The 288358-nt window shown below is 41.7% G+C and overlaps 5 protein-coding genes and 1 pseudogene across 6 annotated transcripts; 2 read left to right on the top strand and 4 right to left on the bottom strand.

Annotated features, from left to right (window-relative positions):
- Window positions 1–3637: 3637 nt before the first annotated feature.
- Window positions 3638–24408, bottom strand: ND-MLRQ (NADH dehydrogenase (ubiquinone) MLRQ subunit). The gene is made up of 3 exons (XM_080275354.1): window positions 24292–24408; window positions 10364–10510; window positions 3638–4367 (listed from the first exon to the last, which is right to left on the bottom strand). The coding sequence occupies exons 1-3, from the start codon at window positions 24331–24333 to the stop codon at window positions 4308–4310; spliced, it is 249 nt and encodes an 82-aa protein (XP_080131480.1). The 5' UTR covers window positions 24334–24408; the 3' UTR covers window positions 3638–4307.
- Window positions 24409–24917: 509 nt separating this feature from the next.
- Vps16A (vacuolar protein sorting 16) lies at window positions 24918–128564 on the top strand. Its single transcript, XM_080275208.1, has 20 exons — window positions 24918–24982; window positions 30016–30205; window positions 33350–33478; window positions 40092–40236; window positions 43855–43970; window positions 51342–51517; window positions 54981–55143; window positions 55609–55692; window positions 58697–58822; window positions 78529–78634; window positions 82410–82576; window positions 87326–87463; window positions 97140–97301; window positions 101023–101172; window positions 101414–101533; window positions 102045–102178; window positions 110421–110517; window positions 116970–117073; window positions 126819–127019; window positions 128520–128564. Exons 1-19 carry the CDS (start codon window positions 24933–24935, stop codon window positions 126961–126963), a joined length of 2502 nt encoding a protein of 833 aa, XP_080131334.1. The 5' UTR covers window positions 24918–24932; the 3' UTR covers window positions 126964–127019; window positions 128520–128564.
- Window positions 70474–70592, bottom strand: LOC145403835 (5S ribosomal RNA; annotated as a pseudogene).
- Window positions 128565–141381: 12817 nt separating the features above from the next.
- Window positions 141382–148923, bottom strand: LOC145403538 (uncharacterized). The gene is made up of 7 exons (XM_080275209.1): window positions 148824–148923; window positions 147101–147396; window positions 146903–146962; window positions 146146–146242; window positions 144905–145010; window positions 143063–143188; window positions 141382–142336 (listed from the first exon to the last, which is right to left on the bottom strand). Exons 1-7 carry the CDS (start codon window positions 148921–148923, stop codon window positions 141493–141495), a joined length of 1629 nt encoding a protein of 542 aa, XP_080131335.1. The 3' UTR covers window positions 141382–141492.
- On the top strand, window positions 148739–228130 carry LOC145403539 (proteasome assembly chaperone 1-like). Of its 2 annotated transcripts, none has more exons than XM_080275211.1 (5): window positions 148739–148806; window positions 211199–211287; window positions 216396–216607; window positions 224119–224314; window positions 227791–228130. In XM_080275211.1, coding segments are annotated over exons 1-5 (708 nt in total). In that variant the 5' UTR covers window positions 148739–148804; the 3' UTR covers window positions 228000–228130. The 2 variants fall into 2 exon arrangements, with proteins under 2 accessions (XP_080131337.1, XP_080131336.1); XM_080275210.1 differs by lacking the exon at window positions 148739–148806 and adding an exon at window positions 199702–199829.
- Window positions 176153–199214, bottom strand: LOC145403664 (uncharacterized). Its single transcript, XM_080275355.1, has 7 exons — window positions 199034–199214; window positions 191518–191684; window positions 189170–189274; window positions 186976–187102; window positions 180528–180608; window positions 179979–180067; window positions 176153–176752 (listed from the first exon to the last, which is right to left on the bottom strand). The coding sequence occupies exons 2-7, from the start codon at window positions 191674–191676 to the stop codon at window positions 176189–176191; spliced, it is 1125 nt and encodes a 374-aa protein (XP_080131481.1). The 5' UTR covers window positions 191677–191684; window positions 199034–199214; the 3' UTR covers window positions 176153–176188.
- Window positions 228131–288358: the final 60228 nt, after the last annotated feature.

The following is a 288358-nucleotide window of genomic DNA, read 5'->3' on the forward strand; positions in this document are numbered from 1 at the left end:
ACTTCATTAAACCCCACAAAGTCAAAATCTTCAGGCAATTCCCCAGTGTCATCAGTGTTTTCATCTACTTCAACCCCTCTCTGTTGTTCTTTCTCGGCTGGCCAGCATTGTGAAAGAAAGTGATGAGTGACTGACAACAGGCATTCACTCAGTCGTGATACTGTTATTGGTGTTTTCTTGAAATTTTATTTACATGTCCAACCATTAGTCATAAATTCTGATGGACACTCTGTCTCAGCAGAATCGAGTTGTGGCAGGAGTGCAGACCAGGCATGTTTAACGGTTGCCTGTATAGTATTATTCCAGGCATGGACAAAGAAATTTACGGCTTGTCAAACATTATATTTTTTCCATATTGCAGGAACAGTCATTATGATGGGGGTTGCAGGTATGCCAGGTGGAGTAGGTGAGTCAGGTGGGGCTGTGGAGGTAGAGGGGGAGGCAGCTTTTTAGTCAGGTGGGGCAGTGGAGGTGGAGGGGATGGCGGCGAGTGAGTTGGGAGGTGGCGAGGGGAGGATCCTCCATCTCCTCCTCGCTACTGCTCACATTTTCGGCAGTTTCCTTCATCCCTTCTTGTTTCTCAGTTTCATTCCTCATCTTGTTATGGACATATTGTAGTATAACAACTTGGCATTCATGAAACAACTGTTATTCAGATGAATCTAAACATTATTATAGAAACTGGGTATCCATAACTTACAGTTATTGCCGAAAACATTACTGTTGAAGTTGTTATTGGAAAGATCCTGCTGTACTCCATTTGCAGAAGTTGGGGAAAAGGACAAAACAGAAAGATGCTGATAAGAAGGATGCTGTGGAGTAATGAAGTGGAGGGTGGGTATGCAGTCTTGGGGTTTGAGAGTACCGTAATTGGGGGTTAGACTATTATAAGGTGGGCAGGCTCACTGGCTAAGGGTGGTCAGTGACCCTGTGCTACTTGCAAGAAACTTTGTATGTGGAGTTGGTACATAAATGTAGTGGTGTGTCAGGTAGTCTTACTGCCATGCAAAGTGCTGTACTCTGTCATGGCAGTGAGAACTGGCCTACAATAGAAGTGGATGCATGCAGCATGGAATGCAGGGAAATGAAAATGTTAATTGTTGAGTAAGGTCTCACTGAGCAACAGAATTGAGAATGGTGAGGTGGAAGAGAGATTTGGCATAAAATCCATCAGAGGTAAGGCAAACTTTATCAGAAACCCAATTTTGATGCAACAGTACACCAAAAACTCAATTTCTTCATATTTCAAGCTGCCAAATCTTCCACAGGAATATCGTTTCATATACAGCTCAATCCTTCATGTCATCTTGGAGTTTCATTCTCTTGGGCTTTTGTCATGGAAAGGTCATATTACCTTTCATGCAAGATCTACTCCCAAGAGGTTGGATGTGCTAAGCTGATTATGTTCTTTTCATCCCCAGTACATTTGTTTACTTTGTTCAGGGTCTTTATTCACCCATGTGGAGTACACCTCTTGTGAGGGGCCTCCCCCCCCCTCCCCCTCCCACACCACACAAACACTTCAAAACAGAGGCAGGTCTAAGGCTGTTTTCCACTTTTCCCCTACAACTCCACTGCTACCTCTGTCGTTATTTCTGCTTCTTAGACACTGCAGTTCTGAACTGTCTGCTTGTATCCCTCCTCCCCCATTATGGCAGGCTTGTAACACCTGTATGGAAGGGCACAGCCACCTTTTTTCTGTCCATATCTCTAATGCAAGTGTTAACCAATACTCTGTCCTGCATGTATGCAAAAGGTCAACCCTGGAATCATTTTGACTCTGTATTTTGCTCTGCTTGTGCCTTCCAACATTTTAACACATTGTCTATTATATTTTGAAATGAACAGACCTTGAAGCTGGCTCTCTTTTCTTTAGTTTTTCTTGGAAAGAGCAAGTTTGTGAGCTTCTGGCCTTTACTTCTTTCTTATTTGGATTAAAAATTAAGGTGAGATGGTTTGGACATACTGAAAGATGACTAGCAGAGGAGGGTCACAAGTTTTGAGTGTGGAAGGGTGTGTATTCAGAGGCAGAGCAAGGAAGATGTAGAGTGGTGAAGGGTCTCTTAAGATGTTAACATAAACTTGTGTGCTGTATGCATAAAAGAACATGTAATTTAGCCAAGGTTGAAGAAGTGATACAGACACTGTGGCTGTCAAGTATAAGTTTTGGTGCTGATGGGATAATATTAGGATGGTGGGAGGTGTAATCACAAAAGCTAACTCAGTTGCAAATGTCCAAAGTAGTTGGAAGAGGTTTAGTGAGCTGTTGTCCCTACTGACAGTGTTTCATTTGTGTTAAGTGTGATGCTGTATGGCTGTGAAATACATCAGGCAAAGGAATGGATCTTCCTAGACTTGAAGGCAAAGAAACTGGAATGGTGAAATGGATGTATAATGTTACACAGACAGAATAGTACACTGTACATTATACAGATTGATGAGAATGCTTGGACACTGAATGTATTGAGGTAATGTGCCTAGGTAGGCTGTGTTGTACATGTGGAGAATGTGTAACTGAGTGAAGTGCACTGTGTACTATAGCCTGAATATGGGATGGTCCCTGTGGGCAGAGGGAAAGCATGGGATGAGATTCTAAAAGAACTGCAGGATGCTGCAGAAGACCATGCAGCCTGGAAAAGGAGGAATAAAATGCCGACTCATGCAAGTATGGAAAACTGCCTTTGTACTGTGTGTATGTAACATTACAAGTGGTGGAGAGGGACACAGTGATGACAGTAACAGTCAGGCAGCTTACTGCCATGTCCCTCATCCACTAACTTATTCCCTGAAAGAAGTACAGTTGAATGTAGGGGAAGGCTAGTTTCAGACTGATCCACTAGGTTCACTTTTCAGATGAACAAGGGGATACGACTACTATTACTATACATGCGACATTTATTCCCAGTGGTGGGAGAAAGAAAACTATATACTGTAGAGTACTGTAATACTGCACAGCCATCTGGTTAATACTACACTGAACATTGTTCATTTTTTTTTATCTACTAGACAGTAATGAGTGTAAAAAAACATGAACATAATCAGCAAGTGTGAGCTGTACAAAGAGGATCAGTGCTAGAAATGGAGTTCAAAACAGTATCACTTCCATCCATACTGTGTAACAACCCTCCTCCTCCAAGCATTTCCTTTGTCCTAGATGCTTCCAATTTTTCCTTCCACAATCAGATCTCTTATTATGGCTCAGTTCTACTTAGTTACTTCTGCACCGTCCATTCTAACTTCTGCCTTGTACCCAAATGTAAAGTTAGTATAACTGATCCAGGCCATACACTTTTGAAATTTCATGGTTTGCACAAGTTCACCTGATATACTCTACATCAGCAGTTCTTCACATTGTCTTCAGCTGTTCATTACCATGTCATTAATTCCTTAAAAACACGCACAGACGCGTGCATGTGTGCATGCACACACGCACGCACATGCGCACACAGGCGCGCACACACACACAGGCGCGCGCGCACACACACACACACACACACACACACACACACACTCTCTCTCTCTCTCTCAACTTAGGCTGATGTCTGACGAAAGTATTAAGTAGATCTCTCTGACTGGAAGTTTCTGAGTTCTTAAAATCCTGCAGTGTTATGACTAAGCACAGAGAAACAAATAAGGATTAATTAAATAATGAAATTTTATTCCACATCCCTTTATAACTGTACAAAGACAATGCTGAAGTCTGCCAGCTTATTTAGAAAATCTCAACTGGCACACTTCAGACATCACTTTAGAGGATGGGACAAAGTTACATGATGTACTGTAGTAGGACAACTCTGCCACAAGCACCTCTTCTAATGGCAGTCAACTATGCCATAAACACAAATTTCACTTAAATGGTAATTATTGTCTGTTCACTTAGCAGCAATAAATACATTTATTGGCTCCCTTATCACAGCAGTACTTTCCTAATAATGGAAACTTCTCTTCGGTAATTTTAAGTTAATACATTTATGTAACATACAGTTGGTTCAATTTTGCATCTAGAAATTCATTTTTTTAAATAACAGCAATCTCCAACCCAAGATATGCGCAACTGTCGACTTAAAACCTCGACTATATTCAGGGTCTACATTTAATTTCTTGGTTATGAATATAATCTACTCCAGTCTTAGTACAATATTTGATTATGTCTTGCCAAATGATTTACATCAAAGACTGCTACTCTGTTTCCCCCTATCTTTAAAATAAATGGCCCATGGCTTCAGCATTAAGTGACAACATACACACACACATTATTATATATATATATATGAATAAAGTAGCCCACAATCAGAACTAAGAAAAGATTATTCCTCATATTTGGGTGCAGGTGAATTGTAGGCATTCTCACCACGCAGATTGAGGAACTGAAATGACAAAAAAAGTATCATAAACCTCAAACCTCTCAAAAAAAAAAAAAAAAAAAAGTCACCATAGCATTTACTGGTAATGGCTACATTACAAGCTACCATTGCAACTATTTTACACCCATAAACAAAGTGGGCTGATCCTAAAAATAGTACAGGTACAAAGGTGGAAGAATATTATCTGTGATCAATGAAATAGCATTTACAGGTAATTACTACATTAGCAGTCATCATTGTAACCTTATATACCACTGATAAACAGAGTGGGCTTGATCTAAAAAACAGAAGAAATGCACAGGTACAAACGTGGCAGAATTATTATGTGATCGCTGAAACTGACCAAACATTCATCCGACATTCAAACTTCCAAGATTCTAAGTTCTAACCACCAGCTTTAAGTACTGTAGCTACTATCTGATAAAATTTACACAAAACAAGAGCTTACCTAAAAACTTGGTATTAAATGAAAAATGTTGGTCATAACAGCATGAATAAATATATAAAGGCTCATGTAACCTCACCTACAGGAGGCACTCATTTTTTTCTGTCAAACATAAACATTCCAACATGCTCAGTTTTAGTGAAAAGAACACATACAGGTATCAGTAAGAACAAAAAGAAGTTTGTTAAAAATTTAAGAGTTCAGTGCACAGCATACATTCACATCATCAACCACAATACTGAATTACAGTAAACTCTTCACAAGTTGAACTATATGGGGCTCTACCCTGGTTCGAATTACCGAATTTTCCGTCTTATCGCATTTTCACCCACGAAAAATGCTGAGACAATACTTATTACTTTGCCTTTCAACACTAAATTAAAGGAGTATACATAAATAAATAAGTTATGACAAAAAAAACATTCAGTGCATTTAATATACCCTTAATTGGTAGAAAATCATTCATAGAGGCAGTACAAACATGTCGGCAGCATGTGTTGGAGATGATTTTCACCCCCCAAATTGCAAAGACAATACTTATTACTTGTCTTTTCAACAATGAAGGAGCATATACAGTGTATATATATATATATATATATATATATATATATATATATATATAAAAAAAAAAAAAAACTAATTTACCTTTCATCAGAGGTAACCTAGTATAGACCCGTCAGGAGCTTGTGTTGGAGATAGAGGTGGTGGAGTTCACAATTTAATTTAACAATCTAAACAGTACCCAGGATTTATTTCAATGAATATTAAGAATTAAACTTAAATAATAGACTGCAATGTAACACTTGCAGTAATACTACTAAAATACTGAACTTTAATCATGATCACTTAACAAGAAGTCACACACACATTTTTTTCATTAAGTCAAATTACAGTTTTCATAAACACACACAGACACTATTCGGTGTCTGTGCTAACACTACTTGAAGTGCCGGCTATCTGAAGAGCTGTAGAAGCAGAAGCACTGATGGAATCAGGAGGAGGGATAGGCCGATGTCTTGGCATAGACTTATAGAAGTCATGAATCTTCACCTGCTTTTGCTGCAAATTCTGGCGATGAATAACCAAGCCTCGCAACTCCCTTACATGCGAATAAAAATTTTGTGCTTCTGCATCATCAACATACAGTAATCCAGCCAAGATATGACAATATCCACTGCTTCACAAACTTGGGATACTGTAATTTGTATGGATTCTTGCATCCAACATCACTGTTCTCTTCCTCATCATCACCACCTCCTTCATCTTTCTTCCCACCCACAGACTTAGCTATTTCTTCTATTTGATGATGATACCCAGGATCATCTGCATCCACTTCAAGCCACTGGATGACATCTTCATTAATATTTTTCTCACCGACGTTTTGCATAACTTCAAGATAATCTGAGACTTCAAAGCCAGTGAAATCAGGCAAGCAGCATACTGGTGGCCACATGTCCGCCTGGCGTCACCTTTGTCCCCCTACCTCCGCAGCTCTGCCTACTTACACATGTGGTCTTGGCCTGAGTATGACTTACAGAAGACTCTGTCTTCTAAAAGTTCGACATATGAAGGGTTTACTGTATATGACTAACAGGGTTAATGAACATGTTCCAGAGATTACTATCTATCTATTGTCAGATGCCTTAATCCCATAAGGGGTGGCCACAAACAAACTGCCTTCTTGTCGCCCTGTTCCCTGCCATTTCACTGCCCTCCCCCCCAGCTCACACACCCCCTCTCTCATATACCTCTCCACTCCAACCCTCCATCTCATCATCAGCCTCCCCCTCCCTCTCCCTCTCCTCCCCCCTACCTCACTCACATACTCTCCTCGTTAGACAGACACTCCATCCTCTCCACACGGACAAACCACCTCAACATATTTCTCCCAACGCTTTCTACCACATCCACATCACAACAATCCTCCACTTCCTCATTAGTCAGTCTGTCTCTCCATGTAACTTCACATGCTCCTCAAATAACTCATTTCCACTGCTCTCACTCTTGACTTGTGTCTTTCCAACAATATCCAAGTTTCACTTCCATTCGCTCGAGCTAGTATCACAATATGATCATGCAGCGACTTTTTTACTTACATGCTCACTTCCCTATTTCTTATCACTGATTTCACAGAACCAGCAACACTTCTTCCTTGTTGTATATACCTTTTCAAGCACTTCATCCTCCAAACTTCCATCCTTACTCATCACACTACCCAAGTACTTCAGTGCACTCACATTTTCCATTTCCTCATCCTCCAATCTCACTGCATGTTCAGTGGCTTCACTTCTTTCAAAGACCATAACTTTATATTCACCTTTAGATTCCATTTCTTACACACTCTCGCAAACTCATTAACCATGCCTTGCAGTTCTCCTTTGTTTCACGTAACAATACAGTATCACCTGCAAACAACTTTACAGGAAGTTTCCAAATGCAGCCCTCTTCATTAGGGCTGCTCCAACATCCACTGCCCTAACTTGTACAGTATCTCTTTTATAACCCCATCCATATACAGACTGAACAACCATGGAGACAAGACACAACCCTGTTTAAATCCAACACTCAGACAGAAAAATTCACTTGGGTCACTATCCACATGCACTGCAGCCTTAGCACCCTCATACATACTCTTCACAGCATTCAACAACTTCTCATTTACTCCATACATTCTTAATATTCTCCACATTCCTTGTCTATCCATTCTGTCATATGCTTTCTCCAAACCCAAGATGGTTGCATACAATTTCTTTCCCTTCTCTATAAACTTTTCCACTAAAGACCTAAGGATAAATATCTGATCTACCCAACCTTTTCACTTTGTGAGATCTCCCTATTCTTCTCCAACTAATTCCTCTGTTATTTTCCTAACTCTGTCAATAAGTACCGGTACCCTACCATATACTTTTCCCATGACACTCAGAAGACAAATGCCCCTATGATTACCTCACACTTCTTTTACCTCTTTTCCTTTGTCCATTCATATATCAATCATCCAATCCAATGTTTTACCCCATGAGGAGCATACAAGCCTGGGGCCAGGAAAGTTGGTCCTGACATTTAAGATGAGTGACAAGCCTCACTCATCCCTGAGTGGCATTACAAGAGCAATAAACCCCAAACACCCCTTGGATATAAGCCTACACAGGCTCAATCCAACCGGAGTGCCTTAATTACCCAATAAACCACCAGGCACCATAATTTGGTTATATGGTTACCATCCAGTGTAGCAAATGGTATCATGGTGTACAGGAAACCATTTGGCTTGTCGCTCAGTGTAGAGTCACCCATAGGCAGAAGGAAGAAGAAAGAATGAAGGAAAGACAAATGAGGAAGTGCAAAGTCACCCGTAGGCAGAAGGAAAAGCCAAGAAGGAAAGAAAGACAGAAGAGGAAGGAAGGAAAAGAGTAAACAGCAGACATCAAAAGCAGCACTACATCGAATGAGTGGATGGTAAGCACCCCCACCTACGGGGGAATAATTACACCTGACTTCCAATACTCTGGGACTCGACCTTCCTCCCAGGCCAATCTGCACACCTTCCATATCCATTCTAATACTCTCTCTCTTCCCAGTGTTTCATCATTTCACCACACACTCCGTCAATTCCTGGGACTTTCCCCATTCTGACTTCAATGCCTCCACCACTTCTACCCTATTTATCTCTTCCTCCCTTCTCACCTCCCTCCTTCCCCCAGCCATTCCCCAGCCACTTATACTCGAATTACTTTCATTCTCTATGTTTACCAGTTCCTGAAAGTGTTCTCTCCATCTTCTCACTTTTTCTCCCTTCTCCACTAGCAATCTACCATTTTTAAATTTCACTCCCCAACTAACTTCTTTATCACTGTGTCTTACTCTCTCTACCTCTTTCCAGAACATTTTCTTACATTCTCTCCACTGTACACTCAAATTCCTTCCAAATTCCTCATCCACTCTCTTCTTACTCTCTCTTACTAAGCTTTTCATCTCTCTCTTCCTCCCTACATATAACTCTTCCATCTCCCAACTTCCTCCATGCCTCTGCTTCCCATCCACTCACTATATGCTTTCTTCTTCTGCATTGCAGCTTTTCTCACCTCTTCATTCCACCATGCTGTTCCTTGCACCCCTTTTGTCTTCTCTTCACCCAACACACCACCTCACATGCTGCACAGACTTCTTCTGTGAATATCTTGCACACCCCTTCCATCTGCTCCAAATCATAGTTACTCGGTCATTCCTCTACTTCTTTCTTATATTCTGCCTTTTTTCCATCCTTTTGAAATCATTCCACCCTCCTTGTATAGACTACTACTTCCTGTCCTTCCCTCCTTCTATTCCTCCATTGCATTTGAACCTTGACTTTCACCACCTTTCATGGTGGTTAGAGTCCACTCCCCCAGCCTCTGTATGCTCTTGCATCCATTACACACCTTCTCATTCTGTCATCCACACACACATACTCAATCATTGCCTTCTGTTCATTCAGTTCAACACCCATGCTTCTCATCACTCGCCACATATACCTGTGGATCATTTTATGTCTAAAGAGGGTATCAGCTATCACCAACCCCCTCCTCACCCAAATGTCCACTAGAGCACTGCCATTATCATCCACTTCTGCAGGCACACCTCACTTACCAACTACTGTACTCCATCCACCTTCACATTTCCTACTTTTCCATTCAAATCCCCGATCAAAAATACTCTCATTCCTTGCGAACTTTTCCATGCACGCATCCACATTTACCCAGAACTCTTCTTTCACTCTACTTGCATGATCTTGCGTTGGCGTGCACACACACAATTGCCTACATTAGTAGTCCTGCTTTCAATCATACCCACAAAATCCTTGAGCCAACTGATCCATGCTCTCTTATATTCTCCTTCCACCTCTTGCACACAATAATAAATACTCCTTCTTTTGCCCTCTCATTCTCAACTACAAAATTCAATTCCCCAAACATGGCAACTGATCAGTTGAATGCACTACCAAATGAACAGTGTATACCAAAACTATTCATAAAGTTAAGGGTATGTATGATAAAAATGGTTCAAAACACAGGACTGTATGAGCTTGACTCATTCCTGTAAAGATACAGCTAGGTAAGAAAACACACACACACACACACACACACACACACACACACACACACACACACACACACACACACACACACTATCTATCTATCTATTGCCAGATGCCTCAATCCCGTTTGGGGTGGCCACAAACAAATCGCCTCCAAGTCGCCCTGTCCCCCACCATTTCACTGCCCTGCTCCCAACTCACACCCCCCTCTCTCATATACCTCTCCACCCCATCCCTCCATCTCATCCTCGGCCTCCCCCTCCCTCTTCCCCCCTCCACCTCACTCACATACACTCTCTTCATCAGTCTTTCACCCTCCATCCTCTCCACACACACACACACACACACACACACACACACACACACTAAAATAGATGATATTAACATCCTATGGTGAAATGCCCTTTGCTGAAATAAACTTGTAAGGATGAGGTGGAAAAGGAACCTTCTTAACTCCCCCCCCCCCCAAAAAAAAAAAATCACCTTGTACTGCTTGTTGGTATAGTCCTTCTGAGGCTCTGGGTTGGTCACACGGTTCCAGGTAACATCAGGGTTCTTGACAGCCAGTCGTATGGTGTAAAGGAAGGACATGCCTACACCAACACCCAAGCACACATACAGTGGGATCAGCTGAAATGAACATCACAATGTATCAACTTGTTTAAAATATAAGAAGAGAAATGCATTCTGCACACCTTGGTTAGCTACTACAATAACACTGTTCTGATACTATAACAGTACTGTACACACGTATGTGCAGGCCTCGCTGTATGTTTGTTCGACATGATACATTGCTAGAATAATGATCTAAAAGTTATAACCAGATTTGCTATAATGATGGCAAAATGATAGTGAATTTTCTAGGATGATAATTCCGGTGACTGCGTACAACATTCACGTGGGTACATGGTGCCTTCCACACAAGCCAAGTCAGCTATTTGAGCCAAGATGGCCACCCAATGTTTACAGTCATTGTGACAGTCTCCCTGTTGCTCCATTTTGTGCTTGAAGGCCACTGAAACACCAATGCTATCACCAAAGAACAGTGCACGTGCGTAACAAATACTGTAATGCAGTGTGCGATATTGAGTGAAGTGATAACTGTGCATGAAATACTGAAACTTACGACTTGAAAATCATGTCTCACAAAGATGTTACCCCTAGTGGAAAGCGTGGTGCTACTAAAGGTGCTGAGGGCAAGCCTAAAAGGATGTTATTTTTTAGATTTTAGGCTGCGAGGTCCTTGGCCTCCTCCCTTGCCCCACTGAACCCAAGTTATGTTAACCTTGCTAAATGATATATTATGTGGCATTTTCATGAAAATCTCACTGTACTGTATAGTGAGGTGTAACTAATATAACCCCCTAATTACAAAAACACCATGTTAATCTACAAAAAATAAACAGTCCTATCAACACTTCATTCCAATACGAAATTTGGAAATACAGTATAACGTTATTGTCCTCGTATTTTAATGGGCTATTTTCTTAAAGTTACCAGGTACTGTAACTATTACTACGGTAGGTAAGCTCTGTATACGACTAGGCGAGTTTGAGTGGAACACTATATCCATACCACCCAGTATATAGCTACTGAAGGTTTGGGGAAAAGCCTGCAAGAAACAAATGAGACTAGCGAATAACATGTGTAATTACTACAGAAACAATGCAAACATACCAAGAAACAAGGCACTTCTGGTTATGACTCGGCAGCTTTGCCGGTTTGCCAACCACAACACTTCTACAGACGGTTCCCTTTAATATTTTACCACGCCAGGGCAGGTCTGTCATATTTCCTATTCAATAGGTTTTTTCATAGGTTGATTAGGATAGGTTAGGTTAGAAGTTCTGTTCTGATAGGACCTGGGGCTTCAAACATTAGGTTTAGTTACAATCTATCTATCTATAGCCAGATGCCTTAATCCCGTAAAGGGAGGTGACAAACAAATTGCCTCCATGTTGCCCTGTTCCCTGCCGTTACACTGCCCTCCCCCTAGCTTACACCCCCCCCTCTCTCATATACCTCTCAACTCTATCCCTCCATCTCATCTTCGATCTCCCCCCCTCCACCTCACTCTACTATACAGTACTCGTTTTTCTTCCAGCTGATGATCCACTTTCGTGAATATGGCACCTGCGCACTCCTGCTGTGTGATTGGTTGGTTTCAATTTCATACCTGAAGTATCATATTTACAAAAAACAATTGTACCTTATATTCCAGTTCTCATAAATGGTGTTATGCATTGTCACTGTACTATACAAACACATGAAACGAGTATGTATCTGTGTTTCACCCAAACAGACAATGAATCTAAGCAAGTTGAATTTGAATTGAAATATTTATTGCTGTAAAAGGTAAATAATTGTTGCACCTCCCTATATTTTTTTAAAAATAAACGCATTTGGCTGGGTAAGCGCAAATAAAAGATATCTTTACATTAGACAATAGTACCATTCAGATTTGTGGTTTTGTCAGTGGTAAAGAGGTGGAAGTGAAGAGGCGAATGGAACAGTCACTACAGATGAGGGGGTGGACAAGAGAGACGGCCGGGTGGGAAAAACGAGTCTCGTCTAGCAAGATGTTAGACTTTATTATGGATCACACCTACTCCATTGCTTTGATACCTTTGCCCATATTATCCATAAGTATATATATCCATAAGTATATACAAGTATATTTAATTATTAATTTATTAAGAGATGCAACAACTTTGTACCTTTTACAAATATTTCAATTCAAATTCAACTTCCTTAGATTCACTGTCCATTTGGGTGAAACACAGATACATACTCATTTCATGTCTGTTTGTACAGTACAATGACAACACAAAACAATATTTGTGAAAATTGGAATATAAGGTACAACTGTTTCTTGCAAATATGATCCTTCAGGTATGAAACTGAAATCAACCAATCACGCTGCAGGAATGCACAGGTGCCACATTCACGAAAGTGGATCATCAGCTGGAAAAATATCGAGTATAGTTAGTGTCTCTCTCCATCCTTTCGACATGGCTAAACCACCTCAATGTATTTCTCCTAAGACTTTATCACATCTGCACCACAATGATCCTTTACTTCCTCATTTGACAGTCTCTCTTTCCTTGTAACTCCACATGCTCCTTCAAAAAACTCATTTCCACTGCTCTCACTTTTAACCTGTGTCCTTCCAACAAGTCCAAGCTTTGCTTCTAGATGTTAATGTGTCGATCACAATACTATCATGCAGCGACTTCTTTACTTCCATGTTCACTTCCCTACAGTATTTATCGCTGCTTTCACTGAACCAGCAATCTTTCTTCCCTGCATTACCCTTTCAAGCACTTCATCCTCTTATGTCCATCCTTACTCATCACACTACCCAGGTTCATAAATGCACTCTCATTTTCTATTTCCTTAGTGCCAATCACAGGTGGTTAGAAGCATTGGGGGTCTGGAGAGCAAAGCCTCCAGTTCGGTTAGGTTGGCAAGATCACCAGTAAACAAGCTGTCGTGAGTGTGCAGGCAGCTTCCTTAAATGCCCTAAAATAGTTAAAACTTGGGATAATGTTTACAAAACCACAACACCAGAAACTTAAGAAATAATAATGGTAATCAATATGTTCCAGTTTTAAGTCAGCTTTCTTCTGTGGTATGTCTTCTGCAAATAAAATTAACCGAGATATTGTGGGGTCTGTTGTTTTCCTGTGCTAGTGGAATGTTTGTTTCTCCCATGAAATGCGGTGCATTTGCTTCTCGTTGGTGCATTGTGGTCACGGGCGGTATGTTTTTGCTTTTGCTAGTGCATCATGGTCCTGATTCTGCCAATCACAGGGGCAGAATTGTCTCATGTGGTATAATTATCGTTTCGAACAAATCCTTATTTTTAGTTTCTTTTTTCTGGAACCTTACAAATTTAGTGTTTTCTGTAAGATTTCGACTGTCAATTTTATCGCAAATTATCCTATGCGTTTTTGAGTTTTTGCCCCCCCCCCCTTACACAGGCAATATGCGATAACTTTGATACTAAAAATTGTACAGAAATCACTAAAATAATATGGTTCTAGAAAGGACAATAAATCTGAGTAGCTTCTAATTTTTATTGGAAATTACCACGGCCATGCGGTAAATTGGCCGTGCTCTATTTGACCTAACCTAACCAACTTAACCTAACCTTGTAAGGCCATGATCTCTTAAAAACTGAACAGAAGCCTGGTCCTTTTTGAAAAAAGGAACACCCAGTTCGTAAAACCCAAGTCACAAGTCTGACAGGTGCACTCCACAGTGGCCATGGCCAGACTAAATTCAAATTTATCAAAGGGACCTCTAGGGATGTTCTGCCCAAAGACCAAACCTACCATACGATACAGTTCAAATTATCAAATACTCTACTGTATAACCAGGTAAATTTTTCTTGAAATCAATGCTTAAAAAACTGCTTAATGTTTACTTCTATTTCTACTCTACATGCAGTGAATATATATATATATATATATATATATATATATATACAGTACCCTCGCGTCCAACACGCGTTAGTCCAGCACGATTCAGGTCCAGCACGGAGAGCAAATAATTAGTATTCCTTAATACGATTTAATTACTGCAACACGAGTGTGTTAGCATAACACGCACAGAGCTCCGAGAAGTGGGCGAAATCCGCAGAGTTCAACTCTAGCACGATCACTCCCGGTCCAACACGGTCATACTGGACATTCCCATGATGATGATAGCCAAGGAAAACTTCTGATCAAGTAGCCTTCCCCGCCCGCTATCATGACGTGATCATGATGCCGCCCAATTAAAAATGCTTCTGGTGTCACCTGATGTTTTGTTTAAATTTCTCCCGCCACAGCACCACTCAGTCGCATAATCGCATTGGAAGGTACTTTATTCTTGCTGCATTTTCTGCCCTTGTTACTGCATTTTACCCTGTTCACGATGCCTAGGAAGCCTTCTGAGAACCCCAAGAAGCGTTGGCACCTCCCTCAGGCCACCAAGCTAGAAAGCATCGAGAGGAAGAAGAAAGGGGAGAGGAAAGTTGACATTGCCAAGGCCTACGACATGAATGAAGCCAACATGAGGGCTATAATAAAAAACCAAGACAAGATCCTGGCAGCCGAAGGCTATCACACGGCACTTCATACCAGGTTTGCCGAGGATACAATGGTAAATCAGAACAGTAACGTGGTAAAATTGCCGACGATACCACAGGCATTTGGAATTCATCTGGATGGATTCCTGCCGAGGATACGACGGGCAAAACAGCGTGACCAAAACCCAGGCGACTCGACAGAGAATGTATCGTACTACAGCACTGAACATTTAGCCTGACACTGAATATATTAATATTTTAGAATAAATATCAATCGTTTTGAAACCCTTCTCATCGGCGTGTGTACCAGTTTATAAACAAAGTTGCTTCTCTTTATTCTCTACCGAGTCAGCGACAGTGATCACTTTCCACAGTCACGAGACAGGGCTCTGGCAACAGTGTGAGAAGCATGCCGTTTACCGAGGATTACAGAGTGCTAGGACAGGCAGAAGTAGGACCTTCCATGGCTGTGGACAAAGATAGTGATTCCGAGTGTGATTTCGAAGGATTTATGAGGGAGGTTGAGGTGGAGCAACAGCCATTACCCGCTAGTGACGCCAGCAGCCATCCTCCGGGGACCCAGTAGGACTACCTACAGCCTTGGATACCACCTTCCATTCCCAGCAAGCCCACTAACACTATCCTAAAAGGTTAGTTATCATTCATAGCACAGTACCATTTATTATAATTACAATAGTACCAATATATGTATAGGTATATGGTAGGTATTTAGGGTGACTTTTCCTAGGGTTGCTGACATAATTCATTTTTCCCCATAAGCTCTGTTGTTAGTTCAACAAGTTTTTGGTCCAACATGTGACCCATGCATGACAATATTACCGTGTTGGATGCGAGGGTACTGTATATATATATATATATATATATATATATATATATATATATATATATATATAAAATATATATATATATATATATAAAATATATATACAGTAACCCCTCCAATATCCGGATCAATAGAGCCATAGGCAGGTCCGGATAGTGGTCCTGTCCGGATATTGGGCCCCAGCTTATGGACTAGTACTTATGGACCCTAACTCTGAAAAACACCTATACAACTCCCTCTGGACATGCATAGCACCTATTTAAGACCCAAATCACACCAATAAGGGACATAAAAGACTGAAATAAATGCAAAAGAACCATAAAATGAGGTTTTAGAGGTGAGTTTATACAATATTAAACATTCTGGGTACTTACAAGTCCCTTGGTCTTGGACTGGTTTGAACCGCCAGTTTGCAGTCCACAGTTAATCCTCTGCACTCTAAATTCTAATTTCTTAACACTGCACAACACTGTAAATTCCTGTGTGTTCTAGTGGCAAGGTATTGCAGTTTATTCACTGTTTATTCACAAAAAACAAGCACCTGTGGCTTGCACTGTTATGAGTATCTGCTCTCCATCGGAGTTAAGCTGTGACTGTTGATGTTGGTGGGGTAACAGAGTTGCCAGATCGCAACAGCCACATTACCAATCTCCTCAACTTTCATTGTCAAATATAACTTTTCATTACCAAATTCGTAAAGCTAGCATATATTCTTCACTAATTATATATACAAGTGGAAATACATGTAATCACTCTCCTTATAACTAACACCATGTTGATTATTTTCACACTATGTAGGGTAGCAGATTAATCAGAGAGAGCAAACAATCCACCATCTCCATCCTGTGTATCCTCATACATGTGAAAAATCCATTTGGTAATGCATTATTCTAATGCATTACCAAACGAATTTTTCATTACCAAATTGGCCCACACTTGGTAATGAAAAATACCAAATGGCAACCTGACAGGGGAGGGGGAGGAAGGAAGGGGTGAAGGGACCATGGTGTAACAGCTGTTTGGCGCCAGGCGGGAATTTCAAATTATGGGAGGGAAAAAAGTCAGATTTTTTTCGAATTTTTTGCAGTTTTTGGCCCATTTTGGGAATATTGGATCCCAGGAGGATTATGTCCGGTTAGTGGGGATGTTCGGATATTGGGCGTTCGGATATTAGAGGGATTACTGTATGTATATATATATATATATATATATAAAATATATATATATATATAAAATATAAATATATATATATATATATAAATATATATATATCTATATATATATATATATATATATATATATATATATATATATACACAGTAAACCCTCATTATACAATGCCTCATTGTACGATATTTCGCTTATACAACGTCAAAATTTTAGTACCCTATGCCCACTATACAATGGGAACGATTTGCAACAACGATGGATCATCCACAGCTCAGTGAACAGCGAATGTGCAAACGCAACAAAAACGTCCTCACACTGTCGGCATTAGACCACACACACTTGTCCACCGGTCCAGCCTCATTAGCTAGCCCTGTCCAGCCAGCTAGCCCAGTCTTATCGATTGGTCCAGCCCCATCAGCCAGCGCCACCCAGCCAGCTAGCCCAGTCTCATCCGCCAGTCCAGACTCATCAGCCAGCCCCGTGCAGCCAGCCAGTCCTGCCCAGTCAGCCAGTTCTGCCAGTGATGAGTGAGGGCTGTGAGGCCCTAACTGTCCCTTAGCCTAGGAGGGGACATCAACAATCCTATTTACTTAAGTAATAGTAAGAACTACTGTATACTGTTATTTTCATGTTTTTCCCCTCTTTATTCATTACAGTATTAATGCGTTACTTTACATGTTTAAACATAAGGATATTTCATGTATGTGAGTGTTAAGGTGTGTGAATGTGCGAGTTTAGGCAGGTCTGGGAACGTATCCCCATTGACTACATGTTATAACTGGTTCACTATACAATGGATTGCTATACGATGGGGTTTTCAGGAACGGAACCCCATCGTATAATGAGGGTTTACTGTATATATATATATATATATATATATATATATATATATATATATATACACACACACACACACACACATACAGTGCACCCTCACACAGTGTGAGTTTATGGGCGACAGAAAAGTAAGCAGATGGAGAGAACTTTAACCCGCCCCGTCCCGACCGATTTTCCACCACTGACTCCCCCCCAATCACGACCAATTTTGGAAAAAAATTTTTTTGGCTCAAACCTCCACTTTTGGTGAGAAACATCAAAAATTCATTGAGAAATCACTCACCTGAGGTTTAAAATACTGAATACAGGTAGAAGTACCCCCTACCTTACTGGGTTTTCTATCAGGCTGGCTCCAAAGAAAACGAGTTCTATGGGAGGGTAACTATTCCACACCACTCATAAACGGTATTTATTTATTTATGCATTGATTTGGTACGAATTTATATGTAGTATTCTCATGTACTATCCAGACGCCGACTTTCTGGATATCCCCACTTACCGGATATTTTGGTCCCGGGATCCAATATTCCCAAAATGGGCCAAAAATTGCAAAACATTTAAAAAATCCAACTTTTTTCCCTCCGTAGTTTGAATTCGGCGCGCACAGCACAGACCAGCTGTGTTTTGGTGCGTATTTCTGCCACCGTCCACTAGAGTGCCCCTGCATCCTCCCCACTTACCGCCCGTCTCTTGTTGTGAGTGCACGCTTGTGGCCATGGCCACCCACATGCTTGCTTTTGTGGTGTATAATGTTAAGAAAATGGATTTATGAGTGCAAAGACTTAAGTGCAGAGTGCAACACTTATTTCATTAAGGTGAATTGGAGCACAAGTAAGACCAGAGTGCGCAGTGTTAAGAGAATGGAATTCTGAGTGCAAATGACTAAGTTCCGTGCAAGACTTCACATACAGTGTACTGCAGATGCTTCAGGTACTCCTTTTTACTGTCAGATGCTGAGAGGAGACGGGTTATTCATCGAGATGGCCAGGGACTTGTTGTAAGTACCCAGAATGTTTCATATTGTACTGTATTTTCCATACTTACCTCTAAAACCTCATTTCACTCTTTTATGTCCCTTATTGGTGTGAATAGGGTCTTAGGTACCATACTATGCATGTGTAGTAGGGAGGTGTTTTTCTGAGTTAGGCTAGGTTAGGGTCCATAAGTACCAGTCCAGGAGCCAGGGACTTCTTGTAAGTACCGTACCCAGAATGTTTAATATTGTATAAACTCACCTCTAAAACTTCATTCTCTAGTTCTTTGGCATTTATTTCAGTCTTTTATGTCCCTTATTGGTGTGATTTGGGTCTTAAATACATGCTATGCATGTCCAGAGGGAGTTGTATAGGTGTTTTTCTGAGTTAGGGTCCATAAGTACAAGTCCAGGAGGCTGGGGCCCACTATCCGGATGGGACCACTTTCCGGACATGCCTTTGGCTCTATTACATCGGATAGTGGAGGGATTACTGTATACTGGTTTTCACACAGTAATATAAGCACTGTTTCACTCACCAAACATCCACATACCTGACCTTTTTTTTGGCGACATTACTTCATCATTTCTGACTGTTTCTTTCTCTAATGCTACGTAAACTTTGTCTTCCACATTGACATCGATTGGAGAAACACTCTGGCCTTGAATTTCATACTGTGGCACGACATGTCTTTACTGGCCAGGTCACTGGTAACAGGTGAATTACCAAGACAATGGTGTGCAGGAGGGGGGAGGTCATGTGGGGTAAGGCATTGTCCCTACCTGGCATCTTGCAGAGGAAGGTGTCCCGTGTATACGTACCAAAAATCACGCGGGAAATTTGAAAAATGTGCAAATGACAGACCTTGCAATTGCGGCGCGTTTCTATGTCAACGGGAGTCACAGTGACAAACGTTAAAACGTATATATACGTCAACGGGAGTCACAGTGACAAACGTTAAAACGTATATATACGTCAACGGGAGTCACAGTGACAAAATGGTTGAACGTATATACATGTCAACGGGACGCGGCGGGTTAAGGAATTGTTGAACACTGAGAATGAAAGAAATGCAAGTGTAAGTGGCTGGGGAATGGCTGGGAGAAGGAGGGATGTGAGAAGAGAGGAAGAAATCAGTACAGTAGGATGGAAGTTGTGGCGGCAATGAGGAAAGTTAAAATGGGGAAAGCCCAAGGAATAAATGGAGTGTGTGGCGAAATGCTGAAGCATGGGGGAGAGATAGTAGTAGAATGGATGTTGAAGATGTGCAGATTGGCCAGGGAGGAACATAAGAGTCTTGGAGGATTGGTAGTCAGTATAATTATTCCCCTGAACAAAGGAAAAGGGTAAAAAGAAGTGTGTGGTAATCACAGGGGCATTTGTCTTCTTAGTGTAACAGGAAAAGTATATGGTAAGATACTTATTGACAGAGTTAGGGAAATAACAGAGGAATTAGTTGGAGAAGAACAGGGAGGTTTTAGGAAGGGAAGAGGTTGTGTAGATCAGATATTCATTCTTAGATCTTTAGTGGAAAAGTTTCTAGAGAAGGGAAAGAAGTTGTATACGGCCTTTATGGATATGGAAAACACATATAACAGGGTGGATAGACAACTATCATGGAAAGTATTAAGAAGATTTGGAGTAAATGGGAAGTTGTTGAAGGCTGTGAACAGTATGTATGAGGGTGCAAAGGCTGCAACGCTGTGGATAGTGAACTGAGTGAATTTTTCTATTTGAAGGTTGGATTGAAACAAGGATGTGTCATGTCTCCATGGCTGTTCAATCTGTATATGGATGGGGTAATAATAGAGATACAAGGTAGGGCAGTGGATGTTGAAGCCGCCCTAATGAGAGAGGGCAGTGTTTGGAAACTCCCTGTACTGTTGTTGCAGATAATACCATGTTGTTAAGTGAAGATGAAGGAGAGCTGCAAGGCTTGGTGGATGAGTTTGAGAATGTGTGTAAGAAACGAAATCTAAAGGTGAACGTAGAGAAGAGTAGTGTTATGGTCTTCGAGAAAAGTGAAGTCAGTGAATGTACAGTGAGGAGGAAATGGAAAATGTGAGTGCATTTAAGTAATTGGGTAGTATGATGACTAAGGATGAGTGTTTAGAGGGTGAAGTGCTTGAAAGGGTACAACATGGAAGTGAAAAAGCTACTACATGACAGTATTGTGATACCAACTCTAACATAAGCGAAGCTTGAACCTTGTTGGAGGGACAGAAGCCAAGAGTAAAAGCAGTGGAAATGAGTTATCTGAGAGGAGCATGTGGAGTCACATGGAGGGAGAGACTGACAAATGAAGTGGAGTGCACCCTCACACAGTTCCAGTTTATGGGCCGCAGAAAGCCTCACATTCTACGGTTTCGCATTGTGTGAACCAAACAACTGATGGGAAAAATGGTACAATATATGGTGAACAGCCCACCCAGGACTTGGTCTTTGGGTCCCCTTCCAGCCTACTCTACCCTGCTAATACTTTGTCTAATAGTACTTCTAGCTGGAATAACCAATAAAACAACAGATAAAACACTATGTACCCTTATTTTCGTAACTTCTGGGCTTGTTACTTCAACTCTAATGTGATCCTCTTCCTCTTAGAATTCTTTGGTGGGGTCATGATGAAGAGGTTGGTACTGTTATGATGGTAAAACAGACCACAGGATGCAAGGTACAACACATGTTCTCGCAGCAATAAGGAGAAGTGTCTGTTTACCCAGGAAAGTCGGTAGATGGCATACAGATAGCTGGCCAGCCGCCTGCCATTTTGAATCTGGCTCGTTGCCAGCCACCTGCATTCATGTGACTGACTTGCATTGTCCAGCCCGACACTCGTAGTAATGGCATGAAGTCCATTTTTGCCTTGGAATCACACAGCCAATTCGCATATTGGGAAGTTCGATTAAAAGAGTTTGCACTTGATAAAAGTTTGCATTTTCCGGGTTGACATCACATTATCACACCATGTGAGTTTGCACTGTGTGGGGGTACACTGTATATACAGTATACTGTTTATATATATATATATATATATATACACACACACACGTATACCTCAATGTACAATACCCCGGCTTAGCGATGGGGATAGAAATACCACCATATCCCACCTAACAATGGCCAAACCCCAGTTTAACGATGGGTTTTTATTTATTTATTTATTTTCGATTTTGATGTCTAAAAACAACCGAATGACCTCAGAACACTGCCAAAATTAGGAGAGGGTACTGTACATACTGGAAGGGTTTTGCATATTGTTTTTTATTTTTTGTTGTTTTATGCATTGTTTTTTTAAGAGTTTAGGTGGTGGCAACCATCATCCACTCACTTGATGTAGTGCTGCCTACTTCTTCCTTAGCCTTTATCATTCTTTTTCTGTGCCTGCCCTCCTCTCTTCCTATTTCTCCCATCTTTCCTGTCACTTCTTACTGCTTTTCTTTCCATTACAGGTGGCTTTACATTGAGTGACAAGCCAAATGATTTCCCGTAAGCCAAGAAACCATTTATAACGCTAGGTGGTAACCATATAACCAAACTATGCGTGCTCCCTACGTGTCAACAAGTGAGTTGGTGGAGGGTTAGTGCCCCTCCCCGTAAAACAAATAACTCAAAGTGGCCACCCCTTACGGGATTATGGTGTCTGGCTAATAGATAGATAGATAGATAGGATAATATTGCATATGCCAACATGTGCTTTGATGTCTAAAAACACCCAAAAGACCACAGAATGCTGCCAAAATTAGGAGGGGTACGGTGCATCTTTTTTGTTGTTGTTTATGCAGTTTTCTTAGTTTAGGATTATATTGCATATTGCAATGTGTGTTTTGGTGTCTAAAAACAGCTGAAAGACCTCAGAACACTGCCAAAATTTGGAGATGCATTGTAATTAATCCTGCATCATCCTTGAACATGCTTGGGGTTTCATTTACTTGGGACTTATCTTGGAAAGATCATATTACATCTCTTGTAAAATCTGCTTCCAAGAGATTAGGTGTGCTAAGCCGACTCTGTTCCTTCTTTATCCCTGCACAATTGTTGACTCTATACAGGGGTTTTATCCACCCCTGAGTGGAGTACAACTCTCATGTGTGGGGAGGCTACCCACATACAGCTCTTCTCAATGGGGTGGAGTCAAAGGATTTTCGTCTCATTAACTCTCCTCCTCTTACTGACTCCCTTCAACCTCTGTCTCTTCGCCGCACTGTTGCCTCTTTATCTCTTTTCTATTGTTACTTCAATGGTCACTGTTCCTCTGAACAGTGTGTATGCATTCCTCTACCTCTATGACGGGCGCGTAGCACCTGTCTAGCAACAAACTTTCATCCCTTTTCTGTCCAACTCTCAAAATGCAAGAGTTAACCATTACTCCCAGTCCTTCATTTATGCAACAGGTCAACTCTGGAACTGTCTCCCTCTGTTTGAATTTCCAGCTTCCTATGATCTCCAGTCTTTCAAACGCAATGTGTCCAGGCATCTCGAAATGATCGGATCTTGAATTTGGCTCTCTTGTATTTTATTTTTCTCTTAGAAGAAACAATGATTGCAGGCCTGCGGCCTTTGGTTCCTTCTTCCTCGCATAAAAAATAAATAAAAAATAATGGTAGGGTTTTTCATGTTACTTTGTTTTTCTGTCTATGCATTGTTTTCTTAGTGTTTTAGATTTTATTGCATACTGCAATGTGTGTTTTGATGTCTAACAACAGCCGAAAGACCGCAGAACACTGTCAAAATTAGGAAGGGTACTGTACATATAGGTTGGATATGGGTATAGTTGAGGATATTGTTCCCTATCCGTACATTGCCCGTATCTGATTATGCCTTTGGCTTTATTATGAAGGATAATCAAGGGATGCGATTTGAGACATTTTCGCCTTCATTTTCCGTTGAAAATGCTTAATTTCACCTACTCATCCAGTCAGTGTACATGATTGGCAAAGAGGCAAAATGAAGCATTTCCGACAAAAATGAAGGTCAAAATCACTCAAATCTCATAAAAAACTACCAGAAAAATGTACTGCACAACCTGCGGGGGGGGTGTTGGCAACTTGTAAAAATTTATCGGACCCATCAATATCTCACTTGTATTGGAAGAAATATCACAAAGTTAGAGCTGCAACACATACCGAGGCCCATTAATATTTCATAGCAATGAGGTTATGGCTTTGTAAATATTTACCAAAATTTTTTTGCTTTATACAATTTATCTTGTCTAATAACAACTGGCTATGCTGCAAGGTGATTATGGCGTGCTGCCAGTGCACCGTATAGAGTAATTGCTCGAAACTGAAATGTTACATAAGAAATCTCCCTGGAAATCAATAAGTTTATGAGGCTGTTAATCTCTTCCACTTGCTGCAGTCCAGCGAGTTAAAGATAAACGAAATCTTCAGTGATGCCTTCCTGGTGGCCCAATCATTGCCTCCAAAGTATTTATCTTATCTAATTAGATAAGTTCTGTCGATCACGATTTCTTAAATGCGAAGATATCAGCAGTAAATACTAATGGACTTACAGCTGGGTGCTTTTTCAAGCTGGAGAGGTTGCTGCCTTGCATTTTTGATAAATCTTTCGATCCTTCCACACAGCCAACCGGGGAAAATATGGCGGAGATCGGTCAGCTGTTCCTAACATGGCCAAAGTGCTCGATGACATTATTGTTGTAAAAGGTACAGAGCACTGCACCTGATTAACACACACACACACACACACACACATATATTAGTACACATGTATCGTATACTTGAACTTTTGCCAATGACCTACTTAACAGTTTAGCAAGATAGTCCCATTAAAAATCAACCACCTCCCTTTGTTGCATAAGTACTCTGTAACTTTCTCAGCAATTAATATTATTATTTAATCAGTCAATCAAATTTCTTGAGTACAGTGATGCTGTAGATAAATTTTGTGCGAATTACTTTTGCCATCTCAAAAAACAAACAAAATGTTACTAAGTGTAATCTAGGTTTAGGAACTCCTATTTATCTTGAAATTTTTCTGAAAAGTTCAGCCACAAGCTTTCTTTAACAACAAAATGAAAAATAAAATGTTCTTTTTATATAGCTTTAGCTCATGATTGGAAGCTGAATATTTTCACTTTTTTGTTATTAGGTAATCCCTTTTTCAAGGCAGACTATTGAGAGAAGAGTCGCCATGGCGTTTATATCGGACTGGACACAACTCGGAAACGATGTATTTTACAGGTATTACGACTTTTCGGTGGCTTAAAAATGGGCTTAGACTGACTTTTGAAGTTTTCTCTGGTACTGCGGAGGTGATATATGGAAAATATATTGCTATTGATTATTATTTTATGATGAATTTTTGAAGATCCAGAATCCGCCCACTGATACAGGCCAATTCTTTATTTAGGCCTATTGAATTTTAGAAGTAATGTCTATACAGTAATATTTACGGTAGTGGGAAATAAAATGTTAACTTCTGTTAGTGTCCCATCTCCTAGACTTATTTACCTACGGTAATATGCCTACCATATTACTTCCAAGTGGCTGTTGTGTGTGCTGTTACCACACTATGTGGGAGTCCATTTGGCCAAACTTAACCCAACATACCTAACCTATCCTAGGGGAGTATGTAACGTAACCTCACCAAACAGACTAAACCTAACCAAACCTAACCCAACATACCATATCAAACCTATCCTAGGGGAACGCTTACCCTAGAGATACGATGGTCCAGGACGAGGGTCGTCTGGGTAGTTGTCTTCCAGGGGTAGGCCTAGTGGAATAGTGGCAGCAGCACCAGGTCGTTCACGTGGCCGATTTGACTGTGGCGGGTATAGTGCGGCTGCAGCAATAAGGAAGTGGTGTAACGTCTGCTCAGTGTTCGCATGAAGAAACAGATACCTAGAGAAGTCCATCCATCCATTGCCAGACGCCATGTATCCAAATGGGGTGACCCAGTACTATTCAAAATATTGAGTCCGTAGTCTAGAATGCTTAGACCACTCCTTTATGTCACGCACAGTCTTTCAGTGGTCTGCGTATTGATGGTAGGGTAGTCTGGGTCCACAAATGCCTCCTTGTGGTGTATCACATGATGTGTGTACCCCTTGTCTGCCAACCGTCGATAGGCAGCCCAGCCGTCACTGTTAATGATGCTACCTGGCCGAATGAATTTTTTTATAGTGGGTACAAGGGTTGCAGCACTCCTGTCAAGTACATGATCCCCTTTCACTAAAGGCACCAAGAAAAGCTTTTTTCCGACCCATTCAATTCCTCCAAAAAGCCACACGTTCCTTAGAGTTCTCCCACGATCATATTTTGCCCTCACAAAAAATGTCTCGTCAATCTCGATGACAATGCCAGGTCTCCCGATGGGTGGCTGGTTCTGTAGCCACGAAAGGGTCACTTCTGAGCAAAAGCTTCGCCAGTCCACACTTGTCTTTGTCGACCACTTCCAACACGTGATAATAATGTCTTGGTTCCAGAACTTTTGAATCCAGTGGTTTATGAACAATATAATTTGCCAGGCAGGAATGTGTGTGTTGTCCAAAAAACATCCTTTGTAGTCAGACACACAAAAACTACACTGGACCCATTTCTTACTTTTTGTACTGACCACAGTACCACTAATGTTTGTCTTTTCTAAATTTACACGGTTCCTGACAATCTGGGCAATTAACTCCGGAAGGTAATACCGTACAACGTATCTTCTAAAAAACTCAATAGCCTCCTCAGGTTCTGAGTGGAAACTCTTAATCGCCTGTAAATAATCAATATCACACCTGGGACACATAGTACGTCTTTCTTCTTCAGAGGCCGTAGCGAGAAGGATTTGAATTATCCATCCGGAATGAATCAAAGACCGTGCTTCAAATTCATTGGTAGAATACCATCACGTGAACTAAAGTACAGTAGGCCTATGAGTGGGTGATACAGACCTACGAGACGCATGCGCAGTCGAAGGGAAGAGAAACACACGTACGAACACATGCATTTTTTTCCCGGAGTGGCCGAGTGAAGATCCAAGGTAGGTTTTTTTGGAATTTTAAATTAGATTCTTTATCTCTGAAAATATCAATTTCCAAATGGGGTTATAGGGGTTCATTATGATCGTTAGGGACTATACTATACGTTAATGGTGCTCAGATTCCTAAGCTGCGTATTGTCCATTTGTAAAATAATACTGAGGCGAGGTAGGCCAAGTAGAAGGTGGAGAGATATGGTGGATGAGTGGATGAGAAGAGTGGTATGGAAGTTGGTGAGGCTAAGGGACTGACAAAGAGACCAAGCTGGCTGGATGAATTTTGTGTGGAGAAGTGCATAACCAGGGATTTGGCACCCCTGTTTAATGCAATAAGGTAGCGTTTGGATTGACTATATCAGATAGGTATACCGGTATGTGAAGCTACAGAACGTGGTGAAGTTATTTTGGTCTGCCATATCTGATGGAGCCAGGATTCCGTGGGCTTGAATGATGAGTGAATGGAGGCATGGCCCATTGAACTGGGCAAACATAGGCTGTCTGGACATTGCCATTCCTCACACTGCCCTAGGGTGGGAAGGGAGGCCTGAATAGTGATGATGGTGAAAAGTTTCAGTGCTGGAAATAAGTTTCTAGACATTTATGACAGGATATTTTTGGCATTAACCTACCCAGACCCCACTCACCCTAACCTAGACCTTCGCAGTCAAATGGGAGACCTATGCTATGCATGGGCCGAATCCTAACTGATGGGCATAGCCCCCCAGACCCCTCCAATGCTTTGAATTCAACTCACACAGTACTATGCATGTGGTACTGTCAAAGCAGAGGGAGTATGGCCACATTTGAGTTTGCCACAAGGATGTGGGAAGTAACTCCATCTTGTGCAGTGGTTGTGAAAAATGAGTGCATAAGGAATATACCACAGTGGTATTAGAGATTGGCTGTGAAATACTGAAATTATATTTATTGTTTATTTGTAAGTAACAACAGAGGAAGAAAAAACAAAAATGAATGAAAAAAAATAATAATAATCCATACACGAGATTACTGGTGTCCTCCATTCATAAATCTGTGACTGTTGGACTTGAACAGCTGTGGATTGAAGTTTAAGGAGAAACAATCATGGGGAAGCAAGTTCCAAAGAGATACAGTTCAAGGAAGAAAAGATTTCTGATAACTGGAAGGTCTGCAGTATGGCAGTTTGACATTCCGGTCATGAGCGCTGCCAGATGCCCGTGTAGCACAGGGGAAGGCATGGAGAGGTGGTACAGTGGACGCAACTTCATCTGAGCATTTGCCGTAAAGGATCTGTAAAATAATGCAAGGGAAGCAACATTCCTTCTTACTTGTAGGGGAGGTTGTTTATTTGTAATAGCAGGGTTATTAATAATTCTAACAACTTTGTTCTAATGCTGATTTCACGTGTACAGTGAGTCAGAGAGAGGATGTAGAGATTGAGAGGTTTGAAAGGATCAGTCTTGCTGGAGATTCTTTTGAGTGTGTGGAGGAATTTTCTTAATTGGGAAACATGTTATGTGCCATAGGTTGACTGGAGCTAGCTTTGTGGCTAGAGTAAGGAGTGGTTGGAGGAAGTTCATGGAGCTGCAGCCTCTTGTAATGTTGACAGGTCTCTCCTTCCATGCTAAGGTGTCCTTGTATGCAGCATGTGTTGGGAGTGTAATGCCATATGGTAGTGAGACATGGGCGGCAAAGGAAGAGGTTATTCTGTCTATCTATAGCCTGATGCCCTAACCCCACAAAGGGTGACCATAGACAAAACACCTCCAAGTCGTTCCATCACCCACCTTTTTGACTACCCTCCCCCCAACTCAATCCCCCCTCCCTCATGTAGTGTACCTCTCAACTCCATCCCTCTACCTCATCCTTGGTCTTCCCCTCCCTCTCCCTCCCTCCACCTCACCTACATAAACTCTCTTAGTCAGTCTTTCATTCTCCATTCTCTCCACATGTCCAAACCACCTCAGTGTATTTCTCCTAATCTTCTCAACCACATCCACATCCACCCCACAATGTTCCTTCACTTCTTCGTTCATCAACCTGTCCCTCCATGTCACTCCACATGCTCCTCTCAAGTAACTCATTTCCACTGCACTCACTCTTGACTTGTTCCCCTCTAGCAAGGTCCATGCATCGCTTCCGTACCTCAAGGTAGGGATCACAATACTGTCATGGAGTGACTTCTTAACTTCCATACTCACCTCCCTATTTCTCATCATTGCTTTCAGTGAACCAACAACCTTCCTTCCCCGCTGTATCATTTCAAGCGCTTCATCCCCAAAGTTCCATCCTTACTCATCACACTACCCAAGTACTTGAATGCATTCACATTCTCCATATCCTCACCATCTAACCTAACTATGTATTCTGTGACTTCATTCCTCTCAAACACCATAACTGTACTCTTGTTTACATTAACTTTCAGATTCCTCTTCCCACACACTGTCCCAAATTCATTCACCAAACCTTGCAACTCCCATCCATCTTCACTCAACAATATTGTATCATCAGCAAACAGTAACACCGGAATCTTCCACATCTCACCCTCATTCATTAGACTTACATGTACAGAAATCACAGTGTTTAGATGAATGTGTAGTGCATCCTTGAATGCAAGGCCCTGGGGGAGGGGCTACAGTGGAGTAGTTGAGGGGAAGGATGGGACTTGGATATACTGTATTGATGTTGTGATGAGGAGGGACAGATTGAGATGGTTTGGGCATGGTGAGAGGATGGGAGATGACACCTCGGTGCAGAAGGTGAGAGTTGTGAATAGTGAGGAATGGTTTGTGAGAGGCAGACCAAAAAAAGACCTGGGACGAGGTTGTTGAGTGTGACCTCAGGGATAAGGAATTGAATAGGGTGGCACCCAGAGATCAAGCAGCATGGAGAGCTGTCGTTAAGTGACCAAGATCGATATGTGCAAGGACATTGGAGCCTTTATAAAATGATATGATACAGTGTATATTCCTGTTTACAGTAAATGGAATTTTATATTTGTATACGCAGTATGTACTGTATTTTGTACAGTACCGTACATTATTTGTTCAAACTTTCATGTATACTATATTGTATTACAAAGTTGACAGTCATTATGGAAAATATACTGGTGGATTGTAGGATAAGTAGGAGGAATTGACCAGAGTCATAAAGAGAATGAGGGGCATATTTTTATATGTCCATCATGAATGAATTTGATGATTGAGTGTGTGGCAGTATACAGGTATGTAGGCTTGATGTGCTGAACTGAACATGGATTTCTTTTCAGGAAGCATGAGTTATACGCCATGGATTGGGGTGGTGGGATCAACCTGGGAGACTTCATGGTGGCAGCAGCTCCTTATGGTGGTCCCCTAGCACTTACCCGAGATGAAACAAAGTTTTCTAAGACACAGCATACTGGCAAACCTCTTATATTTATCTTCAGCTCTTCTGGCAGAAAAATATCTTCATTTAAGGTATATGGAGCCTAAATTCACTTCATCTATCTCTTTGGCCACCTCCATGTCTACCTGTATTCAGTATCCAACAATCTGGTGCTAGAGAATTCATGCCATGATGTGATGGTATCTGTGTATTTGCTCAGTTTTGCAGCTGGTTATACATACATCCCTCAGCTCATTCCCTGTGCCCAGAAAAGAGGATGGTGAATTGCAGGAGAATGGCATTTTCAGCCTGCAGTCCAGCAGGTTCATGACCAAATGAGCTTGAGGTCATAACAACAATAATAGCAGCATATCACAAAAGCCATACTTGTCCCCAGACTATTCCCCAAGTGATGGCCATAACCAAAGACATCAGCCTGCTCTGTCTGTACTTACCTTTGTTGCCCATTCAATCATTCTTCTTGTCTTGCCAAAGTTTTCACATGTATAAATTGCTCTACTGTACAGTACTTTGTTTTTCCCACATAAAAGTACCAGTAGATCTTTCCATTGTAGCAACTTTATATTTTGTCCACATTAGCATGGGGATTACTTGTAACATATTACAGCTTATTTCCCATAGATCAGTAGCAGATTTAGACAAGATTATGACCTCTGCCTCCCTTTCAGAACACTTTTAACTCACCGCATCACGGCAAATTTTTCACCAATGACCCCCCCAATCCCGGCAGATTTTCGAAGTTTTTTTTTTTTTTTTTTTTTTAAATACTAAAACCTCCGCTTTTTATGAGAAACATCGAAAATTCAGAGAGAAAGTGCACAGTTAAGTTTAGAAATACGGTACAGCTAACAGTACCTTCACCTAGGTACCGTGTTCTGTCAGGCTAGGCTCTAGAGAAAACGTTTTCTATGGGAGGGGTAACTATTCCAAACCATTCATAGTTGGTTAGATATTTAATTATATGGTATGAATTTATATGTAGTACAAGAGTATATTGATTTTCAGACAATAATGTAGACGATATAAGTGTTGTTCACTCACCAAACACATCAACATATGGCACCTTCTTTTACGACATTACCGCCTCATCACTTCTACTTCTTTCTTCCTTTGGCTTGTTTCTTCCTTTGTCCTCCACCTCAGGAGTCATTTTCACCTTGAATTTCATCATTGGAGAGACTGTGGTGCAACATGTCTTTACTAGCCAGGTCACTGCTAACGTGAATTGACGAGAAATTGGCGTGTGGGGGGGAGGGGGGTCAGGTGAGGCCAGGCATTATCCCTGCCTGGCGTTGGGTAGAGGTAGGTCTCCCACATATGCCTACCAAAAATCACCCGTGAAACTTGAAAAATGTGCAAATGATGGACCTCGCAATTGCAAAATATATGGATTCGTTGTTGGGTGTCACTGTGACAAAACGTGGCAATGTATTCATACATTCTCGGGACACCTCGGTTTAATGACTAACACCATACTCCAGAGTTAGTCTCTTATTACAGTTCATCAATCAGGATGTGGCAGATTTGGGCAAATTAAAGTGGATGTAGTCTATCTATCTGTCTCTCTATTGCCTGACGCCTTACTCCCGTAAGGAATGGCCACAAACAAATCACCTCCAAGTCGCCCTGTCCCCTGCCATTTCACTGCCCTGCTCCCAGCTGACATCCCCTTCTCTTATATACCTTTTCATTCCATCCCTCCATCTCATCCTTGGCCTCCCCCTCCCTCTCCCCCCCTCCACCTCACTCACATACACTCTCCTCATTAGTCTCTCACTCTCCATCCTCTCCACATGGCCAAACCACCTCAGTGTGTTTCTCCTAACACTTCCTAACACATCGACATCCACACCACAACGATCCTGGATACACTGCATTTAAAATACTGGAGGTTACAGTCAAAAGGAACTCAGAGTACTTTCACATTAACTGATTTTTGCCATGACCATGGCCAGCCTTAGGCACCAGATGTGTCACAGCTCCCTCATGTGAAGGCAGCGGGTCGTACTGTGCTTAGACACAATTGAGTCTACTCTAGTTCTGTGTGTGCCCAGCAGTGGAAGGCGATGGATTGCACGTAGCTTGTGAAGGCAGTCAGCAGTATGAATTAAGGATGTGTTCCAAAATGGCACAATCTTATTTGTGAAATTGGAACCTGTAGAGTAAATTGTGGGAAACTGGCAAATCACCATTGGTTATAATAATTTTATTAGCTATTTTTTGTCATTTGTATTTAAAAAAAAAAAAAAAAAATAATGAGGACATAACAAAGTAATCTAATGGTTATTGCACATTGGTACTGTACCAAACATGGCGTTTGATAATGAAATTGCGTGATAAAGAAAGCACAAAACATATGGGATTTATCCTATTTGGTACCAGGCTGCCCAGTGCAAACCCCAGTTTTCCCTTTTTTGACAATTGAGACCCTTTAATTACATGCATATGGTATCAGAAACACACATGAGCATGGTTAGGTTAATACAAAGTGATGAAAAAGACAATGTGGAAGAAACACATACCATAAAAGAGGCCTGAGATGGTGTGAGATAAAGGTTTCTGAGGATAGGGGGTAGAGAATTGGTGGGATTAACTTCTCCAGTCAGGTCTCATTTTTGAAACCTCAAAGCCATCAAAAACCATAGATACTGCACCATCATTGACAGCAGTAACTAGTTCAGGTGTGCAATACCCATGTTTTTTTTTAGCAAACAATGCTCAGTAATGGCAGGAATGCAGATTTCTGTCTGGCAGCGATAACAACAGCCACTATAACCAAGTGTGTGATAACCAAGGGATTACTGTATATTGTTATATGTTGCATCTGACAGTGATTTTGTAGATCAGTGGGCTACTCAGTTCTTTCTTGTGGCATCAGTTTTTAAAATGGTCAAGGATGCAATGTACAGATTTTTTTTTTTTTAATGCGTTATTATGGTCATTTATGGTTTGTAGTAATGCTAATAAAAAGAGCGAATCACCATAAATGTCCTTTGACATAAACAGAATAAATTAACTTCCTGTCCTGGAGGAAGGTAGCTGTACAGTATAAAACTGGAATAAGTAATGTGAGGGAATAGAGTCCATTAAGGTAAATAACATATCATTGACACAGGAATGCTATATATGGTGTGGTATTATTTTGAGCCCAGGCTTTTTATGAGACAGGAAGTCACTTTTATTTTTTATTTATTTTTTATTTTTTTCCTCCTTAGTGGACAAATGGGTTCCTACTACACATAGGGTGGTCCCGAGGAGAAGACCTGGTGTGTGTGCAGGAGGATGGTGCCATCTCACTCTATGACATGTTTGGAGGCTACAAACATACTTTTAACATGGGCCAGGTGAGACTATAATTAGTTAAGTGTGTAGTGTGCAGACTGCCTGGAAAGGGTTTGTGACCTTTCATCAGGATAAATACAGTAATCCCCCATTTATCTGATGTAATAGAGCCAAAGGCATGTCTGGAAAATGGATCCATCCTGAAAATGGATTTCACCCCTGGTCCCCCTTCGTACATAACCTAACTTTGAAAGCCATTGTAAAAGGCTACTCAGTGTTCAACACTTGTTCCTGTTGTCATACACTACAGTACTCTATGTGGTCAAGCAGGCCTATAAACCACAGCCAAGCAATTACCATGGTCAAGCTGACCCATCGAAGATTCAGCATCGGCATGCTGGGGGAAGCCCATAGCCTTCTGTTTGGCATTTTGTCTGTCTGATTCGTGCCCGGGCTTCTAAAAGGAAGTGAAGTGAGATGCTTGGGGCTTGGTGGGAGGGGGAGGGAGGGAGAGAATAAGGGAGAGTGAGAGGAGGGACCATTCTCTCTCTCTCTCTCTCTCTCTCACAAATACATGAAACACTCATTTGTACACATACATAGACATTCCTTCACTCATAAATACCCATACATACGTACATACATGCATACGTGTACACATACTGGGAATGGCCGAGGGGGTTTCTAGCAGATGCTGGGTGAACTACCACGCCAGACAAGTCGGCACCACCGGGCTATTCCCTCCCAGGCAGGTGAAAATGTTTGCGCAGTCATAATTTCCACCCAGACGCAAGCATTTTTTCCGGATATGATGGAAAAATGTACTTATAATAATTTAATACAGCCAGATCACAACATCCACATTATGGATTGTACAGATAATGGACATCCGGATAAATGAGGGATTACTGTATAAAGTGCTCTTGTATATTTCTTGTGTAACAGATACCCCTAAATCCATATCAAATGCAAATTCATGAGATGTTATCGGCATACCAGTAACATCAGAAAAAGTATGGTAATTGGTGCTGGATAGTAAAAAATGTTCCATTTTTCCACATGTAGCTCTCCATTATTGGCGTGAATATATATATGGAGTTACTGTATGGGGTAAAGTTTGTTCACCTTAATGTAGTAGAGATTTTGTCATTTTTCATTCTGTGTTCTGTAACTCCGTGGCAGGGTAAGATGATATTATTGTTGTAGATATTCTCATTACCAGTTCTTCATGATTAACATCATATTCTAGTCTTAATCTCTCATTGCAAATGAGCATTAAAGATGGAGAGATGGCAGTTTTAACCTAAGGTAAAATGAGCATGATTTATTCAATCACACATTCCCAGTTACATAAAAAATTTCATCAGTATTTCAAAGTTTAAATGCGTAATGATGAAGGTTGTTGGTAAAATAATCATTTCTCCCAAGTTCATCCTTCATGTGTACAGCATGCCCTTGTTTTACAGTGATGTGTTTGAAAAAATCCTTCGCATAACAGTTTATCTTATATCATGTCATCTATAATGTGGGTTCAGTTGGGAAACGTTTTTGGCCAAGGGTCACCCACCAAACGAAGTCTAAAAATAAGTTTCCAAGTCTCCTTAGCTGGTAGTTATTTCACTTCACTGTACTTCATTTGCTGCTTACCACCAAAATTATGTCTAAAATTTAGTTTCCAACTCACATAATCTGTCAGTCTGTAGTCAGATGCCATAATCCTGTAAGAGGTGGCTGTTTGTCTTTGAGTTAGTTGTTTTTTTGGAAAGGGCACTAACCCTCTACAAACGCACTTGTTGACATGTAAGGAACACATATGGGTTGGTTATGTGGTTACTACCCAGCACTGTAAATTATTTCCTAGCTTACAGTAATGCGACCTGAAAAGGAATGAAGTGTAATAAAATGTGACAGGAAAGATGGAAGCAATAGGAAGAGAGGAGGGCAGACACAGAAAAATGAATGATAAAGGTGAAAGAAGAAGTAAGCAGCACTACATCAAGTGAGTGGATGATGGTTGCCATAGCTTGGCATTTATTTCACATCACTGCACTTCACATCTCCTGGAAGTCCAACACCACACTATTCCATCACTGACACCAACACACCTGATTGTAACTAAGGTGAAAGGCTATCTTGGAACAAACAGATGTCTGTAAGCTTGCATGTTGGGGATTGTATAAGTGAAAATAGCTATTGTACATTGACCAGTGATGCTTCATAGAGGATCACAATGATCATATAAGTGAAAATGCTATTGTATATCGAAGAAAGATTTTAGCTTCTTTGTCACGATAATATCGATTCATTGCATACAGGTTCATTATATATGAGGGTCTGCTGTACTCTAGTCCATTATGGATAGGTTGATATGCTATTTCTTTTTGCTTACAATTTTATAAGAATGCGCTACTGACCTGCAGAAAGTTCCACATTTTTCTGCTTGGATTGAAGGGAGAAAGAATAGTTTCCTTATTGTTCCCTTCATGTTGTAAAAGGTAATAAATGGATCAAGGTTTGTATCTTTTTGGACTCAAAAAGCTTTCAGACACCTATTTCTTGGGTGTGTATTTGGTATAACACCTTGTTATTTGCATCTAAGCAATGAAGAAAGTCAAAATGGGGAAAGCCCAAGGAATTGATGGAGTGTATGGTGAAGTGCTGCAGCATGGGGGAGAGATAGTAGTAAAATGGTTGTGGAATATGTGCAGATTGGCCTGGGAGGAAGGCAAAGGTCTGGAGGATTGGAAGTTAGGTATAATTATTCTCTTGTACAAAGGGAAAGGGGAAAAAGAAGTGTGTGGTAATCATAGGGGCATTTGTCTTCTTAGTGTAATTGGAAAAGTATATGGTAGGATACTTATTGATAGAGTTAGGGAATAACAGAGGAATTAGTTGGAGAAGAACAGGGAGGGTTCAGGAAGGGAAGAGGTTGTGTAGATCAGATATTCATTCTTAAATCTTTAGTGGAAAAATTTCTAGAGAAGGGAAAGAAGTTGTATGTGGCCTTCATGGATTTGGAGAAAGCATATGACAGGGTGGACAGACAAGGATTGTGGAAAGTATTAAGAATTTATGAAGTAGATGGGAAGTTGTTGAATGCTATGAAGAGTATGTATGAGGGTGCTAAGGCTGCAGTGCATGTGGATGGTGAACTAAGCGAATTTTTCTATTTGAAGGTTGGGTTGAAACAGGGATGTGTCATGTCTCCATGGTTGTTCAGTCTGCACATGGCTGGGGCTGTAAAAGAGATACAAGGTAGGGCTGTGGATGTTGGAGTGGCCCTAGTGAGAGATGGCAGTGTTTGGAAACTCCCTGTACTGTAGTTTGCAGATGATACTGTATTGTTAAGTGAAGACAAAGGGGAGCTGCAAGGCTTGGTGGATGAATTTCGGAGTGTGTAAGAAATGGAATCTAAATGTGATTGTAGGGAAGAGTAAAGTTATGGTCTTCGAGAGAAATGAAGTCAATGAATGTACAGTGAGGTTGGATGATGAGGAAATAGAAAATGTGAATACATTTAAGTACAGGTCTCCCTCGTTTTACTTTGTATCGTTTTACGATATTTCGCATTTACGATCCTTCTTCATTAGTACCAAGTGTTCATTTTACGATTTAGCTCCCTCGCATTTACGATCGGGGATGTGGAAATCCTGCGCTCACAGGCAGATCAGCTGAGAGATGCGTGGCATACCCGCCCCACTCTCACAGTTTCCTGCGCTTTTGCCAGTCTCACCCGCGTGCTTGTTCAGCATACAACCTCTGTGCATCTGTGTGCATCAGTGCCCATGATATTACTATTTCTCCTGTTCTTCATATTTTGCACCCCCTAGTGCCACCACCGTGATGTCTTGTAAATGCCCTGCAACATCTGGTGCTGGTGATATGAAGCCAAAGAATGCAAGAATGTCCTTAACCCTGGAGTCTAAGCTTAATATTGTGAAGCAGCACGAAGCAGGGGAGGGGGCAAACTCCACTGCTTGTTCCATGAGTCTTGCACAGGTGACTATCGACTGTTATAAAGCATGCTGTCAACATTAAGAAAGCTGGGGAGACAAGCACGACTCTACAATACATAAAACATCATCATTATTATTGCATGTTAGATCACTTGTATGGGTCTTGGGTTCCTTATACACGAGTCCAGGAATACATCCCTATTTATCCCAGTAAACCTTAATTTCGCTTTACGATATTTCGGTTTACGATTGCCTTTCTAGGAAGGCATACCAATCGCAAAACGAGGGAGACCTGTACTTGGGTTGTGTGATGAGTAAGGATGGAAGTTTGAAGGGAGAAGTGCTTGAAAGGGTACAACAAGGAAGAAAGGTTGCTGGTTCCGTGAAAGCAGTGATAAGAAACAGGGAAGTGAGCATGGAAGTGAAAAAGTTACTACATGACAGTATTGTGATACCAACTCTAACGTATGGAAGTGAAGCTTGGATGTTGTTGGAGGGACAGAAGTCAAGAGTGAGAGCTGTGGAAATTAGTTATTTGAGAGGAGCCTGTGGAGTCACATGGAAAGACAGACTGACAAATGAGAATTTAAAGGAGCATTTTAGTGTGGATGTGGATGTGATAGGAAGCGTTAGGAGAAACACTCTGAGGTGATTTGGCCATGTGGAGAGGATGGAGAGTGAGAGACTGACAAAGAGAGTGTATGTGAACGAGGTGGAGGGGGAGAGAGGAAGGGGGAGGCCAAGGATGAGATGAAATGATGGAGTGGAGAGGTATATATGGAGGGTGTGAGTTGGGAGCAGGGTAGTGAAATGGCGGGGGACAGGGTGACGTGGAGGCGATTTGTTTGTAGCCACCCTGTATGGGATTAAGTCGTCCAACAATAGATAAATTTTCATCTAAGTTACCTATTTATAAAATATCCACATTTTTTGCTTTAGGTTGTGTAAATATAAACAAGAGAGCTTCAGTATGTCATTTGCCGAAATAAACTAGTAAGGAAGATGTGCTGGAGAGCTTCCTAAGCTGACGAGAATACAGTCTGAAGAGTAGGGGCTTGAAATTGCTCCTCTTTTATGTTGGTCTTGGGATGTGGCAGCCCACCCAGCTAGCACTGGTAATGCATGCGACCTCATACCTCCTGTGGCGCAGGAGCAAAGAAGAGAGTAGATACCTAATGCCTCCTATCTTCACAGGTTGAGTTCAAAGGGATGTATTACTGAAACTCTGAGCACAGTGTGAACAGGCCCCTAGTTTTTTGTGATAATGTTTGAAGCATGTCACGATGATGCAGTGTGTTTGACCCTTCTTTATCATTGTTGATAACACTCTGTATTGTGGGCTGCAGACTTATCAGTCTACACCACAATCAGATGCCATAATCCTGGAAGGGTTGATCTCAATTGAATCACCTCCATGTCATTCTGCCCTCCCTTAGCCTGCCATTTCTTCAACTCACATCCCCATCACTCCTGTACCTCTCAGTTCCATCCATGTCATCCTTGGTGTCCCAACCCCCCCATACACCTCACTTACATGCAAAAGTTGCAGGTGTTATGTTAATGATTGTAAAAAATTAGGGGGTTGCTTACATCTTTACGCACACAATTTTAACATTGTAGTTTAAAGATCTATGCTGTATATTAGTTCATCTAGTTGTTGTTGTTGTTATGCTACCCTAGTCTGTCTGATCATTAAGACCCATCAGAAGCAGGCAAGCAAGTGCCCTGTTGGGTCATTCTGTGCAACGAACCAAAGTTCTCAAGCTGCTGACAGCTCCTCGCCACAGCAAGGCACGGGGGTTAATGTGGAAGTTTGGTTCCTGGGTGGACACTACCTTTCTGTCTATCCATCCAGTTAACAGGGGCACTGTTGTAGGGTTCACATCACCCTATTATATGGCCCTACAGTTATCATTCAGTGTTGTAAATGATTTCTTGAGTTACAGGAAACTGTTTGGCATGTCAGTCAGTGTAGAGCCACCTGAAGTAGAAAGAAGAGTAATAAATAGTGACAGGAAGGATGGAAGAAATAGGAAGAGAGGACAGATTAAAAATAGCTTGATAGGCATGAAGAAAGAGGTAGGCAGCACTACATCAAGTGGGTGACTGTTGGGTCCCTCCATTTACCACCATCTCCTAGTGGGGTTTAATAATGCAGTGATTTCAGTCTAAGCAATGTACTAGGTGTGGCTTCCCACAGAGGTTACCACTTACCATAAGAGTGATTTGTAGCAATGAGTTTGGTAGCTGTATTTTTCACTCATAGGGAGGAAAGTCAGTCACAAGAATTCGTAATCAAAGTACTTGAAATGCTGAACCACTTACAAGCCTTCCTATACACCTCCACATTCTGATCCCTTTCTTACACCAATTATCCTTTGGGATGATGGAGAAAGAATATTATAGTGAGTCCTTATGAAATTAATCCACTTTTTTTTGCTGTTAAATTTCCTTCTTTACCTGCAAAGCTGATTTGCCAGCTTCTCTTAAATTTCAGTACTGGTTGTATGGAAAGAGGTGTGGTACTATACATTACATCCTAGAATTGTAACAATAACTGTCTGTATCTGCATATTCCCTTTGTGTAATGAAGTACTGTATACTGTAAGAGTCAAGAGCATGTGTACTGTGGATTTCCACTACTCATAAATGATTGAAGTTGACTACTGAAAAATGTTTGTAAAAGTTGGAATTAACATAACTCAGATTATCTGCACAGGAAGTAAAGGACACCCACATCCAGAGCGCTCGAGTTTTTACAAGTTACCGGGAGACGGGTGTAGCCATACTCAGTAAGTCCAACAGAGTCTTTTTGGTCAACAACATTCATGAGCCCAAGACCAGGAAATACCCAGACATTCCAGGTTAGTTGAAGGATAGTGATGACCCATATTATGCCAGGAAGATGTGTTAATTTGTATATAACCATGAACAGTAATAGTGCCTTTTGTTCTTATCATATATTTGGGGTGATTTACTACTCTGAGGCCTCAGAAGAATGGCAGTACAGTATATCCATCATTAATTAACAGATTTGAATGAAACTCTGTACTTAAAAACTTTGGTCTGTGTCAGTCATATACTGCATTGGAGAAACTCCCTGATACTGTATATGCTGGAAATGAAATGCTGCTCTCCACCAGCCCCATGCTGAGTAGGTATCGGTTGGTTATCTGCACTGATCGAGTGATCATACAGTGCTTTATAACTGATCGAATATTTTTAATTCTAGTATCTTGATATAACAAAAGATTTTCTTCTGACGGTGGGGCCACATTAAGGGAAAAGGATCTAAAAACAAACCTCGCACACTTGACTAGCAACTTGAAGACCTGACTAAAGGGAATGCAGCCATCCCCATGAATATGTTGTATCAAAATTTTGCTAGTATGAACACCTGGTTTCAAATATGTGTAAATGTTGAAGAAGACTGGTTTCAAAACTTGGTGTAAGGGTTGATGAATTATAATTAAATCAAGGAAATAAGTACCAAATTTCACTTAAATTGCTTCATTAATTTAAAAAAAAATTTCTGACACCTCAGTGTAGTGAATCTCCCTGCAGTTGTTGGTATTGAGTATTTTGCTGAGTGGCTATTTGTGTTGTATAGGTAGTCAAGAATGAAACATGGGGTTACAGTCTTACATATATTTTTCTCCCTCTTAATCCCATTCCAGCTCTCTTTAGAAACGAGATTAGCAAAACTGATATTGTGTGTGTGTGTGTGTGTGTGTGTGTGTGTCTGTGTGTGTGTGTGTTCTTACCTGATTGTTCTTACCTAATTGTATCTTTACAGAATGAGTCTGGCTTATACTGTCCCATGTATTAAACCAGTTTTATCATTCATATCATTAAATTTATTAATAGTTTTGGCACACACTATTTCATTCAATAGTGCATTCCACTGATCAGTTGGTTGATTTGGGAAACTGAATTTCCTTACGTCTTTATCACCTCTCTTTTTATGTAGCTTTTTGCAGTGTCCTCTTGCCGATGCTTCCCCATAGATTATATAAATTTATGTTTATTTTCTCTTTCCCCTAGATGCATTTATATTCCATTCCAATAATCATGTCTCCTCTTTTACTTCTCTCCTGTAGTATTGGTAGATTCAGTTTTCTAGTCGTTATTTGTAGCTTAGATCCCTTATGCTTAGTACCCATCTTGTAGCTGTCCTTTGTACTTGTTCAGTCTTATCTGTGTGTTTTTTGAGATGAGGATTCCAGACTACTGATGCGTACTCCCAGATTGGTCTGATGAATGGTGTTATCATTCTCAGCATGTCTTCATTTATGTTCATGAATGCTATTCTCATTTTTGCTAGCAGTGTATACATGTTACGTACTTTCTCACTGATGTGGTCAGCCGGAGATAGTCTGTTACTGATAATCACTCCTAGGTCTTTCTGTCTTTCTGATGTGTGTAGGGTTGAACTTCCTCACTTATAATCCCAGTCTGGTCTTTTTTTCACATTTATCAAAATTACATGACACTTGTCCACATTAAATTCCATTTGCCATTTATTGCTCCATTCATGAAGTGTATTTGTGTGTGTGTGTGTGTGTGTGTGTGTGTGTGTGTGTGTGTGTATTTACCTATTTGTAGTATACAGGAATTGAGCAATGCTCGTGTTGTCCTGTTTCCATATCCACATTTATCTAGTCTTCTTTTACACACATGAATGTTTTTCTCCTGCACCACCTTTTCGTCTAAGTTGTTCCAAATATTTATGTATTTACCTAATATACCTAATTGTGATATACACGAAATGTGTTATGCTCGTGGGTTCCCGTCGCTGTTTCTCAGTAAGTAAAATTTAGCTTTTTCTCAGTAAGTCAAATTTACCTTTAAACTTGTTTAAGTTTTTAGACTGGACGATCTCTTTGTCCAGGCTATTCCATAAGTGTATACCTCTGTAAGGAAAGCTATATTTCTTGATATCCTTCAAGCAGCTTGACTTTTTCAATTTCATTCCGTGTCCTCTTGTTGCTCTCTTATCCCATACAAACAGATCTTCTTGGTCAGTTTTATCTACTCCTGTCATGGTCTTGAACACTGCAATCATGTCTCCCCTCTTTCTCCTTTCCTCAGTGGAAGGCAAATCCAGCTTTTCCAGCCTCTCTCTGTATGACAGATCTGCCAGACTACTGGGGACCATCTTGGTTGCTGTTCTTTGTATTCTCTCAATCTTCTCTATATCTTTCTTTTTGTGCGGGGACCACACTACCGCTGCATATTCTAACCTGGGGCAGATCATGGCCACTATCAATTTTTTCATCATCTCCTCATCCATATAATGAAATGCTATTCTTATGTTAATCAAGAGTTTATACGTCTCTCTAACTATCTTGTTAATGTGTTTTTCAGGTGACAAACTATCTTGGACCAGCACTCCCAAATCTTTCTCTTCTCTCATTTTTGTGATTAATTTATTACCCAACAAATAATTCAGTGATGGCCTCCTGGTACTTTTACCCATTTCCAATATTTTACATTTCTTTATATTAAATTTCATTTCCCACATCCGGCTCCAATCATGTATCCTATCCAGATCCTCCTGCAGCATTTTACAATCTTCCTCAACCTCTGCCTTCCTCAAGATCTTTACATTATCAGCAAACAGACTTGCATAACTGTTCACTTCATCTACCATATCATTTACATAAATCAGGAACATTACTGGCGCCAACACCGAGCCTTGAGGGACTCCACACGTTACTTCCCTCCATCCGGACATCCTATCCTTTATTACTGTCCTCATTTGTCTGTCTCTCAAAAAGTCTCTCATCCATTCCAGGAGTTTCCCCTTCAGTCCTCCTATATATTCTAGTTTCCACATTAGTCTCTTATGAGGTACCTTGTCGAAGGCCTTCTCTAAGTCTAAGTACACACAATCCACCCAACCATCTCTCTCCTGTACCACGTCAATCGCTCTTGAGTAAAAGCTCAACAAGTTGGAAACACATGACCTTCCACTTCTGAATCCAAACTGACATTCAGCCAAAATATTCATCTCTTCTAGATATTTTATCCTTCTGTCTTTCAGGATTCTCTCACACAATTTTGCGACCATGCGTGTGTGTGTGTGTGTGTGTGTGTGTGTGTGTGTGTGTGTGTGTGTGTGTGTGAAAATTGAGATAAGCTCTGTTTAGTGTAAGAAGTCATGAATGTAATAATTAACATGTTTCTTTTGTGCAGATGGATTTGTTTGTGAGGTGGTGCCATAATACTAAAGGTTTAAAGAAATATACAAATGATGGTGTGACCCCGCCCTTTTTTTTTTTAATGGGAATTGAGGTTGGAATGATGATTATGATACTCTTTCACAAATTTGCAAGTTTTTAGGTTTGAATGATGAGAAAATGGGTATATGGCCCATTGCATTGGTCTCCATGTAGTAACTCTCCCTGTTTATGTTTTAGTGGGACTTAGGGTTATGATGGTGATGATGATGATGTAATTTTTTTGTAACTTTTATGCAGGTGGTGGTGTTAACTGTTGGTGTGTGGTGCGTGAAGAACGGCATACCAACGTGCTGGTCAGCCAGGGCAATGACCTCCTGCTCCTCAATCTAGTGGATCAGCGACCTCAGGCTCTAGTAGGTTCTTGGTCCACACTCTTGGTAGCATAGAAACTTTCGTAGCACCTCTTCCATTGTGATTTTGTTTGCTCATTACACCTTGGATTTTCTTGTAGCTGTTTTAAGTAATATTTTAGCCCCTGGTGGGCTTATTCTTTGTTTGATTGTTTACCTCCCTTGAATCATTGTTTTATAACCAGTGTAAGTTTTACCTCATATGAGACTTGCAGTTTGGCTAATGTGGACCTTCTTTGTGCCTCATGTGCGATCTGCAGCTCAGCAAGGGTTAGTGTTGACAGTTTGCATTGGTAGCATAGTGGTAGGTGGGGGCGCTCACCATCCGCTCACTTAATGTAGTGCTGCTCTCGGGTGACTGCCCTTTCCTCTCTTTCTTTCTTCTTTCCTTCCTTCCTCTTCTGTCTTTCTTTCCTTCATTCTTTCCTCTTCCTTCTGTCTACAGGTGACTCTGCTCTGAGTGGCAAGCCAAATGGTTTCCTGTACACCAGGAAACCATTTCCTATGCCAGGTGGTAACCATATAGCCAAATTATGATACCTGGTGGTTTATTGGGCAGTTAAGGCACTCCAGTCGGATTGAGCTTGGGCAGGTTTATGTCCAAGGGATGGTTGGGGTTTATTGCTCATGTAATGCCACTCAGGGATGAGTGAAGGTGGTCATCATCTTCAATGTCATGACCAGCTTGCCCAGCCTTGGGCTCTTACGCTCCTCGTGGGGCAACACAGGATTGGATGATGGATGGATGCATTGGTAGCATACAAGAAAATGCTATGTAATGTGAATAATAAATCACTAAAGAAGATGTGATACAAAATCTCCAAAGGCACTTAGAATGCAATCCCATGCAGTTTCAGAATGTGAGAAACTTTCATTCATCTGATAGGTCCTTGTTTCAAAAGTCAGCAACTATTCTCTATCAGTCTCTTGTTTCTTTCATGTTAATCTGCTTAAAATCCAGTACTTACCTTAATACCCTCACTGTGAAAAATGATTCCAAAGCTAAATAAAATATTGAATAAGAATGATTTTGGTGTACTGTTATACGAGGGACATGTTATGTTCTGGAGGTGGGGCTGGAGCCAGCTCTGTGGCAAAGGTAAGGAGTGGTTAGAGGAAGTTCAGGGAGCTGTTGCTTCTCCTGACATCGAGAGGGCTCTCCCTCCGTGCCAAAGGATCCTTGTATGCAACATATGTTTGGAGTATAATGCCATATGGTAGTGAGACCTGAGCAGTAAAGGGAGAGGATATTTGTAGGCTCAGACATACAGAAATGATAATGATTCTTGAATGAGAAACCTCGGGGGATTACGATTGCAGTTGAAGAGCTCGAAGGAAGGATGGGATTTGAATGTATTAGTGTTGTGTTGGGAAGGGGTAGATTGGTATGGTTTTAGGCATGTTGAGGAGGTGAAAGATGACAGTTGGGGCAGAAGGTGAGTGGTGTGAATGTCGAGAGTAGGGTGGCGAGAGGCAGACAAAAAAAAAATATGATGATGATCTATCTATCTATCTATATACCTAGGCTGCTTCCCCCAAGGAAAGGGAGGTAGCCGAGACAGGACGACACACTCTCCATTTACTCATCCATTTAAACCCATTCATTCACATCTTAGCCCCAAAGGGGAGAACGGACAGATCCTCACCGCACCACACCGCACAAGGGTCAACTGCGCAATGCAATCAGTGACATCCGCAGCAGGGCCCGACAGCAGAGCTGGTTTACCCCTGCCACATCATAACATACCCATCCCCTTACCCGCACCTGACCTGACTAGCTGATCAGACCAAATGCGGGAGAATATCCCCTCAGGGCTGCGTCATCACTTATTTATTCACAATTTCTCTCCATTTATTTCTGTCACGCACAGCCACTCTTCCTTGCTCGACAGACATTCCTCTCGCATCCAGCGCTCTCTTCACACTATCCATCCATCCTATTCGTGGTCTTCCTCTCAGCCTTACACCTCTCACATCAGATCTAGTTATCTTTGTCACCAATCGCTCATTATCCATTCTCTCCATATGCCCAAACCATCGCAACACCCTCTGCTCAACTCTACCAGCCATCTCCTGAACAACTCCAGTTCTCCTTCGCACTTCATCATTTCGCACCCGATCCATACGCGTCACTCCACACATACTCCTCAGACACCTCATCTCCATTACATTCAAACTTTTCCTCTCTGCTACACCCATATTCCATGTTTCAGCCCCATATAATGCAGTCGGTACCACAACACCCTCATACAGCCTTCTCTTTACATCCATTCTAAGCGAACGACATTTAAACACTTTTTTCATTCCTCCCAGCACCTTTCCTACTTCATTTATTCTAAACTTCACTTCTGCATCTATTCTTCCATCCACAGCAACATGTGACCCTAGATATTTAAAACAATCTACCTCCTCAAGCAACTCACCATTCAAAACTATATTCATCCCCCTACCATCTATCAACCTCGTACACTTCATCACTTTACTCTTATTCTCATTTACTTTCAAATTCCTCCTTTCACACACCCTTCCAAACTCCTCTACCAACTGTCTCAATCTCTCCTCTGAATCAGTCACCAGTGCAGTATCATCTGCAAACAGCAGCTGCTTCAGATTCCAATCTCCACCATCAACATTTACCAGACTCAGACCACCTAAAACTCTTGCATTCACCTCCCTTACAACACCATCCATGTAAATATTAAACAACCAAGGTGACATCACACATCCCTGTCGCAGCCCTACTCTCACGGGAAACCAATCACTCACAGCATTTCCCACTCTTACACATGCTCTACTATTTACATAAAAACTTTTCACCCCTTTTAGTAACCTACCATGATGATGATGAAGAAAGAAAAAAAGAAAAAGAAAAGAAAAAACTAGGACAAGTTATAGAGTGTGACTTCAGGGATGAGGGACTGAATAGGAAGGCTACCAGAGATTGAGCAGCATGGAGAGCCATCATTAGGTGACCAAGTGTGACACATGCAAACATATTGGATTCTTTTTAAATAAAACAAATAAAAGTTTGTTTTGGAGATTTGCTGTGTTTGTGGGTTTCATCCCAAGACATTGCTAGAGGCTTTTCAGTTTTGTAGTCATCAGGGAAAGGAGGCTGGTCATTTTACCCTTAAATATACTGGACAACAATAGCCCAATATCTGGCCATTTTACTTTTCAAGAGGTATAATGTTTCTAGTAACATCAGCAGTACTGTATTTTAGTTTGAAAATAATTATACCCACAGTGTGAAAGTTTTTGTTTTTTTTCTTTTCCATTTGCAGGATACAGCTTCCGCAAGTGCGAGGAGAAAGTTCTCGTAGTATCAGGAGAGTAGCTACCTGTATTCCTAAACTCTTCAACTCATTTGTAACTGTAGCTCCATTACATAGTTTAGGGATCTGAATTAATAGTAGAATTAAGAATTTCCCAACTTTAAGAATTCTTAACCATTCTATGAATCTTTGTTTCCCTGTTACTTCTCAGAGTGAGGGGGGCTTTTCCATTATACTAGGAGAAACTTATGCATCATGTATGATAAGTGTAATGCCCTTTGGTAATGGAACTTGGAGAACAAAGAGGAAGACATGTAAAAATCAGTATATACAGAGATGAGGATAACCAGATGGACCTGTAATGCTTCCCTGAATAACAGAATACTTTACAGTATTGTGAATGAACTCCCTAGAGATTAGCTGGGAATTGAAGGTATCAATGATGTGCTACAGAGGAGGAGATTGAGGCCTTTTTGACAAGTGGAGGAAATAGAGGATGAAAACAGGATGAAAAGATCTGTGAGTGCAAATGTGAAGGGTAGAACACCAAGAGATAAGCAAAAGACGACAAGAGGTTAGGTCCAAGAACATGACCCTGTGGTTAGGAAATGGAAACGAGGTGCTGTTCTAGATATTGCAATATGAATGTTACCATCAGATGAATAAAGTTGACATATGCAAGCATGTACTGCTTTTCAAAACTATCCATCCATCCATCCATCCATCCATCGTCCAATCCTATGTCGTCCCATGAGGAGCGCAGGAACTCCGGACTAGGCAAGTTGGTCCTGACATTTAGGATGAGAGTAACTGTCTTTGAAAAATTCACAACACTAAATGAGACAACCAGAATAGTCTATCCTTACACTATACTATGGCCCAAATTGCCTTCTGTCCATCTTGAATCCTGATTTGTAACAGGGGATTTTGCTAAAACATCTATGTATGTATTGCCAGATGCCTTAATCCAGGAAGGGGTGGCCACAAACAAATTGCCTCCATGTCACCCAGTCCCACACTATTTCACTGCCCTGCTTCCTGCTCACACACCCCTCACTCACATACCTCTCCACTCCATCTCTCCATCTTATCCTTGGTATCCCTCTCCCTCTGCCCACCTCCACCTCTTTCACATACACTCTTCTCCTTAGTCTCTCTCTCCATCCTCTCCACATGGCCAAACTATATCAGTGTATTTGTCCTATCACATCCAGACCACAACGCTTCTTCGCTTCCTCATTTGTCAGTCTGTCTCTCCATGTACCTCCACATGCTCCTCTCATATAACCCATTTCAACTGGTCTCACTTTTGATTTGTGTCCTTCCAACAAGGTCCAAGATTCACTTTCATACGTTAGAGTTGGTATTACAATTCTGTCTTGCAACAACTTTTTTACTTCCATGCTTATTTTCCTGTTTCTTATCACTTCTTTCAAAGAACTAGCAACCTTTCTTCTTTGTTGTACCCTTTCAGGCACTTCATCACACTACTCAAGTACAGTGGAGTTTCGAATTTCGACAGGCATGGGTACCTATAAATCACCGTGAAAGTCAAGTCATCGAAATTTAAACTGAACTTCTTATGGGAAAAATTAGTTTGGGTCTGGGGCCTCCAAACATAACTACGTAAAATCATGATTTTTTGCCCACACCCCCTGTAAGCTTTATGAACTATAATTGGTTAAGTAACTGTAGTTCTGCATTGTATTGCCATACTGTCAGCAAATGTATATCGCGTTGTCAGCAAGTGTACACTTGGTGTATTTCTGCCCTCCCCTGTACAACCTTTTCTCCTTTGGCTGCGTCCATGTTTTGACAGGGAATTATCTGACAACGAATTGACTTGACGGTAAATTGTCTCAGAACCATATCTTCGTATGCATCAATTTTCATTCTCTTCTTGGCACATGTTACATATTATAGGCTTTCTGTTTTATGAAGGCAGTTTGGATGGGGGCTGCCTAAGACCTCACACCTGTAGCTCAGTTGCCACATCACCGCTGCCACAGACGTGTAATTACTCCTACTCACATGACTTCCTCTCTTTCTCTCCTATTTTAAGTTAGTACCTACTTATAAATGAATTTTAAATGCTCTATATAGATGTAATTAAAAAAACAGCTATAGTATAGTATACTGTAAATCCCATAAGACTTGTCAGCGTTGCTTTTGCGATGTTGTCAGTTGGCGTGAGACGAAAGATAGCCATGTGTGTGGGGGTCATACTCGGTCAGTCTCCCGCCATGGAAGATTGCCCATCAAGTCAAAACGAGAAAAAAATCAAGAAAATAAAATTAGTAGTTAATATAAATATAAATATGAGAGAGAGAGAGAGGAGCACGTGTGTGGCGGCGATGTGGCAACAGAGCTAGCGGTGTGAGGTCTTAGGAGGCCCCACCCAAACTGCCCTCATAAAATAGAAAGCCTATAGGTTAGTCTCATACTTTTTCTTATAATTTTCCTTCACTGTTAGCATTTTAGTTCTCATCAAAAATATTATCTTTGCTTGTTTTGGTTGGAGTCTGGCCCTGAGAGCATTGAAAAACGTGATTTTGCCTTGAAAAGTGAGGTAGGTGGACCACTCCAAAACTCATTGAAATTCAAATCATCGAATTCTAAACCGTCGAAATTCAAAATTCCACTGTACTTAAGTGCACTTACATTTTCTTTTGCATTAGTCACAGGAAAAAAGAAAGGAATGTATGTTTCCATGCATGAGAGAAAAATCTCCATAATGCACGAGGCACACTCAGATGGCTCTCGGCCATGGAAGCAATATTTATTTGGGGGAAAATCCAATAAGTACTGCCTGGGGGTCTCTCAATCAGCAGCTCGAAAGTCACAGCCACCACTGCTTGGGAGGGTTCACAGGCCTTAGTGGAGCAGTAGGACTAGTTAAGGTGATAAGCCTGTGAATGAAGGAGCCCAGTGGAGTGAAAAGGTTAACAGAGTAAGCTGAAGGATTAGTTGTAAGAAAGAGGTCAGTTATGTTTGAACTCTCTCCTAGGCGGGGAAGGATACGGCAATGGTGCTGTACAAGCTGCTCAAGTTCATTAAGTATAGAAAAGATGTATACATGTTCACCAGGTAGATCAGTGCATGGAGAGGAGAGCCAAAGGTGGTGGTGAACATTGAAATCACATTGAATGGGGATTTCAGAGAAAGAAATTGATAGGATGTCTTGCATCTTGAGGTAAGATAGTAAACAAAAAACTTTCATAGTTGTCTGATTGTAGGTTAAGTACAGTACATAGCACAGATATACTGTATTTAGCCCAAGAATGACAGGATAGCCAAAGCCAGAGCATATGGAATTCAGAGGATTCAGGTTCAGGAACATGAAAGCAAGCTATGTTCTTGCGTATATACACACAGCAGCCACTCTTGGGTTCAAAGTGAGTATAGAGTAAGGAGGAGAATGCAGAGAAGGGTTTGCTCTCAGTCTTCTCAGACTGGGGGAGGCGGTGGCTCAATCAGTAGAGAGTTGGTCTGCAGTCCTAGCGGACCCGGGTTCAAATCCCACTGGGGCAGGGAACAGTTTAAGGATTTGAATTTCATAAATATCGAACTTTACTGATCTACCAGAAGACCCGCCGACATGTCGTAAAAATACCCCCGCTAATACCAATACACCAGTCGTGTATGAGACAGCCCTAGCATGTATTCAGTATGGACGGTGGGTGTTAGCGCCGAAGTGGTTACATGTAGAGACGTGCAGTACATAGGAGGACTACTGGGCCCTGAAAGCAGGCTATGAAGCCTATGCCCAGAGTCGGTCACAAAAAAAAAAATAAATAAATAAAAAATCTGAGTCTCACTGAGGAAGAAAAAGGGAGGTTTAGAGGAAGATAGGTGGTGTTCAACAGAGAAAATTAGAGGAACACCACAGATGTTGCAGAAATGAAATGAGAGTGAGTTAGACAATGGTTCCCTGCACCATGCTTGGTCATCACTGGGATAGGGGGTGGATGGTGGGAGCTTTTATGCCCCTCTACCCCCCAGGGGCTCCACTAAGCAACTTGAAATAAGCAGCAGAAGGATGAAAATCTGAGCCAGGTTAATGTAAATGAACTATACCACACACTTCTTATCCCTTCAGTACCCAGAATGGAATGAGCCAGGGGGTAGTGTGGTGGAGATGGCTGTGTCCACAAACTCCCGCCACATCGCCCTCCTGTCAGACACTGGCAAGCTGTGGGTTGGTTCATCAGATATCCGCATCAAATACTGTGAATACGATGCAAAGAGCCAAGTCAAGCCAAAACAACTTGCATGGTCAGTAAGTTTTTATTTAATAAACTATCTGTTAATCACTCCTGCAGGGGGTGGCCACAAACAAATTGCCTTTGTGTCGCCCTGTCCCCTGCCATTTCACTTCCTCCCCGCAGCACACACACCCCTCTCTCATATACCTCTCCATTCCATCCCTCCATCTCATCCCCTCCCTCCCCCTCCCTCCCCCCTCCTCTCCACCTCACTCATATACACTCTCCTTGTTAGTCTCTCTCCATCCTCACCACACGGCCAAACCACCTAAATGTATTTCTGCTACACATTCCATCACATCCACATCACAACACTCCTTCACATCCTCATTTGTCAGTCTGTCTCTCCATGTTCCTCTACATGCTCCTTTCAAATACTGTACTGTAATTCATTTCCACTGCTCTCACCTTTGACTTCTGTCCTTCCAACGAGGTCCAAGTTTTATTTCCATACATTAGATTTGGTATCACAATACTATCGTGTGGTGACTGTTTTACTTCCATGCTCACTTCCCTGTTTCTTACCACGGCTTTCAAAGAACCAGCAACCTTTCGTTCTGTCACATCCACACCACAATGATCCTCCACTTCCTCAGTTGTCAGTCTGTGTCTTCATGTAACTTCACATGCTCCTCAAATAACTCATTTCCACTGCTTTCACTCTTGACTTGTGTCCTTCCAACAAGATCCAAGTTTCACTTCCATACGTTCGAGCTGGTATCAGAAGACGATCATGCAGCGACTTTTTCACTAACATGCTCACTTCCCTTTTTCTTATGACTGAATTCACAGAACCAGCAACCTTTTTTCCTTCTTGTATATACCCTTTCAAGCACATCATCCTCCAAACTTCCATCCATACTAATCACTCTACCCAAGAACAGTATTTAAATGCACATTTTCCATTTCCTCATCCTCCAGTCATACTGTATATTCAGTGACTTAATTTCTTTTGAAGGCCATAACTTTACTCTTTCCTACATTCACATTTAGATTCTGTTTCTTACACACTTTCTCAAACTCATTCACCAAGCCTTGCAGTTTCCCTTTGTCTTCACTTAACAATACAGTATCATCTGCAAACATCAGTACAGGAAGTTACCAAATGCTCCCCTCTCTCATTAGGGCCACTCCAGCATCCACTGGCGTACCTTGTACAGTATCTCTTTTATGACCCCATCCATATACGGATTGAACAACCATGGAGACATGACACATCCGTGTTTCAGTCCAACATTCAAATAGAGAAATCCACTCAGTTCACTGTCCACATGCACTGCAGCCTTAGTACCCCCATACATACTTTTCACAGCATTCAACAATTTCCCATTTATGCCATATATTCTTAATATTTTCCACACTCCTTGCCTATCCTCTCTGTCATGTGCTTTATCCAAATCCATGAAGGCCACATACAACTTGTTTCCCTCCTCTAGAAACCTTGCCACTAAAGACCTAAGGATGAATATCTAATTTACACAAACTCTTCCCTTCCCAAAGCCTCCCTGTTCTTGACCAACTAATTCCTCTGTTATTTCCCTAACTCTGTCAGTATGTATCTTACCATACACATTTTCTGTTACACTAAGAAGACAAATGCCCCTATGATTACCACACACTTCTTTTCCCCCTTTTCCATTGTACAGGGGAATAATTATATGTGGCTTTCAATCCTCTGGGACTCTACCTTCCTCCCAGGCCAATCTGCCCATCTTCCATATCCATTCCACTACTATCTCTCCCTCATGCTACATCATTTCATCACACACTTCATCAATTCCTTGAGCTCTTCCTCATTTTGACTTTCTTCATTGCTTCCTTTACTTCCATCCTACTGATTTCCTTCCTTCTCACCTCTCTCCTTCTCCCAGCCATTTCCAAGCCACTTATACTGTACTTGCATTCCTTCCATTCTCAATGTGTAACAGTTCCTTTAAGTGTTCACTCCATCTGCTCACTTTTTCTCTCTTCACTGATAATCTACCATTTTTATCTTTCCTTTCCCTATTGACTTCTTTATCACCCTGTCTAACTCTCTTTACCTCCCTCCAGAACATTTTCTTACACCACCACTTTACACTTAAATTCCTTCCAAATTTCTCATTCATTTTTTTCTTACTCTCTCTTACTAAACTTTTCACCTCTCTCTTTCTCTCTACATATAACTCGCTACATCTCTCAATTTCTTCCATGTCTCTGCCTTCCATCCAATCACCATATGCACCCTTCTTTTGTACCACAGCTTGTCTCACTGCTTCATTCCTTTATGCTGTTCCTTACACTCCCTTACGTCTTCTCTTAACCTCACACACCACCTTACGTGCTGCACAGATTTCATCTGCAAATATCTTGCACACAGCTTCCACCTCCCCCATCTGCTCCAAATCATATTTACCTAATCGTTCCTCCACTTCTCTTATATTCTTCCTTTTTTTCCATCATCTTGCACCCTTTCTACCCTCCATGGATAGACTACTTCCTCATGTCCTCCCCTCCTTTTGTTCCCCCATTGCTCTTGAACTAATTTTTTTTTTTTTTATACTGTACAGTAAGCAATAATTATTATTTTTTCTGTATCTGGATATTGAAATGGGTATTCCCTTAAAAGATACGTCCCCCATCTGCTCCAAATCATATTTACCCAATTGCTCCTCCACTTCTCTTATAGAATGCATTTTTTCCATCCTTTTGCAACCTTTCTGCTCTCCTTTTATGGACTACTTCCTTCTGCTTTTCCCTCCTTGTGTTCCTCCATTGCTCTTGAACTAATTTTTTTTTTTTTAATATTGTACAGTTAGCATTTATTATTATTTTTTTCTTTATCTGGGTATTGTAATGTGTATTCCCTTGAACGATAGATTATCACTATTGAGATAGAGCTAAATGATCTTAAACAAAATTACCATACAGAAATTCATCTGTCTAGATAATTTATTCTGATATGCACCAATACAGCAGATGTATTTACAGTACTGTATAAAGAAATTGTTGAACAGCTCATTAAGTTACTTTTGTTCAGAAGTACATTTTCAGCACACACACACACACACACACACACACACACACACACACACACACACACACACACACACACCCGCTCGCTGGTGCAGTGGTAACGTTCCCGCTTGCCAACTGGTGGACGGGAGTTCGCGCCTCGCTCAGGTTGCGAAAAAGTTTCACTGACGAAGTGGGTGGTTACTGTCCCCCTTGAGCAAGGGGACGTGTGTGTGCGTGTGTGAAGGTCACAGCCTTGCCCTTAGATCGGACTATATGAGCTCTCAGCTCCCTTCCGGGAGGGTAAAAGCTGACGATCACAACCATCAGGTGATCCTGACCAACCAGGTGAATTACACACACACACACACACACACACACACACACAGTATACTGTATTTACTGTATACTATATATAGTTTGAAGTTACATCCTCTGAATTGTCACTTATTTCCCATTTTTTCCTTACATTACCACAGGTGTGGCACCCATGCAGTGGTGTTGGTGTGGGATGTAACACTTGAGGTGGTGACAGTCAATGGTGATGCCACTAGCTATTACCTTGACTCACCCTCGCATCTGGTCCAGGAACCAGATGGCGTTCGTGTCATTGGAAGCACCACACATGATGCGCTTCAGAAGGTAGGAGAAACTATAGTCTTTCTGCCTTAACATGGCCTAAAATTGCCATCCCTTTATCTAGAATACTAAGCTTTAGTAACCGTAGAATGTGGAGCTGGTCACAAGGAAGTGCTGTGGAAACCAAGTAGAATCACAGTATTGTCATGCTTTCTTTGAGCTACAAGAAATAAGGGGTAAAAAAACAAAAATTTCCAAGTTAGGGTGGCTGAACCAAGAAGTGGCCTAGAAGTTTGATCTAAAGGAACTGATGAGTTGTCAGAACTAAGGAATTTCTGACTTTTGGAGACTTCTAAGCGTTTTAAAAAGCCCATTTTGGATAATAATGCTTTTAATATGATGTTGCCAGTTTTTATTTTACTTATGTTGTTGCTAGATATGTTTATATTCACCTTTAAGTGAGATTACTTTTTACATCTAACTGCAAGAGAGGTATTTTTATCACTAGATATTATTTACTTCTGTCAGGTACCCCTTGTCGTAGCTGAAACACTGGGTATTGGCTCCATGGCTCCTGGTGCCCTCCTGCTTGAGGCATCTAAGGGATTCCAGGTACAGTGGCTTCCTTTAGTTTAGGTTTATTGTACAATCAATCCTCCCTTAATGCCTGTTTTGTTTTTCCCAAGCAATTTTACTAACCTTACAAAGGGAGGCTAGGGGACTGACAAGAGATCGAGCTGGCTGGATGAATGTTGTGAGAAGTGCATGATCAGGGATTTGGCACCCCTTTTTAACGTGACAGCGTGTGGATTGTCTCTATCAGATACATTTATGTGAATCTACAGAATGTGATGAATGTTTTTGGCGCATTAGATAGAACCAGGATTCCGGGGGCTTGAATGATGAGTGAATGGAAGTGTGGCCCATTAGATTGGTCAAACTTGGGTTGTCTGGACATTACTACTCCTCACCCTGCCCAAGGGTGGGAAAGGAGGTCCTTATGATGATGACAAAGGATCTCTACTGATGAAGGGTTTATGAAAGCTGTATCTAACCCTTTTATCACAAAAAGCATTTCTTAGTTTGACTTGTGTTGTGTGGAGGTGGCAAGAATATACTGGTACAGTAATACCAAAGATGTTCATGGTCTGAAGGGGTTAAAGTAAAGGATATTTGGAGGCAAAATACAACTTTAAGTGAATCAGCTTTTAATGGCGCAAGCTTTTGGTTCATGATTTGAGGGTGTAAAGCATAAAAAAAAATTAATAATTCCTGACTTTAGAGCAGTGTTAGACAGTAACGAGTCATGAATGACATCAAGTGAAAAACAGGTCAAAATATTAACAACTTAATTCATTATCATTCATTCATCTTCCAATCCAGTGTTGCCCCATGAAGAGTGTAGGAACCTGGGACCAGGCAAGTTGGTCCTGATATTTAAGATGAGCCTGACCAGCCTCATTCATCCCTGAGTGGCATTACTTAAACCCCAACCCCCCAATGCATATAAACCTGCACAGGCTTAATCTGATTGGAGTGCCTTAATTGTCCACTAAATCACCATGTGCCATAATTTGGTTATATGGTTACCATCAAGAGTAGTAAATTGATTCCTGGTGTACAGGAAATCTCTTGGCTTGTCACCCTGTGTAGTCACCCATAGACAGAAGGATGAGGGATGAATGAAGGAAAGAAAGACAGAAGAGGAAGGATGGAAAGAAGGAAGAGAGGAAAGGGCAGGCACCCGATAGCAGCAGCACATCGAGTGAGAGGATGATGAGCGCCCCCACCAACCACTAAGCAGCTTAATACTAAAACAATTTTAAATGAGAAATATCTGTATTTGACGAGGCATGCTGTTTTTTTTTTTTCTCCTAAATATGTGCCATTGAATTTTGCACAGTTTGCTGGAATGCTAAAGTCATGTGGAGGGGGTGGACATAAGCTGAGTGGGGAAGGTGGATGATTGTAATTGAATTTGAGGTTATTTAGGAAGATACATAGAAGGTCAGAATGAATATGGAAGGATGTGGGAAATGAATATGTAAAACAGGTAGGTAAAGAAGTTTTTTTTTTTTTTTTAAGGCTCCAACACACGTGCATGTGTCGGCCTTGGTCACCTAATGGCTGCTGTCCATGCTGCTTGATCTGTGGCAGCCTCCCTGTTCAGTCCCCTAACCCTGAGGTCACATTTAATGACCTCGTCCCAGGCCTCTTTTGGTCTACCCATCGCAGCCCCACCCTTAATTTTAATACCTCTCACTTTCTGCACCCAATTATCATCCCCCATCCTCTCCACTTGCCCAAACCACCACAATCTACCTCTCCATATCATCACACCAATACATCCTACCTCTCAACTATTCCATCATAAACCTAGTCCCCCCAGGCCTTGCACTCAGGGACGCACTGCACATCCACCTAATCATTGTCATTTCTGTATGTTTGAATCTGTGAATGTCCTCTTCCATTACTGCCCAGGTCTCACTACCATACAGCATTGCACTCCTAACACATGCTGCATACAAAGATCCCTTAGCACTTAGGGAGAGCCTTCACAATATCAAGAGAGGCAACAGCTCCCTGAACTTCTTCCAACCACTCCTCATCATAGCCACAGAGCTAGCTTCAGCCCCACCTTCAGCACATAACATCTCCCAAGTAACAAAACTTTTCTACACATTCGAGACTCACCAACAAGCTCAATCCTTTCATGCTTGACAATCTCCACCTGCACTCCCTGACACATCACACACATGAAACCAGCATTATCTCACAGTCTACCTCTAATACCACTACATCTCTTATGCACCTTTTTATCACAAACACTGCACAAGATGGAATTACGTCCCATTCCCTTGTGGCAGATTGCACATGGCCACTCTCCCTCTTCTTTGACAGTACTGCCACCAACCCTAGATATCATCACTTGTTTCATCTGCATTTACTCTTAAGCCCTTGTGCCCCATACCATCTCTCTACTTCATAAATCTTTCCTCTGCCTCCCTTTCATTCTTTGCAATCAACACCAGACATCAGCATACAACATCTCCCACAGTAGTCCATTTCTGAAGTCATTTGAGAGGGCTTTAAGTCCCATGAAAACAAGAAGGGACTCAGAATTGACCCTGTTGCACACCAACATTCGTGGAAAATTCATCACTCAAATCTCCAGTCGCTCTTACCTGGATGTGAGCACCCACATACATGGCCATAACCACCCTAACCAGCCACTCCTCGATCCCAATTATTTTGCTTCCTCAACTTCCCCAAGCTTTCATGGGGAAGTTGAGGAAGTAAAATAATTGACAGATTATTGAAATACATAGATGAACTCTGTTGGAGTCTGCATAACAAGCAGAGTGGAGGAGAGGAGTGGGAGAAGAAAACAGAGTAGAGGAGAGTGACGAGATTAAGATAATAGAAGAGATGGGAAGAGGAAGAGAAAGAAAGGAGAGAAAAGAGGAAAGCTTGGTATTAAGTGGCTTTCTACTTTATAGGTAGCAGTGAAATTTTAGTCGGCAGTTTTCCCATAATTTACAACTGACAATAGCAAATAAGAATGAAAAAAAGTTGACATGTAACAAGGACTTCATGTATCTGATTTTTTTGACAGGAGAGGAGTACCCGAGCCAATGACTGTCTAGGTATGATCAAGGAAAACATGGAGGAAGCTGTAAGTCAGTGTTTACAGGCAGCCCAGCATGAGTACAGACCACAAACTCAGAAGATGCTCCTGAGGGTAAGATAATAATTATTATGGTTTATAATATGTTTTTATTAAATTGCCCTTGAAACAAGAAATTTCAAAATAGACAAGCAAGACAGACTACTGGCCTCCAAATAATCAGTGTATTTTACACACACACACACACACACACACACACACACACACACGAACAGCCGGAGAGAGAGGACGTCCCAGGCATCGCTCCTGACCTTGAGTAGTTTCAGGAATTTTGTCTGTCCTGTCTCCTAGGGTCTTTCTTTAAATTTAAAATAATGAAAGTTGGTAGACTACCAAAAATGTAAAGATTTGTTGGCAATAGTATACATGAATGTTTGTGGCTTATTGGTAACAGCTGTTTAGGTACTTGATCGGTACGTTAAAGATGGCCGAAAATGTAAACAATGAGGGAATGGAATTTCAAGGATTTGATGCTAATACTAATGTCATGGACCTAGTGAAAACATTAATTATGAGGATTAGTGAACTCGAAAAAAAAGTAGAGAATCTAGTGATAAAGGATGTGTCAGGAAATACGGAAACCACCATACAGAGTCTAATCCAGTCCAACGAAACAGCCAATGAAGAGATTAAGAATTTGAAGCAGGAAAATGTTGAACTGAGGAGGAAACTTGAAGAGAGTACTAATAAAACGGAGAAGGTGAGTAATGTACTAGAAGAACACAAGGCAAAGTGGGCACACGTAGAGGAAGAACAGAAAGAAGTGGTCAGCTTAAGAGAGATCATCCAGGAAGAAAGGGAAATGAACAAGAAAGAAATGGAAGAAAATGTAGTGAAAATACTGAAGAAAAAAGAGAAAATAGTGAGAGAAACTGTAGAAAGGAACAGATGTGTGATAGTATTTGGAAACAGGGAAGAGGAAGAAAAGGTTAGGTTCTGCAAGACTCGAGAGAGAGACACGAACATGGTGAGAGGAATATTAGGCAAGATTGACCCCGAAGGAAACAAGTGGGTAAAAGAAATTGAGGAAGTAAGGAGGATAGGGCCTTATAAGAAAGGGGAAACAAGACCAATGAGAGTCAAGTTTACATCAGAAAGTGTAATAAATGAGATACTTAAAGTGACCTGGAAATTAAGCAAAGAGGCGGGGATGGAAAATATTATAATAAGAAAAGATCTGAATGAAGAAGAAAGAGAAGCTTTAAAATCATTAAAGGAAGAAGTAAAGGAAAAAATGATAAGAGGACAGAGGAAGAACGTAATACTTTTTTTTGGAGAGTATTGGATATGAAAGTAAGGAAATGGTATTTAAGGAAATAGAAGTGAAGGAAATTAGGTGGGATGGTTGTGAAAGATCAGAAGTTGAGGAAGTGGTACTGACAGAGAGTAGGAGAGAAGAGGGTATTAATAATGTCAAAAATAATTTGAAGGTGATATATACTAATGTTGATGGTTTCATATCGACAAGGATCGAAATTAATGATTTCTTGAGAGAACATGAACCTGATGTCATGTGCTTTGTAGAGACCAAATTAAGAGAAGATATTGATGTTCATTTGGGAGATGGTAAATACAAACTGTGGAGAAAAGACAGAAAAGAAAAAAGGGAGGAGGAGTGATGATAGCAGTGAAGAACAACATAAATGTAGATACTGTGGAAATGGGAGAAGGCAGGGCTGAAGTGATATATATGAAATTAGAAACTGGAGAGAATGTTAAGAGAGATATGGCGGTAGTGTATGTTCCCCCAAAGACGAGAGCATGGAAGGATGACGAATACCATGAGATGTTGTCAGATATGGCTAGCTACTTGCAAAAAATAATTGAGAAAAGCAATAATATAATTTTGGTGGGTGACTTTAATTGTAAAGAGGTGAACTGGGAGGAATGGTACTGGGAGGCGAAGCGAGGGATCTGTGGGGTACTATGTTATTAAATATAATAATGAATAATGTGATGACGCAGTGGGTCAAAGAAGAGACACGGTTTCGAGGTGAGGACACACCAGCAAGGTTAGATTTACTGTTCACCAAAGAACCTGATGTAATAGAATCATTGGAATATCTCTGTCCTTTGGGAAAAAGTGATCACGTGGTCATTGAGTTCCAGATGTTAATAGGAAACGTCGAGCCAAGAGACGAGCTTCATAGACAGGGAAGATACAACTTTGGCAAAGCAAATTTTACAGGATTGAGAAACTTTTTGAAAATGCGGATTGGAGAAAATTCAGAGAAACAAGAGAGATACAGAGGAAGTGGGATATCTTTCTAGACCTCTATAATTTGGGAGTGGAAAAATTTGTACCAAGAGTAAGAGGGAAAGAAAACAGGAAAAAGGAGTGGTTTAATAGAAGGTGTATGATAGCCAAAAAAGAGAGAGATAAGGCGTGGAACAATTGGAGAAAGAGAGGTAACGACAGAACAAAGGAAGAATACAAAGAACAAGAAACGAATACACAAGAATACGTAGGGAAGAAGAAAGGAATTTTGAAAAAGGTATAATTGACAAATGCAAGGATGAACCCAAACTGTTTTATAGATTTGTTAATGGCAAACTGAAACAAAAGGAAGGAATCACCAAGCTGAAAGTAGATGGAGAGGTCTTTAATGATGCGGCAATGCAAGCAGAAATAATGAACAAACGTTTCCAGTCAGTTTCACACTAAAGAAAAGGAGCTTGTGGAAGGGAGGGAGTGATTAGAAATGTTCCGGTGATGAAAGATATAAAAGTGGAGGTGCAGGAAGTGTATAAATTACTGGAAACTCAAGATGTAAGGAAAGCCCCAGGACCTGATGGAATTTCTAATTGGGTACTGAAGGAATGCAGAGAACAACTGGCGGATAAAATTCACAGCTTAATTGTATGCTCACTGGAAGAGGGGAAAGTGCCAAAAGAATGGAAGAGGGCAAATGTGGTACCAATTTACAAGGGAGGAAACAGGGAAGAACCCCTGAATTATAGACCAGTGTCTCTAACCAGCATGGTCGCAAAATTGTGTGAGAGAATCCTGAAAGACAGATGGATAAAATATCTGGAAGAGATGAATATTTTGGCTGAAAGTCAGTTTGGATTCAGAAGTGGAAGGTCATGTGTTTCAAACTTGTTGAGCTTTTACTCAAGAGCGATTGATGTGGTACAGGAGAGAGATGGTTGGGTGGATTGTGTGTACTTAGACTTAGAGAAGGCCTTTGACAAGGTACCTCATAAGAGACTAATGTGGAAACTAGAATATATAGGAGGACTAAAGGGGAAACTTCTGGAATGGATGAGAGACTTTTTGAGAGACAGACAAATGAGGACAGTAATAAAGGAAAAGATGTCTGGATGGAGTGGAAGTAACAAGTGGAGTCCCTCAAGGCTCAGTGTTGGCGCCAGTAATGTTCCTGATTTATGTAAATGATATGGTAGATGGAGTGAACAGTTATGCGAGTCTGTTTGCTGATGATGTAAAGATCTTGAGGAAGATAGAGGTTGAGGAGGATTGTAAAATACTGCAGGAGGATTTGGATAGGATACACAATTGGAGCCGGACGTGGGAAATGAAATTTAATGTAAAGAAATGTAAAATATTGGAAATGGGTAAAAGTACCAGGAGACCATCACTGAATTATTTTTTGGGTAATGAATTAATCACAAAAAGGAGAGAAGAGAAAGATTTGGGAGTGCTGGTCCAAGATAGTTTGTCACCAGAAAAGCACATTAACAAGATAGTTGGAGAGACTTATAAGCTCTTGACTAACATAAGAGTAGCATTTCATTATATGGATGAGGAAATGATGAAAAAATTGATAGTGGCCATGATCCGCCCCAGGTTAGAATATGTAGCGGTATAGTGGTGCCCACACAAAAAGAAAGATATAAACAAGATTGAGAGAATACAAAGAACAGCAACCAAGATGGTCCCCAGTTTGACAGACCTGTCATACAGAGAGAGGCTGGAAAAACTGGATTTGCCTTCGTTAGAGGAAAGGAGAAAGAGGGGAGACATGATTGCGGTGTTCAGGACCATGGTGGGAGTAGATAAAATTGACAAAGAAGATCTGTTTGTATGGGATAAGAGAGCAACAAGAGGACATGGAATGAAATTGAAAAAGTCAAGCTGCTTGAAGGATATCAAGAAATATAGCTTTCCTTACAGAAGTATAGACTTATGGAATAGCCTGGACAAAGAGATCGTCCAGTCTAAAAACATAAACGAGTTTAAAGTTAAATTCGACTTATTGAGAAACAGCGACGGAAACCCACGAGCATAGTACATTCCGTGTATATCACAATTAGGTATATTCTTAAATATTTGGAACGACTTAGACAAAGAGGTGGTGCATGAGAAAAACATTCATGTGTGAAAAGGTAGACTTGATAAATGTGGATATGGAGACAGGACAACACGAGCATTGCTCAGTTCCTGTATACTACAAATAGGTAAATACAAATAGGTAAATACACACACACACACACACACACACACACACACACACACACACCTACAGTATATACATATATGAGTATAGGAGGTCTACCTATTAGGTCCAGTAATTTGAATATTGGAGGAAATTAAGTTACCTTACTTCCTAGTTCTCACTGTCGCCTTCGAAGTAGTCCCCTTGGGCATGTATGCAGTGATCCCAGCGTTTTTTCCATGAGCCCATGCATCTTTGGAAGGCTTCAGGCATGATGGTCTTGAGCATCTCCTGCAATTCTGTCTGGATCTCCTCTATCTATCTATTGCCAGACGCCTCAATCCCATTCGTGGTGGCCACAAACAAATCGCCTCCACGTCGCCCTGTCCACAGCCATTTCACTGCCCTGCTCCCAGCTCACACACCCCTCTCTCATATACCTCTCCACCCCATCCCTCCATCTCATTCTCGGCCTCCCCCTCCCTCTCCCCCCTTCCACCTCACTCACATACACTTTCTTCATCAGTCTTTCACCCTTCATCCTCTCCACATGGCCAAACCATCTCCGTGTATTCCTCATAACGCTTCCTATCACATCCACATCCACACCACAACGCTTCTTTATATCCTCATTTGTCAGCCTATCTCTCCATGTGACTCCACAGGCTCCTCTTAAATAACTCATTTCCACTGCTCTCACTCTTGACTTGTGTCCTTCCAACAATGTCCAAGCTTCACTTCCGTACGTTAGAGTTGGTATCACAATACTGTCATGTAGTATCTTTTTCACTTCCATGCTCACTTCCCTGTTTCTTATCACTGCTTTCAAGGAACCAGCAACCTTTCTTCCCTGCTGTATCCTTTCAAGCACTTCACCCTCCAAACCTCCATCCTTACTCATCACACTACCCAAGTACTTAAACATTCTCACATTTTCCAATTCCTCACCATCCAACCTCACTGTACATTCACTGACTTCACCTCTTTCAAAGGCCATCACTTTCCTTTTCCCTACATTCACCTTTAGATTCCGTTTCTTACACACACTCCCAAACTCATCCACCAAGCCTTGCAGCTCCCCTTCGTCTTCACTCAAAAACACAGTATCATCTGCAAACACCAGTACAGGGAGTTTCCAAACACTACCCTCTCTCACCAGGGCCACTCCAACATCCACAGCCCTACCTTGTACCTCTTTTATTACCCCATCCATGTACAGATTGAACAACCATGGAGACATGACACATCCCTGTTTCAACCCAACCTTCAAAGAGAAAAATTCACTAAGTTCACCATCCACACGCACTGCATCCTTAGCACCATCATACATACTCTTCACAGCATTCAGCAGCTTCCCATCTACTCCATATATTCTTAATACTTTCCACAATCCTTGTCAATCCACCCTGTCATATGCTTTCTCTAAATCCATGAAAGCCGCATACAACTTCTTTCCCTTCTCTAGAAACTTTTCCACTAAAGATCTAAGAATGAATATCTGATCTACACAACCTCTTCCCTTCCTAAAGCCTACAGAATACAGTAAAACCTCGATATAATGGACTAAATGTGCAACTAGTGAATAATATCCAAAGCCTATGCTTATTGAACATACACTTTGATGGATCCCCCTGAAATACAGTCACAGTATTAAAGTATTGCTTGATTAATTAATAATAAGTATATTTATAGAATGACGGGGACTGATGGGGAATTGTCCATGTTTTAACGGGAAATTGTCTGACGGCAAATTGACTTACAGCAAATTATCTCTGAACCCTAGCGTGCACCTCCTGCACCACCCGACGCATCACTCTCGTCGCCAGCACTTTCGACACTTTCACTGCCTAATGCACTCACTTTGTTCATAAACCCTTCAAAGTCTATTTCTGACACCTCAGACATCGCATCATCCTCTTGATCCTTCCCAGGAAATGGCTCATCGACAAGTCTCCACTCTCCATCACTGGTGGTTGGTGCTTCTTGGGGTGGCAGTGTCGCGTGCTCGGGGTAATCCCCGGATTTGGGCCACTCTTCGCTGCCGTCTCGCCTATTACGAGTTCAGTTCGCGTCACTATTAACCCGTACACTTACCAACGACGACGTGGGTCGTCATGTGTTTGTCTACCTCTGATGTCAGTATGTTGACTTTTGCCCGTCATCTGATGAAATCTCAAAAGAAATATTTAGGGAGTCGTCATTTTTGTTGGATGACGGGCAAAGTGGGCGGAGTTAAGCCTGCCACAGCTGGTGCGTGCGTGCTCACTTGGTTTGCTTGGCTCGGTGTGGTGTGCGGTTCTTCACAGGTAGGATGTACACCTCTTGACCTCCCACCGAACACTTATGCTCCTTTTTCTCACGTATATGTGCAGCGTAATTATTTAAGAAAATACAACAAATAATGGATTATTAGAAAGGAAATTTATTCTGCTATGTATTGAAGCAAAAAATATTATTACTTCTTTTTTTTTGGGGGGGGGGCAAATATTTGTTTAAAGGACAGTGTAATACTTTAGCATGTCGCTAACTTCTACTCACTTTTTTAGCATTTTATTTTGTATATATTATCTTTATGGACAATGTATGGCAGAGCAAATTCTTCATCTTCAAAATGAGACCAAAGTGGCCTTTCTATGATGAATAGTAACCTTCCTATGAACGTTAGAAGTAAAATATCTCTATGTGACTGTTCTGAAAGCTCTTGAGCGAGAGTTACGCGCACAGCCAGAATTTACACCCCACCCTTCAGGGGATAGAGTTAAAAAGTACGCTAAAATTCGATGAAAAATAGGTCCTCAGGTACAATGCGTTTCGCATACTGTGAGCACGTGTACTATGCCTGCCTACTATGTATGTAAATATATATATATATATATATATATATATATATAGATATATAGATATATATATATATATATATATATGTATACAGTACCCTCGCGTCCAACACGGTAATATTGTCATGCACAGGTCCCGTGTTGGACCAAAAACGTGTTGGACAAACAACAGAGCTTATGGAGAAAAATGAATTATGTCAGCAACCCTAGGAAAAGTCACCCTAAATACCTACCATATACCTTTACATATATTGGTATTACTGTAATTATATTAAATGATACTGTACTATGAATGATAACTAACCTTTTAGGATAGTGTTGGTGGGCTTGCTGGGAATGGAAGGTGGTATCCAAGGCTGTAGGTAGTCCTACTGGGTCCCCAGAGGATGGCTGCTGGCGTCACTAGCGGGTAATGACTGCTGCTCCTCCTCAACCTCCCTCATAAATCCTGCGAAATCACACTCAGAATCACTATCCTCATCCACATCCATGGAAGGTCCTGCTTCTGCCTGTCCTAGCACTCTGTAAACCTTTACTGCTGCCAGGATCTTGTCTTGGTTTTTTATTATGGTCCTCACACTGGCTTCATTCACGTCATAGGCCTTGGTGATGTCCACTTTCCTCTCCCTTTTCTTCTTCCTCTCGATGATTTCTAGCTTGGTGGCCTGAGGGAGGTGCCGCCGCTTCTTGGGGTTCTCAGAAGGCTTCCTAGGCATCGTGAGCAGGATAAAATGCAATAGCAAGGGCAGAAAATTCAGCGTGAAAAAAGCACCTTCCAATGTGAATTATGCGACTGAGTGGCACTGTGGTGGGAGAAATTTAAACAAAACATCACGCGAGAGCAGAAGCATTTTTGATTGGGCGACATCACGATCATGTCACGATAGCGGGTGGGGGAGGCAACTTGATCAGAAGTTTTGATTGGCTGTCAGCATCACAGGAACGTCCAATATAACCGTGTTGGACCGGGGGTGATCGTGCTAGAGGCGAACTCTGCGGATTTCGCCCACTTCTCGGAGCTTCATGCATGTTATGCTAATGCACCGATGTTACAGTAATTAAATTGTATTAAGTCGAACTAATTTTTTGCTCTCCGTGCTGTACGCGAATCATGCTGGACAAACACGTGTTGGACGCGAGGGTACTGTATGTATATATATATATATATATATATATATACAGTATATATATACATATATACACACACCCACCATAAATTGATTTAGGCCCTACACACAGAATTGCTGTGGGAGAGTAGTCTGTCTTTGCTTTGTGTTTCCACTTCTACCAAGTGAATTTTGGAGGCAAGAAGCAACTGACAACTCCTCTGATGTTGGCGGGAGGTGGTGAAACACTAAGCACGTCAGTGCTTGCCCGGAAGCGAGAGTGGGAGTATATGTTCCCATCACTCCAAGCTTGCACCTCCCTTTTTTTTCGTATGCGTTGGTATTTGCCCTGTTATTTTCCTAGAGTCGAGTTGTCATGCTTGGAAAGTACTGCTTAAGGGATGAGAGGGTCCGTATCATTGCATGGAGGCAGAATAATGTCCCTATCAACACGATCTCTGAACGTACTGGACACACAGAGTTGACCGTCATGAAGATTCTTGCTGCAGTGCGCGGCCTGCCACATAATGTCATACCAGAGCACAAGCATGGTGATGGAAGGAAGTGGACAACTTCCAGAGGTACAGATATGCTTCTGAAGAGGAAAGTTATTAAGAATCCTCGACTGACAGCGGCAGAATTGAAGAGAATGCATCCCCAGCTGTTACAAGACGTCTCAGTTCGAACTATCCAGTACGGCATGCAGAAGGAGCTGGGTTTGCCAGGGTGCACTGCAGCCAAGCAACTGCTTCTCACTGACCACATGAAGAAGCAGTGCATTCTGTTTGCCAAGAAGTATGCACACTGGACATCGGATGAGTGGAGAAAAGTTATGTTTTCCGATGAAAGCACATTTCAAGTGTTCCAGGTGTGTTCTGCCAAGGTTTGCCGCCCTCCTGTAGTTGATGTGACCCTGCTTACACAGTGCTGGCTGTTAAGCACCCACAATTCAGTAATGGTATGGGGGTGTTTCTCAGGTGAAATGGGAAGGGGAGGCCTCTACTTTCTTCCTAAGAGCTTGATGATAAATGGTGACATGTACATTCAAGTTCTGAAAGATCATTTGTTAAACTTTTTTTTGCTATTCATGGGTGTGACATTCTCATGCATGATTCAGCTTCATGTCACAAGTCAAGAAAGGTGTCAAAATGGCTTCAGGATAATCAGATTGAGGTCCTCGACTGGCCTGGCAACAGTCCGATCTAAATCCAATAGAAAACTGCTGGGCAAAGATGAAGAAAATCATGGCAGAGAAGAAGACACCCAATCTGAACAATCTCAAGACTGAACTGACAAATGTTTGGTGCAAAGAAATGTCCTTAGATTATTTAGAGATCTAAGTGATTCCATGCCAAAACGCATCCAACTGGTCCTGAAGAACAAGGGAAACATGATTTCATATTAATGAATGGCATTTAATGAATAAACATTGTGTTATACAGTATTTCCTCATATTTCGACGCATTTGACTTCGATGCCTCGTTTTTCACACTAGAAAAAAGTTTCCGAGTTGATTCACTCTTCGCTAGTTTCCTCGCATTTCAACGCTCCCAGCCAGCAGATGACACATACCGATGCGCAGCCTAAGCACTGTCCATTTTTCTATGCAGCGGTTTTCCATGATCTTTTTACAACAGGTCCAGTGGGGCAGTAGACAAACGTGAGTTTGTTATTGTTTATGATCGTAATGTACGATCTTCAGGCGTGTCGTGAATACACAGCAGGTCCAGCAGGGCAGTAGACACACGTTTGTTATTGTTTATGATCGTTACATATGATCTTCAGCCGTGTCGTACTACTATTTCTTAACGAAGAATCGTTACATGTTTTTCATAACGCTATTTATTTTTGTTTTGATGGACAAATACAAAATATGGAAGTAAAATAAAGCTTATCAATATTTAAGGAAGGAAAGAATAATAACCGACCCAATACAGAGATGGTAGACTCAGCCCATATATTTTTTAATTCTATTTGACTAAGTTACAGCCTCTCTTCCTTGTAGCAGTTAGTAAAATAATGTTATGATAATTTATCCCTTCCCTTTAGTGACAAAGAGGGCACATAAAATGACTAGGGTTTAGTTGACCAACTCTGGTGTTGAAAATTAAATAACCTGGTGGAAAGTGGCAGTTTTTCCTTGGTTAGCGACATCAGGAACTAGCCCATCCTCGCTCAACACAGCGTCACTTGCCACTCAACCCAGTCTTCACTTTATTTCTGGTAAGGATTTTTGGTGTTCCAGCTCTTTATAACAGTTTTAATGTCTTTTCAGGTACATGTTTTTTGTGTTATTTTGTTTTACCACTGGTAAACACTCTTCATTTAATTTTGGGTAGAGCCTGTTTGGTGTTATAGTACAGTACTTTCTGGTAGGGTAGGTGCATGTCCCACCGGAACGCTCCTCTATTTTTCCCATTGATTCTTAACTTCACAGTTCGACGATTCACATTTCGCGAGGTTTTGGCGGAGCATCCAACCCGCGAAAAATGAGGAAATACAGTCACTACTCGTTATATGATGGGGTTACGTCAGGTCATACCTTAATGTATAAGGATTTTATCGTAAATCGGGAGATTGAAACACATTATAAAAAGGGGGTTATGTCAACTCAGCTTCCCAAAGTCACCTACCCAAGACTGAAACAAAAATGACAGTCCACCTTAATCACTTCCTGTGTCGGTCCAAGTCGTCTCCAAGACCAAAATAAACACTATGACACCAATACAGGCAGCGTTACTCACTTACAGCAAATCATTGCAACAACACAACAGTCACACTTGCGTAATGTTGGCCTGGTGCTACACAATGTATAGGCCTACTGTAGCATGATGCTTGGCTGAGAGGTGACGATAGCAGGGGGGCACACGTGATCGAGTGGAAAAGACAGGGCTTTGAAGGGGTGGAGGGACAGCAACTGAACCAAAACAATGCTCTGCGCGCTGGGGTCGCCATCTTGCCTGAGACAAGCGACTGTCACCTTGCGTGTGCCTGGCGCTTCGTACAAAATTTTCCGAGGGCAATATCGTTATGGCGGGAAATTCATCGGTAATCGGATTTTGGGGTGGAACTCTTCTGTTATCGTTGTAGCGAATTATCGTATACCGAATCAACGTAAAACGAGTAGTGACTGTACTGTACTATGATTTCTGTGTTTTTTAATACCTTGTGGGGGGAAGTCCTAAGTCAATTTGTGGTAGCTGTATATATGTACCCTGTAAATATATAAATATATACAGTATATTCATTTTTTCATTCATTGCCAGACGCCATGTATCCCAGACAGGGTGGCCAAGGGCTTAGAGTTAATTGTTTTACAGGGAGGGGCACTAATCCTCCACCAACCCCACTTGACGTAGGGATGCCAACAGCATCTGGTGTTCCCAGGCGGTCACCCATCCAAGTACTAACCAGACCCAACGTTGCTTAACTTCGCTGATCGAACGGGAAGCGGTGTACTCAACGTGGTATGCCGAATATATATATATATATATATATATATATATATATAAATACAGTACATCCCCACAGTACACGAGTTCCAAGTACACGATCCCCCTTGTATGTGAGGACCTATTTTTTTTTTTCATTTTAGTGTATTTTTTATTAGTACACGAATTGAACTTCTTGTAAGCGAGACAGGCAGCTAAGAGTGGCCCAAATCCAGGGTCACCCCGAGTACGCGACATTTCCCCCCCAAGAAGCGATAACAGGTAAAGGTCTATCTATATATCTATCTATTGCCAGATGCCATAATCCCATAAGGGGTGGCCATTTGACTTTGAATTATTGGTTTTACGGGGAGGGGCACTAACCCTCCACCAACCCACTTGTTGACACATAGGGAGCACTTATGGGTTGATTATATGGTTACCACCCAGCATTGTAAATGGTTTCTTGGCTTACAGGAAACCATTTGGCTTGTCACTCAATGTAAAGCCACCAGTAAAAGAAAGAAGAGCAATAAGAAGTGACAGAAAAGATGGAAGATATAGGAAGAGAGGAGGGCAGGCACAGAAAAAGAATGATAAAGGCTAAGGAAGAAGTAGGCAGCACCACATCAAGTGAGTGGATGTTGGTCACCACCACCTACCACCAATGATTTACCTAGTAAAGCCATAATCTTGTAGGTTTACTTTATTTTAGGTAATATGTCTTAGACAGTTTCCCTGTATAGTACAGTACTTAGGTCTGAAAGGCGTCTCAGGGGTTGCCCATGAAGGGAGGTGCTGCCCATATGTAATTTTTCCCATAAGTTTATTTATTCACAGTCCCCGAATTCCTAGCACGCGACGTCCTCTGCCACCCATATAGGCACGTACTAGGGGTAGGCCTATGTCCTGTATATATTTACAGTGGAACCTCGGACCTCGAACGTCTCACATGTCGAACAAATCGGACCTCGACCAAAAAAATCAAGAAATTTTTGCTCCAGAGGTCAACCAAAATATCGGACCTCGACCAACCCGAACGTAGTCGAACGAAGGGAAGCTGGCCGACGGAGGACCCGAGCGACAAGCCGACCAACAGTCAAGCGTCCACCTTTGTTGTTTGTCAACGTGGTCGTCCTGCTGTGCTTCACATTTTTCTTGATTCAGTGCAATATTAGCCCCTAATAATGGCTCCAAAGAAAGCAAGTTCATCCAGTACCGCTACTGGCAGTGAAAAGAGGAAAGTAGTACGGAAAATAATTGAAGAAGTGGAAAATTATTCCTTATCTTCATCAATGAGAAACAGTTAGCAGGAGACAGTGTTAGTGAGGATATACTGTAATTTGTGAAAAGGCAAGAGAAATATACAATCACCTCGTAAAGGAAAGCCCTGGTACCAGTGCTGAAACTTAAATAGGTAAGCATTTGGGGTCTTGGAACGGATTAAAATGATTTACATTATTTCTTATGGGGAAAATTAGTTCGGTCCTCGACCAATTCGGTCCTGGAACAGCCTTCCAGAACTGATTGTGTTCGAGGACCAAGGTTCTACTGTGTATATATATATATATATATATATATATATATATATATATATACTGTATATACACGAGGTGCTACCCAAAAGTTCCAGTAATTTGAACAGAGGGAGCCAACCGTTTGCAGTTTTGCCTTTTGCCGCTAGGAGGAGTCAGCAGCACCCCTTGTGCGTCAGTGTGGCCCCGGCCGTGTCTGTGAGCGGACATGTAGTTGAGCTACACTTACTGTTGTAACATTTTGTGTAGGTGGTTGTTTTGCAATGGTGGACCAATGGTGCAGCAGTGTTAAGTTGATATTGATCGTTTTCTTCGATATCCAAGGGATTGTTCAAAGGAATTTGTCCCACCCGGTCAGTCTGCCAGTGGAAAGTGTTACTGTTTAGTTTTGCAGCATCTGTGGAAGAACATCCATTGGAAACGTCCAGAACAGTGGAAGAACAAGGACTGGGTCCTGCATCATGACAATGTCCCCGGCTACACATCAGTTGTTGTTCGGCAGTTCCTGGCTTCCACTAACAGTAGTCATTCCCCACCCACCCTATTCACCTGACCTTGCCCCCTCCGACTTTATTCTGTTTCCCAAGCTGAAATTACGAATGAAAGGGCGTCGATTTGATTCGACTGAGGAGATCCAGACAGAATCACAGGAGGTGCTCAAGACCATCACTCCTAAAGCCTTCCAAGGATGCATGGACTCGTGAAAAAATGCTGGGACCACTGTATACATACCCAAGGGGACTGCTTCAAAGGCAACAGTGAGAACTAGGAGGTAAGGTAACTTATTTTCCTACAATATTCAAATTACTGGAACTTTTGGGTAGCACCTCACATTATATATATATGTATGTATATATACAGCTTATGACAGAATAGATAGGCAAGGTATGTGGAAGGTATTAAGAATATATGGAGTGGAAGGGAAATTGTTGAGTGCTGTGAAGAGTATGTACGAGGGAGCTAGGGCTACGGTGCGAGTGGATGGTGAGCTGAGTGAGTTCTTTGATCTCAATGTGGGACTGAAACAGGGGTGTGTAATGTCTCCATGGCTGTTTAATATATATATGGATGGGGTTGTAAAGGAGGTACAAGGTAGGGCAGTGGATGTGGGGGTGGCCCTAATGAATGAGGGTGAGATTTGGAAGCTTCCGGTGTTGCTGTTTGCTGATGATACAGTATTGTTGAGTGAAGATGAATGGGAGTTGCAAGGTTTGGTGAATGAATTTGGGACAGTGTGTAGGAGGAGGAAGCTGAAAGTTAATGTAAACAAAAGTAAAGTTATGGTGTTTGAGAGGAATGAAGTCACAGAGTGTGCAGTGAGGGTGGATGGTGAGGATATGGAGAATGTGAGTGCATTCAAGTACTTGGGTAGTGTGATGAGTTAGGATGGAACTTTGGGGGATGAAGTACGTGAAAGGGCACAGCAGGGAAGGAAGGTTGTTGGTACCCTGAAAGCAGTGATGAGAAATAGGGAGGTGAGTATGGAAGTTAAGAAGTCACTGCATGATGGTATTGTGATCCCTACCCTGACGTATGGAAGCGAGGCGTGGACATTGCAAGAGGGGAACAAGTCAAGAGTGAGAGCAGTGGAAATGAGTTACTTGAGAGGAGCATGTGGAGTGACGTGGAGGGACAGGTTGACGAATGAAGAAGTGAAGGAACGTTGTGGGGTAGATGTGGATGTGGTTGAAAAGATTAGGAGAAATACACTGAGGTGGTTTGGACATGTGGAGAGAATGGAGAATGAAAGACTGACTAAGAGGGTGTATGTAGGTGAGGTGGAGGGAGGGAGAGGGAGGGGTAGACCGAGGATGAGGTGGAGGGATGGAGTTGAGAGGTATATGAGGGAGGGGGGGGGTGAGTTGGGGGGAGGGGAGTCAAATGGTGGGTGACAGAGTGACTTGGAGGCGTTTTGTCTGCGGCCACCCTTTGCGGGATTAGGGCGTCGGGCTATAGATAGATAGATAGATATATACAGTAAGGTCCCAGGTTGCATCACGCTCGACTTGTGTCAGTGTTGAGGTTACGACAGTCCGCTGCAAAGAAATTTAAAAAATAAAATAATATAATGAAGTAATAAATGTAGAGCGCAGGTTTTAAAGTGTTGCTGTCTGCCACGACATGTCTCTTTCCACTCTATTCTCTTCTCACTTCTTTATTTCCTCCCCTCCTTTGTTCATCCCCTGTCGGTTCCCCATTCCTGTTTCTTTCCTTAACTCCCTCCCCCCTCTCGTCCTCATTTTTTTCCCTTCCCGTCCATTTCTTCACGAATCCTTAATCCCTTATATATTACTCATTCCCCTCCCTGTTCCTCTCATCTTTCCCCTTCCCTTTTATTCCCTTGTTTTCCAAGCTTCTTACACCCATTTATCCTTCTCTTCACCCCACACGTCACACTTCCTTTAATATACTCTCCCCCTTCTCCATTCCTTTCTCCTCTCCCTCTTTTTTTCCCTTGTCATCTCTTTTTCCTTCAGTTTCTTTCATTTCTCCCCTTTTCACTCACTCCTATCTCTCTTTTCCCTTCTTCATAATATTCTCGTCTCATCCATCCTACAATGCCAGTCCCTCATATTTCACATCACGTCCCAACCCCCTGCCTCACTCCCTTGAGGAATAAATGTACAATGTGCAGTCAGAAACTTGAGTTACAAATTCAACTTACGTCACGTCTCTGGAACGGAACCCTGACATAACCGGGGACCTTACTGTATATATATGTATGTGTATGTGTGGATCAAATATTTGCGGTGAGACACATAGTGGAGAAGGCTTGTGAGAAGGACTATAAGGTGTTTATGGCATTCATGGATCTGGAAAAAGCATACGACAAAGTAGACAGAGAAGGACTGTGGAAGGTTTTGCGTATGTACAGTATAGATGGTAAGCTGTTAGGTGCCATCAAGAGTTTTTATGATGGTAGTGAAGCATGTGTAAGGGTTATTGGGCTCTAAGTGAACTGTTCACGATCAGTGTGGGTGTGCAGCAAGGTTGTGTGATGTCCCCATGGTTGTTCGACATATACTGTATATGGATGGGGTGACGAGAGAAGTAAAAACATGAGTAATGAAGAGGGGGATGGCATTAGTAATGAGTGGTCATGGATGGAATATCTCATATTTGTTTTATGCTGATGATGCAGCACTACTTGCAAATACCGAACAAGAACTTGGCGGACTAGTGCAGAGTTTTGCTGATGTCTGTGAGTGTCTTGCCTTGAGAGTAAATGTAGAAGAGGGTAAGTTGATGGTTATTGAGAAAGAAGGTGGCTCCCAGTGTGATGTTACAGCGAATGGAGAGAGACTGGAATTGGTGAGAGGGTTCAGATACCTGCGTACAGTGATAGAAAAGAGAGGAAAATGTGCAAAAGAAGTGGAAAGTAGAGTGACACAAGGAAGGAAAGTAGCTGGTGCAATGAAGGCTTTGATAAGGAACAGAGGCATGAGTGTTGCAGCTGCATGAGGCATACAGAAAGGGGTATTAGTGCCAGCTTTAACATATGGATGTGAGACTATGTTGTGGCATGAAAATGAAAAGTCAGGAGTGAGAGCAGTGGAGATGGGACTGCTGAGGAATGTATGTGGAGTACAGAGAGTGGATAGGATACGAAATAATTTGATTTGTGAAAGATGTGGAGTGAGGAAGTCTGTGGACACCAGAATCGAAGAGAGTGTACTGAGATAGTATGTTCATGAGGAGAGAATGGATAACAGTAGAGTAGTGAAAAGGTATATCTGAGTGAATTTGAAGGAGAGAGAAGGTGAGTTAGGCCAAGGAGAAGGTGGAGGGATATGGTGCATGAGTGTGTGAGGAAAAGAGGTTTGGAAGTCAGTAAGGCTAGTGGACGGACAAGAAATCGAGCTGGCTGGATGAATATTGTGAGGAGAAGTGCATGATCAGGGATTTGGGACCCCTTTTTAACATGACAGCATTTGGATTGACTCTGTCGGATACTTTTTGTGAAGCTACAGAACGTGGTGAATGGTTTTGGCATATCAGATAGTGCCAGGATTCTTGGGGCTTGAATGGTGAGGAAATGGAAGTGTGGCCCATTGGATTGCACAGGTTTGTGCTGTCTGGACATTGCTACTCCTAACCCTGTCCTAAGGTGGGAAAGATCCGGGTGATGATGATGATATATATACAGGTATGTATATATATATATATATATATATATATATATATATATATATATATATACACTCAACCCTCAGCTATCACTCCCAATTGGTCCCGCTATGGCTGCGCTATAGCTGAAACCGTGATAGCCAAATTGAAGAACTTATGGTAATAATTCTAATTGGTGCCATGATCTCAATATTTACCCCTAAGATACCTTTTTTGTACCACATATTAATATATAATAGTCTAAAAATGAGAATGTTTTATGATGTGATCACAATTCTTATAAATACCCCTCACAGTTGATTCATTGATGTTATGTTTCTTCCCCACACTTCGCTTGGTCTCACCATTCTCTATAAGTTTCACATTTCCAGTTTATCTGCATAACATAGGTTCTTCCTCTTCTTTATTTCCCTGCCAGGTGCCGTAGCATTATGTTGGGTGATGGTAGGGGGACGGGGAGGGGGTACGTTGGCCATGGTCATATCATAAAAAAGGTTATTGTTCTCGCTATCACTGTTCACGGTCTGAGGGCGCGCACTTGAATGGTTTGGCGGGCAGGAGACTCGGTCAGGCGGCCAATCAGTGCTCAACTGGCGCTGATGTCACACAACCAATCACGGAGTGAAGCTTTTGTTGGCTGGGTGGAGCACTGGAGCCTGGCCTTTTTGAAATTTTCAAACATTTGTGGTGTGTGATAGCAGGCATTTAGTGCATGATAAAGGTATTTGGGTAGTTTTTTATATAGGCGTGATAGCGAGATATGCTATAGCGGAACCCGTGATATCCGAGGGTTGAGTGTATATACTGTATATATATATATATATATATATATATATATATATATAAATATATATATAAAAAAATATATATATATATATATATATATATATATATATATATATATATATACGGACTTCTATGGCACAGTTTTCCATGACATGGCAAGGTGCCAGACCAAAAAAAAAATGAACCATGCACATAAACTACCCATGGCTGAGGCACAGCGAGGTTTGAAACGCATGGGCCAATTCCCCTGGTGGCGTGCTCCCCTGTTTGTAAACAAAGAAGATGGCAACCACCTCAGGCCCATGCTACAAGTGCTCCAACTGTGGACTTTTTTCTCTCTTATGAGGAGGTTAAACTTCACCAAATTCATTGTGTTAAGTAATGAAACATGATTCTTTGGGTATTGTGACTAGTTTATAGGTTTGTTCGTAAAACCGCTATGAATGGGTTAGTGACGAAGCACCTATCTCTGAGCTAAGATGAATTATAGTAGCTTCCATCATCATCATCACGTATATAAGAATGATTATTAATGTTTTGAAATTTGAGTTTTGTTGACACTTGAGCATAGAAACTTTATCAAATAGACTTCTTCAGTCAGTGCTTGACCAGGCAGCCTCTGCCATCTTTAATGTTTTGGTCAGTCAGCTGATCTGTGTCTACTTGGCCGAGCTTTTTTTCGCTTGATCAGCAGTGCTTGTTATTGGCCAAGTAGACACAAGGCTGATCATCCTCCTGTTTTTTGTTCATATTGTTACGTGTAATACATGCATTGACTGATTGCTTGATTGTGTGGGTGTGTAAAGTGAGGAAAAATGGGGAAAGGTGGGGTGAAAAGGGGGACTTTGGGCGAATATCCAGAACCAAATTCTGTTTTTCCCATAGGTTTAGTTATTTGTATGACACGGTTTTCTATGGCACGGGCTTGGTCCAGAACCAATTTGCCGCCCCTTAGACAACTTGATTTTGTGTGTGTGTGTGTGTGTATATATATATATATATATATATATATATTTATATATATATATATATATACAGTATATATATTTATATATATATATATATATATATACTGTATATAGATAGATATAGATAAATATATATATATATACTGTATATAGATAGATAGATATACTCTCTCTCTCTCTCTCTCTCTCTCTCTATGTATATTTAGATATACAGTATTTGTATATAATATGTATGTATGTATATACTGTATTATAAACTCACTGTTATACGTGATTCACCTTTGTATACATAATCTTATTTTGAAATTTATTTTCATGAATTTCAAAAGTTTAACTTGTACTCCGAGGATTGTACGATCTTTCATGATAGGGGGAGAGAATATTAACCGTTTCTTAACCCTTTTTGTTGTCAGGATAGGTTTGGTATTCTCTTCTGGTTAATGCCAGATGATTTTATTCTGCTGGGAGTGATTCATACCTTTTGGAGCCTGAGTGGTGGATTTATGTATCGGTGATGTATGCTGTGTTTGGACACACTTCTTACCGTATTGTCTCTGAAATGCCCACAGGCAGCATTGTTCGGCAAGAGTTTTATTCCTGAGATGAATCCTGAAAACTGCAAGAAAACTGTCTTCACATTAAGAGTCCTCAATGCAGTCAGGGACTTCAGAGTGGGTAGGTATTTTGACTTGGAAGGTGTATTGATAGAGAACCATTATGGGGTTCAGTATAGTCACATTTTCCTTAGTTGGTATGGCTGTTTTTTCCTCCCATGAAATTTGGAAGTGTTATTTGTCTTTGTATAGTGAAGACTTTAATTTTGCTTGTATCATTTGTATCATTTTGTAGACAACAGTTTATAAAGGTTACAACATGCTTGCACACATCAGCCTTGGTCACCTATGGGTGGCTCTCCACACTGCTCTATCTTTGTTAGCCTTCCTATTCAGTTCCTTATTCTTGAGGTCACACTCTATGACCTTGTCAAGATCATTTTTGGTTTGCCTCTTGCAGCACTACCCTCAATGTTCACACCTCTCACCTTCTGCACCTCATTGTCATCTTCCATCCCTTGAACATGACCAGACCATCTCAGTCTACCCCTCCTCATCACATCATCATTACATTCCATTTCCATCCATCCTATTAACTCTTCAGTTGTAGTCCTGGCCCTACCAGGCCTCTCATTGAAAGACGAGCTACATATCCATCTAATCATTGTCATTTCTGTGTGTTTGAGCTCATGAATATCCTCCTCCCTGACTTCCCAGGCATCACTACTACTATACAGCATTACACTCCTGACACATAGCACATACAAAGATCCATTAGCATGGACTGAGAGCCCTTGCAGTGTTAGAAGAGGTAACAGCTCCTTAAACTTCCTCCAGTCACTCCTTGCCCTAGCAACAGAGCCTTATTCCAGCCCCACCTCTAGCATACATGTATCCCCTGAATAACAAAACCCCTCCACACACTTAAGAGACTCTCCAGCAATATCTTTCCTTTCATGCCTCTCAATCTCTATGAGATGCTACCCAAAAGTTCCTGAAATTTGACTAATGAAGGGAAAAAGCTTATGTCAAGTCCTAATCACCACCGTCCCCTTCAAAGTAATCTCCTTGGATGTGCAGACATCGATCCCAGCACGTCTCTCACAGTTGGAATGTGTTCTGGAAACCCTTGAGCATCAGCTCTTTCAGGACCTTCTGCGATTCCTCCTGGATCTCCTCAGTGGTGTCAAATCATAGTCTTTTCAGCCAGATTTTCATTTTTGGAAAGAGGAAAAAAAATCACAAGGGGTCAAATCTGGTGAATACAGGGGGGTTGGGGGACAACCAGCATGTTTTTTTATGCCAAAAACTGCTGAACAACAAGGGCTGTGTGCGCGGCTGCACTGTCATGGTGAAACACCCATACGTTTGTGTGCCACTTGACAGGATGTTGTCACCTCACATGCTCCCAGAGCTTTCTCAAAACGTCACAGTAGAACTTTGCATTGCTGATCTGCCCTTGAGAAATTAATTCCTTATGAACAGTGCCCTCCATGTTGAAGAATGTGATTAGCATTGATTTCACATTGCTCTTCATCTGATGTGCATTCTTTAGTTGGGGTGAAGGAAGGCTTTTCCGCTGCGATGATTGTTGTTTGGTTTCTGGGTTCGTCACCAATAATGACCCTTAAGAAGAAGTTAGGCTCATTTCTGACCATTTCTTTGAGCTCCGTGCAGACCTCCATGCCATGCTGCTTTTGCCTGTCGGTCAGGAGCCTTGGGACAAACTTAGTGTTGATTCATCTCATGTCAAGGTTGCCAGACAAAATGCATTGGCAAGTTCCATATGATAGACTAACAATGTCATAAACATCGTGGATTGCCCTCGTGCGATCTTCGAGGATTGTTGCATGAACTTTGGCCGCATTGTCAGGAGCTGAACTGGTGGAAGGGTGACCAGAACATTCATCGTCATCTGTTGATGTTCACCCGTTTTTAAAATGCTTAAACCAGTCATAGGATTGTGTAACCCCCATAGCATTGTCACCAATTGCTTGTTTTAACATTCTGTGAGTTTCTGCTGCATTTCACACAAAACTTGATGTGCACACACGTTGCTCTTTCACATTCACCATTTTTGAAATTGCAAAATTTGCAAACCAACCCTGACACAGCGATAAAAACACACACACATGCAACTAATGCATCCACCCTCCACAACGCCACTAGACCCATTGACAGACGAAGGGTGCATGCACTGTCACCTAGCATCCACCTACCATATGACAAACAATTTCTGTCCTGCTTTCAAATTTCGGGAACTATTAGGTAGCACCTTGTACATGCTCTCCACCACACACCAAACACACAAAATTGTCAAGATTTCATAGTCTACCTCCAATACCACTGCATCTCTTATGCACCATGATCACAAACACTGCACAAGATGGAGTTGCTTCCCACATGCTTGTGGCAACCTGTACATGGCCACAGTCCCTGTGGTTTGACAGTACCACCACCAGTCCTAGAAATCATCACTTTCATTTTATCCATGTTTACCCTCAAACCCTTGTGCCCCATTCCATCTTTCCACTTCATAAATCTGTCTTCCACCTCCCTTTCATTCTCAGCAATCAACACCATCATCACCATGCAACATCTCCCATGGAAGTCCATTTCTGAAGCCATGTAAGAGAGCTTGAAGCACCATGACAAACAATAATGTGCTCGAGACTGACCTCAGATGAATGCCAACATTCACAGAAACCTTGTCACTCAAACAGGCTCAAAATAGCCTCATCCAAATCTACAGTTACTCTTCTCACAAACTGGACAGCAGAACACAGTCACATCCCACACCTCACCATAAACAACACTCCACTAACACACACATACACACACAAAATCCTTGGTGTAACATACAATACATCAGTGTCTTTCAAACAACACATCACAGACATTAAAAATAAAATAACACCAAGACTCAATGCTTTGAGGTCACTTGCCCATACATCATTCAGACACAACAAAGAAACCACCACCACAGTATACAAACAATACATACGTTCAGTGATGAATTATGCAAGCCCTGCCTGGGCTTCTAACCTGACCAAAACACACTACAACACTCTACAGACCATACAGAACAAGGCCCTAAAAATAATCACAGGCTGCACAGCTACTACACCCACAGACCACCTACATCAAGAAACCAAAGTCCTCAAGGTCAAGGATCAACTAGACATGAGAGGCACCCAGTTTCTTGCTGCAGCCTCCACAAACCCACAATATCCACTACAGTACATGGCAGCACATCCACCCACACCAAGGAACATCAAAACAACACCCAGCACACGATACCATACACAAATACTGTCATCTCTCCCCCCTCGCCCACCTCAGACCAGGTTCCAGAAGCATATCCACACTCAGATCACTCGCTGCTCCATTCAGTCACTTAAAGACAACACACAGCTGTATGCACGGCCTCCTGACATCCACCATTCTGAATCCTATCTTCCTCGTGAGGACAGAGTTCACCTGGCCAGGCTGAGATGTGGGCACCATCCAGCCCTCTTAAGCTACCAGAAGAGGCTGGATGACTCCGTCGCTGATGCCTGTCCAGGATGCAACACAGCACCCCACACTATTAAGAACATTATAGAAGACTGCATTGCACACAATCACCTACGCCAACAACTCAACATACACTCTTTGAGAGCTCTGTGGGAAAGCCCGGTCTCGGCCATGGCCTTCCTAAGGGACTCGGGGCTGTTCAGCCAGACTGCCTAGGGAACTACTACTACTACTACTACAGTACAGTACTTTACAATATATGTTAGCTTTAGCCTGTAAGATGAAGATCTCAGAGTTATTTGAAGCCTATTGCAATTTATTTTACTTTACTTTGTTGAATTATTAACTATCACCTTGTAATCTATAGCTGTACTCTCCAGGCCTGCCTCTCACTTGGAGCCAGCTTGAGCAACTAGGAATGTCTGTGTTGATGGACCGGCTGGTGATGCGGCGGCTCTTCCCTCTTGCTTATGAGATTGCAAAGTTCCTCAAGCTTCCTGATACACAGGGCACCTCACGTATCCTGGCTCACTGGGCCTGTTACAAGGTCGGGTTTGAGTGTATGGTCAAGTAGAAAAGATATGTTTTAGTTCTGCGTTGTCAGACTGGAAGGGTGAAAACTAATGGAGATTTGAAACCATAACATTCACTCATGTGTCTTGACAGTGATAAAGTGTACTGTGTGAATGTTGCCAAGAATTTTGAAATCAGGAAGTAGCAGTGTATGGCTTAATTCATTGGGTACACTACAGTGTGAATTGTGTATCCTACTTTTTTTTTTCTTTTTCCCCTTTTTTTTTTTTTTTCTTGTTCCATTACTTGGTTCTAGCGCATAAGTTCTCCTATCAAGGGCCATTAGGATATTTATAACATCATTCGCAGGCCATACAAAATTATCAACTTAAAATCAACTGTAACCCATTTCATTTTATATATATATATATATATATATATATATATATATATAATATTATACATATATATATTTTATATATATATATATATATATATATATATATATATATATATATATATATTATATATATATATATTTTATATATATATATATATATATATATATATATATATATATATATTTATATATATATATATATACAGTGGGCTCGCATAGTGCGCGAGAGATTGGGCGGTGCACGAGCTCGCACACTGGGAATTCGCGTACTAGGAATACATAATCTTATGGGAATAATTACGTATGGGCGGTACCCCCTCATAGCTGGACATTTTTTGGCCCTTAGAGACATAATAAAGGTCATATGTTTCAGGCATTGTACTAAAGGTATAGCTACAATAACAAAAATATGGGTAGTCACCTTAACAGTAGACAACAGGCCTGATGACCTTAAATAACAGGGGTTCCAAGACGCGGCAACACTTACTGCGCTGCACTCCCCACCGCACCTCCCACCGCACCAACACTTCCCTCCGCAGACTCCTCTTGATCACCTTCCCCAGGAGCATCCAAATCACTCACTTCGGCCATAAACCCTTCAAAGTCCAATGCTGACACTTCTGACATTGCATCCTCTTCATCCTCAACAGGATCAGGAGCAGACGATGTCGATGGTTCCGCTATTTCACCAACTTGAGCCCACTGTGTGTAGCTTGTTATGAGCATCTGTCTTCTCCTGTTTATTTCTTCCCTGTGCCTGTCTGTGTAGAAACAGAAGAGTTTGTCGATACCAACCAGAAGTTGCTCCGTTCTTAGGTTGCTCACTTCCTGTGCCTTTACCTCTTCCTTGAGCTTATCCACGGCAGCAAGGATCTTGCTAATGTTTGACATACGCAGCTCAGTCCTGCCTTCCATCACACTAGGCTGCTCAACTAACTCTGTCTGGCATTGGGCTCTGCGTCAGCCTCGTCAGTCCGTTGCAACACTTCCTCAGGAGGCTGTTCCTCAGTAGCAGTGTACACTTCTTGTATGTCCGCCAATGTAACGTCCTCGAAACCTGGTACAGCTTGTGCTGCTGTCAATGTTGCTGCCTCAGCATCGGCCAGTGGTTGAATGGCCGTCTCCTGGGTGATGCACAGGTGAGGCACGAGCATTCGCCACGCATGGTTCACCGTTGCAGGTGTAATCTGGTGCCAGGCTTGAAGGAGAAATTCAACTGCGTCTTTCACCGTAAAGTTACGCCAAAATGCCTCAACAGTCATGGCATCTGTGGTAGGTTGTGATAGAGGTGCTGGTGGAGATGGAACGGGAGCAGGTGCCTCATCAAGGTCTTCGTCGTGATCTTCTTGTAGGGCATGAATCTCCTCTTATGTGTCGGTCTTCCTGCGTAGATAGTCGTACACTTCCTTATGGTAGAAATGCTTCACTGTGGCGATTGGTTCTTGATCGAGTGGCTGCATTAGTGACGTTGTGCGGGGTGGCAGAAACACAACACGACAATCCTTGTGAAGATCTTCCAGGTATGGAGGGTGACTTGGTGTTTCCAGGTATGGAGGGTGACTTGGTGCGTTATCAAGCACAAGGAGCATCTTAAATGGAATGCCCAGTTCCCGACACTTGGCTCTCACATCAGGGACACACCGCCTCGTTAACCAGTGTGCCATAATGTTCCCGGTCATCCAACCATTTACGGACTTATACCAATACACGCCACTTGCATCCATGTTCGTGAGGTTTTTGTAGCACCTTGGATGTGAAGCTGTGTGTACAACAACTGGCCTCATCTTGTGGCTCCCATCCAGGTTTACAGCGAACATTACCGTCATCTTACTCTTCTGGAGCTTGCGACCAGGGGCTTGTTTCTGTCTTTTAGCAATGTAAGTTGATTTTGGCATAGCCTTGTAATATAAGGACGTTTCATCGATGTTGTAGATCTGGTCCTTGGTGTACTGTCCCTCTTCAATAATCATTTTAAATATTGCAGGGTAGTCTCTCGCGGCCAGCTTATCAGCAGAGGCACGTTCACCAGACAATTTCACGTAACGAAGTTCCTTCCGCTTGAGAAAACGGTCCAGCCATCCAACCGATGCCCTGAACGGTTTTTCCACTTTTAACCTTCGAGATGCAGCCTTGTAAAAGAGCTGGGCTTGGTTCCGAATAAATCTTCCATTGAGTGGAACACCTTCCTTTTCTTTCCGCATTATGAAGGTGGCAAGATAGCGCTCCATTAATATCATAGCACGATTTCCCACCTGCGAACGGCCGTCTAGGTCAGAGGCACCATATGTCTTCACTACAGCCTCTATGGCTTCACGGTTCTTCCACACAGTTCTCTCTGTAGATTCAGCTAGTCCCAGGGTTCTCCCGATAGCTGTGTTTCCTTGACCCTCCTCCTTCATCTTAATTATCTTTAACTTGGTGGCGTGCGTCAGAAGTTTCTTTACTCTTGGGGTTGGAGCCATGGTGCAGCAAAGTACAGGCAGCACAAAAAACACCACACGTACACGACAGGTTAGCTGTAGAGAGCGGATCCGCACAGTGCACGAGCCGGGACTGTTATGGCACACCCGCTCCCTTGTACTGTACCCCAAGCTGCGCAGTAGAATGCCCAGGAATTTCTGCGCATCAACATGACGACACGTGATGTGCTCTGTGAGGGGTAGTCGCGCACTAGTAGAAAATGGCATTTTTGAGCCACTCCTTGCCTCTGCCTCGCGTTCTGTGCGGTAAACTCGTGCATTAAAGGGTTTTTGGTAATGATTTTTGGTCACTCGTTCACAAGGCGAATCGCGCACTACGGTGACGTGCACTGTGCGAGCCCACTGTACATATATAAATATATATTATATATATATATATATATATATATATATATATATATATATCTATATATCCATCCATCCATTGCCAGACGCCATGTATCCCAGATGGGGTGGCCAATGGCTTAGAGTTAATTCTACGGCCGGAGGCCAGACGTTCCCCATCCCTGTTCTAGGGAATAGGCCACTGTCTGGCTGGTGTAACTGTCTGGGTTGTGTATATTGTATGCATTAATAAAGATAAATACCAAAAAAGTATGGGCAGATGGTTAGACCTGTGAAGTTTAGGCAGAATGCTGGGGGCTTGAATGTGCAAAGGAATGTCAGGCCATTTAACTGGGTACCTGTCAGTCTGTCTATCTATCTGTAGCTCGATGCCATCATCCCATAATGGGTGGCTGTTTGTCTCTGGGTTAGTTGTTTTATGGGGAGGGACACCCTCCGTCAACCCACTTGTTGACACGTATGGAACACGAATTGGTTGGTTATATGGTTCTCACACAGCATTATAGTTGGTTTCCTGGCTTACAGGAAACCATTAGGCTTCTCACTTAATGTCAAGCCACCTGAAAAGAAAAGAAGAGTAATAAACCATGGCAGGAAAGATGGGAGGAATAGGAAGAGAGGAGGGCAAACAGCCACTTTCATACTTTCTTTTTCCTTGTTTTCTGGATATCACCTCACCCCATCCTTAGATAGGAAAAAAGGTCAGTTGATGATAATGATTACCCCCTCATGGGCAGGCAACTTACCAGTTATACGACCATGTGGGGCGGCATATTTTCGGAAAAATAAAGTATCAAGGAAAAAGCCTAAACATGTATAAATCATGAAAATGGATGAGAAAACGAAGGCAAGAGGTGATATGTGCGTGACAACGCAATTTTGCTGGCTGTGGGAGGAGGAGTGAAGGCGGGCAGGCAGCTTATCACCAGGCGTGCCTGGGGTGAGGCTATCAAACTATTCACTCATTTGCTTTTTCTTCACCACTGAACGCCACATTCATCACTTATGCGTTCTTTATCCTATTCGTTGACTTCAAAATCTTATTTATGTGTTCTTTATTTTACTTGAACACTTACAACAATAAAACTTACGTATGTTTATACTATTTTACTTGAACAGTTATAACACTACAACTTATGTATACATGTATTCTGTTTTACTTGTTGCAAGGCTTGGGAAGTAGAAGGCAGGACAGTAGGTGGCAAGGATGCCTTATCACCCAGTTTCACCAATAATTTAGAACTGAAAATGGCTGGACGTTACGTAATGTCGCCCGCCTCCTCATGCACAGACGTTATGTAACGTCGCCCGCCTATTAGGGGTTATGGTGATGATGATGATGATGATGATTTGCTGTATTGGCTCAGACTTGCAGTTAAGATGATTTGCTATTCTGGCACAAACTTACAGTTGAACTGTTTAATACTATTCTGGGTTAGTTAGAAAAATTTAGATGGATGACTCATGCTCAAGAAATTAAAGATATTATATATTTCGATGGATTTAAAATTTTGCAATGATAGAAACAAATTTCTGTATTGATTGTTTTCCCTGTCAGGTGTTACAGCCATCACAGAAGAGTGATGAACAGATAGCGAAGGAGATCAACAACAAACTAGGCTACACCCCAGGCATCTCGTACACTGACATTGCCAACCGTGCTGACCAGGCTGGCAGGAAACAGTTGGCCATCAAGGTTAGAAGACTGTTGGGAGGGTAATACATATTGTCCTTGTTTAGCCCTTTCACTCCAACAATATACTTTTCAGTTTATTCTTGCAATCTCTAGGTGAGTTTATTCAGCTTTGCAGAGACTTTTTGAAACAGAGGTGTGTGAAATAATTGTAGGTATCTTCTTCATTCATAGAGATCCTTCTTTACTTGAGTAAAAATCGTCTGGTGGTAGAATGTATAAACTGAAAGATGTATCTGGATTAATGGACATAGTACAAATAATGAACTGATGAAGAACATGCTGTCATCTGTGAAAGTCCTGTTATCAGTTCCAGCCCACACCTCCATCCCAAATACTTAATTCTCCACCAGCCATCAATCATCCACAGCTGCCCATAAACTTTTTCCAGAAAAATGGTGCTCTTTCTTCCGTTTCAGATTAACTGCCTTATATTGATGGGGTATGAAAGCCGGAATCAGTGACACAACTTTTGTAGATGACTGTAGCCTATATCCTGCCATCCATTTATCACTCACTATATTGCTTCATCGGGAGCATAGAAGGCCAGGTCTGAGCAGGTCTGATCTGTTTAGTTCAACATTCATGATGATAGTAACTAGTTGCTTGCTCCAGAGTGGCATTATATGAGAAAGAAACCCAAACCAGTCCTTGGACTTTAGCCCTGACTGGCTACATCTGTTTGGAGTGCCTGAACTCGACCACCAGTAATATTTGTATGTGCTAACAGTGAGTCGTCACAGGGTTAGAATTCTTGGGATGAGTGGTGCGTGTAAAACCATGCACAAATGTTTTTGATATTGAGATGAGATCTTATGTTTACAAAAGGAAATGTATTTTTGTTATGAGTGTACTGGGCTGTGTATTGTATTTATGTTTGTTTAAGACTGTTGAATACTGTATATACTGTATATACAGTCAGACCCCGACTTACGAAAAATCTGCAGATACAAAAAATTCTGTGGTGGTGGCCAGAATTAGGATGCAAGTAAGATGGAGGAGTAGAAGAAGGGAAAGACGAGAGGAAGGAGTAGTTGCAAGGAGAGTGGAAAGGTTACAAGAGGATGAGAAAAACGTAGAGTATAAGAGAGAAGTGGAGGAACGATTGGGCAAATATGAATTGGAGCAGATGGGAGACGTGGAAGGTATGTGTAAGATATTTACAGAAGAAATATGTGCAGCATGTGATGTGGTGTGTGGAAGGAAGAGAAGACGGAGGGGGGTGCAAGGAACAGCGTGGTGGACTGAAGAGGTGAAACAGGCTGTGGCACAAAAGAAGAAAGCATACAATGAATGGATGAGAAATAGGGGCGTGGAAGAAGTTGAGAGGCGGAAGAGAGAGTTATATGTGGAAAGGAAGAGAGAGGTGAAAAGACTGGTAAGAGAGAGTAAGAAGAGAGTGGATGAGGAATTTGGAAGGAATTTGAGTGTAAAGTGGAGGGACTGTAAGAAAATGTTCTGGAAAGAGGTGAAAAGAGTAAGACAGGGTGGAAGTGAAGTTATCAGGGGAGTGAAAGATAAAAATGGTAGATTACTAGTGGAGAAGGGAGAAAAAGTGAGCAGATGGAGAGAACACTTTAAGGAATTGTTGAACGTAGAGGATGGAAGTAATGCGAGTATAAGTGGCTGGGGAATGGCTGGGAGAAGGAGGGAGGTGAGAAGACAGGAAGAAATCAGTAGGATAGAAGTTGTGGAAGCAATGAAGAAAGTTAAATCGGGGAAAGCCCCAGGAATTGATGGAGTGTGTGGTGAAATGCTGAAGCATGGGGGAGAGATAGTAGTAGAATGGATGTGGAAGATGTGCAGATTGGCCTGGGAGGAAGGTAGAGTCCCGGAGGATTGGAAGTCAGGTATAATTATTCCCTTGTACAAAGGAAAAGGAGAAAAAGAAGTGTGTGGTAATCATAGGGGCATTTGTCTTCTTAGTATAATAGGAAAAGTGTATGGTAGGATACTTATAGACAGAGTTAGAGAAAGAACAGAGAAATTAGTTGGAGAAGAACAGGGAGGCATTAGGAAGGGAAGAGGTTGTGTAGATCAGATATTCATTCTTAGATCTTTAGTGGAAAAGTTTCTAGAGAAGGGAAAGAAGTTGTATGCGGCTTTCATGGATTTGGAGAAAGCATATGACAGGGTGGACAGACAAGGATTGTGGAAAGTGTTAAGAATATATGGAGTAGATGGGAAGTTGTTGAATGCTGTGAAGAGTATGTACGATGGTACGAAGGCTGCAGTGCGTGTGGATGGTGAACTAAGTGAATTTTTCTCTTTGAAAGTTGGTTTGAAACAGGGATGTGTCATGTCTCCATGGTTGTTCAATCTGTACATGGATGGGGTAATAAAAGAGGTACAAGGTAGGGTAGTGGATGCTGGAGTGGCCCTGGTGAGAGAGGATAGTGTTTGGAAACTCCCTGTACTGTTGTTTGCAGATGATACTGTGTTGTTGAGTGAAGACGAAGGGGAGCTGCAAGGCTTGGTGGATGAGTTTGAGAGAGTGTGTAAGAAACGGAACCTAAAGGTGAATGTAGGGAAGAGTAAAGTGATGGTCTTTGAGAGAGGTGAAGTTAGTGAATGTACAGCGAGGTTGGATGGTGAGGAATTGGAAAATGTGAGTACGTTTAAGTATTTGGGTAGTGTGATGAGTAAGGATGGAGGTTTGGAGGGTGAAGTGCTTGAAAGGGTACAGCAGGGAAGAACGGTTGCTGGTTCCTTGAAAGCAGTGATAAGAAACAGGGAAGTGAGCATGGAAGTGAAAAAGTTACTACATGACAGTATTGTGATACCAACTCTAACGTACGGAAGTGAAGCTTGGACATTGTTGGAAGGACACAAGTCAAGAGTGAGAGCAGTGGAAATGAGTTATTTAAGAGGAGCCTGTGGAGTCACGTGGAGAGACAGGCTGACGAATGAGGATATAAAGGAACGTTGTGGTGTGGATGTGGATGTGATAGGAAGCGTTATGAGGAATACACTGAGGTGGTTTGGCCATGTGGAGAGGATGGAGGGTGAAAGACTGACGAAGAGAGTTTATATGAGTGAGGTGGAGGGGGAAAGAGGGAGGGGGAGGCCGAGGATGAGATGGAGGGATGGGGTGGAGAGGTATATGAGAGAGGGGGGTGTGAGTTGGGAGCAGGGCAGTGAAATGGCGGGGGACAGGGCGACTTGGAGGCGATTTGTTTGTGGCCACCTGAAACGGGATTGAGGCGTCTGGCAATAGATAGATAGATTGTGTGTGTGTGGGGGGGGTGGTCAGTCACAGCAAGGAAGGATAGGGTTAGGTGAAGACACTGAAAAGGAGGTGAGGTGATAATTGCAGTTCAAGGAAGGGTAGGGGATAAGTGGAGGAGGAGAGACAATAATGGGTGTTAATCTGGGTATGTGGGGGGGAGGAAGAGAGAGAGAGAGGGGATAGCACAGAAGTAGGAATGGAGTAGAATGGCAGTGGGGTAGAGGGAAAGAATTTTGTGACCTCAGTAATTATGGGATTAAGGTTCGGTTGGAGAGAGAGAGAGGGGGGATAGCACAGACATAGGAATGGAGTAGAATGGCAATGGGGTAGAGGAAAAGAATTTTATGACCACAGTAATTATGGGATTAGGGTTAGGTTGGAGAGAGAGAGAGAGAAAGAGAGGATAGCACAGAAGTAGGTATGGAATAGAAAGATGATGAGGTAGAGGGAAAGAATTTTGTGACCTCAGTAATTATGGGATTAGGGTTGGGTTGTAGGGAGAGAGAGAGAGAGAGAGAGAGAGAGAGAGGGGATAGCACAGAAGTAGGTATGGAGTAGAATGGTGATGAGGTAGAGGGAAAGAATTTTGTGACCTCAGTATTTATGGGATTAGGGTTGGGTTGGAGAAAGAGAGAGAGAGAGAGAATATAAGAATGAGAGATGGACTTATGAAAAAAAAAACGACTTACGAAAACCTTTTACAACCAATTACTTTCATTAGTTGGGGACTGCCTGTATAATGTGCTTTGTCAGTGCAACTTTGTCAGTGATGCAGCTGTTGCTGTAGCACATTTTAATACTATACTAAAACTTAACTAATACAGGTACATCAATAATTTTCTGGCATCATTGGTTCCAGAGCCATGCTGAATGAACCGTTTTTCTGAACTTACAGAGGTCACATACGTCCATCCATCCATCTATCATCTAATCCAGTGTTGCCCCAAGAGGAGCACAGGAGCTTGTGGCTAGGCAAGTTGGTCCTGACATTTAAGATGAGAGTGACCAGCCTCACTCATCCCTGAATGGCATTACATGAGCAATAAACCCTAACCACCTCGTGGATATAAACCTACAACGGCTCAATCTGACTGGAGCGCCTTAATTACCCACTAGACCACCAGGCGCCATAATTTGGTTATATGTTTACCATCCAGTGTAGTACTGTAAATGGTGTCATGGTCTACAGGGAATAGTTTGGCTTGTCACTCAGTGTAGAGTCTCCTGTAGACAGAAGGAAGTGGAAAGAATGAAAGAATGAAATACAAAAGAGGAAGGAGGAAAGAAAGAGAGGAAAGGACAGACATCCAAGAGCTGCACTACATTGAGTGAGTGGATGCTAAGCCCCCCCACCTACCACATATGATAATTAACAGTGACAGCAGAGGTCACGTATAATATGGTAATTCATCGATACAAATCTCTGACCCACTATCCTTCAGTATAATAACACTCCTGTTCTAAATTAGGTTTTCTGTGGAACAACTGAGCCTGGTTCATTATCATGCTGCCTGACAAGTCCACACCATCACTCCAGCACTGTGGAAACCATTCCATCATCACTTGATGATGCTCAGTACTCAAACCACCTTTCATACCATTTTTAATGCTCATATGCGTTTTCAAACCAGTCTGCATAGAATTTTTAATATTTTTTTTCCCTTTGCTTTTGTATCATAAACAGTTGATGAATCATTACCATATGTCACTTAACTTTAACAGGGGAGCACCACATTTTTTTTTTTTTTTTTTTTTTTTTTTTTTTTTCCCCATAATAAAAATGTCTCTGCATTAAATCCCCACGAACAGTTGTTAATACACTATTCTGACCAGACAGGTTAATGAAAATACAGGTCTACCCCGCTATATGATCCATTGCAATACGATACCCCATCTCAGGAATGTGAAAGAATTAACACCCTTCCCCACCTAATAGTGACCAGTCCCCAGTTATGTGATCAGGTTTTGTTTTGTTTTTAACGAACTTTGATGATATTTTAGACTTAAATTTTGTGTTCAGGTTGATTTATAAACTGTTTTAAACTTAGATTAATGTGTTTTAGTCATAAGTGGGGTGAACACTGTCATTTTTTGGTACAGTATACTAAGTTTGACTTTTTTTCATACTTATTTTTGATGATTTTCATATTTTATTTTTTGGTTTAGGTGAGTTATAAATTGCTTTCAGGCTTAGTTTAACTTGTTTTTAAGTTATTTGGGGGTTTAGGTAAGCTAGAAACTTGTGTTTGGACTCATTTGGGTAGGTTTTGGATTTGTTTAGGGGGGAGGAGTAACCCCAAGGTTCCCAGTGTGGTTTGCTGTAGCTCGATGTTGCTCTAACATGGCACGACTTTGTGGAAGGAAATAAACATTCTCACACGGGCACTGTTAGCGAAATGCAGTAATTTGAACCGTGCAGGCTGTGATGCGGTGTGCGTCATGCAGCCTCACAATACTTGACGTCATCGATTACGCTTCGCCTTTCTCGCTGTCCCAGCCCCCTAACCAATCAGGACCCCCTTACCTCCCTCCTTCCTCCCACGTTCCCCACTCGGCCCACTCCTACCCACACAATCCTCCTCAGCTTGCCTCATGTTGCAAGACTTTGAAGGATTTTAGTGTGCATTCTCCCCCTCTACCTCATCTCCGGTGATGTGTGTCTGCTCTTCTCCTCACATAAGGTACAATAAATAAAAAAGTCCTATTGATCTAATGTATTTTTTATAACCGTATTAATACTTTTAGGAGGTTTAAATTGGGGAGTACCAAAAAAAATTGCACCACAAGGGGGTAAAAGTGGAGTTTGGGGTAAAAGTGGAGTTTGGGCAGGGGTTCAGAAGGAAATAGGGGTTTTCAAGAGCGGAAGCAAATACTGTACCTGCGTTAGGGGAGGACCGACTATTTTCTGTGTTACCTACACTCCTTGTTGGGCAACACAGGATTGGATGACGAACATAATATTCCTGTTTAATGATACCCCGGCTAAACGATGGGTTTTCCCAAACGCATCTCATTGTTATAATGGGGATGGCCTGTATACTGTACATAAAGATACAGGCAGCCAGTGTGGTACAGTAAGTCACTGAATAGCTACATATCAGTTAGTATGGTAGCAGCATTCCTCGTGACGACTGATTTTCACACACAAACAGCTCTAAAACGCAACAACACTTTATGCAGTCCATACTCATTTATATGAGGTGCATCCCAAAACTTCCAGAAATTTGAAAGCAGGATGGAAACTGCGTGTCGTATGGTGTGTGGATGCTAGATGGCAGCGCATGCATCCTTTGTTCGGTATTGTGTCAAGTGGCGTTGTGCTGGGTGGATGTGTTCGCCTTATGTGCGTGTTTTTTTATCGTGTTTGGATTAGTTTGCGGATTTTGTGATCCCAAAAAATGGGAATGTGAAAGAGCAATGTGTGTGCATCAAGTTTTGTGTGAAACTCAGGAAGAATGTGGCAGAAACTCCTAAACTGTTAAAACGAGCATTTGGTGACAATGCACTGGGGGTTACACAAACCTACGAGTGACTTAAGCATTTTAAATACAGACGGACGTCAACAGATGGTGGTGCACGTTTTGGTCGCTCATCCACCATTTCAACTCCTGTCATTGTGGCCAGAGCTCATGCAATCATCCTCGAAGATCGTGGGAAGACAATCCGCGATGTTTATGACATTGTTAACCTATCTAGAGGCTAAAATATCCAGACAAGTGGCTCACAAGCAAATGGGTGCTTCACCATGACAGTGCACCTGCGCACACAGCCCTTGTTGTTCATCAGTTTTTGGTATCTAAAAACATGTCGGTTGTCTCCCACCCCCATGTTCACCAGATTTGGCCCCCTGTGAATTTTTCCTCTTTCCAAATATGAAAACACAGCCGAAAGGGCAAAGATTTGACACCACTGAGGAGATCCAAGAGGAATCGCAGAAGGTCCTGAACAAGCTGATGCTCAAGGACTTCCAGAACATGTTCCGATCGTGGGAGAAATACTGGGATTGATGTCTGCACACCCAAGGAGACTACTTTGAAGGGGGCTGGTGATAAGGTTTGACGTAAGTTTTTTCTTCTTCTGTAGTAAAATTTCAGAAACTTCTGGGTAGCGCTTCGTAAAGTGGCGTAGTAGATACCAATGATGGAAGTAAGCATTTTATTTGACTGTGGTATTATTTCAGAATAAAATGAAGTAGTGATGTAATATTTATGGGTAAACTTAACAAAAAAAATGAAAAATGTTATGAAAAATGTCAAATTCACGAGAACAGAACCTAATCATTTGAAATAGTTAATTGTGAGAATTTCATATTCTGAGTAAAAATACACTAAGAACAATGCTGGCTCACAAGGTTAGTTAGGAGAAATATGAGAAATGGCTCGTCTGGTTCACAATCAAGAGTAGAAGAATTGGTATAAACACAGCCAATCCAGTTCCTCCAGTCTTTTTAGGAGTTAGTATTCAGGTATTAGGCAAAAAAATGAGTGTACATTGTGGACCCTGAACCAATTAACATTTATTTTCATTTATTCCTTTGTTTGGCTTTGGAGGGGCTTCATCATTGTGGTACTTTGGTGGGTCATTTAACCACGATCAAGGAAATTTGACTGTATAAGACTTGTTTTTGTGCCTGATACCACTACTGACACTTGCATCTTTCTTAGAAGCCGTAGCAAGGGTTAACGTAAGTAAAATTTGTTAAGAATTGGACAAGTTACAGGGATCACCACCAGGACATGCAGTGTAAGCAATCCAAGTGAGCACACATTACATTCTGTGCCATCTGTGGCCTCTGAGTGGACCAGTAAAGTGCGCTTTGTGAACGCATGACGAGCGAGTGAGCATTTGTACATACACCTGTCATCATAATTTCATCTTGGTGTACTCTTTCACATAATATTCGTTATTTAATTGTTAGAATTCATGCAAGAAAACTTAGTGTTAGAACAGGAAGTCTGTTTAAATTCAGTTTCATAGTTGAGCATGTCAGTTGAATCTCGGTACATTCCCTTGGAAAGCTAGGATTCCAAGGGGTTTCTTTTGTCTCCTGAATAAATATACCTGTATAGCTAAAAACAAACTTTATTGAATTACTGTATCTTCTACCTGCTGAAAGAATCTTCTCTCTATCTCACATAGTAGAAGAGTTATCAGCCTCTAAAAACCATCACGGTCGGGCCGTGTCATGTCGGGCTGGGCCGGGCTGGGTCTTGTTGGGCTGCTCATTTCTTAGCTGAACGTAGATTAAACATCACTTTGCTAACTCGCTCGTAACTAGTCTGGTGGGTGCAAGAATTTCAAATGCCGTCTCATACTTTTGTCTGAGTTAACCCTTCCACCTCATTTTTTTTTTTTTTTTTTTTTTTTTTTTTTTTTTTTTTTAAATGCCCCCCACACGGGTTTTGAGATATATAAAGAAAATTTTTTTGATAATATATTCCACACCAGAAAAAAGACCATAATTTTCTGAGTAAAATGATGTCTAACAATGTTTAAAAAAATATACATATATATATATATATATATATATATATATATATATATATATATATATATATATGTATATATATATATATATATATATATATATATATATATATATATATGCATATATATATATATATGTATATATATATATATATATATATATATACTTATATATATATGTGTATATATATATATATATATATATATATATATATATATATACACAAGTATGTTTTTTGAACTGTCAGAACCTGTGATGTTGGAGCTTCTCCATTGCCAGATGTATGCCACTTGGTAAAATGATAAACTCATAGCTTTTTTTTCTCTTTCTCTCCCTTTTTCTCTTTTTATAATAGCACCTTCATTTTCACTCTCAATTTCATCTGACAACATATCTGAGCCATCAGACATCGCCTTCGTCAGATCCAAGTACTGTAGTAAATAGAGCAGTCAGAGGCTGCCGCAGCAGCGGAAACATCTTGTACCTTGCACTTTGACATACTACTGGTAAGTGACGAAAATAATAGACAATAAATTAGCTCTCCTATGATTGCAGCACCTCAGTATTGCTGTCTCCTGATATATGAAACATTATTGGGCCCCCAGTACTGGTGCGCAAATATAAATAAGTCCAGAACACGTTTATGTGCCAGTCGATGACTACAGACATTTTTGGGGGGGCATTCGTACATAACACCTGATCTGGAAGGGTTAAACAAGGTGCCAGACAATCTGATGCCGGATTATCAGTGTTGTGCCTGTATTGTTAATATGTCTTATAATGCTGTACATGCTGCAGTATTTTTTTTTTTTTATTTTTTTTTATGGTATTAGAGTTATTTTAAATAAATCCCACTTTACTCCATCTCATTGGTAAGAATCAGGGTTTAGATGATGGTGATGTTGATTATAATTTGGTACTTGGTAACAGTGCCTTATTTCTTCTTTCTCCCTGTGTTACAGTTAATGGAATACGAGGTGCGAGCTCGGGAGCAGGTGATAGTTCTGCTTAGACTTGGGGAAGATCAGCCAGCTCTGCGACGTGCTATACAGAGCGGTGACACTGACCTCATACACACTGTCCTGTATAGACTTAGGCATAAACTCTCTTCAGCAGAGTTTCAGGTACAGTTCCTTAAAATTTACCTTTCATCAGTCACTTCACCTTGGTGACAGCTACCATGCTTTATTATTATTATTATTTTTATTACTCTTATTATTATTATTATTATTATTATTACTGTTATTATTTTTACTGATTATTATTATTATTATTATTATTATTATTGTTGTTGTTGTTATTGTTGTTGTTGTTAACCCCATCTGTCTTGTGCATTTTTACATTTTACTTTTCCAACCACCAAACAGTTATAGTACATTTAGTAAAGTCCTGTCATAACATAGGAGTTAAGGAAGACTAAATTATAAATCCTTCCAGTCCAAAAAGCTACATCAGAGCTGTATACAGTTGTCTGGAGGTAACAGATAAATTGAAAATAAGTCCCCAGAAGGAAGCAGCTAATCAGGCTATTACCAGTTGAATTTATTCAACTCATGGGACAGCCTCCATTTGTGAGGAGGCAAGTGAGGTCCGTATCCAATCCCTGCATGTCGTAGTCTCTCCAGAACAGAATAAAATCATCTAAACATAGTTGGAGTACATAAATAAAGACATCCTGTGGCTGAAGGGGTCAGTGCTCTTTCATCATCATCCTGACATTTATCCATCTCCCATACATAACTTATCCTCTTCACTCTAGTATAAGCTTATGACAAGCGATATTCCTTTTTCCTTTTACAGCCATTGATGCTACTTTTTGCTATTGTCACTGATATTAGTTGTTGTTGTTGCTCAACCTCAGTCCATCTGATTGAGCAGACCCATCGACTGCTGGTAAGCAACTGCCCCAGTGGGGTTTCCTGCATCGCAGTTGCTGTGTCTGCATTTTAGAGTGGCATGTGCTGTGCAGTGCCCCATTACATGTGTTATATTGTGTGGACCTATTATACAAGTTGGGCACATGTCATCTATGGTGTCCAGCTCAAAGCCTAGCTAAGTCAACTCCATCATTTTCTGTTTAAAGACACCTCTGATATGTGGATGTGAAGAGGGGGGCTTATAGTATGGTGTTGTCATCAAGCCTTGTGCATGAAGTGAGTATGTAGGTGTTTCTGCACTGCTGTAGTCACAGTGCACAACTCTGAAGTTGTCATTATCCTACCCTGGCAACGTACCTGTCAGCAATGTGTCCGATTTCCTATCATACATGAAACATATTATTCTGCACGAATATTTTATACACGAATATTATTATACACGAACATAATATACACAAATCACAGACATATTATATTATACACAAAACCAGACACACTGTTGATGGGTAGGTTGCCAGAGCATGATAATGACAACCTCAGAGTCGCACGCCACAACTATAGTGTTGGAATGTCTAAAGGTGGGATATTGTTGTAGATAATTTGATAATGTTTGTAAGATGATTGCTTATTGTGCCTAGTTGTGTTATGTATTTGTTATGTAATGACAGGTTGTGTTTTTGCACAGGCTGCTGCATAGAATTGTATGCCCCTCATATCAAGGTAGTCTCTGACAGGGAGGACTTTAGTTTCAAAGTATAAGAGTGCTGAGGGAATGGTTTTGGTGACACCATTGATGATGCATATGGTGTTATTCCATATGATTTGCAAGGTGTAGTGGGTAGCATCAAAGGCATTACTAGGATCTTTTGTAGTGAGAAGTATGCGTTGTGTGAGTGTCGCAGTGTCGATGCCATCCAGTGCTTGTTGTGTAAGAATAATCAGTAAAGTGTTTGCAGCGCCCAGTGCTCTGAATCCTTGTGGTAAAGGAGCAAGAGGAAGATTGGGAGTATCTTTGTTGTGGTGTTCATGTATATTGTATGGTGTGCTAAGTAGTGTTGGTCTGTACGAAGAAAAGAATGTTGGGTCATTGGTCTAAGTATAGTGATGTTTGTTCCATGTTTCCAAACACTGGAAGTGCTACGGTGTGCATATGAGTGATGATGTTTGTGAAGGCCTGTGTTCCTTATGGTCGTAAATGTTTTTGGTGCAGGTTGCTGATGCCATCTGGTTCTGTGCATTTAGGGCTCTTTCTTTTCTTGAAAACATTTCATGTCTGTTCTAGAGTGAAGAACGTTGCACGGTGATAGAGTGGAAGGGACTCCTTGTGTTCAGGGGGTTGGTGTTTAGACTGTGTATGCTGATGTCAAGTGACATATGTTTGTGTAGTGGATTGCAAGTATGTTTGCTTTTTCGTTGTAGGAAGGAATGTGTTGAAGGCAATGGTGACATGGGTTATGCATGTGTATGTTTGTGGTTTAATGATACTGTTAAATGTTTTGTAGGCCAATAGGGGGTCTGTGGAGTGACTAAGTGTTGTTACAAAGGACATCCAATGCTTCATCCATCCTTTCATTCACCATCCAATCCTATGTTGTCCGATGAGGAGCGGTGGAGCCCAGGGTTAGGCAAGTTGGTCCTGACATTTAAAATGAGAGTGACCAGCCTCACTCATCCCTGAGTAGCATTACGTGATCAATAAACCCCAACCACCCCATGGATATAAACCAACACAGGCTTAATCCTATTGAAGCTACTTAATTACCCACTAAACCACCAGGCACCATAATTTGGTTATATGGTTACCACCCAGTGTAGCAAATGGTTTCCTGGTGTACAGGAAACCATTTGGCTTGTCACTCAGCGTGGAGTCACCCATAGGCAGAAGGAAGGGGAAAGAATGAAGGAAAGAAAGGCAGAAGAGGGATTGTAAATTCACCCATAGGCAGAAGGAGGTGGAAAGAATGAAGGAAAGAAAGACAGAAGAGGAAGGAAGGACAAGAGGAAAGAGCAGGCACCCAAAGTGGCACTACATCGAGTGAGTGGTTGGTGAGCGCCCCCACGTTCCATTTTCTTTTTTACTAACTTCGTGTAGTTCTTGGAGCTTTGTGTGTGGGAGAGCTGAGTTGTGTTTAAAATTGTTGCATTCTCCTCTGAGGTGGGCAATCTGTGGTGTAAAGTTTAGGCTGTAATGTCTTCTGTTCCTTGTGGAATGTGACATTTGGGTTGAGTATGATGCTGGAATTTGTAATGCACCTATTAATGTGTGTAATGGGTGTTTTGCTTAGTGTGCAGAAATGTTCTGTTTCTTCAGTGAAATTTGCCTAGTCTGCTTTGTAGTTTGTATAGTGGTGTATATTAATATAATGCTTAATAGTTGTACAGTATTTTGAGACTTCTGATGGGTGACTCTACACTAAGTGACAAGACAGATAATATCCTGTACACCAGGATACCATTTACTATGTTGGGGGATGACCATATAACTAAACTATGGCACTTGGTGGTTTAGTGGGTAATTAGGGTGCTCCAATCGGATTGAACCTTTGTCAGTTTATATCCAAGGGGTGGTTTAGGTTTATTGCTCACGTAATGCCAATCAGGGATGAGTTAGGCTGGTCACTCTCATCTTAAATGTCAGGACCAACTTGCCAAGCCCCAGGCTCCTGTGCTTCTCATGGGGAAACACAGATTTAGATGATGTATGATGTATGTATGCTTAGTATCCACTATTTCACTCAAGTTTTTTAACTTGGTTGATATTCTTGTCCATTGGCAGCGTATTTCACAGCATTCAGTGACAGTGAAACAGTACTTTAGCTCTGCATTCTTTCCATAGCTCTTCTTTGTGGCAGACATCAGTTTTGAGTGTTAAACCCTTGTTACAGCTCAGCATTGAAGATGAAGAGATGGAAATTATAGGCCAAGTTAAAGTGGACATCATAGTGATATTAATAGTTTACTTTTGCAGATGCTGGTTCGGAACTTCCCTGCAGCCCAAGCTTTGTATCTGCGCAGCTGCCGGGATGGGGATGTGGAGGAGCTGAGAGACATGCTGGTGCAGGAGGATGACTTTCTTGCACAGGCCCTCCTTAGGTTCAAAGAGGCTTACACTACTTCTGTAAGTCTGCCCACACCTCAGTCCATTCACTAGAAGAGTAAAAGCATGTAGCTGTAGCAAGAACAATTGGTAATACATTATTCTGATGTACTAATTGAGTTATTGGAGAGTGTTTCCAGCCACCGCACTATAGGAGCACTTAATGACATCCGGCTCAACAAATATTAAGGATCAGCAAGCAGATTATGATTGGAGGTTTGAATATGATTAACATTCACACTATACCTATCCTCCTTGCCAGCGTTCAGACACCAGGGTAGCGTCACTGCAGAGTGCCCTGGGGCTACTTAGACGGGCCCGGAATGACACACAGCAACTTCAGCAGCTTACTGAGGAACAGATTAAGCTCTACAGATGTCAGGTGGGGGTGCACACTCTGTAGGCAGAGGCAGAATATGGCAAATATGTACATCAGTATGTTCTGGAGTTTTGTATATTGTATATTAATTAGCTGCCTTTTGCTTTTAGTTTGATGCAGTTGATGTGGTGTATTTAATCCTCATTGTTTCAGTGACTGTATATTCTACTCTTATTTTCTTATCCACAAAGAAAATGCTTCTTGGCTGAAAGAGCGTTATTTGAGGATGATAATTGTCCATTGTTAAACTAAAACTCAGTTCTTAAGTGTACCAGTTACATGATATATTTATTTAATTATTTATTTATTATCTTTTGATTGTTAGTGTCCATATTGAAGGCATTTGCTGAACGAGAAAAGAGTAGATTTTAAACCTGTTTCTAATGTATTGGAATATTACTGGGCAGAGAGAGTTCAGGTTGATAATTATTGTACTGTATTCTGTAATGCTGTGCAGTATTTGGAGTTATTTTCAGCATATGTTCATGTATTGCCATGTATATTTATGCCTCAGGTGCGATTAGAGGAGAGCCAGCAAAAGTCTTACATGAACCTATCCCTCCATGACACAGTACATCAGTTACTGATGAATGGCCAACTCAAGGAAGCTGACAAATTGCGGGCAGATTTCAAGATTCCCGAACGAAGGTGAGTTTAACAAGAAGTTATGGGTCGTATTCTAAGTGTTTGGGGGTATTTGTAGCACCTCTTCCTTAGTAAAATACAGTAATCCCTCGATTATCCAGACGTCCATTATCTGGATGCTCTGATCTGGCTGTTCGAAACCATTACAGTAAAACCTCGATATAACGGACTTCAGTATACCGGAATTCACTTTTATCAGAAGCGAGGAGCTACTGGACTAAATTCCTACATATTGGAAAATGTCCGATAATGCCAGAAGCAGTCCGGACTGCCTGACCACTTCAGCTATGTTCTCCACAATAAGGTAAATAAAAGACATGTTTATCAGTGTACAGTACAGTATTATTATAAATATTATATCATTTGATTAATGTAGTGAAGTTATAACACAGTACAGTACTGAAATGGTAGTCAAAAGTGTTTAAAAACCGTTTGTGCAATCCAGACTAATTTCTGATATATCAGAAACAGTCCGGGTTAGCAGGGAGAAGTCTGGATGTTGCTTTTATCGGAATTTCGCATTTTTTGGAATGGTTGGGGCCCCAATTAGTCTGTTATAGTGAGGTCTTACTGTATTTGTACATTTTTCCATTGTATCCAATCAAAATGCTTGTGCCTGGATGGAAATTATTGCCGTGCAAACTTTTTCGCCCAGCCAGGCTGTTTTTATCATGTTTTTTTCATGTCACTGCAATGGTGATTGCTTAGCTATGGTTGATGGGTCTGCTTGACCATGGTAATTGCTTGGCTGTGGTTTACAGGTCTGCCTGATCAGGTAGAGTAGTGTAAAAAACCAGGGATAAGTGTTGTATGATATACTGTAGTGGCCCTTTACAGTGGCTTTCAGAGTTAGGGTATGTACGAAGGGAGACCAGAGGAGAAGTTCATTATCCTGACAGATCCGCTATCCAGACATGCCGTTGGCTCTCGTATGTCGGATAGTTGAGGGATTACTGTACTCTGTGGATTACACCTCAGTATCTCTTATTGTGTTATTAGTACGAAATGTCACTATTAAAGTGGAATAAATAATGTACCAGAGAATGTTAAGGTCTATCTATCTATCTATCTATTGCCAGATGCCTCAATCCCGTTTGGGGTGGGCACAAACAAATCGCCTCCATGTCGCCCTGTCCCCCGCCATTTCACTGCACTGCTCCCAACTCACACCCCCCTCTCTCATATACCTCTCCACCCCATCCCTCCATCTCATCCTCGGCCTCCCCCTCCCTCTTGCCCCCTCCACGTCACTCATATACACTCTTTTCATCAGTCTTTCACCCTCCATCCTCTCCACATGGCCAAACCACCTCAGTGTGTTCCTCATAACGCTTCCTATCACATCCAGATCCACACCACAATACTCCTTTATATCCTTATTCGTCAGCCTGTCTCTCCATGTGACTCCACAGGCTCCTCTTAAATAACTCATTTCCACTGCTCTCACTCTTGACTTGTGTCCTTCCAACAACGTCCAAGCTTCACTTCCGTACGTTAGAGTTGGTATCACAGTACTGTCATGTAGTAACTTTTTCACTTCCATGCTCACTTCCCTGTTTCTTATCACTGCTTTCAAAGAACCAGCAACCTTTCTTCCCTGCTGTACCCTTTCAAGCACTTCACCCTCCAAACCTCCATCCTTACTCATCACACTACCCAAGTACTTAAACGTACTCACATTTTCCAATTCCTCACCATCCAACCTCGCTGTACATTCACTGACTTCACCTCTCTCAAAGACCATCACTTTACTCTTCGCTACATTCACCTTTAGATTCCGTTTCTTACACACTCTCCCAAACTCATCCACCAAGCCTTGCAGCTCCCCTTCATCTTCACTCAACAACACAGTATCATCTGCAAACAACAGTTCAGGGAGTTTCCAAACACCATCCTCTCTCACCAGGGCCACTTCAGCATCCACTACCCTGCCTTGTACCTCTTTTATTACCCCATCCATGTACAGATTGAACAACCATGGAGACATGACACATCCCTGTTTCAACCCAACCTCCAAAGAGAAAAATTCACTTAGTTCACCATCCACATGCACTGCAGCCTTAGGACCATCATACATACTCCTCACAGCATTCAACAACTTCCCATTCACTCCATATATTCTTAATACTTTCCACAATCCTTGTCAATCCACCCTGTCATATGCTTTCTTCAAATCCATGAAAGCTGCATACAACTTCTTTCCCTTCTCTAGAAACTTTTCCACTAAAGATCTAAGAATGAATATCTGATCTATATAACCTCTTCCCTTCCTAAAGCCTCCCTGTTCTTCCCCAACTAATTCCTCTGTTCTTTCTCTAACTCTGTCAATAAGTATCCTATCATACACTTTTCCTATTATACTAAGAAGACAAATGCCCCTATGATTACCACACACTTCTTTTTCCCCTTTTCCTTTGTACAAGGGAATAATTATACCTGACTTCCAGTCCTCCAGGACTCTACCTTCCTCCCAGGCCAATCTGCACATCTTCCACCTCCATTCTACTACTATCTCTCCCCCATGCTTCAGCATTTCACTACACACTCCATCAATTCCTGGGGCTTTCCCTGATTTAACTTTCTTCATTGCTTCCACAACTTCTATCCTACTGATTTCTTCCTGTCTTCTCACCTCCCTCCTTCTCCCAGCCATTCCCCAGCCACTTATACTCACATTACTTCCATCCTGTATGTTCAACAATTCCTTAAAGTGTTCTCTCCATCTGCTCACTTTTTCTCCCTTCTCCACTAGTAATCTACCATTTTTATCTTTCACTCCCCTGCTAACCTCACTTCCACCCTTTCTTACTCTCTTCACTTCTTTCCAAAACATTTTCTTACAGTCCCTCCACTTTACACTCAAATTCCTTCCAAATTCCTCATCCACTCTCTTCTTACTCTCTCTTACTAATCTTTTCACTTCTCTCTTTCTTTCTACATATAACTCTCTCTTCCGCCTCTCAACTTCTTCCACGCTCCTATTTCTCATCAATTCATTGTATGCTTTCTTCTTTTGTGCCACAGCCTGTCTCACCTCTTCATTCCACCACGCTGTTCCTTGCACACCCCTCCGTCTTCTCTTCCTCCCACACACACTACATCACATGCTGCACATATTTCTTCTGTAAATATCCTGCACACACCTTCCACATCCCCCATCTGCTCCAATTCATATTTGCCCAATCGTTCCTCCACTTCTCTCTTATACTCTGCCTTTTTCTCATCTTCTTGTAACCTTTCCACACTCCTTGCAACCACTCCTTCCTCTCGTCGTTCCCTTCGTCTATTTCTCCATCGTACTTGGATCCTAACTCTGGCCACCACCAAGTAGTGATCAGAAAGTCCACTCCCCCAACCTCTATAAGCTCTTGCATCCATTACACATCTTTGCATCCTTTCATCCACACACACATAATCAGTCATTGCCTTCCTTTCGTTCAGTTCACCACCAGGTGTACTATGCAAAATAAATCGCTAATGCAAAGGCGCAATGAATCCTTTTATACCACTCAGAATACAACATTAAGTTCAGTCCATCTTTGTTTTAAGTCAGAGGTGTGTCATAAAATATCATGGCCTTTTCTGTTTAGCTGGTGCTGTGAACTATGGTAAGACAAATCTAAACTGGCGGCTAGGGTGGGGCGTGAAGATCTGTACAGTGTTGCCACGTTTTCCATACGCGCGATGCCTTCTCCCCCCCCCCCTCTCTCTCTCTCTCTCTCTCTCTCCTGGGGGGAGATGTGCATCACTCTGGAGAATTTTGTTTTTTATGAGTGACTGTTATAAACTTATGCTTTTATTCCTTTATTTTGCTTTTATTATATCTAATTATAAAAATGTTTATTATTGTGTTACATATGTCGCCAGATGACCTCGCTGGTGCGGCGCCATGATTTGTTTTCATTCAGTCACTCTCCCCCTCCTTCCTTCCCTCCCTTCCTCCATCTCTCCCTCAGCCCGACACTGCCGTGATAGACTGGGTCTGTGTGAGTGCTGCCGCTCAGGAGGGTTTAATGTATTATTTTTTTTTTACTAAGAAATTGGCATATTTTTACTTATATTCCTGTACATTATCTTATAATCATAATTGTGACATTATTACCCACCCCAGAAATATGGTAAAAGCCAATAAATGACTACATTTCTTTTTTAGCAACACTGTAAAATATTTATGCCACATTTCTGTATTGCCGTATAAATATTTTATGCATAATAAGTTTACTGTTCTTTCATATATTATAATACACACGTTAACATTGTATGCATATGTGTTTATCTTATTTGTGATGCCTTTTACATATATAACAGCGTTTCACATTGCGGGTTTGGGAAACTTAGCAACACTGTACAGAGGTACACCCCACACCCTAGCCACCAGTTTAGAGTTGTACCGCCATAGGTGAAATTCGATAAGCCAGCATTAAAGGCAGCAGTGGAACTTTAATAGACAATTTTTTTTATAATATACTGTGAACGTGTAGCCATGAGGAGAATTTTGAAATCTATCCATCCATACATCATCCAATCCTATGTCGTCCCATGAGGAGCGTAGGAACCCAGGGTTAGGCAAGGTGGTCCTGACATTTAAAATGAGAGTGACCAGCTGTACTCATCCCTGAGTGGCATTACTTGAGCAATAAACCCCAACCATTGCTTGGATGTAAATCTACACAGGCTCAATCCGATTGGAGCACCTTAATAATCCACTAACCACCACGCACCATAATTTGGTTTTACTGTTACCACCCAGTGTAGTAAACAGTTTCTTGGTGTACAGGAAACCATTTGGCTTGTCACTCAGTGTATAGTTACCCGTAGGCAGAAGCAAGAGGAAAGAATGAAGGAAAGAAAGACACAAGAGGGAGTGTAAAGTCATCCATAGTCAGAAGAAAGAGGAAAGAGTGAAGGAAAGGAAGACAGAAGAGGAAGGATGGAAGAGAGGAAAGGGCAGACACCCAAAGCAGCACTACATTAAGTGAGTGGATGGTGAGCACCCCCACCTACTTTTAAAAATTGAATTATAATATGGATAGCAATAGCAGATAAAAACTAGAAGGATAGTCATTTCATTGTGCAGTAACAGACAAAAGTTTGCCTAATGTTTCACCTCTTCTGCATCTCGGTTTTCGCTGCTGGCTAACATTCCTAAGCTGAGAGAGTCTTAACCCGTTAACTGCGCATGGCGGTTTTTTGGTGTTTGTGGTGCGCAGACACGGGTAAAAATGAAATTTCCTAAAGGCCAAATTTTGTCTTAGGAATTGAAAGAACACATGCCAAAGTATATAGTAACAAAATATTTGCTCAATATTTACCTTGTTTACCAAGGTAAATATTGATGGATGAACATCAGAGTGTCAGATTCCCTATTGGAATGTATGGTTTCGTTTTCTTTTTCAGTTTTGGTTTTGGTTTTGAAGGCTCAAACATGCTAGCATGGGTCGGCCTTGGTCACCATGGCACTATATTTGAAATTCACCTGCGCAGCCAGGGCTGTATTGAGCTGTTGCACTCGGAACAGCCCAGGCTGTATAGAGCAGTTAACAGGTCAATATGTTTATCTCATCATACATGATTATGATGTGTCAGGGAAGAAAGTGACAGATATTTCCCAAGTATGGAACAGACACAATGTAACATTAGGCAAGCTCTTGTCACTGGAATTACCATCTGCCTCACTTAGCTGATGAAGTAACGTCATCATCATCATCGTCATCAGCAGCAGCAGCAGCAGCAGCAGCAGCATCTAAACCTGTGTTGTCTTGAGAGGAGCATAGGAGCCAGGGGCTAGTCACGTTGTTCCTGACACTTAAGATGAGAGTGACCAGCCTAACTCATCCCTGAGTGGCATTACATGAGCAGTAAACCCCAACCATCCCTTGGATATGAACTGACACAGGCTCAGTCTGGTTGGAGCACCTTAACCCCTTCTTTACCGAAAATTATGGATGAAATTATTTTTAGCAGAGCGAAGAACTGACTTAGCACGATTCCCAGCAGAAACATAAAAAGGTGAGATTCAGGGGTGGGTTGGCTCTGGTACCTATTGTAGGCCTTCTCCTTGATGTGGACAGCATTAGAACAACTGTAATTAAACCAAGGTTTCTTTGCATTAGTCAGAGGATATGAGAAAGGAATGTATGCTTCCATGCTCGAGAGAATAACCTCCGTAATGCGCATGGCACACTCAGATGGCTCTCGGCCATGGAAGCAATAATCATTTCAGGGAAAGTCAAAGAAGTACTTCCTGAGGGACTCTCAAACAGCAGCACCAAAGTGCCACAACCGACATTTCTGTGGAGGCACCAGTTGTGATGGAATTCAAGTGTTCAGCATGTAAACTGAAGTCCCTTTGAGGTTGCTGTGAGTTTTAATAATATAATGCTACCTGGGACAGAAACCAATTAGTTGCCTTTGATCTCTTCACTACAAATACATTTATTTTACTCCTGCTCTATCTTCTGTCTTTCTTTCCTTCATTCTTTCCCTTTCCTTCTGCCCATGGGTGGCTCTACAGTGAGTGACAAGCCAGTCGGATTGAGACTGTGTAGGTTTATATCCAAGGGGTGGTTGGGGTTTATTGCTCATGTAATGCCACTCAGGGATGAGTGAGGCTGGTCACTCTCATCTTAAATGTCATGACCAACTTGCCTAACCCCAGGCTCCTTCGCTTCTCATAGGGCAATTTAGGATTGGATGATGGATGGATGTATGTATCTGGGCAATATGATTTATGTAGAAAAGACTTTCTGGGCTGATGGGTTTAGATGTAGCTTTCATTACATTCATTAAGCAGAGAAACCTTTCCTATTTTGAATAAAAATGTCAAGAGGCAACAAGAATAGAGCAATAGAATACATTGTTAAAGTTTTGTATTTTGCATGAATTTGTGAGGAAGGTATCTTGAACTGATTATAACTGTTCTTTCCCTTACCATACCATAAAACACCCTAACTTCGGACATTTTTTATGTGTTTTAATGAATAACTTGTGTAAAATGGTGCAATTTTATCCCTGTTGGTGTCATGTGGTAGCCAGGGACAGTACCTACTGAATCCATATAATAAAAAAAATTAGCCATGCTAAACTCGTGTGTTCTTTTTTTTTTTTTTTTTTTTTTTTTAAAGTGTCCGAAGTTAGAAACAAATTTCCTAACTTCGGACAGCTTTTCCAAACTTCAGACATCCATGTATTTGCCCTTTAAACATGAGAATGGTTAATAGCACCTGTCTCTGGACACACTGTCCAAACATCAGATACTTTAGAAGTTATTTAAGAATGTAAAAATAAATATTGGGCACTCGTGGCCCAAGTTATACATATATAAAGAGAAATATCCAAAAATATCTTTTTTTTAGAGCTCATAAATTGAGATCACATTAAGATGCATCATATCACATTGTAGTGAGGTATTCTGGCCATAAATATAACTGAGAACTACTTCAGAAACTTATTCAGACAAAAAAATTATATAAAAATACATTGCATATATTCCAAACTGTAAGGGGAACTGACTGCTTATTCCTAAACAAAACTTCACTTAATTTTCAAGTAGCTACCTCACTGACTCAGCAAATGCATACTGAAATAATATAATGTTAAACACTTCTTACTGGTTCTAACGACACCCACACACCCACTAACACGCACACAAATCAACAGACACACGCACACACAGGCACATGTTATGAAGGCACCATGGAACATATTAACGAGCTACACACTTTGGTCTTACACACACACACACGCACACACACACACACCTAAGTCTGTATTTTTCCAGTAATTTGTCTGGCCAAATTTAGGAATTTAGTCTGTAAAATAAAGAAATATTCATTAAAACAGTCATAGCAAGATTATGCTTGTATATATTTTAAAATAGTTTACTACCAGTACTTCCAACACTTTTCCACATATAATCGTACTAATCACGTTCTTACGATTGAAACTGTTTGTTCTGTGTAAACAAAGTTTTGCAGGGTTAAAAAATGCCGATTCTTTTTCCATTTGATTCATAAATTTTTTTTCCACCCACACATATTCAAGCTAGTTTAATAAGACTTATACATAATAATCCTAGAAGATTGCCCTACCTACCCATATCATTATTTTTTGCAAATATTGCACTGTCTTCCAATAAACTTGAATTATTACATTTTTTCGCAAAATGTCCGAAGTTTGGCCGCTGTCCAAAGTTATGGTGCTTCACTGTATTGTTGTATTTAATGCTATGCCATTCTTAATTCAGGTACTGGTGGTTGAAGGTGCTAGCACATGCTGAGGCAGGCCACTGGGATGAATTGGCTAACTTCTCCAAGAACAAAAAGAGTCCTATTGGTTTTGAGGTTAGCAGTATCATATTTCTTTTTTCATCTCATCTTAATCATCATCCTGATTCCTTTTTGCACGAGACAGTCCAACTTTCAGCTGATATATATATATATATATATATATATATATATGTATGTATATATACACTCAATCCTCATAAATCGTGGCAATTTGGGTCTGGACCACTGCCGCGATTTACAATTTTCGAGGTTTATAAATAATAACTCATATGTGAAAAATGAATTTGGGTCTGGACTTTGGCCAACCACCCCCCACAGCACCCTACCTACACCTATCTAGGCACCATCAAACACATACAAATTTAGGAATATTCAGTGCATGTATTTAATAGAAATAAGCAGTGTTAAGGGATCTCACCTTAATCCTATGACAATATTGCTTAAGTGAATGGAGTGGGGTGGTGTTGGGAAGAACTTAGAACCTCTCAGCATGAGGTGAGGGTGCTCCCTTCTCAACACGACAAATGAGCTCCAAATGTTGACTGTACAACAACGGTGGCTGCTTCTTGATGCCATACTGTTTAGAGCACTGCATCAGGGGTTCGGGAGGGGCCATGGAAGGTAGGAGGCAGGAGGGAAGGTGCACAAAAAAAGGCAGGTAGCTCTCGTACTCCACGGCGATGGTCTGTAGTGTGCAGACTGGCAGGAAGAACAACAACAACATGGTGGCATTAGTATGCACACTCGCCACCAGGGACGGGTGGTGATTGGTTGTTGGGTCACGATTTTCAAATTGAATGCCGCGGTTTACGATTCTCCCCGGAAAAGGCCCACTTCAGTGCCTAGGTCTGCGATTTTCATGACTTAACAGCGATTTAAGGGTGCCGGCAGTCTGACAGCCACTTAGCTGTGATTTACGAATCCGTGATTTATAAACACGCGACTTATGAGGATTGAGTGTATATATATATATATATTTTTTTATGCGAGGAAGAAGGAACCAAAGGCCATGAGCCCGCAGTAACAGTTCCCTCCAAGAGAAAAACAAAATACAATAGAGAGCCAAATTCAAGATCCGATCATTTTGAGATGCCTGGACACACTGCGTTTGAAAGACTGGAGATCATAGGCAGGAGGAAATACAGCTTCCTTCCTTCCTCTTCTGTCTTTCTTTCCTTCATTCTTTCCTCATCCTTCTGCCTACGGTTGACTTTACACTCCCACTTGTCTTTCTTTCCTTCTCTCTTTCCTCACTCTTCTGCCTATGGGTGACTCTTTACTGAGTGACAAGCCAAATGGTTTCCTGTACACCAGGAAAACATTTACTATGCTGGGTCTTAACCATATAACCAAATTATGGCGCATGGTATGTTCATGGGTAATTAAGGTGCTCCAATTGCATTGAGACTGTGTAGATTTATATCCAAGGGATAGTTGGGGTTTATTGCTCATGTAATGCCACTCAGGGATGAGTGAGGCTAGTCACTCTCATCTTAAATGTTAGGACCAACTTGCCTAGCCCTGGGCTTCTACACTCCCAATGGGGTGGCATAGGATTAGGTGATGGATGGATATATATATATATATATATATATAAATGGTGGATGGGGGCACCAATCATCCACTCACTCAAGTGTTGGGTTGGAATGCCTTACGGACTCTACACTGAGTGACAAGCCAAATGGTTTCCTGTACCCAGGAAGCCTTTTACTATGCTGGGTGGTAACCATATACTGTAACTGGGATTTTTGGCCAGGTTAAGTGTCCCCCAGATTCCTCCATCTAAAATCACTTAATCGTGGCAAATGTTTTGGAGAGCCTCGGAGGGCCCAATACCTGCCCAGGGCCCCAACCAAATGGGCAGATTTGCATGGCTATGTGGAATGTGAGAGGTGTGAATGAGGAGAGCAAGAGGGTGGAAGTGGTGAATGTGTTCGAGAGTGCAAGATATGCTATGATGGCATTGTGTGAAGCAAAGGTAAAATGGTGTGAAGTGGAGGAGTGGGAGGATGTGAAATGTGTAAGATTGGACATGAATGGGGGAGGAAGATGCAAGGAAGGAGTTGCTTTGTTGATGAATGAGGTGTGGCATAGTGGAATGAGAGATTACAAACGTGTCAACTCGAGATGTATGTATGTTAAGTTCAAGTTTGAGAAGGTGAAAATGGCTGTGATCATACAGTAGTGTATGCAGTGTGTGATGACAGGAGTTAGAGAGAGAAAGACAGGTTTTCGGATTAGGTGGATGACGCAGTGGGAGAAATGCCAAGGAGCTATAACATGATAGTAATGGGCGATATGAATGGAAGAGTAGGCACTGGTCCTGAGGATAACATAATGGGTTGTAATGGAATACCAGGAGAAAATGATGATGGGAAGCAATTGAAGGAAATGCATAAGGAAAGTAGGTTGTGCATTTGTAACTTGTATTTCAAACACAGGGGCTTTATTTGCTTTTGTAGTTAGTTCTTTTTACGGGGTGGGGCACTAACCCACCACCAACCCTTTTAGTCGCCTCGTACGACAAGCAGGGATACTGGGGGAGTATTCTTGAAACCCCCCTACCCCCAGGGGGTAGGGTGGTTTGGACATGTGGAGAGAATGGAGAATGAAAGACTGACTAAGAGGGTGTATGTAGGTGAGGTGGAGGGAGGGAGAGGGAGGGGTAGACCGAGGATGAGGTGGAGGGATGGAGTTGAGAGGTATATGAGGGAGGGGGGGGTGAGTTGGGGGGAGGGGAGTCAAATGGTGGGTCACAGAGTGACTTGGAGGCGTTTTGTCTGCGGCCACCCTTTGCGGGATTAGGGCGTCGGGCTATAGATAGATAAATAGATTTCAAACACAAAGATGCACATAAATATACATGGTATAGAGGGAACAAGGATCGTGTTGAAAGGAACCTGATTGATTACATGCTTGTAGAGAGGTCGATGCTGAGAATGGTTGCTGATACAAAGGCCGTGGGAGGACGATGTGGAGGTCTGTCAGATCATATGATTGTGGTATGCAAGATCAAGCTGAGAGGAGTGAGGTGGACCAGGAGAGAGAGGAGCAGTCAGGGAGAAAAACTGAAAGTCGAGAAGCTGAGTATCAAAGAAATGGTAGATGAATACGGGACCAAAGTAGGGGAAAAAATAGAATCAGTGAATTGGAATAAAATGGATCTGGACAGATGCATATAGGGATTGCATAATAAGGAATGCTGAAATGGTGTATGGTGTGGCAAAAGTAACAACAAAGAAGAAAAGTACGGCATGGTGGGATGAAGAGGTTAAGAGAGCAGTGGAGGAAAAGAGGAAGAAGTGGCTAGAGTGGTTACAGGACAGGGGTTCAATTGAAGTAAGAACTGAATATATTGAAAGCAAGAAGCACATAAAGGGACTAGTGAAGAGGAAAAAGAAGAGGGTAAATGATGATCTAGGAAGAAAAATGAATGCAAACTACAGTAAAAGTCCTGTAATCGGAATCACAGGGGACTGAGGGTCTTTCAGACTATTGGATTTTTCAGACTGTTGGGAGGGACCTCTGAAAACACTAGAAATATGTTGATGATCATTAAATAAACACTTAAAATGATATGGGTTATTGTTTTACTCACCAGAAATGCAAAGAGTGAAGATAAATAGTTACAGGCAGGTACGTCCAAGTCCAAGTCCAGGCCAGATAAAGCCCAGAAAAATTGGAAAAATCCCAGAAAATTTTGAAAAAGCCCACAAAGTTTCGAAAAATTTTGCCTTGACAAATTCGGAGTATTGGGATTTTCGGATTACTGGTGGCCGGATTAGAGGATTTTTACCCTGAAAATAGGAAGTTATTCTGGAGAGAGGTGCGGAAATGTAGACGTGACAGCAGAAAGAAATGTGAAGGTGTGAAGGATGTAGGTGGTAGATTATTAACACATGGGGATGAAGTAAGGACCACATGGAAAGAATATTTTGAAAGCCTGATGAATGGGAATAGAGAGAGCAGAGCCACTGTAAACATGATTGGTTTTGGGGGTGTGCAGAGAAGGAATGCAGTGCCAGGAAACGTGACACTCACACAGGTGAAGAGCGCAGTGAAGTGGCTGGAAAATGGGAAAGCAACTGGGGTTAATGATGTGTATGCAGAGATGATTAAGTGTAGTGCAGAGAGCAGAATGAAGTGCTTACAGGAGATAAGTAAGAAAGCATAGATGGGTGAAATGGTGCCAGCAGAGAGGAAAAAGGCTGTGATTGTACCCCTGTACAAAAATAAGGGTGAATGAAGTGAGTGCAAGAACTATCATGGCATAAGTTTATTAAGTGTGGTAGCTAAGGCATATGGAAGAATTGTTATAGTGAAAATAAGAGAGATCAGAAGTCCCTAGTGAGTTATGAACAGGGTGGCTTTAGGAGTGGCAGAGGATATGTGGATCAAATATTTGTGAGAAGGACTATAAGGTGTTTATGGCTTTCATGGATCTGGAAAAAACATATAAAAGTAGGCAGACAAGGATTGTGGAAGGTTTTGCGAATGTACGATGTAGATGGTTAGCTGCTAGGTGCCATCAAGTGTTTTTATGATATGTAGTAAAGCATGTGTAAGGGTAAATGGACATCTAAGCGAATGGTTCACAATCAGTGTGGGCATGCGACAAGGTTGTGTGATGTCCCCTTGGTTGTTCGACATATATATGGATGGGGTGATGAGAGAAGTAAAAGCACGAGTAATGGAGAGGGGGATGGCGTTGGCAATGAATGGTGATGGATGGAATATCTCAAATTTGTTTTATGCTGATGATGCAGAACTACTTCCAAATACTGGACAAGAACTTGGTAAACTAGTGCAGAGGTTTGCTGATATCTGTGAGCATCGTGCCATGAGAGTAAATGTAGAAAAGAGTAAAGTGATGGTTTCTGAGAGAGAGTGTGACTCCCAGTGTGATGTTACAGTGAATGGAGAGAGACTGGAATTGGTGAGAAAGTTCAAAGACTTGGGTACAGTGATAGGAAAGAGAGGAAAATGTGCAAAAGAAGTGGAAAGTAGAATGACACAAGGAAGGAAAGTAGTTGGTGCAATGAAGGCCTTGATGAGAAACAGAGGCTTGAGTGTTGCAGCTGCATGAGAGCTTACATGAATGAGTGTTAGTGCCAACTTTAACATTTGGATATGAGACTATGATGTGGCGTGAAAATGAAACGTCAAGAGTGAGAGCAGTGGAGATGGGGCTGCTGAGAAATGTATGTGGAGTACAGAGAGTGGATAGGTTACAAAATCATGGGATTTGTGAAAGATGTGGAGTGAGGAAGTCTGTGGACACCAGAATCGAGGAGAGTGTACTGACATGGTATGGTCATGTGGATAGAATGGATAACAGTAGAATAGTGAAAAAGGTATTTCTGAGCGAATTTGAAGGAGGGAGGAGGCGAGTTAGGCTAAGGAGAAGGTGAAGGGATATGGTGGATGAGTGTGTGTGAGGAAGAGATGTTTGGAAGTCAGTGAGGGTAGGGAACTGACAAGAGATCAAGCTGGCTGGATGAATATTGTGAGGAGAAGCGCATGATCAGGGATTTGGCACCCTTTTTTAACATGAAAGCATCCAGATCTACTGTCAGATACACTTATGTTAAGCTACAGAATGTGGTGAATGTTTTGGGTGTATCAGATTGAACCAGGATTCCAGGGGCTTGAATGATGAGTGAATGGAAGCATGGCCCAGTGGATTTGGCAAATTTGGGCTGTCTGGATGTTGCTAATCCTCACCTTGCCCTAAAGTGGGAAAGGAGGTCTGGATGGTGATGATGATGATGATGATGATGATGAGTAAAGGTAAAAGGTAAAGGTAGCAGCAAACACCTTGAGGCGCTCAGCTGCAGTGCTTATCTCCGTAGCATTGGCCTTTAATCCTGTGGTGAATTATTCTCTCAGTATTCTGGGATACAAGGTCACTGCATCACCCAGGGTACCACAGTTACCTCCCCAGGTGTTACCTTAGGTACTCATTTTGCCTAACAACCCACAAGAGATGGATGGACACCTGAGGCAAGTGATACCAGCTGCCCACACCAAGATTTGAACCCTTGTCTTTAATTGGCTGGCAGCTTTGCAGTCAGCAGTACTAACCACTCACCCATGTGGCACTAAAGCCCTGTAAAGTGAAATGTCATTGCTTTTGACATTATCTCATTGCATTGTTATAGATCAAGAGCGTGCGCAACTGTTGCACAGGCACTTTTTTTTTTTTTTTTTTTCTGTGAAATTGGTGACATGGAAACTTCTCCTTCATACTCTTCACTGCAAGAAGTCACTCAAACACTGACACTGATAAAATACTTTCCAAAAAATCCATTTTAAAAATATTAGAGTTGGGCATCTTATCTTTATATACTATACTGGAGTTATTTTGAATTATGCCTGTAATTATTGATTGATTATTAATATTTCCACATACTTTAACAAATTTTATTTATCATTATAATTGAACCATTTGTATGTACAACATACTAATATTTTTTTTTTTTTTTTTTTTTTTTTTTTTTTTACAGCCATTTGTTGATGCCTGCCTAAAGTATGGGAACAAAGCTGAGGCTCAGAAGTATGCTCACAAAGTAAAGGATGAAAATAAAATAACTTGTCTCATCAAGTGTGGGTAAGTGGCCAGATCATTAAATTTATGACTTGGAAAATACTGGCATATACATTGTGCCATGTTTTTGTCATATTGGAGGGTTCACTTTGAATGTTACCATTATTCGTCAGTTTTTTTCCAGTCAGGCAAAAATAATCAGGTTTCTTCCAGTCAGTTCCATAGGATTGGAGCTTTAGGCCCATGTGCTCATATTTTTTGTATTAGTGTTCTTAGCGCTGTCAGAGTCCTTTCATAGTCCCACTTTTAAACCCTTCAGTTTGAGAAGTCTCCTAAGCTGAATAAAAGTGCTGGTGGTGGCAAAATGAATTAAGTTGTAGTTATACCAAAGAGGTTAATGAAGATTACATCTAATTTCATCACTATGAGATTTCTCTATCTTTAGCTGAATATAATCTGGAGATAGCAAGATGAAATAACAGGTATCATCATACCCCTGTGCAAAAATAAAGGTGAGCGAAGTGAGTTCTAGAATTATCATGTCATAACTTTATTAAGTGTTGTAGGGAAAGTATAGGGTATATGGAAGAATTAGTATAGAGGAAGTAAGAGAGATATCAGAATTCCTAGAGAGTGATGAACAGGGTGGCATTAGGGGTGGCAGAGGATGTGTGGATCAAATATTTCCAGTGAGACAGGTAGTGGAGAAGGCTTGTGAGAGAACTATGAGGTGTTTATGGCATTCATGGATCTGGAAAAAGCATACTACAAAGTAGACAGAAAAGGATTGTGGAAGGTGTTGCGCATGTACGGTGTAAAGGCAGAGGGGTGAGAGAGCCACGGTCTTGTCTCCACCTTCAGGTATCGAGATATGGTGCTCGGGAGGCAGTAAATGGGAAAACAAACGGGAAAATCATCCTGACTTTAATATATAAGACAATATGTACAAGACACTTAACAAGTATATAACTCCACGGCATGTAACAGTATTCTCCTCCGTCACACTCTCTCCACAAAAGCACAATAAAGTTAATACCAGTTATCAGTACTAAGAGGGGGTAGAGCAGAGCGAAAGCGGTGAGTTATACTTGGTGCGTGAGGTCGTTTTACTGTACAGTAATGAGAAGGCAGAAGCTCCAGCCCAACGGAACTTGTGCTTCAGAAAACAGCTAGCAGGTATCAGGAGGTGAGGTGTTACCGTGGAGAAGCCTGGTTGTGTTCTGCCGGAGGAAGTGACGGCTGCGGCCGAACAAACCTCCTAAATGACTCCTGAGGTGGTATTGGGGCTTCAAACAATCTGCAGTTTGAAACGCCACCTCGGCAGCAGAAAAAGAGGTAGTCATTGGAGTGATGTCAATAGTAAGCGAACATCAGCTCCGTGAAGTGGCGAAGCACTGTTCCCAAAGTGGGCGTTACGAAGCCTTGACATACGGCGTTGATGGTAAGCTGTTGGGCGCTGTCAAGTTTTTATGATGGTAGTGAAGCATGTGTAAGGGTAAATGGGCACAGTCATGGTGGCTGTGCAGCAAGGTTGTGTGATCTCCCCAGGGTTTTTCAATATATACAGTATATGGATGGGGTGATGGGAGAAGTAAAAACGCGAGTAATGGAAAGAGGGATGGCGTCGGTAATGAATGGTGATGGATGGAATATCGCAAATTTATTGTAGGCTGATGATGCAGTGCTACTTGCAATTACCAGACAAGAACTTGGTGCAAAGTTTTGCTGATGTCTGTCAATGTCATGCCTTGAGAGTAAAATTAATGTAGAAAAGGGTAAAGTGATGGTAATCGAGAGAGAAGCTGACTTCCAGTGTGATGTTACAGTGAATGGAGAGAGACTGGAATTGGTGAGAAAGTTCAAATACCTGGATACAGTGATAGAAAAGAGAGGAAAATGTGCAAAAGAAGTGGAAAGTAGAGTGACAAAAGGAAGGAAGGTAGCTGGTGAAATGAAGGTATTGGTCAGAAACAGAGGCTTGAGTGTTGCAGCTGCACAAAGCGTACATGAAGGAGTGTTAGTGCCAGCTTTAGTATATGGATGTGAGACTCTGGTGTGGCATGAAAATGAAAAGAGTGAGAGCAGTGGAGATGGGACTGCTGAGGAATGTATATAGAGTACAGAGAGTGGATAAGAAAAGAAATAATGTGATTCGTGAAAGATGTGGATTGAGGTAATCTGTGGACACCAGAATTGAAGAGAGTGTACTGAGATGGTATGGTCATGTGGAGAGAATGGATAACAGTAGAGTGGTGAAAAAAGTATATCTGAGCGAATTTGAAGGAGGGAGGAGGCGAGGTTGACCCAGGAGAAGGTGGAGGGATATGGTGGATGTGTGTGTGAAGAAGAGAGGTTTGGAAGTCGGTGAGGTAGGGAACTGACAAGAGATCGATCTGGCAGGATGAATGTTGTTAGAAGACGTGCATGATCAGGGATTTTGCACCCCTTTTGAACGTGACAGCATTTGGATTGACTCTGACACGTTTATGTGAAGCTGCAGAACGTGGTGAAAGTTTTTGGCGTATCAGATTCCAGGGACTTGAATGATGAGTGAATGGAAGCGTGGCCCATCGGATTGGGCAACTTTGGCTGTCTGTATGTTGCTACTCCTCACCCTGCCCTAGGGTGGGAAAGGAGATCTGGATGATGATGATGATGATGATGGTCGTCGTCATCGTCGTCGTCATCCAGACCTCCTTTCCCACGATCATCGTCATCATCATCACACCAAAGGATTTACATAAGTACGGTATAATCTCATCGTTAATCATATACTGTACTGTACTCAAGTGTTATCATAAGTCCCTTATTCTTATCTTTGGTCAGGTTAATGTCTGTGGTTTAGCACTGATACTAACTGAGTGAACTGAGTGAATTTTTCTATCTGAATGCAGGATTGAAACAGGGATGTGTCATGTCTCCATGGTTGTTCAGTCTGTATATGGATGGGGCTATAAAAGAGATAAAAGGTAGGGCAGTGGATGTTTGAGCAACCCTAATGAGAGAGGGTAGCGTTTGGAAGCTTCGTGTGCTCTTGTTTGCAGATGATACTGTATTGTTAAGTGAAGATGAAGGGGAACTGCAAGTCGTGGTGAATGAGTTTGGGAAAGTGTGTAAGAAACGGAATCTAAAGATGAATGTTGGGAAGAGTAAAGTTATGGTCTTCAAGAGAAATGAAGTCACTGAATGTACATCAAGGTTGGATGATGAGGAAGTGGAAAATGTGAGTGCATTTAAATACTTTGGTAGTGTGATAGAGTAAGGATGGGAGTTTGGAGGGTGAAGTGCTTGGAAGGGTACAACAAGGAAGAAAGGTTGCAGTTTCTTTGAAAGCAGTGATAGGAAATAAGGAAGTGAGTATGGAAGTAAAAAAGTCGCTGCACGACAGTATTTTGACACCAGCTCTAACATATGGAAATGAAGCTTGGACCTTGTTGGAAAGACTCAGGTCAAGAGTGAGAGCAGTGGAAATGAGTTATTTGAGCAGATGTGAAATTACATGAAGAGACAAACTGACAAATGATGAAGTGAAGGAGCATTATGGTGTGGATGTGGATGTGATAGAAAGCGGTAGGAAGCTTTGAGAGAAATACATTGAGGTGGTTTGGCCATATGGAGAGGATGGAGAGTGAGAAACTAACAAGGAGAGTGCATGTGAGTGAGGTGGAGGGGGGGGGAGGGGGAGGCCAAGGATGAAATGGAGGGATAGTGGAGAGGTATATGGTGAGTGGGGGGTGTGAGCTGGAAGCATAGAAGTGAAATGGCTGGGGACAGGGCGCCATGGAGGCGATTTGTTTGTGGCCATCCCCTATAGGATTAAGGCATCAGGCAATAGAGAGATAGATGATCGGCTTAGCACACATATTGTAAATGTCAGACTCAGTCAAGAAAAAAAGAGTTGCCTGTTGTTTTACTGTGTCTGCATCATACTGAGAGCATATTTGTCACTTTCCTTCCTAATGCGTCATATCAGGTAGAGTTGTCTATGGAGAGAGAAACATTCCAAATGTGTCATCATCAGAATAATGGCCAACAGAGGGAAGTGAGCAGTAGAAGTGAAATAGGCAAACTTTTGTCCCTTGAGTACCTGTCATAGTGCTTGTCCATTCTCTGTATCACATACTTTTTATATACTGATTAACCCCTTATGGGCGGGCAACTTATCAATTATACAACCGTGTGGGGTGGTATATTTTCGGAAAAATAAATTATCAAGGAATAAGCCTAAACATGTGTAAATGGTAAAAAATTAAGGCAAGAAGTGTTACATACGTGGTAGTACATCTCTACTGGCTGTAGGAGGAGGAGGGGAGGAGTGATGGAGGAGCGTGAGCAGGCAGCATATCACCAGGCGCACCTGGGGCGAGGCTAGCAAACTCTTTGCTCATTTTCTTTTTCTTCACCACTGAACACTATTTTATCATTTATGCATTCTTTACACTATTCATTGTCCTCAAAATCTTATGTATGTGTTTCCTGTTTTACTTGAACACTTACAGCAGTAAAACTTGCGTACATATATTCTATTTTACTTGAACAATTATAACACTGCAACTTATATATGTATATTCAGTTTTATTTGTTTCAAGGCTTGGGAGTGTAGAGAGCAGGACAGTAGGTGACAAGGATGCCTTATCACCCAGTTTCACCAATAAATTAGGACCAAAAATGGCCGGACATTACATAACATCGCCCGCCTCCTCATGCACGGACATTATGTAACATCGCCCGCCTCCTCATGCACGGACATTATGTAACATCGTCTGCCTGTTGGAGGTTACTACATGCAACCTCTTGCACTCTTTCCAGATACACTGCTTTTCACATATCCCCAAGTACTGTAGCATGTATCTTATATATATATTGTTTGCTTGCCATTTGCACAGTTAATTGGAGGTAGATAAGGTGCTTAAACCACAACCATGTAAACAGTACCATAAGACCTTTTATATTATGGTTAATGGTGGGGGAAAGATCATGAAAATTTTTAACTTAGTTCCTATTATGACCCTATTGAAAGCTGTACTGCCACCAAATACATTCATACACACTCACTGATCAGCCTCTCTCTTAGTTCTGTTGGATTTATGTGCAGCTTTTAACACAGTAGCTCATAAACTATTGTTGGATGATCTGTATTTTTATGGCGTTCGTGACTGCTCTTTTGCACCTTAAGTTGTATCCGTCAGACAGACCTCAGAGAGTAGTTGTTGATTACACTAGCTCAGACTCTGCTTCCCATCTGTTTGGAGTTCCTCAAAGATCAGTTTTGGGTCCAGTTCTATTTACAGTCTACACAAGTAATTTATTGTTGATTTGGAAAAGGCCTTTGACAGAGTCCCTAGAGAGGTGGTGAAGTGGGCAATGAGAAAGCTTGGCTTGGAGGAGTGGCTGGTTAGGGTGGTTATGGCTATGTATGTGGATGCTCACACCCAGGTAAGAGTGAATGGAGATTTGAGTGATGAGTTTTCCGTGAATGTTGGTATGCATCAGGGGTCAATCTTGAGTCCCATGTTGTTTATCATGGTGCTTGAAGCCCTTTCGCGTGACTTTAGAAATGGACTCCTGTGGGAGTTGTTGTATGCTGATGATTTGGTATTGATTGCAGAGAATGAAAGGGAGGCGGAGGAAAGGTTTAGTAAGTGGAGAGATGGTATGGGGCACAAGGGTTTAAGGGTAAATACAGATAAAACAAAAGTGATGATATCTAGGGTTGGTGGCGGTACTGTCAAAGACGAGGGAGAGTGGCCATGTGCAGTTTGCCACAAGGGCGTGGGAAGTAATTCCATCTTGTGGGGTGTGTGTGATAAATGGGTGCATAAGAGATGTAGTGGTATTAGAGGTAGACTGCGAGATAATGCTGATTTTATGTGTACGGCGTGTTGGGGTGAGCAGGTGGGGATTGTCAGACGTGAAAGGATTGAACTTGCTGGTGAATCTCTTGAGTGTGTAGAAGAGTTTTGTTATTTGGGAGACATGTTGTGTGCTGGAGGTGGGGCTGGAGCTAGCTCTGTGGCTAGGGTGAGAAGTGGTTGGAAAAAGTTCAGGGAGCTCTTGCCTCTCCTGACATTGAGAGGACTCTCCCTATGTGCTAAGGGGTCTTTGTATGCAGCATGTGTTAGGAGTGTAATGCTGTATGGTAGTGAGACTTGGGCAGTGAAGGAGGAAGATATTCGCCGGCTCAGACTTACAGAAATGACAATGATTAGGTGGATGTGCAGTGCGTCCCAGCATCCAAGGCCTGGAGGGGCTGGGTTTACGATGAAAGAGTTGAGAGGTAGGATGGGACTGGAGTGTATTGGTGTTGTGATGAGGAGAGGTAGATTGAGGTGGTTTGGACATGTGGAGAGGATAGGGGATGATAATTGGGTGAGGAAGGTGAGAAGTGTTAATATTGAGGGTGGGGTTATGAGGGGTAGACCGGGAAAGACATGGGACGAGGTCATTAAGTGTGACCTCAGGGTTAAGGGACTGAACAGGGAGGCTGCAATGGATCGTGCAGCGTGGAGAGCCGCCATTAGGTGACCAAGGCTGACACATGCAAGCATGTTGGAGCCTTTAAAAATGAACTTGATGCTCACGATGTGTCCTATCATTTTTATGTTGATGACATTCAGCTCTATATTAAGATGTTAGATGTTAACGACACCAAGACTAAGCTTAATGTCCTGACTTTGAACATTATGGTGTCACAGCTTCATCCAGTCAGTTCTGTGTGAAATCTGGTTGTTTATTTTAATTCAGAGTTAAATTACAAAGAATATATTAATCAAGTTGTCAGAGGGTGTAACTTGCATAACGTAAATCTGTACTTTGTGAAAAAATTCCTGAATAGACATTGCCTTTTAATGTTGGTCCATGCTGTGGTCTTGTCTCATGTCAATTATTTCAGTTCACTGTGGGTTCGTCTTCCAAATGATATACAGTACTAGCAAAAGTTCAGTCAGTGTTGAACAGGGCAGCAAGGCTTATCTTTGGTCTTCCCCCAAGAACCTTGACCCTGTTCCTAATTGAGCTGCATTCATTACCAGCAAAGGCTAGAATTGAATTTAAACTGCGTCTTATTACATTCAAGGTTCTTAAGTTTGGTGGACCAAAGTATCTTGCTGAAGTGTTAAAATTCCTATTGACACACCCAGGTGTGATGTTACATAGTGAAGATGACCCCTTGCGTTCCGACAAGCCTGAAGCCATTCACCAGTCATCTTTCTCTGATAGTTCTTTTGTGTATAGAGCCTATAACAGATTGCCGTTGTCCATGAGATAACTGTCGTCAGTTGAATCCTGTAAGAGACAGCTAAAAGCCTTTTTCTTTACAAAATGTTACAATCTGGAGAGAGAGATACTGTGACGGATGAGTATAGGGTTTAATTATTGCCAGTTTCATTTTTTTTTTTTTTTTTTTTTTTAACTGATGAAGTTTGTATTGTATACAAGAGATTTCACAATTCCTGTCCTGTAATTGTAAAAATAATGTATATGTGTGTCAAGCGCTGGTGAATTTCCAGTGGAAGAACTGATGCTTTTGAGAAACAAAGATCAGATTATTATTATTATTAATATTATTATTATTATTATTATTATTATTGTACAAGAATAGTGGTAATAACAGCAGAATTTAGACTCATCTTGAGACTGTAGCAGAGACAACTAAATTGTGTTGGGAAGGGAGGCTGAAGGGTTAGAGGTAGGGGTTTCTTCACCTCATGAAGGCTGAGGCTAGGCCTCAAAGCCCCCAAAATCCCTCCTGCCCTCTTCAGACAAGTCCAGTGCAGGGTCTGATGTAGATGGTCCAGACTGTGGTGAGAAAGAGGCAGAGGTGGCTGAGGAGGTGCCAGCAGAGTCATGGAGCATGTGATTTTCTGCCTGGGTACTTTGTTTATATTCATAATTAACAGCTTGACTGGCTACAATCGTGATCAGTGTCAGTGTAGATTTCATACAGCCTATCACTTCGGAGATCCAGGTTGAGAAGGGAATCTTTAAGCTTGTCAGCTTACTTAAGAATGAGGGTAAAATGCTTCTGGGTGGAAGATGCTTTTGATACAGCATCCTTCTGTTGCTGCTCTTCTTTTCTACCTCTTGCGCAGTGCCATCCAGCATCATTGATAGCTCAATGCTAACATCTTGCCAGGATATCGTCCCTCCTGATGTCTCCGAAACCTTCTCTGGGGATACGCCTTGCCACCTCCGCTGCCTCTCTTAGTTCTGAGAGAGTGTGTGGTTAGGCCACTGGGTAGATGTGGGAGCAAGCTCCTCCATCCATCCAAACTTCTTCTGAAGAAAAAGAAGAGAAAAACTTCTTCCTTCTTGAACACTCCTGGAGAAAATGAAAAAAGGAAAACTTCATCCTTCATAAACACCCTGGGGGAAAAAAAAAATCTTCTTAAATGTGACTGAATAAAAAAAAAAAAAATCTTTCATAAGTACTGTACTCCATACACCTCATTCATTAACCTGTTGATTAGCTTTGACCCCTTTCAGGTAACATTTTAACGTTTTGGCTGGCATGGCTTTCTAAGCTGAATATTATCTGCCAGTGCAAGCCAGAAGAAATACCTAAGTGCATCCATGCCAATAAAAAGGTAAACATGGTACAGTATATGTTGAACTTTATGATGTACCTATTTGGATCTCTGTGTCTCACTGAGTAATATGGATCTCCTCCATCCAAATGTAATAGTTCAGTCTCAGCCAGAACAAACTAAAGTACAGTACCAAGTGTACCTGTAGGCTGTGACCTTAGTAACTAACCTGTGGATTGTGAGCCACAGCTCAGGCTGAGCAGCGTTGCGTTGCGAGTCACAGCTGAGGCTGTGCTGGCCGTGCATCACAGTTAACTACCCAACCCCTATGCAGACTTACGTATGGCACAACACAAAGATGAAGAGAGAAATATTTTTTTCTTTTCACCAGATGATGCGTTGGATGTTTTATCTTCAAGTTTATAATAAACAATTTTTTTTTTTTTTCACTACTCCCCTACGTAAACTTATGCACGGCCCTACACAAAGACAGAGAGAGAGGTTATTTTTTTTTTCACCAGATGATCCCCTGCATGTTTATCTTCAAGTTTATAATAAACAAAAACTTACAAAAAATATATATATTTCCTTCATTTTTTGCACACCACGGGGTGGCATAAAAAAAGGCTATTGTGCAGTCCACTGGTTAAAGGAGCAATGAAATCATTTGTGTACCAGTATCACAGTGCAAACAAAAATAACTTTCATAACCATACTTGCCTTAATCACATTTTCTCCTCTTCATCCTCGGTGCATGTGAGATACATTCCATTGAGGGGTTGAGGGAAACATAAATGTCTATACCTATAAAGTGTATCTTGCAACAACCTATATATACAATATTATTTATGTTTTATGAATTATTGTGAACAGCTGTAGACTTACATGGTTACTCATGTAGGCATCATTAATATCATTATGCACTGGATTTAGTTTACTTCATGATAGCATCATCATAATACTACTGTAGGTGATTTTATTCTGCTTTTGGAAGATGTCATGTGGAAAGGGATTAGAGGCAGGTTTCTTTAACTCTTCAGTATGATGATCTCTTCATTATTAATGATCCATTCATTTGCCTGACTTTTTGGTTATGGTATTCAGGTTAGTCCCTGTACATGCTTAGTGGGGCAGTACAGAACTGGTAATGGGTGTACTGATTCAGGTCAGGAAAGGTCCCATGTAGTGAAGTAGTTAAGCACTAAATTTAAAGTTTGTGAATGTTTAGATAACTTAAATATGTAGAAACTTATGTAGTCTATATATCTTTTCTTTCACCTTAGCTTGCTTGAAGATGCAGTGAAAGCAGCACAAGAGCAGCGGAGTGCACCGGGATTGACAGAGGTCTTAGCTGCTTGTGGACCACAGCATCAGGCACTACAGTCACGGATCCAGACGCTCCTCAGTGACCCGGCATTCAAGATGTAACTGGGAATCATATACGAAGGCTGTGAGGAGTTCATTGGCTGGCTGGAGATAAAAGGGTAAGACATGATTTCGAGACATATATCACATACTGTTATATATTGTACTGTACCACTTGGCATTATATGCATCATCATTCATAATCACATTAAGATAATGATTTTTCATAATCCCAGTCATGACTCCCATGTACACATGGAATGGGATGGGAAAGATTCTAAACAGCCTGTGACCCCTTTTGAGACATGGAGCAGAAAATAAAAATCCTTTTGCATTCCCCCCTTGCACCCCAGTATTCCTAAACCATAAGGGGCTATATTTCTCCATTCTTGCTGCTTTCAGTTACCTTGTAGAGGTCTATTCACCATTTGATGTAAGAGGAAAGGGGTGCATAATTTCTTTACACACTGAACACAAGCATTTATTTGTTGGATCACATTGATGCAATAATGTTATTCCACTCAGAGTTTCTTTTTGTGTGTTGTTGATTGTGTATTGTTATTCTGTTTTTATAAAAAAAAAAAAAAAGTCCCCCCCCCCTCTGGTTGCTTAGAAACAATACAGTATGGCAAACCTAAAAAAATGGGGAATCCAGATCTCCAACCCCCAACTCCCCCATCTGCCATAGTTTTTTATATTGTGCAGGGAATGTATTGGTAGTGTGCTGTTATCGCTAGGATGAAATAAAACTTTGAGTCATTGGGGCGAACGTATGGGTCCTTAGTTACACGGCCTTACCTGAATGAGGCACTGAAGTGGACTCATAGGCTTTCAGATACACAACTGCAACTGACTTTCCCACACCGTCTTAAGGTTTTTACCATCCATCCATCCATCATCCAATCCTATGTCACCCCATGAGAAGCGTAGGAACCCGGGGCTAGGCAAGTTGGTCCTGGTCATTTAAGATGAGTGACCAGCCTCACTCATCCCTGAGTGGCATTACTTGAGCAATAAACCCCAACCACCTCTTGGATATAAACCTACACAGGCTCAATCCAATTGGAGCACCTTAATTACCCACTGAACCACCAGGCACCATAATTTGGTTATGTGGTTACCACCCAGCTTAGTAAATGGTTTCCTGGTGTACAGAAAACCATTTGGCTTGTCACTCAGTGTAGAGTCATCCATAGACAGAAGGAAGAGGAAAGAAAGAAGGAAAGAAAGACAGAAGAGGGAATGTAAAGTCACTGGTAGGCAGAAGAAAGGGGAAAGAAAGACAGGAGAGGAAGGAAAGAAGACAGGAAAGGGCAGACACCAAAAGCAGCACTACATCAAGTGAGTGGATGGTGAGTGAGCCCACCTACCACATTTGGTAAGTAAATGTCCCGGGGGAAAAAGCAAAAAAAAAAATGAAAATGAAAATTGCTCCACAGTTTGAACTTGGGGCTGGCTTAAGTACCGTCAAACCCTTTAACATGTAAACATATGGCCCTGTAACGGAGAATTCCCATAAAGCAGGAACTTCAGGGTATAATATTCCCACATTATGCGAGCACTCGCTGTATTATTATTATTATTATTATTATTATTAATTTTTTTTTTTTTTTTTACAGAAACTGATATTAAGATTATTGGTCTGTAATTACATACAGTAACAGGTGTTGAATGTGACCTTGGGGATGAAAAATTTATGAACCAAGATGTCTGGGGAGAAAAAGTGTGAATGAACAGCACATACATTGGGAAGTATGGCAGTAAGAACAATTGACATATTAGTATTGAGATTTACATAGGTCATTATAATTTTATATTGATTGTTAATGTAAGTGCATTATTTTTTATTGCTTTCATTCATACATGAATTGTAGAAACTGTAATATAATTTAGTATCAAACAAATGTCCAGTTAAGTATAGTATTGTATGTTTGTATATAAATATTTTTGACATGGCTATTCCTCATGGGTATTCCCAGGATGTAGAATAGGATTTGATATCTGTATATTCTATTGTGCTGTATATATAGACAGTAAGTATATTTATGTAATACTGTACATGTTATTAATCAGAACTGATCCTGCAATAATGTTTTGATCTAATATGAGGTATAATTAAACCTTACAACAAAATGTTCATTTATTTTAACGAATGATCGAGACCGTAGAAATTATTGTAAACAAGAATAATAGATTTGTATTAAAGCCATATGAACATAAAAACTGACTAGACTCTGAGAATGGAAATACCAAATAATAATAATTACATGGATTTCACGCAATAACAAATATGTAAACATAATCGATAAGCTACAGTGTTGCAACCCTAGGAACCAAGTTATCCTGGGATGCTGTTAGGTTGTTCCAGGCGTCACTATGCAATACAGGTGATTAAATAACAGTGGAATCTCAATACTATAAAGTATAAATATAAATAACAGTGGCATCTGAATACTATAAAGTATAAATATAACTCAAGGCATTTAGCAGACCTTGCTGTTAGACTCATTCTATTTAAATTAAAATTTTACAGTAATCTTCCAAACTGTAACCCAGTTGAGAAACAAGGCCAAGTCCTAAGCATAATCTTGGGTTGGCCAATATTCCTTATCATCTCCATCTCTGGTGGTGTCAACCCTTTCAATCTAGTGAAAATATTCTTGCTATCTCCAGACTTTTTATTCAGCTGTGGAGATAGTGTTTGAACTGGAGTAATTGGATAGAGCTTTCATTTACCCATGCACTGTAAGAAGTTAACCAAAAGCTGAATAAAATCATCTACAGGCAACAAGGATAAACTATTAAAGCATATCACTGAACTGAAGGGTTCACATCAATAAACATGTCATCAGGAATCACATGTTTAGCTAATGTACCAGTACACAAGGTGCTGGAAAGGGACACCTTCACATGATGGCATGGATAACTGGATGGCTCCACTGCCCAGATATACAAGAGTCCCTCAGTTTCTTCCCTATCCTCTGGAAGGAGGATGGTGGACTGCAGGAAAATGACAACTTCAGCCTGTAGTTCACCAGGTTCATGTCCAGATGAGCTTGGGGCCACAACAACAAATTATATCAATAGACGTCTGATGTCTTCACACCAAGAATCACCTTTTCTAAGACGTCTGATGTCTTCACACCAAGAATCACCTTTTCTAAGTGTATCATAAAGTTTTGGAATAACATCATAATAAGTATTTACATATATGTATATAACAAAACACTGATAATATAATATAGTTAGGCACATTCTAGTAGGAAATATTCCATTTACTTACTCAAACATAAATGAAGACATCAAATATACACTGATGAAACAATACATGAACAACTGGGCAAGAGAGATCTTTGGCACTAGGTTTCTGCTTGACATAACAGCTTCTTATCTGAAGGGCACCTATATTGGTAAAAAGCAGCAGGGTGTAATACATCCCACGCACAAATACCAGTCAAGCAAGTATATGTTTACAAGTAACAGTAAAGATGAAACTGTATAACATAAATGAAAGGTGAAGGTGTTACTATATATATTCATGAAATCAACTTACAGCTGAAGCTCAAAGTTGTAATAATAATATCCCTAATATGAAAATATATTTGCTCAGCAATCAAGTTCCAGTCTATCTTTGGCTATGATTTATACCACAGTTTTGGAAGATAAGCTGATATACTCAGTTACAAGATTCAAGATAAAACAAAGTTAGGAATCGGTGGTACAAAATGAAGTACAAAATAATGCATTATCAACCGATTTCTTTTCAATATCCCAAACAAAAACTTTTCTTTAGGGTATATACATAGCTATTTTTTTAATGTGCTATAAATACACCTGATGCAAAATGCCCAAAAGAAAAAAAGTGACTATCTTCAATATCCAATCATGCTGGACAACATTAAATTTATGGCAGATTTTAAATAGCAGCTGCGAATAATAAGAGAACTCTGTTCTGTAGTTCTGCTATCAACTTCATATTCAAACATGTGTTTTAACAGTTACACTGTATATATCAATAATACACCAAACTTCCAGCTAGATAATATACACAGTTATTGCAGTTCCTGCATGACATAAATATGTACTTTTAAAAAGCAGATACTGTACTACTTTAACAACTGAGACTACTCAAAAGCCTACTAAGGCACATAGGTGTTAAAAAACTTGTCAGCATAATTGGGCCTCTCACCAGCTTTTACACCCTCCCAGGGGTACAACACACACACATCAGTTCACAGATGTTATATATGAGTGTCTATAGTATAATTACACCATTTAAGAACACGTATCACTATGGAAGGTACAGTGTTGCGTGTAGGTTGCTGCAGACATCACACGGACACCCACTCATAGCCACTCCACACCAAAACATTCTTAATCCCTTCAGTCACATGACAGACTTTTAATCCTATTCTTGCTATTATCAGATGATTTTACTCAACTCAGGGGAGTCCTCAAGCAATGAAAGGGGTTAATGAAGGCTGTACCCAATCCCTATAGTTTGAAAAGTTTCCCCTAATCAGAGCAAATCTGTCTTGACATAGTAGGAACACAACAAAATATACTTCATCAGATTGAAGGGTTTAATACAGTACTGTGTAATATACCCTGTAACCTGTCATGAAAGAGCTACTACCGACTGGGATGAAGTATTATTACTTTAAAAGCTTTCCTCTACTATATGCTGATGTACAGGTGTACCAATATTCTACAGCAAGTCAGCTTATGCTAAACCCTTTACAGCACACAGTATGCAAGATGGGAGCATTATTACCTCTAGTCAGTAAAAATGTACAGTACATTTACAATACAGTATTGGTATCCTTTACATGAATGCTTCATTACCTCCTTAACCTCTTTAACCCCTCGGCTGCATGTAGCATTCCGGAAATGCTGATCAGTAGACTGCGTCATACATTCCAGAAGCGCCGCATGAAATACTGTGAACTTTTTGGTCATTTTTCACACCTAGTGCATGCTTATGCTTGATGAGTGGGTTGCGAATTGTCAGCGTGGAGTGTAACCTTTGTCTGACTGAAATGCTGTCATGTCTGATTAGGTATCAGAGGGTCAAAACACATAATGAATACACAGTTTTTTTAACCAGTTCTCCCACACTACGGACATAGGAAATACTTAGGGCTGCCGCAGCCTAGGGGTTAAATATGTCAACGTCTTTCAGTACATTATTTGTACAACTGCCAGATAATTTCAATCAACTTTGGAATGATCTTTCATGTTGCAGGGGTTTGAAACAATCTTAGCTAATCTCAGGTCACTTCTAAACTGTTCCTCCATGTTTATCTGGAAGTAGCAAAAATACTGCAATATTAAGAAAGGTAGGTGAGGGACATTAAAATACTGAAGGGGCAAATGCATTGCAGTACCTGTTAAATTCTAGTATCAAACTTCCTCATATCCAGTGGTTCCCAGTTTCATACTAATTCACAGTACTGTAATCAAATTTCTCCACTATAAATCTGACTTAAACCAACTATAATTATTTGTGTTGTTAACCAAAACAATCTCCAAATTTTCTCTGGTTTCAATACATATATAACTGAATAATTTTCATATATTTAAAGCAAAATACAAATATCTGAGATACTACATATACTGAATCAGAAATATAATGAACTGGGCAAAGACTTTTGATAGAAGAACAGTGGTGGAAACATGAATGCAGAAATGTATGAGTTACACATATACTGACTCATTAGAAATATAATGCATTAGGCAAAAAATTTTGGTAGCAGAAGAGTGATGGGAACATGAGTGGAGAAATGTACAAGTTACCATATACAGTATATACTAATCATTAGAAATATAATGCACCAGACAAAGAATTTTGGTAGAAAAACAGTGGGAACATGAGCACAATGCATGTGACATACCACAGTAAATGGTTATACATATCAGCTTCAGTTCAGGTGTTTCTAAACCTACTGCTAATAAAAGTAGTTTATGTTTTCAATTATTTAAATTTTGGTAGAAGAACAGTGGGAACATGAGCACAAAGCATGTAACATACCACAGTAAATGGTCATACATATCTGCTTCAGTTCAGTTGTTTCTATACCTACTGCTAATCAAAGCAGTTTATGTTTTCAATTATTTTAATACAAGCCATTATGCTTTTAAGCAGTATATATATTTTTTAGTAGGTAGCTCACTGATCTTTTCATAATTTTTGACCACATTCGGGTAACAAGAGTCAGCACGTGGATTTTTGCTTGTACAGTATGTATTCAAAAACCTGTTTGTGCCAGTAATATGGGAATAAAGGAGTTATGAATAGCAGTATCAAATTCAGCAAATTTGGAAGTAACTCACTGACAATCCTCCCAGACTGATGATAAAAAATCCAATGGAATTCATTTTTGTGTTACGAGCACAAGCTTTGGTTATTAAAGTTATGTTACTTTATCTCTGGAAAAAAAAAAAAAGTTAGTCTAAGCAGAGATTTCTGTTACATTGTATTTCTTGGAGAGGTATACAGAACAGTTCAAGGAAAAATAGTAATGATGTGGAGGAGGAGGAGGAGGAGATATACTTTCCAGTGAGTTCATAAGTACAGTCAGATTACAAAAACATCATCAGGGCACAAGTGTGATTAATGAACCATGAAGTTCCTTGTTTGCTTCAGTGAACACTGTAAGGAAGACTAAGGCAGGATGAAGAGACGGGAGGGAACCATGACACTTCACAATGGTATACCATGTAATTTTGAAAGATACTCTACTACGGGCAAACTATCTTGAGATACAGTTGATATTCTTCTGCTCACTCACGAGAATGTGCCAACACATAAAATAGAATTATTAATATATACAGGTACAGTAACATTTATCATTTCTACTTCGTGGGCCTCATTTAAAAAAGGCTCTCAACATTCTGAGGCATCTCAACTGACTGCAATACTATATCACTTGATTAACCTTCGGTCTGTATGTCAGTATGTTTATCTACTGAAACTTGCTGTGGATGCCAATACAGGTAACTTTTTCTTAGCACGTTGTACTATAATTCCCTTATTCAATGAAAGAACAAATCAATAAGAATCTGGAATGCAGATACACCACTCCCTGAAGTTTCATTAATCCTATATTTTACACAAGCCAAGGCATGTGTGCAAAAAATGCACAAAAACAGTATCCTTCACTTAGCAGAAATGTAGTGCTGTACACAAATGCTTCCTACTTGAGTAATGGTGTCTGTGTACTGTGTACTGGTATGTACAGTAAACTGATTCAGTAATAATCATTATCCATCCTCCAGTGTTTTACAAGCATTAACAAAGTGGTGGACTTTGCTGTTTGAGAAAGTAAGGTATCTTTTTTCATGAGAGACCATTTTGTGTAGAATCATCAAAGTACATAACTTAAAAAAGGCACGACTGCCTGAGCACCTACACCTGTATTTGTGACACCACTTACTCTGTGAAAATATAATTTTGTAAACCACACCCTGAAAAACTGATTATACTACTGTTCTATGGAATGAACAATGATCACCCAAATCTTATTGTAACTTCACAGTGTAATGCCTGCTAGAAGTAAGACACTTAATATGGTATGAATTACAGTAGACAATTCAACACAATATTTACACATGATACAAGAGACATGTTCATGGTGTATGTATGTTATTTATATTATGTACATGCAAAAAATGTGGATGGATATAATAAGTGAAGTTGCAGGTACTTACGAGCTCCCTACTTGAAGGGCGAGCATGATTGTGACCATCAAGACACCAACCCAGCACTAACACATCTAATATTTAACCATTTCACAACAATGATGTATTTTTCAATTCAGTCAAGCAACCACTGTACAACTGTATATAATTTAGGTGGGATCTCTAGTAGTGAAGTGTTTAATAAAGGCTATATAAAACTCCTCCAGTCTGAAAACTCCACCAAAGCTGAATACAATTGTCTGGTGATGGTTAGAACAGAAGTTAAAAATACATCACTAGTTTGAAGTGTTTAAGTAGGTCAAAGAATCTACAAAAAACATATGGAATCAATCAAGCCTCTTGTTGGCAGATCATAGAAGCTACAAATCATGTACAGTAGTGGAATAAATCAAGTAATCACATAAATTAGAAAAAGAACCTTAAAGATTATTTTTGTAAAGTGCAATATGGTAAAATAATACTGGACTAGATTATGCAAAACTTAACATTGCGAGAAATGCACAGGTTCCTGTACTACAGTCAGGAGTGTGATCCTGTGATTTTGTGATGTGGACAGAAATAATTGAATACTATCTGAAGAATCCCTAAAGATCAATATTATTAAATCCCTTCAGTCCAGTGATGTATTCTGTATTTTATTTTTGCCATCCTGGACAAGTTTATTCAGTTTTGGATAATTTTTTAAAATGCAAGGGGTAGATTTATCATTTTAATTCCTTCATCAATAATGTTGACTAAAACTGCTGAGTAATATCTTCTCCATGGAGATTTACTGAAATGAAAAATGCATCACTGGGCTGAAGGGGTTAAATGCATGCATAACAATTACTATATTGGTGATATCCACTAATCACACAGTTTTTGAAACCAATTTTCACCATACACATACAAGCGAAACTTAACATAATTTGGTCTTGTGACTCACCATAATATAGTTTACTACAAATATAATTTTCTAAAAACCAATAGTCATTAATATAAGAATGTAACTATTTTAATCATATACAGCAGAAGCCTCTATTTCTGGTCATAGGTTTACTTACAATTTACTGGGCACCCACCATCATGAAAGTTATTTTCAAAGTACAGTACTCTTCTCCAGCAACATCTGAGCAACAATTTTCTACATTTAATGGGACAAAGTGCATTATGACAACTCAGAACTATGACTTTCTAAGCAATGGACATGTCTGATGTTGCTTGCAATGCAATGAAATCACTATTAAACTGCAACCAAAGCATATACATTTTTATATATATATATATATATATATATATATATATATATATATATACACGCACACACAAGTATACCATGCTTTATGATCCCCCTTTATGCGATGCCCCACCTTAGCGATGTAAAAAAAATTAACAACCTTCCCCGCCTAACGATGGCTAATCCCCGGTTATCCGATGGGTTTTGTTTTTTGTTTTGTTTTGTTTTGTTTTTGTTTTTACTGATTATGATGATATTTTAGACAAAAATTTTGTGTTTTGGTTGATTTATAAACTGTTTTTATACTTAGATTAATGTGTTTAAGTCATAAGTGGGGTGAACACTGTCAGTTTTGGCCACAGTTTACTAAATCTGATTTTTTCCAGATATATTTTATGAAAATTTTTCAGATTTTATTTTGGGGTTTAGGTGAGTAATAAACTACTTTCAGGCCTAGTTTAGCTTGTTTTAATGCTACTTGGGGGTTTGGGTGAGATAGAAACTTGTTTTCGGACTCATTTGGATGGGTTTTGGACTTTGGGGGAGGAGGGGGGGGGGAATCCCAAGGCTCCCAAACACATCTCTATACTTTCAATGTTATAACATTCCCATTTAACAATACCCTGGCTCAATGATGGGTTTTCCCCATCACATATCATTATAGCAGAGATGACCTGTATATATATATATATATATACTCAGTATATATATATTAGTGGTAGGTAGGGACGCTCACCATCCACTAACTCAATGTAGTGCTGCTTTGGGTGTCTGCCCTTTCCTCTCTTCCTCTTCTGTCTTTCTTGCCTTCTTTCTTTCCTCTTCCTTCTGCCTACGGGTGACTTTACACTCCCTCTTCTGTCTTTCTTTCCTCTTCCTTCTGCCTATGGGTGACTCTACACTGAGTAACTAACCAAATGGTTTCCTGTACACCAGGAAACCATTTATTATGCTGGTTGGTAACCATACAACCAAATTATGGCACCTGGTGGTTTAGTGGATAATTATGGTGTTCCAATCGGATTGAGCCTGTGTAGGTCAATATCCAATGGGTGGTTGGGGTTTACTGCTCACATAATGCCACTCAGGGATGAGTGAGTTTGGTCACTTTCATTTTAAATGTCAGGACCTACTTGCCAAGCCCTGGGCTCTTCCGCTTCTCATGGGTCAACATAGGATTGGATGATGGATGGATATATATATATATATATATATATATATATATATATATATATATACCGGTATATATATATATACTGTATATATATATATATATACACACACCCCAGTTTAATGATGCAGTTGGTTTAGTAAAAGCCCATCGCTAGGCAGTATATCGTATATCGGGGTAGATTCAACATGTAAAGTACAGGGATGCGTTTTGAGCCTTGGGTTTCCCCTCCAACCAAGTCCTAAACCCACCCACAAAGAGTCCAAAAACAAGTTTCTAGCTCACCTAAATCCCCAAACAGCTTTAAAAAAAACTAAAATAAGCCTGAAAGCAATTTATAACTCACCTAAACTCAATAATAATATCTGAAAATCATCAAACATAAGTCTTGAAAAATTTAACATAGTAAACTGTTCCCCAATATGACAATGTTCACCCCATCTATGACTAAAAGACTAACGTAAATCTAAAAACAGTTTATAAGTCAACCTAAACACAAAATTTAAATATAAAATATCATCAAAATCTGTATAATAAAAAAAAAAAAAAAAAAAAAAAAAATCTAAACCCTTCGTTAAATCGGAGTTTGGCCATCGTTTTGTGGAGTATGGTGGTATTTCTACCCCCATCACTAAGCCAGGGTATCACATCTAGGGGTATTGAATATGTGTGTGTATGCATATATCTATCTATCTATCTACACTGTATATCCATTCATCATCCAATCCTGTGTTGCCCAATAAGGTGTGTAGGAACCCGGGGCTAGGCAAGTTGGTCCTGACATTATAGATGAGTGACCAGCCTCACTCACCCTTGAATGGCAATATGTGAGCAATAAACCCCAACTACCCCTCAGATATAAACCTACACAGGTTCAATCCGACTGGACCACCTTAATTACCCACTAAGCCACCAGATGCCTTAATTTGGTTATATGGTTACCACTCAGCATAGTAAATGGTTTCCTGGTGGACAGGAAACCATCTGGCTAGTCACTCCGTGTACAGCCACCCATAAGCAGAAGGAAGAGGAAACAGTGAAGGAAAGACAGAATAGGGAGCGTAAAGTCACCTGTTGGCAGAAGAAAGAGAAAAGAATGAAGGAAAGAAAGACAGAAGAGGATATATACATATGTACATATACATATATATATATATATATATATATATATATATTTTTTTTTTATATATACAGGTCCTCCCCTACTTACGAATGGGTTATGTTCTGAGAAACTGTTCGTAAGTTGATTTTTTCTTAAGTCGAAAATGTATTTAGTAAACCTAACCAACTGACATCATTGCCTAGCCAAGCCTATCAAACCTTTTAAACCTGCTTAAAACACTTACGTTGGCCTACAGTTTGGAAAAATCATTAACACAAAGCCTATTTTATAATAAAGTGTGGAATATCTCATGTAATTCCATGTAATTTACTGAATATTTTACTGAATGTACAAATCCGTATGTGCGAAAATCCGTAAGTTGACCATTCATATGTAGGGGAGGACCTGTATATATATATATATATATATATATATATCTATCTATCTATTGCCAGACGCCTCAATCTCATACAGGGTGGCCACAAACAAATCGCCTCCACGTTGCCCTGTCCTCCCCCATTTCACTCCCCTGCTCCCAACTCACACCCCCCTCTCTCATATACCTCTCCACCTTATCCCTCCATCTCATCCTCGGCCTCCCCCTCCCTCTCTCCCCTTCCACCTCACTCACATACACTCTCCTCATCAGTCTCTCATCCTCCATCCTCTCCACATGGCCAAACCACCTAAGTGTGTTCCTTCTAATGCTTTCTATCACATCCACATCCACACCACAACACTCCTTTATATCCTCATTTGTCAGCCTGTCTCTCCACGTGACTCCACAAGCTCCTCTTAAGTAACTCTTTTCCACTGCTCTCACTCTTGACTTGTGACCCTCCAACAACGTCCAAGCTTCACTTCCATACATTAGGGTTGGTATCACAATACTGTCATGTAGTAACTTTTTCACTTCCATGCTCACTTCCCTGTTTCTTATCACTGCTTTCAAGGAACCAGCAACCATGCTTCCTTGTTGTACCCTTTCAAGCACTTCACCCTCCAAACCTCCATCCTTACTCATCCCACTACCCAAGTACTTAAACGTACTCACATTTTCCATTTCCTCACCATCCAACCTCACAGTACATTCACTGACTTCACCTCTCTCAAAGACCATCACTTTACTTTTCCCTACGTTCACCTTTAGATTCCGTTTCTTATACACTCTCCCAAACTCATCCATCAAGCCTTGCAGCTCCCCTTCATCTTCACTCACCAACACAGTATCATCTGCAAACAACAGTAAAGGGAGTTTCCAAACACTACCCTCTCTCACCAGGGCCACTCCAACATCCACTGCCCTACCTTGTACCTCTTTTATTACCCCATCCATGCACAGATTGAACAACCATGGAGTCATGACACATCCCTGTTTCAACCCAATCTTCAAAGAGAAAAATTCACGCAGTTCACCATCCACAAGCACTGCAGCCTTAGCACCATCATACATACTCTTCACAGCATTCAGCAACTTCCCATCTATTCCGTATATTCTTGATATATATACTGTATGTATATATAATATATATATATATATATATACACAGTAGAACCCCGGAATTCGTACACAATCCGTTCCTGAAGGCTGTACGAGTTGCAAATTGTTCGAAAACCAAATCATTTTTTTCCATATGAAACAATGTAATTTGCATTCATCCATTCTCTAGTATGGATGAAAGGGTAGATTTTGCCATACTATGATGAATGGCAAGATCGGAGACATGGGTTCCACTTTCAAACATTGCAATGAGTTCTTTTTTCAGCTCAGTTGTTGTTCTCACTGCTTTACTTTTAGCTCCAGCTGACTCACTAATCTCTTGGGGCCCATGATTATGTACAATTTTCTAATGAAAATACGTAATTCATCACAAAGTTTAATCGAGCCTGTATGACTGATGCATAGCTGGCGGAAGACAAAGCCAGACTGGCGACCATGTGGCACCTACAACGCCGCATCTCTTAGTGCAAATAACGGGTCACTGTACAAAAACTGGAGCGATTTTTGGGCGAAAAAGCTGTACGAAAACCGAGTTGTACGAGTAGAGAGGCGTACGAATTCCGGGGTTCCACTGTATATATACTGTACTGTGTATATATATATACAGGTATACCCCGGTTTAACGATGCAACTGGTTAGGTAAAAACCCATTGTTAGGTGGGGTATCGTATATGGGGGTAGATTTAACATGTAAAGTAATGGGATGCGTTTTTCGGCCTTGGGTTTCCCCCCCAACCAAGTCCAAAACCCACTCAAATGAGCCCAGAAACAAGTTTAAAGCCTATCTAAATGGCCTAACAGCTGTAAAGAAGCTAACAATTGCCTAACACATATAAATAACTCACTAAGACCAACAAGTAAAATCTGAAAATTGTCAAATATAAGTCTGGAAAAAATCAAGCTTAGTAAACTGTACCCCAAAATGACAATGTTCACCACACCTATGGCTAAGACACATTAATCTAAATTCTAAAATCAATTTATAAATCAACCTAAAAACACAGTTTCAGTCTAAAATATCATCAAACTCGGTAAAAAAATCAAAACCCATTGTTAAACAGGGTACTGGCCATCGTTAGGTAGGGTGTGGTGGTATTTCTACCCCCATCGTTAAGCCGGGGTATCACATCTAGGGGTATCGTATATCGAGATATACCTGTATGTGTGTACTGTATATACTGTATACAGTATATATGTATATATATATACGCTCAAACCTCGATTTAAGGGACCTCCATTTAAGGGATTTCGGATTTAAGTGACTCCATATTCTACCTGACAAACGGACAAGACCAATCAAAAATTATATGTAATGTCTAGGTTATACACAGTAATGTTTCTTTATACAGTACCCATAAAATAATATTCATAATCATATAAATAAGTAAAATAAGTGAAACAATCATTGCCTTTCATAATAAGATTGTCTTTATATGTGGTAAAACAATGGATATTTTTAAGTAAGGGATATTTTCAAGTAAGAGGCAAGTTGATCCCCCATTTAGTCCCTTGAATCGAGGTTTGAGTGTGTATATATATATACAGTACATATATATATATATATATATATATACAGTATATATAATAGTGCACTAACATGCTGTTCATTTATTATACACTAACAAAAGCTTTGCTTGAAATGCAAAGACAATATAATATCAAATCAACTTCACTTCGTTAATTTAATGCAATTTACATTCTGTTTGTCAATTAGTCAGTATTCACTTATAGACTGCCAAAGACTGTTCAATAGCATATTCCTTATCCCGTATATGACGTATTCAACTCATAAATACAAGTATGAGCTTCACTGACTGAATTCTGGAATTTCTGTTTATTCACATTTATGCAGAGCACAGTTTTACATAAATAAGCAACTGCCATGATATTAAACTGTACACTTAATCAATGACTGAAAGTTCCGAGAGTGTGCCATCACCATTATCCACAAGAGTACCTTCCTCCATGGTGACCCCTAAAATGACCCCCTGCCCTCCCATTACACCACCAACCTCAGGTTGATTCTCTAAGGCACCCAGGACTGACGGCACTGTGGCAGCTGAGGAGAGCTGACTCTTGAGGGTTCGGGCAAGCATGGCTGTTGACGTTAAACCTGTTCGCTGGGGACTCTTGAGGCTGTTGAAGGTACTGGCTGGTATGGCCACAGAAATTGTTGATGTTGTTACTGCTAGCTGGTGTTGTGACGACTTGGAGTTTGTGTGTAGCAACTTCCCTAATTCTAACTGCTGTAGCCCATCTGTTTTTAACTGCAGCAAGCTGTTCTTACCGTCATCCAAGAAGTCATGACTGGATTCCGATTTGACTAAGGCAGCCAATTTTCCTTCTAATGGTTGTGATAGTAACAACTGGCCATTTGGGAGTGCTTTTAAGGCTATTTTACCACCACTTGCTGCCACTAGACCAGTCAAGTTAATGCTGGATATTGTAGTTGACCCTTTAGTGGCAACAGGTGACCCTCCCTTTATGATCTGACCAGTGACTGTGATTGGGTTGTTCACTGGTGCAGTGTCCAATGATCCGTCACTTTCTGATCTACTCACTACAGTAGTTTTAGTATTGTTGTTATTAGCTGTATGGTGGTTGCCAGGGACTTGCAGAACTTCTCCCGTATTTGTGGTGACAGAGGTTAGCATTTCATTCTTGTGGAAATGAGAGCTGTGGTTTTTGAGAGACTGGCTGGTGCAGTAGCTCTTGCCACAATAGCAACGATATGGTTTCCTCACTCTGCCAACAAAACCAAAAACAGAGACTGTATACAAACCTACATTTAGCGATTTGACTGTTTCTACCAGAACTCATTAGGCCACTGATTATTAAGGAATTAACAAATTAACCCCTCTGATCTGGTGATATACTTTTATGTTTTAATACATCCAGATTTTATTTGTCTTAAGGGAGGCATATTGTAGTGAAAGGGTTATGAAGATTTGATATAACACTCGTATTCAGCCTCTCCTAGAGTGAATTAAACAGTCTGCAGTATTAATACTACATTTATATATTTACACTGCTGGATTAAGGCACTTGATTATCACTGTATCTCCAGTCTTCTATTTTATCTGACTGGCAAGTTTACAATTCATCTTCATCGACATCATCATCATCATTATCATCAAGTTAAATAAACTACTGTACTGTATATAACTAGTATACTCTTTCTTCACAATCCTGATCTCACACGTCACAAAGAATTTCACAAGTAAATTATCTAAAGTGATTTTCTGTTGGTGAATAATACTATGATATACTGTACAAAGAATACAATCACTAACTATGAGCACAACTGTTAAAAGTAATCAATAAAACCAGAAACACTATGCAGTACTATGTACATTAAAAACTTCGCTGATCTGCGAATGAAGTACTGTAGTCTTATTCTTATCTTCATGTGTAATGCTTAACTTTGAAAAGCAGATAGGAAATGCTGAAGAAAGGAATTGTAAAACTCACTTGCTATCTTTTTTATGTGCATTTTTGGCATGATACTTGATACCATTGACGTTCTTGTATCTCTTCCGGCAACCCAGCACAGGGCAGACATAAGGCTTGTCCTCACCAGCACTACTGGAATGTCCCCTGTAACAGTGATTAAATTACTGTTATAATACATTGTACAGTATCCAACAAAAGTTCACTGAACATTCCATCTCTTCTCACATTCCCCTGTTGGCTAATATTTCTAAGCTAAGAGAGGCTTGGTATGTTTTCCTGCCCACGGAAGTTGTGCTTTGACATGAATCATCAGGGAGGAAAATGAAAGACATGTCCTGCAACAGTACATGAGCTTTTGTTTCTGACAGTACAGTTCAGTATGGATCACTTTTCAACTTCAATGGCAACACAATATATAATTCACAAATAATCCAATCTACCCTCATTACAATGTTGCTCCTCACACCAAGCATACTTCTTTATATCATGCAATTCCATTCTAACAACAAATAGAATTCCTCAATATTGGTATAACCTCGATAAAATATCTCTGTAAGTGTTCAACTGAAGTGCACTGATTTCTGTAGTTCTCTGGGTTCGCACTTAAAGGTTAATCAGGTACTCATCCCTGAGTGGCTTTATGTGAGATGTAAACCCCAACCCACAATGGTGGAAATAGGTTATCTGAGAGGAGCATGTACTGTAGAGTTCTGTGAAGAGAAAGACAGATACACGGAGAAGAAAAGCAGTGCTATTGTGTTGATGTGGATGTGTCTGAAAGCATTAAGAGAAACAGACCTACTCCAAGATGGTTTGGCTATGTGAAAACAAAAGGGAATGAGAGACTCGCTAAGAATCCACGTATGTCAGGTAGAGGTGAAATGGAGAGGTACTTCGTATATGAGAGATGATATGTAAGCTGAAGAGAGAGCAGCCAGATGGCACATGAAAGGCTGATTTGGAGGTAATTTGTTGGAGCCAAACCCTTATGGGATTAATGGCTTGTGAGAGACAGATAAATAAAGAGACCCTTACGATCAAAATCCATACAGTCCACATCCAGTTGGATCGCCTTAACCCTCGGCATGCGACTCACTCCATATAAGTCATCTCCAAAGACATGCAATCTATCTTGTAGGAGCAAGATCGTTAACACCACACTACGAAGTTTCTAATAGAAGCAGCATCACGCAATTTTTATGAGGACATTAATCATTGTATCAATGTCATTCCCACCCTCTAGGATGAACTCAGAACAAAATGACAGTAGCTACCATGAACAAATTCATGCACTTTCTGATCAATTCACCATGCTGTTAGCACCTAAGGAATACTCACATCTGTAAAACACACACACAAACACACACACACACACACACACACACACACACACACACACACACACACACACACACACACTCTCTCTCTCTCTCTCTCTCGGTTTTTTATGATAAAATCGAATGCAAGGCCAGCAGTGGCTAAGGAAAAAGTGGGAAAGATAAAACAAATTATAAAAAGCAGCACATCAAACTTGTTACTGGAAACTCACTGAGGATTTGATTGGAATGAGTCTCACTTATATAGTTTCTGGTTTCCCACCAACTGAGAAATTTCCGACCACAATAGCTGTAACTAGCATTATGACATTACGGGTTGATGTATAATACCAGTTCCAAGAGTAAGATGTTCATCTGAAATAATTTTGCAGTGGTCACAACTGGTCATCCTGCCACACCATAGAGCCTGTTTTGCAACCCCCCTGCCACACTCCATTGGTTAAACTCACTACACCACCCAGTGTCCTTTTATACAATGCAGCGCTAAAACATGACCCATAAATTCTTATTTTTCATAACTTACTTGCTAGCCATTTTAATTATGACCTCCGCTGGTATTTCATCCTGCGTGGTCCAGGAGTCATTGCTGTTCTCATTGTCACTCTGTAGTGCATCCTCCCCATCACTCACTGTAATAAGCCAGTCAGGCCATTAAGAGGAGTAGCAGATTTATTTTTTAATGCTACATCTTTTACTGCTTCATAAAAATCAAGGAATACCATAATGAATAATGTAATGCAAAATTTATTCCAAGACATTGCTTAATCTACCAGCATTTTGTGTGTAAACTAAGGCAGTTGAGTGTTAAAAAAAAAAAAGTAGTGCTGGGAAATTTTTTAAAAAGTTCCTTCCCCATACAGTGTTCTTTCATGCTCCAGCCAGCTGTACTATTACTACTTTACAAGGTCCCTTCTCTATATTCTTCCATGCTCCAACCAGCTATAATAATAACAGAATAGTACCGGTATAATCATTAACGGCAAATGTATGGTGTTTTAGCTACTAATAATTCCATATATCCTCAGACTATTAAAAAAAAACAATAAGTGATACGGAAAATATGATACAATGAGACCAGTGAGGTAAAACGTGACAGTCAACCATCATATTTCACTAAGCTGCAAATTTGAAGTTTTTAGTACTGTGCCACTGGTGGAAGCTCACCGTGCAGAAGTTGTCGTAAGTGATAAATCATTTCAAACAGTCACTGCAGCAGCATTGACCTTTGATGTTGTGCTCCCTAGATTACCAGAAGCTAATTTAATCAATCAAATCTCATTATGGTGCTTACTCTCTGTGACATCCCAGCTGATTTCTTTGCTCTGATTTTTAGCATAAATTAATTAATAGATACGGCATACACTAGTCACACTCTGGCCTACTTTACGCTGGATACCAGAAGGAAGTTTCCTGTAATACTGCATAGAGGACCTGTATCTAAACATAAAACAATAAAATGATACAGGCAACTTATACTGCAAGTACACATAAGCTCGTATATCACATGACAGAAAGCTGTCATAAAGAGGAAACTGTACTCTTCTTTCTATACTAAAGAGTTTTACGATTCATTATCTACAAGAATTACCATAAGTTACGTTACTGACTTCTATAATCCTAAGGAAAAATCAAACATGAAAGTCAAAGTCCTAGGTATAGTTTAGTAATTTAGTTTAGCACAGATGCAGGCCAAACCACCATCCCCGCCCAGCATATTACACATGCACCAGATTTTATGGTGCATGTGCATGGCCGTCAACTGACCTGGAGGGCTGTTACTGACTGCGCTGACAGGGGTGCTCTCACGCGTGGAGGAGGGAGTCCCTATACTGGAGCCTCCACCTCCACCACCACCGCCAGTCTAGAAGTAGTCAGTGGTTCAGCCTTCAACGCCTCTTTCCCCTCTCTTTATCCTGTTCTATGGTTATGATTCCTTTTCTGTATTTACCTTTACCAACACTCCATAAATTTGGCCCTTTGTTGCTGCTGTTTTGTTTTTATATTTTTTGCTTACCTTGCACAGAAGTATTTTGGATAATTAGATTTACTTAAACTTACAATCTGCCATATTTCGGATGCATAAGTTGGACAATTCATAAAGTACAGCCAGTGTAGCTGCCTAACTGCTGCATCAAACAGGTTCTGTATTGCATACTATATAGATTTATTCTCCAATACTCAAATGCAAATTTTAGTATTCAAAACAACCAAGATCACTTTTACAACAAGCTACATGTTAAAAACTTTATTAAACCTTTAATAGTACAGTATATATACAGTATATACATACTGTATGATAAGCACATGTAACTGGTTATAACCTGCAAAAATAATTAAAATGTGATAAACATCATACTGTATGGCAACAACCTCAGGCCACTTCAGATACTGACCATAGTGAGGTAATGTATAAACCAGATTCATAAAGCTCAGTAACTCTCTTCTGCTCCCTACAGAACCAAGAAGCTTTAACCCCTTCACTCCAAGATGAACTTTTATATATTTTATTCTTACTACCAACAGACGATTTTACTGTATTCATCCTAGGGGAGACATCTTGCAGTGAAGGGGTCAATGAAGGCTATATCTAACCCCTCCGGTTCAAAAACTTTTCTATGGTGAATAAAATCATCCTCAGAAAGCAGAAACAAAATAAAAAATGCATCATTAAACTGAAAAGATTAACAAAACAAAAACTATGTTGACCTCAGCTACTAACCTTGGCAGTTATGGTGAGTGGTGATGCTGTGGGTGGTGAGGGTGTTGTGGTGGCTGGAGTGGGTGGTGGGGGAGACTTGCTGCCACCCTTGCCATATGATCCTGAGAAGCTCTTTGTGTGTGACAGTTTGGCTATCTTAGCCTGGGGGCCACTATGGGCCCTGGAGGTGAGGAGATGCTTGCGTGGTGTGGCTCTGGGAGCAGTAGGACTGAAGAACCGCAGCACTGAGGACAGTGGCAGGCATGACGGCTGCTGCGTCTCCTGCACTGCTTCCTTGGCTGGGTCTATCAGGGTTTCTGTTGTCACACACAACAGGGTAATTAAATATAAGGACCTTGAGGCATTTCTGCTCCCTACTCAGTACCAACCCCTCTTTCCACAACACTCTGCCCCCTCCGCCAACTCTCCACCTCATTCCAGGTTTCACTAGTTGCTAATGTCTATGGTAGTGGAAATCACGTCCAAAGTCATCAGTTAGAGACATATAAAGCTGCTCGCTGAGATGCTCCTGTATCTGCCAAATTGCACACAGATAGGGCACCAACAAACGGTCACAGAAAGAGACTATGGGGAATGTTGAAAGATCATTTGTACCGTACTGTAGGACAAAAAAGTACCACAGTACAGTACATCAGTGAAGGAGAGGGAAAAGGTAGTGGAGTGATCAAGGATGAGAGAAATACTTCACGACACATGTTCCCTACAAGCAGTTCTGAAACAGCCATCCCCTGTCAAGGGTTCTCGAGATGCAAAGCACAGCATCAGAAATTATGATACCGGTATACAGTATGGCACATAGACCTTGCATATGACAGGCCTAAAACAATTGGGAAGGCTTTCTGCGTAGGGTGACAGGAAACTTTCTGTTCAGGTAGCTAGTAGTATTTAGAAAAATCTGATAATGCCCCAAAGCACTGACAAGTGTCTATGACAACAAAAGTTTTAGCTATACCGGTAGCTATTCTGTAATCATCAAGCTCGGTAATAATCCTAGTGTATAGCTTAAAAAAAAAAAAAAAAATCATCTATAAAAAAATCAATATATTTTTTAAGTTTATAGTTATTATTAGTCATAATGAAAGTTTTCTAGATACATTGTAGCTATTACAGGAAACTGTCAACCATATTCAATTGTGGTGCTCAAAATAAAATGTGAGAACATCATATTATCAAGTACAATGGAATGTGATGCTGAAAATATCTGACATGATACTGTACATTAACCAACACCATAGGTTTCTACCTGAACCCTCATTTATATTTTGTAATCTCCCACATATTCAGTCAGTTGAGCTATAGAGTGAACACTATACTATAAGCATACATTTATATGTAAATACATATTCAGTTAACAAACAGCTAAGAGCCCAAACAACCTAGGAAATACTTGTTACTCATCAGGGCTATTACTCACAACACTATCAGTCGTAATTAGGCACAAAATTAATTCTAGATTGAAATAATAACATTCAGAGGCTTCTTCACGCGTCCTACACAGATTATTTGAAGGTGCGATACAAATAATGACTACCATAACCATAATTCCATCATAAGTCGCAATTGTTAGCTACGCACTAACAGGGGCGTAACCCATTTCTGAGTCATCAAATGTAAACAAATCCAGAAGCGAGACGGTACGGGAGGGGCAATCAACATAATTCTCCTTCCTTACTCCCCAAGGCTACTCACTGACCATCTCCATGCATGTAAGTATTCACTGTACCTATATGTGTGTCCTCGATGTGTTGAATAAGCTCTAGTAGGTTGGGAAATGACAATCCACAGCCATTAAACTTGCAGTGGTTTAGTAGGAAGACTGCCATAATCAGCTGTTTGCCAAGTGTCGATAGTTTCATACTTGATTCATGTATCATCATAAATTTTGGAGCAGATATAAAAATTGACTTTATATATTTCTACAGTTTTTATCACATCCATATCGATTTTTTATAATATTTTTATTTTTGAAAGGAAAGGAAATATTTTAGACATTGGGTTCCTAGTTGGGTTCGGTGGTTGTGTGGGTCGACGACCGAAAGTGCAGACGACGGAGCCAATGCGACGCTTAGGCGGTGAGTAGTTGAGGTCACCTTTGCCCATACCTCTACAGTACTTTCACTCTCATTAATTCAGGCAACTTATATAAAAAGTTACTGAAGTAGTACATTATTATGATCGATATTGTAGTTGTAGAGTGCAATGAGTGGATGATGCTTGGCATGAACGGTAATGCGTATCAGTTTTCATATTTCTTTTTATGAAAATAATGGGCTATTATGAATTAAACACATACTTTGGTTATGAGAAATTAACAATACAATGTATGATAAAGTTACCTAGGAGACTGTTTCAGTTTGAAATGTTGTAAACCACAGTAACAGCGTTCGTTAATTTATCCCTGATTTAACGTTATTTCTTTATCTTAGTGTATGGGTCTCATACTTTTGCAGTTTCATCCAGAAGAGCTTATGTGGAAAGCTTTATCGGAATTCACATCATTGGTCAATCCCCTCTGAGGTAGCAGTAAGCATGGCAGTGAGAGGAACGATGAGAGGAGTGGTGAACTCAAAACGAAAAGAATTCATACTGTATCGCTAAATTGGTTGTAGAGACTGCATAGTAGAGCAATGTAATCTGGTGGAGAGAAAGAATTGTATGCAAAGACTGACAAAAATTCCAATAGTCCCGTGAAAAGATGGCAAAATTGCGAGAGTATAAGAAACTGATCGACTTTATTTGGCATCCTTCTTATTTTCCATTTTTCTACCAGCTCCCGTCCACTTCCCTCCTTAACCATCCCAGACCCAGCTGCTATTCAGCTCCATCCACTAGCAATCATCTTCACTTCTTTAAACTTGAGTCAACATTTTCTCCATTTGGGTAACTGAGGACATTGCAGAAAATCTGTAAGAGTTCATGAGTTTATTCACACACACACACACACACACACACACACACACACACACACACACACACACACACACACACACCTCTCGCCGGCTCAGTGGTAACGCTGTCGCTTAGCATCTGCCAAGACGGGGGTTTGCGCCTCGCTCGGGATGCGAAAAGTTTCACTGACGATGCGGGTGGTTACTGTCCCCTTGGAGCAAAGGGACAGGTGTGTGCGAGTGTGAAGGTCAAGGCTTTGCCTGTTATGCTGGGTGTTTTTAGTCCGACTTCTCGTTCTAAGAACACCAGCGACTGAGCGGGGTCCTCTTTCCGGACCGGAAGTAAAGCATCCACAAAGGAACAGGACATAAAAACCAGGCAGTACACCGTAACACATCTATTGTCTTAATTCCTACACCGTTACAATATAAAACAGAGAGGTATTGGATATACAGTAGACAGGGACACAGTTAACCTTTAACACCAAGGTTGACAGTTACACTTGAGACACAGTATTCTTCAATTACCTTAGGTAATTAATTACAATATCGTGATACCCGTATTTCGTAGATGAGCAGAATTGGTGTTATATAATTTGAGTCCGATGCACTAGGGATGGACAGGGCCAAGAGTTAGTGGGGTGAATATTACTATAACTGGATAGGGTGCGGGTCGCGACACTTGATGGAGTCAGTCGCGACGACACTTATTCATAGACTTTTAATTCTCCCACGCACCCTAGTCTTGGTCCCCGATTTCTATAAGTTCTTTTGTCTGGGATTTAGGCTATTTCCTATTCTCCCGGGTATCGGGCCTTAGTAGGTTATTGGTAACTTTGTCACTGGTATTGTTCTGGCCCTCACTTTGTCACTGTTCACTGTTACATTCCCGTCTCGACTGTTCACGACACAAGGGGCGTTAATGCCACTATTTACCCTTGTTTCTTGGGTATAATTCACTACGGCGTCCGGGCGTGAGGGGGAGGCCCTACGGAGAGCCTTCCTGCAGGGGACAATTCACTGCCCGCAGGGGAGTCACTGCCCGGGTTCTGGTCGTCGGTGGAGTGAAGGGAGGCCTTCCTGACTGGGGGCCTCGACCTGGGAGGAGGCCCTCGTACTGTAGCCTCGTCGGTGGGGTGCAGGGAGGCCCTCCGGTCTGGGGGCCTCGACCTGAGAGGTGGCCCTCGGGACTGGGGCCAAACAGCTGTAGGAGGCGGGCCTGTCGCCTCTGGGCCTCTGGCTCCGTGGAGAGAGAGAGCCTGGGTTGCCCGGACCTGGGGGCTGCTGGTCGGGCCTGGGACTGCGGTCGCCTGTGGAGGGAGGCGCCGACAGGGGTGAGCTGCGGCACCGTCTCCTTCGGATGTCCGGCAGGGACAGGGATTTCCCAGGGGTAGGTGGTATGACTTGTATCGAGCCACGCCACCACTCTGGCAGCACCTCCGGGGCAACATTCCCGGAAGGGGACGAAGGGCGTCCCACGCAGCCGAGAGGGAAAGGGTCGGCCGCGCAAGGGACTTCCTGCGTAGGGAGGGCCTTTGGAATCACGAGTGAAGGGCGTACAATGGCCGCTCCTTCCCCGTCACGTACAGTGGCCCGTGGGAGGGAAAAGCAGGAGAGGGGCCGCGCCCTCTCCAGTACGTACTGAGACCGTAGCCGAGGGTCTATCTACCCTGGTACGTACTTTGGCCGTAGCCGGGAGCTTGTCTACCCTTAGGGAAGCAACTGAAGGCTGTACAGTGGTCACTCCTTCCCCGTCACGTACAGTGGCCGTGAACGTGGTGTTGCTCCCGTAGGAGAGAAAAGCAGGAGAGGTGCACAGAGGCCGCCCCCTCTCCAGTACGTACTGTGGCCGAAGCCGAGGGTCTATCTACCCTGGTACGTACTTTGGCCGTAGCCGTAAGCCTGCCTGCCATTTGGGAAGCAACTGAAGGGCGTACAGTGGCCGCTCCTTCCCCGTCACGTACAGTGGTCGTGAACGCGGTGTTGCTCCCGTAGGAGAGAAAGGCAGGAGAGGGGTGCACAGAGGCCGCGCCCTCTACGGTACGTACTGAGGCCGTAGCCGTGGGTCTGTCTACCCTGGTACGTACTTTGGCCGTAGCCTTGGGCCTGCCTGCCCTTCGGGAGGTAACTGAAGGGCGTACAGTGGCCGCTCCTTCCCCGTCACGTACAGTGGCCGTGAACGCGGTGTTACCTGGGACTGAATCTAGTTTAGTCCCACCCCGATTCTGGTGACAGCTGTCCTGCTCGCAGAGTCGTTGTCTCTTCCTGCTTACCTGGTGTTGGGATAGTTGCGGGGAAGAGGGACTCAGGACAGTAGTGTCCCGGTGATCCTCTTGTTCCGGGTCACTAGCCCCACCGTGGTGTCCTCCTGGGGTGGTGGTGTGGTAGCGGCTCGGTGGTGGGGTAGGGGGTGGCGGGGTGGGCGGTCCGGCGGCGGCGGGTATTTTATTGCCCTTAGATTGGACTATATGCGCTCATCTCAGCTCTCTTCCGGGAGGGTAAAAAGCAGATGATCACAACCATCACGTGATCCTGACCGACTCGGTGAATTACACACACACACACACACACACACACACACACACTGCTCGCTGGTGCAGTGGTAACGCTCTCGCTTGCCAACTGGTGGACGGGAGTTCGCGTCTCGCTCAGGTTGCGAAAAGTTTCACTGACGAAGTGGGTGGTTACTGTCCCCCTTGAGCAAGAGGACGGGTGTGTGCGTGTGTGAAGGTCACAGCCTTGCCCTTAGATCGGACTATATGAGCTCTCAGCTCCCTTCCGGGAGGGTAAAAGCTGACGATCACGACCATCAAAGTGATCCTGACCCGGTGAATTACACACACACACACACACACACACACAGTCGACCATACTTGACAGCATTTATGCACTTCCAGTCACGCCGGCATTTATTCACACGCAGTGACACACAGTCACACATACTGTACCCAGACACATTCACACACACCCATACTGACTTGATCACCCTTACCTACTCACATTCATCCACACCCTTTCACACTCAACCACACCCTTTCACAATCACCCACACTCGCTCACACTCACTGAACCCCACACCCACTGACAGGCATCCATTCACGCTCGCACTCGCCCACGCCCATACCCACTCATCCACTACCACTTACGACTATACTCACCCATGCCCACCCACATTCACCCACACCCATTAACAAGCACTCACGCACCCACGCACCCACACACACTCACACGCACCCACACACTCATGCACCCACACCTACACCCACTCACGCACCCACACCCACTCACACGCACCCAAACCCGCTCACACGCACCTACATCCATTCACACCCACACCCACACCCACTCTCATTTCATCTAGATCCACTTACTCGCCCACACCCATACCCACACCCACTCACACTCACACCCTCGAGTCACCCAGATAGCCACACAGAAATAACATGGTAACATATGAACGTGTAGTGCAAAAACTCGTTAGGTACTTAGAAACGAGAGAAAATGCTAAAAAAAAAAAAAAAAAGGAAAAAAAGAAGGAAGAGAGATATTGCAACTTTTGCCATGTTTAGTTAGTCTCTATTATGAGGGGTTCCTAAAGCCCAGCAAAATCGTCTGGCGACATCAGTAACACAATTTCTTATATTAAAAAAGGGTGTCTGAGGGCTGTATACTACTCGTCTGATGGTAGTCGTATAAAAGACTTCATCACACTGAGGAAAATAACTCTTTCGGTACGATGATGTCGAACAGTTTTATTCGAGTTTCGGGAGACAAGTCGCTGTGAAAGGTTTAGAAGCAATCATCATCATCTTCACTACATGACGCATTATTTATTTTATTCTTGCTATCATAAAGCGATATATTAAGCAGTTTATGTGATAGCCACGGTACTTCTCACAGTGAAAGGTTAGACATCCTTATGTCTCAACTACAGTAGTTATGATCTTTGTGGGTTTGTGAGATTATTTAGGTCTCCAGTGCCTCCCTTAAATGGCATCGTGCGAGTTTAACTACTTTTTGTAATTTTGTTTATGGATGAGTCGACTTTCTACTGTAAACTGAGGGACCATGAAAGCCGTTCATTTATCCCCTGTGAGGTTTAGGATCCCGAAGCAAAGGGACTATTTGACCCGTTATTGCCCCGGGTTTTGCGAGAATGTTACTTCAGTTTGCCGTCTTACTCCTACCGGCTTGTATGCTGTGTCCAGGCACGTCGATATGAACGAATTATGGATCTGGCTTTCCCTTTGTTCAGGTCTCTTTGAAGAGGAAAGATTTTGCAGGCTCTGAGTCTTGAGTTCTCTTTCATTACTTGAATAGAAACGATTGCTCAAATAAAATAATAAATTTTCTGTAACTCTCAACATCGTTCTAGGATTTCAGATATATCTTCAACCACTGTAAGGTATTCACATAAACTACTGCCATCCTTTCTGTGCCAGTCCACACCCCCATAAAGCAGCCCACACCCCTCTGTATAATACATGCCTGCCTACACGCACGTATTGTGCAGTAGTCACTAAAAGTAGTCGTGGGACCTTTTATTTTCGAAGACCCAGAACCTACTGGAGGGTACACTGCAACTTGATCAGTGTTTCTGTTATTATTACAGCAGCAATACATATTTAATTTAATGAACATATATAGAGACAATACATACAAATGCATACATGTGTAAGCGTGTGTGTGTGTGTGTGTGTGTGTGTGTGTGTGTGTGTGTGTCCCGAGTGTGGGCATATATTTGACAGTCTTCTCTTAGGTTCAGCAATTCTGTGTGTGACCCACACCTTTACATCTCACCACTTTGGTGTTAATACCGTCCATAGGGATGTCTCACTTAGGACTGGTATAATGGCTTAAGTTTTTGTTACTTTACGTTGGTGGGTTTTGTGGAAATTAATAAATAGCTTTAAAGAAATTATAATTAAAGTATCAAACTGTTCCTTACCCAGCATGGGATCAGACTCGCATTATTTCTTACAGCATACCATTTCTCTGACCATGGATACAGAAATAAGACCTACAATATTTCAAGATCCTTCATCATAGGTTGACATTCACGAACAAACAGTGGAATTTTATGTCGTAACTATGATCTACCTATGCAGGAAGGACAAGGAAAGGAGTACAGAATTTTTCCATTTGTTCCCGCAAAAGCACACACTAACCCCTTAAATTCAAAAACTTTTTTTTTAATTATACTCCAGACGATTTTCATCGTCTTCGGATAGACTGTTCGAACTTGGAAAATTAGATATGAAGTAAAGTTGTACGCCTTGAAGGTCGGAATGTGGGATTTAGGCGCTGCATAAGTGTTTCATATGGTTCGACTTGCTCGACTTGCGTGTGTGTGTGTGTGTGTGTGTGTGTGTGTGTGCTAGGTCGTGCTCGTACGCGTCCATGTGAACGCATAATTTTTTATTCAAACTATCGTAACTAATTTCTAGTTGAATAAAATCATCTGGCTTTAGCTGGATTAGAACCCCATAATGGGGTTCTAGGAGACATTTTCAAGCTTGTACGACTCTCTTAGCTAAATAACGAATTGAAATGAATATATGGATTCCTATCACCAGGTTTCGAAAACCATATGACACTAACTCAAAGCAAAGATATACGAGTATATCTAACAGTGAAACAGAAACGGGGAAGATGTAGAAGTGGCTTCATAATTGACACGGTCTTTTGCATTGAAGCGGCCGGTCTTAGCATTGAAGCTGTCATGATGTTGAAGCTGTCTTGACGTTGAAGCGGTATTGGCACCGAAACAGTCATAGCATTGAAGCGGTCTTGATGTTGCTGCTGACATGGTAATGAAGTGGACTTGGCAATGAAGCGAACCTGGCAATGAAGTGAACCTGACGATGAAGTGGACCTGGTGATCAAGCATACCTGGCGATGAAGCGGACTTGGCAATGAAACGAACCTGGCGATGAAACGAACCTGGCGATGAAGTGAACCTGGAAGTGAGGCGGACCTAATGAGGAAGTGGACCTGGCGCTAAAGCGGACCTGGCAATGAAGTGGACCTGACAGTGAAGCGGACCTGGCAATGTTGTGGACCTGGCAATGAAGCGGACCTGGTGATGAAGCAAACCTGGCAATGAAGTGGGCCTGACAATGAAGCGGACCTGGCAATGAAGTGGACCTGGCAATGAAGCGGACCTGGCAATGAAGTGGACCTGGCAATGAAGTGGACCTGGCAAAAAAGCGGACCCGGCAATGAAGTGGACCTGACAGTGAAGCGGACCTGGCAATGTTGTGGACCTGGCAATGAAGCGGACCTGGTGATGAAGCAAACCTGGCAATGAAGTGGGCCTGACAATGAAGCGGACCTGGCAATGAAGTGGACCTGGCAATGAAACGGACCTGGCAATGAAGTGGACCTGGCAATGAAGTGGACCTGGCAATGAAGTGGACCTGGTGATGAAGTGGACCTGGCAATGAAGTGGACCTGGCACTGAAGCAGACATGGCACTGAAGCAGACATGGCACTGAAGCAGACCTGGCAATGAAGTGGACCTGGTGATGAAGTGGACCTGGCAATGAAGTGAACCTGGCATTGAAGCGGACATGGCAATGAAGCAAACCTGGCAATGAAGTGGACCTGGCAATGAAGCGGACCTGGCAATGAAAAGAACCTGGCAGTGTAGTGGACATGGGAATGAAGTGGACCTGGCAATGAAGGGGACCCGGCGATGAAGTGGACTTGGCAATAAAATGGACCTGGCAATGAAGTGGACCTGGTGATGAAGTGGACCTGGCAATGAAGCGGACTCGGTGATGAAGCGGACTTGACGGTGAAGCGGCTTGACGATCAAGTAATTTGAAAGGTCAGTTGGTTGAAAGGCTTGAACCAGGAAAGTAGGAAGGGTTGACATCAATGGGAGATCCTTAAACTATTCATGCCATTAAACCAAGTGTCTTACCTGATAGGATAAGAGGGAAAATGAAGGTTCCTTTAATCGCCGCTTACGAAGTATTTGTATCCTTTCCACCCCTCCCAAGGGGGAGCTCAGTTGAATAAGGTCGTCTGACGTCAGATGAAACCGAATGCTAGAGTTGTCCCGACCATGAGAGGGGTAGATACAGCTATTTATTTTTGGAAATTATGAGAGGAGGAAATACATATGGAGAATTATTCTGAAGTGGTAATAGTACAATCAAGTCTATTTTACTTCTGTATTAACCTCCTCACTTTAGCTGAATACATTGTAGATTATTATTGCTGCTACTATACTCTTTTTACTTTAACCTGGACTAAAATTGCCATCTCTCCATCTTTAACGATGGGTTGTAACGTTAGATTAGCTCTGGAATTTGATGCTTTAGTCATAAAAGAGTGGTATGAAAAGGAGGTACTCGTAATTTGTCTATCAGGCACTGGTTTATGTGTAATAAGCTGCAAAAGGGCGAAAAATCCGGCCAAGTTGAGGTGGAAGAATTGTAAACGACTGGCAGGGGTACCCGGCGTTGCCGGATCAAAAAGGCGATCACTCTAATCCTATTCGTTCTAGTTCAATCTTTCTTTCTACTCCAGAAAGACCATGAACCTCTTATGTTTTTGAAGAGGGATTATAAGTGGTCCAGGAACTTTCTATTTCAGTTTTCGCAGACTAACGCGCAGTATACCGGTGACCTCAAATGCCCTCCGACTGGTGACGTCAAATGACCTCGGAGGTCAACCTCGCATAGTCTAGTCCAAACTGGAGGCCAAGTGAGTCTCCATGCCATAAATTGGGCTGCTGGGTTCAGTCGTTCTAACGCGTGCCTTTTTATAGACCCCATTACACTCAGATTACCTCGGAGGTCAACCTCATATAGCCTTTGTCCGAGCTGGAGGCCATGTGAGTCTCCATGCGGCATTGCCCGGGTACACTCTGCCTGTGACCTCAAATGACCTAGTCAGAATTTTGACCCGTTTAAAACCATCTTTGGGTCACCCTAATTCAAAATATATATGGGTCTGCGGGCATCTGGCCCTTGGTCTGGGCGTGATTGAAGGACAAACAAACAAACAACTCCGCTCTCATAGAGAGAGAGAGAGAGAGAGAGAGAGAGAGAGAGAGAGAGAGAGAGAGAGAGAGAGAGAGAGATTTTATTCGGCGTCGATCGAAGGAGCCTAAGCTGAATAAAATCACTTGAATGTAGCAATAATAAAGACATCATCGTCGTGAAATGTTTTTTTTTTCCCCTGAGCTGCGACACATACTTTAGACATTTTATTCACGCTATCCATACGGGATTTTATTGACCCGAGAGAATCCCACTGTGTCTAAAAAAAAATCACAAGCCAATCCCAAGTGTTTTTTTCTTGCTATTCACAGGCGATTTTTTTTTCTTTTAGTCTTGCTATTCACAGGCCATTGCTTTCTTGCTACGGTATTCACAGACGAGTTATTTATTTATTTTGGGGATGGGTCTGTTATGATGTGGCAGGGGTAAACCAGCTCTGCTGTCGGGCCCTGCTGCGGATGTCACTGATTGCATTGCGCAGTTGACCCTTGTGCGGTGTGGTGCGGTGAGGATCTGTCCGTTCTCCCCTTGGGGCTAAGATGCGAATGAATGTGTTTGAATGGATGAGTAAATGGGGAGTGTGTCGTCCTGTCTCGGCTACCTCCCTTTCCTTGGGGGAAGCAGCCTAGGTATATAGATAGATAGATAGATTTTGGTCATGCCACTCATAGAAGAATTTTTTTTAGTCATGCTACTCACAGTCGACATTTTTTTTGTCTTGCTGCTCATTGTCAATTATTTTTAGTCCTGCTTTTCACAGGTGATTTTTTCTTTTTTTTATTCTATTTGATTTTTTTTTTTTTATTCATGAGAATTCTTGTACGGTTTAAAAGCAAATGGTTTCATTCTTTTCACTCGGAGGTTAAGCTTATTCCTATTGTAGCTACCATAAAGTTATTTATGTTTTTTTTTTTCTTTCTTTCTCATGATGATTTTATTTAGTGTAGAAAAGTCTCTTGTAGTGAAGGGGTTAAGGAAGGCCAGCTCTAAGCCCCAGGGTTAGATTAGTCTCCCCTAAGCTGAGTACAAGCGTCTGATGGTAGCAAGTATTAGCCAGTACTGGGGAGGGACGTCTTCATGTGGTGGCACCGATATAACTAGGCTATGCGGCTCTTCTGCCCTCATGTACAAAGGTCCCTCGACTCCTTCCCTGTCCCCAGAAAGGAGAATGGTGGACAGTCGGAGATCAGTTTCAGCCTGCAGTCCACTGGGATCACGTTTCAGATGAACTTAGGGCTCTAACAACAACAGTAAGTATTACTACTATTAACTTTACTACTACCACTACTACTACTACTGCTTCTACTACTACTGCTACTACTACTACTGCTACTACTACTACTACTGGTACTACTACTACTACTACTACTACTACTGCTGCTGCTGCTGCTGCTACTAAGAATAAATTAACCGTTAAATACGTCATCAGATTAAGAGAGTTAAGCGTTCTGTTCTGTGTCTACTGACTTTTTTTTTTTTCTTTTCCGAGAGAATGAAACCGTAGGGCGGCAAAGGGTTAAGAACTGCCTTACTGTCACGAATGGAGCTGTTCCGGGGGCAGTGTACTGGGAAACGGGGGAGGGGGGAGTGAGGGATGGAGGGAGACAGGAGAGGAGGGGAATGAGATGTGGAGGGGGAGGGGAAAGCGTAGTGAGCAGTACTAGGGGAAAGTCATTGGGGTGCGGGAGAGTAAGGGGAGGGGGAAGGAGTGAGGAATGGGAGGAAGGATTGGAGAAAGTTGGGAAAGAAAATGTTATGGGAGTAAGGGAAGAGATGTCCAAAGGAGTACAAAGGAAAGCAACAGCAGCAGACCTGTTGGTTCTTTCGTGGTTGATTGTTATAGGGAAAGTTATAACTAATAAAACTATTATGTGAGATGCAGACAAGGATAGAAAAGCAGGAAGAGAGGGAGGGGAAGGCAGGATTAGTGGGAGGAGGAGGAGGAGGAGGAGGTGCGTGTTTGGGGGTTGAGGGGGAAAAGGAATGATAGGGGGAAGTGGGAGATGTAGGTAGCAGTGAGAGGTGAAGGGGAGGGGAAGGAAGGAGTATAAGGGTGAGAGGGGAAGGGGAAGATGAGTCGGGGGAGGGGGTGAATGAAGGAGGAAAGGGAATAATGGGTGAAGGAGGAAAGAAGGGGAAAGAAGGAGTATGGGTGAGGGGGAGGGGGGAATGGGAAGGGAGGAAAAGAATATGGAGGAGAGGAGATATGGTGCGGAGAGCGAGGAAAGGAGAAGAGGGGTAGACATGGTGAAGAGAGAAGGGAAAGCGGAAGAGAGTAGGGAGGAACAGGGGAAAAAGGAGTGGAAGAAATGGGGGAGAGAAGGGAGAGGAAATGGGATAGGAGGAGAGTGCGGAGAGGGGCGGGTGTATCCGGGGGGGTGTGGGCGATTGACTTCTGCGACACCTATTTCCAGTTTCAAACTTGCTGCCCACAATCGGTTTTGTTTAGCATATAAATTAGGCTAATTCCTCGTACAGTATGATTACTGAAAACAATATCGAAAAGCTCCCCAGATCGTCTGGAGTTTGCAAGAAGATATTTTAAAAGGCCTCGTCGTACTGAAGGGGTTAACACATTATTACAATCTGTATGCTTGTTAGAAGATGGCAAATACAAGGCAACCTTATTTTAGGCGAGGTAGTGGGCTTAGAGTTAGAGTGATTAAAGGTGGGGAGATTTGAGGGAGGGTGATTAAATATAGGGAGATTAGAAGTAGGAAAATTAGTGGTAAAGAGATTAGAGGTAAGGAGATTAGAAGTAAGAAATTAGAGGTAGGGAGAGTAGACGCGAGAAATTAGAGGTGGGGAGATTAGATGTAGGGAAATTGGAAGTAAGGTGATTAGAGGCAGGGGATTAAAGGCAGGAGGGAGAATGGAGATAGGAAATTAAGAGACTGCGAATCTGAAGAAGGGATATACCGAGTATTTAACATGTGCTCCTGAGAGAAGAAGTTACAGGAATGAGAGCGGAATTGAAGGGAGATGGTGGAAGGCGGTGGCAAGGGCTGAGGAGAGTCTATATAGTCGAGAAGGAGGAGTTTTGGGTGGAGAGGTTGTGGGAGTGGAGAAAGGAAGAAGTCAGGGGGAGAGAGAGGGGCTTGAGTGGTAGGAAGAGGGTTGGAGGAATAGGGAAGGATTACGGAAACGGGTGAAATTGGAGAGTCTAGAGAAAAAGAAGAGGATTGTAGGGGTGGAGGAGGGGAGAAGGTTGGGTGAAATATGCCTGAGGTAAGAGTGAGAGGGTGGGGGGAGGAGGAGGGGAGAGACAATGGAATGAGGTTGGGGAGTTGAAGGGATTATGTATGTGTGTGTGTGGGGGGTGGGAGGTTGTGACTGGCGAGGATCTGTAAAAGAGGGGGAAAGGGGAGGGAGGAGGAGGATCGAAATAACAATAAGGTGTGAAGGGTTGGTTTAAGAAAGTGTGTAGAAGTTGGGGAGGGGTTGTAAGAATGAAGGGGAGAAGAAAGAGGGGGAGGGGGAGGAGGCTGAGATGGGAGTAAGAAGATGGGGAGGAAAGGTTCAACAAAGTATGCAGAGAAAGAGGGGGAAGGGATGATTGGGTAATGGTTGGTTGGAGGAGTGGAGGAGGGGGAGAGTCGGGAGGTGGCTTGAGATGGTAATGAGAAGATGGGGAAGGGAGGGAGAAGGGAGGGGAATAGGTATGAAAGGGAGGGAGGATTAGTGGTAAAGACACTTTTTTTTTTCTTGCTAACTCCAGACGATTTTTTTTCATCAACCCCTTCAGTGCGAGAGGTCCTTCCTAAGACGTATAAAATCGTCTGGAGACAACAAGAATAATACATAAAAAGGGGAGAGCTGTTTCCTTAGAGGAATGAAAAGTGGATAAGATAAGGGATGGTGTGTGTGTGTGTGTGTGTGTGTGTGTGTGTGTGTGTGTGTGTGTGTGTGTGTGTGTGTGCGTGTGAGAGAGAGAGAGAGAGAGAGAGAGAGAGAGAGAGAGAGAGAGAGTACAAGGTTACGTAAGTATACCTGTAGTGATTTACCTATCCTGCCAAAGGACGCAGTTTGTATTTTATTCTTGCTGTCTTCAGACGATTTAACTTAGGAACGATTTCTTGTACAGTACTAAAAGGGTTAATGAAGGCTGTAACTCACCCCTCCAGGTCGAAAAGTCTACCCTAAGCTAAATGAAATCGTCTGAAGGTAACAAGAACGAAATAAATGAAACGTAATTGGACTGAAAGGATTTGGGGAGGGTTGAGGAGGGAGGGGGGGTTCAGAAAAGTGAGAAGAGGAGGAGGTTGTAGGAGGAGTGGATTTGAGGGGAAGGGTTGTGGGTTGTCTTTGAGGTGGTAGTGAAGAGGTAGGAAGGGGTTTAGAAAATTCTGAAGAGAAAGGGGAGAGAGTAGAAGGAAAGAGAGATGAGGGATGAAGAGGGTTGAGGATAAAGAGGTATTTGTGGCTGTGTAGATAAAGAGATGTTTGTGACTGTGAAGAGGTTGTAGAAGTGGAGGAAGGGGGAGGGTAGTGGGAGGGGGATGGTGCTTGAGGTGGTAGAGTGAGGGTTGAGGGCGGGTGGGGGGTGGGGACTGAGGAGAGTTTGTAGAGAAAGATGGGGTTTGTGACTAGAAGGGGGTTGAAGAAAGGGAGTGATTAAGTGACTGTGCTTAAGGTGGCAGAGAGAGAGGGGGAGAGGGGAAGAAAAAGAGGTAGAGAGGAGAGGGGGAAAGGGGGGAGGTGAAGAGGAGAGGGGGAAGGGGGGGAGGTGGAGAGGAGAGAAGGAAGGGGGGAGGTGGAGAGGAGAGGGGGAAGGGGTAGAGGTGGAGAGAAGAGGGGGAAGGGGGAGAGGTGGAAAGGAGAGGGGGAAGGGGGAGAAGTGGAGGGGAAAGGCGGAAGGGGGAGATGTGGAGAGGAGAGGGGAGGGGTGAAAGGTGGGGAAGAAAGGGGAAATGGGGAGAGGTGAAGAGGAGAGGGGGAATGGGGAGAAATGGAGAAGAGAGGGGGAAGGGGGAGAGGTGGGGAGGAGAGGAGGAAGGTGGAGAGGAGAGGGGGAAAGTGTAGAGGAGAGAGGGAAGGGGGAGATGTGGAGAGGAGAGGGGGAAAGGGGAGATGTAGAGAGGAAAGGTGGAAGAGTGAGAAGTGCAGAGTACAGGGAGAAAAGGTTGAGGTTCAGAGGAAAGAGGGAGAAGGTGAGATGATGAGGAAAATGGAGGAAGGGGGAGAGGTGAAGTGAAGAGGGGAAAGATGGAGAGAGGCAAAGGAGAGGAAGAAGAGGGAGATGTGGAGAGGAAAGAGGGTAGGGGAGAGAGAGCGGATGGAAGGAGAGGTGCAAATGAGAGGGAAGAGTAACGGTGCAATATTTAACATTTTATCATGGTGATATCCTTTTAAATACTGTTCTTGCTCTCCCCAGACGATTTTATTCTTGCATGACAAAGATCTCTAAACTCCTTCAGCTCAGTTAAGGGCCAGATGTAGTCAGACTTGAGAATAAATTTGACAAGTATACCAAGGAGACGCATTCGTACCTCATAGCTAAGGCTTCTCAAACTTTTCCCAACCATGACTAAGTATAGAAGTATTATAAGTGAATTAGTCCCCTCAGATGAAAATAAACCAGCTATAGTGGATGCTTTCAGAGTAAGATTATATATAGCCTTCATTACCCTTTAATACAAGAAATGTTCTCTTAGCTGAATGAAATCTCCTGAAGATAAAAGGAATTAAATAGATATTGTTCCCAACTCCTTTTAGTATGAGATGTCATACCTGAGCTGAATATTCAAGTAGGAAGGGTTACGTTAGACTGGAGATAAAGGTGAACAAAGGAAAATGTAAGAGAGAGAGAGAGAGAGAGAGAGAGAGAGAGAGAGAGAGAGAGAGAGAGAGAGAGAGAGAGAGAGAGAGAGAGAGAGGTGGTACTGATAATGGGGTATGATAAGGAGGGAGGTGGGAGAGAGGAGGATGGAGGAAGGGGAGGGAAATACTTAACGCCTTGAATCTATGATGCTTTTTATCATTCTGTTCTCCCTTCCTCCAGACGATTGTATTCAGCTTTGAGGAGACCACTTGTAGTGAAAGGATTAGAAACAAACTCCATTTACTCCTTTAATATGACGTATTTATTATTATTGTTATTATTATAATTATAATTATAATTATTATTATTATTATTATTATTAGTAGTAGTAGTAGTATAGTAATAGCACCGCTGACGATTTTCTCAGCTTAGGGGAAACTGTGGTAGTAAAGGGTTTAGTTTATGGAGAAAGGGATCGTGTTGAAGGGAGGGGTGTAGGAGGGGAAAGGTTAGTGGGAGTGAAGGGTGGGGAGGGGGAGAGGGAGGGGAGGGGTGTAGAAGGAATGACAGTAGGGGAAGTGGGGAAAGGGTGTGGGAAAGGAGGGAAGGGGAAAGGAAATGTGATGTGTGAAAATAGGGAAACCGTAGGGAAAGTGAGGGGTGGGGAGGGTAAGAATAGGGTTAGAGAGAGGAAGAAATAGGGAAGTAAGGGATTAGTATAAGGAGCGGTGAACATGCGTGGAGGGAGGAGAGAGTAGGGGACGTGGAGGTGGAGAGGGGAAGTCAGGAGAAGGTGGGGGGGAGATAGTGTTGTAAAGGTCACGTTGAAAGGTGTGTGAGGGGAGAGGGTAGGGGTCTGGGGAGGGGAAGTGGAAGGTAGAGATGGAAAGGTTGGGATGGGAGAACAGAAGTAAGGGAAGAGGACAGGAGGAGAGTGAGAGGTGTGGAAGGAAAAGAAATAGGGAAAGTGAGTGGTAGGGAGAAGAATCAAGGGTTGCGGGAGGAAAAAGAGTAGGAGAAGTAGGGGAGTGGAGGGGCAAGGGGAGAAAGTAGGGGAAGTAGGTGTTAGGGAGGGGGGATGATAACGCTATGGAGGTCACATTGAGAGGAGTGTGCGGTAAGCGAGAGAGAGAGAGAGAGAGAGAGAGAGAGAGAGAGAGAGAGAGAGAGAGAGAGAGAGATGGGGAAGGGGAGAAAGCACGGTAGTGGAGAGGGAAGGGTGAATGTGTGTGGGATGGGAGACAGTACAGAGGTAGGACAGTACAGAGAGAGTAGGAGAAATGAAGGGGTGTGGGAAGAGAGAATAGGGAATGGTTGGGATGGGGAAGGGTGGGGAGAGGAAGACAAAATTTTAACTGACGTGAAGGAGTGTCTCTTAGGGAGGAGGGGGGGCTGTGATGGAGGGAGGGGAAATCGTAAGGGAAGTAGGGGTGAGGGTAGGAAAAGGGTGGAGTGTGGGAGGGGAAAGTTTGAGGGAAAAGAGGGAAGGAAAGTGAAAGAAGGAGAGGGAAAGGGTGGAGTAGTATGCAAGACTGTAGTTGTGAGTGCGGGTAGGGGAGAGGAAGTATGGGGGAAGTGAGGTGGGAAGGGGGAGGGGAAGATAATATTGTGGAGGTCACGTTGATGTGTGTGGGAGAAGACAGAGTAGGGGAAGTGGGGAGTGGGACGCGGAAAGACGATCAGGTGATCTGGGGGTAGGGAAGGATGGAGGGAGGGAGGGAGGGGAGAGAAAGTAGGGGCATTAGAGGTAAGGAATGTAACTGTAAAGGCCATGTGGAGTAAGACAGCATGATGTTTTGTCTTATTCTTGCTGCCATCAAACTTGTTCAACTTAACAGACTCTGCTTGTAGTGAAGGGAGGCTTAGCTTGCAGTGAAGGAGTTATGAAATGTTTTCCTTAAACCCCTACAGCACGATTAAGCATTTCTTATCTTATTCCTGCTGCCTTGAGTGTTTACTTCAGCTTTGGAAACACCTCGTATTATTATTATTATTATTATTATTATTTGCGGTAGTAGTAGACAAGTAAATAGTCCAGGTTCAACTGAAATGTGAACCTGGTGGACTGCAGGCTGAAGTTGCTCTTCTTTGATAGTCCACTATTCACCTTTCGGAGGACAGATATGGATTTGAGGGGCTTTTGAATAACCCAACAGCACACCTGCCAGGTTATATCAGTGCCACCGCATTAAGACGTCCCTCTCCAGCACTTACCTAATGGTGAAATAGTCTCCTATATTCCCCTGTAGTACTATAATGCATCTCTTATTTTATTCATGCTGTTACCCCAAGTTCTTAATAATATCAGGAGACACTCACACACCCCTGGCAGGAAGGGCGTTAAGATAATATTATGAGGGTCATATCCGGAGGGAAATGACGTTAGTGTGAGGATATTCGTCATTATCTCGCTATATCTCTCTCATCTCCTGCACCGTAATTCTGACACCGTAATAATAACACCTGTAGCATTTATCCCTGCCTATGATGTCTCTCTCTGTATTGTAATTGCTACCACCAGACGAATTAGTTTAGCTTATTAGTCTACCCGAAGTGAAAGAGATTATTAGCAAAATTCTATCTATCTGTCTGTTTATAGCCAGACACCATAATCCCGTAAGGGGTGGCCATTTGTCTTTGAGTTAGTTGTTTTCCTGGGAGGGGTACTAACCCTTCACAAACTCACCTATTGACACGTAGGGAACACGTATGGGTTGGTTATATGGTTACCACTCTGCGTTATAAATGGTTTCGTGTCTTACAGGAAACAGTTAGGCTTGAATAGAATGCCACTTAATGTAATGCCACCTGAAAAGGACAAGAATAATAAAAAGTGGCAGGAAAGATGGGGGAAATAGGAAGAGAGGAGGACAGACACAGAAAGAGAATGATAAAGGTGAAGGAAGACGTATGCAGCACTATGTCAAATGAGTGGATGATAGTCACCACCACCTACCACCAATTGGCAAAATTCACTAACTATAATAAGTCGTTGATAGGTTGATAAGTAACTACATTGCTTGATGAGGTTAAATGCCTAGAATACATTTTTTTTTTTTTTCCAAGCTGAATAAAATTTTCATTTTTTTTGTTTTTGGCAAGGAAGAAGGAACCAAAGGCCAGGAGCCTGAAAACCATTCCTTCCAAGAAAAAAAAAAAAACAATACAAAAGAGAGCCAAATTCAAAATCCGTTCATTTCGAGATGCCTGGACACACTATGAACGAAAGACTGGAGATCATAGGATGTTATGCTGAGTGTTTTTAGGCCGACTCCTCGTACTAAAAACACTATTTTAGCTACTGAGAGGGGTCCTCTTTCCGGACCGGAAGTAATGCACTAACAAAGGAACAGGACATAAAAACTAGGCAGTCCACCTTTAACACATCTATTACCTTAATTCTAACACCGTGACAATATTACATAGAATGATATTATGGACAGAGGATACAGATATACAAAGTTACGTTAGTACAACACGGGATATTCACACACACTATAATTATACTTTACAATAGGTTAAGGGTCCATGAGTGAATGAGACTAACTTGTATTAAAGTCCAAAAGGTCTTAGTGTACTGGTGCAATCGAGATGTCTGGGCTTGATGAGCCGGGGAGGGATTATTACTATAAAAGAACAAGGGGAGCAGATCACTATAATTCACTGTTTGGGCTCGGCGCGGCAACTCTCGCCCGCGCGTACACTGGCAAGGGGGGGACTCCTCTAGACTGGACTTGGGAATAGCACTAGTTGTACGGACCCAGAACTTATAGTCTTTTCCAAGGGAAGGTATTTACGGACACTTTTTGGTGTAATCCCGCTGGTTCACTTTGTCACTGGATCACTGTCTCTGTCTCACTATAGGAAAGGAAAAGTCACTAATCTTGCCCGAGTTTCTGGGGCGATATCACTCTGTCACTATAAGGGGACCTCCGGGGGCTCTACCCGTGGCGGGAATCACCGTACTCGCTGGGGGGAGACTCGACCCGGGTCCGATGTTGCAGGGAGACCCTCTTGCCTGGGGTCTCGACCTGTTGTAGGTCCTCACTCTGGTCACGGTGCAGGGAGACCCTCTTGCCTGGGGTCTCGACCTGTTGTAGGCCCTCCTCCGGTCACGGTGCAGGGAGACCCTCTTGCCTGGGGTCTCGACCTGTTGTAGGCCCTCCTCTGGTCACGGTGAAGGGAGGCCTGTCTATGTTGGCCCTAGGGACTGGGGCCAAACAGGTGTAGCAGACGGGTCTGACGTCGTAGGGTCTGCGGCAGGGGGAGGTCGGCGTTGACGGGCTGCTGGGCTCGCCTAGGGGTCCGAGGGCTGCGGAGGTCTGCCGGGGGACGCGCCGTCAGGTGTGGGCTGCGGCCTCGTCTCCTGCTGGTACCTGGGGAAGACAAGAATTTCCCAGGGGTGGGAGGTAGGTCCCGACTGGGACCGGGCCTCTGTTCAGGTGACACTTTCGGGGCAACTCTCCCGGGTGGTGTACAGCTACCCCTGCAGGAGTTAGCTGACTTTAGAGGACACACGGAGGCCGTGGTCTCTCTTGTACTTAGGGAGGGTAGCACAGAGGCGACTCTCTCTCTTGTCTTCACAACTGCCGTGGCACCAGGTTGATCGGTCCTGGAACCAACTTGTGGCTTTGTGTGAGGGTCTTTTATCCTTGGTGTGGCTAGGGGTGTGGGCCCCGTATAGTCCACTATTGGGCCTCCTGCCCTGTTTGTTATAGAGGGTTCTTCTCCCTCGTCAAAGGACCTCCTGTCCTGGTTGTGGCAGAGGGTATTATGCCCTCGTGGCTCACGGTGACAGAGGGTACTAGCCCCTCGTGGCTCACCAGGGTTGTTGCAGCAGAGGATGGTACTTCCCTGTGGCTCGCGGTGGCAGTAGGTGTAAACACCTCGTGGCTCACCTAGGGACCTCCTGTCCCGTTGGGGTGAAGCTGTGGTCGTCACCACAAAACTACTAGGGACTGATATTGTATCAGTCCCACCCCACTGCTGTTGATGGTCAACCCGCCGTTGAAGTTGTTGCGGATCTAGGCTCACCTGGCGTTGGGGCAGTTGCGGGGAGAAGGGGCACAGGTCAGTGGTGGTTGGGTGACCCTTTTGCCCTGGGTCATTAACCTCCCGTGATCTCTTCCTCGGGTGGTGGGGTGGTGGTGGCCCGGTGGTGGAGTGGGGGGTGGCGGGGCGGAAGGCCCGGCGGCGGGCATTTTATAGGAAGTAGGAAATAAAGACAGAGGGAGACAGTTCTAGAGTTGACCTGTTGCATAAATGAAGGACTGGAAGTAATGGTTAATTCTTGCATTAGAAAGTTGGACAGAAAAGGGATGAGAGTTTGTTGCTAGACGGATGCTACGTGCCCGTCGTAAAGGTGAAGGGATGCAAGCAGACAGTTCAGAGGAGCAGTGACCATTGAAGTAGCGACTGAAGAGATAAAGATGCAACATTGCGGTGAAGAGACAGAGGTTGAAGGGGGCCAGTAAGAGGAGAGCTGATGAGACGAAAAGCCTTTGACTCCACCCTATTGAGAAGGGCTGTATGTGGGGAGCCTCCCCACACATGAAAGTTGTACTCTACACAGAGGCGAATAAAACCTATATATAAAGTCAACAACTGCGCAGGGGTAAAAAGGGTACAGAGTCGGCTTAGCACACCTAATCTCTTGGAAGCAGATTTTGCAAGAGATGCAGTATGATCTTTCCAAGTTAAGTCCGGAAAGAATGAAACCCCAAGTATGTTTAAGGATGATGCAGGATTAAGCTGGATATTATTAGACCTCAGTGGGTACTCCTGTGGAAGATTTTGTCGGGTTGATAGGTGTAAGAACTGAGTTTTTGATGCATTAAAAACAACAAGATTATGTTTACCCCAGTCAGAGATAGGAGCCAAGTCGGATATTAGGTGTGCCATAGCCTCATCCCTTGCTTGTTGAAGTAACTGCAGAGATGGACGTTGCGAGAACCGCATGGAAAGGTGAAGGGTGGAATCATCAGTAACAAGAATAACATGAATACTACACCATGAGAGTAAAGTGACTAACCCCTTGTATCCAGTGATAATTTTAGATTATTCTTGCTACTTCCAAATGGTTTGCTTCTTATGTTGAAGGGGTAAATGAAGTCCATATTGCTCCAGTTCGAAAAGTCTCTTCTAGGCAAAATAAAAAGCTTCCAGATGCAGCAAGAACAAAGTAAGAAGGAAGCTGCCATAACGAAGTGGTCAGGCAACTTAAATATGATGCTCTTGGCATTTGCTACTTGCTTTTAACGCAGGGGGACCACCTCCATCGTGACCCGGGTAGAAATGAGTGCATGTGACAATGGAGACAGCAGAAACTCTACTTCTTTTACATTAAGCTGGTGTCTTTTGTGGCAAGAATAAAACAGTGCCACAGCTCTCCCCACAGCATGCTTTCTGACTGCTTTTATGTTCTTGTGTTAAGCTCTTGTTACAGTTCAGAATTCAAGATGGTGAGATGTCAGTTTTAGGCCAAGTCAAAGTGAAGAATACAGCGACGAGCTTTAGGATAAGTCACTAGGAGTCACATCATACCTGGCAGTTACCCTTCGCCTTTCATTTTGTCTCTTAAGGCCTGTATTCATATCAGCTAAAGAGGCTCCCTATACTTCTACCTTACCAGTTTATGTTTGTACATGGTACATTAATACTTTCCTTTATGTTGTTTATGGAAAGTATACTGTTGGGGAAATACAAGTAACAGAAAAGAATACCAGGCCATACTGTGCAATACAGATTGCTGAGATGCGAGTCTTAGAAAGCCTCCTACACTACAATCACTGCCACTTTCTCCAACGAACTTGACATACATACATCTCGAGCTGATGCATTTGTAATCTCTCATTCCACTCTGCCACACTTCATTCATAAATAAAGCAACTCCTTCCTTGCATCTTCCTTGCCCATTCATGCCTGACCTTACATATATATATAATATATATATATATATATATATATATATACATACAGTTTATATATATAATATTCCTTCATTCTTTCCTCTTCCTTCTGTCTGTGCATGAGTCTACACTGAGTGCCAAGCCAAATGGTTTCCTGTACACCAGGAAACCTTTTAGTAAGCTGGATGGTAACCACATAACCAAATTTTGGAGCCTGGTGGTAGTGGGTAATTACGGCGCTACAATCAGATTGAACCAGTGAAGGTTTATGTCCAGATGTGGTTGGGGTTAATTGCTGATGTTATGCCACACAGGGATGAGTGAGGCTGGTCACTCTCATCTTAGATGTCAGGGCTGACCTGCCTAGCCCCGGGCTCCTACGCTCCTCATGGAGCAACGTAGGACTGGATGGTGGATGGCTGAATGGATTATTATACATAATATAAACTGTACTGTACATATTAAAAATTACATACAGCATTTACAAAAAATTAAATCTTAATTCAACATTTTCAGTAGTCTATTTGTATTATTTGGTACTGAGGGACCTGTCCTGAGTGACAGAGGAATTGGAATATGAGGAAAGGTTACTTACTGAAGAGGAAATGGGAGGCTGGACCCTGCCCCCACTTAACAGTTACAAATGATGTAGCAAACCATCACCCACTACAGAGAATGTAGCAAACCACTACCCATTGGCTGTGTTGCAAGCAATTTCATACTTTTTACAGCATAGAAAGGATATTCTTTTTCCAGTTTCATGTCCCTAGAGATCAAACAGTCTTATCCTGGATCTCCTTGCCTCTCATGAACATGAATGTTGTAGTCATGATGATTCATCCATCTGTCATCCAATTCCACGTTGCCCCACAAGAAGCGTAGGAGCCGGGAGCTAGGCAACTTAGCCCTGACATTTAAGATGAAAGTGACCGGCCTCAATCATCCCTGAGTGGCATCATGTGAGCAACAAATCCCAACCACCCCTTGGATATAAACCTGCACTAGCTCAATCCAATTGGAGTACCTTAATTACCCATCTTAGCCCTGACATTTAAGATAAGAGTGACCAGCCTCAATCATCCCTGAGTGGCACCATGTGAGCAACAAATCCCAACCATCCCTTGGATATAAACCTGCACTAGCTCAACCCAATTGGAGCACCTTAACTACCCATTAAACCACCAGATGCCATAATTTGGTTATATGGTTACCACCCAGCATAGTAAATGGTTTCCTGGTGTACAGGAAACCCTTTGCCTTGTCACCCAGTGTAGAGTCACCCGCAAGTAGAAGGAAGAGAAAAGAATGAAGGAAAGAAAGAAAAACAGAAGAGGGAGTGTAAAGTCACCTGTAGGCAGAAGGAAGATGAAAAAACGAAGGAAAGAAAGACAGAAAAGGAAGGAAGGATAAGAGGGAAGGGCAGACACCCAAAACAGCACTACATCAAGTGAGTAGATGGTGAATAATAATACTGTGATATAATTCTTCTTATCTACAGGTGTTTCCAACCATGCTTTCTTATAAAGTATATATTGTAGCGGCCGTGGCTCAGTGGGTTAGAGCGGTCCCTCTGACTGAAGGGTCGGAGGATTGAATCCACCCAAGGGTCATTGGTAGACATCAGGAAGGGCATCCGGTCATAAAATGCTACACGCTCCAAACCAAAGTCCTCTACCCAGGGGCAACGCCTTAGCCCTTATCCAAAAAAGGGGTACCTGGCGTAAAAAACTCACTTTATACTGTAGTTGACTTATGGTAAAGCATCCAATACTGAACAACACTTTTCACATATTCATATGATACACTCTTCAAATAAATTTTTATTTTACTTCAATATTATTACTAAAAACGAGACTGGCAGAGCATCCGTAATATCCTAATGATTATTATTTTTTTAGAGGAGAGAGAATTAAAAAAAGAAAAAAAAGCCAGAAGCCTGCTAGGATTAAAAAACTCAAGATTCGTTCATTCTGAGATAACTGGACACTGTATTTAAAAGACTGGTGGTTATAGGCACAGGGAAATACAGCAGACTGAAGAAGACTGTTCCAGGGCTAACCTGGATAACTAAGATTATCAGTTAATTCTTGCATACAGAGTTGAACAGAAAACAGGTGAGAGTAGGCTGCTAGATATATGCTATGAGCCTGCCATATTGGAGAAGGTATGCATGCAGACAGTTTGGAAGAGCAATGATAAAGATATAAAGCTGAACACCGATCACTATATTAAATATGCAGTTCAAAGAATGAAAATGTGAAAGTCGAGAGGCTGAGGATTAAAGAAATGGCAGATGAATACAGGACGAACATAAGGGAAGAGTTAGAACCAGTGAATTGGAATGAAACTGATCTGGACAGCCTGTGGAATGCATACAGGGATTGCTTAGTCAGGAATGCTTAAGTGGTGTGTCGTGTGGCAAGAGTAACAACAATGAAGAAAGGTACAGCCTGGTGGGATGAAGAGGTTAAGAGAGCAGTGGAGGAAAAGAGGAAGAAGTGGCTAGAGTAGTTACAGGACAAGGGTTCAATTAAAATAAGAACTGAATATACTGTGAGCAAGAAGCACGTAAAGAGACTAGTGAAGAGGAAAAAGGAGGTAAATGATGACCTAGGAAGAAAAATGAATGCAAATTACTCCAAAAATAGGAAGTTATTCTGGAAAGAGGTGCAGAAATGTAGAAGTGACAGTGTAAAGAAATGTGATGGTTTGAAGGATGTATGTGGTAGATTATTAACCAATGGGGATGCAGTAAGGACCAGAAGGAAAGAATATTTTGAAAGCCTGAAGAATGGGAATAGAGGGAGCAGAGCCACTGTAAACAAGACTGGTTTTGGAGGTGTGCAAAGAAGGAATGCAGTGATAGGAAACATGATACTTGCACAGGTGAAGAATGCTGTGAAATGGCTAAAAAATGGGAAAGAAGTGAGGTTGATGAGGCATATGCAGAGATGGTTAAGTGTAGTGGAGAGAGTGGAATGAAGCGCTTGTTGGAGATACGCAAGAAGGCATGGATGAGTGAAACTATGCCAGCAGAGTGGAAAAAGGATGCAACTGTACCCCTGTACAAAAATAAAGGTGAGCGAAGTGAGTGCAAATATTATTGTGGCATACGTTTATTGAGTGGGGTAGGGAAGGTATGTGGAAGAATTATTACACAGAAAGTAAGAGAGATATCAGAAGTCCTGGTGAGTGATGAACAGGGTGACTTTAGGAGTGGCTGAGGATGTGTGGATCAAATATTTGCAGTGAGACAGATGGTGGAGAAGGCTTGTGCAAAGGCTATAAGGTGTTTATGGCATTCATGGATCTGGAAAAAGCATATGACAAAGTAGACAGAGGAGTGTGGAAGGTTTTGTGAATGAACAGCGTAGATGGTAAGCTGCTACATGCCGGCAAGAGTTTTTATGATGGTAGTGAATGATGTGTAAGAGTAAATGGGCATCTAAGTGAATGGTTCACGACTGGTGTGGTCGTGCAACAAGGTTGTGTGATGTCCCCATGGTTGTTCAATATATTTATGGATGGGATGATGAGAACAGTAAAAACATGAGTAATGGAGAGGGGGATGGCATTGGTAATGAATGGTGATAGGTGGAATATTTCAAATTTGTTGTATGCTGATGATGCAGTACTGCTTGCAAATACTGGACAAGAACTTGGCAGACTTGTGCAGAGTTTTGCTGATGTCTGTGAATGTTGTGCACTGAGAGTAATTGTAAAAAAAGTAGTGATGGTTACTGAGAGAGAGGGTGACTTCCAATGTGATGTTACAGTGAATGGAGAGAGACTGGAATTGGTGAGAGAGTTCAAATAACTGGGTACAGTGACAGAAAAGAGAGGAAAATGTGCAAAAGAAGTGGAAAGTAGAGTAACACAAGAAAGGAAAGTAGCTGGTGCAATGAAGGCCTTAAGAAACAGAGGCTTGAGTGTTGCAGCTGCATGAGGCTTACATGAAGGAGTGTTAGTGCCAACTTTAACAAATGGATGTGAGACTATGGTGTGGCATGAAAATTATGTTAATAGTGACAGCAATGGAGATGGGACTGCTGAAGAATGTATGTGGAGTACAGAGAATGGACAGGATATGAAATAGTGTGATTAGCGAAAGATGTGGAGTGAGGAAGTCGGTGGACACTAGCATCGAAGAGAGTGTACTGAGATGGTATGGTCATGTGGAAAGAATGGATAACAATAGAGTAGTGAAAAAGGTACAGTATATCTGATCGACTTTGATGGAGGAAGGAGGCAAGGTAGGCCAAGCAGACGGTGGAGGGATATGGCGGATAAGCGTGTGAAGAAGAGAAGTTTGGAAGTCGGTGAGGCTAGAGTACTGACAAGAGATTGAGCTGGCTAGATAAATATTGGGAGAAGCGCATGATCAGGGACTTGGCACCCTTTTTTAATGTGAGAGCATCCGGACTGACTCTATCGGATACATGTATGTTAAGCTACAGAATGTGGTCAATGATTTTGATGTATCAGATAAAGGCAGGATTCTATGGGCTTGAATGGTAAGTGAATGGAAGCGTGGCCCATTGGACTGGGCAAATTTGGGCTGTCAAGACGTTGCTATACCTCACTCTGCCCTAGGGTGGAAATGGAGGTTTGGATGATGATGATGATGATGATGATGATGATGGAATTTTGTATTTCAGAATGGCATCTAGATAATCAATATACAGGTCACTCTCGCTATAACAATGAGATGCATTTGGAAAAACCCATCACTGAGCCAAGCTATCTTTAAAAGGGAACGCTAATAGAAAGTATAGAGATATGTTTGGGAGCCTTGGGATTCCCCTCCCCAACCAAGTCCAAAACCCACCCAAATGAGTCCAAAAACAAGTTCCTAGCTCACTTATAACCCCCAAATAGCTTTAAGACAAGCTAAACTAATCTGAAAAACAGTTTATATGTCACCTAAACCCAAAAATATAATCTGAAAATCATCAATAACAAGTCTGTAAAAAAATAAAACTTAGTAAACTGTACCCCAAAAAACAGTGTTCACCACACCTACCTGTACGGCTAAAACACGTTAATCTAAGTCAAAAAACAGTTAGTAAATCAAACTAAACACAAAATCAAGTCTAACATATCATCAAAACCCATCGCATAACCAGGGACTGGCCATCGTTAGGTGGGGAAGGGTGTTAATTTTTTTTACATCACTAAGGCAGGGTATAACATAAACGGGGATCGTATAGCGGGGTATACCTGTATGGTATTAAAAGAATTACGAAATAATCAGAGATACTGTGGGAATTAACCCCATTTAACTACATTATACTGTATTACTGATATCCTCAAACTACTTTATTAATGAAATGGAAACAGATGATATACCGTTCATACTTTTCAACAGTATCAAAATACTATGCTCTTTAGTCTGATGTATATTTATTAAGTATGGTAACAATACAGTTGTTAAAAAACTAACTTCTACTCTGTAGTGGCTGACTGAAATATAGTGCTGTACACAGTAACATTTTACCAAACTATGACACATCTCATCATGCCTCTGACACCTTCCCATTCTTTGGCTGAGGTGCTGGGGTGGTTTTCAATCGCCCCTGAGTGTGTGGTCGTGTGTTGCTTGGGCTGGCATGCTGAGTAGTGGTGGCTGTGGTGGCTGCTGTAGAAGTAAAGTTGGTGCCTTGCTGGTGAGGTGGTGTGCTAGTGGCTGAGGTGGCAGGGATGTGGCCAGTGTGAAGGTAGTGTGATGGGGTGGCACTGTTGTGGTAGCTGTGATGTGGCACAGTGGTATCAGCTTTACTGCGCTGGTGGTGGTGGTGGTGGTGGTGGTGACTCTGGTGAGGTGTGGTGCTTGACTCATTGACACGACGGTGATGATGGTGTCTGGAGTGGTGGTGGTGGTGGTGATGGGATGAAGGCTGAGAAGGCTGACTAGCGGAGGACGCTTTGCGTTCAGGTGCTGTGGTACCACTGCGACGATCTCCACTGGTGTTGGTGTGTAAACGTTCAATGGATTCAGACAGCTTTGCTAAGTTTTCCATCAGCATGCGCATGTTGTCATGGGATGTTCTCAAACCATCCTCAGATAAAGGATACACATCCTGTTGGATGTACAGAAGATCAAATAATCAATACAATGTGAATAATGAAAGTCACAAGCCAGTCTAATCATAAGTACTTACACATATGGTAATCAGATCTAAAACTAATTACATTAATTAAGGAAAGAACCCATCCTTCCAGTCACTTCTTATTGCTTTTCTTTCCTTTCCAGGTGGCTTTACATTGAGTGACAAGCCAAATGGTTTCCTGTAAGCCATGAAACCATTTACAATGGTGGGTGGTAACCATATAACCAAACTGTACATGCTCCCTACGTGTCAATAAGTGGGTTGGTGGAGGGTTAGTGCCCCTCTCCTTAAAACAAATAACTCTAAGTCAAATGGCCACCCCTTATGGGATTATAGCATCTGGCAATAGATAGACAGATAGATAGAAGGAATGAACTCACAAGATAAATATATGAATCTCAAAAAAAAAGTCAACACAATTGAAAGACTAGATGAACTGTTACAGCAAGTCTACACATGTCTGTAAGGATGTAAAGAGTAAAAAATTATCAAGCATGGTACTCATTACACATCATCATCATCATCCAGACTTCCTTTCCCACCTTAGGACAGGGTGAGGAGTGGCGATGTCCAGACAGCCCAAATTTGCCCAATCCAATGGGCCATGCTTCCATTCACTCATCATTCAAGCCCCCGGAATCCTGGCTCCATCGGATATGCCAAAAACATTCACCACGTTGTATAGCTTCACATAAATGTATCCGATAAAGTCAATCCAGAAGCTGCCGTGTTAAAAGGGGGTGCCAAATCCTTGATCATGCACTTTTCCTCACAACATTCAACCAGCCAGCTCAATCTCTTGTCAGTTCCCTAACCTCACTGACTTCCAAACCTCTCTTTCTCACACACTCATCCACCATCTCTCCATCTTCTCCTTGGCCTACCTCGCCTCCTCCCTCCTTCAAATTTGCTCAGATATACCTTTTTCACCACACTATTGTTATCAATTCTCTCCACATGACCATACCATCTCAGTACACCCTCTTCGATTCTGGTGTCCACCAACTTCCTCAATTCACATCTTTCACGAATCACATTATTTCGTATCCTATCCACCTTCTGTACTCCGCATACATTCCTCAGCAGTCCCATCTCCATTGCTCTTACTCTTGAATTTTCATTTTCATACCACACCATAGTATCATCCATATGTTAAAGCTGGCACTAACACTCCTTCATGTAAGCCTTGTGCAGCTGCAACACTCGAGCCTCTGTTGCTTATCAAGGCCTTCATTGCACTGGCTACTTTTCTTCCTTGTGTCACTCTACTTTCCACTTCGTTTGCACATTTTCCTCTTTTCTATCACTGCACCCGAGTATCTGCACTCTCTCACCAATTCAAGTCTCTCTCCAATCGCTGTAACATCACACCGGGAGTCACCCTCTCTCTCAATAACCATCACTTTATTCTTTTCTACATTTACTCTCAAGGCACGATGCTCACAGACATCAGCAAAACTCTGCACTAGCTTACCAAGTTCTTGTCCGGTATTTCCAAGCAGTACTGCATCATTGGCATACAACAAATTTGAGATATTCCATCCATCACCATTCATTACCAAAGCCATCCCTCTTTCCATTACTCATGTTTTTACTTCTCATCACCCCATCCACATATATACTGAACAACCACGGGGACATCACACAACCTTGTTGCAAGCCCACAATGATTGTGAACCATTCACTTAGACGCCCAATAACCCTTATACATGCTTCACTACCATCATAAAAACTCTCGATGGCACCTAGCAGCTTGCCATGTTCACCGTACATGCACACAACTTTCCACAATCCTTCTCTGTCCACTTTGTCGTATGCTTTTTCCAGATCCATGAATGCCATAAACACCCTATGGCCCTTCTCACAAGCCTTCTCTGCTATCTGTCTCAATGCATATATCGGATCCACACATCCTCTGCCACTCCTAAAGCCATCCTGTTCATCACTGACTAGGACTTCTGATATCTCTCTTACTTTCTCTATAATAATTCTTCCATATACCTTCCCTACCACACTCAATAAACTTATTCCACGATAATTCTTGCACTCACTTCACTCACCTTTATTTTTGTACAGGGTACAATCACAGCCTTTTTCCACTCTGCTGGCAGTTTCACTCATCCATGCCTATTCCACTCTCTCCACTACACTTAATCATCTCTCCATACACCTCATCAGCCCTAGCTGCTTTCCCATTTTTCAGCCACTTCACAGCACTCTTAACCTGCGTCAGTGTCACGTCTCCTGGCACTGCATTCCTTCTCTGCACACCCTCAAAACCAATCATGTTTACAGCCGCTCTGCTCTCTCTATTCCCACTCATCAGGCTTTCAAAATATTCTTTCCATCTGGTCCTTACTTCATCCCCATGGGTTAATAATCTACCATCTACAGCCTTCACGCCATAACATTTCTTTTCACTTTCACTTCTACATTTCCACACCTCTTTCCAAAATAACTTCCTATTTTCAGAGTAGTTTGCATTCATTTTTCTTCCTGGATCATCATTTACTCCCTACTTTTTCCTCTTCATAAGTCTCTTTACGTGCTTCTTGCTCTCAATATTAAACAAATACATATGTATAATTTGAATGGCAATGTTCCACGGTTGTATAACCAACCTTTTTATTTCATCTGATGGCACTTTTCTTAAGTGCATGGCCTCCTAAACCACTTCAGTTAGCCAAGTCTCCTCACCTCTAACTCACTTCTTGTGACCTCATCCCATGTTTTCCTTAGTCTGTTTGTAGGGGCTGTCCCTTCTATATTCAGGTCTGTCCAGTGCTTCACCCAGTTACTTTCACATATCCTTTCCATACCATCTTAACCGACCTGTGTGCATCACCTCGCAAACAATGTCATTTTCCAAGAATCCTCTTAAACCTGCAAAAATTATTGTCCCTTTGTGTGGCACTACATGTCTCACTGTTCTCAGTTTCATTATGCTCATATCTGTGAACATCTTTATTACTGCCATACATCATCACACTTAACATACATTAAACATAACTTTTCCTTTCATATGAAGAGATTCCTTGCATTTTCGGGAGGGGCAACTGCTCTCTAAACTTCCATCCACTCCCAACTCTGAATAATATCCTGTGTTAGTGGGCTACTGTACAAACCACTAAGTGCAGTATCTGATATTTGCTAATGATCAAATATATTACAATATGTATGGTGTTCATGCACATACCTGCTCAACTCCTACATCAAAGTGTAGCTTTGCCAGCTTTTCTTGCTGTTCCCTAATGGCCTCCATCTGCCTCAAACGAGAGTCCTTCCCTGAAGGAATAACAAGCTTAATATTATGTACAGTTTTGTGTACAAATAAGATCTTTAGATGCTTCTTCCACTTTGGCCCATTGAGAAACTATTCCATCCATCCATCATCCAATCCTACACTGCCCCATAAGGAGCGTAGGAGCCCAGGACAAGGCAGTTGGTCCCAACACGTACGATGAGAGTAACCAGCCTCACTCATCCCTGAGTGGCATTACATGAGCAATCAACCCCAACCACCCCTTGGATATAAACCTTCACTGGCTCAATCCGACTGGAGCGCAGTAATTACCCACTAAACCACCAGGTGCCAAAATTTGGTTATATGGTTTAAATCATATAAACTCTTAATTCAATAAATACATGTTCAGTTTAACACCCACATATCAGTTCATGATATCATTACATCAAATCCAAGCCACATATCATGATAAGTCAGCAAATAACTACAAAAGTTGCTCACCAAATGCCCTGAGGTTGCCTGCCTGGAAGTCTTCCATAAGCTGAAGGAGTCCCTGTTCAATCTGCCGCACATCCGCAACATCTGCATGGAAGGTGTGATGTTGGAGGGGGCGATTCATCTGCCTAGGTGTGTGGCTTCCCACACCCCTGGTCCTAAACCCACCTCGTACCCCACCAAGCCTCCCCCAGGTACTGCTGGTGCCACTTGGGGCTGTGCGGCTGGGTGGGGCTGGGAGGTGGATAATCTGGCTGCTGGGAGTGACAAATACACTCCCAGAGCTTGCAGTGTTACAGCTGAGAATGGGATTGATGTTTTCAGTGCCATCCTGGGAAATGTCTGTGATACTGGAAGCAGCAAATGGGTTTCGATCACTCTTATTCTCTGCAGTCTGAGAGCAAGATCTGAGGTTATTCGCTCCCATGGTGAGTGCAAGGCTAGAAGTTTGTGAGGTGTCCGGGCAGCGCAGGGCGTCTATGAAAGGTGATGGGGCAGGAACAGTGCAGGACAAGCCATGCAGGCCAGTGCAGGATATGTAAGGGTCAATAAGCAAACTAAATAATAATAAAAGAAGCAGGGTGTGCTGATGAAAAACAATGACTATTCTAAATTACTCTTCATTAGAGAATTATTCATAATAAAATTATACAACATACAGAACAAAGTTCATTCAAACAAGCAGAGAGGTAAAATGTAAATTCTATATATATTTATCCAAGGAATGCAATCTGACATAAGGTACCATATAACATAAAAAAGTTTTGGTCTTTTCAGATCATGTGGTATTAAAGCATGTACAAAACTTGCAGAATGTTTTATTATTTTCTTATGATTATTATTCTTTGTAACACAGATCATTTTTTTATCAAGAAGAAAATCTTGCTAAAGATTTTGTTACTGGTTTTATAATCACACAATATTCTGCAAAAGAAAATTAATGTTATACATACCCATGTATCACGGGATTAATGTTTGAAAAGAAATAAAAATAAAAATGGCTCAGTCAAATGCAAAATCCACATAACACGAACCAAACAAAAGGATTTTACTGTTAAAGCTTAAGACTATAAGAGGAGTTGTAAAGACCTCTCCTTCACAGCAAGAAACTAGATTGTATTGTACACTGTATTTAGCCACTTTGCTTTTTAAGCAAAAAGATAGTTGTAACAAACATTACAGGAATCCCCCCCCAAAAAAAAAAAAAAAAAAAATTGCATTTGCAGGGTCATACTGTAAACACAATGACTACTACATTTACCTTAACCTGTCCTGTACATACATGCAGCATCCAAGCTAAAGCTTACTGCAGCTATAAACTCACAAAACTGAGGGTTGGAAACAATTTTATAACCAGGAAAATATTTTACTATACTTAATCGCTGAGTGCATTTTAGTCTGATAGGATACAACCCTTATAAATGTGTAAGTGAACCATGTAGTATGATTATATACCATACAGGGTGTTCAATAATACCTGGTGTAAATCAGGGGGTGTATTCCTTAGATGATATAAATAAGTGTAAATTACTAAATGGCCATGTTGCCACATCTAAATAGTTTTGGAGTTACAGCACTCGGGAAAGCTGACAGGTTTGGTAAGAATGTGCTGAAAGCTGTGGAGTGTAAGTGACAGACTGAAACACTTTCTACGTTAGTACTGTTACATAACACTGGTTATACAGTAATAGGATATGTGTGCAGTATCAGATACTGTCATCATTTACTGTATATTACCATGCCATAAACGACAGAGGTGCTGCTCAGTGGTTAAGTGGGAAATGGTGGTATGAGGTTTGGGTGGGTGGGTAGGGGAGGATAAACCAAGATGATGAGGGGTGCTCGTAAAGGGAGGCTGGTCACTTACATCCCTAGACCCATACAACTAGAGCTGAACATGTGGATAAACATGGGGATCAACCAGTGTTAGTGGATCATGCAGATGCAGACATGGAGGAACACTACTTTGGAGATTATGTAGATGTGCACCTAACACTGGGTGAAGCTGGTGACTGTGGAAGCAGTATGGCTCTTCAGGGAATGTTATCCAAACCAGAGACTGCCACACTGGCAAACATTTCTTGCAGCTGATCATTGTTTACATGAAACTGGTACCTTTCAACGACGTGCAATTTCAGGTCACAAAGGGTGACCTCAGAACATTCGATTGGACAATATGGAGGACTGGGTACTACAAGTGATTGAGAAGGATCCTAAAATAAGTATTCAACAAATTGCTCATGATGAGCAACTAGCAATGGGGACCATGTGGAGGATCCTACATCAACATAATCTTCATCTCTAGCACCATCAGAAGGTACAAGCTTTAACTGATGGGGACTAGATTCCACAGATGCAGTTCTGTCAGTGGCTTGTATGGCAGCATGCTGAAAAATGTCATTTTCCATCCCTTGTGCCAATTACAGATGAAGTACTGTAATGTTCTTGAGAGGTGGCAAAGTTAATTTATACAACCGGCATACTTAGTCTGTTGACCACCAATAAGTAATGGCTCAAAGATCTCATCAGGAGCAATTTGAAATCAATGTATAGGTTGGCATCATTGGTGACTATCTTACTGGCCTATACCTTCTAGCCTAGCAGCTGACAGGTGAAACATATAGACGATTCCTTGAAGATACATTACCACTGCTGTTAGAAGATGTACTAATTGCAATATGGCAGTGGGTGTGGTTTCAGCATGATGATGCTCGTGCCCACGATGATAGACGAGCAAGGAATTACTTACATCCTGAGTCTGCTGGGCTAGGATTGGGCGAGGTAGCCCACTCTCATGGCCACCTCAGTCACCAGATATCATCCCTCTTGATTAGTATCAATGAGGACATATTAAAAGTGAGATGTAAGCTACAGAGGTCCCAAACCATGAGGAACTGTGGTGTCATGTGCAAGACAGTGTGGCACGTGTTCACAATATTCACAGGGATTTGGAATGTGTGCGAGTCATTTCTGTGATGGGCTGCAGCATGCACTGTGCAAGGAAGATGGAATTTTGAACATCTGCAGTAAATGTTAATGTAACAGCAGTATAAAGCATGTGGGATTTTTTCAATAAATCTAACTGTTAAAGGTGGACAATCCATTTACAGTCTACTGGGTCCAACACATTCCTAGGAGACCTGGGGAATGCTGTGACTCCAGAACTATTAAGATTTGGCAACATGGTCATTTAGTAATTTTCATTTAGTTATGTCTCAGGAATACACCCCCTGATTTACACTATGTATGTACTGAACACATCACATTAAATAAGCAATAATGGAATATTAGGAGGTAAGCTAGACTGAGAAACTCTGCCTGGAATTTAGAAATATGTGGGTAATAAAAGACTGTTAAAGAGTGACATCACTGTCATTTTAATGGTAAAGGCTAACAATTTAATACATGTACTGTACAGTTGCCTCAAGGAGTTCCTATACCCCTTGTGTTACCTCCTGTCAAGATGTGGCAACGTCACAGTGGTAGTGCAAACATCTATGAACGAACAGGCATTTGTACATACTGTGACAACGGACGTGAGTGGTGGGTACGTACGTCAGACGTCCTAATGGCTGGCAATATTATGCAAATACGAGAGTTCATTCATAGATATTTACACAACTACTGTGATGCTGCCACATCCTGACAGGAGGTAACACAGGAGGTACTGTGACTCCTTGAGGCAACTGTACATACTGTATGAGCAATGACAAGTTATACGTAACAAAAGACAGAACAGCTTCAGACTTTTGTAATACTGTACTGTATCCATATTTTACTATCCAGATCAAATTAAGCTGACAATACTGCTGACTAACCAGCAAAATAAAAGTACTGTACCAGTGTCTCATAAATATGATCATGAAAGGCCACCCCTTATGGGATTATGGCATCTGGCAATAGACAGATAGATAGACTTGCCAATACAGTACATGTTGACACTAAGTTTCTTGAGTTTATTAGCTCTCAGCAACTTAGTTCTTATTCACAATCACAGTACCACTATTCACTTTGAAAATATTCCTCCACTGTATATATAATTTTGATTTTTGAGGTAAACATTGGCAGCTTCAACTATTCAGCTAACTAACACAGCTAATAAACTTTTACTGGAGTGATAAAAATATTTTAGGATGGAAAAGTAATTGCACATTACATTAATCCAAACAATACTCAGACAGCAGAGTGAAAAGGGTCATTAATTATTGTGCTTCTCCATCTTTTTTTCTGTAAAGGATGATTCTGTGAAATGTCTTCCTGATTCATGAATATCTTGCCATATACTGACATTATCTACTTCAGCTTATATTGTGAGCTACTGGTATGGAAGTGTTGGGTACATTTTATGAAAAGAACAAAAAACATACTTAACACAATGCATCCACAATATCATACATTAATACAAATTGGGCTTCTTACCTGTTTCCATTCTGGTTTGCTTGTGTCAACTACTGAGTTACTGTGTTCTTAAAAATGGTAGTTTATATATATATATATATATATATATCTATCTATCTATCTATATATATATATACAGTATATATATATATATATATACACAGTATATATATATGTGTGTGTGTGTGTGTTCTAAAAAATGGTTATATATATATATATATATACCGTATATATACACACAGTTCGCTCGCCTACTGTGTGAGCTCAGAGTGCGTGAATCGCATTGTGCACGAGTGACCAAAAATAATAACCAAAAACCTTGAGTGAGCGAGTTTACCTCACAAAACGCGATGAAGAGGCAAGGAGTGGCTCAAAAATACCATTTTCCATGAGTACGTGACACCCCCCCCACACACACAACGCACCAATAGTAACCTAGAGGCTCGTGGGGACTTTACAGTAAGATCTCGCCAATAACAACTTCGACAATAACGTTTTCTGCAATAACAGTAAGTTAGAACAGATACCCAGTTTCTATAATAATGACGGTTATTTCGTGAATACTATGTTGTTATACTGCCAATATGTCCATAACAAGATGAGGAATGAAACAAACAAGCAAGAAGAGATGAAGGAAATTGCTTAAGATGTGAGCAGTAGCGAGGAGGAGAGGGAGGATCCTCCTCTCACAACCTCCCCTGACTCGCCTGCCGCAAGCCCCTCCTCCTCCACAGCCCCACCTGACTCACCTGGCATACCTGCAACCCCCACCATAATGACTGTTGCTGCATTTTGGAAGAAATGTAACATTCGACAGGCCATAAATTTCTTTGTCAAAGCCTGGAATAATACAACACTGGCAACTGCTAAACATGCGTGGTGCGACCGGGGTGGCGGTAAGTGTGTTGCCGTGTCTCGAAACCCCTGTTATTTAAGTCCATCAGACCTGTTGTCTACTGTTGTTAAGGTGACTGCCCATATTTTTGTTATTGTAGCTATATCTGAAGTACAGTACAATGTCTGAAAAATTTGACCTTTATTATGTCTCTAAGGGCCAAAAAAAGGTCCAGGTATGAGGCGGTACCACCCATATGTAATTTTTCCCATTAGATTATGTATTCTCGGTGCACGAATTCACACTGCGCGAGGTCGCAGACCGCTTAATCTCTCGCGCACTGTGCAAGCGAACTGTGTATATATATATATATATATATATAGATCCATCCATCATCCAATCCTAAGTTGCCCCATGGGGAGCGTAGGAGCACGGGGCTAGGCAAGTTGGTTCTGACATTTAAGATGAGAGCAACCAGCCTCACTCATCCCAGAGTGGCATTATGTAAGCAATAAACCCCTACCACCCTTTGGATATAGACCTGCACAGGCTTAATCCAACCGGAGAGCTTTAATTACTCACTAAACCACCGGGCGCCATAAAATTTGGTTATAAGGTTACCACCCAGTGCAGTAAATGGTATCTTGGTGTATGGCAAACCATTTGGCTAGTCACTCAGTGTAGAGTTACCCACAGGCAGAAGGTAGAGGACAGAATGAAGGAAAGAAAGACAGAAGAGGGACTGTAAAGTCACCCACAGGCAGAGGGAAGAGGAAAGAATGAAGGAAAGAAGGACAGAACAGGAAGGAAGGAAGACAGGAAAGGGCAGACACCTAAAGGAGCACTACATCGAGTGAGAGGATGGTGTGCCCCCACCTACCAAATATACAATATATATATAAATACGGTATATATATATCACTATCAGAAAATGTCATAGCATGCACAACTCACATGAGGTGAATATTATACAAAGTTCTAAGCACTGTATTATTATGGAAGCAGTTGGCTTATTAGATTTAAGATACCATATAAAGACAAAAAGGATAAATGTACAAGACAAATTTTAAAATAAAAATACTGTCAAGGAGGAAAATGGTATTCTTGAAATACTGTATACAATTACAGTATACTGGCACTGAAAATAAAAAAAACTATATATATACAGTATATATGTTCTGCATCCACTGTAACTACGGTATTTATGGTAGAAAAACCGACCTTTTTTCTGTCCAATAGAATTAGTTGGGGTGGGACGGTCACGGCTGATCTTACTCCAATCTATTTTTCGGTCATTAGATCGCTCATTGGTGTAGGAAATCCGAGCTAAACCAGGGGGTGTCGATACCTTTAAGGGAAAAAAGTATATATACCACAGTTAACATCTGATAAATCAGTAATTTTCCTATTTAAAATGAAGCATTCTTAACCATTAAAATACTGTATGATTATCTTAATCTTATTATTGCCATGAAAAAGGTACATCAAGATGCTGTATTACTGTTAGCTACGGCCAGAAAGCTCACCAGACTGAGGAGGTCGGACAACATGAAGAAGATTGACCCAAGCATGCATGGAACACTGCTTTTCAAAATTTATGTTGCTACTCTATGTACACACAACAAAAAAACTATCGTTACACCTTCTGCGCGATATAAAATGACACACGAATGAAGATTTTTGATAACAGCCTCCTCCATTGGTATCCCTGTGTGTGTTTGTTGCATATTTATTATAAGCTATATCCACTGCTTCTCCCATGCATATTACTACCTCGTCCTATTTGGCAACTCACCCACTGTCAGGCTTACCAACCCTAGCGAGACAGCCAGGTTGTTCAGTATGAAACACATCGGACCCCCCTGTAACGATAGTTTTTTTGTTGTGTGTACATAGTGATGTTTCAGTTTCAACATCTTTTTTTTAAGGAACAGCAGTTGACTAACTAATGACTTTACTGTATGTAAACCTGTTCATACTCTCCTCCAACCCAACCTCATTTCTTAAATACTGTACCCATAAAATGCGTCACTCTATACAGGTCATCAGATGAGGACTTTATAGCTACATCCTGGCATCACCACTATGTCACTGAACATATCCTCCTAATCTCCAATTGAAATTCTTCCTAAGGGAAAAAATTTTTTACAAACCATTTCACTGTTTCCTGAAAACTACTGACTGAACAGATGTGTCATTCAGCTACCCCTCCGTCCTCTCAGTTTGAGACAACCAAACTTCAGAACATTCATGGTGACTAGCCTATGCTCCTGGTGGCCCTATATTATCAAAAATTTCTAGTCATCTCTTAGGGATCTTAACTGATGTACACATGACCTTCACCCTGGATGGTGCTTTATATCACCAGACTACAGTACCATGTGTCCTAATATCTTCATAAGTGTTCTCAGGTTCCCATGACTGACTCTCAACATGATATTATATTGTCTGAGTTGGCTGGAACAAAATGTTAAAGTTTTCCCAATAATGAGAGAGGGTTACTGGTGAATTTTAACAGCCTATGGCTCCTATGCTCTCACTCGGATGAAGTCATCTGGTGTTAGCTGAACAGAATACTAAAGTTGTCCCAGCCATGGGAGCAGGTCTGGATTTAGGCATAAGCTAAACATGCTATAGTTTAGGGCTTCACAGGCTGAAGGGACCTCTCAATATCTGACTTTTTTTTCTTCATTTGCTACAACTGTATTATAATTTATTTTCAAGTAATGATTTACCATATTTAACTCACTCTGCACACGTCTGATATACATCTTGGTGGCATTCATGCCACGTTCAATTGTTGCACAGCTTAACCTCATTTAATAATTGCCAAGAGGGCCCTTCACAGCTTCTCATTGCTTAGGCCCTCATCATGTCTAAATATGGCTTTGAGTATGAGAGTATTAAAATACACCTCTCAACTAGCTCCAAAATGAGAAATCTTTAGTCTGGATTAGGGTGAAAAGGATGCACAGGCCATCACAGAATGACAGAACTGAGGGTTGTGCATTGCTTGAGATTTGGTACATGGGATGTCTGAGGAGTGATGGAAACTGGTAGGTTAAGAGAGTTTTGGACATTTTGATGGGAAGGAGGAAGGTGACTGGTTGAGGACAGTCCCAGGAATGAATGTGAGTGGACGAATACCCAATGGCAGACCAGTGAAGAAATCGGATGAAGTTCTGCATGGACACCTCAAGGATAAGGGTCTGAGTAGGAAATGCCTTGCAATCATAACACCTGGAAAGCTGCCATCTGGCAAAAATATTTACACATGTGTACATGATCAATGGTCCCTCAATATCTGCAGCCCAACCTACTCTGTCCTATGCATAGTTAATTTACAGTACTTCATATCCCATATACACCTAACATTTCTTCTGATCTGAGACATTCTTGGGTGGTATAAACTCACCCTTAGTGTTGGAACAGGCTTGGTGGTGGTGGTGGTGTTCCCTGGGGCACTTGACATTCTTTCCACCTTTCGACGTTCCCCAGTCAGGGTGCTGCTGGAGGTTGTCTATAAAAAAATAAAAAAATAAATAAATAAAAAATTTCTGAGGTCATAATGTTCATAATTAATATATGAAGAACATTACCTGTAAGAATATAAAACAATAATTATACAGTCATATAACTGTGAGTAAGAAACAGTACAGTAACTGCAGTTCTAGATACAGTATAACTGAAAACTGGAGAAGGCTAACACTAAAATACTGTATATTCCAACATATAATAAGGAGTAAACACAATTTATCTGAGGACCTGAGTAGTGAGAAAGATTTACAAAGCTAAGGCAACCACGACCAGCAGCTCATGATGGTATTCAATATCTTATCTGTAACTCACGAATCAGCATGATTATGTTAAAAGTTGGCTGATCATCACCAACCAGTAATCTTCTCTTTCAGATGCAGGATCATGAACGGGTCTGCATTACTAAGACTGAATATACTGTACATATATATATATATATATATATATACTGTATATATATATATATATATATATATATATATATATATATATATATATATATATATATATATATATATATATATATATATATATATATATACTGTATATATACTGTATATATATATATATTGTGTACATATATATATATGTATATATATATATATATATTGTATATATATATATATATATATATATATATATATATATATATATATATATATATATATATATTGTATATATATATATATATATATATATATATATATATACATACTGTATATATATATATATATATATATATATATATATATATATATATATATATATACATACTGTATATATATATATATATATATATATATATATATATATATATATATATATATATATATATATATATATATCACCATCATTAGCCGTTTGAATATCCACTGCAGGACTGGCCTATCCTGACCGAAGTGGGGACGATACAGCCAATGTATCTCTACCAAGAGGTTTAGACCGTCTGGTAGAGATTGTATGTAGGGTGAGAAGTGCTTGTAAGTGTGATTGTAGTGTTGTAGTGGCTTTGGATGTGTGTGTATTCTGTGAACCAGGTGTAATTGGCCCGTGCAAGCTGACTGGGTGCAAGCATACTTTATAGTATGTGAAAATGGCTCAACCACAGCACCCCTTATGTCTGCCAAAGCAGTATGTGGACGGGTGAACACTCCCAAAGTTTATTATCCCCTGGCGGGGCGCGAATCCTGGTTCACCCATGTACAAAAATGCACACTCTACCACTGTACCACAGAGGCTCATATATATATATATATATATATATATATATATTATCACACAACGTTGGGTCTTGTTAGTACTTGGATGGGTGACCGCCTGGGAACACCAGATGCTGTTGGCATCCCTACGTGTCAAGTGGGGTTGGTGGAGGATTAGTGCCCCTCCCTGTAAAACAATTAACTCTAAGCCCTTGGCCACCCCGTTTGGGATACATGGCGTCTGGCAATGAATGAATGAAATATATATATATATATATATATATATATATATATAGTATATGGAGCCTCTATGGTACAGTGGTAGACTGTTCGTTTTGCACTCTGGTGAGCGCGGGTTCGCCTCCCACCAGAGTTGTAAAAGCTTTGGGAAGCGTTCACCAAGCCACTTGCAACTCTGGCGGATACAAGGGGTGCTGTGGTTGAACCAGTGTCGCATACCCAATCAGCTTAAGGCAGGCCGATTACACTTGGTTCACAAACTACATACACATCCAAAGTCACTACAACACTACAGTTACACTTACAAGCACTTCTCACCCTACATACAGTCGCTACCAGACAGCCTAAGCCACTTGGTAGAGATACATTGGCTGTATTGTCCCTGCTTCGGTAGGGATAGGCCGGTCCTGCAGTGGACCTCAGTGGCTGAGGATGAGGATATATATATATATAAGTATATACACACACTGTGTGTGTGTGTGTGTGTGTGTGTGTGTGTGTGTGTGTGTGCACTTTAAATGATTATATATTACATATTAGCACTAAGTACGGTACAACAAAACATTTAATATTTACTTCTACGTTGCTATTTTGTGTTTTAATTTTAAATAGTTCATGAGCAGATTATCATGATAGTGGCTTTGTTCTCTACAGCACTGTATATTAATAGTCCCAATTTCTATTTCATATTACTACCATATTCTCCATACTCTACAGAAAACAGAACTAAAGGAAAATCTTGCAAAATAAGAAGTATAAGCTCTGTACACAGATGATTAAAACCTACCATTGTGGAGTAAGATGGTGGAGGGCTAATGGGGAATGCTGTCTCATCACTGGCAGGGTTGATGAAGGGAGAGTTTTCATCATCATTTGTGTTGGTTGGGGAGAGTGTCAAGGTCTGCAGCTCACTGTCTTCTATTTTCTTTGACATCGTTGGGAGCATTAAGCAATCTGCACACAGACACTGTTTGCTACAGTATATACTAAAAAAATATACAGTACAATGCACTACTATACAGTAATGCATAATGCCTATACTAGTAACACTAAAATACATACAGAAGAGGTACTAAACTGTGTGTAAAATTTAATTTCACTAAAGCCTACTCAAGCAATGACATAATATTCACCGACCAGTTCCTCTAAGATTCTGTAGCATAACCCCCTCCTTTAACTACCCTTTCCAATACTCAGGATGTGGCAATAGCATCACAACACCTCAAAATATGATATCAGAAACTTGCTCCAACAATACAGTGTGGTACAATCACCCAGTAAAATAATGTTTCACATAACAACATACCCAGCCAGTTATTAAAACTATCAGTACCTGGTTGGATAATGAAATACCAATAATTACTTGTTTTCTTAAAAAATACAAACCCACCTCCAACATGACCGACTGAATTGCTGGAAGTGGTGTGTTGGGAAAGTAACATTCCCAAGCCTTGTGGAAAGTTAGGTTCATGGGTCACAAAATCAAAGTCTGATGAATACTATCTACCATACCTATCTATTGCCAGACATCTTACTCCCATAGGGGGTGGCCACAAACAAATTGCCTCCATATCACCCAGTCCCCTGCCATTTCACTGCCCTGTTCCCAGCTCACATCCCCTTCTCTCATATACCTCTCCACTCCATTCCTCCGTCTCATCCTTGGCCTCCCCCTCCCTCCACCTCACTCACATTCACTCTCCTTATTAGTCTCTCATTCTGCATCCTCTCCACAAGGACAAACCACCTCAATGTATTTCTCCTAACACTTTCTATCACATCCACATCCACACTACAATGCTTCTTCATTTCCTCACTTGTCAGTCTGTCTCTCCATCCAACTCCACATGCTCCTCTCACATAACTCATTTACACTGCTCTCAATCTTGACTTGTGTCCTGCCAACAAGGCCCAAGATTCACTTCCATACATTGGCATCACAATGCAGTCATGCGGCGGCGTTTTTACTTCCACGCTCAATCCTGTTTCTTATTATTGCCTTCAAAGAACCAGCAATCTTTCTTTCTTGTTGTACCCTTTCAAGCACTTCACCCTCCAAATTTCCATCCTTACTCATCACACTACCCAAGTACCCTTCTTAAATGCACTCACATTTTCCATTTCCTCATCATCCAGCCTCACTTTATTTCTCTCAAAGACCATAACTTTACCCTTCCCTACAGTACATTCACTTTTAGATTCCATTTCTTACACACACTTCCAAACTCACTCACCAAGCCTTGCAGTTCCCCATCGTCTTCACTTAACAATACAGTATCATCTGCAAACAACAGTACAGGGAGTTTTCCAAACACTGCCCTCTCTCATTAAAGCCGCTTCAACATTCACTGCCCTACCCTGTATCTCTTTTATAACCCATTCCATATACAGACTGAACAAACATGGAGACATGACATATCCTTGCTGCAATCCAACATTCAAACAGAAAAACTCACTCAATTCACTACCCACACGCATTGAAACCTTAGCCCACTCACACATACTCTTTAGGACATTCAGCAACTTCCCATTCACTCCATATATTCCTAATATTTTCCACATTCCTTGTCTATCCACCCTGTCATGATTTCTTCAAATCCATGAAGGCCACATACAACTTCTTTCCCTTCTCTAGAAACTTTTCCAGAAAAGACCTAAGAATGAATATCTGATCTATGCAACCTCTTCCCTTCCTAAAACCTTCCTGTTCTTCACCAACGAATTCCTCTGTTACTTTCCAAACTCTTGTCAATAAGTACTCTACCATACCCTTTTCCTATTACACTAAGAAGACAAAAGCTCCTATAATTACCACACACGTCTTTTTCCCCTTTTCCTTTGTACAGGGGAATAGCTTGAAGGGTACATACCCAGCATTTATTTTACAGGCACTCCTTTATTCATAACATTAAATTACAGTAGTCAACAAAGCTGGCATTTTATTTAACAGTAAAGATTACATAAAAAAAACTTTTGTGGTAGTTTTATTCATAACATAAAATGTAACACTGATTCTGAAATTAATGTCTCAAAATAACTGACTGCTATACTCTTGCTCAATAGTAAAAATCTTGTGACATTAAACCTTTCCAAAGGCTGTAAACACATCCTATCACTAAAATCTAATGCAAGTGATGTGAGGGGTGGAGTGAGATATAAGATTTTAAATAGATAGATAGATAGAGAGATAGATATAGATATATAGATACATATAAATCTAATGGAAGTGATGTGAGGGGTGGAGTGAGATAGATATATATATATATATACTGCATATCTATCTCTCTATCTATATGGTATATACTGTATATACATACATACATACATACATATATATATATATATATATATATATATATATATATATATATACACCAGTATTATTTTCAACATGCCATCTTTTACAGCACTGAGCCTCATCAAACATATATCTGTTCATATACAAACCTGAGCAGACAAGTGAGTGATGTGTAAGCACACTGGCAAGATTGCAAGGCTGGCAATGTAGTGATGACCATGGTAACAGTGGGACTGCACTGACTTGCCGTAACAAGGGACTGTATCGAAATACTTCCTTAAGCATGAATTACTTACGGTCAAATGAAAGTCCTTATCTTCATCATCATCATCTGGACCTCCTTTCCCACCCTAGGACAGGGTGAGAAGTAGCAATGTCCAGACAGCCCAAGTTTGCCCAGTCCAATGGGCCATGCTTCATTCACTCATCATTCAAGCCCACGGAATCCTGGCTCTATCTGATAAGCCAAAAAACTTTCACCACATCCTGTAGCTTCACATAAACGTATCTGATACTGAAGAGTCAATCTGAACGTTGTCACGTTAAAAAGGGGTGCCAAATCCCTGATCCTGCACTTCTTTTCACATTCGTCCAGCCAGCTCAATCTTTCGTCAGTCCCCTAGCCTCACCGACTTCCATACGTTTCTTCCTCACACACTCATCCACCATATACCTCCACCTCCATCTTCCCCACAGACCACCTACATCAAGAAACCAAAGTCCTCAAAGTCAAGGATCACCTAGACATGAGAGGCATGCAGATTCTTGCTGCAGCCTCCACAAACCCACAACATCCACTACATTACATGGCAGCACATCCACCCACACCATGGAACATCAAAACAACACCCAACACATGATATCATACACAAATACTGTCATTTCTCCCCCTTCGCCCACCTCAGACCAGCTTCCAGAAGCATATCCACACTCAAATCACTCGCCGCTCCATTCAGTCACTTAAAGACCACACGCAGCTGCATGCACGGCCTCCTGACATCCACCCTTCTGAACCCTATCCCCCTTGTGAGGACAGGGTCCACCTGGCCAGGCTGAGATGTTAACACCATCCAGCCCTTTTAAGCTACCAGAAGAGGCTGGATGACTCCGTCGCTGATGCCTGTCCAGGATGTAACACAGCACCCCATACTATGAAGCACATTATGGAAGACTGCATTGCACACAATCACCTATGCCAACAACACAACATACACTCTTTGAGAGCTCTGTGGGAAAGCCCGGTCTCGGCCATGGCCTTCCTTAGGGACTCGGGGCTGTTCAGCCAGACTGCCTAGGGAACAACTACTACTACTACTACCTTCCCCTTGGCCTAACTTGCCTCCTCCCTCCTTCAAATTCATTCAGATATACCTTTTTCACCACTCTATTGTTATCCATTCCCTCCACATGACCATACAATTTCATTACACTCTCCGATTCTGGTGTCCACAGACCTCCTCATTCCGCGTCTTTCATGAATCACATTATTTCGTATCCTATCCACTCTCTGTACTCCACATACATTCCTCAGCAGTCCCATCTCCAATGCTCTCACTCCTGACTTTTCATTTCCATGCCACATCAGTCTCAAACCCATATTTAAAGTTGGCACTAACACTCCTTCATGTAAGTCTCGTCCAGCTGCAACACTCAAGTTTCTGTTCCTTATCAAGGCCTTCATAGCACCAGCTACTTTCCTTCCTTGTGTCACCCTACTTTCCACTTATTTTGAACATCTTCCTCTTTTCTATTGCTGTACTCAGGTATTTGAACTCTCCCACCAATTCCAGTCTCTCTCCATTCACTGTAACATCATGCTGGAAGTCAACTTCTCTCTCAATTACCATCACTTTACCCTTTTCTACATTAATTTTACTCTCAAGGCATGACAGTCACAGACATCAGCAAAACTCTGCACTGGTCTACTAAGTTCTTGTCTAGTATTTGCAAGTAGCACTGCATCATCAACAACAAATCTGAGATATTCCATCCATCACCATTTATTACCAACGCCATCCCTCTCTCCATTACTCATGTTTTTACTTCTCTCATCACCCATCCATATACAGGCAGACCCTAAGATATGATACCCCGGCATTGCAATGGGGGTAGAAATACTGTACCACCTACTCCGCCGAACGTTGGCCAAACCCCAGTATAACGATGTTTTTTTTTTTTTTAACAATGTTGATGATATTTTAGATGTAAATTTTGTGTTCAGGTTCATTTATAAACAGTTATTAGACTTAGATTAATGTGTTTTAATCATAGGTGGGGTGAACATTGTCAATCTGAGGTACAGTTTACTAAGTTTGATTTTTCCTAGACCTGTTTTTGATGATTTTCAGATTTTGTTTTTGGGTTTAGGTGAAATATAAACTCCTTTTAGGCTTAGTTTAGCTTGTTTTAAAGCTATTTGGGGGTTTAGGTTAGAAAGAAACATGTTTTTGGACTCACCTGGGTGGGTATAGGACTTGGGGAGGAAACCCAAGGCTCAAAAATGCATCCCTATACTTTACATGTTAAATCTACCTCGAGATATGATACCCCACCAAGCAATGGGTTTTTACTTAACCAACTGCATCGTTAAACCAGGGCGTGCCTGAGTATATTGAACAACCATGGGGACATCACACAACCTTGCTGCACGCCCACAATGACTGTGAACCATTCATTTAGATGCCCATTTACCCTTATACATGCCTCACTACCATCATAATAACTCATGATGGCACCTACCGGTACCAGCTTAAGGTACCATCTACACCCTGTGCAAAACCTTCCACAATCCTTCTCTGTCAACTTTGTCGTATGCTTTTCCCAGATCCATAAATACCATATACACTTTATAGTCCTTCTCACAAGCCTTCTCCACTATCTGTCTCAGTTCAAATATCTGATCCACACGTCCTCTGCCACTCCTAATGACACCCTCCTCATCACTTACTAGGACTTCTGATATCTCTCTTACTTTCTCTATACTGTACTAATTCTTCCATATAGTCCTACCTTCCCAACAACACTCAATAAATTTATGCCACGACAATTCTTGCACTCACTTCACTTACCTTTATTTTTGTACAGGAGTACAATTACAGCCTTTTTCCACTTTCCGACACAGTTACACTCATCCATGCCTTCTTACATATCTCCAACAAGCACTTCATTCCACTCTCTCCACTACACTTAATTATCTCTGCATAGCCTACACCTCATCAACCCCAGCTGCTTTCCCATTTTTCAGCCGCTTCACAGCGTTCTTCACCTGAGTGAGTGTCACGTTTCCTGGCAGCATTCCTTCTTTGCACATCCTAAAAACCAGTCATGCTTATAGCGGCTCTGCTTTTTCTATTCCCATTCATCAGGCTTTCAAAATTTTCTTTCCATCTGGTCCTTACTTCATTTCCATGGGTTAATAATCTACCACTTACATCCTTCACACTTTTGCATTTTTTGCAATGTCACTTCTACATCTCTGCACCTCTTTCCAGAATAACTTCCTATTTTCAGAGCAATTTGCATTCATTTTTCTTCCTAGATCATCATTTACCTCCTTTTTCCTCTTCACTAGTCTGTTTATTTGCTTCTTGCTTTCAATATATTCAGTTCTTATTTCCATGGAACCCATCCTGTAACCACTCTAGCCACTTCTTCCTCTTTTCCTCCACTGCTCTCTTAACCTCTTGTTAAAATGAAAAAATATAAAAAACATACAGTAGTAGGCTGTAATAACAGCCAACTGTTTCAGTAGACATTCCTGTAAACTGGGTAGGATCCTTTATAAATTTCCCCAGTCTCACCACTACTACATCTGATACTTATTCATGGCGCTTCCCATATTCACTTATGATGCAACTCTGACAGATGTCAGTGAAGGCGGCAAGATTATTATTTAACTGAGATAGGTTAGAATACACAGAAATTTTGCTAGAATTAAGAAGAATTTCATACCTGCAAGAACTGAAACACTGCAGACAGTTAGGGCTGTCAATTCACCAGTTATGAACATGGCTAAAGAAAAGGGATTAAAATTATAGTTTCAGCCAAAAACTGAATTATGAGATTTTGCTTTGTTTTCTCGGTGTCTCTGACAATTCTAAGACACTATTCTTCTATGGCATTTGTGTCACATTTTATTTTATTTATACTCTTGAAGATAACCTACCGTTACCTAACCTTCTAGAGCAAAATAAAAATAATTTTAGATGAAAATGCCACAGAAGAAGAGTGTCTTTGAATTGTCTAAAATACCCCCAAAATGGATCAAAATCTCGTAAGAGTGTTTTTGGATGAAACTGTGACATGTAATGCCAAAAAGGATTAAGCTATTCTAAGTCTTGTCCAGATGTGCACCGGTACTACAGATTTACTTCATTACCGGTATGTATTGTGCATCTTTTCTTAGGAATGCTTTCATCACAAATTGGCTTTAATTTCCTTAAAATATTCTTGTTTGTTTTCACTGGATATGGCATCCCACAAAGAGGCCTCTATACCAGCTATTCTAAAGACACTGCATTACGTTACATTAATATCTTTTGTTACTGATCTGAGATGGATATAATGAAATAAAGCTGTAACATACTTCAGAACTGATAAACTCAGCTGACACTGAAACATATTTACTGGCCAAATCTATGGTCATCAATCTGACCTCATTTCCCACCTAAGGATGGGGGTGAGGTAGGGTCCAGAGAGTACAGTAAAACCTGACAGAGAGATAAGTGACAAAAGTCTGCCCAAATCACAAATCAGCAGGCCAACCCCTATGATCATTCATACATACAGCTCTAAGGGGAATCAGAAGACAATAAGACGTCATATTATGCAATGCATCAAAGAATGGTTGATATGTCTGACAATCATAATACTCATCACTTACAGCTTTTGTATGAGGGTTACACCTTATCTTTGCAGTAATATTGCAAATGTTCCGAGAAATAAAGTATCTTACACCTGTTGGGGGACAGGTTTCATTTCAGGCTGAAAAGATGTCAGTACTCACAAACTCACTGAAGACGTTCTGGAAGAGGCTGCTATGCCTATGTATTCAGCTCTGAACTTTCAGCTAAATAATTACAGAACTTTTACGAACATAATATTTAACACTTTCATGGCTACCATTATCACTGCCTTGCTCGTTGATTAGCGACCTTATATCACGATGCAATGTGCAAAGATGAGGCTGGTGGGTCGTAGCGTATAGAAAGAACTGCTTAAGCCCAACACCCACACCTACGAGCTCAGCTTTGTTTACATACATCAGTTTTCGAAAAGTGCCGATGATCGAGATGTGGACTTTTTCTTTCTCTCTCTCTCTGATGTATTTTATTTGTAAGTAATCAGATGATTAGATTAAATTTATTCAGGCATGGTATGTATACAACTGTTTTCCATAATTAATTATATATTTTTTGAAGGAAGCTATAATCTTGGAATAGGGACCACAAATAGTAACCAATATATTGCTTAATTCAAATTGAGCGTACATGTATAAATAACATAATAATTTTCATGATACCAGAAACAGAAAATTACAGTTTCCTACGAATGATGAATAAGGTAAAATAATAGAAAGAAGACTGTCCTGTGGGCAACTTGGTTGTCAGTTGTCATTACCACTGGTGTGTACGGTTGGGTGTGCGTAAAAATACTGGAATATTCTCACTGGCATCCGACTGGGCGATTTTAAAAGCGACTTCCGCTTATAAAAGCATGGCAACATTTTTTGGTGAGGTAAGACCAGTGTCATCTCGCGCTTACGACGAAGCAGATGATGATGACGACTTGCAAGGTATCACGTAAGTTGTACAGACCATATTAGTTTTCGTCAAATATTGGCACTGTCGGTACCAAAATTTTATGACATCCTTGTAAGTTATAAACTTAATCATGTATCAAAGACAACTGCAGGAGAGCTTCCATTAACAGACTAAAAAAAATTTGTCATTATCTTTCGTAATTGTAAATTCATTTAGGATACCCAGATTCTGTAGAAATATTTGTTATTAGGGACTATCTATCTATCTATCTATCTATCTATTGCCAGACGCCTCAATCCCGTTTGGGGTGGCCACAAACAAATCGCCTCCAAGTCGCCCTGTCCCCCACCATTTCACTGCCCTGCTCCCAACTCACACCCCCCTCTCTCATATACCTTTCCACCCCATCCCTCCATCTCATCCTCGGCTTCCCCCTCCCTCTTCCCCCCTCCACCTCACTCACATACACTCTCTTCGTCAGTCTCTCACCCTCCATCCTCTCCACATGGCCAAACCACCTCAATGTGTTCCTCATAACGCTTCCTATCACATCCACATCCACACCACAACGCCCCTTTATATCCTCATTCGTCAGCCTGTCTCTCCACGTGACTCCACAGGCTCCTCTTAAATAACTCATTTCCACTGCTCTCACTCTTGACTTTTGTCCTTCCAACAATGTCCAAGCTTCACTTCCGTACGTTAGAGTTGGTATCACAATACAGTACTGTCATGTAGTAACTTTTTCACTTCCATGCTTACTTCCCTGTTTCTTATCACTGCTTTCAAGGAACCAGCAACCTTTCTTCCCTGCTGTACCCTTTCAAGCACTTCACCCTCCAAACCTCCATCCTTACTCATCACACTACCCAAATACTTAAACGTACTCACATTTTCCAATTCCTCACCATCCAACCTCGCTGTACATTCACTAACTTCACCTCTCTCAAAGACCATCACTTTACTCTTCTCTACATTCACCTTTAGGTTCCCTTTCTTACACACTCTCCCAAACTCATCCACCAAGCCTTGCAGCTCCCCTTCGTCTTCACTCAACAACACAGTATCATCTGCAAACAACAGTACAGGGAGTTTCCAAACACAATCCTATCTCACCAGGGCCACTCCAACATCCACTACCCAACCTTGTACCTCTTTTATTACCCCATCCATGTACAGATTGAACAACCATGGAGACATGACACATCCCTGTTTCAAACCAACTTTCAAAGAGAAAAATTCACTTAGTTCACCATCCACACGCACTGCAGCCTTCGTACCATCGTACATACTCTTCACAGCATTCAACAACTTCCCATCTACTCCATATATTCTTAACACTTTCCACAATCCTTGTCTATCCACCCTGTCATATGCTTTCTCCAAATCCATGAAAGCCGCATACAACTTCTTTCCCTTCTCTAGAAACTTTTCCACTAAAGATCTAAGAATGAATATCTGATCTACACAACTTCTTCCCTTCCTAAAGCCTCCCTGTTCTTCTCCAACTAATTTCTCTGTTCTTTCTCTAACTCTGTCTATAAGTATCCTACCATACACTTTTCCTATTATACTAAGAAGACAAATGCCCCTATGATTACCACACACTTCTTTTTCCCCTTTTCCTTTGTACAAGGGAATAATTATACCTGACTTCCAATCCTCCGGGACTCTAACTTCCTCCCAGGCCAATCTGCACATCTTCCACATCCATTCTACTACTATCTCTCCCCCATGCTTCAGCATTTCACCACACACTCCATCAATATTAGGGACTGTATAAGGAATTCATGACACTCAAATTCTGCAAAAATAACATGTTATTCAAGAGCACAAAGTTAGATTTGTTGCCATCAGTGGTGGCATCCTACAGTGGCCAGTGGGTCAGTTTCTATCTGAAACTTACTCATGCCCAAATCAATCAGGTTAGTTACAAATTTTCTTTATTATTCCAGTATCAGTATATGTACTGCTGAAACAAGTACCAGTACTAGTGAGGTTAAATTAAATTAGGTTTGGTTGAATAAGGTTAGGGTAGGTTGTGTTAGGTTGTGTCATTAACATACGTTGGTGGGGATAAATGGTTACCGGTACCGTAGTGACGGATTGATATTGGAGCCGAATTAGCCAAAAATTTCAACATAGGGAGTGGCTGCTTGCCATGGTTTGTATGTAAAACTGATGGTTTTATAGTTTATATGTTCAAAATATCAAATTTTTGCTGCCTTTTAGAGCTGTCACCATGAAAATTTCTTTGTTTATTTGTACCATATTTTTCCGTAGCACGGGCCGAACAGGGTAGTACCGTACTCCCAAGGGGAATGGGAATGCTGGTGATAGGGAGAGCTGGAGCTCCTGTTTCACTAGCTATCTAACCATCCCCCTTTGCTGACCTTTTCGGTGTGACAGTAACATGGAGAGTAGACCAGCATACTCTCCCAAACATTTCCTCTAACTATCTATGCACTACACCACATGCACTTACATTTCACACAACGTATCCCACTACGTTACAGGGGTTGGCGCCAGCAAGGGTATGCGGCCAGAAAACTTTGCCTTCGCTACCTATTGGCGGACTTCTGGGGGGAAGCGTGGCGGGGGTTCCGCCGGCATAGATCCTGGGTCCAGGGCGAGATGGGGCTTGGGCCTTTGCTAGAGGGTACAGGGCATTGCGGTTCCCAGGCTGCCGCTACCGCCCAATAGAGAGGGGCCCGAACCTGGGAGTAGCGCCCCAGGAGGCTGCCCTATCAGTGGGTGTATAATGGCGGGATAGTTACAGTGCCAAGGCGTGCTTGGAGGGTGTCCCTGCAGCTGTTCTGGGAGGGTGCCCCGAGGCCACTACCACGGCCACTGGTAAGCTGGTGGGCTATGGGTTCCCAGATCCATTGCCTGGATCTGGGACTGTGCAGTGAGTGGGACCTATGCTATGTCTGTCCCTCTTTATTAATACTGAAGATGACAAAACAAAATAAGTTTCAAAGCAAGCCTGAGGACAGTAAATCACCCATGGGGATGAGGGTGGGTTCATGGAATGTGGGAAGTTTGAGGGGAAGAGCGGGGGAAGTCGTTGAGGCATTCAGTAGGAGGTGGGTGGATGTGGCGTGTTTGCAGGAAGTCCGGTACAGGGGTGGATCAGCCAAAAAGATTGTTGGGAAGGACTGTTGCTATAAGTTGTTTTGGCAGGGGGGGACAGATGGATATGGAGGTGTTGGTGTGATGGTTGTGGAGAAATGGGTGGAATATGTTATGAATGTTTTGAGAGTAAGCGATAGGATATTGGTAGTGAAAATTCTGTTGGGAAGAAAGATAGCTGCAATTATATCGGCATATGCTCCACAGGCAGGATTGGATGAAGCAGAGAAAGATAGATTTTGGGATGATTTAATATGTGTAGTGGGTGGTATGCAGGATGATGAGATAGTGATTTTGGGAGGGGACTTAAATGGTCATGTAGGTGAAGCAGCACAAGGTTATGAAGGAGTGCATGGGGGATGTGCATATGGTCTAAGGAATGCAGAAGGGGAAAAGATACTCGAGTTTGGGGAGGCAACGGACATGATTGTGTGCAACACATATTTTAGGAAAAGAGACAGTAGGTTAATTACGTATGAGTCAGGGGGAAATAGCAGTCAGATAGATTATTTTCTGGTTAGGAGGGCCGATATGAGGTTAGTGAGGGATGTTAAAGTTATAGGAAGTGAGGAGTGTGTGCAGCAGCACAAACTATTGATTTGTGATATGGTGCTTATAGAACAAGTGATGAAAAAGAGGACTTATGTACCTAGGAGGAAAATATGGAAGCTGAAAAACCAAGTAGTAAGGGATGCCTTCTATAGCGAGTTGAGGAGAGTGGTGGCTGTAGACAGAGGCGTTAATGAATAGTACAGAGCCCTCAAGAACAATTTCTTTATAGAGTTACTGATGTAACATGCGGTTGGACAAGAGGACCACCAAGACATAAAGTAACTTGGTGGTGGGATGAGGGTGTAGAAGCTGCAGTTAAGGAGAAAAGAAGGCTTTTCTGGGAATGGAAGAAGGGTGGTAGCAAAGAGGAATTTTTGGCTGCCAAGCGTAGGGCTAGAAGAGAGGTATACAGGGCAAAGTCTGAGTCACAGAGACTATTACTTGATAACCTAAATCATGGGGAAAGGAAAAATATGATATTTAGGGTGGCAGGTCAAGTGAAGAGGGATAATTGGGATATTATAGGTGAGCAGTGTGTGAAAAATGATGAAGGAAGGGTAGTGGTGAACAGTGAGGATATTAAAGATGCATGGAGAGAGCATTATAACCGGTTGTTGAATGAGGAGTTTGACTGGGACAGGGAAGGTTTGGAGCCAGCAGATCCAGTGTCTGGCCCTTGGCCTTTGATTGATACTGCTACTGTGAGTGAGGCAATAGGCAGGATGAGGGTGGGGAAGGCAGCAGGTGTGGCTGGGTTGACTGCCGAAATGTTGAAGGCCTCAGGCGATATAGGGGTGAGTTTAGTCACTGACCTGATAAATAGGATTATTTATGAGTGTGTTGTCCCAGATGATTGCTGAAGAGTGTAATTGTAAATGTGTACGGTATAAAGGGAAGGGTGATGCCCTGGAAAGAGGAAATTATAGAGGTATAAAGCTTTTAGATCATATAATGAAGGTAATGGAGAGAGTTTTAGAAGGTATGATTAGTGAAAGAGTGAATATTGATGAGATACAGTTTGGGTTTATGCCAGGTAGGGGGACCACTGATGCTATATTCATTGTTTGACAGCTTCAGGAAAAATATATTGGTAGGAGAAGGGATCTTTATTTTGTTTTTGTTGATTTGGAAAAGGCCTTTGACAGAGTCCCTAGAGAGGTGGTGAAGTGGGCAATGAGAAAGCTTGGCTTGGAGGAGTGGCTGGTTAGGGTGGTTATGGCTATGTATGTGGGTGCTCACACCCAGGTAAGAGTGAATGGAGATTTGAGTGATGAGTTTTCTGTGAATGTTGGTGTGCACCAGGGGTCAGTCTTGAGTCCCATGTTGTTTATCGTGGTACTTGAAGCCCTTTCACGTGACTTTAGAAACGGACTCCCATGGGAGTTGCTGTAGGTTATGCTGATGATTTGTTGATTGCAGAGAACGAAAGGGTGGCGGAGGAAAGGTTTAGGAAGTGGAGAGATGGTATGGGGCAAAAGGGTTTAAGGGTAAATGCAGATAAAACAAAAGTGATGATATCTAGGGTTGGTGGCAGTACTGTCAAAGACGAGGGAGAGTGGCCATGTGCAGTTTGCCACAAGGGCATGGGAAGTAATTCCATATTGTGCGGTGTGCGTGATAAATGGGTGCATAAGAGATGTAGTGGTATCAGAGGTAGACTGCGAGATAATGCTGATTTTATGTGTATGGCGTGTCGGGGTGAGCAGGTGGAGATTGTCAGACGTGAAAGGATTGAACTTGCTGGTGAATCTCTTGAGTGTGTGGAAGAGTTTTGTTATTTGGGAGACATGTTGTGTGCTGGAGGTGGGGCTGGAGCTAGCTCTGTGGCTAGGGTGAGAAGTGGTTGGAAAAAGTTCAGGGAGCTCTTGCCTCTCCTGACATTGAGAGGACTCTCCCTACGTGCTAAGGGGTCTTTGTATGCAGCATGTGTTAAGGAGTGTACCGGTAATGCTGTATGGTAGTGAGACTTGGGCATTGAAGGAGGAGGATATTCGCCGGCTCAGACGTACAGAAATGACAATGATTAGGTGGATGTGCAGTGTGTCCCTGCGTCCAAGGCCTGGAGGGGCTGGGTTTACGATGGAAGAGTTGAGAGGTAGGATGGGACTGGAGTGTATTGGTGTTGTGATGAGGAGAGGTAGATTGAGATGGTTTGGACATGTGGAGAGGATGGGGGATGATAATTGGGTGAGGAAGGTGAGAAGTGTTAATATTGGGGGTGGGGTTATGAGGGGTAGACCGAGAAAGACATGGGACGAGGTCATTAAGTGTGACCTCAGGGTTAAGGGACTGAACAGGGAGGCTGCAATGGATCGTGCAGCGTGGAGAGCCGCCATTAGGTGACCAAGGCTGACACATGCAAGCATGTTGGAGCCTTTAAAAAACAAAAAACGAAGAACGAATTTCTGTCATATCCTCATCCACCCCACAGTGCCCTTTCACTTCTTCATTTGTTAGTCTGTCCCTCCACTTAACTCCACAGACTGTACTTCTCTCAGATAACTCATTTCCACTGCTCTCACTCTTGACTTGAGTCCTTCCAGCAAGGTCCAGGTTTCACTTCAATATGTTAAGGTTGGTATCACAGTACCGTACTGTCATGCAACAATTTTTGTTTACATCCATGTTCACCTTGCTGTTGCTTATCACTGCTTTCAGAGAACCAGCAACCTTTCTTCCCTGTTGTACCCTTTCAAGCACTCCACCCTCTGAACTTCCATCCTTACTCACCCCACTACCCAAGTACTTTTATGCACTCACATTTTCCATTTCCTTCTGATCCAGCCTCACTGTACTGTACATCTAGTGGCTTCATTTCTCTTGAAGACCATAACTTTACTCTTTCCCACATTTATCTTTAGTTTCCGTTTCTTACACACTCTTCCAAACTCACTCACCAAGCCTTGGGTTTCCCCTTTGTCTTCACTTAACAATACAGTGTCATCTGCAAACAACAGTACTGGGAGTTTCCAAACACTGCCCTTTCTCGTTAGGGTAGCTCCAACATCCACTGCCCCTACCTTGTATGTCTTTTATAACCCAATCTATATACTGTACAGACTGAACAGCCATGGAGACATGACACATACCTGTTTCAGTCCAACTTTCAGACAGAAAAATTCACTCACTTCACTATCTGCAGACACTGCAGCCTTAGCCCCCTCATACAGACTCTTCATGGCATTCAACAGCTTGCCATTTAATCTATATACAGTATTTTTAATACTTTCCACATTCCTTGTCCATCCACCCTGTCGTATGCCGGTGCTTTCTCCAATTCCACCCAGGTCACATATAACTTTCCCTTCTCTAGAAACTTTGTGGCTAAAGACATAAGAATGAATATTTGATCCATGCAACCTTTTCCCTTCCTAAATCCTCCCTGTTCTTCCCCAACTAAATCCTCTGTTATTTCCCTTACTCTATCAATAAGTATCCCACCATATACTTTTCCTATTACGCTAAGATGACAAATGCCCCTATGATTACCACACACTTCTTTTTCCCCATTTTCTTTGTACAGGGGAATATGTACACCTGACTTTCAATCCTCTGGGACTCAACCTTCCTCCCAGGTCAATCTGCACGTCTCCATATCCATTCTACTTCTATCTCTCCCCCATGCTTTAGCATTTCACCACACACTTCGTCAGTTCCTGTGGCTTTCCCCATATTGACTTTCTTCCTACTTCCACTACTTCCATCCTACTCATTTCTTCCTCTCTTCTCGCCTCCCACCTTCTCCCAGACATTTATACTTGCATGACTTTCGCTTTGGATGTTGAACAATTCCTTAAAGTTGTTAATTTTATGCATACGGTAGGAGCTCTCCTGTTGCTGGTTCCTTGAAAGCAGTGATAAGAAACAGGGAAGTGAGCATGGAAGTGAAAAAGTTACTACATGACAGTATTGTGATACCAGCTCTAACGTATGGAAGTGAAGCTTGGACGTTGTTGGAAAGGCACAAGTCAAGAGTGAGAGCAGTGGAAATGAGTTATTTAAGAGGAGTCTGTGGAGTCATATGGAGAGACAGGCTGACAAATGAGGATATAAAGGAGCGTTGTGGTGTGGATGTGGATGTGATAGGAAGCGTTAGGAGGAATACACTGAAGTGGTTTGGCCATGTGGAGAGGATGGAGGGTGAAAGACTAACGTAGAGAATGTATGTGAGTGAGGTGGAGGGGGGGAGAGGGAGGGGGAGGCTGAGGATGAGATGGAGGGATGGGGTGGAGAGGTATATGAGAGAGGGGAGTGTGAGTTGGGAGCAGGGCAGTGAAATGGCGGGGGACAGGGCGACGTGGAGGCGATTTGTTTGTGGCCACCCCGAACGGGATTGAGGCGTCTGGCAATAGATAGATAGATAGATAGCTCTCTTGCATTTTCACTGGTATCTGTAAGCACTGTTGCTATTATAATAAATTCTGAGTGTGCACCCATGGTCATGAAGAGAGAGAGGGCTGCATTGCACCATCCCTTATCACTGCAGATTGGTCGTGGAGTACCAATAATTCTCAATAAATTTGTGCTAGTGACAAAGTAAATTTTTCTTGAATTACCATATTGATTTTATAATCATGGCATCTATCATCCACTTACTTAATACAGTATAGTGCTGCCTACTTCTTTTTTCACCTTAATCATTCTTTTTCTGTGTGTGCCCTCCTCTCTTCCAGTTTCTCCCATCTTTCCTCTCACTTTTTATTACTTATCTCTCCATTTCAGGTCACTTTAGCTTGAGTGATGAGCCAAATGGTCTCCTGTAAGCCAGGAAACCATTTACAACGCTGGGTGGTAGCCATATAACCGACCCATATGTGTTCCCTATCAACAAGTGGGTTGGTGGAGGGTTAGGCTAGTGCCCTTCCCTGTAACACAATGAACTCAAAGACAAATGGCCACCCATTTGTGGGACTATGGCATCTGGCTGTAGATAAATAATCACATAATGTACAGTATACGAGTATACCATAGAGATTATTGTAAAACTTTGTCAGACGAGCATGAAGATTGCAACTGTCGTTTTACAAATGCCACTGAACATGCAAGATATGGCAAGTGCATTAGATTGAATGAGCAAGAGACGGGAAATAATATCTAGCTACCTATATAGATAACTAGTGTTACCCATGAGTTCTATTGGTGAGTTCTGTTGGTAATGTCACGATCTTCAGGAAAGTAATTTTAGTACAGTATGCAACACAGATAGCTCTTTCTGGTTATTGTAGACTACCAAAAGTGTAGAAAAAAAATAGTCTCCATCTGCCTGTATTTCCTACTGCCTATGATCTCCAGTCATTCATACATAGTGTGCCCAGGCATCTCAAAATAACTGGATCTTGAATTTGGCTCTCTGTTATCTTGTTTTTGCTTTTCTTGGAGGGAGCAACCTTGTGAGCTCCTGACCTTTGGTTCCTTCTTTCTTGCATTAGGGAAAAAAAAAAAAAAAATTAAGGAAGTCACTGCTTCACCCATGGCAGCCTGTAACTGGCTGGATGCATTCATAACCGATGATCTCACTGATGGGATGTGTCGTTGCATCAAGCATGCAGATCTATAGGAAATCTAATGATCCAGCCTGACTTAACCTATCTAAACCTAACAATCTAACTGGGGGACTATGCCCCCAGGCAAATACTGTATACGGTATATATATATATATATATATATATATATATATATATATATATATATACTGTAGTATATTGTATATAGCTATACAGTACAGTCACCGCTGGCATAACATGGGAATATTGTACCCCTAGCTCCTGCTTTATGAAAATTCTGTGTTATACGGCCATATGGTTACATGTTAAAAGGTTTTATGGTAGCCAAGCCAGCCTCAAGATCACCTTTTGGGGCAATTTTCAGTTTTTTTTTTTTCCAGGACATTTACCTGCCTAAGAAAGTCTTCATTACCGGTGCATACAAACACTAGAGGATTCCCCGCTTTGAATGGAAGAGGTTGTGGGTTTGATGGGGGGAGGTGGAGTGGAGTTCTGTGGCCAAAAAAAAAGAGCAAAGATCACACAGAGCACGTGTGCAGCCAGACCAAGAGGAGAGTGTAGCCCCAACTGGGGCAGAAATGCTCAGTGGATCATGATGACACCCTGCACAGACATGAGATGGCCATACATCATTGTCTGATGTAACCCGTGCAGTGACTGTCACTGGCCGCGTTATGTCTGTTCCCAACGTGTTATATCCCTATTTTTCCATGTTACGACTGTTTGAACCATAAATTGGGGCCTCTGGCTGCGTTATCTCTATCGTCGCAGTGTAGTACCACTTAAACAATATGGCCAGCTTCCTCTACCCGTGTTATGTTTATCATTTTCACAATGTGAACATTTTTTGGCCTCAAATTTTGCCTTCTGTGTTATGTGAGTTTCGCACACTAGGATTGTGCCTTGTGTGAGTGATGACTGTTTATACTGTATACATATACATATACATATACAGTACATATATATATATATATATATATATATATATATATATAAAATGTATATATATATATATGTATAATGTATATATATATATATATATATATATATATATATATATATATATATATATATATATATATATAGGCTATATATGTATATATATACCATATATATAATGTATATATTTATACCTGATATATATATATATATATATATATATATATATATATATATATATATATATATATATATATATATATATATATATATATATATATATATATATATATATATATATATATATATATATATATATATATATTTTTCATTCATTCATTGCCAGACGCCATGTATCCCAAATGGGGTGGCCAAGGGCTTAGAGTTAATTGTTTTACAGGGAGGGGCACTAATCCTCCACCAACCCCACTTGACACGTAGGGATGCCAACAGCATCTGGTGTTCCCAGGCGGTCACCCATCCAAGTATATATATATATATATATATATATATATATATATATATTTTATCCGAGGAAGAAGGAACCAAAGGTCATGAGCCCTCAGTAACAGCTCCCCCCAAGAGAAAAAGAATATTCAATAGAGAGCCAAATTCAAGATCCGATCATTTTGAGATGCCTGGACACACTGCGTTTGAAAGACTGGAGATTATATATATATATATATATATATATATATATATATATATATATATAGGCTATATACATATATACTATATATATATATATATATATATATATATATATATATATATATATATATATATATATATAATGTATGTATATATATATATTGTATGTATATATATATATATATATATATATATATATATATATATATATATATATATATATATATATATATATATATATATATATATATAATGTATGTATATATATATATATATATATATATATATATATATATATATATATATATATATATATATATATATATATATATATATATATATATATATATATATATATATATATATATATATATATATATATATATATATATATATATATATATATATATATATATATATATATATATATATATATATATATATATATATATATATATATATATATATATATATATATATATATATATATATATATATATATATATATATATATATATATATATATATATATATATATATGGTATATGGTATATATGTAAACACATTGCAATGAAATAGAGATGTCAGGCCAGTGTACTGAATTATTCTAACTGCATTGCAATTTCACAGGTATGATGTGAGGATAGAATTGACCAAAGGAGGGAACAACTTATCAAAGGCTGAAGCACTTCTCATATCATATGGAGCATTGGCTACAGGTATGAGTTAACTGTATGGCGTGGATGGTAGTGTAAGTATTTTTGGTAAGTATTTTAGCTATGTTAAGTACCACTATGTGTATAATTTTTATTCATATGCACCATTACTGTGTTTGTGTCAGTAGATACATGCAGGCTGGTAGTCTACATACTAGTAATTTTGTTGAATATTAAGTTAGGAGATGAGTCCCATACACTTGTCATAATTCCTCTCTTTATAGCCACATTTTTGTGAGGCTATTTTAGACCAGTCAAGACTGGTCTAAGTTTTATGGACCTACTAGATGCTTGCTGAAATGAATTTTAGACCAATACCATCTTTAAAACTACTCCTGTTGGTTGGAGCATTTGAATGAGTGGAGCTATGAAGGAGTCAGCTGAGTTATGTAGCCAAACAGAAAGAATAAGATGATATATCAGATTTAAAAATACCATTACTATTGTCATACACAGTAGCAGTTTCCGACTTTCTGCATCATATAAAAGAAAGAATGTGACAGCTTGCAAGTGTGTCCCCATCAGAATCATGATAATGGGTTCTCATGATACCATGAAGTGAAATAAATGTGCAGGTTACCTTTCAGTGAAAACAGAGCAAATAGGCTAACCAGAGGCAAGGGTTGCAGTACGGTACTCATCCTCAAGGAATTATTAATGGAAAATTATTGTAAGTGCTACAATTACCGTATAATAATTCATAGAGATTCACAAACCTTACTTTTCTCTCCAGATGTAATTATCTCACAAATTCAGCCATAACTGATTAATTTTTTCAATTCAGGTTTAAACAAATATCCATTTTAAGTAGCATCTACATTTATATCATCGTCCCATGTCAGTGTTGGCTGCTGCATGTGCAGCCTTTTGTGTGCGGGACTGGGTAAACCCTGTCCAGATTCTGGGACAGGACTGCTCTGAACCAGTCCTGACTGGTCAACTTTTTCTGAAACTATCTCACCAGAACAGCCATGGGACTAGCCAGAACTGGTCGACCAGTCTGAAAGCCTCACAAAAATGCAACTTACGTATTCATCTAACCAGTTTGATTCCTTCTCAGTTCTTTATCATCATATACTACTCCTGTACGTCACTTTTTCTTTCAACAGTCACATTACTCAGATAATTGTTTGTCATCTTTACTGTATGCCTTTCATTACTAAGCACTTGTATAAGAATCTTGAACCCCATGCTAATCTGATTATTTACAGTATTGACTTGTGGCACCTTTGCTGTTGCCAGGGTATATACTGTACAGTATACATATACAGTAACCCCTCCAATATCCGGATCAATAGAGCCATCGGTAGGTTCGGATATTGGTTTCGTCCGGATATTGGGCCCCAGCTTATGGACTTGTACTTACGGACCCTAACTCAGAGAAAGACCTATACAACTCCCTCCGGACATGCATAGCACCTATTTAACACCCAAATCACACCAATAAGGCACATAAATGACTGAAATAAATGCAATAGAAACATAAAATGTGGGTTTAGAAGTATGTTCATACATTAATAAACATTCTGGTACTTATGGACTCTAACCGAACCTAACCTAACCGAACCTAACCGAACTCTGAAAAACACATTCCTACTGCACATGCATGAGGTAAGTTTAGTATGGAAAGAAGTACAGTATGACACTTTCTGGTAAGTATAGTATGGGAAAAAATACAATATGAAACATTCTGGTAAATATAGTATGGAAAATAGTACAACATGAAACATTCTGGCTACTTACAGCAAGTCCCTGGCCACCTCGATGAATAACCGCCTCCTCTCGGACTCTGACAGTAAGAACGATTTCCTGAAGCACTTGCACTACACTCTTCCTGAAGTCTTGCACTGAACTTAGTCACTAACACACAGAAGTCCGTTCTTTTCACAGTGTTCACTTTAGTACAAATAATGTTCCATTAAATTTAAGTGTTGCACATTAACTTTTCCCAAGTTTTTTTAAGTTTCCAAAGCCAAAACAAAGAAGGTTAGTTACGTTAAATTTCTTTTCTACTTAGTCTTTTCTCCCAACTTGAAAACCTTAACACAACACACCGTTTTTTTCACTGCACAACACTCAAAATTCCCGTGTGGTCTAGTGGAGAAGTTCTTGCTGTTTATTCACTGTCAGAGCCCGAGAGTATCACTGGTAGGCGTCCAAGGGGTGCATCGGTGGGTAGTGGTGATGGCGTACCGACTACAGAAGACTCTGAAGACAGCCGCAAACTCACATCGAACGGTGACTCCACTGTAGCTGATGTGCTGGGCTGTGGCTCGGAGCATGAGGGCCTGTCTTGGGGAGGCAACGGAGTGGAACCAGGGCTTGGCACAGCGGGGGTCACGGGCCTGAAAAAACTGTCAATCGTTGACTGACGCAAGGACCGACGATTCTGGCGATTGATGATGCGCTGCCGGAAAGCACGCACTTCCTCCACGAGTCCCAAGGGCCCCATCTCCCTGTCGCAGTCCGGGTGTTCCAGGTAGTCTAGGACGAACTCTAGATGTTCCCGGAGTGCGCTCAGCATGGGGATGGCTGGAGTAGTGTCCTGCTGGGCGGAGTCTGCATCATCATCGCCTTCGTCGTCGGAATCTTCAAGTTCGGGACTGACACCAGCAACCGAAGACGCGATCTCGATATCAGACAACGTCTGATACCCAGGATCGCCCTCGTCGTCGTCCAACCACTCACGAACATCGTCCACATCAACATCATCGCCGTGCGTACGTAGCCGTGCATGGAAGTCATTCATGTCAAACCCTAGGAAATCGTACTCCACATCTGTTCCGAGAAGCAGACGAGACCAACCATTTTCAAGAGTTTTCACAGGGACTTCCTTCCATGCACTAGCCCAGTTGTACAGCGCAGACTTGATGTTGTAGCGGCGAAGGTTTTCCAAAGTCCGCTTGCCTCGAGTGTCACGTCCTTCCCTGCGCTCGTCCTCGTCCTCGAGAACAACCATCACCTCGTCCAGGAACTTCCGACGGTACAGGCGCTTTGTTGCCACGATCACTCCTTGGTCCATTGGTTGAATGAGAGCAGTCGTATTAGGTGGCAGAAACATGCACCTAATACGGCCATTCTCAGCAACCAAGTCCTTGTCGCACGGGTGGGCAGGTGCATTGTCGAGGAGAAGGAGAGCCTTTACCTGGTCGCGAGGAATTCCCAGTGTCTTCGTCTGGTAATGTATGACCTTCTTGACGAAGTGATGGTGAAACCAGTCTTTGAAAATCACAGCTGTGAACCATGCTTTCAAAGAATGGTACCATACGACAGGAAGGACATCCATCACCCCACGAAGGCACCGAGGCTGCTTTGCACGGCCAACAATAACGGGCTTAAGCCGGTGCATGCCGTTAGCATTGGCACAACACAAAGCAGATATCCGTTCCTTAGAAAGCTTGCGGCCAGGTACACGCTTCTCCGTCTCATCGGCCAGAGTGTTCGTTGGCACCGAGCGATAGAATAGGCCAGTTTCGTCAGCGTTATAGACTTGACCGAGAGTGAGGCCCTCCCTGTCGATCAAGCCTTTCACCTTGTGCCGAAACTCGTCCACTCCATCCTCGTTAGCGTCCAATGCTTCGCCATGTGCTTTACGGTTAGTAAGGCCATGTCGTAACTTGAACGCGAAGAGCCAACCCTCGGATGCCTTGAAGTCAAGGGCGTCGTGAAGCCTTGCAAACTTCTCAGCAGCAGCCTTCAGCTCCGTTCCACGTACCATCACACCAGCAGCACGTTGTTGTCGATACCAAATCAACGTGGAGCGGTCGATCTCTGCATACTTGGGGGTAAACATAACTTTCCTCTCCATGTTGCGTTTGCTTCTCGACGAGAAGTCAGCCATGTACTGCATGAGCTTGTCTTGGGAACGCTTGATATCGAACAAAGTCGACCGGGCCAGGTTGAACTCGCGGAGAATGCGAGAGGAAGACCAACCCGCATCAACCTTCTCCAGTATCTCCCGTTTCTTCTCCAGAGTCAACACCACTCTCTTCCTTTTCTCAGGAGGCGGGGCCATCATCACACACACTAAGAGTAGGGCAGAGAGCAGCATGAGGCCTTGCAGCAAGTACGGCACCACCACAAAAGCGAGCACGTGGGCAGCCATGGCGAACAGCGTAAGTCTTGTCGCGGTGAGAGACAGACAGGAAGTGGGGAGGATGCAGCGGCGCTCTATCGGACGTCGGAGGAATGACGAACCAAAACAATGCTCTCACGCGGCGCGCGCGGCAAGTTCAAATTACGGACGGCAAAAAATCGATTTTTTTTTCCAATTTTTTTGGATTTTCGGACCATTTTGGGAATGTTTGATCCCAGGATGATAAGGTTCGGTTAGTGGGGATGTTCGGTTATTGGGCGTCTGGATATTAGAGTGATTACTGTATTATTTCCTTTTCATGGCATTGAGTAACCAGATACAGGCTTATCTACCACCTTTTGAGTCCCTGAACAATTTTTACCCTCCACCTGACAGAGACAGAGGAGGGTGTTGTTATCACTGAGATCAATAGATGTCTGTCTGTAAAGTTGGGTGGCAGGGCAGCTGGTAGGGCATAGAGATATTGTTTTCAGGCCAGAACTCAGATGGTATTCTCTGTAGAGTCATGAAATTTCACATCGTTATGTGTCTTATAGTAAACTGGTGCCTTTTGATAGGTAGAATGCTGTGTCTTAAGTGTTTGTTTGTTTGTTTGTTTTTTTGAAAATAATGACAAGTAAAAAAAAAATCCAGAGATTTCAATGTGACCTGCACAAGGCATCTGAAGGGCCCAGGTTATCTGTCCTCAAGGCGTTTGCCTTACGCCCACCATTTAAAGAGAAGATTGGAGGGGGGGGATGAAGGCCTTTATGTACTTGGTTAGGTGTGCAGGGGGATGGGGGGGTGGGTAAGTGCTTGGTCAGGTGGAGGGTTGCAACAGTGTTGCAATGCTTATATTTTTTCCACCTTATCTACCATATTATTACACACCACAGTATATTGTGGCAAAATGGCAACTTTATCGAGCCACAGACTTAGTATTTTACTTCAAGATAGGCATGTTTGATTGTTGTTCCCTGACACTCAGTATGAGTGTGTGCGTCTGTGCATGCTCATCCCGCATGCTTTATTGCAGAATTTTGTGAGAGAGTGGTGGCTGGAGATGGTAGTGAAGAGGCAGGTCAAGTGTATGTGGAGATAGAGAAACCTGTAGAAGGTGTGGACACCGGTGACTTCCATGCCCGCCCCCCGACACCGTCCCGCATATTGGTCACTGCTGGTGCTCTGGCTGTCTGTTGCACCAGTGAGGATGTTGTGCCACCAGTAGCCCTTCAGTTTGTCAGGAAGGTATGTACAGGCATGTCTTGTATGATGACCCATGGATGTGTTCTTGTGTGTTACAGCATGGTTGAAAAAGCATGAACTTATTTCCAGGCTGGGTTAAGAGAAATTGTTATTATTTGAATTTCTAATCTCCCGTAGGACTCGCCAATCACTAGCATGTCCTATAAATGCCTCTACCAATACCATCACAATGTTTCTGAATGAGACAGCCTGAGCATATGAGGCACTGAGTGGAATAACCTCTCATGCGCCAAACATAAGAAATGGAAAAAAACGATGTTAAAGTTTGTTTACTTTCAAAATGCCATATCTTTTCAACCGATAAAGATATTCTGGTGAATTTTTTTTTTCAAATGTTGCTGAAAACATCTGCTTGCATGTTAGAGTATGTAAATGAATGGCATTTTGAAAGAACAGTACATTAACAGTGTCTTTCTCCTCTTGCCTGACAACAGTGAACTGCATTTTTCCAGTGCGAGGGTAAACACAGCAACTGATGTTCATTGGCTGAATTTCTATGTCTCAGGCACTCTCACTGGCTACCAGGTGCGTGACGGTACACATCGAGCTGTATGATTGGCCAGCAACTCAGCTTATGGTGGCCTGTGGCAGTCGAGTGGTTATTACTAGCATTCTGGGACTTCCCCCACATGGAGCTGACAATAGATGCGTGTCTTAATGTGAACAGATAAGAAAAATTGACCTTAACACCAGTGGAATAACTGAGCCTGATGTTGGTTTCCAAGGTTCAGGACCTTGGGAAGACAATGCAAAGCAACAACAATTTTCTAACCGGATTATTCAGGCAAAAATGGACCTAATGTCCACCAAGCAGAGTATAAACACCTTCGTGTGCAGTGTGGCCAGTCAGTACCTTCTATAAAATGAGATTTACACCCTTATTGGGGGCATTTTTTCACATAATTCATTTTTGTACTAGTAGAAGAGAGTTTGGAGAATACGTTGGTGTACTTAACTCCAAAATGGCTGCTGTGGTGGACAAGAGGTTATTCCACACAGCGCCTCATGCATTATGGATGGTGGGTGTTAGTGCCAAAGTGGTGACCTGTGAAGCTGTGTGGCACACTGGAGGACAGCTGAACCTTAGTTTTTTTTTTTTTTTTTTTTTTTTTTTTTTTTTTAACGCTGTCCCCTTTTTTTGACAAGGGCTAAGGCATTGCCCCTGGGTAGAGGACTTTGTTTTGGGAGCATGTAGAACTTGATGACTGGATGCCCTTCCTAATGTCTTCCAGTGACCCCATGGGTGGACTCGAACCTCCGACCCTTCAGTCAGAGTGCTCTAACCCACTGAGCCACGGCTATTAAATTTATGTTCAGAGTTGGATATGGTATATAATAAATGATACTGTAAATTTGCAGAAACTAGCAAATGTGATCTTTATGTAAGAATGGAACATTAACCTGTGGATTGCAAGCCACAGCTCAGGCTGGGTAGTGTCACATTGCGAGCCACAGCTCAGGCTGTGCTGGCCGTGTATCACCGCTGACAACTCCACTTCTATGCAAACTCACGCATGGCGCCATGCAAAGACGGGGAGAGAGGGATTTTTTTTCTTTTCACTAGATGATGCCCTGAATCTTCGAGTTTATTATAAGCAATAATAAAATAAAATTTTTGTTTTTGTGTTTTCATTTTTTCACTACACCCCTACGTATACTTACGCATGGCCCCATGCAAAGACGGAGAGAGATTATTATTATTGTTATTTTTTTTTTTTTCACCAGATGATACCCTGGATGTTTATTTTCAAGTTTATAATAAACAAAAACTAAAAAAGTAGCTTTTTTTTCCTCATTTTTTGCACACCATGGGGTGGGATAAAAAAAGGTAATTGTGCAATCCACGGGTTAACAGGCAGCTTACTGTACTTTACTCTTGGCCTATTACTACAAAGGAATAGCTCCCCCAACAGCAAGTAGTAAGGAGAGCTAAGTGCAGTATCCTGCAATATTTTCTGTTGTCTAGATTCCTTTAGCCTCTTAACTACTAGGATCCCTCCAAAGTTAAATAGATTTTTGTAGGAGTAGGAAGAATGTGATTAAAAAGGTCATAATACTGAAGAAGGTAATGAAGGTACTTCTTACCTCTTACATTATGATGGGTCTCTCCTAGGTTGAATGAATATTGTCATGTGTTAGCATGACTGAATAAGAAATACATAATCGTGTTGAAGTATTGAAGGAGTTAATTAAGGTTCCTTTTAACTTCCTTCACTGTGAGAGATTTCTTACAAGATATGTGAAAATTTTTATTGGTAGCAAAAAATAATAAAGAAAGCATAACCACACTGATAGGATATAAGTAAATACTTCCTAGTCCCTTTACTACAAGGAGTCTGTAAGTTTTTTCTCAACCGGAAGAAGTTGAAGTGGTTTCTCATAAACGTTTTCTAGTACTCTTTGTAGGATCCACCAGGTTTACTTTACTGATGCACTTACATTTTGTTCACATTCTTGGCGATCTTCATGGTCTTTGTCGTAGTGCCTGACATCTCAGTGGCCAGCGATGGAGTGTGGCAGAACCACTTGATTTTCAGACTGCCCTTGTAGGTTTTCGGTCCTTTCTGTGTCTCTGTCTGAAGTTTTCTTAGGGTAGATTCTGTTGCTGATGTTGTAAATGGGCAGTGTTCTTCACTTTTTTTTAAAGCTATAAGTAGTAGCATTCCTTGATTCTGACCTAGCACCAGCTCTTTGTTTCGTGTTTGAAGGCTCCAGTATGCTTGCCTGTGTTGGCCTTGGTCACCTAATGGCTGCTTTCCATGCTGCTCAGTCTTTGGCAGCCTCCCTGTTCAGTCCCTTAACCCTGACATCACACTTAATGACCTCATCCCAGGCCTTTTTTGGTCAACCCCTCGCAACCCCACCCCCAATATTAATGCTTCTCACTTTTTGCACCCAATCATCATCCCCTATCCTTTCCACATGCCCACACCACCTCAATCTACCCCTCCTCATTGCAACACCAATACATTCCAGACCCATCGTACTGCTCAACTCTTCCGTCGTAAACCTAGCCCCCCCAGGTGTTTTACTCAGGGACGCATTGCACATCATTTTCATTTCTGTACATTTGAGCCTGCGAATATCCACTTCTGTTACTGCCCAAGTCTTACTACCATACAGCATTACACTCCTAACACACACACACACCACAAAGCCAGCCAGGAGACAAGACGTGTGTGCTCGGCAATCCGCAGGCCCTGTCTCCCCCCTTAGTATTTTTTAGTCAGCCTAAACCCCACTGACTGGGCTAATGTATGGCCCGGCCTGCACTATAGGTGCAGGAAATCTTTAAACAACAACAACAACAACTCCTAACACATGCTTCATACAAAGATCCCATAGCATGTAGAGAGAGCCGTCTCAATGTCAGGAGAGGCTACACCTCCCAGAACTTCTTCCAGCCACTTCTCACCCAAGCCACAGAGCTAGCTCCAGCCCCACCTCCAGCATAAAACATGTCTCTGAAATAACAAAACTCTTCCACAGACTCAAGAGACTCACCAACATGTTCAATCCTTTCAAGCCTGACAATCTCCACCTGCTATCCCCGACACCCTGCACACATAAAATCAGCATTATCTCGCAGTCTACCTCTAATACCACTACATCTCTTATGCACCCACTTATCACAGACACTGCACAAGATTCAGTTACTTCCCATGCCCATGTGGCAAATTGCACATGGCCACTTTCCCTCTTCTTTGACAGTACTGCCACCAACCCTAGATATCATCACTTTTATCTGCATTTACTCTTAAGCCCTTGTGCCCCATACCATCTCTCCACTTCCTAAATCTTTCCTCTGCCTCCCTTTCATTCTCTGCCATCACCACCAAGTCATCAGCATACAACATTTCCCACAGGAGTCCATTTCTGAAGTCACGTGAGAGGGCTTCAGGTACCATGACAAACAACAAGGGGCTCAAGACTGACCCCTGGTGCACACCAACATTCACAGAAAACTCATCACTCAAATCTCCAATCGTTCTTACCTGGGTGCGAGCACCCACATACATGGCCATAACCACCCTAACCAGCCACTCCTTCATCCCAAGCTTTCTCATTGCACACTTCACCACCTCTCTAGGGACTTTGTCAAAGGCCTTCTCGAAATCAGTAAAAACAAAGTATAGTTCCCTTTTCTTTCCTACATATTTTTCCAGAAGCTGTTGAACAATGAATATAGCATCAGTGGTCCCCCTGCATGGCATAAACCCAAACTGCATCTCATCAATATTCTCTCTTTCTCCAGTCATACCTTCTAGAACTCTCTCCATTACCCTCATTATCTGATCTAAAAGCTTTATACCTCTTTAATTTCCTCATTCCAGGGCACCACCCTTCCCCATGTACACATTTACATTTACACTCTTCAGCCAGTCATCTGGGACAACAGACTCATATCTAATTTTATTTATCAGGTCATTGACTAACCTCACTCCTGTATTTCCTAGGACCTTCAACATTTTAGCAGTCAACCCAGACACACCTGCTACCATTCCCACCTGCATCCTGCCTGTTGCCTCACTCACCACCTGCCTATTGCCTCACCCAGCACCAGCTGTCTTCCTTATATAGTGAAAGTCCTCCAGTCCGACCACCAATAATCCAAAAATCCCAATACTCCGAATTTTTCAAGGCGAAAATTGTTGATTTTTTCTGGTCTTTCTTCGAATTTCTCTGGGCTTTAACATAGGATTTATCTGGCTTGGACTTGCTCTTGGACTTAGATGTACCTGCCTGGAACTATTCAGCTAACTTCTATGCATTATTGGTGTCTAAAACAATAACCCATATAATTTTCAGTGTTTATTTAATGGTCATTTACATATTTCTGGTGTTTTCAAAGGTCCCTCCCAATAGTTAAAAAAAAAAATGGTCTGAATGACCCTCAGTACCCTGCCATTCAGACTGCAGGATTTTGCAGTATTTGTCAGTGCCCATGAGAGTTTTGCATCTAAATTCTGTCCACTGATGTGCTGATGGCTTCACCTTTCTCATAGCATCCGTCACAACAGTACCAGTAGTTGAGCATATGGTGGGATAAGGTTTGGCACACCTATCTTCTGATTGGTAAGCAAGTGTGTTCACTGTATGCTTGTTTAACTATCCAAATTGAATTCATACAGTACATTATGCATGACAACATTCCATGCATGCATGGGTTAGCCATTTTTTCACCTGATGGCTGCTTTCCAAGTTGTGCACCATTCTGGTAGAGTCTGCCAACCCTGAGGATGCTTTTTAGGACCTTAGCCCATATTTTTCTTGATTTGTCAGCCAGGACTGTCCCTACCATTTCCAAGTGTGTTATGTGCTTCAGTCAGTTACTGTCACATGCACCATCTCCACGTGTCCAAATTACTGATACTTCAGCCTTCCCATGTGCATCACTATACTAACCCTCTCACTGCCCAAGCCTCCTCTGAAATCTTCACATGATGTTTTGTTCATAATTTTGGCATTACATATATACTTTCCATTCTCATTTCATTAAGTTAATTTCTGCAAACATCTCATCACATATACAACATCGCTCTGTGCACACATAGATCATTAAGTTTCCCCCTCATAGTTGAAGGCTGCTTTTCTCTTATTAATGTTGAAATATAAATGGTGGTAGCCAGTCTCATGGGGCAACACAGGATTAGATGATAATGAATGAATGATGAAGTATACTGTAGACCATATATGGTAATTTATGTTTTAATATAGAAATTAATATGCCTTCCTGTAATAATACACAATTAATGATATTTCATACAGGTCATTCCAGTATATTACTATGCACTTTCCTGTATTAGTAATGGATTAAATAATTTTCCTGGTAGATTCATAAATACTGGAATGTACAGTAATTGTGTGTTGAACTGAGATTGCTAGGAGCTCCTGTGAGCTGAGAATGAGAACTGTAACTTGTTGCATCCATGAGAATTTATTGTAAATAATTTTTACCATTTTTATATATATTTAATTCTTATTGTAACACAGTGGTCCATTTTTTCATGAGGCAAAGAGATACATAGCAAGACTTAGATCTCTTTGGTACCCGAGTTAGAGGAGACAAGAAGCACAGATGTAGTCTTCATAGTAGTAGTAGTTGTAGCCCTGAGTTCGGCTGAATTGTGAACCCAGTGGACTGCAGAGAAATTGCCTCCCTCCTGCAGTGCACCATCCTCCATCCAGGGGATAGGGTAGTAGTGTCCTGTAGTTGAAGGACATTTGTACAACCAGGAAGTTGAACCACCTGGTTATATTATTGCCACCACATGAAGACCTTTCTTTTCAACACCATCTCCATAGTGAATATCAATAATAATGTGTAATAAGTAACACCAATACATAATAGAAATCATATAATGGGGTTAGATTATATATTTAGTATAATTTAAGCTTTTCAGTGCCCACAGTGAACGTTGTCTTTAGGTGAGCATTGTAAACCGATTCTGCCCGTGAAGTCTTTTGGTTTATTCTTGCTGTCCTGATAGTTTTATTTGGCTCTTTAAAGCCCCTAGAATATGAGAGTCCTCTCCTACTAGAATATGAGAGTCCTCTCGTAAGTAGAAAAAAAAATCTGCCAATAACATTAATAAAGGACACTAAACTCTTAATTATCCAGCATAATTCAGCAGACCTCCATGCTGAATATTGCAGAATGCCAGCTATTGCATAGGTACCCCCAGTCAGCTATCCATTTGGTGTCAAGCTGGATAATGTGTCACCATCCAAATTGACCCTCTGTCCTAAAAATTTCCCACAATATTACCCTTTAGCAGAAGATTAAAATCCAGCATAAAATACTATAAAGTATTGATACAGTGCATAGAGTACAGTAATACAGTACATAATATTATCATAATCTTACTGTACTCACCTGGAGTTGGCATTGATGGAGGGTAGATACACACAGATGTGGCCTCACTACAGTATACAGTAGTCAGAGCACTAAGGCATAGCGCACTGAGGAGCCATAAGGTTGGTCACAGCACTGCAGCAGTGAACGAGGCATGGGAGGCCTCAGACTGATTAACAACACTAGGGTTTAGTCACTGCATGGGTTACAAGAGCAGAGCACACAGATATTTCCTCACTATATGGCATCCATGGGAGAGACTGAGAGAGCAATGGTGGACTTGGCATGCCGGGTGGGCCATTCCCACAGCACATTGTGATTGGCTGGCACATTGCGGGGGCTGCCCGCACTCTGATTGGGTTCTGTGTCTGATCTGGATGTTACACCTTTGCCACAGGAAGATGCATAGTGCCACCGTTTGCTTCCTGTTTCTGAGCTGGATGTTGCCAAATTTCACTGGATATTGTGTTATAATAGAACTGAGCAAAAGCACCGGATATTGCAGTGGGCCCAATAAGTGAGAGTTTACACTGCTGTAAAAAGGATGTCACCCAAATTCAAGTGGTCAGAAGCATTTAAAAGTTTAGTTTTATCATTGATAACATAATTTTGTAATAATGGATGGTGATGGCTGCAGGTACTAGGACTTGTGGGAGCATCCTGTCCCACAGTGGTGCTGTCATCACATCACTACGGAGCACTTAAAGGCTGCTATTCATCCCTTGGACAAGAGAACTGTGTGGTGTACTCGCTCTGCTCACCAGCCTTCACTTATGTGCCAGTCTACCCTCGCCTCCCACAACCTGCCATCCTTGATTCAGTACCCGCGGCAGGTGAGTTCGTGACTTCTTACTGTACTGGACTAATTTCACTTTAACTTGGTCTAAAATTGCCATTTCTCCATCTTAACCATTTGTTATTTATCTTCTTTTAGTCTCAGGCATTTTTATTCAATTTGGAATTTTTTTTCTTAATTTAGTTAGACACTGTCGGTCCCATAACTACTAGAGCACAGTTATAAATTGAGTGAAATGTCCAATATCAAGAATGGTATGAAAAAAATGTTTCTTATTGAGGGGGTTAAATGTTGAGTCTGTTAATATTTTGACATGAATATTATGCTAGTGAAGTGTGAGTCCTGTGAAAATGACATGGAACCATAGTATTGTCACAAGTGCTCGTGGGCCCTTTGGGTCCCTCACACTTGCTCCTGCGGAGGGCTCTCGCATTTATATACTGTTCTAGTCTAACGTTATCACTATTGGCCGGCAAGGCGACATGGAAGGGCCCATGATGGTCCCTTGATGTGCTGTTCTAGTCTAACGTTGTCACCTGGATTTTTTGCAGCTAACCAATTGATTGTGTATTTGCAGCTTCGGGAATGGAACCTAAGTTGTCCGAATGCAGGTCTGAAATACTTTAGTTGCACCTGTGAACAAAAAATTCTACGGAGATCCTATGCCAGACGCCGGGAGTGGCATTTTTTGGTCAAAATGTGATTGCTCATTAAGTACAGTATAGTAAAAGTTTTTCAGTTGTGATGGGACCAAGATTTTTCACATCAGTGAATTTTTAGCGATTTTTGTGCCAATTTTGGTGCAGTTTGAATGTGTAGTTTCAGCTGCCCCAAATACACACACACACACACACACACACACACACACACACACACACACACACACACACACACACACACACACACACACACATGGCTACTGCTATAGTATATTAGACTAGTGCTCGTGGGCCCTTTGGGCCCCTCGCACTTGGTCCTGCAGAGGGCTCTCGTGCTGCTATAATATATTTTAGTTATACCTGTGGGCAAAAAATGCTACGGAGATCCTATGCTGGGCACCTGGAGCAGCGTTTTTTGGTCAAAATAAGATTGCTCATTAAATATAGTAAAAGTTTTTCAATCGTGATGGGACCAAGTTTTTTCACATACCGGTAAGCGAATTTTTTACGATTTTTGTGCCAGTTTTGGTGCAGTTTGAATGTGTAGCTTCGGCTACCCAAAATACACACACACACACACACACACACACATGGCTAGTTCTATAGTATATTAGATACTTTGCCACAGAGCAATAGAAAATAGTCTGCAAAAGGATGAAAATTTCTGTCAAGATAGATGAACTTTAGGGTATGGATTGTGTTGTGGATCAGGTTTACTGTAATTGCTTGTGTTTTATTTGTTTCTGTTTATGTTTCTGGCTGCTGTTTGCCTCGTTTAGGTATGGGCAATCCCTGCTTAAGGTGTTCAGTGTGCATAGGCAAAATACTACTTTATATTAATGGACTTCAAGTGCGATGATGCTCTTGATTCATGACAGAAGGGTATAAAAGAGAGAGAAAGAGAAAAGTATCTCTGACTGCACAGCAGTGGGAAATTATACGATGATGATGATGATGATGAATATCATGAAAATTACCCGTACAGTGAGAAATTATGTGATGATGATGATGATGATGAATATTTGAGAATAGTAGTAATTACCAGTCATAGCAGTACCACCAAGGAATGTTTGGAAAATACTCATATTATCGAAAAGTAATGTTTGAGTACACACAAAAGCTTTTGGAAGTAGAAAGCAAAGTTAAATATTGATTGCATTGGAAGAAAGGGATCTGTAATTAGTGATGTAACTACAGTTGAAAGGATAAACGAAGACATGCTACAGTGTATTCTCTGTAGAAGAGCTTGGTGGTTTGGTGCAGATTGCAGGGATAAACTTTATTTTACAGTATTGTATTCTGGATACCACCAGGTAATTTTATTCAGTTGAGAGACTCTTCATAGTTAAGGAAGAGAATAGATTACACATCACTTTTGCAGGTTTGGAGGCTGTTGAGTTGGAGGATATATGTAAATGTTGATGTATCCTAGTTTTATTGTTGTGGCATCTAGCTTATCTGGATTTGAACCCAGTGGATTGCAAGAAACAAGCCATCTCAGATGTATGCCGCCAGAGGTTTTTTGTTGAGGTTATATTGAAGGATTGTCTGTGTTGTGGGACAATGAGAATGAAATGCATCAAGTGAATTAGTTCTGTGTGTGTGTGTGTGTGTGTGTGTGTGTGTGTGTGTGTGTGTGTGTGTGTGTGTGTGTGTGTGTGTGTGTGTTTCAAGGACTTGCTTGTAGGTGGGGGTGCTCAACATCCACTCACTCAGTGTAGTACTGCTCTCAGGTGACTGCCCTTTCCTCTCTTCCTCCCATCTTTTCTTGCTTCTTCTGTCTTTCTTTCCTTCTATCTTTTCTCTTTCTTCTGTCTGTGGGTAACTCTACACTGAGTGACAAGCCAAATGGTTTCCTGTACACCAGGAAACCATTTACTATGCTGGGTAGTAACCATATAACCAGACTTTGGCACCTGATGGTGTAGTGGGTAATTAAGGCACTCCAGCCAGGTTGAGCCTGTGTAGGTTTATATCCAAGAGGTGGCTGGGGTTTATTGCTCACGTATGCCACGTAGAGATGGTTGAGGCTGGTCACTCTTATCTTAAATGTCACGACCAGCTTGCCTAGCCCTGGGCTTCTGTGCTCCTTATGGGGCAACGCAGGATTAGATGATGTATGTTTATTGGCATAAATGTCTTGCAGTAGAATGTCATATTTAAAAAATCAGTTGTCTGTGTATGTGTGTGATCCTGTTTCTTCTAGTGTGATGTTATTTCAGTCAGTGCCATTAATTGAGACTTTAGGATGTATTGAAGTTTTAATTTCTGTGCTGGTGAATAGATTTTGGATTGGTGTGTTTTTGTTATGATTTTATAGACTACAGTGCCAGTTTTTTCATCTTATTCTTACTACTGCCACATAGTTTCTCTCAGATTAGTAAAGACCCCCATAGTGATGGAGTTAAAAAAAAAAATCTCCATAAACTTCATCAGTATAATGATGCTTTCAAGGAATATACACTTGTTACAACCAGATAATTTCAGTCATTTCAGAAGAGAAGCTTGGAACTGAGGATGTTTAACCAAGTTAGTTTGTACAGTTGATCAAAATAATATCTCTAAATGGGTGTTCAGTTGTTTAGCACTGCTATACTTCTTGCTTATTACTAAGGCAAATATTTTCTGAATGAAGTGTCTGTTTTATGTAGTATATTATATAGGTTTCCTTCTTGTGCTGTATTCATAAAATACAGCTGGCACATATGTGTATGGGAAGTCATTGAAGAACATTTTCCAGTATTTCTTTCATTTTTTCAAGATGTAAATATCAAACAAATATAGTTTTTTGATCGACTATACTGTACAGTAATACCCAAGGCTCTCTCCAATGAAGCTTTTTGTGTGTTAACAGTGCTGACAGAGAGTCTGGTGAGTGGGCGCCCATGCGTGTTGTATCCAGCATACACTGAAACTTTCTCAACTGGGGAGTTGGACTTGGTAGCTGGGACATTCTGTAGGGTGTTCCAGTCTAACCCACTTCTCAAGTTTCAGTCCTGCCTTCAGCTGTTAAAATCACATCATGCACACAGACCGAGGGATGACTTTGACAGATATACTTAGTAGCTAGCTACTAGTTGTATCAGTAACTTGAAATAGCAGTAAATCTATTATAAGTGTGGCTAACTGAGACATATGCAAGTGAATGCAAATGTGTGTAGAGTAAGGTTTTCCATTCTTTAAGTTTAATAAAATGAGTGTTGAATTGTTCGGAAATAATTTCTGTATCCACAAAGGTACCATGGTAGATATTGTAATATTCTAATGTGAAAGACAGTTGAATGACAGAGCACTAGGCTTTAATCTAGCACTTAGGATACAGATAGGTGTTGTGGTCCAGTTTCTCTGCTGTTTTCACTGATAATGATAGTGACATTAAAAGTGACATTAAACTCAATATTATTTTTGAAGTTGAGTTATTTTGGTTATAGTTCTGCTGTTATGTGTTGCTGGCATATTTTTATGTTCTCCAGTGTCAAGTCAGGTGATTGTAGACATATACACATCAGCACAGTGTCAAGTCAGGTGATTGTAGACATATAAACATCAGCAACACTAGGTGCATTTTTTTCCATGTCTCTCCATTATTTGGATCCTTCTAGTAGATACTGTTTGTTGTATGCAGATTCAACATAAACTAGGAGACATTTTCTGTTAATTGCAGTCTGTTCATAAAATAATGCCTGTTTGAATTCTTGGAGTAGAAAGAAAGGGTGATCTGAATTTTAGGAGTTTCTAATCTTGACAGCTGCTGCCACCCAACCCCTATCCTCTCATTACAAACTGGTTTTGCTCTGTATGGTACATGAATTTGTATAGTACAGTACTGTATCATCATCATCATCATCATCATCATCGTTGTTGTCATTCTTCTGTTCTTGTTGACACACTATATGACACCATCTTTTGGTTCAGTGAAAACAAACACAATGTTGACACCTCTATTATCCCCAATAGTTCTACCAGCATCATAATGATTGTACTTTGTATACAGTCATTATCAAAGCAACAAACTTTCCAAGCAGAACACACAGCAGCTGGTCGCGGGTCAGTATTCTGTGTTTGTATGGACAGAATCATTTCTCCAGTCATAAACAATATCCAGTTTCATTTCTTGTTCTTTAAGTCTTCCATGTGTGTCATCTCATCCTTGTACCATAGAGCACTTTCCATAATTTTCCCATTATTTGTATTATCCTTACTGTACTACCATTTCATTGCTGGTAAAGTCTTTGTTATATGTCACCTGTTATGACTTTGCTACAAAGTTCACAGTAATTTACATGAACTTGTTAAATATCTGTTGTTGTGAAGCTGTTTTTCCAATTTCATCCAATTTACAGCACCAGTGTTATGGAAAAAGTTGTGGTACTTTGGAACACATCCCTGACATCAAACTTAAACACATGGTGTTAGGTGGGGGCACCCATCATCCACTCACTTCATGTCATGCTGCCGATTTCTTCCTTCATGTCTGTCACTTTTTTTTGTGTCGGCTCTCTTCTTTTCCTATATTCTCCTAGCCTTCCTGTCACTTTTTATTATTTTTCTTAATACTTCAGGTGGCTCTACAATGAGTGACAGATCTAATGGTTTACTGCAACTCAGGAAACCATTTACAGTGATGGTTGATAACTATATGATCAAAGAAAATGTGGGGTCATTTGTGGTGCCCCTGTTAACTGGATAGAGATGCACATGCAGCATCCATCCAGGAAACAAACCATCACATATAATGCTTGTGCCTTGCTGTGGTGAGGCGCTGTCTTCCACAAAGAACATCGGTTTAGTGCATGGGATGGCCCTGCAGGGACAACTGCTTGCCTTTGGTTGATGGGTCTGCTTGACTAGACAAACAGGTAACATGACAGCAGCTTATAGTAAACACAATACACAACATCATTTTCTTAATCCAGTTTTCAACTTCAGTATTTTGATGGGGTTGGCAGGATCAAAGAAACAGGAACAGGAACACATAAAAAATAGGGAAGCATAGACTGTTTGTTACTGGAAATGAATCATAGATCCATTCACTCATCATATGAGCTTTCAGAAATTTACATTTTTGTTGTTTTATTTATGGTACTAGCTTAACATTTTACCCAACTTTGGAAGGATCTCATGTCGTGAAGGAGTTAATGAAGGCTAGAAGTAACTTCTTTCAATATGAAAAATCTCTCCTAAGCTGATTAAAATCATCCTGAAGGTAGATAGAATAAACTAAAATGATGCCATTGTATTGCTGTAGACTCACTCTGGTATTATATTCAGGCTAACACTAGACAGTATTGTTCAGCTGAGAGAAATCCTAGCATGTATATTGTATTATGCTTGCTGCAACTAGACAGATTTATTCAGTATAGGAGAATATCCAAGAAGTGAAGGAATTCACGAAGGCTGTCTGACCATTCTAGTTTAGAAAGTCTAATACCTCCTGAGCTGAATGTCATGTGGTAGCATGAATAATGATTAAAGATCCACTCACTCGATGTAGTGCTGCTTTGGGTGTCTGCCCTTTCCTCTCATCTTTACTTGCCCTTCTGTCTTTTTTTCCTTCGTTCTTTCATCTTTCTTCTGCCTGCGGGTGACTTTGCATTCTCTCTTCAGTCTTTCTTTCCTTCATTCTTTCCTCTTCCTTTTGCCTATGGGTGACTACACTGAGTGACAAGCCAATTGGTTTCCTGTACGCCAGGAAACCATTTACTACATTGGGTGGTAACCATATAACCAAATTATGGTGCCTGGTGGTTTAGTGGGTAATTAAGGTGCCCCAATCAGATTGAGCCTGTGTTGGTTTATATCCAAGGGGTGGTTGGGGTTTATTGAACATGTACTGCCACTCAGGCATGAGTGAGGGTGGTCACTGTCATCGTAAATGTCAGGACCAACTTTCCTAGTCCTGGGTTCCTACGCTTCTCATGGGGCGACGTAGGATTGGATGGATGGATGGAAATAATTGATGTGAAGTGGTTAATGCTCAGTGCACTGTTCTGTGTAGGGGTCTGAGCCAAGGCTGTCATTGTCCAGAGCATTGACCCTTTCATATTAAGACAACATCCTTTTTTACTTTATTTTGGCGGGCTCCAGATGATTTTATTCAGGTTGGAGAGAGCTTCCGTAGTGAAGGGTTATACTTAATTATTCTCTTCCCTCAGTACAATAAAATCTTTTTCATATTCTTTCCACCCATTTAGAGTATATCCCTACTTTAGGAAGACCTCCCCTAGTGAAGGGGTTACCAGGCTATGCCCTGGTAAGAAGGAGGAAGCTTAGGAGTAATGCCTGTTAAATGCACAGTGGTTATTTAGACAGTTTTTGCTGAGTTCATATTATCTAGACTACAACCTGCAATGGTAAGAGTTACATCCAGGTCCCCAGTTTTACTCTTAGGTGAATAGGGACAAGGGGAAGATGAACTTTGAGCACTGTTAAGAAAGAATTTAAATAGCTTCAAACTCACACACCACCCACAGGTCACTCCACCAGAAGTGAGGGTGACTGGAATGACAGAATTCAAGAGGTTCAGGTTCTTCAAAGCAAAAGTAAGACAGAACGGAAACTGAAAAGTGATTCCTGGATGGAATTAGAATGAAAGCACTACGTATAGTACAGTCACAGCCAACATGCCGTTTATGTGGAAGAAACTATTCCCAGATTTTGCAACTGGCTTTTGTGGAAATGCATGAGTTTCGGTCCAAATTGGCCCCCCCCCCTTTTTTTTTTATGCAAGGAAGAAGGAGCCCAAGGCCAGTGGCCTGCAAACAGCTTCCTCCAAGAAAAAAACAAACAAGACAACAGAGAGCCGAATTAAAGATCCATTCATAAGACAGAAGCAAAACATTTGGGTGTATGTAAATATAGCAGAAGAAGAAGAAGCAAGCTTAGATTTTATGCTTGTTGACGGTATGAGGAGCATGAAGACAAAGGTTCAGTTTTTGCTGAGTCCTAATTTTCCCCTAGACCAAAATGCAGCCATTGAATTTGCACCCCCCCCCCCAACTTCACTGTTACCACCACCTCCCCCTCCAACTGTGCTGCTGCCACCACCTCCCCCTCCAGCTTTTCTGCTGCCACCACCTCCCCCTCCAACTTTACTGGTGCCACCACCACCCTCTCCAACTTTACTACTGCCACCACCTGCCCGGACAACTTTACTGCTGTCACCACCTCCCACTCCAACTTCTGCTGCCACCACCTCCCTCTCCAACTTTACTGCTGCCACCACCTCCCCCTCCAACTTTACTGTTGCCATCACCTTCCCCTCCAACTTTACTGCTGCCCCATTCTCCTCAGTCAGCGTCACTGCTGCCCCCTGCTACCCGGTCAGCTTCAATCCTGCCACCACCTCCCCCTCCAACATCACTGCTGCTACCACTTCCCCTTTCAGCCTCAGCATTCAACTCCCTTTTACTTCCATCTGCCGCCCCAACATTCATATCATTCCAAAATCAAATTATTTTCACCCAAATTGAGGAAAACAACCTGGAGTGAACGGGAATATACTAAATAGTTGTTCCTTATTTTTTATTTTCTTGTAGTGTTAACTCCAGGCCCGTTTCACATTGGGTAAGGAAGCTCTCTGACACCTCTTTCTAAGCAGTATAATTTGCTTATTACACCTCGTTATCCTCGTTTGTGTTATTTAAATTATTTTAATATCGCCATACTCTGCAGAAATAAAGGACAAAAGGATGTGAACCTGGCAGCCTACACTATATCCAAACCCTCCAATTCGAAAAATCTGAGCTGAATAAAATCTTGGAGTCAGAAGAATGAAACACTTTCTTGTTTTAATCTTAGTGTCTTAGTTTATTCTTTACCTCCGGACGGTTTTGTTCAGCTTGAGGGAGACTTCGAAATGAAGGGGTTTGATACAGGATTGTATAACACCGCTTCCTTATCGAGTTATTTTTTGATACGGCTGGCTGACAGCAAACTTTTGTACGTTATTTATGCAGAGTATGGTTGTGTTTGAAGGATTTGTATAACCCAGAACAGGACAGTAAGGAGTAATAATCAAAATAAATCGCTCAGGTGGTAGTTGTAGTAGTAGTAGTAGTAGTAGTTGTACCCTAGGCAGTCTGGCTGAACAGCCCCGAGTCCCTTAGGAAGGCCATGGCTGAGACCGGGCTTTCCCATAGAGCTCTCACAGAGTGTATGTTGTGTTGTTGGCGTAGATGATTGTGTGCAATGCAGTCTTCCATAATGTGCTTAATAGTATGGGGTGCTGTGTTGCATCCTGGACAGGCATCAGCGACGGAGTCATTCAGCCTCTTCTGGTAGCTTAAGAGGGCTGGATGGTGGCCATATCTCAGCCTGGCCAGGTGGACCCTGTCCTCACGAGGGAGATAGGATTCAGAAGGGTGGATGTCAAGAGGCCGTGCACGCAGCTGTGTGTTGTCTTTAAGTGACTGAATGGAGCGGCGAGTGATCTGAGTGTGGATATGCTTCTGGAAGCTAGTCTGAGGTGGGCGAGGGGGGAGAGAGGACAGTATTTGTGTATGGTATCGTGTGCTGGGTGTTGTTTTGATGTTCCTTGGTGTGGGTGGATGTGCTGCCATGTAATATAGTGGGTGTTGTGGGTTTGTGGAGGCTGCAGCAAGAAACTGGGTGCCTCTCATGTCTAGGTAATCCTTGACTTTGAGAACTTTGGTTTCTTGATGTAGGTGGTCTGTGGGTGTAGTAGCTGTGCAGCCTGTGATTATTTTTAGGGCCTTGCTCTGTATGGTCTGTAGAGTGTTGTAGTGTGTTATGGTGAGGTTAGAAGCCCAGGCAGGGCTTGCATAATTCATCACTGAACGTGTGTAATGTTTGTAAACTGTGGTAGTGGTTTCTTTTATTGTGTCCGAATGTTGTATGGGCAAGTGACCTCAAAGCATTGAGTCTTGGTGTTATTTTATTTTTAATGTTTGTTATGTGTTGTTTAAATGACATTGATGTATTGTATGTTACACCAAGGATTTTGTGTGTGTGTGTGTGTGTGTGTGTGTGTGTGTGTGTGTGTGTGTGTGTGTGTGTGTGTGTGTGTGTGTGTGTGTGTGTGTGTGTGTGTGGTAGGGGAGTGTTGTTTATGGTGAAGTGTGGGATGTGACTGTGTTCTGCTGTCCAATTTGTGAGAAGGGTCACTGTAGATTTGGCTGGGGCTATTTTGAGCCTGTTTGTGGTGAACCATTCGTGTAGTGTGTTGAGGTACGAGGTAAGGTTGAATGATGTGTGCAGCTGTGTTTGCGTATTGGTGCGTACATGTAAGTGTTATATCACTGCATAGGAAGCTATGTGTATCTGTGGTGTGTGGGGTGTGGGTATGTCGTGCATGTTTAGGTTAAAGAGTGTAGGGGACAAAGATCCTTGGGGGAAGCCGTTTGTGAAGTTTCTGGTGTTAGAAGACCGACCGGCAAATGTTACGTGTGCACATCTGCCTGCTAAGTAGTTTGCCAGCCATCTTTTTGTGTTATTGTGCATGTTTGTGTTGGGTATTTTGTTTGTGAGATTGTGGCGGGGGATGACATCAAAAGCTTTGCTAATGTCTAGTGTGATTAGGAATGTTCTGTGTGGTGGCCTAGCTGAATTCATGCCATCGAAAACTCCCTGTGTAAGGTCTGTAAGAAGGGTGTTTGTGAAGTGGAGTGGCCTAAAACCATGTTGTGACTGGGCTAGGGGAATGAGAAGTGTGACTAGTTGTAGTACCCGTCGTTCAGTGACTTTAGAGCGGGTGCAGAGGAGTGTGATGGGGCGGTGTGAGGAGGGTAACGTGGTATGTTTGTTGGGTTTAGGGATAGTGATGATAATGCCATGCTTCCAGATGTTGGGTATTATGTTGTGTGAGTAGCTGTAGTTTGATATGTTGGTGAGTGCTTGTATGCCTTGTGGTCCAAGGTGTTTAAGGTGAATGTTGCTTATGTTGTGTGGTCCACAGGCAGATGAGTGCTTGAGGTTGTTAATGATGTGCTTCGTCTGGTTGTAAGTGAAAGGTGCTTAGTCTGGGTCTGTGGGGAACTGTCTCTTACGTCGATTGATACGTCGGTCTTCGGGATGGGGGTTTAGATGGCTGACTTGTGAAAAGTGATTGATGAGAGTGTTTGCTTGTTGTTTGTTTGAGGGTATGGTGTCTGTTGTTGTGATGGCAGCGTGTGATTGTGTGGTGTTGCTGTTGGAAAGTGGGATGCTGTTCAGTGTTTTGTAGAGTTTACTGACGTTTGTTTTGTGGTCGTGTTTGGAGGTAAGTTTTCCAGTTTGGTGTTTGCTGTTCTGATATTTTATTGTTTATTTGTGTGTTGAGTTCTTGTATTTGTTGTACAGTGTCTTGTGTATGGGGTGTTGGGGAGTGTCGCAGTGCGTCCCGTTGTCTGATGAGGCCTTGAATTTTTGGTAGTTGTTGTTGTTGGTGGTGGTAATAGAGGTAGTTGGTGGTGGTGGTGTTAATGGTGGTAGTTGATGGTGATGGTAATGATGGCAGTTGTTGGTGGTGGTAATGGTGGTAGTTGGTGGTGGTCGTGGTAATGCGGCTAGTTGTTGTTGTTGGTGGTGGTGGTGGTAATGGTGGTAGTTGGTGGTGATGGAGGTAACGATGGTTGTTGGTGATAATAGTGATGGTGGTGGTGGTATTAGTGGTAGTTGGTGGTGGTGGTGGTAATGGTAGTTGGTGGTGATGGAGGTAACGATGGTTGTTGGTGATAATAGTGATGATGGTGGTGATATTAGTGGTAGTTAGTGGTGGTGGTGGTAGTAGTTGTTGTTGGTGGTGGTGGTGGTAGTAGTTGTTGTTGGTGGTGGTAATGGTGTTAGTTGGTGGTAGTGGTAATGGTGGTAGTTGGTGGTGGTGGTTGTGGTAATGGTAGTAGTTGGTGGTGGTAATAGCGGTAGTTGATGGTGGTGATGATAATGGTGGTAGTTGGTGGTGGTGGTGGTAATGGTGGTAGTTGGTGATGGTGGTGGCAATGGTGGTAGTTGGTTGTTGTTGTTGTGGTAATGGTGGTAGTTGGTGGTGGTGGTTGTGGTAATGGTAGTAGTTGGTGGTGATGGAGGTAACGATGGTTGTTGGTGATAATAGTGATGGTGGTGGTGGTATTAGTGGTAGTTGGTGGTGGTGGTGGTAATGGTAGTTGGTGGTGATGGAGGTAACGATGGTTGTTGGTGATAATAGTGATGGTGGTGGTGATATTAGTGGTAGTTAGTGGTGGTGGTGGTAGTAGTTGTTGTTGGTGGTGGTAATGGTGTTAGTTGGTGGTAGTGGTAATGGTGGTAGTTGGTGGTGGTGGTTGTGGTAATGGTAGTAGTTGGTGGTGGTAATAGCGGTAGTTGATGGTGGTGATGATAATGGTGGTAGTTGGTGGTGGTGGTGGTAATGGTGGTAGTTGGTGATGGTGGTGACAATGGTGGTAGTTGGTTGTTGTTGTTGTGGTAATGGTGGTAGTTGGTGGTGGTGGTTGTGGTAATGGTAGTAGTTGGTGGTGGTAATAGCGGTAGTTGATGGTGGTGATGATAATGGTGGTGGTGGTGGTAATGGTGGTAGTTGGTGATGGTGGTGGCAATGGTGGTAGTTGGTTGTTGTTGTTGTGGTAATGGTGGTAGTTGGTGGTGGTAATAGAGGTAGTTGATGGTGGTGATGATAATGGTGGTAGTTGGTGGTGGTGGTGGTGGTGGTGGTAATGGTGGTAGTTGGTGGTGGTGGTGGTGGTAATGGTGGTAGTTGGTGGTGGTGGTGGTAGTGGTAGTTGATGGTGGTGATGGTAATGATGGTAGTTGTTGTTGGTGGTGGTAATGGTGGTAGTTGTTGTTGGTGGTGGTAATGGTGGTAGTTGGTGGTGGTGGTGGTAATGGGGGTGGTTGGTGGTGGTGGTAATGGTGGTAGTTGATGGTGATGGAGGTAACGATGGTTGTTGGTGATGGTGGTGGTGGTATTGGTGGTAGGTGGTGGTAGTGGTGGTAGTAGTTGGTGGTGGTGGTAATTGTGGTAGTTATTGGTGGTGGAGATAGTGGTAGTTGTTGTTGGTGGTAGCTGAAGGTGGTGGAGGTAATGGTAATTGGTTATGGTGATACTAATGGTGGTCGTTGGTTATGGTGGTGGTAATGGTAGTAGTTGGTTTTGATGGTGGTAATGGTCATGATGGTGACTAGTGGTAGTGGCAGTAGCTTGTTGTGGCGGTGGTGGTAATGGTGGTAGTTGTTGCTGGTGGTAATAGTGGTAGATGGTGGTAGAGGTGGTGGTAATTTTGGTAGTTGGTGGTGGTGGTGACTAATTATGGTGTTTAACAGTGGTAATGATGGCGGTTGGTGGTAATAATTGTGGTGGTGATAATCTTGTTTGAGATAATACAGCCATTAATGCTTGTGTAATCATCATCCTGTAGATAATCTGTGTGTGTGTGTGTGTGTGTGTGTGTGTGTGTGTGTGCAAATATGTCCTTATAATATCGAATGTTGTACTGACAGATTGGAAGAACGAGGGGGGGAGGGGAAGAAGGAGGGTTTGAAGGGGAGGAAGGAGGGAGGGGAAGGGTGAAGGTAAGGGGGGAAGGAGGGAGGGGTGATGGAGGGAAAGGGAGGAGGTAAGGGGGGAAGGAGGGAGGGGAAGGGTGGAGGTAAGGGGGTAAGGAGGGAGAGGGGAAGGGAAGTAGTAGGAGGGAGGGTAGGAGGAAGGAGGGGGGATGGAGGAAACGTGTTTTTTAGGGAGATGGAAGATGTAAAGGGAAGGAGAAAGACGAGGGATGGAAGGACAAGGAGGGGAAAGGAAGGAAAGGAAATTGAGGAAAAGAAAATAAACAAGGAAAGAGGAAGGGGGGGGGAAGAAAGGAGGGGAGGAGGAAGAAGCGGTGTGGAGGGAGGGAGGTGGAGGAAACAGCAAGTTAGTGGAGGCAGGGGGGAGAATTAGGGGTGGGAAGGAGGGAGGGAGGAAGGGGGAGGGAACAAGCGGAAGGAAAGAATTCGGGGGAGGTGGAATTCGCCGGCTTGGAGTCAGTCTAGCTTGAGCTGTCGCAGGTGGAGGGTGTCAACGATTTTGGTAAGATATTTTTCATTTCTGTTTCCACTAAGTGCTTTTATGAAGATATTGATTATAATTTGTACCGTAAACATTTCTGAGTAGGTTTAAAGCTTAATCAGATACTGGAAACCGCAATAGCTGACAATGGAAGGGCAACAGAACAGTGTGTGTGTGTGGGGGGGGGTGATTTACCTATTTGTACCTGTTTGTATACAGGAATTAAATTAAGCTCGCAATTGTTGGTCAGTAGTGGTAATGATGGTGGTTAGTGGTAGCTAATAATTGCGGTGATAACCTGTTTGAGATAATATAATCATTAATATTGGTGTTCTCATCATTCTATAGATAATCTGTTTTTGTTCATTGATGGCCAAGTATAGTCAGGCCGGGAGGGTAATGTTGACTATAGGTCTTTCACAATATCTTGGCACAGATTTTCGTTCTTTCATATACCTTATTTCACATAGCTCGTTGGCGAAGACAGTGGTATGGCTGTACTGTACATTCTTAATAAAACATCACATATATTGTTTGCTAGAATCAATCGAGTATTACAACTTGACATTCAAGATGGAAAATGACAATGTTTCTAGATCAAGTTAGAGGAAAAGCAGTATGGTAACCAAGGACTCATGCCTAACTCATAACTACGGCATATCGAAGTCCATGCAACCACATCTTCGTATTTTTTGTGGGAGTGGCCTGTTATCAGAAAAACCGGCCGTAGATAAATGGCGACAGCTCCCCACTTTGAACACTTAGCTGTAACAAAAACGTATTGGAATATGGTGCTATGTACTTTGCTTTAACTTGGTCTAAAATATCTCCGCATCTTTACAGTTTGAGTTGTAATAGTAAACTAATACTTGAATGACCTGAAGTTCTGTGGATAGGAAAACCAGCTAGCATTATCGTGTCCTGCCACAGAACTATGCAAAAGGGACTGCGTATGGCAACATCTAGGGCAAGTAGAAGGTAGCAGTAGTGTTATCCACTATATAACTGCCTACATTAAATGTACATAATTTGTACTAGGCCAATATTTCTACAATCATTGCAGTGGTGTTCCTGTGGTGGCCATGGTCCGTTTGGATGAAAACGAAGTATCAAGGTGGCTTGGATCGAGAGAGGGCAGCCTGATTCTGGTTCAAGGGGAGTGATGGGAGACTCCCTGGAGAACTCTTAAGTAACGAGGGGCCGTGATTGCTTGGAAGAGAGTGGCAGAAGTCTGTTCAGATATGTACCCGGTACAGTACTGCAATGCATTTAACCTGATAACTTTCCTTGGCATTTTCAGCTGTTAGTGTAGTCAGGTAATAATGGAAAGCTGAATTGACAAAGGACCCTCATTCCTACATTATAACCAAGGATGAGATGGAGGGATGGAATGCAGAGGAGATGGGAGAGGGGGATGAGAGTTGGAGGCAGTGCAGCCAAATGGCAGAGGACAGGGCAGTGTGGAGACGATTTGTTTGTAGCCACCCCTCGTGGGATTAAGGTGTTTGGCAGTAGATAACTAAATTCATGGAACCACACAGTATTGGACTGTTAGTTCTGTCCAGTGAAAACTGGTTACAGTAATCAAGGAGAATCATTCCTACCTCCGTAATTGTAAAGTTAATGAACTTTTGTGTAGTCAGTAATATACTAAAGTTGTGGGAGTGGACTAGTTCCATCAAATAAGAATTTTTTAATAAGATAATTTTCTTCATGGTTAAGAAATTAAAATAGGGTGGAGGTAGTTTTTTTGCCCTAATATGATAGATTTTTGTCCATTTCTAGTTTAATATAGCTTAATGCCAGAATGTCCGTAGCTTAGCCTTTTTTTTTTTTTTTATGCGAGGAAGAAGGAACCAAAGGCCATGAGCCCGCAGTAACAGTTCCCTCCAAGAGAAAAACAAAATACAATATAGAGCCAAATTCAAGATCCGATCATTTTGAGATGCCTGGACACTGCGTTTGAAAGACTGGAGATCATAGGCAGCAGGAAATACAGACAGAGGGAGACAGTTCCAGAGCTGACCTGTTGCATAAATGAAAGACTGGGAGTAACGGTTAACTCTTGCATTATTGAGTTGGACAGAAAAAAGATGAGAGTTTGCTGCCAGACGGGTGCTACGCGCCCGTCGTAGAGGTGGAGGAATGCAAGCAGAGTTCAGAGGAGCAGTGACCATTAAAGTAGCGATAGAAAAGAGATAAAGATGCAACAGTGCGGCGAAGAGACAGAGGTTGAAGGGAGTCAGTAAGAGGAGGAGAGTTAATGAGACGAAAAGCCTTTGCCTCCACCCTATTGAGAAGAGCTGTATGTGGGGAGCCTCCCCACACATGAGAGTTGTACTCCACACAGGGGCGGATAAAACCCCTGTATAGAGTCAACAATTGTGCAGGGGTGAAGAAAGTGCGGAGTCGGCTTAGCACACCCAATCTCTTGGAAGCAGATTTTACAAGAGATGTAATATATTTCCAAGATAAGTCCCGAGTAAATGAAACCCCAAGCATGTTCAAGGATGATGCAGGATTAAGCTGAATATTATTAAACATTAGTGGGTATACCTGTGGAAGATTTTGTCGGGTTGATAGGTGTAAGAACTGAGTCTTAGATGCATTAAAGACAACCATATTATTTTTACCCCAGTCAGAGATACGAGCCAAATCAGACATTAGGTGTGCCACAGCCTCATCCCTTGCTTGTTGAAGTAACTGTTGAGATGGGCGTTGCGGGAACCGAATGGAAAGGTGAAGGGTGGAGTCGTCAGCGTATGAGTGGATAGGGTTAGATGTACAGCTTAGAAGATCATTGATGAATAAAAGGAAGAGAGTTGGTGATAGGACAGAGCCCTGAGGAACACCATTGTTGATAGATCTAGGAGAAGAACGATGGCCGTCTACAACAGCGGCTATAGAACGACCAGAAAGGAAGCTAGCGATGAAGGCACAGATAGAAGGATAGAAACCGTAGGAGGGCAGTTTGGAAATTAAAGATTTATGCCAGACTCGATCGAAAGCCTTTGAGATGTCAAGTGCAATGGCCAAGCTTTCGCCAAAGTCCCGAAAGGAGGATGACCAGGAGTCTGAAAGGTAGGTGAGAAGATCGCCAGTGGAGCGTCCCTGACGGAACCCATACTGACGATCGGAAAGAAGGTTGTGATAGGAAAGATGCCTTAAAATTTTTCTTTTAAGAATTGACTCGAAAACTTTTGAAATACAGGACGTTAAAGCAATTGGACGATAGTTGGAGGGTTGGGAGTGGTCACCCTTCTTTGGGACTGGCTGAATGAGAGCAAACTTCCAGCAAGAAGGAAAGGTACAAGTTGACAGACAAAGGCGAAAGAGTTTGCCTAGGCAGGGTGTAAGCACAGAAGCACAGTTCTTGAGAACAACAGGAGGGACCCCATCAGGCCCATATGCCTTGTTAGTACTGAGGCCAGTGATGGCAGAAAATACATCAACTGAAGAAATTTTAATGTCAGCCATGAGGAAGTCAGAGGGGGGAAGTGATGGAGGAACAGCACCGGAATCTTCTAAGGTAGAATTGGAGGAGAAAGTCTGTGCGAAGAGATCTGCTTTATCAGTAGAAGAAATAGCTACAGAACCATCAGAGTAGAAAAGAGGAGGGAAGGATGATGAGGTAAAGTTGTTAGAAAGATTTTCGGCAAGATGCCAGAAGGAGCGGGAAGAATTCGAGTCGGAGAGTTGAGAGCATTTAGTATGGATGAAATTATTTTTAGTAGAGCGAAGAACAGACTTAGCACGATTCCGGGCAGAAACGTAAAGATGGTGTGATTCAGGGGTGGGTTGGCTCCGGTACCTTTTGTAGGCCCTCTCCTTGTTGCGGACAGCATTAGAACAAGCGTGATTAAACCAAGGCTTTCTTGCATTAGTCAAAGGATATGAGAAAGGAATGTATGCTTCCATGCCCGAGAGAATAACCTCCGTAATGCGCAAGGCACACTCAGATGGCTCACGGCCATGGAAGCCTATATACCTTTGCCAGTGCATTTCTAAACAGAGTAGCATAACTGTTAATCTCATCATTCAGTTAGATACTTAATTGTTAAGAGTACGTTTACCGAATACAAAATACAATTAACCATGCAAGAAATATTAGATTGAGATTGAAACTTTGAGACCTAACTGTCTTATCCAATGTGGGTGAGAGCAGAGGCTATATAAGTGCAGTACAGTAGTAGAAATTTAATGTGATCCATTTCACTGAGTATGTGAAAAGGATGGAGGATAACAGTTGAGGGTGAGAGGTGTGAATATTTAGGGAAGAGTTGAGAGGAAGGTTTAGATTGAGATGGTTTGGGAACGTGGAGAGGATGAAGGATGACTACTGGGTGCAGTGTTGGGGTGAATACTGGGTTGAAGGGAAGGGGTAGACTAAAATGGTTTGGGGAGAAGGATGGGACTTGAATGCGTGTGCTATGATGAGAAGGGGTAGATTGAGATGGTTTGGGAATGTGGAGATGGAGGATGACAGCTAGGTGTGAGGGTGAGATGTGTGAACATTGACGGTATATAGAGTTGTGAGGGAGTGTGAAAAAGACCTAGGATGATCAGTGTGACCTCAGAGATAAGGGGCTATATGGAGAAGCTGCTAGAGATCAAGCAGCATGGAGCTGGCATTAGGTGACCTCAGCTGATATATGCAAGCATCTTGGAACCTCTGAGTGAATGAATTAAGATATGCAAGCATCTTGGAACCTCTGAGTGAATGAATTAAGATATGCAAGCATCTTGGAACCTCTGAGTGAATGAATTAAGGAAATTTTGGTCAATTCTTCCCTCCCTCCCTCCCCCCCTTTTTTTTTTTTTTACAGTACTTCATCCCATCCATAGGTGGGCAAAGAGGCTATGATCTAGATAAAAGTACACCTTTTATTTTGCTTTCTCTGTTCTTTCTTTCTGCACTCTGCCTCACCCTGTCATTAGGTGGAAAAGATCGGGATGAAGGAAAATCGAGATTGACACTTAGTTTTTGCATTAGGTTAACATGAACAGAGAAGTAGCATTATACTGTACAAGATGCATTGGTTACTATGCAGATTTGGGTGTGAGTATTTTTCATTGAAAAACTTTACTAGAGCCCTTAACTCAGTTGTGGGTTCATGTTTATTGGCATGTGAATGTCAGGGCTTGAAGCTGAAATTACCCTTCTGCAGTCCACCATCCTCCTTTTGAGGGATAGATACATGAGAATATTAACTAACAGGCTTCTCGAGATGGATTGGTTAGATATAGCTTTCATTTATGTCCTTCAGCATAAAGTTTAACTAGTGTTGAAGTATGGTAGCACTTCATTGTAGTTGAAGCGTTAATGAGTTCTAAAGCATGTTTGTACTGTACTTCAGGGCAGTTGGAGGGGAGGGGCAGCAGCTTGATAGCAGAGGAGGCCACCCCTGCTGGGATGGTCTGGTGGTAAACTTTCACGTACCACCACCGCAACCACTTTTGATATGGGGGACCAGCTCGGCTAGATACTATATGGTCAGTACACTTAAATGTGTAATAGATACTTAATCATTTAGATGCCACTCTGTTGAAATAACCATTGATGGGTTTAATGGAATGTACTATACATCCTGTATAGTTTTTGTAAAATCTTGCCATGGTACTAGCTCTTGCTAATTGACAAGTAGGCTAGTTACAAAACTTGCCTGAGTAGGTGCTAGGAAGTTAGAATGCACTAATATCTATAGTAAAATAGCTTAGGAAGCTAAGTTTGCAAGAGTATTGCTGAAATGTTATAAACTGACTTACCAGATAGAAACATCTATGGCTGATGTACCATATCAGGAAATTTTCATTTTCAGCCTTTTCACCTTGTGTACGTTGCATTCGTAGTTTTAATGAACTTTGAAGACAGAACAGGTTAGATGGTCTTTATTACCCCTTCACTAAAGAAAATATCCCCCAAGCTGGAGAAAATAATTGTGTTGGAAGGAGTGAATTAAAGTGACTGTTCTAGGGGTTGGATCTAAGTCTGCTTGAGACCCCTGTATTTGAAAGGGACAGTGGTGTTTATAGTTAAGCCTTGTCTTCCATTTGATTTTGCAATTTTCTAAGTTGCATTGGTACCTTTAACGTTTTGATTCATATTTAGATTTTATTAACGCTAATAAGACTATACTGTTTACCATACACCTATAAACTGGAAGGCTTAGCCATCATTAACCCTATGAAAGCCATATAGGTCCTCCCTAAGTTGCAAAATGCCTGGTGGTAGAAAGAATAAAGCCAAAAATAAATCACTAAGGAAGAGGTGCTAGGGGGACCACCTTGATATGACCCCATTAGAGACATAGGTCCTACCTAAGTTATAAATTTGGCTGGTGGTAGAAGGAATAAAAGCAAAATTAAATAACTAAGGAAGAGGTGCTAGGGGATATAAGGATTAAAGTCTGTTAGAATTTATCCCTAGGCCCATCTGAAGTTTGAACTAGGTGAATTGCAGGCTTTAAACTATTCCTCTCCTGCAGTCCACCATCCTCCTTTCATTGGACAGTAGTTAATATTTTCTATAATCATGCAGTTATACATCTGTTGATCATGCCCAACACTTGGTCTCTTCAGCTTCTCTTTTCAGTAGGTTCATAGAAAAATAATTATGCTCCATTCTTCCTGTGACTGTTTCCTTCTGCCTGTAAATGTTTCATCTTGCCTGTGACTTTTCCTTTTGCCCGTGACTGCTTTTCCTTTTACCCGTGACTGCTTTTCCTTCTGCCCTTGACTGATTCTCCGTCTGCCTGTGACTGATATTCTCCGTCTGCCCGTGACTGATTCTCCTGCCTGAGATTTTCTCCTTGTCAGTGACAGTCGTAATGCAGTGTCCAGGCATCTTTCAGTTAATGGAGTTTGTTCAGTTTTGTCTGGCAATTATTTTTAACATTGTAGCTTTCTTGTGTGATCCAAATACCGTCTTAGATTACTTCAGTATATTTAGATATAAATAGATGCAGCACCTAGGGATTATGGTGGATTATCTATAGGTGTATGAGGATTGTTTACAATTTTTGCCATCCTTAAAAATTTGGGTGTGGACATTGTTTAGTGGGTTAAGGTGCTCCCATTGGCTGATGTTTTGAATTTGTGGGTGTGTTTGCTGCTATATTTACTATGGATGCCTGGTGGTCTAGTGGGTTAAGGTGGTCCAACTGTATGTGCTTTGGAATATTTCGCCCTTTCACTTGGGCAAAAGCTGACAGGTCTGTAAGTGGTACACATGGGGATCTCTCTCTCTCTCTCTCTCTCTCTCTCTCTCTCTCTCTCTAAGGAAAGCTTAAATATCTGCTGTTGTAGAGCTCTTAGCAAGTTTCTTATGAAATACAAAGTTGCTTAGCTTGAAATTTTGTGTTGATCTGACATGTCAGCTGATGCATCAGCTGATTATTTAGTAATGTTCAAATTTGGCTCTAAGGAGGCATTTTAATAAAACAGTTTTACATTGTTTCAAAGAAGAACTTTTAAAAATTGGCTGCAGTAGTTTTGCCACAGGTCTATGAAGATAATTACTTGTTTAGGTACGGAATTTAAACTTCTAATTTTGTTTTGGTGGTCCAGAGGATTAAGGTGTCTGGTAGTCTAATGTTTAAATGCCTATGCCTCAGCAACCACAGCTTGGTATTTCAGGTATGGGAATGGTTCAGTTTCATCAGGTGAAAACAAACCAACTAATGTATTTCTATATTTGCAGGAGGCAGGTTGATTTCTAAAAAGATGGTTGAAGACTATCAAGACAGCAAGGTCAACCCAGCTGTGTAGAGGAAAATATTTCAAGAAGATTGGTAATGTGTTAAAACTGCATTTTTTTGCATTAACTTGGCCTAAAATTACCATGCTAGTCACAGAGGTGCTGTGGATAGGGTTTAACTTTGGCCAAAAATTATCGTCTTTGAATCTTAAGCATTTTATTATGGATATAGATTAAAATTAGTGATGCTAGTCATGAAGAGGTGCTGTGGAAGGAATGTAGACATTACTTTTTGTTTCTGCTACTGAACTAAGTGAAATAAGGTGCTAAAGGATAAATCTTGGCCAAGTTAAGGTGAAAACTGTAGCTGTATATACAGAAAGTCCTCGTTTTTGCCAGTCATGAAGTGCTGAGGAAAGGTAGTGAAAGATCTATAGTTGTATGTACAGGAAGTGCTCATTTACCTTTGTTCTCTTATATAATGCTAGCAGTTTACTCATTTTTGTCCCCAGGCTCATTTATATGCTAGCCATAAAGAAGTGCTGAAATTATATTGACCCCAGGATTATATGAGCTTGAACATGGTGGTCTGCAAGCTGCGTTTGCCTTGCACCTGTAGTCTACCATTATCCTTTGGGAGGGTAGGGAGGTATGTGACTAGTAACAAAGGAGACTTAGGAAGGCAACTGTCCATTGCCTATGAAGTGGCTGAAAATGATAAGTATCTAAGGAGTCTCCTTTAGTCCACCATTATCCTTAGTGAGGATAGGGAAGGAATTGAGGGATGTTTCGTTCAATGGGATTGTGAAATGGACTAGTTGTTGATCATCCCCAGTCTGTCAGGTCAAGCAGACCCATCAACCACAGGCAAGTGGCAGCCCCTTGCAGGGCCACCCCACACAGTGAACCAATGCTCCCTTGCTGCGGACAGTGCCCCGCAACAGCAAAGTGTGAAAGTTTGGCTCCTGGATGGATGCTGTATTTGTCACCACCTAGTTAACCTGTATTTGCATCTCCACCCAGGTAACATGGACACCGTAGTAGACTCCACATCACCCAGTTACCTGGTTATATGGTTATCACCCAGCACTGTAAATGGTTTTCTGGGTTGCAGGAAACCATTAGGCTTGTCACTTAGTGTAGAACCACCTGAAGTGGAAAGAGAGATAAAAAGTTGCAGGAAGGAAAAGAAGTAGGAAGAGAAGGCAGGAAACAAACAAACTGAATGATACAGGTAAAGGAAGAATAGGTAACACTAAATCCAGTGAATGACAGATGGTTGCCACCACCTACCACCTGAGGGAGTAGTAAGCAAGGAGACATGAAAGCAAGTCTTCTGTGCCTGTAAAGCCATATTGCTGTACCACATTACTATGACTAGTAACCATGGAGACCATGCCTCTGCATGAAGGAAACCTTCTCCATTTCTTATGTTTCATTATTATAGCATGTTTTTAAACCTGACAGACCCCTATTCCCTTTTCTCAGTTGATGGCAGAGTGTAGTCAGATTGGAGGGTTGATGTGACTAGTAAACAGATGTGATGGCATCTAGGGTTGGTGGCGGTACTGTCAGAGCAGAGGAGTGGCGGCCGAGTGCAGAGTGCCACAAGGGTATGGGAGGTAACCTATCCTGTGCATCATTTGTGAAAAGTAGATGCATAAGAGATGTAGTGGCATTAGAGGTAGACTGAAAAATGCTGATTTGGTGTGTGTGGTGTGTCAGTGAGAGCATGAAGAGATTGTCAGGCATGAGGATTGATTTTGTTGAGTCTTGGTGTGGAGGAGTTTATTTGGGGGACACATTTTGTGCTGGAGGTGGGGGCTAGAGTTAACTCTGCAGCTAGGGTTAGGAGTGGTTGGAGGAAGTTCAGGGAGCTCTTGCCTCTCCTGACATTGAAAGGGCTCTCCCTCAGTGCTAATTCTAAGGGATATTTGTATGCAGCATGTGTTAGGAGTGTAATGCTGTATGGTGGTGAGACTTGGGTAGTGAAGGAAGAGGATATTCGTATTGTCAGACATAAAGAAATGATTAGATTTGTGTCTAGTGCATCCTTGAACAACAGGCCTTGGGGGTGGTGTTAGGATTGCAGTTGAAGAGTTGTTGAGAGGAAGGATGGGACTTGAATGAATTGGTGTAGTGATGATGAGGGGTAGATTGAAATGGTTTGGGCATGTGGAGAGGATGAAGGGTGAGAGGTGTGATTGTTTAGAGTTGAGAGGCTGGAGAGAAAAAAAAAAAAAAAAAAAAAAAACAAAAAGCAGGGATGAAGTCAGAGTGAGACCTCAGGGATATAGGAATGAACAGGGAGACTGCCAGAGATCAAGTAACATGGAGAGTTGCCATTAGGTGACCAAGGCTGACTCATGCCAGCATGTTGGACCCCTTGCAAGTGATATGAAACTAAACAAAGTAACCAGGGAGACTAATTCATACCTCTTAACTAAGGATCATCAAGCAGTGCACCCCCCTCCCCCCCTTTTTTTTTGGGGGTGGGGGGTAGGGGTCCAGTTCTGTCAGTTGAAAAGTGTTCCTATAAAGCTTAGTCAGGGGTACAAAGTTTTCATTACCTGTTCAGTGGAGGGAATACTATTAGCTTAGGCCATACCTGTTACTAAATGAGGACATCTGTATATGCACTGCCTGTATTTGTGGCTGTGGGAGCATCTGTTGGCCGTTCAGTCAGTCAGACCCTTTGATTTTTCAGCAGTTCACTCATGTAAATTTTAGTATACTGCAGCCCTCATGATCCCACATCCATTAGTTGCATACGTATTTATATGTGCTGACCATAAAATATTATCTTTATCTCAATAAATGATTGTTTTATATATATGTTTTAATATTTTATCTAATGCAGTACTATTTGTTGCCTTTAAGACTTTTGTAATACAAAAACCCACTCTAATTTGACAAGGCAGCCATAGAATTTCGGATATTTTGGAGGAAGAAATATTAAATATGCATTTAAAAATCTTACTTCAGTTGTTTTGCCGATGAGTGAAGTATTTTTGTAACGCTTAATCCAAATACCATCCTAAACATGTAATCTGAGAACTGCAGCTAAAAAAAAAAAAAAAAAAAAAAAAAAAAAAAAAAAAAAATATCCATGGCTCCGGTGCAGACAAAAAATTATTTGAAACCTCTCGACATTTTGCTTAGTGGCACATAGTGATGCAGCGTGGGAGTTTGTATTCCTTCTGACTACAGTTTTGCATCTTTATTTCATTTCTCTTGCTATGATGGTCACTGCTGCTCTTAAGTGTCTGCTTGCATCCTTCCACCACTAAGGCAGGTGCATAGCACCCATCTAGCAGCAACCTCTCATACCTTTTTGTCCAACTGTCTAATGCAAGAGTTAACCGTTACTCCCAGTCCATTTTGTACACAACAGGTTAACTCTGGAACAAGCATCCTCATTTTCTACTCCCTTTGACTCTCCAGTCTTTTAAACACTTTGTGTTCTGGCATCTTGAAATTGATTTGGCTCTCAGCTTTTTATTTTTTGTTGAAGGGAAAAACCTTTCAGGTTTTCTAGCACTTGGTTCCTTTTTCCTTGCATTAAAAAATATTTTGTTTAATCTGAATCATTCTGGGAAAACACTGCCCCAAAATTTGCTGCTATAGTGTTCATCTGGCATGTTGGACTTAATCAGTGACCAGTTGCATGGGCAGAAAATGGCTGGGGAGGGTTTAGATGTGTGTGTTTATTATATGATCATGAAATTAATAAGGGGTTTTAAACTGTAGGAGGCTGTTCATAAGAGCTTAAGGTAACTTTTTTTTTTTTTTTTTTTTTTTTTTTTTTTAGGAAAGAAAGTCTTAAAGGCGAGAAATGTTACATGATAACGTGTAAAATGTACTGTATAACTTGTGGCCATATATGTAATCATTGGATTGTAGGTGTTTTTTAAGGATGTTTTTTTTTGTAGATATGTTATGCCTGTATTCCAAAACTTAGTCTTTTCAGAAATAGGTCATTCTGTTGTCTTTCACTCCAAAAATAAGGTTAAGACTGAGGATATGGTGGGATGGAATGGAGATGGGGAATGAGAGAATTAACTAGGAGAGTGTGAGTGAGGTGGAGGGGGAGACCGAGGATGAGATGGAGGGATGTAATAGAGGTATAGGAGAGAGGATGGTGTAAGTTGGGGGAGACGGAGAGTGAGACTAACTAGGAGTGTATGTGAGGTGGAGGGGGAGACCGAGGATGAGATGGAGGGATATAGTAGAGGTATAGGAGAGAGGATGGTTTAAGTTGGGGGGATGGAGAGTGAGACTAACTAGGAGTGTATGTGAGGTGGAGGGGGAGACCGAGGATGAGATGGAGGGATATAGTAGAGGTATAGGAGAGAGAATGGTGTAAGTTGGGGGAATGGAGAGTGAGACTAAATAGGAGTGTGTGTAAGGTGGAGGTGAGGGAAGAAGTAGGAGGAAACTGAGAGATGTAGTGGAGGAGTAAATGAGAGAGGGGGGTGTAAGTTGGGAGAATGGAGAGTAGGAGATTAAATTGGAAAGTTTGTGAGTGATAGAGGAATGGAGTGGGGAGGTACGAGAAACGAGTGTGTAAGCTGGGGGGATGGAGTGACAAACTAATTAGAATAATATATGTGAGGTGGGGGGAGAGGCAAGGGGTGGCTGAGGATGAGATAGAGGGATGGAGTGGAGAAGTATATGAGAGAGTGGGAGTGTAAGTTTGGGGAATGAAGGAGACTACTAACTAGGAGAATGTATGTGATTGAGGTGGAAAGGGGGGGAGACCGAGGATGACGTGGAGGGATGGAATGGAGAGATATGAGAGGGGAGGTATGCTGGGGGGAGGTTAGAGAATTGGCAGGGGACAGGAAGGCATTTTGTACCCTTATGGAGTTAAGGAATTTGGGGATAGGTGTAGTTATGTAGCTTGTCCACACCTTCACATTCGTGGTTATGGTAATATGGCCATGAGTTATTTATTAGTAGAGGTATTTGTTTGCTGAGATAAAATGCTGAACTGTAACTTGGCCTAAAATTCTATCCTTTCCAGTCTGAATTACGAGTTGTAATAGTCTTAAAACATGATGGTAGTCACAAACACTGTGAAAAGGATTTTGAGGCTTAGCATTGTACTTTTTATGCCCCAAGTTGTGACAACTGGGAAAGAATGAAAAATTGGGCCAAATTACAGTGAAGTGTATAAAATTGTTCGGTTCAGTGAAATGTGTTTTTGTTGATGTATATTTAACGTGCATCACAACCAGTGCATGTTGTTATCTTTGAACTCCTTCAGTACTGTGATGGCTTTAAGTAGTTTCTTGTTGCTACATCTGACATTTTATGAAGGTTTATTCCTGCTGCTGCCACACTATTTTATTCAGCTTAGGAAGGAATTCTCTGACCATCCCTGCCCTCCTACCCTAGCTGTGTCCTACTCTGCACCCTTGCTATAACCAGCTGTGCCCTCCCATATCTAACATGTCCTGCCCTACCCCTCCAGTATGAAGTCACTCCCTTGCTATACCCAGCCATGGCCTCTCCTACCTAACCCCCCTCCATTATATCACCCCCTTGTTACCTTGCCATGCTCTGCCCTTGCCCTTCCCCTTCAGTATGTCACTCCCCAAAAGCTGAGTAAAATCGTGTGGTGTCAGCAGGCATTAAATGTCTACTGAAGAAATGTTCCTACTCAGTCCATGTATATGCCATTTTGACCGATTTTTGTGTATGGAACTATTTTGTATTGATATTTAACATGCATTAATGGAAACACAGGCTGCATGGTTGCACAGAGTGTTTAGCAGTGCATGTTAACAAAGCCCTTCTTATCCTTTGTTGATTGCCATGTTTTGTATAGCTCTGCTCAGCTTATAGCTGGGTAGAGCAACACGAGACATGGCATATACAAAGCGATGAGCAGGGCACGCTCTTGGAAGCATCTTGGGGAAGGGCGCCGAACCTATCTCGATAAATGGGCCACGAAAATACGGACTGGCAACCCTCACACATTGGGTTACCAGTCCGTATTTATCTGGCCCATTTATCGAGATAGTTTACTTTTTGACCTCCACCACTCCTGAGTATACCTAGTGGCAATAAAACCAATGTATTATTACAATGTCTTTACTAAATACCTTTTCTTTACATTAATATATTTTTTGCATATATATTATAATGTGGACTTTGAAAAAATATCAGAGAATAATACCAAGACATGAACAGTACGAAGGAGACATCACTTCGTACTATGTATGTATGTCTTGGTATAATTCTTTGATATTTTTCCAAAGTCCACATTTTGTACACATATTATGAAGGAGACATCACTTTGTACTACATACATATAGAGACAATTCAGCTTGTGGATTGATAACTGCAGATGCAAAGAAATAGAAATACAATAAATGAGATATATAAAAAAAGGAGTAAACAAATTACATAGGGGGCAAGGCATGGGAGGGAAGGAGAGAGCAGCAGACGAGAGCAGGGCAGAGGAAGGACAGCACTGCAGATAAAGGTATGTCGGAGGGATGGCAGGGCAAGAATAGCAGGACAGGTCACAAGGCAAAAATAACCAAACATAGCAGAGATGGCAGGGTAGGACAGCAAGGCAAGAACAACAGAATATAGCAGAGATGGCAGGGCATGACAGAGCAAGGCAAGAACAGCAGAACATAGCAGAGATGGTAGGGCACGACAGGGCAAAGTCAGTGTGTAAGGGAGGATAACTGGGCATAGCAAAGGTGCAAGGGATGTAAGAGATGGCAGGACAGTGATGGAAGGACAGGACAAGACAGCAGGGCAGGTAAGAGATGGCAGAAGAGGACACATGGATGACAGGACACATAAGGGATGGGAGGGCAGGGCAGGTAAGGGATGGGAGGGCAGGGCAGGTAAGGGATGGGAGGGCAGGGCAGGTAAGGGATGGGAGGGCAGGGCAGGTAAGGGATGGGAGGGCAGGGCAGGTAAGGGATGGGAGGGCAGGGCAGGTAAGGGATGGGAGGGCAGGGCAGGTAAGGGATGGGATGGCAGGGCAGGTAAGGGATGGGATGGCAGGGCAGGTAAGGGATGGGATGGCAGGGCAGGTAAGGGATGGGATGGCAGGGCAGGTAAGGGATGGGATGGCAGGGCAGGTAAGGGATGGGATGGCAGGGCAGGTAAGGGATGGGATGGCAGGGCAGGTAAGGGATGGGATGGCAGGGCAGGTAAGGGATGGGATGGCAGGGCAGGTAAGGGATGGGATGGCAGGGCAGGTAAGGGATGGGATGGCAGGGCAGGTAAGGGATGGGATGGCAGGGCAGGTAAGGGATGGGATGGCAGGGCAGGTAAAGGATGGGATGGCAGGGCAGGTAAGGGATGGGATGGCAGGGCAGGTAAGGGATGGGATGGCAGGGCAGGTAAGGGATGGGATGGCAGGGCAGGTAAGGGATGGGATGGGATGCCAGGGCATGGATGACATGAAAGGACAGGGCAGGTAAGGGATGGCAGGACAGGACAGTGGTGGCTGGACAGGACAAGGATGGCAGGAACAGCAGGGCAGGGGAGGGTATGCCTGTATTGCAATGGTGCAGGGGAGGGGAGGGCTGTGTATTGCATGGGTACAGGGGAGAATATGGCTGTATTGTACAGGTGGAGGAGAGGGTATGGCTGTATATTGCAAGCGTGCAGGTAGACTATGACTGTATTGCAAGGGTGCAGGACAGGACAGGGCAGGACAGGACAGGACAGGACAGGACAGGACAGGACAGGACAGGTTCAGAACGGCAAGAACAGCAGGGCATAGGAAGGGTGCAAGGGACTGCATGGCTGTGTATTGCACGGATGTAGGGGAGAATATGGCTGTACTGCAAGGGTGTAGGGGAGAATATGGCTGTATTGCAAGAGTGTAAAGGAGAATATGGCTGTATTGCAAGGGTGCAGGGGAATGCATGGCTGTGTATTGTAAGGATGTAGGGGAGAATTTGGCTGCATTGCAAGGATGCAGGGAAGGGCATGGCTGTGTACTGCAAGGATGCAGGGGAGGGGAGGGAAGGACAGTGCAAGGGTGCAGGGAATAGCATGGGTGGGTTGCACATTGGTGGTAGTGAGGTGGGTTGCAGAGTGGTGGTGGCAGGGTGTGTTGCAGGGTGGTGGTGGCAGGGTGGATTGCAGGGTGGTGGTGGCAGGGTGGATTGCAGGGTGGTGGTGGCAGGGTGGATTGCAGGGTGGATTGCAGGGTGAACTGCAGGGTGCTGGTGGTTGAGAGGTTGGATGGGTGGTAAGGTCAGGACGAGGAGGAGGGAATAGGAGAGGAAGGAAGAGAAAAACAAGGAGGAGGAGGAGAACAGGAAGCAGATGGAGGGAGGAAGCCTAATATAATACTTAACTACATGAAATGCTAAAACATGCAGAGAATAAACAATCAAATGTTTTCATTTGTAGTACAATGCCAACAAGGGATAACATTAGTATAAGCTTCAGAAACTGCTTGTTAGTCGAATAATAACAAAAATAATAATAATAACTTACTGGCAAACCCCTATCAACAATTCCCCATTTAAGATACTTTCACTTAGCACAATTTCTTTCTTAATCTGTCAGTCAAAATACAAACACTTTTCACAAACTTCTTAATTAATCTCAGAGGTGTGCTGTAAAAGATCAACATTAACTGATCTAAAAATACTATTAATTTAATTTTAACACAAATACATATCTTGATACTGTACTCTACTGTGTTACTGTCTTGCATATGATCCTTAAATGCTTGAGAAAAAGTCCCTCTTGCTTGGACCTAACCCTAACTTCACACAATGTTCACCTATCAGCAATTTACAGGAATTTATATCATTTATTAAATGAGGAATTAATTTTTGCTGGCATTATACACAAACAAAACTCACAATTTACACATATTCAGCTTGTAACAGTGTGGAAAATGTGCCTTTAGATATCAGATGATGTTATTTCAATTCTCTGCATATATATATATATATATATATATATATATATATATTTTTATGTGTCCGACTCTGGGCAAAGGCTTCATGGCCTATATCTCGGGGGCAGTAGCCTATCCCAAGGCCCAGTAAAACCCTTTAAAATTCTGAGTACATGATGGGCCTGTAGAAACAGTTCAGTATTTTTGTATTGTTCATATCATCATTTATAAAGGCTCCAACATGCTTGCAATGGCCTTGGTCACCTAATGGCTGCTTGATCTCTGGCAGCGTCCCTGTTCAGTTCCTTATCCCTGAGTTCACACATTATAACCTCATTCCAGGTCTTTTTCACTCTCCCTCTTGCAACCTTACATCCAACATTCACACTTCTCACCTTCCGCACCCAACTGTTACAAAAAATGTGGTGCTGGGGAGACACGTTCATGTCGTGGCACTGATATAACCAAGCCATGTCCAGTAACAAGGGACAAATGTTCACTCACTGACCAAAATTTAAGCCCCTGGAATCCTGCCCTCACATGTTTTTCTCTACATAAGTGCTTGTAATTATCAATTCCAAGACTTCTCATTCAACATCAACGCCAATACAATACCAGCTGGAGTTCTCAGTGCCAAAGATCCCTCATGGCTAAACACACAGACACAGGACAACCAAAGGACTCTCAATCCAGAAAAACACGAACACACAAACATCGTAAACAATCACCACACCCCAAGACCTCCACACAGACTTATGAGGCTGCCTCCTTCCCCAAGCCTCATTATGCACCTCTTCATAATAAGTTAATTTTTATCTGACAGAACTGAACCAATCCCATGAAACATAGTGAAACTTAGTAATGAGACAGGAATAAGTCTCCTTGGTTACTAGTTAAACTGACCCTCCAGTCTGGCTCCATTTTGTCAGAGGAAAATAAAAGCATTATGGCCATTCATACCACCAAGGAAGTTGTACTAGAGCTCACATGTAACCTCTGACCCAAATTAATTAAAAAGTGACCTTCATCCAAATGAAATGTGACCATTTTTTTTCTGGTCCCCCCCTTCTATTAAAATTTTCTTCTATAAATTTTATATCCTGTACGTACCTACTGCCTATCCACTACAACACTGCATGTAATGCCTCAACAACATCCCTCTTTCTCCTCTACCCAACACTAAACTTGCCTCATCCTCCTCTACCCAACACTACACTTGCCTCTTCCTCCTCTACCCAACACTACACTTCCCTCTTCCTTCTCTATCCAGCACTACATTTCCCTCTTTTTCCTATACCCAACACTACACTTCCCTTTTCCTCCCCGACCCAACACTACAGTACACTTCCCTCTTCCTCCTCTACCCAACACCACACCTCACACAATTTTTCCCCTACCTAAACGACCTCCATCCTAAAGGGACTGTGTTGTGAAAAGCATATTATTTATTTGTACTGCAGTGTAGCTAAAACAAGTACTGTATCTGTGCATACTACATGAGAATTTTTTTTTTTTTTTTTTTTTTTTTTTAAATGCAAAGAAGGAACTGAAGGCCAGGAGCCAGCATGATTGTTCCCTTAAAAAAAAAAAAAAAAAAAATCATCAAGATCCATTCATTTTGAGATGCCTGGACTCACTGCCCTAAAACTGAAAATTTAGAGTGATAATTTATGGGGCATCAAGCTTGTACTATTGTAAACTTTTTTATGATATTATCCATCCATCCATCATCCAACCCTACGTTTCCCCATGAGAAGCGTAGGAGCCTGGGGCTAGGCAAATTGGTCCTGACATTTAAGATGACAGTCACCAGCCTCACTCATCCCTGAGTCGCATTACATGAGCAATAAATCCCAAGCAGCCCTTGGATATAAACCTGCACTGGCTCAATCCGATCGGGGCGCTGTAATTACCCACTAATCCACCAGGCGCCAAAATTTGGTTATATGGTTACCACCCAACATAGTAAATGTTTTCCTGGTGTACAGGAAACCATTTAGCTTGTCACTCAGTGTCGAGTTACCCACAGGCAGAAGGAAGAGGAAAGAATGAAGAAAAGAAAGGCAGAAGAGGGAGTGTAAAGTCACCCGTAGGCAGAAGGACGAGGAAAGAAAGAAAAGGAAGACAGAAGAGGATGGAAGGAAAGAAGGATGGAGGAGGCGAAAGGGCAGACACCCGAGAGCAGCACTACATCAAGTGAGTGGATGGTGAGCCACCCCACCTACCACAAGCTTTATGATATTATTCACAATAATATATTACATGATGACAACCTTGTGAAAGCATGAAGTTCCATTTCAGTACTGGCTTATATCTTCCAATAAATAGTAACCACTCTCTCTAAACAGTATAGGTACAGTGTGTGTGTATTTGCAATATCTTCTTTGTACTGATATGGCATCCTGAATACGTGTAAATACAGTGAAATGTGATATTGCCACAAGAGCTCATAACCTGCAGTGAGATGTTTTGTGAATCAGATTCCTGAATAACAAATTTGGTCTTATGATTCAGTTCTTATGCAGCATTCAGTGTCAAGGCAATTTGTATACACAAAGTTCAGGGTTATTATAAATCCATTGTCACTTTTATTATTCTTCTTTCCTTTTCAGGTGGCTTTACATTGAATGACATGCAATGGTGTCTTATAAGCCAGGAAACCAGTTACAACGCTCGGAGGTAACCATACAACCAATCCACACATGTTCCCTTTGTGTCAACAAGTTCTTGGTGGAGGGTTAGTGCCTCTCCCTGTAAAATAACCAACTCAAAGACAAACGACCACCCCTTATGGGATCATGGTGTCTGGGCATGGACAGATGGACTATGTACACCAAATATTAGCTGTGATAAGAACTGTCTCCCTATACTAAGAGACAGTAATCAAAAGTAATACTGTTCTTGTATGGTAAAACACTAAAGAGAGGTGGGTGAAATCACGTATATCAACCCTCCTGAGATACCACTCATTACATTTTGACTTTTGGGAATACCAACCGCCTCCCACAAAGATACTTGTTTTAGCTACTGTGTATAGTCACTACCCAGCACCTACACCCATTCAAAACCTACGCTAATGCTTCAAAAATAACTGTTCTCATCCTACACCCAGCACTAAATTTCACAAAGATATATCTGATACATTTTTTTCCTCCCCCTCTAAAACGGCCCCCATTCAGAAGGAACTGTGCTGTGAAAATATATGTAATTTCACAGGTCCTCGGCTCCGACCACCTGCACTATTCGCAGTCTGCCAATGGGTGTGACCATCAACTTTCTTCCTATTTTTTTTTTTTTTTTATAATATACTTTATTTTTTTTACTTCAGATTGTACATAGCTACTACCTATACACACAAGGCCACTACAGCCATCCAAAAATCTCTAGTCAAACAGGAACCTTCAAAAACCATCACCAGACACCCACCCTTCAGAAACAACCCTACCCAGAGAAATATGAATACACCTATTCTCTCTCCCTCTCTTTACTTTAACTTGGTCTAAAAATGCTTTGTGCTCTCTCATGGATGCTGAGTTGCAAGAATACAGTACATAAGCACTAATATATGATGCTGGTTCTGAAGAAATGCTATGAAAATATTGTATTCAAAATCTACACTACACAGAGTGCTTCAAAAACATATGTTCTCATCCTATACCCAACACTAAATTTCACAAGGATACATATTTTTTTCCTACCCCCTTAAAATGGCCCCCATTCCAACGGAACTGTGCTGTAAAAAGTACATGGAATTTCACAGTACAGGTCACCGGCTCCGACCATCTACAATACCGGTAGCCTAAGTGCAGTTCGCCAATGGCTGTGGCCGTCATCCACTTTTTTTTTTTCTTAACTTTAGTTCTACTATTTCAGACGGTACATGGCTACCACCTACATATACATGGCCACTACAGCCACACAACAGAAGCCTTCAAAAACCATCACGAGACTCCCACCCTTCAGACACGACTATACCCAGAGAAACACAATTAAAACTATACTCTCTCTCTCTCTTTACTCTAACTTGGTTTAAAAATGGCTTATGCTCTCTCATGAATGCCGAGTTGTAAGAATACAGTAACAAGCATTAAAATATGATGCCCGGAAAGAACGTAGGTCTGTAATACTTTGTTTCTGCCTGTGGGAAATGTTAAAAAAGGCTGCAAAAACATGAAAATTTGTGCCAAATTAGAGTGAAATGAGTATAACCAGACTTCAACACAATCATCCTCTTTCTTCATTTCAGTGCCAACACAACATACAACTTACACACAATACACTATGCCCACAGTGTAATGCTTCCTCCCATACCACAACACACTCACATTTACCACAGTGTAATACCTCCTCCCACACCACAACACACTCACCACACACACTATCACACCGTACTACCACAAAACACTCACCACATGTACCACAGTGTAAGGCCTCTTCCCACACCACACCGCACTCCCCACACTACCACAACAGACAATCCTTCAACATATATGTTTGGGCTGCCAGGTGTAGTCAGTCAAGTAGGATTACAAGCCAAGATTTAATAACAGATAACAAATATTCTTCAAAACAGCATAATCTTGATCTAACAGGTTTATCATGTATTGACAAAGGATTTAAATTTATAAGAATTAATCTGTCTGCCTGATTGGAAGATGGGGGGGAAAGACTGTCAATACAGGTGATGGAAGGGTCAGAGGCCTGTAATGATTTTTTGCGGTACGACAACAGGGTCTCTCTCTCTCTCTCTCCTGATAGAAATATTTGAGGCGGGAGCAAGAACAAAGAATGAACAAGAAAGGTAGGGAACTAGCAGTATCATGCCTAGTGATGTGGAGAACCATAATCATCATAAGCAATTATTTTTCAATCATCATCATAACCATTTTCTTTCTTTTTCAAGCAGTCATTACCACCCTATTCATTTTTTAAAAATACATATGGATGAAATGTATAGGGTCCATAAAGCACAGGAAACCCAAAATAGGGAGAAACTACCCAACTGCAGTCCCACTGAAATGACTCTGACACTCATTCACATACTATTCAAATCCCAGTATGTTACACACACACACACACACACACACACACACACACACACACACACACACACACACACACACACACACAAAACCATGGGGACATCACACATCCTTGCTCATTCCTACACCGATATTAAATCACTGTCATTTAAATATTTCTCTCTCTCTCTCTCGAATCATAAACCACCACAACCCAACCCAAAAGACACCAACACCATGACAAACTACCAAAGATTTACAGACAAAGAAAATGCAACCAAGTAGGAGAAATATCCACACCATAGCCTAAGAATAAGCATAATGATGGTTCTAAAATGTATAAACAATTGGCTGTGATGCTGGAGAGCTTACAACTTTATACAACATATTAATATTGCATACTGCAAAAAATAATCTGATCAACACATAATATTACTGATTTCTGAGATGCCATGGGTTAATAGATGATAGGGACCTGACAGGCAAATTAGTTCTTGCACATGGTCAGGAAAATATGGCAAATGACTATGTGATATGAAACAGTATATTAAAATAGGTCAGTCCATTAGGCACCTTAGGATTTTTCCATAGAGTTATACAATTTCAAACACCTGAAGATGACATTATAAAGGCACAATTTTTCCAACTATTACATATAAGAATAGAGATGTAAAGATAACATATTACAATTCAACACATACATAACTATAGCCAGTTTATTTTCATCTGACAAAATGAGGCAACTTTTATAACTTTAGTACTAAATCATTGGTGTAAAAATTCAATAGACCTTTGTGAGGAGCCTCTTTGGTAATATTCAAATTAACTCTCAAGTCTGACTACACTTGGCCATATTCCAAGCTAAAAGGTTATGAATCTCTGTGGCTGCATAAAATTTGATAAGTCTAAGTGATGAAGTAGGGATGAGACTCCTTAGTTACTATTCAAATTAACTCTCCAGTCTGACTACACTTGGCCATAATCCAAGCTAGAGGTTATGAATCTCTGTCAGGCAAAAAAAAAAAAAAAAAAAAAAAAAAAAAAAAAAAAAATATACAGTATGCTGTAAACATAGTCAGCCACAGGAAAAAAGTATTAACAAAAAACATAAACCGTATTAACGATAAATGTTTGTATATATGCAGGGAAAAAGCTCAACTCATTAATCTCTGACATAAATGAAGGGAATCAACTGGGGATGTTTAATGAAGATAATCAACTCAGAAATTCTTGGATAATTAAGGATGCTTGTTAGTTTTAAATTCTCAGTGCTATTTGGGGCAATACATTTTTCTTTTTAATGCAGAGAAGGAGAAACTGAAGGCTGCAAGAAATAATCTACAAGAGTCAAATTCAAGATCTTTTACACCTGAAATTCCTGCACACATTGCATTTAAATGACTGAAGGTAATAAGCTGGGGGAAATACAGACTGAGGAAGATTCATTTCATACTTGACCTGTTGCCAATTAAAATCTTCCAAACAAGGACTATAGGTGCATATTTTTTCCTGTGGCAGACTGTGTGGTAAAGCACTAAGACATGGCAATAATAATAATAATGCAATAACACACCATTACACGAAAATAGACATAAAAATAGGCATACAAATATATCAACCAAATCAATACTTCAGGAAGGATAATATATGCAAAATACCTATTTTTACTGTTTAGTAAAAAAGCACTATGGCTTTTTGCAAAGTCCTTTTATTTGCCACATTTATTTACAATCTGTTGGGCTGATTATACCTGCTATTGTGGTGGTCCCAGGCTCATTTTAACTACTAAGACTCAGTGTCAATGCTAGAGAAACTAAAAACTGGAATTTAATCAAAGAATTGAGGCAATATGAGCTTTTGGATGAGTTAAGCTCCTAATTTTTCCTTACGACAAAGATCATCCTCTAATAATCTTCAGACATATGTGCATCTTTCAGCAGTCTACTTTGGAAAAAAGACATGCATATATCCTTAGCAAAATTTCTCAGCTCATTTAGCCACATCTCATTCAAGAAGCTAGATGATCAGCACTCAGAGATAAGCTACAAACAACTGACACTGTTTTCCTCAGTCGGGGGGCAAATACTGTATCGTCAAAAATGCTGAAATTGACACTATATTGGTTCAGAGAAGTGGTTTGGTGACAGCACTACTACAGAGGAATACAGGACCACAGCAACAGCAGCTCACAATTTATTAAACCATGATACAGGGCTCTCCATATATATATATCTGGTGTGTTGTAGGCTCAGTCTGCTAATATGGGGGATGCATGTATTTTGACGACTTTATTCAACTGTGCGCTATTTAACTGGAGATTAAATTACCATCTTTCCTTTGTAAATACTAGTTGGAACAGGACTAATATGGTGCTAGTCATGAAGAAGTGCTATGGAAAGGATGTTGGGCCACACTGTTGTCTTATTCTGCCAATGAGGTATGGGAAATGAGTCTGCATAAGGACAAAATTCTCATGCCTCATTGTGTCATGTTTGTCATGCCTCTGTGTCATGCTTTTGTGTGTCATGTCTGTGTGTGTCCTATCTCCTTGTGTCATGTCTCTGTGGCTGTTCAATTTGTATATGGATGGAGCTATAAGAGAGATAATAGGCAGGGATGTGAATATATTGGAGTGTCTAATGAGAGAGCGTAAGGTGTGGAAATTTCCTGAACTATTGCTTGCTGATGATACTGTATTGTGAGGAATGTGAACTGCAAGGCTTAGTGAATGAGGCTGAGGATGTACGTAGGAGACGGAATCTAAATGAGAATGTATATACGGGTAAAGTTATGGTCTTGAGGGAAATCACAGCATACACAGTGAGAATGGATGGTGAGAGTGCATTCAAGTACTTTGGTGTGATGAGTAAGGACGGATGGAAGTGTTTGAATGGGTACAGCAGGGTAGAAAGGTTGCTGGATCACTGATAGCTGTGATAAGGAGTTGGGAAGTGAGCACAGAAGTGAGGCTTGGATCCTGTTGGAAGGACACAAGTCAAGAGTGAGAGCAGTGGAAATGAAGTGAGAAGTGTGTGGTGTTTTATGGACACAGATATACTAATGAGGAAGTACAGATGCACTGTGGCCATGTGGAGGATGGAGAATGAGACTGACTAGAAGAAGGTATGTGTATGACGTGGAGGGGAAGGGGAGGAGAGGAGACCATGGCTGAGATGGAAGAATGGAGTGGAGAGATATGAGGGAGGAGGGTGTGAGTGGGAGAGAGGGCAGTCAAATGGCAGATTACAGTGCAATATGGAGTTAATTTGCTTGTGGTCCCCCCTTATCGGATTGAGATGTCTGGCAATAGACAGATAAAAGTCAGGTGAGGTTAAAAATTTCTGCATACTAAAATGAGTGAACTTTAAGAAATTACTGAAGCAAATGCAAGAGGATATATTTAATTACTTGATAAAAAAATGCAAACAATGGATGGAAACATGCAATCACTATAAAGTAAGAAAGGGTTATGGGAAACAGAAAATGATGCAGGGTTGAGATGGTAATGCTGACTGAGCCTTCATGATATTAATCATCATCAATATAATTAAAATCATTATAATAATCATCATTCACTATTAATAAAATCATCATTACAATCATTATTATCATCATCTTAACCTCTTCTTCCCATCTATGGATGGGGTAAGGCATGGTTCAAAAGGTAAAAACAAAACACATGGAATCAGACATGTTACATATGAACCACCCTGTATTATTTAGCACCTGTGGCATATAACTAGGACTTACTGCGTCTGTTTGTGATGTACAGGCATGTGCAAAAGTATGCCAACAATACTCTGCCAGTACTAACTTGTGTCATATCATCATTTTCCCCACATGACAAGAGAGTAACATTCCTTCTCTTGCTCATTTTACTGATACTTGGAACAGACAACTTCATGTGGTAATGATCAGATATTGAAGCTGTCATATTAACAGCCTTCAGTTCCTTTACAATCCCCCTAAAGGAGATTGGTAGACTATGAAAGAATGCAGTCCTTCCCACATAAAATATTTCAAACAACATCTTCCATTCCTATACCCGGCAGAGAAATCCTACATACTTTTGCTCATGCTCAGGACAGGAGTCCTGCTGAACATTTCATAGCCTATGGCAGTTTACAGCTGGCTAGTTCTCTATAACCTTAGTTGCTTTAGATGAATCTGGTGATGAAGTCTTCTTTCAGAGCTGAGAGCAGGATGTAATGAAACTGGTTGTTTGATATGACTACTAATCAAAGTGGGCATTTCGTGACTATGATGAGTGACAAGCCAAGTGACTTCTTGCGACCCAAGATATAAGTTACGACACTTGGTCGTAACATTAAACTAGAAAGTCACATGGTGGTGTAAGGAGTTATGGGACTCCCATAAGGTATTACATCAGTCAGTAACAAGTCCTAGGGAAACAAAAAAACTGGTGAATGAATGGGTGGCTGTGAATGTGTAGTCCAGCATCTCTTACATGCCTACATCTGGATTGCAATATCCACTTAAGAGCATATGCCCAATCCTTGAAGCATTGCCTGGGCCATAAAAAACAAATGAACCGTGATAGCAACCCCCTCACAGAGCATTCTGCCCCCTTACTGTACGGGTACAACGTGGTTATTGTAAGCAAGGGCTGCGTGCATGTTTACTTACAAAATCATCCACCTGTGTGCCACTTATCCTTCTAACATATGCAACTAGGACTCCTTCTCTTGTTCAAAGCCCCCATATACTGATGTTGGAACCAGTATATATCATGGCACACAATGGTGGGTTGTGTGTGCTGTAAAAGTGATTTATCCAACCCCCCAATCATCCCCAATCCCCCAAAACCCCACTAGTAGCAAAGGGACTTGGGGCCGTGCTACACAACAGTAAAATAGCAACTACTTTAGCAAGATTTTATTTTTACGATGCAGACTTTTCGTTCATTTACTGCCAGCATAAAACTTTAATCTTCTCAGTCTGATTCGGCACTTATTTTTTAACATGTGAACCGGTACTTAGCATTCTAACTTCCACATGGGGGAATCAATAGGGCCGAGGTTCGTAAACAACAAGTAACGCCGACACTGCAGGGTCAATTGGTGTGGGTGATTGAAACAGAAACCATAGCAACAATATGCACGACTACCTGAAACAACTGGCCAAACCACAGGCTATGAAAATCTGTTCACTGTGCATCAATTACAATACAAACATTATAATAATAATCGGTCAATAATTATATGCATAATTCACTGGAGTGTCTTGCTAAGAAATCATGTTAGGAAATCACCACAGCCACAAAGAAAACAAGGCACTGTCATTGAACTAACACCAGACATTGTTTATGTTAGGAAATCACCACAGCCACAAAGAAAACAAGGCACTGTCATTGAACTAACACCAGACATTGTTTATGTTAGGAAATCACCACAGCCACAAAGAAAACAAGGCACTGTCATTGAACTAACACCAGACATTGTTTAACTGAAAGAAATATTGTACTAGCAGTCAAAGGCATAGAAAATGGCATGGGGAACCTTTCTATCACAAAATTCTTGCAATATATCTATCTAGCTAACACTTATGGCAATCTAACTACGGTACTATCTATGTGTATCTGAATAATGTTCCTCTATCTATCTATCTATCAGTGTACTTGTCTATCTATATGTCTATCAACTTGAAATAAGGGTAAGATGAGGCAACAGCTTAGCAAGGAGACATGCTGATCATGAAAATGTGCAGCGGAAAGGTTTCAAAACTATCTGCTGCTGGTTTACCTGGGGAATTCGCTTTCTATACTTGTTACTCTAACCTGGCATAAAATAACCATCTCAGCGATAGTTTATCAAATAGAATGCTTGTTATGAAGAAATGCAATGGGATGAATGTAGACCTGTAGTACTGTGTTATTCTACCACTGAGTTATATGAAAAAAGCTGGTGAAGGTACAAATCCTCCATCAAGTTTACGTGCAAGAACTAGGACAATTGAGCATACTGTAAACTGATACAAAAAAATAAGTTAAAAATAAAGATCATTATTATCCTTAGACCCCCCAAGCATCACTCTCAGTTGAATAAAATCATCTGGCATTAGATAGAATAAAGACAGTTGCTCTCCAACTTACAAACACCTGAGATACGAACTATTGTTGTCAGCAAGTTTAAAGACTTACCAGCTTGAGATTTTCTTAGGCCCTGTGGTTAGCATTGTTCTTAAGAACCTCACTGTCTCACAGTGCTGGGGGTCGATTCCTGGCACTGCAGCATCCTATCCTATCATCATTGTTGTTGTCATTGTCATTACTTAGCAAGTAAAATGAGTACCTAGATTAAGTTAACTGGCACTGTATACTCTAGTGGTGGAATGAGCTAATTACTAAGCCTAGCACTGCCACTAATCCTAATCATCACCATCATTAAGCATTATCATTAGCTATCACCATTTGGCATTAACATTATCATCATCAGTCCTAACTCCTTTTCCCACCCAAGGATGGGATGAGGAATTCTCTATTAAAATTTAGGAGGTAGGGAAGCAACTGTTATACTCTGTCCATCTCAACTTGGCTTAAAAGTGATTTGGGAAGTTAAGGATGTAAATCCACTGTATTGTTATCCTTGTCTTACTTTGCTTTCGGGATTTGGCTGCCAAAGGTCAAAACTCTACACCAAGTCAAGGTGGACGAACCAAAAATTTCTAACTCACATTTCAGAAGGGTGGTTGTAGTAGTTGTTGTTGTAGTAGTAGTAGTAGATGAGGTGTAGACAGTAAATGAAGATGGATGGCCTAGGGGAACCTCTTCAGGACTGTCAGAGGTATTTCCCCAGAGGTTCAAGGCCACTGTGTAGTGAGAGACAAAACTGTACCAGCTGTAACATCCCCAGAATGGAAGCAGCGGAGGGCACCTTCCAGCACAGCAGCAGCAGCCCCAGAACAGCAGCAGCAGCGGCACCTCCAGCACAGCAGTAGCAGCACCCCCAGCATGGCAGCAGTGGCGGCACCCCCAGCACGGCAGCAATGCAGCATCAGCAGCTGCAAGAACAGCTGGACACCAGGACAGCAGCACAAGTAGCACAGGCAGACCCTGAAAATACGGAAAGCTTTTAGGAGACATTCTCAGGTCTGTTGATAATTTAACCCTCTGTCTGCGGCAGAATTCAATACTGTACATTCTTCATTAACCCCAACAGTACTGGTGTTGGATATTAACAGGATGGGGAGAGCTGCATGATTATATCATAATTTCTCAATCCCATCTCCATCCCCCAACAGAAGAATGGTGGAATACAGAAGGGTAACTCAGCCCGCAGTCCACTGTGTTAATGTTCTGATGAGCCTGGGGTTGCAACTACTACAAGTATTAGTAAGATGAATTAATCCAGTTTGTCATCTGTCTGGGTCAATTCCCTGGTTACAGTCCCTCAAGCATTTACTTATTCCCAGAAAGGAGGATGGTGGACTGCAGCAGATGGGTAACTTCATACCTGCAGTCCACTGAGTTCCCATTTCAGAGGAGCCTGGGGCCATGACAACTACTATTGCTCTGGGTACTGTGGCAAATCTACTTCACAGGTAGAAAAGGAACTGTAATAGGCTTCTATCTATAATAATGATAATAATAATTATAATAATGATGATGATCATAATAATAATAATAATAATAATAATGATGATGATGATGATGATGATGATCATAATAATAATGATAATAATAATAATCTTTCTAAACCCTGACAGTCTTAATCCCTGCAAGGGAGGGAGGGATACTATGAACAAATGGTCTCAATGTTGTCATGTCCTCTGCCAACATGTTGCCCTCCTCCCAACTCACACCATACTGGTACATAAAAATGATAAAAATCTGTATGAAGAAAACCTTGGGCCATGTTACTTTTGGGCTGATGAGGCCTCTCAGCACCTCTTCCCAGGAAGCTTGTTTTGTATATTACATCATAGTGTTCTCTTGAATATTATTTGTATCATTTTTAAGGTACTGTACAGCAGAGGTGGAGCCTTTGTAAATGATACGAATGAATTATAAACAGTATGCTTGACGGACACGAATTAGGAGAGCATGTCTTCATGTGGTAACTATGATATAACTGCTCCTCCACTACTCATTTACAAAAACATTCCTTATCTACCCCCCTATCCCCCCAAAGGAGGAAGGTAAATGGCATGATGAGGGCACCTTCCACCAACAGAACAAGACAATCCTACAGCTCTGAATTATTTATGTAACTCCATGACTAGCATTACAGTACTCGTCAAAAGTATTCAGTGTTGTTCGCCGGGCATGCAATACTTATGGCCCAAAAAGAATCACCCATTTTTGGGGGTAAAAATTGAGCCACAAGTTTGAGCTCCGAGCATGACGTCACGGTAGCCTGAGGCCTTCCAGTCGCCCACGGGCTGCCTGAGAGAGAGGAACTCCGCCGAGTGTCCCTCTCAAATTGCGCGATTTTTTACCGAGTGTCCCGCAGTGTTTTGGCCTTCACAACTTTGTTATGGCACCTACCTGTGAACTATCGAGTGAAATCATATCCCAGATCATTGCTCTAAAGGAGGCAGGCCACCAGACAAAGGAAATTAGTGAATTGGTTGGTGTGGCACGATCGACAGTGCATCGTTGGTGTGCGCGGTTTCAGGTGGAAAACAGTGGTGAAGTTCCCACAAAGAAACCGAGGTCTGGTAGGCCTAGGAAAACTTCCCCAAGGTCTGTTAATGTTTTAAAACATGCAGTGGAGTTTAATCCTCATGTGAGTGCAAGGAAAATTAAGGAGAGCAACCCGGAAGTGTCTGGTGAGGTGTCAGTGAGAACAGTGTCTCGTAGGGTGCATGAGCTTGGTTACACAAGTCATAGGCCTGTGAAAAAGCCTCTTCTCACCAAGAGCCAGAGAATTCGTAGGCTTGCCTTTGCTAATAAATATCTAAACTGGGGTGAGGAGCAATGGTTGTCAGTGTTGTGGTGTGATGAGGCAACGTTTAGTGTTACCTGTAACAGAGAAGCACGTGTGTATCGACGCAAAGGTAGTGACCCACTTGACCCACGGTATGTGGAAAGCACAGTAAAACATCCTGATTCACTCATGGTATGGGGTTGTTTCTCAGGGAAGGGTTTGGGGAAGCTTGTTGTACTTCCCAAGAACCTCAGAGTGAATCAGAATGTTTACCTGGAGCTTCTGTGTGATCATTTACCAGACTCCTTCGAGCTAACAGGTGCACGAGTGTTTCAGCAGGACGGTGCACCTGCTCACAAGGCCAAATCGGTCACTAATTGGCTTCATGACTGCGAGGTATCATTCATGAAAGACTGGCCAGGAAATAGCCCAGACCTCAACCCGATTGAAAACCTCTGGTACCTCGTAAAGAAGAGTCTCCAAGGGAAGGACGTGAGCTCTCTGCCTAAGCTGGAAGCCGCCATTCGTGACTCCTGGGACAAAATACCCCCCCAGCACCTCAGGAGCCTCACCCTTTCACTTCCAAGACGTCTCAGGTCCGTGAAGAAACGTAAAGGCTACCCTACGATGCACTAAAGGTAAATAAAATGCATTATTTATATGTTTTTTCAATGTTGAAAGGTTTGCTTCTTAGGAGGGACGCAGGGCGCTCCATACTTCTGACGAGCACTGTATTCTTGTGTTTATCTTTCATGACAACTCAGCACTGAATATGGAGTGATGGCAGTTTAGACAAAATGAAGGGAACAGGGTTGTAGATGGATTTAATTCCTTCACAATGATGGCTGTCTCCTAATATGAATAACATGATTACGGTAAGCAGTCTGGTGGTTGCAAGTATATACAGTACTATAGGACATCAGCAGAAGGTCCCAGACTACAGGTCCCTCAGGCAAAATAAAAGCTGCCATAGAAAAAAAAAAATATCTTGCACCTTTTCCCCACCCTTGTATGATGAGGTCAATGAAAAAACAATTTCTCACTTTTCTCACCAGATGCTGGTTAAGCCTTCACTTGTCAGCCATCCTGCCTCACAATATACACTCTATCTATCTATCTATAGCCCGACGCCCTAATCCCGCAGCAATTTGGGTCTGGACCACTGCCATGATTTACGAATTCTGTGATTTATGAATAATAATTCTTATGTGAAAAATTAATTTGGGTCTGGACTTTGGCCAACCTGCCCCCACGGCACCCTACCTACACCTATCTAGGCACCATCAAACACAAACATACAAATTTAGGAATATTCAGTGCATGTATTAAATAGAAATAAGCCATGTTAAGGGATCTCACCTTAATCCTATGATGAAATTGCTTAAGTGAATGCAGTGGGGTGGTGTTGGGAAGAACTTAGAACCTCTCAGCACTTGTTCTTCCCAAACTCTTTCGCCAGCTTTGAAAACTTCTCTCCCCTCTCAACATGACGAATGAGCTCCAAACGTTGACTGTACAACAACTGTGGCAGCTTCTTGATGCCATACTGCTTAGAGCACTTCATTGGGGGGTCGGGAGGGGCCATGGCAGGCAGGAGGAAGGGGGAAGTTGCACAAAAAAGGCAGTTAGCTCTCGTACCGTACTCCATGGCGACAGTCTGTAGTGTGCGGACTGGCGGGACAAGAACAACAACAACATGGCTGGATTAGTATGCACATATGCCACCAGGGACGCGCGGTGATTGGTTGTTGGGTCACGATTTTCAATTTGAATGCCGCAGTTTACAGTTCTCCTCAGAAAAGGCCCACTTGGGTTCCTAGATCCACGATTTTCATGACTTAACAGTGATTTATGGTTGCCGGCAGACTGACGGCCACCTAGCCGTGATTTATCAACATGCGATTTACGAGGATTGAATGTATACAACCCAGGCAAAAGAAACCAGAACACCAACGATGTGGCAAGGATTTTTAGCAGCAAGATGAGACAGGGGAAGGTCTCGATGGCAACAAGATCCCTGTCAGCTGAATCATCAAACAGAGTACCGGTACTTGACTTGGCGACCGAAGCCACTCCCAGGTTCTTAGGCCCTGTGAGGGGCCGGGGGGGTTTGCATTGGTTTGGCCCCCACGCTGTCCTCCTCTTATCTTTGACAGCCTCTGGGGGACAGACCCACAGTGAAGTCGCCACCGCTCCAGGTCCATGTATCGGTACTCCATTTGATGATTCAGCTGACACGATATCATACACAAATACTATCATCTCTCCCCCCTCAGACCAGCTTCCAGAAGCATATCCATACTCAAATCACTCGCTGCTCCATTCAGTCACTTAAAGACAACACACAACTGCATACATGGCCTCCTGATATCCACCCTCCTGAATCCTACCTCCCTCGTGAGGATAGGGTCCACTTGGCCAGGCTGAGATATGGGCATCATCCAGCCCTCTTAAGTTACCAGAAGAAGCTGGATGACTCTGTTGCTGATGCTTGTCCAGGATGTAACACAGCATCCCATACCATTAAGCACATTATGGAAGACTGCACTGCAAGCAATCACCTACGCCAACAACACAACATACACTCCTTGAGAGCTCTGTGGGAAAGCCCGGTCTCGGCTATGGCCTTCCTTAGGGACTCAGGGCTGTTTGGCCAAACTGCCTTGGGAACAACTACTACTGCTACTACTACCGAGTACCGGTACTTGACCTGACAGATGAAACAATGCAACAACTAAAGGTAAAACATTCAACTGAACGACAAGCAAGAGCCCAGTCAAAGCTTGAGGGGAGCTACACTCCACCCAAATCCTATCATATATGACTGGAGAACTGGCGATATGGTGTGGAAGAAGGCAATGCACACACAAGGAGGGGCAGGACTGTCAGGCCTGGATGCAAAATCTCGGTGAGCAAACCTCAGTAACATCAAGTTTGGGGAGGAAGCAACATACCTGCATAACATCACAGCCTCACTAACGAGGAAGCTGGCTTCAGGTCAGTGCGACAACATCGAAACACTGACGGCTTGAAGACTCATCCTCCTCGATGAGAATCCAAGGTATAGGCACATCAAGGTGGGTGAAGCCTTAAGATGGATTATATGAAAATGCATCAACGAGGTGGCGAAAGGTGATGCTAAGCAAGCAGTTGACAACCTTCAAGTGTGTGCAGGCCAACAGGCACGAGGCAAGGCAGCAGCTCACTCCATGAGGAAAATACATGAGGAAGAGGAATGTCAGGCAGTATTACTAGTTGACGCTTCGAACGCAATTAATTCCATCAATCAGGAGGCAACACTGCACAACAAGGTTAAATGTCCAACATTGCTCAGTATGTGGAAAACACCTGCAAAGAACCAGCAGACCACTACATTCTAGGTAAGACAGCTTCTCATGATGTCGGTGTAATCCAATCCAAAGAAGGGACTACCCAGGGGGACCCAGTTGCCATGGCTATGTATGTCCTGGATATGACAGTGCTGCAACAACAAATCAAATACAAGGCCACCAATGTAAAACTGGTAGTCTATGCAGATGATCTCACAGGGGCTGGCAAGGAGGACGATGTGAGGAAATGGTTGGACCTTGCAACATCTCATGGTCCTGAAATAGGTTACTACCCTAATGCAAGTAAGTCTATCCTGATCATGAAACCAGTTTTCTACCACGATGCATAGGAGGCCTTTAGAGGCACAGACGTGATAGTGACTAAAAAGGTCAGAGGCATCTAGGCACTGTGACTTGAACAAAGGAATTCAAAGACCAATGAGTGATAAGGTAAAGACATGGGTAGAAGAAAAACATGTACTATCTAGCCACACAAAAACAAAACCCTATGTAGCATACAGTGCATTTACATATGGTCTATCTATCTATCTATCTATTACCAGACGCCTCAATCCCGTTCGGGGTGGCCACAAACAAATCGCCTCCAAGTCGCTCTGTCCCCTGCCATTTCGCTGCCCAGCTCCCAACTCACACCCCCCTCTCTCATATACATCTCCACCCCATCCCTCCATCTCATCTTGGGCCTTCCCCTCCCTCTTCCCCCCTCCACCTCACTCACACACACTCTCTTCGTCAGTCTTTCACTCTCCATCCTCTCCACACAGCCAAACCATCTCAGTGTATACCTCCTAACACTTCCTATCACATCCACATCCACACCACAACGCTCCTTTATATCCTCATTTGTCAGCCTGTCTCTCCATGTGACTCCACAGTCTCCTCTTAAATAACTCATTTCCACTGCTCTCACTCCTGACTTGTGTCCTTCCAGCAACGTCCAAGCTTCACTACGGTACCATACGTTAGAGTTGGTATCACAATACTGTCATGTAGTAACTTTTTCACTTCCATGCTCATTTCCCTGCTTCTTATCACTGCTTTCAAGGAACCAGCAACCTTTCTTCCCTGCTGTACCCTTTCAAGCACTTCACCCTCCAAACCTCCATCCTTACTCATCCCACTACCCATGTACTTAAACGTACTCACATTTTCCAATTCCTCACCATCCAATCTCGCTGTACATTCACTGACTTCACCTCTCTCAAAGACCATCACTTTACTCTTCCCTACATTCACTTTTAGATTCCGTTTCTTACACACTCTCCCAAACTCATCCACCAAGCCTTGCAGCTCTCCTTCGTCTTCACTCAACAACACAGTATCATCTGCAAACAACAGTACAGGGAATTTCCAAACACTACCCTCTCTCACCAGGGCCACTCCAACATCCACTACCCAACCTTGTACCTCTTTTATTACCCCATCCATGTACAGATTGAACAACCATGGAGACATGACACATCCCTGTTTCAACCCAACCTTCAAGGAGAAAAATTCACTCAGTTCACCATCCATAAGCACTGCAGCCTTAGCACCATCATACATACTCTTCACAGCATTCAACAGCTTCCCATCTACTCCATATATTTTTAATACTTTCCACAATCCTTGTCTATCCACCCTGTCATATGCTTTCTCCAAATCCATGAAAGCCGCATACAACTTCATTCCCTTCTCTAGAAACTTTTCCACTGAAAATCTAAGAATAAATATCTGATCTACTGTACACAACCTCTTCCCTTCCTAAAGCCTCCCTGTTCTTCTCCAACTAATTCCTCTGTTCTTTCTCTAACTCTGTCAATAAGTATCCTACCATACACTTTTCCTATTATACTAAGAAGACAGATGCCCCTATGATTACCACACACTTCTTTTTCCCCTTTTCCTTTGTACAAGGGAATAATTATACCTGACTTCCAATCCTCCGGGACTCTACCTTCCTCCCAGGCCAATCTGCACATTTTCCACATCCATTCTACTATACTTCAGCATTTCACCATACACTCCATCAATTCTTGGGGCTTTCCCAATTTCACTTTCTTTATTGCTTCCACAACTTCTATCCTACTGATTTCTTCCTGTCTTCTCACCTCCCTCCTTCTCCCAGCCACTTATACTCGCATTATTTCCATCCTCTATGTTCAACAATTCCTTAAAGTGTTCTCTCCATCTGCTCACTTTTTCTCCCTTCTCCACTAGTAATCTACCATTTTTATCTTTCACTCCCCTACTAACTTCACTTCCACTCTGTCTTACTTTTTTCACCTCTTTCCAGAACATTTTCTTACAGTCCCTCCACTTTAGACTCAAGTTCCCCCCAAATTCCTCATCTGCTCTCTTCTTACTCTCTCTTACTAATCTTTTCACCTCTCTCTTTCTTTCTACATATACCGGTACCTCTCTCTTCCGCCTCTCAACTTCTTCCACGCCCCTATTTCTCATCCATTCATTGTATGCTTTCTTCTTTTGTGCCACAGCCTGTCTCACCTCTTCATTCCACCAAGCTGTTCCTTGCACACCCCTCCGTCTTCTCTTCATCCCACACACCACATCACATGCTGCACATATTTCTTCTGTAGGCTAAATATCCTGCACACACCTTCCACGTCCCCCATCTACTCCAATTCATATTTGCCCAATCGTTCCTCCACTTCTCTCTTACACTCTGTCTTTTTCTCATCCTCTTGTAACCTTTCCACTCTTCTTACAAATACTCCTTCTTCCCGTCCTTCCCTTCTTCTATTTCTCCATTCTAATTGGACCTTGATTCTGGCCACCATCAAGCAGTGGTCAGAAAGTCCACTCCCCCAACCTCTATAAGCTCTTGCATCCATTACACATTTTAGCATCCTTTCATCCACATACACATAATCAATCATTGCCTTCCTTTCATTTAGTTCACCACATATGGTGTAAGGAAATATTCTTCGACCTGTAATTTACTCTTGAAGCACAAACCCCTATGACTTTCTTTGTTTTGCATGGATTTTAAAGAACTTGGTGTCAAAATAATCACCAAAGCAAGGTACATACAGTTATACAGTTAATTTTTTTTTTTTTTTTTTTGTTGATGAGAATTCTGCTGCTCTTTAAATTACTTTAAAGAGTTTGAAAACTTAAGAGTTCACATAAAATTTATGCTGAAAAATGTGTGTCTGTATATTTTGATATGGCCAACTTAAGAGTTCACATAAAATTTATGCTGAAAAATGTGTGTCTGTATATTTTGATATGGCATGAGCTCCTGAAGAAAATGCCACTAAAAGCATCAAAATCCATTATTAAATAAGGAAGTTATAGGTACTTTAGGGTCAAAAAAGTAACTTTTGGGGAACTAACCTCAGAGTTTGAATCCAATGTTTGTTCTATATCTCAAAAAATTTTTCTTTTAATGACTTGGCATTTGGTATGGAAGTAACTAAATGCATGCTGATAAGTCTGTTTAAATATGATTATTGTACCTTGAAAAATACAATTATAAATGTTAATACTTTTGTATATTATGGTCTTTTATGGTGAAATTGCTCTTTGCAGAATGTGTGTGCAAAGAAAGCTCCACCACACCACCATATTCACTGCACACCTCAGCAACACTCAAAAAGAGTATAGAGGCGAGACTGCTTCACAACAGCATTTCTGTCTTATATCACCATTACCGGTACCATCACATTCACGCTCACCTTCACCGCCGCCATCACTCAAGACAAAATAGCTTTCCAAAGCATTTTCCGTTACCTTTAGGGTGCTCTTGCTAGAGTTGGTTGGGTGTCGTCAGGTACCGCAAGAGGTCATGAGCTAGGCCCAGGTAACGCAGCAGGTGAAGAGGTAGGTCCAGGTAACGCCGGTGAAGACCTACGCCCAGCTTGAGGTTCAGTACTCGTCGTAGGTCCTAATGCAGCATCTTCTCCATCTCGTTTCCTCTTACGAACTTTAGCACTAGCTAGACGTGCCTTCGCAAGGTGTCTCGCTGATTTTTTTGGCCTGGGCATCGTGTAAAATCCTTTGATAATAACCACAACACAATGCAATCCAATATGGCTGACTCCAGACTCCAGAGACAGTGATATAAACATGACAAACACCAACGTAGAAAATTAATATCTGAATCCTTATTCTGAGGCTTATACTGATAAAAAAAAAATATGTAAAAAAAATTGTAATAATATTTTTCTCGGTCTCGCGCTTGCCTGGACGAGCAACGTATCGAAGAAAAATATATATATTATAGTGGGAGAACATAAATAAAATAGTTCATCCTCAAATTATTTTATTTTGGCCGTTCTCTCTACCGTGGACCTTATCAAAGAAAACTGAGAATGGCTAACTAAAGAATTTTCCCTACACTCGTCAGCTGCACCGTAAATCTTGCGACTTTTCGTCGTCCGCGCTGTAGCGAGCGGCAAACGTATATTGTTTTAGGGCAAAATAAGCCATTTATAAGGGAAGTAGGCCATTTTTACAGCTGGGAATGTAAAATATAAGAGATGAACAAGCCAGTGGTGGTGAAAAGCAAAAATCGATATCCTAGGCCCATTTCAGTCGTAGAAGGCAATAATTTGATCCTATGACAGCATGTCATCGTGAACTGCCTCTCGAGGCTGTATACGAAAAAAAAACAAAAAAAAACAGAAAGCATCAAGAAAGGATCCAGCATGTGGACCACGGACGATTCACTCCCCTTATGTTCACATCATGTGGGTCCAGAGGCGGTGAGATTCTACTCCAGGCCGGCAGAGGTTCTTTCTGAGAAGCGTCAACCCCAGAGTTCTGTTCTGGCCTTGATGAGATGTCGATTGTCATTCTCCCTCGTGAGGTCTGCACCCCTATGCCTCAGGGGGACAAGACATCAGCCTTCAGACCTGTCACTCTGGCGGATATGGATAACGAAGTTACTGTGGTTGAGACTCGCATAGACTCCAATTGATTAATGTCTTTATTAACACTGTAATGTTAATGAATAAAACTAAAGTAATAAAAATAGCAGTATATCGTCGGTCACTACAGCCGTTGGCGTGCTTGGGACCAACGGACTGTAATATAAGGGTTAGTGTTAACCTTTACATTGCAACTCTAAATAACGAACTGTATTATGTAGGTTGGTTTTGATCTTCACAACATAATTCCCAAATAGGTGGAGATGATAGTAGTAGTGGTAGTAGTAATAGTGGTTGTGGTAGTAGTAGTAGTAGTAGTAGCAGTAGGCCTAATAGTAGTAGTACAGTAGTTGTAGAAGTGGTGGCCACCAGACTCATCTGAAAAGTGAACCCAGTGGACTGTATGCTTGCGTTCGTCTACCCCTCTCCTGCAGTACACTATCCTACTTTTAGGGGATAGGAAAGTAGTTGTCGAAGGACGCTTGTCTAACCGTGCAGTAGAGCCGCATGGTTATATCTGTGTCACCACTTGAAGGCGCCCCTCTAATCGTAACTATACACTGGATAAACGATACCTTTATCAACAGGCAGAGAGCTTTAGCGTTTCTGGCCACAAGAGGCTCGATCCCTTGGCCAAGAGACTTATTAATCAATGCTGTGTGAAGTATGGTAAAGAAGTCATCACAACAACCAGACTCAGAATGTGCCACAACTCTCACCAAAGCAGTAGAAACAATGGATAAGCTCAAGGACTTAACTTGTGCGGCACTGGGAGCTCAGCGGACAGAGGATGACAATGACCAGTAACGTCTCACGCAAGATATTGACATGAAACATCAACGGAATGAAGCACAGGTAGGCTACACTGAACTACAACAGTTTGTACTAGAAAATAGCACTGATATCGTTTGTCTTCAGGAAACCAAACAGGCAAAGGACGACACGCCTCACCTGTCTGACTATCAGCAATGCTCTATCGATAGCTTCGAGAGATTATGTAAGGTCACACCTATACCAAACATAAAGATCTCATCAATTACGTCAAGAACATGACGCCAACCAGGGTAAACACCACCAACATCTTTCTTGGCGATTATAGTCAGACATCAGTGTATGCATGAACTGGTGTGTGTGTGTGTGTGTGTGTGTGTGTGTGTGTAATTCACCGGGTCGGTCAGGATCACCTGATAGTCGTGATCGTCAGCTTTTACCCTCCCGGAAGGGAGCTGAGAGCTCATATAGTCCGATCTAAGGGCAAGGCTGTGACCTTCACACACGCACACACCCGTCCCCTTGCTCAAGGGGGACAGTAACCACCCACTTCGTCAGTGTAACTTTTCGCAACCTGAGCGAGGGGCGAACTCCCGTCTACCATATGGCAAGCGAGAACGTTACCACTGCACCAGCGAGCGGTGTGTGTGTGTGTGTGTGTGTGTTTACGTGGGAGGGGTTGTTAATGCATATATCGGTCATAACAAACTACACATGGATCAGCTGCATTTACAGACAGGATACTCGCTCACGATAATCGCCAGGCATCTGAATGCAGTACATGCAAAGTTAGGCAGCAACACTTCCAGGAAAGGCAACCCTAATGGAGTCACCATATACTCGTACCTCACATGCACACATACCGTACTCAAGCTGCAGTCAACCACAACCAACTCACATACAGGGAAAATAGCTAGATTACATCTGTACCACCAATGACTCAGGAATGAATTATAGCGGTGACACTGTGGACACCCGCACCTCTGACCATGTAGGATTATATACAGAGATTCAGACCAATCCAACATTCAGGAGAATCACCAGACCAAGAAAATACATCACCATACTTGCCAAACAGAAAGGTATCATAAGGAACAAGCTGGAACGCAGGTATAACTATATACCTACATCAACCGACGAGTTCAACGAGGACCTAGTAAATAATCTAGAGTCAGTAATTAACACCAGTAAAAAAGGAGGAGAAAGAAGTCAACCGAATGCCATAAAGAGATGGTACAATAGTGACGAGGCATTCCAAAGGATCAATAGATAGTAGGAAAAAAAAAGTAAAGAAGAAATGGGAAAGTAATCCTAGTCCGAAACACCTTACGATTTTTATGAGAATGGAAAAACAGATAGAACAAATCAAGATTAAGGCAAGAGAGAAATACTGGACCAACTTCCCTCCGACTATCAACCATCAGATATCACAAGAGACAGGGAGGAAGATCAATATCATCCAAGAAATGAAGAAGAGAAAGACACTACACAGTAGTCCTACGGCGAAGGCAGAGGAATTCATACAGCACTGGCCGTCTATACCCAGTGAAAATAACCTATACCGCTCAAAGTAAAACATGCAGGACAGAAGAGAAACGCAAAGTAGCTCAACAAGGTAGGTGACGCGCTACTCCCGCCACATGTGATGGATGCCAAGCCTATCAACGAAGAGGAATTCAAGACGAGTGGATTAACAGCACGCTAGATGGACGGAATCAAGACCTAGTTTCCACCCGTCTAGGTGCAAACTCTCATCCCTTTTTTTTCATCCACCTCTGTAGCGCAAGAGTTAACCGTTATTCTCAGTCCTTCAATATATGCAACAGGTCACTTTTGAAACTGTCTTCTTCTGTTTGTATTTCCCTCTGCCTATGATCTCCAGTCTTTTAAATGCAGTGTGTCCAGGCATCTTGAAATGAACGGATCTTGAATTTGGTTCTCTGTTATTTTGTTTTATTTTTAATCGGAAGAAACAATATTACGGCCATCTGGCCTTTGATTCCTTTTTACCTGCATAAATTAAAGTGATGAAGTCTCTTGCTACGATCAGCGTAAATCACATAGGCTACTCAGTCTGTACAACATGATACGGATCCATCGCCAGAGCCTATAAACGAAGAGTTAGTATACTATCACGAGTAACTGTTCGCTGACAAACCCCTCTCAGCATTTTGTCCTAGCTTCCATATTTCTCGTTCCTCCCCGAACGTCAGAGTATCCTCCCTTCTCATACTGTTTTGCTGTGTGCTTCATTTTACTGTCACATACATACTCGTATATTTTATGTAACACCTTCCACTGACAGATATGGCAGGGAATTGTCGGCCAACTTTTGACTGTTATAGGACAAAAGTTCGCCTACAATTCCACTGCATCTCCCTTTACACGTTGGACATGTCCCTCACTTTCCTCCAGGACGCAACATACCAAACAGAATCATACTAAGTCTCTGTAAGTTTAAGGATATCACTCAACACAGGAAAGTGGGAAGGCTAACTTTTGCACAACACTGTCTTTCAGAGGGTTGCCCACATATTATCACAATGCTTCGTTAGTGCTTCAGAACGTTAAGTGCGGGAAGTGTTGGCAAACTTTTGACTGTGATGGTACATGCAGCTCTCCTGCAGCTCCGCGGATCAGAGTTATAATCAGGCAGTGTCGGTGCATAATGGCGTGTTCGGCCACTGAACAGGGCCGAGTTTGAAGATAAGTTTGCCTGAGATATGCTAATGGTGATCTTCTGATTTTTCACCTGGAGAGAGACACACTCTGGTATAATAGGGGGGCGTGCTCATTATCTGGCTGCTGTATAATAATAATAATAATAATAATAATAATAATATTAATAATAATAATAATAATAATAATTACCACTACTACTACTACTACTGCTACTACTACTACTACTACTATTACTACTACAACTACTACTATCACCACCACCACCATCACCAGCACCGGTACTACTACCATTACTACTGTTACTACCGGTACTACTACTACTACTACTACTACTACACTGCTACTACTACTACTACTGTTATCGGTACTACTGCTGCTACTACTACTGCTATTACTAGATGGTCTGATGAAGCTTTTTACAGCCCCCTCTCTTCCCTGGGTATGCACAGGTAGGAAGAGGGAACCCCAGGGCAGAAATTATTGGTGCTGAGCGTTTTATATGTAAATAACAATATATTAGCTCCAACCGTGAGATAAGTTTCTTCAGGGAGAACGATTCCGACCGGGTGAACACATCGGTAGGAAGTAATTTCACGGAGGGAACTGATCTCACGTTTGGAACTAATCTCACGTCCAAAACTAATCTCGTGATTTGAATTATTCCCACTACCGGAACTAATCTCTCGGTCAATATCTCATTCTCGTGATCTGAACTATTCACATGGTCGGAACTAATCTGAAGGTAGGAACTAATTTCACGACCGGAACTAATCTAAACAAAGAAGTAATTTTAATGTCGGAACTAATCTCACAGTCAGAATGATCTCAAAGAAGGAACTAGTCTCACAGTCGGTAATAAGCTTACTGTCAGAACTAATCTCACCGCCGACTATGACCTTTGACCTATTGTTCTATAAAAAAAAAAAAAAAAGTTTCTTAATGTCTTGACTCTCAACCCTTCCATTAAATATGGTTACTATCGGACAAACTGAGTTATTTGTTCACACACACACACACACACACACACACACACACACACACACACACACACACACACACACATGCCGACCAACACGCAATACCCGCGCTGACAAAACGAGAACGGGGAAAAAATAACAGCTAGGAAGCACTCGGAGAGCGCATACCTCCGCCAGTGCAATTGCAGGATGCGAGTCCGGATCCGAATCCGCCCCAAAATTTAATCAATTCTTGGCCCATGGTCCAACCTTCCACAAAATTTCATTGAAATTCATTGAGAACTTTTGGAGATATTGTGCGGACAAACAAACAAACAATTCATGGATCCGTACGATGATCTGAATCACCACTAAAATCTAATGGATTTTTCCTTGGGCCATATCCTACCCTCCCCCTCAAAAAAAAAAAAAAAAAAAAAAAAAAAAAATCCGTTCATAACTTTTTAAGTAATCCTGCTAACAGACAAACAAACCAACGCCGGCAGAAACATAACCTCCTTAGCGGAGGTAATAATAATGACGTGTAGTTAGAGGATTTTATTAATGCATTTGTATGTACTGTATATATGTATGCATGTATACAGTATATGTTTATACGTAGCTTATACATCTCTGAACCCACATCTGTCATCTACAGTAGTTATCCAACCTCATCCCTCTCACTACTGAACTCTTTTCACTTTAACTTGGCCTAAAACTGCAGTGTCTTCACCTTGAATGCTAAGTTGTAGCAGTACATTAATGCTAGAATATGGTGCTAGTCGCATGGCAGTGTTATGGAAAGGATGGGAGCCGTAGCATTGACTTTTTCTGCCGTAAAGTTGCAAAAGGACGAAAATCTTGGCCAAGTTACGGTAAAAAGAGCATACCCACTCCATTCATTTTTCTGTGTCGCCATTTCCTCTTATATCATATCATCCTCTCTATATCTCTTCCTTTCGTTAAATTCTACTCATTGTCACCTCTTCGGGTGCCATCTTTCTTTGCATCGATTTTCCTCTTAATTTTTCATAGAGTCTTCTCTTCTCTTCGTGATTTTTTTTTTCTGGGTATTCTGAAATTATATCCTATTCACATTTTCTTTCTTTACATCTTCCCTTCATTGTTTACTTTATTTTCTTCATCATGTTTCTCTTTACCCTCGCATTCTCTACGTCTGCTGATTACCATCGTCAGAAAGTGGACGTACGTTTAAGTATATTCTGGAAAAGAGAGAGTATCGAATTGAATGCGTTCAAAATATTACCTATTAACCATTGCTAAGGTCTCCCATAATCTAAATAAAATCATCTGATGGTTGCAAAAACCAGGCATAAAAGACATCGTGCAAGAAAGTCTCACCCAAGTCCAAAGTAATTCCATGAAAAGCGTAATATCATCAGACTCAGCTACCTCGTGACCTTATTTTAGTCTCTCTCTCTCTCTGTCCTTGTATCTCGTTGTGACAGGAAGTTGGGCCAAACTGTGAAGATATTTTCTGCCAATTACTTCCTCGTTTTCTAACTCACCTTCCCCCCTCCTCTCTCTCTCTCTCTCTCTCTCTCTCTCCTTTTCTCAAACCTCTTTCCTCGCCATCTTATCTCTGTTCCTATTTTGTCACGCTGTTTTCTCTTCGGATTATTCGCCTCCTTTTTAATCCCCTCTTCCTCCCTTCCCCCTTGTCTATTTTTCTCTCCCTCCCGTCTTCTAATTTTCCCTGCCTTCCTCACTTTCCTTCTTTTCCCTCTCCTCCGCTTACACCTTTCTTCTTTTTGTTCCTTCGTTCTTTCCCTTCTCATTGTCAACTCCCGTCCCTTTCCCCTTCTAAATGTCTTCCCCTCCCCTACCCATTTTCCCTTCTCTACCTCACCCCTTACTTCTCTGCCTTTCCCCTCTTCCCCATTGTCCCCCTCTCCCCTCCCTCAATTCACCCCACCTCTCGGTCTGCCTTTTCCCCCGTGTCTTTTCTCTACCTTCTTCCCCTTCCCCCTGCTCTTTCCCCCACCCTCACTCAGTCCCAGTTCTATCCACTCCCCCCTTTCCCTTCTCCCTGCTTCCCCTTCCCTTCCCCCTTTACCTCTGTTTCTCATTAGCTCTCCCCTCACATTTCTTTGTCCTTGCATCTCCTTCGCCACTTCCACCTCTCCGCCCCTCCTCTCTTTCCCCTCTCTGTGTCCCCTCACCCCCTCCTCCTCCTCCTCTTCCTTCCCACCCCCCCACGGTGAGATGTCTCGACTCTTCCTAACTCAATGAAGCTTCCTCCCACTTTCCTCTCTCTCTCTCTCTCTCTCTCTCTCTCTCTCTCTCTCTCACTCTCTCTCTCAAACACACACACACACACACACACACACACACACACACACACACACAACAGGATTAAAGAAAGAAACCGCAAACTGGGAGATACAAGCGCCTCTGATGACGAAGGAAGGGAGGGAGGGGATGGGAGAGGAGAAGAAAGGTTGGGAAGGAGATTGAGAGAGAGAGAGAGAGAGAGAGAGAGAGAGAGGTGGAGGAATGCGAAGGAGGGGGAGACAGAAAAAACTTGGGAATGTTAGGGAGTGGAGAGTTTGGAAGGGAGAGGGGAAGGGGGAAAATGGGAAGTGAGGGAGGGGGGAGACAGAGGCGAAGGAATGCTGTGAAAGGGAGGAGGAGAGGGGAGGAGGAAGGAAAGTCGGGGGAGGAAGGGGCAGGGAGAGAAGTGGGGTAGAGAAATGAGGTGGAAGAAAGAAGTAGAGAGACAGGAGAGGAGAAGAAGGGGGAGGGTTAGGAAGGGAGGTGGGAGGGAGAGGAGTGGGGGGTGATACTCGTTTAGTCGAATGATGGAGAGGGAGAGGCTGGGAATGGGAAGAAAGGGTGAGGGGAAGGGAAGGAAAGAGGTAAAGGAATGCCTGGGAAGGGAGGAAGGAAGTTCGGGGATGCAGGGCTTTAGATCTATAATTCTCTAGCCTCTTCACTGCCTGAGATTCTCTAAAGCTGAATGAAATCGTCTGAAGGTTGCAAGAATATAGATAAAACAGTCATCATATGTTCAAAATTAACCCTCTGAGTGGCTATGGTCACTTCTAAGCTGAATAAAATGGTCAGATGATAGCCAGAAAAAATAACTAGGCAGCCAATGGTGTTCAAATGAATAATCACGTCACTGAGATGATCTTTCGCAGTTTATTCTCGCTACCTCCTGACAATTTCATTAAGCTAAAGAGAACAGCGCCGAGACGAGGGAGAGTTAAACGAAGGCTACATCTAAGTCCGCCAGTTTTAAAGATTTCTCTGTAGCTAAACAGAATCGTCAGGAGGTAGATGCAATATGAAAAAAAAAAAAAAAAGAGAGACGTCACCCTTTTGGAGGGGTTAACTTCGCCACAACACAGCCTTGCATTTTTCGTTGTAGGATAAACAAAAATGCGACCTCATGATCCTGTCCACTATTGAAAAATACTCAGTGTGTGTGTGTGTGTGTGTGTGTGTGTGTGTGTGTGTGTGTGTGTGTGTGTGTGTGTGTGTGTGTGTGTGTGTGTGTGTGTGTGTGTGTGTGTGTGTGTGTGCTTATGTGTTGGCGGTCCTCTTTGGTACTTCACCCTCGAGCTGACTCTGGAGGTTGAACAGGTTAAGCACTCGAGTTGTGTGTGTGTGTGTGTGTGTGTGTGTGTGCACGTGGGTACGTATGATGCGTGTGTGTGACTGTGCTTATGTTTTTGTATTCCTCCTCGGTACTTAACCCTCAGGCTGTCTGTGGCGGCTGAGCACTCGTGAATACCTACCCAGGACTCACAGAAGGGATGAAAGCAACACATCTGCTCTCTTTAAGCCTTGAGTACTGTGATGTCTCTTATTTTACTTTTTGCTGCCCTCAAAACATTTTATTAACTAAGAAAAGAACTCTTGAAATGCAGGAGATGATTCTGTGAGAGTGACGACGAATTCTTTTTTTCTTCTTTAATCCTGCTCCTGTCATACGGTTGCATTCAGATGAGGGGAAGCCTGATTTAGTGAGAAGGTTAGTGTTGTAAGGACAAGTATGGCATTCATGGCTTTTTTCTTTTTATGTCACTCGATATATATATATTTTTTTAAACTGAGGAAAACCATTAATACTCAAAGGGTTAGTTTATGATCCACTCTCTCTCTCTCTCTCTCTCTCTCTCACACACACACACACACACACACACACTAAAAGCTGACGATCACTACCTTCAAGTGATCCTGACCGACCCGGTGAATTACACACACACACACACACACACACACACACACACACACACACACACACACACACACACACAAATTAACTGACTCTCTCTCTCTCTCTCTCTCAACAGGAGACGTACCAACTCAAGAAAAAAAAAAACTAATCATACGAACAAGCAGTAGTAATGAAAGCAAGGACGAAAAAAAAAATCAAGCAAAAACATTTACTGGAAGGAATAACATTTACCCTTTCACTACGATGACTTTTTTTTTAATGCAATCTGACTACCACCGGACTTTTTTTTTTACTTTTTTTTATAAGGGATAAGTACAGGCAGTGACAAAAGTATGCATATTATTTCAGTGCGTCTACATGGCAGCTAGACCTATAGGATGTCCGTCACTTTCCTTCCTGACACATCACATAAATGAGAATTATCTATAGCCAGAGAAAGACACACACACACACACACACACACACACACACACACACACACACACACACACACACACACACACACACACACACACACACACACACACACACACACACTTAGGAATATTGGCCAGCAGAGGGCAGTGAAGGAAGTGAGGAGAGTGAGGAAATATTAGTATGACATTTCTCTGACTGCATTAATGCTATCGTTTCCATACAGCCTCTTCAACACCAAGATCTTTTCTAGTTTGTTTCTTTATATATTTTTTTGGAAGATCTCTCGTGGTAAAGTTGATACAGACATCAGCCACAGCTACAAGAACATCATCAGTAACAACAAAATCAACAAGAAAATAAATAAAGAAGGAGTGAGACTGACTAGGAGAGCGTACATGAGTGAATTAGGCTGCAGAAGAAACAAAAGAAAGAAAGAAAGGAAGAAAGAATGAAAGAAAAGGAAGAGGAGGAGGAGGAAAAGAAAATAGAAGGCCGAAGACTAACTAAAGGAACAAACAAGGTGATGTCGTTCAGTGAGGTAGGGTGTTTTGTTTTGGTGTCTCTCACAGGATGCGGAGTGAGGCAACAGGTATAAATTTATAAACAAAAAAAAGATTGACAATATATTCTCCTTTATAATACTGAGAGAGATTAAAAAACAATGAGTAGCAAGAAGCAATAAAACGTATGGAGATGATAAATAAAAACCAGAAACAGGAATATCCCTCTGTTTATTTGTCTATCTATTTATCTATATATCTATCTGTCTGTCTATCTAGTTATCTATCTATTTATCTCTGTTCATCCATCCATCCATCTCTATCTATCTATTTATACACAGTTTATATGCAAAAAGTAGGAGAGGGATGGCGACAGAGTGCGATATTCAGAACAACACTTCACACCATCAACAGAGAGAGAGAGAGAGAGAGAGAGAGAGAGAGAGAGAGAGAGAGAGAGAGAGAGAGAGTACAAACAGAACATTGGGCGCAACAGAACTGGGACAACAGACGTGGGAGACAAAAATACCTGGGATTAATTAACGTACAGCTTCCTGGTTCTCTCTCTCTCTCTCTCCATACGCTCCTTCCCCTTTAGTTTCTGGGGGCCATATCTCCGTAGACTTAGGAGGCTCCGCAACACCTCTTCCTCACCAACATACTCCTGTATTATCCTTGCATTAGTTTGACACTTAAATCTCTTTCCTGCGATTTCGTATTAGCTTAAATAACGCCTTCGTACTCCAGGCGATTTTATTTTTTCCAGCTGAGAAAGCCCGTCTGTTATTCGAGGGGATAATGAAGTCTGTATTTAATCCCTGTAGTCCGAGAACTTTATCTTAATCCGAGTTAATTCTTTCGTAAATGGGAATAAAAACTAGCAATGAATTAGGATATACGGTTAAGGTGGTTTATATCTTTTTATGTGTGATGGAAAGTGGGTTAATGTTTTTTCATATTAGCTTCACAGTGTACGTGGATATTAAATGAAAAAGTATGATACTCTTACAAGATAATATATATATACTTCTTTAGTATGATGGTGTCTTTTTTTTTTTTTACAACTTATTCTTGTTACCATCTAATAATTTTATTCAACATACTTCTCGAACGTTCTCCATTCTCTTCAGTATGACGATGAATTTATTTTTCTTTCTGTATTCATGCTAAGGCCTGGCCACTCTTTTCAATTTAAGGGGAGACCTCTCGTATGGAAGGGGTCATGCTCCTCACCCCGATGACGTACTTTCTATCCCTTTATTGCTGTTACCAGACGATTTTATTTAGTTATGGAGACATAATTCGAAAGGGAGGAGTTTGATTTGGTGTCCTTTAATTCCTTGACTAATAGAAGGCTGTCTTAATTCGAATAAAATCTTGTGGTGGTAGCAGGAAAAAAATAGAGAATAAAATAAATAAAATAAAGTGAATAACGAAGAGGTACCTGGGAGCCTCCTCAGACCACTAGAATACGGCCCCTCCCTTGTATACACACACACACACACACACACACACACACACACACACACACACACACACACACACACACACACACACACACACACACACACACACACACACACACACACACACACACACACACACACACACTGAGCCGTACACAATTACACACATAATTACACACACACATTGAGGCCCCCTCCACACACATTCTCTGTCTGTCTGTCTCTGTCTCTGTCTCTGACTGGCTTAAGCAGTTTCGCCCCGGTCACTTTAAATAATGTTGTGTTTCTTTATGCTTGTTAAATTAGTACAACTGTCCATTCGTGCGCTCACCTACATGTCATAATCATCTTCATTATCATCACTATAACAGTCATCATCATCATCATCCCAACAATCGTCATAATAATTACAGCTGTCATCATCATCATTATCATCATCATCATCATCATCATCATCACAAGAGCAAGGAGTCATCATTTTCTTAATCACAACAATCATCATCATTACTATTAAACAGTGGCGAAGCGAGGTATTTCTCTCATTTTACACATAACAGTTTTACATATTATCATAATGTTAAAGTGATCATCGGACAAACAGCAGAGGGGATTTTATATATTTAAGGGTAAAATTCTGATCAATTTAAGAGGCTTTGAAAACCTCTCCATAACAGTAACTTTTACTTATTACACCATACTGCCCTCTTCCATGTAAGTTA

The sequence above is a fragment of the Coenobita brevimanus genome, chromosome 61 (assembly GCF_032717465.1).
Source record: "Coenobita brevimanus isolate Jiangsu-jjx chromosome 61, ASM3271746v2, whole genome shotgun sequence".
In the NCBI taxonomy this organism is placed as follows: Eukaryota; Metazoa; Arthropoda; class Malacostraca; order Decapoda; family Coenobitidae; genus Coenobita; species Coenobita brevimanus.

Excerpts from the sequence above, each read along its gene's own strand:
- Vps16A (XM_080275208.1), top strand. The coding sequence starts at position 24,933 with ATGGCGTTTATATCGGACTGGACACAACTCGGAAACGATGTATTTTAC. Across the intron at positions 78,635-82,409 it reads AGTCAGGGACTTCAGAGTGG|GCCTGCCTCTCACTTGGAGC; the intron begins GTAGGTATTTTG and ends TGTACTCTCCAG. Across the intron at positions 101,173-101,413 it reads AAGAGGCTTACACTACTTCT|CGTTCAGACACCAGGGTAGC; the intron begins GTAAGTCTGCCC and ends CCTCCTTGCCAG.
- ND-MLRQ (XM_080275354.1), bottom strand. The coding sequence starts at position 24,333 with ATGCAAGGCAGCAACCTCTCCAGCTTGAAAAAGCACCCAGCT. Across the intron at positions 10,511-24,291 it reads GCTTGAAAAAGCACCCAGCT|CTGATCCCACTGTATGTGTG; the intron begins GTAAGTCCATTA and ends TGTTCATTTCAG. Across the intron at positions 4,368-10,363 it reads ATACCAACAAGCAGTACAAG|TTCCTCAATCTGCGTGGTGA; the intron begins GTGATTTTTTTT and ends TTGTCATTTCAG.
- LOC145403664 (XM_080275355.1), bottom strand. The coding sequence starts at position 191,676 with ATGCTCCCAACGATGTCAAAGAAAATAGAAGACAGTGAGCTGCAGACC. Across the intron at positions 189,275-191,517 it reads CACCATCTTACTCCACAATG|ACAACCTCCAGCAGCACCCT; the intron begins GTAGGTTTTAAT and ends ATTTTTTTATAG. Across the intron at positions 180,609-186,975 it reads TTCTATTGGACAGAAAAAAG|ATGTTGCGGATGTGCGGCAG; the intron begins GTCGGTTTTTCT and ends CCTTCCATGCAG.
- LOC145403538 (XM_080275209.1), bottom strand. The coding sequence starts at position 148,923 with ATGGCAGTCTTCCTACTAAACCACTGCAAGTTTAATGGCTGTGGATTG. Across the intron at positions 147,397-148,823 it reads CATCGAGGACACACATATAG|AAACCCTGATAGACCCAGCC; the intron begins GTACAGTGAATA and ends GTGTGACAACAG. Across the intron at positions 146,243-146,902 it reads TGAATACAGTAAAATCGTCT|ACTGGCGGTGGTGGTGGAGG; the intron begins GTTGGTAGTAAG and ends GACTACTTCTAG.
- LOC145403539 (XM_080275210.1), top strand. The coding sequence starts at position 199,744 with ATGGCAACATTTTTTGGTGAGGTAAGACCAGTGTCATCTCGCGCTTAC. Across the intron at positions 199,830-211,198 it reads GACGACTTGCAAGGTATCAC|GTATGATGTGAGGATAGAAT; the intron begins GTAAGTTGTACA and ends GCAATTTCACAG. Across the intron at positions 211,288-216,395 it reads ATATGGAGCATTGGCTACAG|AATTTTGTGAGAGAGTGGTG; the intron begins GTATGAGTTAAC and ends GCTTTATTGCAG.